Here is a 288,358-nt window from a genome sequence, read left to right as displayed (position 1 = left end):
CCCAATACCAATGGTCAAAGAACAATACACATTTAATGGATATGGGTCACAAATAAGTATCACTAATATTATTTGATTGGATAGAATCAGCAAGCTTCCTATCTGCATTGAAGCAAACACAGGAAATATTTTATTCAACACATTTTAATTATTCAATGTCACCACTTAACATCTACCACCACACCAAACATTTCCTATTAACATAATGTACTATAAGCCAGGGCAGATCATGAGAGGGGAGGGTCCATGTGCATTCTCCATTCGGGCTCCCTTTTCTCTCGCCAGCTGATTTCTACAGTAAACTCCGGAGATTTCCAGAGTCTACCGTGCATGCACTGATCTCCACAAAAATGGCTGCTGCTCCGTATTTCCAGTGATATCTGCGGCGCAGATCTCCACAAATATGGTGCTTGCGCCATGTTCCCAGCAATATCTGCTGACAGAGAGGTAAGTATTTGAAAGGGGCACTTGTGCACAGCACACCCTGCACCCATTATAGATACACCTATGCAGGGCCGCCATCAGGGGGGGCTGCCGGGACTGGAGTCCTGGGCCCGGACACTCTCAGAATGGGAGGGGCCCACGCCGGCTCCGACCCAGTACCGCCCACTCCTACCTCCACACTACCTCCAGGATTTAAAAGTGGGTGGGGTGCTGCTACCGCCTGCCAGCCCACATCTGCTCCAACCTGAGAGCCCGTTCCCCCCCTCCGATGGACTGATTCAATTCCCCTCTTCAGTATCACAATGGGGCGGAGCCAATGCAGCAAGCCCCGCCCCAGTATGCCTGTGAAACACGTCATCAAGGAGGGGGCAGGGCCTAATGATGCAAGGTGCCTGCTGGCTGCCACCATTACTAGGCTGCTGTTGCTTCAGAGTCAGAAGTGTAAGTTATAAGTATGTACTGTATGTGTATGTGTTAGTGTGTATGTATGTGTCTGTAAGTGTTAGTGTGTATATACTGTATGTGTTGGTGTGTATGTGCAAGTGTTTATGTATGTGTTAGTGTGTATGTGCTATTAGTGTGTGTATATGTGTATATATGTTAGTGTGTATTGTGATATAGTCGGGGTAGGGGGTCCCTCTCCTGGGGTAGATGGACACCTCCTTACACACAGCAGCCAGGAAACAGCACACCAGTCCAGGGTTTTCATGCAAGCTGGTCGGAACCAGTTTTACTGTGCAATATACACAACAAAATAAACAAAACAAAAATAAATCCTAGCCCGTCTGGGCACTAACTAGACAGGTTATTCCCTTTCTACAGTAGGCAGGGCCTACTGCCTTACCACAACACAAACACAGCACTTTCAAATATCACAGTGTCTCTGAGCAAACCTCAGTGTCTGTTTCTCCCCAGGGTATGTGAGACACTGAACCAAAACCTAACACAGTTTATCTGAGCCACTTCCAGGTGCAACTACTAATCAGCCTCCTCTCAGACTGAAAGGCCCAACAGCTGGAATGGCCTGTGGATGGAGCCCTCCTTTCTCTTCTCACATCCACACCCCTAGGACCCATTATCCGGCTTTTACCAAAAGCCGACACTTCTGGTCTGTTTGGCATAACAGACTTTTCCTATGGATTTTAAAACACATATGATAGGAATCTGGGGCACACATATAAGCCATCCAAGACTTCTCCAGTGCTTCTACCACAGTATACATGTTAGTGTATATGTGTATGAATGTGGTAGTGTGCATGTATCGCTAGTGTGCATATGTGTGTATGTATGTGCTAGTGTGTATATAGGTTTATGTATGTTAATGTGTATATATGTGTTAGTGTGTATATATATGTGTTAGTGTGTGTACACTGTATATGTGTTAGTCTGTATGTATTTGTTAATATGGGGATGATCCTAATACCGACGCCGAAATCCTCACAGATCGGGATCCCGGCACAAGTATCCCTAGCATTTGCATTCCGAAGGTAAGAATTTGGGTGCAGGGGGAGGGTAGTGTTAGCTAGTGGGGTTAGGTTTAGGCACTAGGGGGAGGTTTAGGGTTAGGCACCGGGGAGGGAGGGTCAGGAAAAGGGTGCCAGGAGGGGCAGGGGAGGTTAGGTTTAGGCACTAGGGGGTAGGTTAGGTTTAGGCACCGGGGAGGGGGTGTTAGGTTTAGGGTGCGGAGAAGGGGGGAGTTAGGTTTAGGCACTATGGGGGGGGTTAGGCACTACAGAGGGTGGGTTAGGTTTAGGGTAGGGGTTAGAAAACTACTTACCATAGCATCCTATGGGTTTCAGTATTCAGGCTGTCGGGATGCCGCTGGTCGTATGTCGGGATGCCACTGTTGGTATTACGACCAGCGGCATCCCGACAGCCGGGATTTTATACCCAACCCTTTAATTTGTATATATATGTTTGTTATATATAATATATACATGTTTGCTATATACTGTATATTATATATATATGTGTGTGTGTGTATATACTGTATATTAGAACCCCCCCTCCCCCAGAAAATCCATAGTTTGCCCCTGCTATTGTTCAATAATTTTTTTTTTCCTTTCGAGTCGGTGCGTGTGACTTCATGACGTCACTCCATGCTGCTGGAAGGAAGAGGTCAGAGGAGCCGCGGCGTGTGAGGAGCAGGGCCAGCCAGACCTGGAGGAGAAGCCAGAAGAAAGGAGAGCATTCTTCAAGGCAATAAGGTAAGTCATGATTAATGAGATGTATCAGGGGGAGGGGGGCCCAGGGGCCCTGCCTATTTTGTCAGTCCCGGGCCCCAATATTTCTGATGTCAGCCCTGCACCTATGGCTGAAATCAGTATGATTTACCACATGGCCGGCGGTTCAAATCCTGACAGCGGAAGCCCGGCAGTGGCGAAAATCCCTAGGCTACCAAAGGTAAGTATCGCTAACCTTTTTTTACCCCCTAACCCTAACCCTCCTTTAGGGGTGCCTAACCCTAACCTCCCCCCCAAGTGCCTAACCCTAACCCCCCTCTAAGTGCCTAACCCTAACCCCCCCTTCCCCGCTGCCTAAACCTAACCCTCCCAGGGGGGTGCCTAACCCTAAGTCCCAACAAGGTGCCTAAACCTAACCCCCCTTCCCCTAGCCTAACCCTCCCGGGGGGGTGCCTCACCCTAACCTCCCCCCGAGGTGCCTAACCTAACCCTCCGCCCACTAGCCTAACCCTAACCTCCCGGGGGGGTGCCTAACCCTAAGTCCCCCCTTGGGAGCCCCTACCCTAACCCTCCGCCCCTGCGGCTGTCCATGCCTGGCTGGATTTTGACGCCTGTCATTAGACATTTCCTGGGATTAGACAGTCGGGAAGCCGGCAGTCGGGATTACGTCAGTTGGCTTCCCCACTGCTTCCCCTATGACTATAAACTCAGTAGGCAGATAAAATGTGTGCTTTCACCAAGCGTGATTCTATTCTACAGCTTGGGTAAACCAGATATCAGCACATTGAAGTTATGCGAGTGTAGGTACTGTATAAAGCTGCACACAATTTAAACAATCATTTACCGTCCCAATTTTCCATAGGATTTATTCTCCTTTAAGTGATATTTCATTTGAAAATAACAATCCCTTTCAACTTCAACATGAATTGTGCGCTTTTAACGATCTCAATCACTCTCTATGTATTTTTTTTATGTACAGACCACTTTACCCATTTTTGATGACATGAATTGCGTCTTGCGAACAAGCGCAGCCACCTAATGCGAGGCTTTCCGTTCTTAAACCCACCAATTATCATATGAAAGGGAATCGTGAGCCATGTGGAGTTGATGTTTGATACTCATTATACGCAGGAGAATGGAATATTTTTAGGCTTTAGAAAGTCAAAAGGTGGCATTCGTCTTTATAGTGGGCTGAATCAGGAGGGGAAAAAAAAAAAAAGCCTCTCTATCAAGCATTAAATGTCATAGACTTGAAGGGCACTTGGAGAAATAAACTAGATCATATCATTATATGGAATATGCAGTATTGCAAGTTTATTAAATTGCTTGATCGTGCTATTAAACGCACAGCAGAGACCTACAGTACGAGGAAATTACAATCAACGTTTTCAGCTGTCAGTCTTTCATCTAGGGAAGGAAAGCTCAAAGAATTGAACAGGAGAGAAATTAAACCAGGATGCCTTTGAAAATGAGAGAGGAAAAAACGTTTTCTTTAAAAACTGTCCTTTCAATGTCCTGTGTTCACCCCAACTGCAAAAGCCGCGCAAATTGTGGACCGTGGCGTAAGGAGATAAGGGAGCAGAGGGTATAACAATGACTGAGACCTTATAAATGGTAGGTCCTATGCGGCACACCCTTTGCATGACTGTGTAGCTGTGCCCATTAGTGCCATGGGAGAATGACAGTCAACAGGAGGGTTACAGTTGGAAACAGGAGGTAATATATCAAACCTAAAAAAGACAAGTGTAAGTGTTATCCATAGCTGTGGTACCCCAGACCTTGGTGTACTCGCGTATGTTGTGTCCTATACAGAGCCGGCCCTAACCAATTTGGTGCCCTAGGCAAGATTTTGGATGGTGCCCCTTAGCAGATAATCCCACCACACTACACTCTAAAGATACTCTCTCCCACCTCTTCATACATGATACTCAGTTTTCACTTACCTCTTAGTAGTTTCTTCCTTTTCTCTTCTTTCTTTCTTTAGGAGTCTGACAGAGGACATAAAATTGTGAGTCATTATAGGGACGAGCGGGTTCAGTTCCCTGAGAACCGAACCCACCCGAACTTCGGGGATCCGGGGCGATCCGAGCCCAATCTCGGATCTCCCTGTCTGCCCCGGATCCCTTTCCCGAGGCAAAACCTCGAGATCTGCTGTCGGATCTCAAGGTTTTGCCTCGAGCGGCCATTTAAAAAAAATGCCTTTGCCTTTAATGGGCAAAGTGCTGATTGGCTGATAGAGCCGTCTGTCACGGCTCTCAGCCAATCAGCATTATGGTGCTCATTTGCATGTAGCACGGACCTGGGAGATCCGTGCTACATGCATCTGCGTGATTGACAGTGACACAGAGCACTGACGGGTCCGTGAGACCCGTCTGTGCTGCTGTGGTATAAAAAAAAAAAAACCTGTGTAAAAAAAAAGAAAAAAATGGCATGCACCCCCCCCAAAAAAGAGCAACCAGCCCCGGGCATTAGTGGCCCAGTGCTGGGTGTGCTTAAATACAGGGGACAAATGACGTAGGGGTCCCCTGTACTTAAGCACAACCAGCACCGGGCTAGTCAGAACCAGCGCTGGTTGCCAAAATACGGGGGACAAACGACGTAGGGGTCCCCCGTATTCTGTACAACCAGCTCTGGGCTCTGATCCGGTCCTGGTTCTGGAAATACAGGAGAAAAAAATGAGTAGGGTTCCCTGTATGTTCCAGAACCAGCACCGGACTTTTTCTAGCGGGGGGCTGATGCCACAGCCAGGGGAGCCCTTTCACCGGGCACCCCAGCCGCAGCATCAGCCCTGACCGCTAGTCAGCCCAGGCCGGGGATCCCTGGAGAACTGGGGACCCCCCCAATAAAGGGGTCACCCTCTCCAGGGCACCCCAGGCCCAGGCTGATAGCCCGGGGCTATCCCCGCCACCCCTGGTGGCGGTGGGTGGCGGGTTGATAGTGTGGTGTGGTGTAAATAAATAATATCAAACATTGTCTTTACATGTAGAACTGCAAGTCCCAGCAAGCCTGTCCCGCATGCTGGTACTTGGAGAACCACTAGTACCAGCATGCAGGGCATTGAGAGCTTAGCGGCATGGTATCACCATGGAAACCCCGCTGCTAAGCGTTCATTGGCTGAGAGAGGTCATCTCCCGTCTCTCAGCCAATGAACGGCTCCCTCCATTGTAGTCAATGGTGGGAACCGCTGGGTAAACTTTAATAACCCTGCGGCTCCCACCATTGACTACAATGGAGGGAGCCGTTCATTGGCTGAGAGATGGGAGATGACCTCTCTCAGATAATGAATGCTTAGCAGCGGGGTTTCCATGGTGATACCCTGCCGCTAAGCTCTCATTCGGGAAGTACCGTTCTATAGAACGGTACTAAGGACCTCATTCAGAGCCGGACGCTATTTGCGCTCGCTCGTTCAGAAAAAGGGGCCGGATATTTAAATAGAGCACTCGCTCTTTGCGGTCTGTTGACGCCTCTATGTCTGAACGAGCAAACGAAACATGCGCTCGCTATTTTTTTAAATACGCCCCCTGGCCGCTCGCATCCTATGTCATCTCCGCTATTTATTAGATTAATCGAGTACATCGAAAGGCGTATGAACTGCTCGCAGTGCTTGTGGTAGCATTTTCCTACCGCAATCATGCGACCAGTTCAGGCTAAAAGACAACCAAGTGACGTGGTCGATGACGCTGCTTTGTTAATTATGCACACCCTTAAAACGCCCGTTTTGACCATTTGGCACGCCTGCGTTCGGATCTCCACTCCCCGTTTTCAAGCACCTTCCCCTGTTACCACCCACAAACGCCTCATTCTGTCACTCAAATTAGCAGGCATTCGCTATTTTGCGAGCACACAATTTCCGACCGCAATGACTGGTTCGCGCATGCGTATTACAACCCATACGCATGCGCAATTGTGCGAACATCGCTCGGAGCAAACGAGCGGACGCTTACGAGCGGCTCTGAATCAGGCCCTAAGTTCGTGGATCGTATTTTCGTTTTTTTTTTTCCAAGTCCGGGGATGCCTACTTTGGAACGAAGAGGACAGAACCTCGCATAGGAGATGGTGAGTATGTTTTTTTTCACAGGTCCCCTATGGATACTTTACCGGACAAGTGGACCGATGCTACAGGGTTACATAGGTGAGTATGTGTACATGTGTGTGTGTGTGTGTATGTATGTTTAATAAACTTATACTGTCACGGTGTGTGTGTCCTGTATTTTTTTTTAAACATTTTTTTACAGGTGAACTACAGGTACTAGTGGGCCCTTAATGCCCTGCATGCTGGTACTTGTGGTTCTCCAAGTACCAGCATGCGGGGCAGGTTTGCTGGGACTTGCAGTTCTACTTGTAAAGACAATGTTTGATATTATTTATTTACACCACACCACACTATCAACCCGCCACCCACCGCCACCAGGGGTGGCGGGGATAGCCCCGGGCTATCAGCCTGGGCCTGGGGTGCCCTGGAGAGGGTGACCCCTTTATTGGGGGGTCCCCAGCTCTCCAGGCATCCCCGGCCTGGGCTGACTAGCGGTCAGGGCTGATGCTGCGGCTGGGGGGCCCAGTGAAAGGGCTCCCCTGGCTGTGGCATCAGGCCCCCGCTAGAAAAAGTCCGGTGCTGGTTCTGGAACATACAGGGGAACCCTACTCATTTTTTTCCCCTGTATTTCCAGAACCAGGACCGGATCAGGGCCCAGAGCTGGTTGTGCAGAATACGGGGGACCCTACGTCATTTGTCCCCCGTATTTTGGCAACCAGCGCTGGTTCTGACTAGCCCGGTGCTGGTTGTGCTTAAGTACAGGGGACCCCTAAGTCGTTTGTCCCCTGTATTTAAGCACACCCAGCACTGGGTCACTAATGCCCGGGGCTGGTTGCTCTTTTTTTTTGGTGGGGGGGGCGGCACGCCATTTCTTTCTTTTTTTACACAGGTTTTTTTTTTTTTTTTTTAACCACAGCAGCACAGACGGGTCTCACGGACCCGTCATTGCTCTGTGCCAATCACACAGATGCATGTAGCATGGATCTCCCGGGTCCGTGCTACATGCAAATGGGCACCATAACGCTGATTGGCTTCCTGTCTGCCACTGCAGTGCCACTCCTAGATGGGCCACGTGTTTGTGCCGCCCACTTGTGTCGCTTAGCATAGTCATCCAGCTACCTCGGTGCAACCTTTTGGCCTAAAAACAATATTGTGAGGTGTGAGGTGTTCAGAATAGACTGGAAATGAGTGGAAATTAATGTTATTGGGGTTATTAATAGCGTAGGAACAGAAAAAGGACCATTTTATGTAGGGGTGAGCGGGTTCGGATTTCTGAAATCCGAACCCCCCCGAGCCCCCCCGATCCGAGGCCGATCCGAGTCAGGCTCGACTTTTCCCGCCTGACTCGGATTCTGAAATCGAGGCAAAACGTCATCATCCCACCTTCCGAGTCTCGCGGGTCTTGGATCCTATATAAGGTACCCGCGTCGGCGCCATTTTCTCACTCGGCTGTGGACAGTGAAGAGGGAGGGTGGGAGTTAGGGCTGGCTGGGCTGTGTAGTGTAGTGCAGAGTAGTGTTGTGCTGTGCTGCACTGTGCTGCTGTTGTCCATAGGGGCTGTGTCCACTACTTCAAAGTCCATAGGGGCTGGCTGGACTGTGTTGTGCAGTCAGTTGTCCATAGGGGCTGTGTCCACTCCAAAGTCCTGTGCAGTGTCCCAGTCCTAAAGGGGTGCTGTAGTGTTGTCCAGGGGGTGCTCTGTCCATCAGGGGTGCTCCCCCAAAGTGCTAAAAAAATATATTTTTTCTGTGTTTGTGAATTGTGTGCGCAGTAGCCGCACGTGCATCAACAAAGTAGTGCCAAGCGTGCGCCTGTGTCATAAGTAAAGGGCCGGCTGGCTTGACCATTAAAGGGTGCTGTAACCCCCAAAGTACACTCCAAACCAAATAAAAAAAATTTTTCTGTGTTTGTGAATTGTGTGCGCAGTAGCCGCACGTGCATCATCAAAGTAGTGCCAAGCGTGCGCCTGTGTCATAAGTAAAGGGCCGGCTGGCTTGACCGTTAAAGGGTGCTGTAACCCCCAAAGTACACTCCAAACCAAATAAATTTTTTTTCTGTGTTTGTGAATTGTGTGCGCAGTAGCCGCACGTGCATCATCAAAGTAGTGCCAAGCGTGCGCCTGTGTCATAAGTAAAGGGCCGGCTGTCTTGACCATTAAAGGGTGCTGTAACCCCCAAAGTACACTCCAAACCAAATAAAAAAATATTTTCTGTATTTGTGAATTGTGTGCGCAGTAGCCGCACGTGCATCAACAAAGTAGTGCCAAGCGTGCGCCTGTGTCCCATAAGTAAAGGGCCGGCTGGCTCATTTCTTAAAGGGTGGTGTAACCCACAAAGTGCACTAGTCTCCAACAAAAATAAAAAATAATTTTCTGTGTTTGTGTGCGCCTTAGCCGCACGTATATATCAATATAACATAAATGGAGGACCAAACTTTCTCCGATAAAAATAAAATAGGGAAAGATCAAGAACCACTTCCTCCTAGTGCTGAAGCTGCTGCCACTAGTCATGACATAGACGATAACATGCCATCAACGTCGTCTGCCAAGGCCGATGCCCAATGTCATAGTAGAGGGCACATACAATCCCAAATGACAAAGTTCAGGAAAATGACCTTGAAAAAAACATTTAAATCATCTGAAGAGAAACGTAAACTTGCCAATAAGCCATTTACGACACGGAGTGGCAAGGAACGGCTAAGGTCTTTCCCTATGTTCATGACTAGTGGTTCAGCTTCACATGACGATGGAAGCCCTCCTCCCGCTAAAAAAATCAAACGAGTTAAGCTGGCAAAAGCACACGAAGAACTGTGCGTTCTAAGAAGATATCACAAATCCCCAAGGAGAGTCCAAGTGTGGTGGCGGTTGCGATGCCTGACCTTCCCAGCACTGGACGGGAAGAGGTGGCTTTTTCCACCATTTGCACGCCCCCTGCAAGTGCTGAAAGGAGCACCCACAGTCCACTTGCTGATATGCAAATTGAAGATGTCACTGTTGAAGTACAACAGGATGAGGATACTGGTGTAGCTAGCGCTGAGGAGGAAGTTGGCGAGGAGGATTCTGATGGTGATGTGGTTTGTTTAAATCAGGCTCTGGGGGAGACAGTTGTTGTCCGTGTGATGAAAAAGCCCATCACAGTCATGTCTGGGCAGAAGACCAAACATTCCACCTCTTTGGTCTGGCAATATTTCTATCCAAATCCGGACAACAACTGTCTTGCCATATGTACCATATGTAAAGGTGAAATAAGTAGGGGTAGGGACGTTAACCACCTAGGAACATCCTCCCTTATACGGCACCTGCAGCGCGTTCATAAAAAGTTACTGTCAAGTTCATAAACTTTGGCTCAGACCGTAAGCAGTCCAGGGTCACCTAAATCCCTTTTTCCTGTTTTATCCAAGGAATCGGTGGATGAGGAGGATGAGGACGACATCTTGCCTCCGTAGAACCAGTTTGTGCAGGGACACATTAATTGCCAGCTTGTTTTGTGGGGGCCCAAACGAACCAATCATTTCAGCCACAGTCATGTGGCAGACCCTGGCGCTGAAATGATTGGTTTGTTAAGTGTGCATGTCCTATTTATACAACATAAGGGTGGGTGGGAGGGCCCAAGGACAATTCCATCTTGCACCTCTTTTTTTTCTTTGCAGTATGTACTGTTTGGGGCCTAGTTTTTCAAACTGCCATCCTGTCTGCCACTGCAGTGTCACTCCTAGATGGGCCACGTGTTTGTGCCGCCCACTCGTGTCGCTTAGCATAGTCATCCAGCTACCTCGGTGCAACCTTTTGGCCATAAAAACAATATTGTGAGGTGTGAGGTGTTCAGAATAGACTGGAAATGAGTGGAAATGAAGATTATTGAGGTTAATAATAGCATAGGAGCAGAAAAACCCACAAATTCTGTGATTTTAGCTGTTTTTATGCTTTTTTTAAAAAAAATACAGATCCAAAACACAAAACCCAGAACCCAAAACACGGAAGGGTGGTTTTGGCAAAACCAATCCAGATCCAAAACACGAAGAAAGATCCAGATCCAAAACCAAAACACAAAACACGAAAAGTGGCCGGTGCACACCCCTAATTTTATGTGATTTTGTGTTTTTTTTATTTTTTAAGAAAAAATCCAGATCCAAAACACAAAACCTAGAACCCAAAACATGGAAGGGTGGTTTTGGCAAAACCAATCCAGATCCAAAACACGAAGAAAGATCCAGACGAAAAAGCATTTCAGGGAGATTGTGAAAGCAGCACCTATGAGCGCGTGTTACAGTGGGCGTGTACTGATAAATCTGAGAGGCGTGTCCTAAACCTGACTTACATCCAAATGTAAACCAGCCCAAAAGCAGTTAGTAAGATCTGTTTATTGATGAAAACACACTAATACTTTTCAGAAATTCATAGGGATCATTGTGCCTTATAATAACCAATGCAAGGAAATGACACTAATGATCCCATTTGAATGTATATATCTCTGTTTTTTAATATAACAGCTTCATAATGGGGGTAAGGTTGAAATGAGGGAGATTGCTAGACTCTTCAGGGAGACAGCACCCCTTTCCCAGCACAGCACCCCTGGCCTCATCCAGCACCCATTTCCCAGCACAGCAGCCCTGGACTCATCCAGCACCCCTTTCCTAGCACAGCACCCCTGGCCTCATCCAGCACCCCTTTCCCAGCACAGCAGCCCTGGACTCATCCAGCACCCCTTTCCTAGCACAGCACCCCTGGCCTCATCCAGCACCCCTTTCCCAGCACAGCAGCCCTGGACTCATCCAGCACCCCTTTCCCAGCACAGCACCCCTGGCCTCATCCAGCACCCCCTTTCCCAGCACAGCAGCCCTGGCCTCATCCAGCACCCCTTTCCCAGCACAGCAGCCCTGGACTCATCCAGGACCCCTTTCCCAGCACAGCACCCCTGGTCTCATCCAGCACCCCTTTCCCAGCACAGCAGCCCTGGACTCATCCAGCACCCCTTTGCCAGCACAGCACCCCTGGCCTCATCCAGCACCCCCTTTCCCAGCACAGCAGCCCTGGCCTCATCCAGCACCCCCTTTCCCAGCACAGCTGCCCTGGCCTCATTCAGCACCCCCTTTCCCAGCACAGCAGCCCTGGCCTCATCCAGCACCCCCTTTCCCAGCACAGCAGCCCTGGCCTCATCCAGCACCCCCTTTCCCAGCATAGCACCCCCTTTCCCAGCACAGCACCCCATGCCTCATTATGCACCCCTTATCAAGCAGTCAGAACCCCTCATTCAGCATGGTAGTGGATAAATCCCTTTTAGTATTTTTACCCTGATGTCATCAGTTACTGTCCAAAGTCATTCCCTACTATCCACATGGGCATAATGGGGGAATATAAACCTGTGACGAGCAAACTCCATACATTGTGGAATGTATGGGCATGGAACTTCCGCCCTCACTGCATGTCACTTCCAGGTACAAATATTGAAGGGGATGTATACACTACCCCACTACCCATTCAGCACAGCACCCCCTGTGCTCATTAATTATGCACCCCTTTCCCAGCACAGCACCCGTCAGTCATCCAGCACAGTCAGCACCCCTGGCCAGGCTGGCCTCTATGCACCCCTTTCCCAGCACAGTTAACATCTCTCAGTTATCCAGCAGCGCCCCTCTACCAGCTGAGAGTTTGGCTGACTTACTTAGGGCCCCATTATCAATGATGCATAACACCTTTAGCGCTCACTAAAAGGGTTAGGTCATTCTTTCTGTATTTAACAAACAGCGATAATCTAAGATTACTGCTGTTTGTCACAGCATCGTTCCCGCCATCTTTAGATGGTGAGAGCAATGCGGTCCCCTTTGCCGGCAACGGGTATCCAGCGCTGCCTTTCTGGCTTCCAGGCACTACCGGGTCCCCTCTGGGTTAAGTGGCATGCACATGTGCAGACGGACCGTCCCGCATGCGCATTACACAGAAGCCCATAACTGGTAGCATTAGGCTGAGCGGAGGACGTGGCCAACAAGGAGGACTTTGCTCCAACTCGCCGGAGGGGCATTTTCGTTTGTGTCACTGCCACTCTAAATAAAATAATGCTTCTGGTGTTTAGCTTTGTTAATAAAAGGGGGCCCTTATGCCGGCTACACACTAGACGTTATGTTGTCCGATCTGGCGGATTGGACGACAAATTGTCCGCAATGGCCAGTGTGTACCCGCTATGTCACTGAAGATAGCGCGTGCCTGCGCATCGACAGCAACATCATCCGTTGGACCTGGATGCAGGTCAGTCGGGTGATATCGTCAGCAGGAGCTATGCTGCGGAATGCATCGTGGCCCCGCCGTTGCTCTGACGTTCCCGGCACCGGCAAGTGTGTATGCATTTGCCTATACTGGAACCCCTGCCGGATCCCGCTGCTAGCGATTTCGCGCTGGGTTCACATCGTTAAGGGTGTACACAGTTTAGACTCACTCTCTTTAGGGCCAGGGAGGCAGTCGCACCCACCCCTGCTTGTTTTTCCAGCTTCTGGCCTGTCCCTGCTGTACTTGGTGGGTGCTGGGCTATGGATGGAGAAGGAGCCGTGAGATGTGAGGGGTGGCTGCGGTAGGGCATTCGCAGAATACCCTCCCATGTCCATTTTACTTGCTGCACCTCAGTGGAGGAACTAGTGAGTGGTGGCCTCACACCACATAAGGTATCAGTAGCGCCATATAATGCAGAGTGCAATGCAGAGGAGTGTCACAGTGATCGGCATATAATACAGAGAGTGTCGCAGTGAGCGCCATATAAAGCAGAAAGTTGCAATGAGCGCCATAAAATGCACAGAGACATGCATTCAGCACCTTATAATGCAGTGGCGCCATATAATGCACAGAGTGTCACAGTAAGCGGCATATAATACAGAGTGTCACAGTGAGCGGCATATAATATAGAGAGTGTAACAGTAAGCGGCATATAATACAGAGTGTCACAGTGAGCGGCATATAATATAGAGAGTGTCGCAGTGAGAGCCATATAATACAGAGAGTGTCGAAGTGAGCACCATATAATATAGAGAGTGTAACAGTAAGCGGCATATAATACAGAGTGTCACAGTGAGCGGCATATAATGCAGAGAGTGTTGCAGTGAGTGGCATAAAATATATAGAGAGTGTCACAGTGAGAGCCATATAATGCAGAGAGTGTCACAGTGAGCGGCATATAATATAGAGAGTGTCGCAGTGAGAGCCATATAATGCAGAGAGTGTCGCAGTGACAGCCATATAATGCATCGAGTGTCACAGTGAGCGGCATATAATGCAGAGAGTATCACAGTGAGCGGCGTATAATATAGAGAGTGTCGCAGTGAGAGCCATATAATGCAGAGAGTGTCACAGTGAGCGGCGTATAATATAGAGAGTGTCGCAGTGAGAGCCATATAATGCAGAGAGTGTCGCAGTGACAGCCATATAATGCATCGCGTGTCACAGTGAGCGGCATATAATGCAGAGAGTATCACAGTGAGTGGCGTATAATATAGAGAGTGTCGCAGTGAGAGCCATATAATGCAGAGAGTGTCGCAGTGAGCGGCATATAATATAGAGAGTGTCGCAGTGAGAGCCATATAATGCAGAGAGTGTCACAGTGAGCGGCATATAATGCACAGAGACCCACAGTGAGAGCCATATAATGCAGAGTGTCGCAGTGAGAGCCATATAATATAGAAAGTGTCGCAGTGAGAGCCATATAATATAGAGATCGTCGCAGTGAGAGCCATATAATAGAGTGTCGCAGTGAGAGCCATATAATATAGAGAGTCGCAGTGAGCGCCATATAATGCACAGAGACCCGCAGTGAGAGCCATATAATGCAGAGAGTGTCGCAGTGAGAGCCATATAATATAGAGAGTGTTGCAGTGAGAGCCATATAATATAGAGAGTGTTGCAGTGAGAGCCATATAATATAGAGAGTGTTGCAGTGAGAGCCATATAATGCAGAGAGTGTTGCAGTGAGAGCCATATAATAGAGAGTGTCGCAGTGAGCGCCATATAATGCACAGAGACCCGCAGTGAGAGCCATATAATTCAGAGAGTGTCGCAGTGAGAGCCATATAATGCAGAGAGTGTCGCAGTGAGAGCCATATAATATAGAGAGTCGCAGTGAGCGCCATATAATATAGAGAGTGTCACAGTGAGAGTCATATGATAGAGTGTCGCAGTGAGAGCCGTATAATATAGAGTGTAGCAGTGAGCGCCGTATAATATAGAGTGTCGCAGTGAGCGCCCTATAATATAGAGAGTGTCGCAGTCATAGCCATATAATGCACAGAGACCAGCAGTGAGTGCCATATAATGCAGAGAACATCACTGACCCTCATATAATTTATAGCACAGATAATATGAACAAACCCCTCACATGCACATAGCATTAATACAGCCCCCACCCCCCCACACTACATTAATACCCCCCACTCACACACTACTACATTAATACTCCCACCCACTCACACACACTACATTAATACACAACCCCCCCACACTCACACACACTACATTAATACACGCCCCCCCCACTAACACACTACTACTACATTAATACACCCCCACCACAGACAGTAAAACACACTCCAACCTCCCTCCCCCAGAAAACAAAAAACAATACACCTCTCCCCATTGCATGCAGATACCACCCCCTAGACTGGCACTTACCGGTCCTGGAAGAGGATGTGTGGTCCCTGCTGGGGCTGGTCTCCATGGCACATGATGACAGTCACAGGAGAGGAGAGGCTGTGACAGAGAGCGCTAGACTGCAGGAAGGGGCGGGGACCCGGGGTTAGGGGGCGGAGTCTCAGGCAGGGAAGGACTGTAGGAATGTGGAACAGATAAAGAGGGGACGGGGACTCTGGGGGCGGGGCTGGGTCTCAGGCAGTCAGTCTAGTGACAGGCTGGTCATACAGTGATGGTAAGAGAAGCCCCCCTCCTCCTCCTCCCTTGGTACGACCCCCTGCCAGCCACAGGCAGCGCAGAGAGAGTACTGTAATAATGAGTCAGTGTGACTCATTATTAGTACTGCTGGACTGCCGAGCGGCAGGATGCCCCTAAGGCATTGCAAATGCCCTAGGCATTTGCCTGCTATGCCTATGCCTAGGGCCGGCTCTGGTTCTATATGTAAATACTGTATATAGAATATGTAAATACAGTGTGCTCTATGTATGTGGCAAAGACTAATTAATATAAACCATATTGTAACTGAATGATAAATTGATGCCCCACCAGAGACCAGGGGCAGTTACCAATATACCTATATGTACTGGTGCAGGTAATATGCGGTGTGTCAGCAGCAGGTCACATGACACAGAAGCTGCTGGAACCAGCGGTAGGGGGCGGAGTAAGACAGTTAGGTCGGTGACAGGGAGCCCTGAGAGGATGGTGAGGAAGGAAGGACTCGCGCAGCAACGCTCACCGGAGTCTCTGCGGACACCAGAGTAACATCAGGAATCGGTAGCGCTGCACATTACAACTAGCTGATAAAGCTTCTGGCGGTGTGCCTGCGATCCGACAGTGATGTACAGCGCTTGCGGCTGGAGGTGGAGAGTGGAAGGTGGATCCCTTCTATACGGAGGCCGGCTTTGAGACAGACTCTCCCTCCTACAAGGCGTGCAGGGAAGAGAGCAGGGAGCCCGGTGTCAGAGCTGATATGAAGGAGGGCGGTGATCTTATTAGCCGATCCCCATTTCCGGACAAAGGTCATGCCTGGAGAGGTCTGTAGTCACACTAATCACAGCCCTGCATTATAGCACTACCTCCCAACTGCTACACAGTAACAGCCAGCTCATGAGAGACTAGCTCATCTCCCCAGGACATAGTATCTCTGTATAAACAGCAGGGCCGCAACTAGGGGGGGGCTAGAGGTGCACATGCACCGGGTGCCAGAATACAGGGGGTGAAAAAGGGATGACTCACGGTGGCTTGGGGGCTGGAGAGTCAGAAAACGGCTATCCAAAAATGGCCTCTGCCAAGGAGGAGACAGATGCTAGAGGTCCTTACTGGACCTCTAGTGTCTGTTAGGCCAGCGCAACTGCTGGGAGAAGATGCTGACAGCTGCATCTTCTCCCGTGAAGCCCCCTGGCAATGAGCATGAAACGCCCTGGCAACAAACATGAAACCCCTGACAACGAACAGGTAATTTTAAAGTAATTAGAAGCCTTACTGTGGGGCATACAATGGTGTCGGGCAAATATGTAAGTGGAACTCGGTAATAGGCATTACAGTGTGTGGCATAATGTGTAATGGGCATTATTGTGTGTGGAATAATGTAAGTCACTATACCAGGGACGTTTGACTAGTGCACTGCCTTATGGAGGAGCAAAGACAAAATCCAGGTACGGGAAGGGGTGGGGGGGGGGCACAAAATTGCTACCTTGCACCTGGTGACAGATATCCTAGTTTCGGCCCTGTAAACAGGATAGTTACATCTGTTTCTAGGACACCATTAGTAGCGCAAAGCAGCCAATAATACTGTACTGAAAGACTCGCTAAAGTCACTGAATAGTTCTCAGTCCTCATATTACAGTGATACACCAAGTGCAACTTTCACAGTGTCTTGTGGTGGCAGAAAAGAGATAGTAAAAACTATTTTAAGAATAATTTCTTTGCCACAAACAGAGCCAGCAGTTTTGGGCTCTTCGAGGCCCTCTGCAGTGACATCTAATAGCCACTTCCCCTGGACACACAATCAGAGAATCAGATCTGCAACGTACAGTATGTGCACCACCTCTACAGATCCAGCGGGGTAATTGTACTAGAGAAAGTATGACCTAAATTAAATTTATAGTAGTCCTAAAGGGTTTTATGCAAAAATGCCTTTTACATTGTTCCTGTTCCCTCCAACCTACTAGTGGTTCGATCTAGATAAGCCGTTTAGGTGGTTTAAATTATAACTAAATGGTATTTAGTAGTGTGGTAAAGTTTGGTTAAGGTAACCTGCATTGGTATTGTCAAACCAGTTTTATGTCCTCAGGGTCACATAGATCCAACAGGTGGTAATTGAAGAAAACTTTGGATCTTGCCGAGTTCCAGTATAATAAACCTTGCTACATTGTTATGTGTATGTTAGTTATCCAGAAATACCTTTTGCATGTATTTATTTTATGAAATGTATTGTAACTATATCCCTAACATTACCTCAACTGTGCTAATGGATGACGAAATATGAATAGGATTGAGGAGAGTTAAAATTACTGTTTTTTTACTGACTTACAGCCTCATTTATCAACGAGTTTACAACTCAAAATCAAAACTAGTGATAAATATCACTTTGTATGATAAATGGTGCTCCAGCCAATCAACTATCAACTGTCATTTTTCTAACAGTTGACAGTTGGGAGCTGATTGGCTGAGCCCCATTTATCATAAAAAGTGATATTTATCACTAGTTTTGATGATAAACTCATTGATAAATGAGGCCCTAAGTGTGTTTGAATGACAGCCTTGTTGCTGGGTAAGTTGATTTCAGTTTGGATGTGATCAGCTGCTTCCAAGGGCCAGTAATATAGTTTGGGGGAGTGGTTATAGCAGCCTATATAGGAGTCTGTGGGCCTTGGGATCAGCCTCTTTGCAGGAATTTTGGAATCTGGATCAGGCTATTTAAAAATAAAAAAAAAATTATCCAGCATTCGTTTGCTTCTATTCTTCCACTCTAGTATGCCTCGCCCCTGTCGCTCTGCTCCCCCACCACGGCAGCTGGCTGATTACGCTAGTCCCCTCAGCTCACCCTCTGCGAGGACGCGCTCCCCTCTTTCCCCCCCTGTCCTCTTCCCGCGTCCTCCTTCCCCCCCTTTCACCTCCGGCGGTTCAGCTGTCTTCCCCGGCGGCTTCCCCTCCATCCGGACATGCTGCTGCAGCTGCACCAGCAGTCCTCGCGGGTTCCGCATCTCCGGTGGAGGTCGTGCCCTTGGCAACCTCCCCGGGCCGGAATCCCCCACATGCAGCTTCAGCGGGAGCGTCAGACGGATGCTCCTTGCCGGCGCTGCTCAGCCATGCAGGAACGCGAGTGCTCATGGCTCCCGCTGGGTACTCTGCATCGGATCCGCCAGTGGTTAGCGCCGCGGGTCATGTGGGGGCATTAGGCTACAGTCCCCTGGGAACGGGTGGTCCCGCCGGCCTGGTCTGCACATCCGGCCCGGTGGCCATCTTAACCCCAGCAGCCATTTTAGACAACCCCCCTGCAGTAATTAGGCAGGCACACAGCCCCATAATAAGACAGAATTCCCCTGCACATTGGTTGCCAGGACAAACAGTCTCTGGGGCCATGGGTGGTCTACACCCTTCCACCTATCAGTCCCAATGGTTCCCCCACCATCAGTGCCCCCCCTCCCATTTATAATGCACCCCCCTGGGTCAGGCTTCATGGAGCTCTGGGGTGGCACCCCCTGTTTATCCCTCCACCTCAGTTGTATCATCTTCCCCTTTTTATCCCACCTACACTGCACCCACTTTTGGATCTTACCCTTACCCAGGGTTTCATCAGCAGCTTTATTACCCTTATTTGCCAATTTCACAGCAGAATTCAGCGATGGCCTCCATGCCTCTGCTCCCTTCCGAACCGCCTGTCATGTATAGTCAAACCTCCACCAGTGTGCCCTCGGCATCCAGCCTTGCACTGGTTCCGCCGGCTCGTCTGTTAACCGTGCCTGCACCCCTTCCTCTTTCCCATGTGAAATTGCCATTACACCCATAGCGTATGGGTGTAACGGCAATAAACGGAAAGCTGACTCAATGTCTAATTTTACGAGCAGCGCGCCATGCCCAAAACTGCGAAGTAAACCTAACACTTCATCAAAACTTTGATATTTCACTCTACAAAAACTATCCGGAATGGCGTCGTTCACCAAACAACCAGCCGGATATGACAGGTGCTGGATCAAACAAAACTTACCAGGTGTCTTCTTGGGCACTACACCCACCGGAGAGATACAAAGATCCTGGAATGGAGGACCAGGGAAAGGTCCCTCCATCCTCCCCAGCAGCACCTCGGCCCTAACTTTAGCCTGCAAAACTTCTGGGTAGTCCCTGGCCGAGCACAAGTTACGGGGGGACCTGACCCATAAAGGACCCATTATTGGCAGAGGAAAACCGCACAAAAAACCTTCTAACAAAAATTGAAATTACAGCAGAATTATGGGATTCGAGCTAGATTCAGGTTACTTGTCGACAGATGTTTGCCTATGGATTGTGTGGTTTCCTGTGCCTATTTTGAGAAATTCAGCTCTTTTCTACACTGGAGTGTTCATGCCGGCACAGGACAAGCGGGCATGGCACACTATTTGGATGACTTTCTCTTCATAGGTCCAGGAGAGAGCGACGTCTGTGCAGACCTCCTCTTTTCCGCACAGGTTCTTTTTCGTGGTTTAGGGTTCCCATTGCACAGGATAAGACGGAGGGTCACATTTCTTGCCTGTCATACTTGGGAATTGAGATAGACACGGTTGCGGGTTGTTGTAGGTTACCGAGTGACAAAGTGGGCAGATTGTTGGAGCAAATTGCGAGTTGCTTAGCAGTAGACACGGTCAGATTGCGCGGGGTACAGTTACTGCTGGGTTCCTTTCATTTTGCTTGTCGTATAATTCCCATGGGCAGGGTTTTCTGTAGAAAATTGGAGAGGGCCCCTGCTGGGTCAAGACAGCCGGATCATCATATTTGTTTGTCAGCGGAGATTAAGGATGATCTTCGGGTTTGGACCAAGTTTCTGGTTCATTTCAATGGCAAACGTATTTGGCCAGCTCCTCCGGTAGCGAGTGGGTCATTACAACTGTTTACCGATGCGGCTGGATCGTCTGGTTTTGGGGCTTTTTTCAATGGGGAATGGTGCGCTACTGCTTGGCCTTTAGTTTGGCGCGAGGAAGGCTTAACGAGTAATTTGTTGCTCTTGGAACTTTTCCTAATTATTGTTGCGGTGGAACTCTGGTCAGCACGTCTGAGTAACCGGCATGTGTTTTTTTGGTGCGACAATCTGGGAGTGGTTCACGCCATTAACAACCAGCGATCGTCCTCTCCGTTAGTGTTGTGTTTGCTTCGTCATTTAATTTTGTGCTGTTTAGAGGCCAATATATGCTTTAGAGCTTGTCATGTGCTAACAAGATCGCAGACGCGTTGTCTTGTTTTCAATTTGAGGGTTTTCGGGTGCTTGCACCTTCTGCTTCTGCTGTTGGTTTGATATGCCCCCTGTTTGTGTGACAGATCATCAGGCCGGCTTAGAGGCTTTGGCGATGCAATCGCTCACTCCATCAACTCTCCGCAAGTACTTGGCTTCATGGCGGGAATGGAGCAGTCACTGCGCGCGCCAAGATTTGGAGGGTAAGTCTCCGAAGGAGTTGCTGTCAACCTTTGTTTGGGAGAGGTATCAACAGAAGAGGTCCAGGGCCTACGTGGGGTCGGTGCTTGCGGGAGTCTCTTTTTTTTGCGAGCTTAAAGGTTTACACGACCCAACCAAATCTTTTCTTCTAGCTAAGGCTCTGAAAGGTTGGGCGAGGGAGGCTCCTGCTTGCGCCGATTCCCGTCGGCCGGTGGACATCCAGCTTTTGGCAGCATTGCTTAGGATTATGGAGAAGGTAGCTTCTTAATCTTATACGTTTGAGGCTGCTCTTTTCCGTTTGGCTTTTTCTTCTGGATTTTTTTGAGCTTTCAGGGTTAGCGAATAAGTGGCGGTGAATAGAACATCTGAGTCCTCTGGGTTGTTGTCCAAGGTCATTGTTTCTAGAGATGCAGCAGTGCTTTGCAAGCTTCGCTTCTCTAAAACGGATCAGACAGGTAGGGGAAAATGGGTCACGCTTGCGCAACAGCAGGATAGCAATATTTGCCCGGTTCATTTAGCATCTCAGTATATGATTGTACACCCAGTTGGGGGTATTCAGTGGTTGGTTCAAGCGGATTCCAGGCCTCTCACGAAATTTCAGTTCACTGCAGTATTTAAACGAGGTTTAACAGAATTGGGTTTAGACCATTCAGCTTACGGCACCCATTCATTTCGAATAGGGGCAGCCACTTGTGCAGCGCTTGCTGGAGAATCTCCTTCGGACATTCAAAAGGTGGGGCATTGGAAGTCAGGGAGTTATAAGAAGTATGTGCGCTGCGATAAGTTGTAGGTGCGGACCTTGCGATAACCCGAAAACGTTGCTTACCTGCCAATCGTTGAACGGCTAACAATTGGGGGTGTGAAGGGATTTTTTAATTTTTCCTCCTGTTAGCCATGATCTGGCCCAATTTGGATCACGGGTAGGTTTTTTGGTATTTTCTTCTTCACTCGGGTTCCTGATTTCCCCCATTTTTGCATCCCTGCTACTTAGTTGCTATGTGTTGTTCTTAAGTTGTGTTGTTTTGATTCAGGTTTGGTGTGGTTTCTCATGGTCAGGGTTTCTTTTTTTTTTTACAGTGTTGACGAAGGAAGACGGGCAGGTGTGGCTGGTAGGCCATTCATAAATTTTTTGGGTGGAAAGGCATATCTCGGGTCAGAGTAGTGGTTTGCTATTTGGTAGTTGGACGGTGCATTGGATTGGAGTGAGAGGTTTGCGTGTGGATGCTGTTTTGGCACTGATTGTTTCTTCTGTGGCAAAATGGGGAATGCCCGAATGGTTGGTTCTTCACGTTGGTGCGAATGATGTCGGTCAGCTTAAAGGTGTGGGTTTAATTGTTAGTCTGCGCAAGATTTTGGATACGATTCGCATGAAATGGCCATCCGTTCAGATTGTGTGGTCAGAGATGACGCCCTGCTTGACGTGGAGAGGAGTGCGAAAGTTTGTTGCTTTGGATAGAACGCGGAGGAAGGTGAATGTGGCAGTGTCTAAGCATGTCGAGTCTATAGGTGGCTTGGTTGTGAGTCATGGCTTTTTGGAAGGTGATCTTGTACGTTTCTTTCATCATGATGGTGTGCATTTGAGCGGCCTGGGTATGAATCTTTTTGTGCAGGATTTGTTTTCTTTTCTTGGTTAGCTCTGTTTGGGTGGCGGGCCAGTCTGTATTAGGGCCTGGCTTTGGCGGCAGTACTCTGCAGCTCAGTGGCTTTATGGGACGCAAGATAACTGTGGGGGCACTTGCTCTCTATGTACAAGGCGAATTTGTCCTGCTCCGCACGGGGGGAACCGGGCATTTTTGCATGAAGCGCCTCGGATTGGCCCAGGAGGGAAGTGAGACCCTCACAGTTTGTGCGTCTAAAAGGGGGAACGGGTTAGTCGTTCCCTAAGTAATTTGGAGTAAGTTAAAAGCTAGAACTGAGTCTGCAGCATCTCTTTGCCATCCTGGTTAGGTTGATTCATTCAATTATAAATAAAAGCTGTGACCTTTTTAGCCAAGCTATGGTGTCTGTGTCTTTATTTGTAGTTAAGTTAAGTAAGCTAATCAAGGTTGATAAGTTTTGGAGGTAATAAACATATGTAAGTCTTATGAGTTAGTACTGTCAATAAATAGAGTCTTGTTTGACACAAATTGGCATAATTCATTGCAGTGGCAAACGCAGGATTTCTAGAGGGGGGTTTCTAAATGCTTGATTTTAGAGCGAGTGTGGCCAGTCCATGAAGAGAGCAGAATTAGCACTTAACCAGCTTTAATGTGCGTCATACAAAGTGTATTGTGTATCATAATTCCAGCATATACAGGACCAGAGATCACAATGAGCCATTATATGTGGCAGTAGGGCCATCCTGCCTGAGCTGAATGTTTTTATTTTAGATGTAGGCTCCATTCCAGAGTATTAGAGCAAGTCCGGGGGAGCAGCAGAATAACATAGCACTGCCCTGGACATAATGGCCTCTATAGCAGCACATCCCTAACAGTGAATGTTTTCCAGATCTCCTAGTTGGTGCACAGGTTATTTATTAGTGACTGATACATGTTAAAAGATACACAGATTGTGCTAATTATTTCATTTGTGATACTGTGAAGAACATATAGCACTAGTAAAATTCTATTACATTACTATTTCTATTGTGGTCATGGTGTGGGCTGGGGGGGTTTCCAGGTAGACCGAACCCCCCCCCTGTGTTTGCCTATGCATTGGGTGAAGAATCAAACTCCTCTGCTGTGAAGATAACCCTCGTAAGAGCTAATACAGAGAGTGACCAACCATCTATTCCTTCTAGTAAGATACCTGAACCTCACTTAACAACTCTGCCCTACCTGGCGGGGTGTCACGTAGCAACCAATCAGATTCCGGCTTTCATTTTTTAGAATGTACTAGATAAATGATAGCTAGAACCTGATTGGCTGCTATGGGAACGCCTTTACTTGCCTTCTTTAGAAGGCCCAATTAGTTCTCCCCTTTAGAGCCAGGATGGCCAGTAAGTAACAGTAGGGGGTAGAAGTCACCTAAGAGCTGGGGAGCCAGGAGAGAGCTACTGTGCTCTATCGGGGAGGGTGAAGGGCAGGACTGGGTCATATGCTACGATGGCCATCCAACGCCTAGGAGAAAAAGAGAGCCATGAGTGATGCTATAGTTTGTAACAGAGAGAGAGAGACTCCTAGATGTGTATGAGAACCATAACCTATTAACTTATGGCATGCAGGACTGAGTCCTGGTCCCATAACCTATGGGCAGAGTAGCCTAGCAATGTGGAGTGCAGAGGAATGATGCTAAATTTATTATCCAAGCAGATTGCCAATCAGGATGAAATACACTTGGCCCGAGTATATGTTAGATGTTAGATGTGTTTGCACAGTTGTTTGGTGCTGGCGGCGGTTAGTAAACGCATGGCACAGCTTAACCAGGTCTTAGGTTTCTTGAACCAGGTAGAACAACAAGTAGCATAAGACACAGGTATATAACAGGTATATAACAGCAGTGTAGAAGCAGCCTGAGTTTATGGGTATTGCTGGGCATTGTAATGTGCTCGGTGTCTGGGTGGTAAAAGCACCGGTGGATGTTAGCACTTTGCCCCCTCACTATAGAGGTAGTGGTGTAGTATACGTACTTGTGGCAGCTTTATAGGCTCTGCACACAGCAAACAGATGGAGAAGTCTCAGAGTAGCTCCTGTCCGTGGGGAATGCCAGGGAGAAAGACGCGTGGAGACGCCATGCATGTGCAAGTAGTAAATCTCAGAGGTTGTACCCCTGTCTGTGCTCCGGCAGGCATAGGCAAATGCAGGGGGGGGTTCCATCTGCCTGGAAACCCCCCTCCCCAGCCCACACCATGACCACAATAGAAATAGTAATATAATGGAATTTTACTAGCACTGCATATTCCTCTCAGTATCATAATGAAATAAATAGCACCACCCGTGGATCTTTTAACACATATCAGTCAGTAATAAATAACGTGTGGACCAATTAGGGGATTTGGAATATATGCACTGTTAGGGATGCACTGCTATAGAGCCCAATATGTACATAAATGTCCAGGGCAGTGCTAGGTTCTGCTGCTCCTCCAGGCTCCCGGACTTGCTCCCATGCCCTGGAATGGTGCCCACATCTAAAATAAAAACATTCAGCTCAGACAGGATGGCCCTACTGCCACATATAATGGCTTACTGTGATCTCTGGTCCTGTATATGCTGGAATTATGCCACACAATATACTTTGTATGACACATATTAAAGCTGGATAAGTGGCCACACTCACTCTAAAATCAAGCATTTGGAACCCCCCCTAGAAATCCTGCGTTTGCCACTGCCGGCAGGTCCTAGAGAAAGCCGGCTCAGTTACATGTCTGCAGCATGGATGGAGGCAGCACCATAGCTCTCCTCATCCAACACTAGTAAGAGGGGAAAGAACCCCCAGTAGCCATTAAATGGGAGTCACTGTGAGGCAGTATGCCTAGGGAAGTAAAGTCTCTTAGAAGTTCTATGAGAAGCTGGAAGATGCCTGTTTGCATGCAGAGGCTGCATTACATTGCTTCTGTAGAGTGCAATTCTATGTATAAAAGATGGGATGTATAGAGAGACAGACTTATGCTGGGTACACACTTAAGCGACCCATCGGCCATCGTGCCAAAGTGCCAATGGAGTGGCCGATTTTGAAAGCTATACACACTGGACTGGACATGCATTCAAATTTTCCCTCCCAGTTGTGATGTCAGTGTCGGCAGTTCCTGCGGCCAGTTTACGGATGGATCTGTGGGTCGTTCATACACACAGCCAGATAGACCGATATATCTGCATGACATATCGGCATCGGCTGTGCTGCAGGCCCAACCTGATATGTCTGTAAATGACGTTGTTTACAGGGGAGGAACAGGCACCTGAGGGGCAAAGAGAGAGTGAAAAGACCACATTCCAACTTTACCACAGATAGAGTTGGAATATGTATGTGAGCTGCTGGGGAAGTGTCAGCTTCATTGGTAAACAGGCTGCATATTGGAGATTCAGGGCCTCATTCAGACTCAGTCGCAAGCGCTGAGCGCTCACAAGAGGGTCGATGTTGAGGCCCTGCGCACGCACAGCGGCCGCACTGTGCGTGGACAAGCCCCGGAGTGAGAGAGAAATTCTCTTGCTTCGGGGCTCATTACAAAAGGGGCGGCTGTCAATGGTGATCGACAGGTCGCACTGTTTTGTAGGAGGGGTGGGGGGTGGCTGGCCAATCGGAGGCGTTCCCGAAGGAACGCCTGCTGTTTGGGGGCGGCCCCACTGACATCACTCGTGATGTCACTCGTGATGTCAGTGGTGAGCTTCCGGCTCTATTAGAGCTGAAAGCTTACTGGGGCTTGCGGTAGATGAGACCCTACCACAAGGGTCTCGTCGCAAGCCCCGATGGTCGCGATGGTCCTGACCATCGCGACCATGAGCCTGGCCACTCGCTAAAGCTGTGGGTGGTCACCCACAGCTTAGCGAGCAGCCAAGAGGCCGGCGCTTTACAGAGAAGTGGCCGCCCTCATTCAGGGCGAGCGGCTCTGTATGAGGTCCTCAGTGTGGAATTACAAGTGGCAGCCAGGCCAGAGATGCTGACAAGTTTCTGTGTGATTGTAACCTGATTTCAGTCTGTGAAATAAAGTAACATTGTGCTGTTTAAGAGGCGCAGGCAGAGGAGTAATGCAATGATTTCTGTTAGAGATGTGAGTGGACCCCTGTGTTTTAAGTTTTGGTTTTGGCAAAAACACTCTCAAGTGTTTTGGTTCAGATTTGGTTTTGGTTTTGGATTTCTTTCAAATTGATGAAAAACGGCTAAAATCAAGTCATTTGGACCTGTTTACATGCAATCCAAAATGGAGATTCATTTTTTAAATAAGAGTTTCCGAATTTACAGCAAACCCCGAGCCGGGGCTCGGTTCTACTCGGAACCTCAAAAGGGATCTGAGTCGGGACTCTGGTTCTACTCGGAACCTCAAAAGTGATCATAGCAGGGTCTCAGTTCTACTCAGAACCTGAAAAGTGATCCAAGCCGGAACTCGTTTCTACTCGGAACCTCAAAAGTGATCCGAGCCGGGAATCTGTCCTACTCGGAACCTCAAAAGTGATCCAAGCCGGAACTCGGTTCTACTAGGAACCTCAAAAGTGATCTGAGCAAAGACTCGGTTCTACTCAGAAACCTCAAAGTGATCCGAGCCGGGACTCTGTTCTACTCGGAACCTCAAAAGTGATCCGAGCCGCGACTCTGTTCTACTCGGAACCTCAAAAGTGATCCGAGCCGGGACTTGGCTCTACTCGGAACCTCAAAAGTGATCCGAGCCGGGACTCAGTTCTACTCAGAACCTGAAAAGTGATCCAAGCCGGAACTCTGTTCTACTTGGAACCTCAAAAGTGATCCGAGCAAAGACTCTGTTCTACTCAGAAACCTCAAAGTGATCCGAGCCAGGACTCTGTTCTACTCGAAACCTCAAAAGTGATCCGAGCTAGAACTCTGTTCTACTCGGAACCTCAAAAGTGATACGAGCCGGGACTCTGTTCTACTCGGAACCTCAAAGTGATCCGAGCCGTGACTCGCTTCTACTCGGAACCTCAAAAGTGATGCGAGCCGGGACTTGATTCGACTTGGAGCCCCAAAGTTCGGGTGTGTTCGTTTTTCAGGAGAACCAAACTGAACACCCCTAATATCTGTATACAAGTTATGTGGTGGAGGAAGAATAGAAAAAGTTTATATTTGTGTAAAGGGACGGTCTGGCACCCATTTTATGCAACCAGGTGCCGTTACTAAATTCCTTCTCACCTGTGTCTATATGTGTGTACTTGCGATAAAGCCTCCCTTTGGCGCACATATACCTAGCCTGGGCAGAGGAAAGTGAGGTGAGGAGCACTATCACATATGTACCTTGCACCAAGTATGCAGTGAGAGGGGGTAACACCTAGATAGTGCGGCTCATTGATTTACTTTCCTTTCCTTTATAAACTGTGCTGAAATTGTGCTGAAATATACAGTAATATGCCATCCTGGAATGCCCGGCAATGTACTGCATCATTTTTATTATGACAGGTATTTATTTATTCAGTACAACTCATATTAATCCTTTTGCCCACTAGTTCATGTTGAACTTTGAAAATAATCCAATCCTCTATTCAGCAAGTATAACACACTGCCAAAATCTTTAACTTACATATTCCCACCTATCCCAGTTTGGCAGAGCAGAAACATTAGACAGTTTGATCAATGACTGAAAATATAAAAGAGAACTCCACAGAGTTTATCAATTCTACTAACTAAAATCATGCTGAGAGCTGCACATGGCTTGTGTAGCGATACAGGTGCTCGTTTCGGGGGCTGGTACAGATGGTTCAAGCTAAATATATTTAGCCTTTTTTGAGACACCCCGTCCCAATTAACACCTTGAAATACAGACTAGGAAATACTATGTAAAAAAACCGACAGGTAGCCTGAGACATTAAAATGGAATAACATGTGTTTCAGTGGAATAAAATTATCACTATACGTGTTATTTGTTATTTAACATGTTATCATTTCTGTAGCACTCCTGTGAATTCCCAAATAAAACGAACCACCTGCATTCACTAAAACCTTCCAAAATCCGCCAAGCGCAAATTACAGTACAATGTTTACAGCAATAAAACAAAATTGTTTTGAGTGAGTGATTACTTCAATAGTTAAATATATACGAAAGTACAATTTTGTTGCCATATCAGATTTTCCATCTATATATCATTTAAATATGGCAGCAAATTGGGGCACAATTGTTCTGTTATTTTTTTTTTAGTAAAATTAAATATAACTGGGAATTGTGGGCCTGATTTAGACCCGTTCGCACGTAGTCTGCCGATGTTTGCAATCTGCGCATGCGTACAAGACGTAGTGCGCGAACTAGTCCATGTGATCGGGGAGCGTTCGCACCCTGTACACAGACGCTCTGCAACCATGAGTGACAGGACGTACCATTTGTGGGTGGTGACAGGGGGTGGTCGATGGTAACGGTGGTGTGGTGGTGTGAACGCAGGCGTGTCTGTGCATCTTAACGCTGTTTCAGGGGCGTGCATAATTTAAACGCATCGTCAGCGTTCACGTCACATGGCTGAATTACACACAGCAGCACTCGCAGTGCTTGCAGTAGGGTATGGTCAGCTGCAAGTGCTGCTTATGGGTCCAATGTTACTCGATGTTACAGATTGTTTAATACACTTCCTGGAGATGACGTGTATTACTAAGGGAAAGTGGGCGTCTTGTGTCAGGCTGGTGGGCGTCTAAATAAATACCGCGATAGCACGGCAAGACATAGTGGGCGTGCTAATGTCTTGCTAGCGATCGCGATTGCTGCTGACGGCTGCGTGCAAACGCATCCTAGCGAATGGGTCTGAATGGGTCTCTTCAAATCCATTATGGTGGCCTACAGAGCCAAGATTAGGAAAATTCTGTCAGTGTCTGAATATATATGGACCTACAGTAACTGTATAACTGTCCTTCTCAGGGCCGGATTAAGGTCTGTGGGGGCCCCTGGGCAACAAACATGTGGGGGCCCCTATTACATTCCCTTTATGCAGTGCACCCAGGAGTAGTGCCCCAGGAGTGTTGCCCCTTATGCAGTGCCCCCTATGCAATGCCCCCTGTAGTTATACCCCCAGTAGTAGTGTTCCCAATAGTAATGCCCCCTGTATAAATACCCCCAGTAGTAATACGCCTGTAGTTGTGCACCCAGTAGTCATGCCCCCTGTGTGTGCCCAATAGTAATGCCCTCAGTAGTAATACCCCTGTAGTTGTGCCCCCTGTGGTAGTGGCAGCAGTAGTAATGCCCCCTGTGGTAGTGGCACCAGTAGTAATGCCCCCCTGAGTAATGTCCCCTGTAGTAATGTCCCCCCCGAGTAATGTCCCCTGTAGTAATGTCCCCCTTGAGTAATGCCCCCAGTAGTAATGCCCCCCAAGTAATGCCCCCAGTAGTAATGCCCCCCCGAGTAAGGCCCCCTGTAGTAATGCCCCCAGTAGTAATGCCCCCCCAAGTAATGTCCCCTGTAGTAATGTCCCCCCCCTGAGTAATGTCCCCTGTAGTAATGTCCCTCTCGAGTAATGCCCCCGGTAGTAATGCCCCCCCTGAGTAATGCCCCCAGTAGTAATGTCCCCCCCGAGTAATGCCCCCAGTAGTAATGTCCCCCCCGAGTATTGTCCCCCCCCAGCAGTGGAAAAGCCGCTTGCGCTAAAAAGAAAAACATCATACTTAGCTTAAGCCCCGCTCCCACTGCCTTCTGATCCGCTCGGCTTGCGCTGCTCCTCTGCACTATGGGAGAGACTCATGACGTCTCTCCCATAGTACACTTCATGAGCCGGAAGTCAGAGCTCACGAGTGAGCTCTAGTCTCCGGGTCTGGCTGCTGCTGCGGGGAGGGAGCCGGGCGCCCGCTGGTTACAATCTCAGCAGGCGCCTGGTGTCTCCGTGCGGCACCGAGGTTAGGTGTCCGGAGGAGGCGGAACTGGTTCCGTCTCCTCCAGTTCACTTTAGCCCCAATGACTGTGTGTGGGGGCCCTTCAGGTGTGGGGGCCCAGGGACGATCGCCCCTGTCGCCCCCCTTTAATCTGGCCCTGGTTCTTCTTATGTATGGGGGAAAAAAATCTCTTGCCACAGATACACTCATACACTATTGCCACAGTTGCAGCAAACAGCCCTTTTTGGAGCGCCAGGTCTCGTGGTACTCAGAGTGGGATGCAGTCAGAAAGCTGATGGTCAAAATACCAACCGCTGGCTTCCTGACTGCCTAATCCCGGCAGGGGTCTAATGACAGGTGTCGAAATCCCGAAGCCTGTCATTTTACCTATGCCAGGAGCCCGATGCCCGGTATACTGATTGAGGGTAAGCCAGGCGTGGACAGCTGCGGGGGGGGGGGGATTAGGTTAGGGGCTCCCGGGGGGGACTTAGGGTTAGGCACCACTAAGGGAGGGTTAGGGAGGGTCCGGCGGTATTTCATACCGATCCCCTCAGAGCTTACTCAGAGCATCTTTTTTACTGGAATGTGCATCTAAGTCTGACACAGATTCAACATTCAGATGCAACAAAACCACCTAACGAGACTGCACTGATTACTTTGATATGCAACACTTGTACAAGGGCCGAAACTAGGATTTCTGTCTACCGGGGCAAGGCAGTAACTTAGCGCCCCCCCACCTCCATGTTTTGATATTACTGATTATATTGCTGCCCCCACCAACCCCTCTCTATATTTATAAGTTTACCTGCCCATTAATAATAGCACAGAAAACCCCTCTCACCTCACAGTCCCCCTCTGCATAGCCCCCCTCATCACAGCCCTCATACCACAGCCCCTCACTGCACTGCCTCCCTCAGCACAGCCTCACTCACTGCACAGCCTCCCTCAGCACAGCCCCCTCATCACAGCCCCTCACTGCACTGCCTCCCTCAGCACAGCCTCCCTCATTGCACAGCCTCACTCACTGCACAGCCTCCCTCAGCACAGCCTCCCTAACTGCACAGCCTCACACTGCACAGCCTCCCTCAGCACAGCCTCCCTCACTGCACAGCCTCACTCACTGCACAGCCTCCCTCAGCACAGCCTCCCTCACTGCACAGCCTCACTCACTGCACAGCCTCACTCACTACACAGCCTCCCTCACTGCACTGCCTCACTCACTGCACAGCCTCCCTAACTGCACAGCCTCACTCACTGCACAGCCTCACTCACTGCACAGCCTCCCTTAGCACAGCCTCCTTAACTGCACAGCCTCACTCACTGCAGAGCCTCCCTAAGCACAGCCTCCCTCACTGCACAGCCTCTCACTGCACAGCCTCCCTAGCACAGCCTCTTTCACTGCACTGCCTCCCTCACTGCACAGCCTCACTCACTGCACAGCCTCCCTCACTGCACAGCCTCCCTCACTGAAAAGCCCTCCCACGGCCAACCACAGCAAACTTACCTGCCGGCTCTTGCACAGCAGGGGACTGGCAGCGGCAGCAACAATATTAGTGTGGACTGGAGCTCTAATTGTGATGGGCAGGACAGCACTTGCTGCCCGTCCAAACGCCGCGGCCATCCTAATGGCTCCTTGGCACAGGGCAATGTGGGAATGGACTGGGAGAGACATCATGATGACTCTCCCAGTCCCAAGAAACACCACAGGAGATCGGGAGGGGCGGTCAGAAGGGGCAGACAGCACCAAGCTGTCTGCTACAATGTGTAATGACAGTGGTTCGCCCGACAGAGAAGGAGCTGGGTGCACTGCTACTGATAATTGTGACAGCAGACTGGCAGGGCCAGTGCAAGGTTTCTCGGCGCCCTAGGCAAAGTTATAGCCTACCACCCCTACTACCCCCTTTACCCATTTACCTGCCCTCACACACTTAACTTTAGTATAATTAAAATAACAACTCTTACCTCCTCCTGGCTGGCATGTCTGCAGTTCAGACGCATTAATGTCCAGATGCACTAAGGTCTGATGCAGAATGCTGCGTAGGGTGAAAGCAGGATTTCTAGAGGAAGGGGTCTGCAAATGTCAGATTTCAGAATAAGGTAAAAACAAAAATGCAATAAGCCTCTTCTCCCTGCACATTACACTAATAGTGCCCACACTCTCCCACTGTACATTTAATCAATACCCCTGCACATTACAATAATACCACCCACACCCCTCTCCACCATACATTAACCTATATCCACACACAATCACTACATCTCTTCCTGTATCGGCTGCACATCCTTTAGGTGCAAATGCAGGATTTCCAGACAGGAGTTTAAAAGAAAACCTACGGTATATATGATATATATATATATATATATATATATTGCGACACAGTCAGATTAGGGGTCCCTCTCCTTAATAATTTCCTCCATTTTGTCCTGGGGTGTAGGTTGGAAGCCGAACCTTGCCTCTCTGAGCATTGGCTGACGCCTCCTCTATGGGACTCCAAGGACACAGTGTTATTTCCACACTCACAAATTGGGTGTCTGTCCCTTTAATTTTGAAACGGAAAGTTTTCCTCTCGCTGCAACTTCAGTGTGTGTGGATGCCCGCATTCTCCACCATATTGCGACACAGTCAGATTAGGGGTCCCTCTCCTGGGTAGAGGTCTCCTTCCTTACACACACACACAGCAGCAGGGAAGCAGCACACCAGTCTGGATGCGAGTACAAGCTGGTCGGCGCCAGTCTTTATTGTACAGTGTCAGAAATAACATAAAGAAAACATAACATAAATCCTAGCCCTGTCGGGGCACTAACTTCACAGGTGGTTCCCTCACTACCAGAACCTGGCAGGGCCTAATGCCCTCACCAGCAACCAAGGCACAGCACAACACTCACAGTTAGGTTTTCAAGTGTCTCTGAGCAAACTCCCTGTCTGCTCTCCCAGGTGAGACACTCAGCCCTAAACACACTAGGCTTATATTGGATACCCTCAGGTGGAAACCCTAACAAGCCTGTTACCAGGCTAAGAGAACCAAAACCTGGAGTGGCCGTGGGTGGAGCCCTCCCTCTCCTCTCACCCACAACCCCCAGGTCCCAAACCGGCTTTTCAAAAAGCCGAAACTCAAGCCTGCTACACTGCAGACTTTCTCCTGGGGGTTTAAAACACATAAGACAGGAATCTGGGACAAATGTACCTGCCACAGACCACTTTACCAGTGATCCTATCACATATCCCCCCCCTTTGTTTCAACCTGTGGGGCGGAACAACTGAAGTCCCCAAACAATGAACGCGTGACAACGCATCAGCATTGGCCAGCTGGCTTCCTGGCCTGTGTTCCACTGCAAATTTAAAAGTTTGTAACGCCAAGAACCATCTCGTAATTCTCGCATTACAATCCTTATTTTCGGACATCCACTTCAAAGGGGCATGGTCAGTGATCAATTTGAACTTTCTTCCAACCAAGTAGTACCTGAGAGCCTCTAACGCCCACTTTATGGCCAACGCCTCCTTCTCCACTGTGGCATAGTTTCTCTCATGTACATTCAACTTTCTGCTAAGATAGAAAATAGGGTGTTCCTCACCCTCCTTGTTCTGGGACAGGACCGCTCCTATACCTACTTCTGATGCATCGGTTTGTACTATGAATTCCCTTTCAAAATTAGGAGTCATCAGGACTGGTTGGGAACACAATGCTACTTTCCACTCCTGAAAAGCTTTCTCTGCCTCAGGACTCCATTCTACCATGACTTTTTGTTTGCCTTTGGTCAGGTCAGTCAGTGGGACTGCCATGGTGGCAAAGTTGGGTATAAACCTCCTGTAGTACCCCGTAATTCCCAAGAAGGCTCTCACCTGCTTCTTATTCAGAGGCCGTGGCCAGTTTTGTATGGCATCTACTTTATTGAGCTGAGGCTTTATCAGGCCTCTGCCAATGGTGTATCCCAGATATTTTACTTCCTCCATGCCTAGACAACACTTTTTTGGGTTGGCTGTCAAACCTGCCTTATAGATGGAGTCCAACACTGCTTGTACCCTGGGTAAGTGAGACTGCCAATCAAGACTATGAACGACCACGTCATCGAGATAAGCAGCCGCATACCATATATGGGGCCTTAGAATCCTATCCATCATTCTTTGGAAGGTAGCACGTGCCCCATGTAGCCCGAAGGGCAACATCTTGTACTGAAACAAGCCCTCTGGCGCTGAAAAAGCTGTCTTTTGTTTGGCGCTCTCGGTTAACGGTACTTGCCAATACCCTTTGGTTAGGTCAAGAGTGGTTAAATACCTTGCCATCCCTAGTCTCTCAATCAGCTCATCCACTCTTGGCACCGGGTAGGCATCGAATTTTGAAACACTGTTCAACTTTTGGAAGTCATTGCAGAAATGCACACTCCTGTCGGGCTTTGGAATCAACACAATGGGACTTGACCATTCACTATGTGATTCTTCAATAACCCCTAACTCTAGCATATTTTTAACTTCTTTCGACACCGATTCTCTTTGTGCTTCTGGTAACCTATAGGGCTTTAGATTAACTTTAACCCCTGGGTCAGTGATGATGTCATGTTTAATGACCGAGGTTTTCCCAGGTACGTCAGAGAACAGCACCCTATTTCTGATCAGAAACTCCTTGACCTCTTGTTGTTGAATTGCCGACAGGGTTTTTGCCACTGTCACTTCGGGAACTAAGGGCCCTGGATTTACTGGAGGGGCTCGGACAGTCGACAGTACTGTTCTATCTTTCCAGGGCTTTAACAGATTTATATGGTATATCTGTTCCGGCTTTCTTTTCCCCGGCTGGTAAACTTTGTAATTGACCTGTCCCACTCTTTCTAAGATTTCAAAGGGCCCTTGCCATTTAGCCAAAAGTTTATTTTCCACAGTGGGAACCAACACTAACACTCTGTCCCCAGGAGCAAAGCTGCGTAACCGGGCATTGCGGTTGTATACCCCCTGCTGTGCCTATTCCAGGTGCTCTCTCACTATCGGCACTACCGCAGCAATTCTCTCCTGCATTTGAGAAACATACTCAATCACCGTTTTATAAGGACTAGACTGCCCCTCCCATGTCTCTTTGGCAATGTCTAGTAACCCCCTTGGGTGTCTCCCATACAACAAGTCGAAGGGTGAAAACCCGGTGGAGGACTGGGGAACCTCTCTTATGGCCAACAATAAATACGGCAATAAGTAATCCCAATCCCTACCATCCTTGTCGACCACTTTCCTAAGCATGTGTTTTAACGTCTTGTTAAACCTCTTGACCAGCCCATCGGTTTGGGGGTGATAAACCGAAGTTCTTAACTGTTCAATTTTGAACAGGCGGCATAACTCTTTCATGACTTTTGACATAAACGGTGTACCCTGGTCAGTTAGTATCTCCTTGGGTATACCCAGCCTGCTAAAGACATGAACTAGCTCTCTGGCAATGGTCTTGGTTGACGTATTGCGCAATGGGATTGCTTCCGGGTACCTGGTAGCGTAATCCATTATGACCAGAATATACTGGTGTCCCCTGGCAGACTTCATTAAGGGTCCAACCAAATCCATCGCTATTCTTTCAAACGGCACCTCTATAATAGGCAATGGAACTAGTGAACCCTTAAAATGTGGCCTGGGAGCATGATACTGACACTCAGGGCAGGATGCGCAAAAGTCAGACACCTCTTTATGAAGCTCGGGCCAGAAAAACCTCTGCATTATTCGCTCAGTGGTTTTCTCTACCCCTAGATGGCCTGCCGTTATATGACCATGGGCCAGATCCAACACTGTTCTTCTGTAGGCTTTGGGAACTATTAGTTGTTCCACAATATCTTCCCCCTTCTTAGTCACCTGATATAACAAATCCTGACACATTGCCATGTGGGGATAGGACAAAGGACTATCAGGGTCTACGGGTTTACCATCAACTATTTTTACATTCTCCCTGGCTTTTACCAAAGTAGGGTCATTCAACTGCTCCACGGCAAAGACCTCTCTTCTGACCTCTAGATCAGGCAGACGATCACCTGGCCCAACAACACTTCCCACCTCAATGGAAGGCACATCAGTTGGCGGACCACCGCCACGCTCCGCATTCTCTAGTTCGCCAACCATAGTAGAAAAAGGGAATAACTCTGACTCAGAAGAAACTCCCTCCTCCACTACATCGACAACCTTCTCAAATGGATCGGGGTTGTTCACCTCTGGAACAAAACGGCTTTCCCACAACTTCCAGAAGTGAGCAAAGTCTCTCCCCAATATTGCATCGTACACCAGACCATGCACCAAACCCACAGAAACTATAGCAGAGCCACATGGTGTCTCGATGTTCACCTCGGCCGTAACATAATATCGAGTATCCCCAAGTATGCAGGTCACACCAACAGTTTTCCCCTCACGCCGCAAGGGGTTCACCAGCTCAGCTTTTATAAGTGTCACCAAGCTACCAGAGTCTAACAGTGCCTCTACTCGGTTGCCATCTACAGTGAGTACACACATGTGCTTATCAGTCTCAGCCTGCCGGTCAGCCGTACAGGCTATCTGTGCAAAGAAAGACCCCCTGCGGTAGACATGAGCAGTATCACATTGCATAGGTTCAGTTGTAAGTGAACAATTAGCGGCAATATGGCCAAAGCCACCACATCGGAAACACTGAGTCATATTAATGTCTAGTCGTTTATGAGGCAAGAACCTTCCTGGCCTGGCAGGCCTGTCTCCAGGTTCTACACCCTCAGTATTAGGTACATTCCACCGCCCAGCACCCTTCTCCCCTGGAACAGTCTTACCAGTGTCTGTGGGAGTTCGCCGGTGCGCCATCGGGGCTCGGTGGGGCATACTCATCAGCTCCTAAGCTGTCACGTACCTCTCCACCAGCTCGACCAACTGGTCCATGGACTTAGGGTCTGCATGGCTCACCCACTTGCTCAGAGTCACAGGTACTGATCGCAGGTACCGGTCCATCATGACCCTTTCCACGATCTGTGGTCCTGTCAGCGTCTCGGGCTGTAGCCATTTTGAGGACAGATGGACGAGGTCATGCATCTGTGAACGTGGAGGCTTGTCCCTATGGAACTCCCAGCGGTGGACCCGTTGGGCACGAACAAAGGTGGTGACTCCCAAGCGAGTTAGGATCTCCTGTTTTAGTTTTTTATAGTCCTTGGCATCAGCCAGGCATAAGTCGAAATAGGCCTTTTGTGGCTCCCCAGACAAAAAAGGTGCCACCAGACTTGCCCACTGCTCCTTGGGCCAACTCTCCCTTTCGGCCGTTCTTTCAAACGCGCTGAGATAGGCCTCCACATCATCGCCTGAAGTCATCTTTTGGAGGAAGTGACTGGCTCGTACGGAGTGAGTGGGGGTGGGAGGACCAGTAGTAACCTCTCTGGGCCGGGCGACCAGGTGCTGTACCACCTCTCTTATGGCCTGGCTGTTTTCCGCTAAGGCCTGGCGGGTTTCCTCGATGGCGACCTGTTGTTGCCTCTGGGCTGTCTCCAAGGCCAACAGTTGCACCCTGGTGGATTCCTGCTGAGCTGCTGTAGCTTCCTGCTGAGCCCTGGTAGATTCCTGCTGAGCTGCTGTAGCTTGGAGCAAGGCCTTAATAATTTCCTCCATTTTGTCCTGGGGTGCAGGTTGGAAGCCGAACCTTGACTCTCTGAGCATTGGCTGACGCCTCCTCTATGGGACTCCAAGGACACAGTGTTATTTCCACACTCACAAATTGGGTGTCTGTCCCTTTAATTTTGAAACGGAAAGTTTTCCTCTCGCTGCAACTTCAGTGTGTGTGGATGCCCGCATTCTCCACCATATTGCGACACAGTCAGATTAGGGGTCCCTCTCCTGGGTAGAGGTCTCCTTCCTTACACACACACACACAGCAGCAGGGAAGCAGCACACCAGTCTGGATGCGAGTACAAGCTGGTCGGCGCCAGTCTTTATTGTACAGTGTCAGAAATAACATAAAGAAAACATAACATAAATCCTAGCCCTGTCGGGGCTCTAACTTCACAGGTGGTTCCCTCACTACCAGAACCTGGCAGGGCCTAATGCCCTCACCAGCAACCAAGGCACAGCACAACACTCACAGTTAGGTTTTCAAGAGTCTCTGAGCAAACTCCCTGTCTGCTCTCCCAGGTGAGACACTCAGCCCTAAACACACTAGGCTTATATTGGCTACCCTCAGGTGGAAACCCTAACAAGCCTGTTACCAGGCTAAGAGAACCAAAACCTGGAGTGGCCGTGGGTGGAGCCCTCCCTCTCCTCTCACCCACAACCCCCAGGTCCCAAACCGGCTTTTCAAAAAGCCGAAACTCAAGCCTGCTACACTGCAGACTTTCTCCTGGGGGTTTAAAACACATAAGACAGGAATCTGGGCAAATGTACCTGCCACAGACCACTTTACCAGTGATCCTATCACAATATACACATACACACACATATATATATATATATATATATATATACACACACACAACAGTACAGTACAGGGGTTACTTTATGCAAATGTTTGAAGTAGAAGTAATAACTGACAGGGTATATATGGAAACAAATAATGAAAGGCTGGTCATTACAGCAAATAAATAAGACAGAACATAATTTAGCAGCCATATTAAAATGTCCTTGTTAATAGAGCAGTAAGGGTACTTGGTGGGGGGAGGAGACTCAATAACACAAAGTTTGGTTTCGACAAACTAAATTACCTGGGAGGAAGACAATGTTACTTACTTACAGATAAGGCAGCAGGGGGCCAGTGGAACAACATAAAGGAGGCAGATTCTTAGGGGTAAATTTACTAAGCTTGAATGACATCGAATGGGGCAAAATCTGTTGATAAATGCATATTCGGAATTTACTAAAGGCTAAACTCTGCTGACTTTGCTCCATTTAATGTAAAACAATTGGTCGAGAACACCTGAAATTCGGATGAGAACATGTGTTCGGACAAATAGACCATTGATCCAACTAGGCAACATTTTGCCATAGAAAGCAATAGGACCTTGAAATTTACTAAGGATTCGTACTGTCATCACAGACGATAAATAGTGCAAATCGGCAGCAAAAGATGCCAATACGAACCCCAAATAGAAATCTCAAATAGAACAATTTTTCTATTCGACTTCCACATCTCAACATACTTACCCATCACTGACAACTCCATTCTGGCTGACACAGATGCACAGACGGATCAGTGAGATTCATCTGTGCTTCTGTGTTTAAAATAATGAAAACCTGTGTACATTTTTTTTTTTAAATGGCATGGCCCCCTCCCCAAAAGAACAACCAGCACGCTTTGGAAACCAAGTACTGGTTGTGGAATTTGTAGTTCATTTTGATGAACATCATCTTTTCCACATTTTGAAGCAGTAACCTCCTACGCCGATCACTGACAAGGATCCTGGCTGTGCTGAAAACTCTTTCTGAGTACACTCTAGAGGGGGGGCAGCTCAAGTAAAGCAAAGCCAGTTTGTACAAAGGAAGCCTGCAGTTTCCACCTTGCACCCATTCTGGTTGACACCATTATCTCACTCCACTGAGGTTATAACAGGTGGACATAGAGCTCATTGAACCCACCTGGGATGCAATCGGGAAGCCAGCTGACGTAAGCCCGACCACATTATCCCGGCGAGAGTTAAATGACAGGCGTCTAAATCTAGACGCCTGTAATTTTTCCGATGCTGGGAGACCGGCGGACAGCCGCGCGGGGGGGGAGGGTTAGGTTTATGGCTCCGGGGGGGACTTAGGGTTAGGCAACCCCCTGGGATGGTTAGGGTTAGGCTAGGGGGAGGGAGGGTTTGGGTTAGGCACCCCCGGGGGAAGATTAGGGTTAGGCACCCCCCCGGGGGACCTTAGGTTTAGGCAGGGGAGTTAGGGTTATGGGGAAGGGGGGTTAGGGTTAGGCAGTTAGAGGGGGGATTAGGGTTAGGCACAGGGGGGAGGTTAGGGTTAGGCACCCCTACGGAGGGTTAGGGTTAGGGGGGTTAGGTTAGTACACAGGTTCTCAAACTCGGTCCTCAGGACCCCAAACATTGCATGTTTTCCATGTCTCCACATTGAATCAAGTGAAATAATTAGCTCCACATGTGGACCTTTTAAAATGTGTCAGTGAGTAATGAATACACCTGTGCACCTGCTGGGTGACCTGGAAAACGTGACCTGTGTGGGGGTCCTGAGGACCGAGTTTGAGAACCACCGGGTTAGTAGATACTTACCTTAGGACGATCAGGATTTCCAGCGCTATCAGGCTTCCGCTGCCAGGCTCTGCTGTTTTGTCGGGCTGCCGCTGCCGGGATTCGAACTCCCGACCATGCGGCCGCTGGGATATCATACCGATTTCACCCACCTGCCCTCTTACAGCATTCATTGGAGACACGGGAGTTCCGGCTGACACACGTGTCTAACACTCACCGCTCCCCACCGGGTAGAGACGCCGGTCTCATCGGACAGGGTGAGTGGAGTCGTCGGCACCCAGCACAGTCTTGGGAATGAACCGCAGCATCATTGGAACAGCTCTAAGATCCACCACATATGCTGCATTGGTAAGCAGTTTTATTATTATTATACAGCCTGCTATGGCAATTATTCTTATGGAACTTATGTGATTATTACCACTGCATAATAGCAGAGACATTGTTGCTGATTTGCATGAAAGCTCTATGCAAATACAAAATAACGGATATTACACCATTCCACTTCTTTGCAACAAGTTTGGAACTTTGTATTCACATGTTCCATACTAGAGGATTTTTTTTGGATCAGCAATTTGTGTCATTGGAACATTTTATATACATATATATTTTTTCTATTTTAGGTAGTTTCGTGCATTCATAATGGTATTTGATACATTCATTATATGAGCATGTTGCTTATTTTTAATAATATTGTATGATGCTGGGTCTATAATATATATATATTATATGTCTTATTAAATGTTATTTTTCCACATATTGTGGTTGGTACAGCGCAGTTCCTTATATATCTTTTGGTCACAGTTTGTGCAAGGGCCTCCAAATTCCCTTTTTCTCCTGCCAGTAGTCAAAGGGCTATCTGACATATCTATTTGGATGCTAATAAAATAGTCGTCAACAATTCTTTGAATTGTGATCGTATCAGATGGAGTCACGGTAGACGTCTCATTAATGGTAGGTAATTCTTTTAGACCCGCCCAGATGTCAAAATTTACTCATCTGCATCACCAGTGGGTCTTTTGTAAAAACTCTTTTTTTACCTGGCAGCCACATTTGCTGGAGAAACTGAAGGAGGAGCCATCGCTGCATCACGTTACACTTGAGCTGACAATTTGCTGACCAACAGATCTTTGCATCTCTTCAGATTTGTGTCAGTTGGGTAGAAAGACACAATGAATGCCTTAAACCTAGGGTCGAGCATGGGCGCCAAAATATATTGATTCGATTGCAAGAGCCTGACAACCCTTGGATCCTGACGCAGTGAATAAAGGACTTGATCTACAAGTCTGTCATACTTAGTGGAATCGCTTTGTTTCAGCTCCTTCTTCAGTTACTCAATCTGCTTTTGAAACAGTCTAATTAGGGGAATTACTTGACTCAAGCTGGCAGTGGTTGAACTCACTTCACAGGTGACTACTTTGCACAACACGGAAAGTATTTTCCACTGTGTCACGGGCTGCTTGGGGGATCCACACAGGGTCTGGGACTTACCTGTCCGGGCACTCTGACGGGGTCCGTCCGGTGAGGGTGAAGGTTGTTGGCGACTGGCACGGTGTGTGGGCAGATCCCTAGGAGGCAGCGCTGGGTTCTGGGGTTGCTGGATCTGTTCGGGCTGGAGAGCTGCACGGACGCCGCCAGCTGCTGGGTGCTGCCATCTTGGATTTTGGTCAAATGTCAGGACACATATTCCGGTAACCTCGCTGTCACCTGCGCCACGTTACAGAGCCTCCTCCCCCAGCATTCCCAGTCAGCACCAGCACCAGGTTCCCGGTCCTCTGCGTTTCCAGAGTCATGCCCAGAATACCTGTTGGAGACAAGCTTGCTGTGGTTCTCTGTCCTCTGCATTTTCCTGTAAAGGCAGAGTTATTCATAAACAAGTACCCCCTCCGTCCAGCCTTGTTCAAGTATCAGGAAACTGCTCACAAAGACTCTCCTGCACCCAGTCCGGATCCACTTCTCACTTCGGATGTAACACACTGAGCTTGAGTAATGTACATTCTTCCTCCTCTTCCTGTATGTCATACTTTGCTGTGTAACTTGGATGGCTTTTTGTTGTTACTCCATCCGCTGAAGCATTAAAAGGGTGGAGTTCCACCATGTAACTACCTCTTGCTTCAGAGGGCAAATTCAACATATCTTGCGGGTGCTGCAAACTTTTACATGCACCTGCTGAATGTCAAAAATGTCTAAAAATTTTGCGGCCATAGAGAGCATCTCCTGCATGGCCCTGTCATTTTTTTAAAAAATGTTGCACCACCAAATTTATTGTTGCTAGCAAAACATGGGACGTGTTGAAATTCACCCAGCTGTAATGCTCTCACAATATTGGTGGCGTTGTCAGAAATCACAAATCCAGAGGAGTCCAAGTGGGGTAAGCCATTTTGCAATGACTTCCCTGAGTTTTTTTAAGAGGTTGTCAGTGGTGTGCCTCTTAGTGAAATCGGTGATGCACAGAGTAGCCTGTCTCTGAATGAGCTGCTGTTTCTTAGCTGCTGCTGGTGGTGCCACTGAAGGCAATGCACCCACCCAGTAGGCTGTTACAGTCAAGTAATCTTGTGTTTGCCTTGTTCCACTTGTCCACATATCTGTGGTTAAGTGGACAGTGGGTACAACGGCATTTTGGAGGACACTAATTAATTTTTTTTTAACGTTCCTGTACAGGCTGGGAATTGCTTCTCTAGTGAAGGGGAATCTAGATGGGATTTGGTAGCGGGGACACAGGACCTCAATTAAAACCCACTGAACTAATGGCGAATATTGGATACACATCAGGGATCAGTGATCCCCTATGCAACTGGGTGACTGCTGTCATACTTGCTCCCCCTTGCAAGGGATTGTTTAACAGTCAATTGTTTGTTTTAACTATGATTAGTAGTCTTCCTGGTTCCCTTCTAGGATGAAGATCCACTCCCAGAAGCAGCAGCAACAGGAGGAGGTGTAGCGCTCAAGGAGTCTTCTGAGGAATCCAGGATAGGGGAGGACTGAGTTAGCCTTATCAAATTTGATGCAGGACTACTTCTGATCATGAATGAGGATATTGTTGATGAAGGTGTTGGTGGTGAAGACGGCCGGTGCTTGGATCTAGCAGAGAGAAAGGAGCTAGCTGATGCTGGACTGCTTGTTGTTACTTTTTTAGCCAAAGTTTCTGAATTTTGCAAACACTTTTGATGGATGCGCTGTAGATGGCGTAACAGGGAGGAGTTTTCCTTGATGGATAAGGTTCCTACCTCTACTTACTCTGGCTTTACAATGGGTACAGATGGCTTGACAATTGTTGTCCAGATTTGCGTAGAAATGATTCCACACATAAGAAGTGGATTTTTTTGTCTTATGCCCAGGCATGACAATTGGCTTTTCATCATTATGGGCATCAACTGTTTCCACTGGTGCCTGATTTACAAAAACAACATCCTCATTAACAACATTCTTATCAACAACATCCTCATCATTAACATCCTTATTAGCGTCAGCTACTCAAATATCCTGGTGCACTTCCACAGTAGCATCCTCACTTTCTATGTCAGCATGTTGACTTGTGCTGCTCATCCCCACATTTGCAGTGGACGAACAAGTGGTGGAAAGAGGCTCCTCTTTGAGTACATTTTTGGAAAGGTCAGGATGACACATGGCACCCGCCGACACACTTAGACTTTCCTCAGGGATTTGTGATATTTCTGAGCCCACAGTTGGTTCTAGTGCCTTAACAGTTTTATTTTTTTTTAAATGTCTATAGGGAGAAGGACTTACATCATCATAAGAGGCAGAACCATCAGTCATAATTAATAGGCTAAGGGTTTAGCCTCTCCTTGCCCTTCATGTGGCGAAAGGTATTTTGCCAATTTTAGGTCTTTCTGCAGCTAACCTTCCCTTTGATTTTTTTTTCTTTACCACTGTAAAAGATTGGATCTTTGATTTTAGATACCCTGACTTAAGCCCTGTATGCCCTTGGGCATTGGCTTTAGTAGATGACGTAGTCAGACTAGTATCGTCATGACTGGTGGCAATGGCAGGAGCTCCAGCATTAGTATGTGATTCCTGCTCTCCTCTCAACTGATCATTCTCCATATCAACAAACATGAATTAAGTGGGGTACAGCACACACGTCAATTACAATGACCTACAGTGTCACAATATTTTTTATGAATATTACACTGCATTTCCACTTACAGTGTTACAATACGTGTTGAATATTACACTGCATTTCCCCTTACAGTGTCACAATACATGTATATATTACACTATGGTTCCACTTACAGTGTCACAATACGTGTTGAATATTACACTGCGCTACCACTTACAGTGTCTCAATACTTGTATGAATATTACACTGAGTTTCCACTTACAGTGCCACAATACATTTATCAATATAACACTGCATTTCCACTTACAGTGTAACAATATTTTTTTTATATGTATATTACACTGCGTTTCCACTTACAGTGTCACAATACATGTTGAATATTACACTGTGTTTCTACTTGCAGGGTCACAATTCGTGTATATTACACTGTGGTTCCACTTACAGTGTCACAATATTTCTTTTTATGTATATTACACTGCCTTTCCACTTACAGTGTCACAATATTTTTTTATGTATATTACACTGCGTTTCTACTTACAATGTCGCAATACGTGTTGAATACATGTTGAGTCTCCCATATCCAAATATTCCGAAATACGGAATATTCCAAAATACAGAATAATTTTGCCATGACTGAGATAATGAAACCTTTGATTTTTGATGGTTCAATGTGCACAAACTTTGTCCAAGGCACAAATTATTAAAAATATTGTAAAAAATTACCTTCAGGCTGTGTGCATAAGGTTTATATGAAACATAAATGAATTTCATGTATGTACACAAACTTTTCTTGAGCCACAAAAATATTGAAAATATTGTATAAAATTACCTGCAAGCTATGTCTATAAGGCGTATATAGCACATAAATGCATTCTGTGGTAGATTGGGGTCCCATTAACAAGATATTTCATTATGATATGCAAATATTCCAAAATACTGAATATTCCGTTATCCAAAATACCCCTGGTCCCAAGCATTTTGGATATGGGAGACTCAACCTGTATTACACTGCGTTTCCACTTACAGTGTAACAATACATGTATATTACACTGTGGTTCCACTTACAGTGTCACAATATGTGTATGAATATTACACTGCGTTCTGACCGGCAGCATCACAGTAAAAAAAAATAGTACACTGGGGTACAGCACAAAAAAAATATATTATTTTATTTAAATTATATTATTAGCTTTTATTTTTACACTGGGCACCCTTGGACAGACCGAGCACCCCTGGATGGACACAGCAGCACCAGCCCCTTGATGGACACAGAAACCCCTTGATGTACACAGCAGCCCCTGGATGGACACAGCAACCCCTTGATGGACAGCAGCCCCTGCCCTGGATGAATAAAGCAACCTCTTGATGGTCAGCAGCCCCTGCCTTGGATGGACACAGCAACCCCTGGATGGAAACAGCAGCCCCTGCCCTAGATGGACATAGCAACCCCGTGATGGATAGCAGCCCCTGCCCTAGATGGACAAAGCAGCCCCTGGATGGATACAGCAGCCCCTGCCCTGGATGGTTACAGCAGTCCCTGGATGGACACAGAAGGCTCTGGATGGACACAGCAGCTCCTCTGCTCACTACACTCTCCACAGCCAGATGAAATGGCGCCGGGTACCTTTATAGTATCCAAAACCTGAGAGAATCCGACAGCGGGAGGATGACGTTTTGGGCTATGAATCAGGCTGGACTCAGATCTTGGCCCAGATCACAAATTTCAGGGGGGTACGTTTCTCTAATATAATGTACTGTAAGTACAACTCATCAGCCACAAAGTGACTGGAAAATTAAATCACAATAAGATATGGGAATACAGCTGTCAACATTATTTTTTTTAAAGCCAAATGTGCTCATACAAAAGCCAAGATTCAAATAAAACTGTGCCTTATTGTTTGTTAAAATATTTTAACAAAATTCATAGAACAACTATGGTTGAATTCTGAATAACATGGGGAAAATAATATTGGGGTCAATTTACTGGCAGTTTGACTCAATGGGTTCAGCAGCTGAATGTAGATGATAGCAGCAGTGACAGTGGCTCAGTGGGTCCAACTAGCAGCTGAACAGAGATGATAGGAGCAGTGTAGGGGCCTGGTATAATGGGATGTAGTTAAAATGCCAGTGGACAGAATGCCGGTCGCCGATATACCGACGTTGGAATCCCGACCACTGGCAAAATGCAGCAGCCGCTATGCCGAATGAGATCAGGATAGTGGCGTCAGCATAGCGAACCCCAGAATCCCGAACATGCGGACGCTGGTAAGTAACACAGTTTCCCCAGGGATGGGGGGGTTAGGTTTAACCCCCCTCAGGGGGAGATCAGGGTTAGGCACCCCTTGGGGAGGGTTAGGCTACAGGGAGGGACGGGTAGGGTTAGGCACCACCTGGGGGAGGTTAGGGTTAGGCACCCCCCCCTGAGAGAGTTAGGGTTAGGGTGCAGGCAGGGGGGTTAGGGTTAGGCACCACCAGGAGAAGGTTAAGGGAAGGCACCACAGGGGGGCGGTTAGGGTTAGGCACCACTAAAGGAGGGTTATGGGGGGAGAGAGGGAAGGTTAGAGTACTTACCTCCCCTGTCAGGATCTTCACCGTTCAGGCTTCCAGCATTGAGATTTGAACCGGCAGCTGTTGAGCCGCTGGTATAACATACCCAACCCGGCATGAGCATGGTCTAGCTGCAGAGTGCAGTGCTGCTTCGTGATGCCGTGCATAGAATTTCACATTGATTTTTGTTTGGAGGGGGGAGTAATCACATCTCTTGGATTTTGCTACATCTTCCCAGTACCCAGGTCCTATGGATGTCTATGGGACAGTTTTTTACACAAGTATTAACACCACTGTGGCGTTTATCTCAAGAATAATCGCCAGGAATGATGTCATGTAAATGTATATATATATATATATATATATATATGTAAATGTGTGTATCAACATGGTTTCTAGGCAGTGTCCTGTATTTGACCTGTAGGAATACAAAGCTTGGAGGAGATTTGTCTTCCTGGAACCAGGCATCTAGATAACCATCTCTTCTCTCTACAGGCCATAAAGTTTGGGGAGAGATACATCCTTAATGCAGATGGTCAGACCTGGTCAAGCCAGGTCATGGGATATAAAATCCTTTAGGAGGGAGATGACAGGAATGTAGGGTATGTTACCTGCTTATTGGTTTCTAAAGACCCCTTCACACTGTTTCAAGACCCCCTACTTCCTATAGACAATATGGAAGGGTGTGGCCGATTTCTTAATGCCCAGTGTACAACAATGAAAAGTGAAAAACCCAAAGGTGGGGGCTAGTGCAGCTGTGAGGGTATAACTATGCATCTCCCTCAGTGATAAGTGTTCTTGTGCCCAAGGAGAGTCCTGACGACTGGCCAGAATCCAATGCTCCTGTGTCTCCTTCACGACTGAGTCTAGATGTAAAGACTCTGGGTTCTTTTTCGTTTTTAATTCCTTTTACTTTCTGAAACCTATTTGTGATATATTTGTATTGTCCATATTTGTACTACCTTTTTCTGTAATCAATAACCTTGGAAATAGTTTTCGGATTAAACATTCTTAATCCAGTATATACTTCGTGTTCTTGTCGAATTCACGAGCCTGTGAGGTCAAAGGTACATACCTATATGTAAGTGAGTGTGCAAATTGAGATTTGAGCGGAGAACCTAACGACTCCCGTTAACTTTGTTGGTGGTGGCAGAACCGTGTTATAGTAACCGCATGTGCTGAGGTAACCATAAGTCACTGGTGGCGATTCTCAGATTGAGGTATTTGGAGAATCGGCCGGCTGGTCGTGACAAATTGGTGGCAAGCGGTGGGATGATGATAATTTTTGTTTTTATCACAAGAACTTAAGTGAATTAATGGTGTGTAATTCTTGAGAGAAACTACATCATAAATTCACCGGAGAACTACGCTCGAGGTTTAGATTTTAAACGGACATACATAGCAAATAGTTTCTGTTCCCCCCCCCCCTCTCTTGTTTTTCTTTTCTATTTTATTTGGCAATTAGTTTGAGGTCCAGAATGACCACAGAGTACCTGCAACAGAAAAGAGATGACCTTGTGGCCATGTGTATGGAGAGAAACATTGCCTGGAAGGGCCAGAACAAGGATCAACTGGCCCAATTACTCCAAGTGGCGGATCAGAATCTTGCTGCTGAAGGTGGCCAGACAATGGACAACCCTGCTGCAGAGGCGCAATCTGTACTGGACCTTACAACAGATGCCCAGCGGGGGTCGGACACCTCTGCTGGGTCAAGTGAGTCTGCACTAGAGAGTTTCCTTCAAACTGCTGACAGGCATATGAAGGACAGGGACATTGCCACAACTCTGCAGCTGATGCAGCAGTTCCAAACGTCTGCGGACAGTGAAGCTGCTGGACGCCGAGCTGACCAGGAAGCTGCCGAGCGGAGGGCAGTCTGAGAGGCTGAGGCTGCAGAGAGCCAGGCTGCGGCTGAGGAGCGCCAGGCTGAGCGTGTGTTCCAGCTGGAGATGGCCAGACTCCGTGGACAGAATGCCACCTGTGAACCGGGTAGGAAAAAGCCCGGCACGATCAATTTCCTGTATTGGAGAAGGATGGTGACCTCGATACGTACCTGAGGGGGTTTGAAAAGACTTGCCGACAGTTTGCACTGGACCACAGTGAATGGGCAAGTTATTTAACCCCTGGGCTGAGAGGAAAAGCTTTGGAGGCGTTTGCAGATCTTCCCCAGGAACTGGATGGTGATTATGCTGCGATTAAAAAAGCCTTGTTACAGCATTTCAACATCACCCCTGAGGCTTATCGACAAAAGTTCAGAGACTCAAAGCGCAGTCCCTCTGATACCTATGCAGGACTGTTAGCGCAATTGTCAACCCTGTTGCATCAGTGGGTTGATGGATTGCAGGTGACGGACTTTGACAAACTTAAGGACCTTATTCTCCAGGAACAGTTCCTCGCACTGTGTCCAGCAGAGGTCAAAGAGTGGGTCCTGGATCGGGATCCCAAAACATCTCAGGAGGCTGCCAGCCTGGCAGACAAGTACACCAGCACTCGGGCTTCTGTGGTGAAGAAGAGCTGGGGGATGCCAGGACAAGCAGCATGGAGAGAGAGACGACCTGGAGGATCACCCCCACGGTACCCTGCAAAGCCAGCTGTTGCTGCACCTTTTGAGGGGGCAGGGGGAAAACCTGTTTTGGCAACTGGCCGCAGGTGTTTTACATGCAATGAGCTGGGGCACATCAGTGTCGATTGCCCCAAGAAGAAAAGATCAACACCCTCTCCTGTGAGTGGCCCGGCAGGGAAACCTGTGCCAGCCATCCTGTGTGTGGAAGGGCCCCAAGGACACCCCCGGGACAATCTACAAGCGGTCCAGGTAGGACACCAAGTTGCACTTGGGCTATTAGACTCTGGCTCAGACCTGACTCTCATCCACCCAGCCTTAGTGGGTCCCGAGGATATTATTCCAGGGAAGACTATTACAGTGCGGGGAGTGGGTGGGTGCACGCAGAGGTGCCTATGGCTCGTGTGTATCTTGACTGGGGAGTTGGGAGAGGTATCCGGGATGTTGGGGTGCTGGACAATTTACCTGCTACAGTACTGTTGGGGTGTGATTTGGGGAAAATGCAAACGAAATATGTAACTGAGAATTATGTTGTAAATGATGCAAAGGTACAATCTAACCCAGTTTTTCCCCAGGTGACCCCTGCTGACCGACCCAGCAACAGTACAAATGAATGTGATTGTATCAGTGATGTACAAAGTACTGTTCTAGCAGATAACCCTTTGCAGTTCCACAGGCCAGAGTCTGGTCAGTCAGAAATGGGTCTAACGGTGTACCCTAATGAAAAACTGTGTAATGTACTGTTAGCAGATGATATTGCAAATGTACCATCATCAGGGTTTGGAGTGAATACTGTAGGTAACGATGCCATCCCTGTATTAGCAGTAATGACCAGGAGAGCCACAGCCCAGAGTAACTGTGAGTTAACCCCTGCACGTGGGGAGAGTGTGTCACTAGAGATTCCTCGCCCTCAACACCCCTCTTCCTCTCCTGCTGAAGCTGTCAGCACAGAGTCTGGGATAGGGGAGGACAGAAATCACATTTTGTCTCCTCACCCTGATCAACTAATGAGAAGTGCTGCTTTCAAAGCAGAACAGCAGACAGACCCCAGTTTGGAAGCTGTGAGGGGGAGAATCAGCGAGGCAGGTCTGGAGGGTAAATCAGAGAGAATTTTTATGGAAAATGGACTCTTATATAGAGAATGGGTCACAGCTGAGGGTGCTGAAAGGCAGCTTGTAATCCCTCAGATCTACAGAACTGAGCTCCTGAAAATAGCACACGAGATCCCCTTAGCAGGACATTTGGGGGTGAAACGAACCATAGCTCGGTTGAAGCATAAGTTCTACTGGCCCAACATGGGGAGGGAGGCAGCCGAATACTGTCGCTCATGCCATGCGTGCCAGATAGTTGGGAAGTCTGGTGATGTGGGGAGGGCTCCTCTCATTTCCCTTCCCATCATATCTGAGCCCTGTGAGAGGGTTGCTGTTGATATTGTGGGGCCCCTAGCCATCCCCAGCAGCTCAGGAAAACAGTACATTCTGACTGTAGTGGATTATGCTACAAGGTACCCAGAAGCTGTAGCGCTTTCATCCATTCGCACAGACAAGGTAGCAGATGCGCTTATCACCATTTTTTCTCGGGTGGGTTTTCCCAAGGAGATGTTAACTGATCAGGGTACCCAGTTCATGTCCCGCCTCATGCAGAGTCTCTGTCAGAGGATGCAGGTGAATCATTTGATTACATCCCCGTATCATCCGGCTACCAATGGGTTGGTCGAACGTTTTAATAGCACCCTGAAACAAATGTTGAGGACTTTTGTGGAGTCCCAGGGAAGAGACTGGGAGAGGTTCCTGCCGCACCTCCTCTGTACATACCGCGAGGCCCTCTAGATTTCATCAAGGAAGAGTGGGAAGGTAAGCTGGTCACTCCTGAACAGTCTGTGGTACACTATGTAGTACAGTTCAGGGAGAAGATGCAGTCTTTAATGGGAATGGCACAGAGCAACCTGAAGGCTGCACAAGCAAAATAAAAACTCTGGTATGACCGCAGCGCTAGGGAACGCATATTTGAAGTGGGGGATAAGGTCCTAGTTCTGATCCCTATGAGGCAGAACAAGCTACAGGCTGCCTGGGAAGGCCCCTACACCGTAGTGCAGCGCATCCAGGATGTTAATTATGTAGTAGAAAAGGGGGATGGACGTAAGAGACAGAAGATGTACCACATCAATATGCTCAAAAAGTACCATGACAGAGGGACATGTGTGTTAGCTGTGTGTAGCTTGCCTGAGAGTGATCAGGAACCCGACCCCTTACTAGATCTGGCAGCTGCTGCAAAAGAGGGGGGATGCCCACTACAGCACTGATGCAGCTAGAACAGCTAGCTAACACCGTACAGCCCTTTCAGTCCCATTTCACAGGAAAGCCAGGAAAGACACACTAGGTTACACATCACGTAAACACAGGTAATCAGAACCCCCTCAGACAGCCAGCATATCGTACTTCCCAAGAAGTGCTGGAGGCAATGAAAAGGGAAATTGATGAGATGCTGCAGCTAGGGGTGATACAAAGGTCTCACAGTTCATGGGCTACCCCAGTGGTACTGGTCCCAAAAAAATGTGGAGGTACAAGATTTTGTGTGGATTACAGGAGGTTAAATGATGCCACTGTATTTGATGCCTATCCCATGCCCAGGATAGATGAACTACTAGATAAACTTGCCCCGGCACGTTACATCACTGTCATGGATCTCAGTAGAGGGTACTGGCAGATCCCACTGTCACCCGAGGCCCGTGAGCTGTCCGCATTCATCACCCCATTTGGGCTGTTCGAATTTCTGGTCATGCCCTTTGGGATGAAGAATGCCCCTGTGTCCTTTCAGCGCCTGGTTAATGACCTGCTGGAAGGCCAGGAGGGATATGCAGTTGCCTACCTGGATGACATCGCAGTGTTCAGCCAGACCTGGGAGGAACACCTGATCCATCTGAATAGTGTGTTAGGCCGAATCACTGGGGCAGGTTTGACGATCAAACCCGAGAAGTGCCAGCTTGGCATGGGAGAGGTACAATATCTAGGGCACCATGTAGGGGGAGGTACTCTCCGCCCAAAACCAGACAAAGTGGAGGCTATTGCTGCATGGCCTACCCCTAAGACTAAAAAACAGGTGATGTCCTTTCTAGGAACTGCAGGGTACTACCGAAAATTTGTACCCCACTACAGCACCCTAGCCAAGCCCTTAACAGACTTGACAAAAAAGAAGTTGCCACAGGTGGTCAATTGGACTGAGGACTGTGAGAGGGCCTTCCTAGCCCTAAAGTCTGCTTTAGCTCAGTCCCCTGTGCTGCAGGCCCCAGATTTCAAAAAGAGGTTCATTGTACAGACTGATGCCTCTAATTATGGTTTTAGGTGCTGTGCTCAGTCAGGTCAATGAGCAGGGGGAAGAGCATCCTGTCATTTTCCTAAGTAAAAAACTGCTGCCCCATGAAGTGGCCTATGCCACCATTGAAAAAGAGTGTTTGGCGATTGTATGGTCTCTCCAAAAACTGCAGCCATATCTGTATGGGAGAGACTTTACCATAATAACAGACCACAACCCACTCGTATGGCTTAATAGAGTCTCTGGGGATAATGGTAAACTTCTCCGATGGAGCCTTACCCTGCAACAATACACCTTAACCATCCAGCACAGAAAGGGTGCAGAGCACAGCAATGCTGATGGACTCTCCCGGCAGAGTGAAGAGGCAGACAGTGGTACACAGGTAAGGCTGTGACGTGTGTCTCAGTCCCTCCTGTGCCCATCTTCAGGGGGAGGTGTGGCGTTTATCTCAAGAATAATCGCCAGGAATGATGTCATGTAAATGTATATATATATATATATATATATATAAATGTGTGTATCAACATGGTTTCTAGGCAGTGTCCTGTATTTGACCTGTAGGAATACAAAGCTTGGAGAAGATTTGTCTTCCTGGAACCAGGCATCTAGATAACCATCTCTTCTCTCTACAGGCCATAAAGTTTGGGGAGAGATACATCCTTAATGCAGATGGTCAGACCTGGTCAAGCCAGGTCATGGGATATAAAATCCTTTAGGAGGGAGATGACAGGAATGTAGGATATGTTACCTGCTTATTGGTTTCTAAAGAAAGACCCCTTCACACTGTTTCAAGACCCCCTACTTCCTATAGACAATATGGAAGGGTGTGGCCGATTTCTTAATGCCCAGTGTACAGCAATGAAAGAGTGAAAAATCCAAAGGTGGGGGCTAGTGCAGCTGTGAGGGTATAACTATGCATCTCCCTCAGTGATAAGTGTTCTTGTGCCCAAGGAGAGTCCTGACGACTGGCCAGAATCCAATGCTCCTGTGTCTCCTTCACGACTGAGTCTAGATGTAAAGACTCTGGGTTCTTTTTCGTTTTTAATTCCTTTTACTTTCTGAAACCTATTTGTGATATATTTGTATTGCCCATATTTGTACTACCTTTTTCTGTAATCAATAACCTTGGAAATATTTTTCGGATTAAACATTCTTAATCCAGTGTATTCTCCGTGTTCTTGTCGAATTCACGAGCCTGTGAGGTCAAAGCTACGTACCTATATGTAAGTGAGTGTGCAAATTGAGATTTGAGCGGAGAACCTAACGACTCCCGTTAACTTTGTTGGTGGTGGCAGAACCGTGTTATAGTAACCGCACGTGCTGAGGTAACCATAAGTCACTGGTGGCGATTCTCAGATTGAGGTATTTGGAGAATCGGCCGGCTGGTCGTGACAACCACTATAACTTCTTCATAATTGAAGTTGTTGATAGATAGATAGATAGATATGAGATACAGAAATGCCCAGCTAGTTTGTTGCTCCATAGGCTTATCTATCACGGCATGCATGGCGCGCCACACACCACACCATGAGTCGCGCCACACAAAAAGTTTAGTAATGTCGGGTAGCGTAATGCTGGAAAAAAGTAATTACGTGTAATACAACTTTTTGCCCACCAGATGTCACTTTTCCTAAACTGCATAGCGCATGCGTCTGATTTCCATTGCATGTTCTGTATCACCGCCAGATGATTGGCTGACAGAAGCGGTAATTCAGTACACTATACAGTATTACAGCGTTTTCCAAATGGAATCAGGAATGTATAATAAAGCTGTAGAAGAATGTCTAATAAAGTTTGAAATCATTAAGCTTTGTATTACACACTGACTGTGCGGTTGAAATTGCACACTTGCGCCAATGTAAGTACTGTCGGCACTGTCCCAGACTTAGACATTGTACTGATTTCATTACTTTACAAACTACAGAACTGTAGTAATGGGTGAAGCGTGTAGCCTAGCGGTCTAATGCCTAGTCTCACTGCTTCTCCCTTTTTCTTGTCCTGTAGGTTCGAGACCTTGAAAATATATATATATTTTTTATTATTTTTTAAATCTTCACTTACAATATTCAGTATTCAATACAGTACATGTGGAGCGCATGCCCAGTGTTTCGGGAGTCAAACAGCGAAAATGGGATTTTTATTACATACTGTACCTTAGAGCGCAAATTTGCGTCAGTGCCGGTGCTGTCCCAGACTTGGACACTATAGTGATTTTTCATGACCAGCAACTGGTAGTGGGCTCTGTTTGTATTACAAAGTGACTGTGCGTTTAGAGCACAAACTTGCGTCAATGTTGATGCTGTCCCAGACTTGGACACCTTAGTGATTTTATGAGTTCAGTAACTGGTAGTGGGCTCTGTTTGAGAGAGAGGTCTCTGCATTACAAGCTAACTGTGCGTTGAAATTGCAAACTTGCGTCAATGTCAGCACGGTTGGCGCATGCCCAGTGGAGGGGTTACAATGACAATGGAATGTGTGGTGCATGCCCAGTACAGCCAAGCCATAAACCAAGTAGCGCTATGCCATGGCATATGGAAGATCATCACTGCACATGCCCAGTTGATTGCATTCCTACAGTATGCTGTTGAATTTTCACACTTGTGCCATTCTGCGCTGTCCCAGAGTTACTTGTACACAATAGTAATTTCATGACTTCAGAAGTGCTACAGTAGTGGGCTCTGTTTGAGAGGGAAGTCTCTGTATTACAAACTGACTGTGCGTTTAGAGCGGAAACTTGCGTCAATGTCAATGCTGTCCCAGACTTGGACACTTTAGTGATTTTATGAGTTCAGTAACTGGTAGTGGGCTCTGCATTACAAACTGACTGTGCGTTTAAACCACAAAATTGCATCAATGTCATCATGGTTGGCACTGTGGTGGCTGTTAGCCAGCTCCGAGGGGTTACAAATGGGATCTCTGGCGCATGCCCAGTGGAGGGGTTGCAATGCATTGCCAGTGGCGCCATGCCCTAGCCATACCCATGTAGTGCTATGCCATGGTGTACAGTATGGAAGATCATACAGTAGCGGGTCATGATTCACACAAAGTGAAAGTGGGATCTTTGTATTACACACTGACTGTGTAATAATAATAATATAAAATAAAAAGTGTAACCTTGACTGTGTAATAATAATAATAATAATAATAAAAATAAAAAGTGTAACCTTCCAGGTTTCGAACCCTGGAAACGGGTTGTACAGATGTCTGCAATGTAGCAGTTTGATTTCTTACCTCTACACTACAGCCACCTGAATACTTAATTGTAGATGTCACATACAGTACTGTACACAACAGATGCAATTCTTACTAGGAGAGGCTTGTGGGCAAGGGGTTAGATGATCCGCCTTGCTTACACTCCTCTCCTTCTGTTCGAGACCTTGATAATTTTTTATTTTTATTTTTTTTAAATGTTCACTACAGTACTGTAGTTCAGTATTGTTATCCAACCCTTACTAAACTCAATACATTATACTGTATGTAAATGTGCCCAGCTACAGTACTGTAGTTTATTGCTCCATACGCCATATAACGCATTGCTAGTTTTTAGTAATAAAAAAAATTGTCTTCCTTTCCAAATATTATACAGTACTCCACCATTAGATAATAATTCATCTCATCTCAGTGAAAGCTGTGCCTGCATCTCATTAATCTACAGTATCAGTTATACCGTGATAACAACTCGGGCAACTTCACTACTGTGCAGTTATGTACAATACTGTATGTGTACTGATTTGCATCCTGTTCTAAGAGCTTACTGTATGTACAGTATGTGACATTAAAAATATTGGTTGTGCGAACATGCAAATGATGTGAATGTGATATCCATCCAATTTAAGTTTAACAGTATGGCATTCAGTACAAATTACAACAGTGGAGCACTCACCACCCAGCGGTTAAGCGCTGTATTACATGTTGTAGCGTATCCTTAGTTGAAGAATACCACGGTACGCCACAAGTCCATGGCGCGACTCAGAGGCCTGCACGCCACGCCATTAGCAACAAACTAGCTGGTCACATCTGTAGATAGATATGAGATATATAGATAGATAGATAGATACTGTAGATAGATAGATAGATAGATAGATAGATAGATAGATAGATAGACAGACAGATAGAAAACTGCTTGCTTGGGGAAGGACAAATAGAAACCTCCACTCTAAAACAAGCTGGGACCAGAACAAGCTTAAAGACAGCCCCCAAAGCTCTCAAAATAATAAAAGATTTATCATTTAATACTGATGTACATAGTTGATAACCACTACATCTACAGTACAGGCCAATCTCCATGATTTCAAAATGCCTAAATCTACTGATATATTTAAATGAAGATGTTGTAATTTGAGGTGAATCCAATTATTGCTACTCACCATTTGCTTGATACTTCTTCAGGCCTGATGGATATTTAATACTGAAAATATGAATCCTAACTGCAAAAAATTCAATTAATGAACAGGTAGAGGACACCGCCCTTCAGAAAAGGACTTTACATATGACTCCATGCCACACAATGGGCCCGGTCCCGAGACGGATGCAGCTGCGCCCATGTCTGCATTTTTTGCTGCAGTTGCGTCTGCGACTTTATGCTAATGCCCTCCCTGGTGTACATCCATGCATCTGAATGTGTGTGCAGTAACTGAGGTGTCCACTTTCTTTAGACGCTCAAATACTGCTTGCTGCGTCTTTAGACGATACCATTGGTCGCACCATCGTAACATGCACCAGCCCTATGATAATTCTGAATGAGTCCTTCTGTGTGAACAACTCTGCGTCTCTAAGAGCAATCACAATCAGCCGCACGCTCACATAAGACACAACACTGATTAGCCAGTCTCGCTACACCCCATACATTTCCAATACACTTCTGCTACCTTAAATCTGTACTGCGGACTCTGGTTCAGCACTGGGAATAGAGCAAGTAACTGTGCATATTTGTAATAACATGCTGCACTGCAGGTGGACATAACAGATATAGGGGCATATACAATTGGGCGCGAGGTTTAGTGAGGAAAAAACCTTGCGCCCCTCGTGCCCAATTTAGGAATACCGTGGGTATGCGAGCTCCTGATACTCGTGGTATTCAATTAAAAAAATTGTGGTCACTGGGTTTTCAGCTGTAAAAACCCTGCGCTGCGTAAATAAATAAATAAATAAATATAATTCTTCACCTACCTGGCCTGGGGTCTCCGGTGGTCTCCACGGCTCCCGGTGGCTTCCCCTCTCTCTTCTTACTGAAGAGGGGGCAGCTGGGAGTCCCGGGGGCTCCTGGGAGGCTCCAGGGGCTGGTGGGAGGGGCAAGGGTTGCTTGGAGATGTAGTTCTCCCAGCACCCATTCCGGAGGCCACACGGACACTGAGGGGGCACACTGGCAGTGGGGTTCACACACACACAGTCATACACACTTACAAACACCACACACACTAACATACTCACCCTGCTGTAGAAGAGACGGCTCCCGACGTTGGATGAAGAAGACAGCGCTGCAGAAGGTAAGTAATTAAGGACTAATTAAGCTAATTGGAAACTTCCAATTGCTTAATTAGTCCTAATGGGGGGTGCCGCCGGGGTACCAGAGCAAGCCCCACTGATTTTTCCTAAAATTAATGATTTTAGGAAATATCTTGCTTGCTCTGGAGGTGCGAGAATAAAAACATCCCGGCGCGCAAAAAAAAAAAAACACGCACCTAATTGAACAGCAAAAAACCCGCACCTGCGGGTTTTTTGCTATTGTCGCACCCAATTGAATATGCCCCATAACATGTGCAGAGAGATGTAGATCTGGGAAGGGTGTGTCCAAACTGAAATCTAAATTGCATTGTAACAATAAAGCTGTCCAGCATTTGTGGGCTACATGCAAAAGCTGCCAGTATTTACCCCACATGCAAAAATAATCTATGTATTTGCACCCCTTGGATTGCAGCATGGTTTGTCCAGGTACACAGTTACTTGCTCTATCTCAAGGCCGCTACACACGATTTGGCCATTTCCGACGCATCAGAACGTCAAGTCGTTAACATCGTCCAGTGTGTATGCACCACATCGCGTGGTGAGCGCTCCCGTGGGGTCGTCAGCCGTATTGCCTGTTCTTTTGTACATGCTGAGGATCTCATGCCGGCATATCGGGCGGTCAGGCACCGAATCGCCCAGTGTGTGTACGGACCAACCGATATGTCAGCCCGACGGCGCTGGGGTCAGGAGTCGCATCGCTGGGTACACAGTCGTTTAGTGTGTACCCAGCTTCACTCTATTCTTAAAGCTGAATCGGGCCCAGAGTACACACAAAACCGTACAAATGCGCGGTGTGACTCAGATGCATGTGCAGACGAAAATCATTACCCCACTGCATCCGACATTGCGACCGTGTCCGTCTCAGCATCATCCTCAATGTCCTTTTTAGATTGGACTAGAAATTACTTTGACTTCATTTTAATAAAATATACTGTAAAAATTGTCAGAGTTCCAGTATACTTAATGTTTACTTCCCTTATTAATCAATTCCCTCATTACTTTACACAGAGGAACAACAATATTCCGTGCCGGACGCAAGACGGTTCTGGCGGCTTTCCGCATACTGCGCAGTCGCCAAAGAAAGAATTAAGTGAAATCGGTGACTGTGCATGCGCCACATCAGACTTCTGCACATGGATGGAGTTCGCTAGTGCATACGGATTAATCTGTTCTTTGACGAACAGCACTATTCGTGACATACTGTAGGTGATTCTGGCCAGTAACTGGTACAATGGCTTCAGTGACTCTAACAGGGAGACAGGCCACTCTGCATGTACAGCTAACTGGGGATATCATAAACGACCAGCGGGAGGATGCATTGTTGGTCTTTTTCCACATACACAAGCATTATCATTCAAAATATCGTCTAGTGTGTACGCTGCTTTAAAGCTTCACACTATCTTTGCCTAATATTCTTAAAATGATCATACCTGTCAGCAGTACTGGCGTATCCAGGGCAGGCTGGCCGTGGGACCAGGGCACGGGGGTAGGGGGGTGCCGGCGGCCACGGTCCAAGTAAAGTCAGTGTAGTGAGGACCGCATTGAGTGCGGTCCGCACTACACAGTGATACACACACATCACCAGCGGCGCTGGGTGGAACACTCGTACTACCCATCGGCAGTGTGCGTGTTTTAGCAGCCAATGACAGTTGGGCAGACTCATTAGCTGCTGCACCCACTGCCAGAACCGGGCTGGTGCTCGCTCATGAGCTGCACCTTCTGGCTTCTGCAGTGGGTGATGGGAGAGAATGTCATGAGCGGGAGGACGGAGGAGCGGACAACGGCAGGAGCGGGGATTCAGGTAAGTGTTTTGTGCATGTATGTATGTCTGTGTGTGTAAGGGGGCACTGCTGGGGGGGCACTGTATATAGGGGGCACTATCACTACTGGGGGCACTGAATAGGATGGACCACTACTGGGGGTTCTGTATAAGGGGCACTGCATAGGGGGATCACTACTGGGGGCCTGCATAAGAGGGACCACTACTGGGGGCACTGCATACTGGGGGCACTGTATAAGGGGCACTACTGGGGGGCCACTAATGGGGGCACTGTATAAGGGCACTACTGGGGGCCTCCACAAGAGGGACCACTACTGGGGGCACTGCATAGGGGGGTCTGTATAAGGGTGCACTACTGGGGGCACTGCATAGGGGGCACTGTATAAGGGTGCACTACTTGGGGCACTGTATAAAGGACACTATTGGTGGCACTGTATAAGGGTGCTCTACTGGGGGCACTGTATAAGGGGCACTACTACATGGGGTACTGCTACTGGGGACTTTGCATAAGGGGCACTATTACAGTGGGCATTGCAAGAGGGGCACTACTACATGGGGCACTGCTACTAGGGACATTGCATAAGGGGCACTACTACAGTGCGCATTGCAAGAAAGGCACTACTACTGGGGGCATTAAGGTGCATATGGAATGGAAAGGAATGCTCCCAGACAGAAACGGGTGTGTGTCATGATGACATGCCCCCATTTTTCAGTAGACACATCCCTTGTGGCATGTGGCCACGCCCACTTTTCGGCACAAGCGCCTCAGGCTTGGTACATGGGGGGGACTCCATTTTTCATCTTGCCCTGGGCTCCAAATACCCTAGTTACGCCACTGGTAAGCGGAGATCGATAAGTATTGAAGGATATGCTGTAATAACATTTTTATTAATGTAGGTGCAATTTCTAGAGGGAGAAATTATTTTGAATAGACAATGTTACACAATGTGCGACTTCTTGTATATGTATATATGTCTATGTGTATAGTTTGTTTGTAAAATCTGAATGTTTGTTGATAAAATTATATTGAAAAGCCCATATTTGAATGTCTTGACAGTTATATATTGTAAACCTTAATTAATTAGTTAATGTCTACATTTTTCTCAGAGATAATAAATAACTACATCCACAAGCTACACAAGTATATATTAGACCTTAAACTAGAGCTAGAAAATATCCTCTTTTATGTGGCAGCTATTGGCAAATATTTCTTCACCTATCATTGACATTTATATTTTCACAAACATATTGGACGAGAGACTTAAATCCTTGCTTCTATCCACTTTTCATAATGACCAGTTACTGTAGGTTCTTGAAATATGAGCGATATTAAACATAATACTTTAGTAGTTATCCTTGTAACAATGTCCTTTACTTTATCAATTTCATAGTTAAATATAAACGCTAAGCTATCACAGGGAACCCTATATGTATGGTATAGACACGTGTTATCATACGTAAACCTAATATTATTGTAGCATGAAATTGACTGTGTAAGGTTAAGTTTCTGATGCTTCATAACATTAAGGTTAAGAATTGCTCATGTAATATGTTATTATAGGTAGTATAAAGTAGTGTAGGGGTCTATTATATTGTATTCATTATTATCAGTACCTGCAAAAAATCTATATTACCAGATATAGCATATTGTACAGTTATAAACAAAAGGCTGTCTTCACCAAGTCAGCTTAATAACAATTGCATAACTGGAAAAATAATTCGTATAGTGGGGAAATTAATATCTAAGTTTGAGTATTACCATTTTATTGTGTTAAAGTGTTAACATATTAAAATAGGTCTTCTGTTGAGTAGGGGTATATCTGAAGTGAGTGCTAAGTTTTTTTTTATATATGAGGTAAAGCATACTAATACCTTTATTAATATTTTATGTCAATAAAAACTATACCCTCATATCTAGAATAAAAAAATAGAACTTAGAACAAGAGTACTTGAACGAAGTGAGTAACTGGATTTGAATCCAATTTTCCCAGGTCATCTCAGGAGAATAATAAAAGAGATTCTAGTCATATTTGTTCTTGCCTCTTTGCTGTGGTGGGGTAAAAGAGAGAAGTAACAGGGTTGTCAAGTACCAAGTGTCGGAAAGAGAGATTGGATACACCTACTGTACAATTCATCACAGTTAGATAGCGCCAGATTGTGAGAAGTTCCAGCACATGGCAACCCTCATCAACATATTCAAAGTATTACACATATCCACTGTGTCACGATCCTGACTAATTTATCTCATACTGTATGCTATTAGTTTGTCTTCTGACTTACCTCTGCCACCTGTCATGTGGGTCAGGATATTCTAATTTGCCTGGGATGTCTGCTCAGCTTGCAGGCTGCAACCCCTCCAGTGTGAGCATGAGACTGTGCTATTCCTTCCAGACTTAGGGGTAAATTTACTAAAGGGAGAGTTTGGGAGAGTTTGAAAACTGTGGAGAGTTTGGTAATTTTTTCCCACTCTCAAATTTACTAATGTCAAACTCAGGAAAGAGAGGGAAATACTATAGAGTTAGCAAACTCTCTTCAATTCACCATCGGCAAAACTTGAGAACCTTTTCCCTAGTGAAAACCAGCCCCAGACTTGCCAGCCAGTCCTGGTTCTTAAAATTACAGGGAAAGAATGTAGGGTTCCACTGTAATTTAAGAACCAGCACCAGGCAGCAGGGACAGAGCTGGTTTTAAATATAGGGGTGACCTCACGCAAAATTTTTTCAACCTATATTAAAAACAGGTCTAGTCCTACTGCCTGGTGCTGGTTCTTAAATTGCAGTGGAACCATACTCATTTTGTTACCCATAAATTTAAGAACCAAGACTAGCTGGCAAGTCCGGGGCTGGTTAGGCTTTAGGGGGGGCCCTATGTAATTTAAAAAAAAAAACTTTTATCCAGTTTTTTTGCAGGCTAGAACACAAACAGCTTACACATATCTCACTGATATGTGCAGGCTGCTTGCTCGGGAGAGTTTTGCAGAGAGAAGACACTGCAATCTCGGGTAAGTCATCTCCTGCAAAACCTGCTACTCAGGAGAGAAATCTGCAAAACCTGCTACTCGGGAGAGAAATCTGCAAAACCTGCTACTCGGGAGAGAAATCTCGTTCTGCTTCACCATCGGCCATCTCACTCTCAGCTAAACTCACTTCTTTGTAAATTTGAAAGTCTCAGGAGCTTCAAATCACCCGAGCTTAGGTGAAGCTAATCGAGTTGAAAAAAAAGCAAACTCTCCCAGACTCTATTCTTAGTAAATTTACCTCTTAGTATTCACCTGAGAGTTCTTCTGCCTGTGAAGTCTGCAGACTCCTGATTGGAACAGTGTTTGCAGTCCAAATAGTAGTGCTGGACTTGAACTGCAGAGATCATGAAGATGCATTTGCTGTCAGTGCCTGATATTCTCTCTACACTTCCACAGCTTGCTAGTACTCAGGCTGCACACCAGAGTTCCCTCCTAAACTCAGTATGGGTGCAACCATGTTGGATTTAGTCACCTGACTCTCCTCCACCACTCAGAGTGCTTCTCCCAGACCAGCTGACCACAGCAGCCAGTACAGGGGAACAGGTAATTTACTGGCAGTCTGCTGGGGCCAGTGCTTTGTTGTCTGTATCCCACTGCAAGCTGATAATGTATTCTTCAGCATGGTGACTAAGAGCACCTTTTCCATCTCCAGCACTCCTGGATCCAGCTATTCCGGTTCAATCCCGGTGTCCAGTGTTCCGGCTAAATCCTGGTGTCCAGTATTCCGGTTCTATCCCAGTGTCCAGAATTCCGGTTCAAACTCGGTGTCCAATATTCCGGTTCAATCCCAGTGTCCGGTATTCCGGCTTAATCCCGGTGTCCAGTTCTCCGGTTAATTTCTGTTAGTGTTCCAGAATTAGTTGTTACCACTCCTCTCTAAGCCACTCGACTGCATGAGGAAAAGTTACGTATTGTAAGACCTCCCAGCTTCTGCCCAGACCTCTCAGACGTCATTCCAGCCAGAACCCTTAGTCCGGGTCCACAACTGAAGTACCTAATTTCCATATATTGTTTGCTGGGTATAAGAGATAGTTGAGACAGAAGGAATGAGTGCATGTCAGAGTGAGTCAGTTGTGAGGGTATACTAGTGTTAGTAGTATAGCTGAAAATATGGTAGATATGAGGATGTATTAGGAGGAGATTAATCAAAGCTTGGAGAGAGATAACGTACCATCCGATCAGCTTCTAACTATCATTTTGCAAGCTTTGGGTGTGAGGGTATACTAGTGTAAGTAGTATAGGTGAGAGTAGGGTGAGCCCTGATGACAAGGTGGGTTTTCAGAGAGCATTTAAAGATTTGCGGGGAGATGTAGTAAGCCTTGCAAAGTGATAAAGTGGAGAGAGATAAAGTACCAACCAATCAGCTCCTAACTGCCATTTTTCAAACACAACCTGTAAAAATAGTTAGGAGCTGTTTGGCTGGTACTTTATCCCTCTCCACTTTTCCACTCTCCAAAGCTTAGAAGTAGAACATCTCCCCTTTGAAGTCTGATCAGGGTTGGAAAGGAATTCTAGAAGTCAAAAGTCACAATGGAAAAGTCTTGTGGGTCAGAGGTAGATCTAGGAAGACGGTTATCAGATGTATGAAATGGGAGTTTTCTCCAGTATGCCAAAGTAATTCATTTGAATTGTATTGTGAAGGATATAGGGAACAGTGGGCCTGATTCAGAGCCGGATGCTCTGACCAGAGCGCTCGCTCTGAATCAGGGCCCTCCTACTTCATTTTGGAGCGGCCTCATGGACGAGCTATAGTGAGCGTCCATGATGATGGTCGCGATGGTCAAGACCATCGCGACCATCGGGCTTGCGACGAGACCCTGCGGTAGGGTCTCGCTGCCGCAAGCCCTGGAGTGATTTTGGCTCTATCGGACTCAGACGGTAGGTGTTCCCATGGGAACGCCTCCGTCTGGCAGCCACGCCCCTGGCATGCCCACCAAAGGGGGGGGTGCTGTCAGTCACCTTCGACAGCACGCCCCCTTTGGTGCGAGACCCGGAGCGACAGCTTGGCTGTCGCTCTCCGGGTCTCGCGCATGCGCACGACGGAGCTCCCTCCGTCGTGCGCATGCGCATTAGGGCACCATCGACCCGCTTGTGAGCATCCGATGCTCGCGTCCAGCTCTGAATCAGGCCCGTGTTGGTGTTTGCAGAATGGTGTTGTGGATGTGGAGCAGCAAGAGAAGATCAGTTTTGCCACAGCATTTAAAATTGGTTATAGTGGACATAGATGGTTGAGTGGAACATTAAATGGAGGAGGTTGCAGTAGTCATGGCTGGAGATGATAAGAGAACAGATAAGCATTTTGTTTCATCTGGAAACAGAATATCCAAACAATATTTTGAAGGTGGAGACAATAGGACTAGAGGGGACGTGCGGTCAGGGTAGCCTCCCTTGTCATACTCCCTCTCCTATCATACTCCATGTCATGCTCCAGAATTTTGATAGAAAAACTGTGTTTTTATACATGTGTGCCTCCCCAGCAATTGACCTCACCGCCTGTCACTGGGGACTAGGACAGCAGTGTGACCATTTGTTACAGAAGATAGTGCAGATGGGGAGAGATCAGAAGTTGAAGCTGTGGGTGTCGCTAGATTAGAGTTAGTGCTAGAGGCTGAATGAATGAATTAATGTAGCTAAGAAAAAGAGAAGGAGGTGTTCAGTGAGCAAAGCAGAGAGCTGAAAAAAATGCCACTTGGAGCCCCAAAAGATGGCAGTAGTGGAGAGGATGATGCACCAGAGGTAGTGACACTGAAAGAGGGGTTTGACAGGTAGGTAGCGAACTAAAAAAAAAACATAAGGGAAATGTATCAACCCTTGTAAAAAAGAGAGGTTGTCTATAGCTAGAAGTTGAGTTGTTGCTATGGGTGACTTCACCTGTCTTCTTCAGAAGGCCTGATACATTTCCCCCTATGTCACAAAGGCCAATTAAGTGAATGTTGAGCAACAGATTGGTGTGATGAAGAGTGCTGGAAGCACCAGAGTAGTCCCGGAGGATGAGTATGGAGAATATTTAGAAGTTATACTTAGATACTGCTTACGTCCAACTCTGCATAGACCGTAGGCGTGTCGGCAAGCCCTCGCTGAACTTGTGCCTATGTAAGGGCTCCCCATTACAGTCCAGTTACGCCTCTTCAGTTGTAAGGGAAGATCTGATTGAATTGCCTATAACCCCTTAGTGCCTGTACTTTGGTTCGCTCCATTATGGAAAACACGCAATTTACAGCACGCCAATAGGCATAGATTCATCTCAGCATCAGGCCCATAACGTAATCTCTATTATTATTATCATTTATTTATATGACGCCACAAGTGTTCCATAACGCCTTACAAGGTACATAAACAAATAGGTTGACCAGTGACTTACAGTATAATACAATACAGGATGAGGACAAGGATAATATACATTGCTACATTAGCAACCATAACACCCAGATAAGCAACAGAGCAAAGCAACCAAGTGTTAGGTGCCCTAGTGGGGAGTAAGAAGTAGATTAAAGTAAAGTAAGGAGCAGCACAAGAGGGTAGAGGGCCCTGCTTGCGAGAGCTTACATTCTGAAGGTGATCTACAGACAAACTGGTGTGACAACGATGGGGTAGACAGGGAGGAAGGAGCATGTAGTAGCAAGTTAGGATGAGAGCTGGAAGGCTTTGATGAAGTAGTGGGTCTTGAGAGCCCGTTTGAAGGATTGTAGAGAGGTGGAGACTGATGGGAAGAGGGAGAGAGTTCCAGAGGTGGGGAGCAGTGCGGGCACAGATTTAGATTTGTTTGCATTATTGTAATTTGACATATACTCCATTTGCAATTGATTCTTGTTTTATTTAGCTATAATTTTAATTGTGCACGCTTTCCTTTATGCTATTCCCGTTGTTTATTCCCTGTCTTATGATAATAATTAATATTATAATAATTAATGTTTGTGCTTGTTCATGAAGTTTATTACATAAGTAAATATTGGAGGGCAAGTTCTTCAATTGCATGGTTATTTTGTTGGCACAATTAGTTTCTTTGTAAGCTTTTCCGTGCTCATTCTACTGTTTTATTACTAAATTGAACTTCGCTGATTGAAACAAATGTTCAGTCAAACCAGTTATTACCTGCGAGAGAAAGCTTTTACTCTCCAAATGCCTCTATATTTACAGCAATCTCCAAGAGTCCGACTTTAAAAAGCCATTCCCTCTATGATTCAGAAACCAAAGTCTAATAATTCCTTACATGCACCATTAAACATCTATTCTTCAGATTGAATATCCCAATTATGTATTTGCTGGCCCTAAACCTTAATTACCAGGGTGATTTTATTGAGACCAAATATAAGTTAAATAACAGTAATTTTTCTTTTATTAATTAATCTACATTAGTGAAATTTAAAATCTTTGGGGTTTCCAAACTTTCTTTACATTTAATGACCCAAATGCCATTTTGTTGACCTCCATAGTCGCCCAGCTCATTGGAGTCCAAACCTTTCATCTGTGCAAAATAAATACATGGAAAAAATTCAGCCCATTTAATTAAAAATTGACATGAATTATGGCGCTGACACGTAAAAAAAAATATAAAAGTTTCAAATATATATATATATATATATATATGGAAATAACGGCGGCACACACAGGACTTGTGTAAAGAAGACTCACGACTCAGGAAGGTCAAAGTTCAACGTTTCAGTCTGGCGACTTTTATCAAGAACGCCAGACTGAAACGTTGAACTTTGACCTTCCTGAGTCGTGAGTCTTCTTTACACAAGTCCTGTGAGTGCCGCCGTTATTTCCATACATGTTTGGCAGTTTTTCCATTGGAGGGCACCCGGGCAAGTATCAGCTTTTTTGTGGAGTGCCGGCCATCTTTTGCAGTGCTATATATATATATATATATATATATATATATATATATATATATGTCAGAATCTTCATTTTCTTTAATTAAAATCCATTTATGGTATGCTTACGGGAATGCTGTAAATAAATTCAGTGCAAAAAGTAAGCTTCACTTGCTTTGTTTTTTATCTGTATTGTGAGATCCCTTATTTAAAAAAAAAAGCTTATGGTGGAAGATTTCCTTCTCTTATATTGTTATCCAGAAAGGAAAAAGGAACAAACTGCTCTCCTAGAGGCTGGTACTTTATCACTCTCCAAGGTTTAGTACATCTCCCCCGTAGTTCATTAACACTGAAAATGGCTTGTATATAATCATACATATCTTCTATTGAGTTTAGGCAAATGCTCCTACCATGTAACTATTAGATATTAACCACTTGCCTGGCATGGTCGAATGAAATACGACCAATCAGAAATGCCCACTGGGCAGCTGCGGGAAGCTAATCTTCCCGCTGCTGCCTATATCAGAGGGACCTCCTGTGTGATGTTATGGGTTGTTTGTGGACCCGGGGTGGTAGCAGGAGCGATCACAGAAGCAGATTTGAAAATAAAACTAGAATTTTTAATAAGTGCTTGAGTAGACATATAATGGCAGTAAATAAAAGTCCAGGAATTTATAAATGTGCACAAGAGTTCTGTGGTGGGAGTAAAAGGGTTAATGTCCAAGTAGAAACAATTAGAGCTGTCCAGGTGTGCAGGTAGTGAAACTGAAAATAATCAAACCAGGTATGCAGGTAGTGAACTGAAAATAAACAAGCCAGGTTTGCAGATAGTGAATTGAAGCGCAGGATGTCAGCAGGCTCAGGCACTCAGGTATGGGCAAGGGTGATGGGAAGCGGGGTAGTCCAGTGGGAGCTAGGAGCTGACAGGCAGACTGGCAGACAGCGGATTCACAGGAACAGGAAAGCACAGAGAACTCCCTCTCAGCTAGGCTGAGATACACGTTGCACTGGCAAAGAAGGAAGGCACTGACCCTTCCTAAATCCCCCATGCCGTGCTGTTACTGGCCGGAGGGAACATGTGACTCACCAGGATTGGCCAGCCGCATCACATGGCCAGAAGGCAAGATGGCGGCGCCCATGCCAAACGGAACGGAGACGCCGCCAGGCCTCACCAGCGCAGAGTGACAACAGGGCCGCACAACAACGCGCATAGCCAAAGCCCCCCGCCAGATACCAGCTCCACCACCAGACAGCCCGCGCCACAACGACCTCACAGGTAACACCCGCCTAGCGCCATGCTGAAATACCCTGGCCGTGACATCCTGGTCCTTCTACACTCGTGTCTCCCCCTCCTTTGTGTCCCAATCACTGCTGGCCACAGTGATCAGACACCCAGCGGGACCCCCTCCCGGCCCACTGCAAGCAGCCGTGTTTTCAATAAAAGTAGCAGCTACTCTGCTAGTTGCTGCGGTGTCCCGATCCCTACGGCCAGCAGTGATCGGGCAGCCTGGTTGTCCCCTCCTCCTGGTGCAGCACTGTACCCAGCCTGCGCAGCCGGCGGCACACTTACCCCCTTCTCCCTCGGCGCCAATCACTCCTCACCCAGCGCGGCTGCTGCACTACTCCCGCGACGCTCATCAACTCCTCCCCCCGGGGCGCTCATCAACTCTTGCTTTTACTTCTACAGGCAGCAGCCGCCACTGCTGCCTGTAGAAGGTGCGTCCAGCGGTGCGGTGCGGCTGCCTTGCACTGTGCAGCAGCCATGACCAGCTACAGCTGCTCTCATCCCCTGGCGCGGCTACCATCCCTGCTCTCTCCCCAGCCCCTCCTTCCGACTACAGCTCCGCTACGGTACCCCCCTTGACCCAATCGCTGCTGGACACAGTGATCGGGCATTGCACTGTATATATATAGAGATATCTATATATAGATATATATATAAATATATATAAATATATATATAGAAGTGTATATATATATATATATATATCTCTGTGTATGTGAACAAGCTCATATCCAAAATGCTCTGGACCAGGAGCATTTCGGATATTTATTTTTCAGTATTTAGAATACCTGAGGTCCGGCGGCGTAGACGGGTGTTTGACAGCGGACGTGGGGGTCCGGCTTGGATTGCGGGTGTTCAGCAGCCATGGTAGGATGCGGGGGTTCACCATTGGGGTGCGGATGGGTCCAGTGGCGTCCGCAGAGGGCTCCGGCGCTGTGGAAGAGAAGTAGTTGGCAAAGCCACTCTCACGCCGACCTCATTGGACAGTGACACAGTGACGTCATGACACCAGGTGATGTCATGACGTCACAGCACATACAAAATATTTCAGTTTTATGTATTTTTAATATTGATGTTATAGGTCATTTTATTGTTATTATGACAGTCCTGTACGATTAAGACTCGATACGGGGCCTCTGCTTAGGGATATTATACTATACAGTATACTAGGGATGGCCACCGACCATCGATGGTTTGCAAACCAATGTGAAGGAAACATCGGTGGCTGTGGCATCAAACAATAGATGGTTTCTATTGATGGTTGAACCCATCGCCATCAATGGTGCAGCTGTCAATGGCCATCATTACAGTATACCATAAAAATTAATATTTTTGTGGTATACAGTGTTTAAAAAAATATATTTTTTAATAAAATTGTGTTGAATAAGTTTTAAAAAGATGTTCTTGACCTAATTCAGTCATAAATAAAAACCACAATTTCTTTCCTTTAATGAAACAACTTTCAATTCTATAAGCTTTGCTTATGGTAAATCACTACAGATTTCCAAACAATTTCAACCCATGGGCATCAAGTGTGAAGTTCCTGTTTCCTTGGCTGAGAATTTTTTAACTACTTAATTAGCATCTAATTAGTAGGAGGTGTCAGTGATTTCTTTAGAGAGACAGAGACTTTTTTTATTTATTATGTAAATGTATTTAATATTTATTATTTAATATATATCTATTTCATACTTTTTGTATTATCTTAAAATTATTTTAGAGTGGCAAGTAATTATTTTACTTTATGAGTTCATTCTTAGTAACAATTGAGCTGGATACACATGAGACAATTTGGTATAATCAGTGATGTGAAATTTTGTCAGGAGTATAGGTGCGTACACACTGGGCGATATTACTCAGCGATTGCACGATTACGACATAGTAATCGCGCAATCACTCAGTAATCGTGCACTTTTATGTCAGAAATGACCAGCGTTGCACGCTTCCGCTGGTCATTACGGACATTGTCCATCGCCTGAACATGCAGGCCAATCTGCCAATAACGACAGATTGGCATGTTCAGGAATGATGGACTGTGCCTGCACTGAATGACTGATCGTTCAGTGCAGACACTACAGGTGATCAGGAACGACAGTACGATTATGATGTTGTAATCATACTATCTTTCCTGATCACCCAGTGTGTACGCACCTTTAGGGCCATGGGGCGATATGATGTTACTATAGTTTAGAATTTTTTTTTTTACTTTTCTCAAAACTATATAAAAGAATAATAATAAAATCTGAACTCCAAACAAGCAGCCTTATTTCATTAATTTCCTTTTTTAAGATTACTAAGCAAAATATAAAAGAGTGGCCAAACAAAATAAATACTTTTGGTTAACTTTAAAAATGTATCCTGTCCATCAATGAATCTGAATATGTTTTTTGGAAACAACTTGTCAAAATTATTAACACATCTCAACAAATATAGCAGCAAATAACCTGTGACCAGGTACAGTATACAGTACATAAACATAATAGATCGAAGTGAAACAACGACAAAAAAAATATCATGGTTTAGGTAATCACTTGTTAGATGTTTTTTTTACAAGTTGACGAAGGACTATTAACAGTACCTAGAATCTCACAGAATTTGTCTGGGGGTCGAGCTTTGTGGCTCCAACCTTTTGGAACTCACTTCCCCGCACAGTTGGAGAGGCCTCCACTCTAGAATCCTTCAAAAATAGATTCAAGACTCACCTATTCACCCAAGCGTTTCACTAATGTCCCTTGTTTAAGCTTATTTTGTATTTTTAGTACTGTAAATATAAAGCACTTTGAGCCCTTTAGGAGAAAAGCGCTATATAAATAAAATTATTATTATTATTAATTTGTGTTGGGAGCCGATTAACCTACCAGTATATTTTTTGGAATGTGGGAGGAAACCTGAGGACCCAGAGGAAACCCACGCAAGCACAGGGAGAATATACAAACTCCACACAGGTAGGGCCGTGGTGGGAATCAAACCCATGACCTCAGTGCTGTCAGGAAGTAATGCTAACCATTACATCATCTGTGCTGCCTGTTCTTGGGTACAGGATGCAGGCGCTTGGGATCCCAGTGGTCATAATCCCGATGCTGGCATCTCGACAGGGTTAGGATACGACACTTGTCGGTCTACTCTTCCCCTCTCCCTACCCCATACTGTCGGGTAATTGACCAGATCTCCTGTTGGGGTTGGGTACGGGATGTTAATGGTGATGTTCTGAAAAAGGACACACAACATTGGCTGCATACATGAGGCATCCTCCAGGCTGATCTAGGCAACAAACACAGCCTTTGGGAAGATCACGTGGCCTATTTAGTGCTGGTCCTGGTGTAGGAATGTGCAAAATTCTTTGCATCTTGTTGCTGTGTGACGGGATGTAACCTAGTAGAGCAAACACATTTTAAAAGAATAACCAATGTGTGGTTTAGTGGTAACTTGCTACCGGGACTATCACAGTCTCTGAAATGTGAGGCATTCGGGGGTTGGTGTGGGGAATTATCTACATCATTATTGAAAGAAATATAATTAGAAAATATCAGCAGCACTCTGAAAATTAGATTAAAATGCGTGGTGCGATGTGTCATCTATAGTGTTTTATGTCCATTTACCTTTATAGGGGTATTCAATATGGAGCGAAAACTCAGTTTTTGCGATGTTTTCGCACCAATGACATCATTTTCTGACGTTTTGGTTTTACACCGTATTCAATTTCAAAGACTTTTTGCAGGTTCGAAAAGTCTTTGAAGAAAAACGGGGATAACTTTTCACCACTGAATAGGTGGCGAAAAAAAGTGCAGAATTGGGGTTTAGGGGTGCAGGCTTAAAAAAAATAGCCTGCAACCCTGGGAATGACATTTTAAAAATAACTGTGTCAAAAAAAGTTTAAACAAAAAATAGGGACACCCCAAAAAATTAATTTAAAAATTGGGGTGAAAAAAAAAAAATTGGGAAAAAAGTGTTTAAAAATAGGGAAATAGGTTCAGGGCTATTCTGCAAGTATGCGGCAGGTGTTTTCTAGAATAGGTTATTAGCGGGAGGTGCATAGTTGCAGAATTTTTTAAAACCTACTTTAGGGACATAAAAATATGCTAGTACCCTTTTTCATGTACCCCAAATTTGATGGGACCACTTAAAAAAACAAAAAAAAAAACCTAAGTGCTCTTCTGCAACACTTCTTCAATGTCGGGAAAAACACCTGCTGCAGCTATTTAAATCCCCGACTTTCATTTGCAGGCTAAAACGTGGGTACCCATAGTGATCCCCCATGTTTTTACAACTTTAGGGGGGCCCTACAATTTATTCCAGGAAAATTTCATTTTTTTAAGCAGATCCCACTTCACAGGTTCCCGTTTTCGTAGGTTTTATATTGAGAACGGGGATAAAGCGGGCGCGCGCCCGATACTTTATCCCAGGAAAATCTCCAATGTGGAGCGAAAAGTCCAGCACAGACTTTTCGCTCCCACATTGAATACCCCTCTTAGTCCTTTAAATTAAATTCTCAAAACAAAATCTAATAGGCAAACGTGTTCAAGGTGATAATGTATGACATATGACTGCCTCATAATGAAGGATTCATGGGCACGACCTGGAAATTTTAACAACAATTCTACTGATGAGGAGAAACGCGTCACATACAGTCTGAACATGGATGGAACGAAAATATTTGTTTCTGGTGGTTCCAGAACTACATAAATAGCATCAGAAATTGAGCAACAGAGATTTCCCGTCCAGTGGCAAATTAATAAACTGACTGGAATGCCTATACAGCCTGTTTTAGGTCCTGACTACAGATAAACCTACTGCCACAGCTGCTATGGTCAGGAGTGAGCCTCATGCACATAAATGTAACCTTGCAAAGACTTAGTCAGTGGTAGTATTGTGCTCTCTCTGCACAATCTTTAAAGTTTCCAGGGTGATATGAAGCAGTAACTTGAACTGTAACTGGCCCCACCTCCACTACAAAATGCCGCTATTACCAGCACTATAAAGCTGGGTCAGGGCCACAATGATACAGTGCAAACCGTCCAGACCAACCTTTCCACTTGGGAAATGGGTAACCAGGGACAGCCATGAGGAAGCTCCAGGAGACTTGCCTGCTTTTCCGGCTCATCCGGGAGAACACCTAAGGTTCGGGAGCCCACAGTTATTCACATAGAGTAGGCAAGTACAGTATGTCTCTATGTCAGAAAAAGTGGGAAAAGGTTTGTAGTTTACTAATAAATAACAGAAATAATTTTGCTATCGGCGTGGACAACATTAATATACTGCAAATCTGTGTGTATCTGGCAAATAAAAGCATGGGGGGGTTTTGTTCATATTGTGATCTAAAAATTTAAGCTTGCAGTCTGTCGTCAAGGGACCCCAATCTCTGCAAGTTCCTACACTAGCATATATAGTATGCTCAACACACCATTACATTGCAGCTGTATTGTATACTAAACTTCCCATCGCCTGATGAGTGTTCTCTCCTAACAGTGCAGGGTAAATCATCAACCATAGTCATAATGACATAATGACACAGAGACTTATATAAGGGGAAAGGAAGGTCAGCTTTATTTAATTTTAAACTAATTAAACTATTTAATGCATAACTGAACTAACTAATAGAATAAGAAAGAAAGACAGACAAAGTATGGTGGCGCAGAAAGAACGGCCCCACAATGCAAGATCACCAACTGCATACTCCCATCGATTTTCTAAATGGGAGGCGAGCAGCCAGCCTATTACCACGCCCAAGGTATCCACCTCCCACCTCAATGACACGACGTGAGGCCCACCTGGTTAGGTGGTTGCCGCTGACCCCAGTAGGGTAAAATCAGCCTAAGCCATGTATTTGAAGGGAGAGCACCTCAAGCTCCAAAGACAGATGGCGGCTGCTACCGTTCTTTCCCGCCAACAGCGGTTCCCAGCTAAGAACCGCACCGCCACCATACCCTAATCTACAACACCTTGACTTCTTCTAACTCTTCAATAACTCCATTCCAATGCACCATCCATCCTTAAAGAGGACATCAGTGGACCTAATCAAAGCATGTAAAAGGACCACTCCTCCAAAACCCTGGACACTGCAACTCACAGCCATCATCTGACCACCTACAGGGTCCCAGGAAACAAAACCAGTTCTCCAGACTTGCTGTGGAATGATATCAAACCACAAAACTCTGCAATAGGGGGCACATGGCAATGATCGTCCCCAAATGAGCTGAAAAGGAACACTCCAAAAACCCTTAAACCATCTAAACCTACCCAAAACTGGAATAAATTCTGTATATTAAATAAATACACAACAAAAACACAAATAGGAAAGAAAAGAGTAGCAAAGACAGAAGCCTAATACAGGGAGAGAGAGGGAGGGTGCGGAGGGGTGATCCTAACTTGACCTGAGGCAAAACACAAATCGTCCACCAGCCGGCATGCAGCCAAAGTTATAAACTAGTGGTAAAACAAAATTCCTCAGGACCCCCAAATATGACGAGTAGCTAGTCCTCAAGTTAGGATGTAAAGCAACATTTTTACCGAAGTCTAAGGTACGTTTTTAAGCACTAGACTTTCCTCAGCTCATGGCCTAACTGTGATCAACGGAAAAAACCCGACGCAATAGTCAATACAGCTGCACTAATCTGAACTCTAAAACCGAAAAACTGCAGAAAAAACTTGTAATAACCATGCAGGAAGATGCAAATAGAGTGGGCGCTGACCAACAGGAGTAGCAGGGACCAACTTGTCCCAGCCCCTTCAAAGCTCTCTTGACCAAGAAACACTTTGAAAGGTCCTCCAGGCCCAAGACACAGAAAAAATTGGGACAGGCCTGCTAACATCATTACCACTATAGCACTGGACCTGTCCCAATGCAAACAAGCTCTACGCAAAAGCAAGAATAAGCTTTCAACTGGTCTTACCTCGGCTCCCTCCATGGGCCAAAATGCAACGCCATGCCCACCAAGCAACCTGATAAATTGCATGGTCCTGGGAGCTAAGGACTGATATGCTAGTCCCTGCATGCTGGCTTGATAATATGCTGTACAGCAGAAGGGCAAAAATCGCTGATCTAACTAGGCTAGCAGGGCCAAATCACAAAAATGCAACTAATCAAAATGCGACTAGGCATACACAAGCATGTTCTAACACCAGGGGTATGCCTGGCCCGAAATAGACTATTAGAACAATGTACGGTTTCATCCAGGTCCTCCAATACGGAAAAACTATTGCTGCTAGGCTTATGCCTTCGCCGTCGCTTTGACCAAGTACGCCACTGAATCTGCATAAAGCGCAAAAGTTGTCTCATCGGAGCTGACCATCTGTTCGCTATGTCCAGAAACTGCAGTTATATCTCTATCCCGAGCGGGAGCACCATTCTCTGGAACCGCAGCCTCTGAAAGAGAAACAGAAACCAAAAGGACCAGCCATTGTAGACCTTGCACTATCCTACAAAGGTGTAAGAATATTGCCCGCATTTGTAGCAGTATTAGGGCTCCCTTCATGGAATATCGTAAGGGGGGGGGCTGCGGTTACAGCTACTGCCAACGAGGTCAAAGTGTATTTTACGGTGTGGTGTGACAAGTGCAATTTTCCAAGAAAAGTAGGTTCAGGAACTGTGAGTGGCGCTACTGGGGGAGGAGCTAAAGAAATTAATTATAAACACACACATAGCCCTGTGTGTGACCATTATCCGTGTATACTTAGTATTACCATACAGAGCGGTGTGCTCACCATCAGTTCTCACCTCAGTGTTATAACTACAAACCGTGCATACTGAGTATCATTATACGGAGTGCGCTGTGTAGAGAGTGTTGTGTTCATCATCAGTGTTATCACTATACACTGTGCATACTCAGTACTATCATACAGAGCAGTGTGCTCATCATCAGTGTAATAACTATACCCTGTCTATATTATACAGAGCCGTGTATCTTACCTTAGTGGTGTAACTATACAATGTGCATTTTTATACTCAGTACCATCATACAGAGCAGTGTGCACACCTCGGTGTTACAACTATACATCGTGTTAACTCAGTACTACTATACAGAGCAGTGTTATAACTATACACTGTGTATACTCAGTGCTCTTATACAGAGCGCTCACCTTAGTGTTATCACTAAACCGATAGCTATATAAATAAGTATATGTAAAAAACTATATGTAATATGTTCTATAAGATCCCATTTATGAGACATTTTACCACAGTGTTCGATATTCTGCTGTGGGTCCTGTAATGTATGTATTTCTCCTAGCAATCAAGGCAGAAAAATTTAAGAAATCACATCTTATGCCACTACACAAATGTTTAAAAATATAAGATTTTATTACATGCAACAGTACCAATAGGCAGAACCCCTGCGGAATATTAAAAAAGGTGTTGCCAACCATTCCCTCAAAAATATCAAAAGCATTATAGGGGTTAAAAAGATTGAAGGCAAATGGCATACAAAAGGTACTGATACCTTTTTAGCGAAGGCAGAAATGAAATCCATATATGAAATTAAAACACTACAGCCATGGGGTTTAAATACCAATTTCGAACTAAAGTGGTTTTTATAGTTTTTAATATTTTTAAATGGTTTTGATTCATATAATAACATGATTTAAAATTATTTTTATATTGTGTTTTTATGCTGGTTATTTTATAGATCTTATTACTGTTTACATACATATATGCACTTTTATTATAATTGATATGCAGTTTTATATTTATTGTTTATAATACCAAAGTCGTTTGCTATATACTAATTATATTAGAGAATTACCTATTTTGCATTTTTATCAAAATAGTGAACTCATGTTATACAATGATGTCCCCAGGGTAGTTATTTCCGGTGGACGGACAAGTGCTGGCACACAGACGTACACCCTGACTTGTCCAGTACTTTGCCGTAATGTTAGACCTAATGGTCCTGTGGTTCGCGTCATGTGCTCCATGGCATTGCACACACACCGAGTCCTTATAAAGACGTGTTCCTGGTCTGATATACAAACACACCTAGAAAAAGACCAATAGGTTGAAACGCATTGGTGGAGTATTTTGGTACAGCTCAGTAGGGAGAGCTAATGAAAAGTTCCCCTATATGTATTGATTTGTACCTTTTCCAAAAAGGACTTATATGGTATGCAGCCATTTATCATGTGTATTTTATGTTGCAATAAATGATTTACTGCTTAACACTATGGATGTGTTCCCCTTATATTTTTTATGACATCTTTACGAGGGACAATAGAATATTAAGGGACACATAGTATTGAAAACTGCTTTTTGGAGGATTCCAGTTTGGATTACTTTATGACTTTCTGGATCATATTGTAGTATTGGTGACATCACTATCCGGAGGAAATTATCTTCCTATGAAAAACGTGACTATATATCAAAGATCTTATGTTCGTAGCTTTGAAACTATATGTATTTATCCTTACCCGTTAATTCTGGGTTGTGGTGTACCTTTTTAAGGTAGAGCGCTTGGACCTTTTTATTTTTTAAGAATTTGTATCTTATGATCTGGTGTTTATCACTTAGGTATTAGGCAGCCTTCCTTCAGTGTGAGTGCACAAGTGTGTATTTATAATGTGTATACTCTGTACTATAATACACAGCAGTATAACTACCTCAATGTAATCACTACACACTGTGTATACTATGTACCATTATACATAGTAGTGTGTACACCTCAATGTAATCACTACGCACTGTGTATACTCTGTACCACCATACACAGTAGTGTGTACACCTCAATGTTATCACTACACACTGTGTATACTTTGTACTACCATACACAGCAGAATGCACACCTCAATGTTATCACTACACACTGTGTATATACTGTACTATTATTAGAGATGAGCGGTTCGGATCCTACCGCAGGGTCTCGTCGCAAGCCAGATGGTCGCGATGGTCTTGACCATTGCGACTATCATCATGGACGCTCGCATAAGCTGTGGATGGTAACCTACAGCTATGCGAGCGTCCAAGAGGCTGCTCCAAGTTGAGGTAGGAGCAGGCTTGCCTACCCTCCCGATTTGGTCGGGAGCCTCCCGAATATCGGGTGCCGCTCCCGACCCCCCGGAAAGGCAGACAAGCCTCCCGGCTGCCACCTACCCTCCCAGACTACTAGTAAAACCCCCCGCTGCCGGGGGGCCCGATGACGCGATTCGCGCTGAATCGCGTCATCGAGGCTCCGCCCCCTGCTTTACAATGCCTTTTTTCCGGCATTGTGAAGAGGGGGCGGGGACGCGATCGGGCGGTCCCGCCCCCAGTCCCGCCCCCAAAACGGCATCACAGTCCGGCCACGCCCCCCACAGAATGCAGGCATTCAGCTCCCATTATTACATGGCAGAGTGTACAGCTAAATGTTATCACTACACACTGTGTATATTCTGTACTACTATACATGGCAATGTGTACACCTCCATGTTTTCACTACACACTGTGTATATACTGCACTATTATACACAGCAGAGTGTTTACCATCAGTGATCACCTCAGTGAGGATAATTAAATATATACACAATGGAAAGAAGGAAGACAGGACAGAAATGCAGGCAGATATATAAATAAATGGGAAAAGAAAAAGGCAGAATACAGGGTATAAGAACAGTGAAAACAGGCAGAGAAGGAGATGACAAGACAGAGAGAAGAAATAGAAGTAGCAGGAGATAATAAATAGAAGTATAAGTCACATAAAGTAAAGTTTTCCTGTCACTAGCACAGCACCTGTCACTAGCACAGCACCTGTCACAGCACCTGTCACTAGCACCTGTCACTAGCCCAGCACCTGTCACTAGCACCTGTCACTAGCCCAGCACCTGTCACTAGCACCTGTCACTAGCCCAGCACCTGTCACAAGCCCAGCACCTGTCACTAGCACCTGTCACTAGCACCTGTCACTAGCCCAGCACCTGTCACTAGCACCTGTCACTAGCCCAGCACCTGTCACAAGCCCAGCACCTGTCACTAGCCCAGCACCTGTCACTAGCACCTGTCACTAGCCCAGCACCTGTCACAAGCCCAGCACCTGTCACTAGCACCTGTCACTAGCCCAGCACCTGCTCAAACAGCCGACCAGAGAAATTTCTATAAAATGGCTGCCAAGCAGCATCTCTAAAATAGCACTGACCCACCCTCTGCCAATCCTATAGGCTAACCAAACCTAACCCCACCCCACAACACTACCTCACTAAACAACTAGCCCCTTCTTGTCTAAAGGCCGACACCCACAGGCTCGGGTGTTTACTTTAACTCCTTGCATATGAAATGCACTCCGTCCTAAATACTGTATATGGCATTAATACTGCCATGCAGCTGGTGCCATGTACAATTTGGGTAAAGACATAATGTCGCAGTCGCTACTGCAACTGCACCCACCTCTGGATCACCCCCAGAAAGGCCTCATGATAGTTTACACTGCGGAGAGGTGGACGTACAGAGACCATTGTTGTTCCTGTCTCTTAGGGTGGGATCTTAGGGTGCATCTGCAATGCGGTATATCCCGCCTCTTATCAGGTACAACTGCAATGCGGTACATCCCGCCTCTTATCAGGTACAACTGCAATGCAGTACATCCCGCCTCTTATCAGGTGCAACTGCAATGCGGTACATCCTGCCTCTTATCAGGTACAACTGCAATGTGGTACATCCCGCCTCTTATCAGGTACAACTGCAATGCGGTACATCCCGCCTCTTATCAGGTACAACTGCAATGTGGTACTTCCCGCCTCTTATCAGGTACAACTGCAATGCGGTACATCCCGCCACTTATCAGGTACAACTGCAATGTGGTACATCCCGCCTCTTATCAGGTACAACTGCAATGCAGTACATCCCGCCTCTTATCAGGTACAACTGCAATGCGGTACATCCTGCCTCTTATCAGGTACAACTGCAATGCGGTACATCCCGCCTCTTATCAGGTACAACTGCAATGTGGTACATCCCGCCTCTTATCAGGTACAACAGCAATGCGGTACATCCCTCCTCTTATCAGGTACAACAGCAATGCGGTACATCACGACTCTTATCAGGTAAAACTGCAATGCGGTACATCCCGCCTCTTATCAGGTAAAACTGCAATGCGGCACATCCCACCTCTTATCAGGTAAAACTGCAATGCGGTACATCCCGCCTCTTATCAGGTGCAACTGCAATGCGGTACAACCCGCCTCTTATCAGGGACAACTGCAATGCGGTACATCCCGCCTCTTATCAGGTACAACTGCAATGCGGTACATCCCGCCTCTTATCAGGTACAACTGCAATGCGGTACATCCCGCCTCTTATCAGGTACAACTGCAATGCGGTACATCCCGCCTCTTATCAGGTACAACTGCAATGTGGTACATCCCGCCTCTTATAAGGTACAACTGCAATGCTTTACATCCCGCCTCTTATCAGGTTCAACTGCAATGCGGTACATCCCGCCTCTTATCAGGTACAACTGCAATGCGGTACATCCCGCCTCTTATCAGGTACAACTGCAATGTGGTACATCCCGCCTCTTATCTGGTACAACTGCAATGCGGTACATCCCGCCTCTTATCAGGTACAACTGCAATGCCGTACATCCCGCCTCCTATCAGGTACATCTGCAATGCCGTACATCCCACCTTTTATGAGGTACAACTGCAATGCGGTACATCCCGCCTCTTATCAGGTACAACTGCAATGCGGTACATCCCTCCTCTTATCAGGTACAACTGCAATGCGGTACATCCCGCCTCCTATCAGGTACATCTGCAATGCCGTACATCCCACCTTTTATGAGGTACAACTGCAATGCGGTACATCCCGCCTCTTATCAGGTACAACTGCAAAGCGGTACATCCCGACTCTTATCAGGTACAACTGCAATGCGGTACATCCCGCCTCTTATCAGGTACAACTGCAATGCGGTACATCCCGCCTCTTATCAGGTTCAACTGCAATGCCGTACATCCCGCCTCCTATCAGGTACATCTGCAATGTCGTACATCCCACCTTTTATGAGGTACAACTGCAATGCGGTACATCCCGCCTCTTATCAGGTACAACTGCAATGCGGTACATCCCGACTCTTATCAGGTACAACTGCAATGCGGTACATCCCGCCTCTTATCAGGTACAACTGCAATGTGGTACATCCCGCCTCTTATCAGGTACAACTGCAATGTGGTACATCCCGCCTCTTATCAGGTACAACTGCAATGCTTTACATCCCACCTCTTATCAGATACAACTGCAATGCGGTACATCCCGCCTCTTATCAGGTACAACTGCCATGCGGTACATCCCGCCTCTTATCAGGTACAACTGCAATGCGGTACATCCCTCCTCTTATCAGGTACAACTGCAATGCGGTACATCCCGCCTCCTATCAGGTACATCTGCAATGCCGTACATCCCACCTTTTATGAGGTACAACTGCAATGCGGTACATCCCGCCTCTTATCAGGTACATCTGCAATGCGGTACATCCCGACTCTTATCAGGTACAACTGCAATGCGGTACATCCCACCTCCTATCAGGTACATCTGCAATGCCGTACATCCCACCTTTTATGAGGTACAACTGCAATGCGGTACATCCCGCCTCTTATCAGGTACAACTGCAATGCGGTACATCCCTCCTCTTATCAGGTACAACTGCAATGCGGTACATCCCGCCTCCTATCAGGTACATCTGCAATGCCGTACATCCCACCTTTTATGAGGTACAACTGCAATGCGGTACATCCCGCCTCTTATCAGGTACAACTGCAATGCGGTACATCCCGCCTCTTATCAGGTACAACAGCAATGCGGTACATCCCTCCTCTTATCAGGTACAACAGCAATGCGGTACATCCCGACTCTTATCAGGTAAAACTGCAATGCGGTACATCCCGCCTCTTATCAGGTAAAACTGCAATGCGGTACATCCCACCTCTTATCAGGTAAAACTGCAATGCGGTACATCCCGCCTCTTATCAGGTGCAACTGCAATGCGGTACAACCCGCCTCTTATCAGGGACAACTGCAATGCGGTACATCCCGCCTCTTATCAGGTACAACTGCAATGCGGTACATCCCGCCTCTTATCAGGTACAACTGCAATGCGGTACATCCCGCCTCTTATCAGGTACAACGCAATGCGGTACATCCCGCCTCTTATCAGGTACAACTGCAATGTGGTACATCCCGCCTCTTATAAGGTACAACTGCAATGCTTTACATCCCGCCTCTTATCAGGTTCAACTGCAATGCGGTACATCCCGCCTCTTATCAGGTACAACTGCAATGCGGTACATCCCGCCTCTTATCAGGTACAACTGCAATGCGGTACATCCCGCCTCTTATCTGGTACAACTGCAATGCTTTACATCCCGCCTCTTGTCAGGTACAACTGCAATGCGGTACATCCCGCCACTTATCAGGTACAACTGCCATGCGGTACATCCCGCCTCTTATCAGGTACAACTGCAATTAGGTACATCCCTCCTCTTATCAGGTACAACTGCAATGCGGTACATCCCGCCTCCTATCAGGTACATCTGCAATGCCGTACATCCCGCCTCTTATCAGGTACAACTGCAATGCCGTACATCCCGCCTCCTATCAGGTACATCTGCAATGCCGTACATCCCGCCTTTTATGAGGTACAACTGCAATGCGGTACATCCCGCCTCTTATCAGGTACAACTGCAATGCGGTACATCCCGCCTCCTATCAGGTACATCTGCAATGCTGTACATCCCACCTTTTATGAGGTACAACTGCAATGCGGTACATCCCGCCTCTTATCAGGTACAACTGCAATGCGGTACATCCCGACTCTTATCAGGTACAACTGCAATGCGGTACATCCCGCCTCTTATCAGGTACAACTGCAATGCGGTACATCCCGCCTCTTATCAGGTACAACTGCAATGCCGTACATCCCGCCTCCTATCAGGTACATCTGCAATGCCGTACATCCCACCTTTTATGAGGTACAACTGCAATGCCGTACATCCCGACTCTTATCAGGTACAACTGCAATGCGGTACATCCCGCCTCTTATCAGGTACAACTGCAATGCGGTACATCCCGCCTCTTATCAGGTACAACTGCAATGTGGTACATCCCGCCTCTTATCAAGTACAACTGCAATGCGGTACATCCCGCCTCTTATCAGGTACAACTGCAATGTGGTACATCCCGCCTCTTATCAGGTACAACTGTAATGTGGTACATCCCGACTCTTATCAGGTACAACTGTAATGTGGTACATCCCGCCTCTTATCAGGTACAACTGCAATGCGGTACATCCCACCTCTTATCAGGTACAACTGCAATGCGGTACATCCCGCCACTTATCAGGTACAACTGCAATGCGGTACATCCCGCCTCTAATCAGGTACAACTGCAATGCGGTACATCCCGCCTCTTATCAGGTACAACTGCAATGCGGTACATCCCGCCTCTTATCAGGTACAACTGCAATGCGGTACATCCCGCCTCTTATCAGGTACAACTGCAATGCGGTACATCCCGCCTCTTATCAGGTACAACAGCAATGCGGTACATCCCTCCTCTTATCAGGTACAACAGCAATGCGGTACATCCCGACTCTTATCAGGTAAAACTGCAATGCGGTACATCCCGCCTCTTATCAGGTAAAACTGCAATGCGGTACATCCCGCCTCTTATCAGGTAAAACTGCAATGCGGTACATCCCGCCTCTTATCAGGTGCAACTGCAATGCGGTACAACCCGCCTCTTATCAGGGACAACTGCAATGCGGTACATCCCGCCTCTTATCAGGTACAACTGCAATGCGGTACATCCCGCCTCTTATCAGGTACAACTGCAATGCGGTACATCCCGCCTCTTATCAGGTACAACTGCAATGTGGTACATCCCGCCTCTTATAAGGTACAACTGCAATGCTTTACATCCCGCCTCTTATCAGGTTCAACTGCAATGCGGTACATCCCGCCTCTTATCAGGTACAACTGCAATGCGGTACATCCCGCCTCTTATCAGGTACAACTGCAATGCGGTACATCCCGCCTCTTATCTGGTACAACTGCAATGCTTTACATCCCGCCTCTTATCAGGTACAACTGCAATGCGGTACATCCCGCCTCTTATCAGGTACAACTGCCATGCGGTACATCCCGCCTCTTATCAGGTACAACTGCAATGCGGTACATCCCTCCTCTTATCAGGTACAACTGCAATGCGGTACATCCCGCCTCTTATCAGGTACAACTGCAATGCCGTACATCCCGCCTCCTATCAGGTACATCTGCAATGCCGTACATCCCACCTTTTATGAGGTACAACTGCAATGCGGTACATCCCGCCTCTTATCAGGTACAACTGCAATGCGGTACATCCCTCCTCTTATCAGGTACAACTGCAATGCGGTACATCCCGCCTCCTATCAGGTACATCTGCAATGCCGTACATCCCACCTTTTATGAGGTACAACTGCAATGCGGTACATCCCGCCTCTTATCAGGTACAACTGCAATGCGGTACATCCCGACTCTTATCAGGTACAACTGCAATGCGGTACATCCCGCCTCTTATCAGGTACAACTGCAATGCGGTACATCCCGCCTCTTATCAGGTACAACTGCAATGCCGTACATCCCGCCTCCTATCAGGTACATCTGCAATGCCGTACATCCCACCTTTTATGAGGTACAACTGCAATGCGGTACATCCCGCCTCTTATCAGGTACAAATGCAATGCGGTACATCCCGACTCTTATCAGGTACAACTGCAATGCGGTACATCCCGCCTCTTATCAGGTACAACTGCAATGTGGTACATCCCGCCTCTTATCAGGTACAACTGCAATGTGGTACATCCCGCCTCTTATCAGGTACAACTGCAATGTGGTACATCCCGCCTCTTATCAGGTACAACTGCAATGCCGTACATCCCGCCTCCTATCAGGTACATCTGCAATGCCCTACATCCCACCTTTTATGAGGTACAACTGCAATGCCGTACATCCCGACTCTTATCAGGTACAACTGCAATGCGGTACATCCCGCCTCTTATCAGGTACAACTGCAATGCGGTACATCCCGCCTCTTATCAGGTACAACTGCAATGCGGTACATCCCGCCTCTTATCAGGTACAACTGCAATGCGGTACATCCCGCCTCTTATCAGGTACAACTGCAATGCGGTACATCCCGCCTCTTATCAGGTACAACTGCAATGTGGTACATCCCGCCTCTTATCAGGTACAATTGCAATGTGGTACATCCCGCCTCTTATCAGGTACAACTGCAATGTGGTACATCCCGCCTCTTATCAGGTACAACTGCAATGCCGTACATCCCGCCTCCTATCAGGTACATCTGCAATGCCCTACATCCCACCTTTTATGAGGTACAACTGCAATGACGTACATCCCGACTCTTATCAGGTACAACTGCAATGCGGTACATCCCGCCTCTTATCAGGTACAACTGCAATAAGGTACATCCCGCCTCTTATCAGGTACAACTGCAATGCGGTACATCCCGCCTCTTATCAGGTACAACTGCAATGCGGTACATCCCGCCTCTTATCAGGTACAACTGCAATGCGGTACATCCCGCCTCTTATCAGGTACAACTGTAATGTGGTACATCCCGACTCTTATCAGGTACAACTGCAATGTGGTACATCCCGCCTCTTATCAGGTACAACTGCAATGTGGTACATCCCGCCTCTTATCAGGTACAACTGCAATGTGGTACATCCCGCCTCTTAACAGGTACAACTGAAATGCCGTACATCCCGCCTCCTATCAGGTACATCTGCAATGCCGTACATCCCACCTTTTATGAGGTACAACTGCAATGCGGTACATCCCGACTCTTATCAGGTACAACTGCAATGCGGTACATCCCGCCTCTTATCAGGTACAACTGCAATGCGGTACATCCCGCCTCTTATCAGGTACAACTGCAATGTGGTACATCCCACCTCTTATCAGGTACAACTGCAATGCGGTACATCCCGCCTCTTATCAGGTACAACTGCAATGCGGTACATCCCGCCTCTTATCAGGTACAACTGTAATGTGGTACATCCCGACTCTTATCAGGTACAACTGTAATGTGGTACATCCCGCCTCTTATCAGGTACAACTGCAATGTGGTACATCCCGCCTCTTATCAGGTACAACTGCAATGCGGTACATCCCGCCTCTTATCAGGTACAACTGCAATGCCGTACATCCCGCCTCCTATCAGGTACATCTGCAATGCCGTACATCCCGCCTATTATGAGGTACAACTGCAATGCGGTACATCCCGCCTCTTATCAGGTACAGCTGCAATGCGGTACATCCCGCCTCTTATCAGGTACAACTACAATGCAGTACATCCCGCCTCTTATCAGGTACAACTGCAATGCGGTACATCCCGCCTCTTATCAGGTACAACTGCAATGCTTTACATCCCGCCTCTTATCAGGTACAACTGCAATGCAGTACATCCCGCCTCTTATCAGGTACAACTGCAATGCCGTACATCCCGCCTCCTATCAGGTACATCTGCAATGCCGTACATCCCACCTTTTATGAGGTACAACTGCAATGCCGTACATCCCGACTCTTATCAGGTACAACTGCAATGCGGTACATCCCGCCTCTTATCAGGTACAACTGCAATGCGGTACATCCCACCTCTTATCAGGTACAACTGCAATGCGGTACATCCCGCCTCTTATCAGGTACAACTGCAATGCGGTACATCCCGCCTCTTATCAGGTACAACTGCAATGCGGTACATCCCGCCTCTTATCAGGTACAACTGTAATGTGGTACATCCCGACTCTTATCAGGTACAACTGCAATGTGGTACATCCCGCCTCTTATCAGGTACAACTGCAATGTGGTACATCCCGCCTCTTATCAGGTACAACTGCAATGTGGTACATCCCGCCTCTTAACAGGTACAACTGAAATGCCGTACATCCCGCCTCCTATCAGGTACATCTGCAATGCCGTACATCCCACCTTTTATGAGGTACAACTGCAATGCGGTACATCCCGACTCTTATCAGGTACAACTGCAATGCGGTACATCCCGCCTCTTATCAGGTACAACTGCAATGCGGTACATCCCGCCTCTTATCAGGTACAACTGCAATGTGGTACATCCCACCTCTTATCAGGTACAACTGCAATGCGGTACATCCCGCCTCTTATCAGGTACAACTGCAATGCGGTACATCCCGCCTCTTATCAGGTACAACTGTAATGTGGTACATCCCGACTCTTATCAGGTACAACTGTAATGTGGTACATCCCGCCTCTTATCAGGTACAACTGCAATGTGGTACATCCCGCCTCTTATCAGGTACAACTGCAATGCGGTACATCCCGCCTCTTATCAGGTACAACTGCAATGCCGTACATCCCGCCTCCTATCAGGTACATCTGCAATGCCGTACATCCCGCCTATTATGAGGTACAACTGCAATGCAGTACATCCCGCCTCCTATCAGGTACAACTGCAATGCCGTACATCCCGCCTCCTATCAGGTACATCTGCAATGCCGTACATCCCGCCTATTATGAGGTACAACTGCAATGCGGTACATCCCGCCTCTTATCAGGTACAGCTGCAATGCGGTACATCCCGCCTCTTATCAGGTACAACTGCAATGCAGTACATCCCGCCTCTTATCAGGTACAACTGCAATGCGGTACATCCCGCCTCTTATCAGGTACAACTGCAATGCTTTACATCCCGCCTCTTATCAGGTACAACTGCAATGCAGTACAACCCGCCTCTTATCAGGTGCATCTGCAATGCCGTACATCCCGCCTCTTATCAGGTACAACTGCAATACGGTACATCCCTCCTCTTATCAGGTACAACTGCAATGCGGTACATCCCTCCTCTTATCAGTTACAACTGCAATGCGGTACATCCCGCCTCTTATAGGTACAACTGCAATGCGGTACATCTCGCCTCTTATAGGTACAACTGCAATGCGGTACATCCCGCCTCTTATCAGGTACAACTGCAATGCGGTACATCCCTCCTCTTATCAGGAACAACTGCAATGCGGTACATCTCGCCTCTTATCAGGTACAACTGCAATGCGGGACATCCCGCCTCTTATTAGGTACAACTGCAATGCGGTACATCCCGCCTCTTATCAGGTACAACTGCAATGCGGTACATCCCGCCTCTTATCAGGTACAACTGCAATGCGGTACATCCCGCCTCTTATCAGGTACAACTGCAATACGGTACATCCCGCCTCTTATCAGGAAATTACGCTGTTATGTACTTAGAAATGCGATTAAATCACAAAGGACAGCTCTCCCGATAAGAGCTGTCCTTTTCGATAGTCTCGGATAGAGGGACTTCCAGGCTTAACACCCAGAAGTCCCTCTGGCATACTTCTGCACTTGTGCAGAAGGACAGGCAGCGCCGCAGGGGAGCTGGGAGGGGTCTGATTAGATCCCTCTCAGGGGGCATCCAAAAAAGAAGCCCATAGGCTTCTATTGGGTAACGCCATCCACAGATGGTGTTACCCGCCAGGACAAAGCACCAGAATGCATCTAACTCCGGTGCTTAGTACATTTGAGAAATTCTGTAAAACCCACGAAAACCGCATTTTCGGGGGTTTTACCTACTTTCTGCTCTTAGTACATCCCGCCCTTAGTCTGACACTACTCCTAATTATTAGTACAAGTGTGAGATGTGAACAATTTGTAAATAAACTATATTCCAAAAACAATATACAGCTCCCACTCCACCAAACTATTTAAGCTGTTAGCACCACAGTGTTTAGGGAGAAAGAGCCCTTTATTCCACCCAACTAGCTATTGGTTATATGAAATTGCATATGCAGTTATGTACATCTAAAATGGTGTTTGATAATACATTTCAATGTATGGAAATATTGCTTCAACCATTACTATTGCTAGTTTTGTGAAATATATGATAAGCCTGTGGTTAAATGGTGAAAAGAAATACTGTTGAATGTAACACGGTGTCAGAGTGCTGTGAATAAATATATAGATATGTGTATGCATTACAGCATACATACCGACTTCCTGGCCGCCCCTTCCGGGAGGGGGCTGCCAGGTCAGTCCAGCAGGGAGGGTGCGGGCGGCTGTAATGGGCAGAGGGGGGGCGTGTCCACGCGTTCGCATCATCGCGGCCCCGCCCCCGCTTTATAATGCCGATATTACCGGCATTACAAAGCACGGGACGGGGTTACGATGACTCGATTTGGCATGAATCGCGTCATTGTCACCCAAACCGACCACTTTTACATGCGATTATTCGGGAGGCTCCCTACAGTCGCGGGAGAATGGGCAAGATAGCATTATGGTGATGCAGACCCTCCAACAAGACCCCTTCCACCCGGTACAAAAAGCTCTGCTCCTGGATTTCTCTCTTAATGGATGATTGCAGCCACCTGTGGTGAAACACCTGCCTCATCTATTAACTAGCTCAACATAGGTGTCTGCAATCATTAATTATTTGGGAAGTCCTGGAGCAGAGCATTTTGTAGGTGGAAGGGGTCATGTTGGAGGGTACGGCGACGGTGCTTTACTGCTGTGTGTTAATGCCAATTGACTACCCCGCCAGCGAGGACATAATTGCACTGTCCATTGAACTTAGTGTAATAAACTTGCAGGAGAGATCACATGATCCCAACTTAGTTTTAGGGGTGAACACCCCCTGTTTTAAGTTAATGGGAGCCCAGTGCGAGGGTTGAGCGGGAAGGAGCCTGCAAGTGCCCGGGGTTGGGCAGAGTCTATAAAGAATCCTCACTTCGGACCATTAAGAGAGTCCTGAGGTAGTGGTCTGAGGGAGCAGACCTATACAGTGGAGCTGTACCTGAGGAGATAACCTGAGGTGACAGGAGCGGAGTAGGAGTGCTGTACTGACCGGAGTGTGCTGAAGTGATTGGCGGCTGCTGTGAGGAGACTGCCGGGACCGGAGTGCTGGGAGCTGAAAGAGACACAGAGGGGGGGGAGCAGCATCAGCAGGACCGCCCAGCTACTTAAGGTGGCCATACACGGCACGATATAGGTGCTAAAACGGTGCCGTGTATGGGCACGATATCGTACCTGATATCATGCTACGTGCTCCTGCGGGGTCGTACATCGCATCCGCGGGTCTTCCTGCAAAACCATCTGACCTGGGATGCGATGTACAATCCCATTCAGATGAAGGAGGGGGAAGTCAGCATATCGTGCGGTCTGCGGGGACCACATGATTGCCGGCGGTGACAGTACAATCCGTCTGCCGACGGATTGGCTGTCGCCCTACACGCTGCATCGCACCGTGTATGGCCTCCATTACCCTGCTGTGGTGACTGACAGCAGGGAGACTGAATGCAGGGGAGATCGATGTTCCTGCTCTGAGTGGTGCTGAATCCAGTGCGCTGTTCTACGAGGATCAGATCTGTCAGCTGTGCAGCACCATAATAGAGCACATCATTCTGCTATTACATACAGGCACACTAATAAGGAACTTCACAGCTTTTAGGTTCCAAGTTTTATACAGGAACTGTTAAAAGTCACAGACCATGCTCCAGTCTAATAAGCACAGAAGCCTCAGTTATTAAATAAGAAATTTAACCTCAATTAATAATCTCCTCAAGAGAAGACAGCACACTGCTACTGTATCACACGTAGGTTATATATATAGGGCCATATTCAATTTGGTGCGAAACGTCCGTTTCGGTGAGACTTTTTTGCCGATGACGTCATTTTCGCAGATTTCATTTATCCCCATTAGGGGTGTGCACCGGCCACTTTTCGTGTTTTGTGTTTTGGTTTTGGATCTGGATCTTTCTTCGTGTTTTGGAACTGGATTGGTTTTGCCAAAACCACCCTTCCGTGTTTTGGGTTCTGGGTTTTGTGTTTTGGATCTGTATTTTTTTGAAAAAAAGCATAAAAACAGCTAAAATCACAGAATTTGTAGGTTTTTCTGCTCCTATGCTATTATTAACCTCAATAACCTTAATTTCCACTCATTTCCAGTCTATTCTGAACACCTCACACCTCACAATAGTGTTTTTATGTCCAAAAGGTTGCACCGAGGTAGCTGGATGACTATGCTAAGCGACATGAGTGGGGGGCACAAACACGTGACCCATCTAGGCGTGAAACTGCAGTGGCAGACAGGATGGCAGTTTGAAAAACTAGGCCCCAAACTGTACATAATGCAAAGAAAAAAAAGAGGTGCAAGATGGAATTGTCCTTGGGCCCTCCCACCCACCCTTATGTTGTATAAACAGGACATGCACACTTTAACAAACCAATCATTTCAGCACCAGGGTCTGCCACACAACTGTGGCTGAAATGATTGGTTCGTTTGGGCCCCCACAAAACAAGCTGGCAATTAATCTGTCCCTGCACAAACTGGCTCTACGGAGGCAAGATGTCATCCTCATCCTCCTCATCCACCGATTCCTCACCCTCTTCAGTGTGTACATCCTCATCCTCACAGAGTATTAATTCATCCCTGCTGGAACCACAGGTCCCTCTGTACGTTCTGGAGGCTGGTCTCCCTGGAAGAGTTGATAATTCATTTTATGAACATCATCTTCTCCACATTTTGTGGAAGCAACCTCCTACGCCTTTCGCTGACAAGGTTCCCGGCTGCACTAAACACTCTTTCGGAGTACACACTGGAGGGGGGGCAACTCAGGTAAAATAGAGCCAGTTTGTACAGGGACCTCCAAATTGCTTCTTTTTCCTGCCAGTACAGGTACGGACTGTCTGACATGCCTACTTGGATGCTGTCACCGATGTAATCCTTTAACAGACAGACGCACGCTTGTCGCTGCTGCTTTGAGGATGCAAGTGCGGCTACAGCCCACACAATTCACAAAGACAGAAAAAAAAAAGAATATTTTTATTGTTTGTGGAGCGCACTTTGAGGGTTACACCACCCTTTAACAGACAGACGCACGCTTGTCGCTGCTGCTTTGAGGATGCAAGTGCGGCTACAGCCCACACAATTCACAAAGACCGAAAAAAAAGAACAATATGTTTGTGTAGCACACTTTGAGGGTGTCACCACCCTTTAACAGACAGACGCACGCTTGTCGCTGCTGCTTTAAGGATGCAGGTGCGGCTACAGCCCACACAATTCACAAAGACAGAAAAAAGAAGAATATTTTTATTGTTTGTGTAGCACACTTTGAGGGTGTCACCACCCTTTAACAGACAGACGCACGCTTGTCGCTGCTGCTTTGAGGATGCAAGTGCGGCTACATCGCACACAAGTCACAAACACATTAAAAAAAGAGTTTTTTATTTTTTGGAGCACTTTGAGAGTTACACCACCCTTTAACAGACAGACGCACGCTTGTCGCTGCTGCTTTAAGGATGCAGGTGCGGCTACAGGCCACACATTTCACAAAGACCTAAAAAAAAAGAACAATATTTTAATTGTTTGTGTAGCACACTTTGAGGGTGTCACCACCCTTTAACAGACAGACGCACGCTTGTCGCTGCTGCTTTGAGGATGCAAGTGCGGCTACAGCCCACACAATTCACAAAGACAGAAAAAAGAAGAATATTTTTATTGTTTGTGTAGCACACTTTGAGGGTGTCACCACCCTTTAACAGACAGACGCACGCTTGTCGCTGCTGCTTTGAGGATGCAAGTGCGGCTACATCGCACACAAGTCACAAACACATTAAAAAAAGAGTTTTTTATTTTTTGGAGCACTTTGAGAGTTACACCACCCTTTAACAGACAGATGCACGCTTGTCGCTGCTGCTTTAAGGATGCAGGTGCGGCTACAGCCCACACAATTCACAAAGACAGAAAAAAGAAGAATATTTTTATTGTTTGTGTAGCACACTTTGAGGGTGTCACCACCCTTTAACAGACAGACGCACGCTTGTCGCTGCTGCTTTAAGAATGCAGGTGCGGCTACAGCCCACACATTTCACAAAGACCGAAAAAAAAAGAACAATATTTTAATTGTTTGTGTAGCACACTTTGAGGGTGTCACCACCCTTTAACAGACAGACGCACGCTTGTCGCTGCTGCTTTAAGGATGCAGGTGCGGCTACAGCCCACACAATTCACAAAGAAAGAAAAAAGAAGAATATTTTTATTGTTTGTGTAGCACACTTTGAGGGTGTCACCACCCTTTAACAGACAGACGCATGCTTGTCGCTGCTGCTTTGAGGATGCAAGTGCGGCTACATCGCACACAAGTCACAAACACATTAAAATGTTTATTTTATTTTTTGGAGCACTTTGAGAGTTACAACACCCTTTAACAGACAGACGCACGCTTGTCGCTGCTGCTTTGAGGATGCAAGTGCGGCTACAGCCCACACAATTCACAAAGACAGAAAAAAAAAGAACAATATTTTAATTGTTTGTGTAGCACACTTTGAGGGTGTCACCACCCTTTAACAGACAGACGCACGCTTGTCGCTGCTGCTTTAAGGATGCAGGTGCGGCTACAGCCCACACATTTCACAAAGACAGAAAAAAAAGAACAATATTTTAATTGTTTGTGTAGCACACTTTGAGGGTGTCACCACCCTTTAACAGACAGACGCACGCTTGTCGCTGCTGCTTTGAGGATGCTGGTGGAATCTAGACGGGATTTGGAACCGAGGACACACTACCTCCATCAATTGTCTAAATCCCACTGCACTAATGGCGGATACCGGACGCACGTCTAACACCAACATAGCAGTCAAGGCCTCAGTTATATGTTTTGCTTCAGGATGACTGCTGTCGTACTTCATCCTCATCGCTAGTCACTGTTGGAGGGTCAATTGTTTAGTAAAAGTAGTGATGTTCCTACTTCCTCTCTGGGATGATGAACAACTCCCAGCAGCAGCAACAGCACTAGGAGGAAGTGGTTCTTGATCTTTCCCTATTTTATTTTTATCGGAGAAAGTTTGGTCCTCCATTTATGTTATATTGATATATACGTGCGGCTAAAGCGCACACAAACACAGAAAATATTTTTTTATATTTGCTGGAGAGTAGTGCACTTTGTGGGTTACACCACCCTTTAAGAAATGAGCCAGCCGGCCCTTTACTTATGGGACACAGGCGCACGCTTGGCGCTGCTCCTTTGTTGATGCACGTGCAGCCACAGTGCACACAAGTCACAAACACAGAAAATATATATTTTTTTGTTTTGGAGTGTACTTTGGGGGTTACAGAACCCTTTAACAGTCAATCCAGCCGGCCCTTTACTTATGACACAGGCGCACGCTTGGCACTACTTTGTTGATGCACGTGCGGCTACTGCGCACACAATTCACAAACACAGAAAATAATTTTTTTTTTGGTTTGGACTGGAGTGTACTTTGGGGGTTACAGCACCCTTTAACGGTCAAGCCAGCCGGCCCTTTACTTATGACACAGGCGCACGCTTGGCACTACTTTGTTGATGCACGTGTGGCTACTGCGCACACAATTCACAAACACAGAAAATAATTTATTTTTTTTGGTTTGGACAGGAGTGTACTTTCGGGGGTTACAGCACCCTTAACGGTCAAGCCAGCCGGCGCTTTACTTATGACACAGGCGCATGCTTGGCACTACTTTGTTGATGCACGTGCGGCTACTGCGCACACAATTCACAAACACAGAAAATAATTTTTTTTTTGGTTTGGACTGGAGTGTACTTTGGGGGTTACAGCACCCTTTAACGGTCAAGCCAGTCGGCCCTTTACTTATGACACAGGCGCACGCTTGGCACTACTTTGTTGATGCACGTGCGGCTACTGCGCACACAATTCACAAACACAGAAAATAATTTTTTTTTTGGTTTGGACTGGAGTGTACTTTGGGGGTTACAGCACCCTTTAACGGTCAAGCCAGCTGGCCCTTTACTTATGACACAGGCGCACGCTTGGCACTACTTTGTTGATGCACGTGCGGCTACTGCGCACACAATTCACAAACACAGAAAATAATTATTTTTTTGGTTTGGACTGGAGTGTACTTTGGGGGTTACAGCACCCTTTAACGGTAAAGCCAGTCGGCCCTTTACTTATGACACAGGCGCACGCTTGGCACTACTTTGTTGATGCACGTGCGGCTACTGCGCACACAATTCACAAACACAAAAAATATATTAATTTTTTAGCACTTGGGGGGAGCACCCCTGATGGACAGAGCACCCCCTGGACAACACTACAGCACCCCTTTAGGACTGGGACACTGCACAGGACTTTGGAGTGGACACAGCCCCTTTGGAGAACTGACTGCACAACACAGTCCAGCCAGCCCCTATGGACTTTGAAGTAGTGGACACAGCCCCTATTAACAACAGCAGCACAGCACAACACAGCCAGCCCCTATGGACTTTGAAGTAGTGGACAACAGCAGCACTACACTACACTACACTACACAGCCCTAACTCCCACCCTCCCTCTTCACTGTCCACAGCCGAGTGAGAAAATGGCGCCGACGCGGGTACCTTATATAGGATCCAAAACCCGTGAGACTCGGAAGGCGGGATGATGACGTTTTGCCTCGATTTCAGATCCGAGTCAGGCGGGAAAAGTCGAGCCTGACTCGGATCGGACTCGGATCGGGGGGGCTCGGGGGGGTTCGGATTTCAGAAATCCGAACCCGCTCACCCCTAATCCCCATATTTAATTTCAGCGTCTTTTCGGGCGGCGTGATAACGCAATGCAACGTAATAGGCGAAAAAGTTTTGCATATGGATACCTGGCGGAAAAAAGTGCAGAACCAGGGGTTTTGGGGTACAAAATTGTGGCAACCCCCCTAAAACCATTTTAACACCCCCTTGACGCTAAAAAACGGCAAACCTCCCCCACAAAAGACACCCCAGAAAAGCACTTTGAAAAAATGGGCAAATAAAATCAAAGTGGGAGTTCAAAATCAAAAACTAGCGAAATAGACTTTGGGGGGGGGTCTAGAAGTATGGGGGAGGTGTATTTTGCATTGCAGGTGTTTGCTGAAGGAGCATTTTTGGTGCTAATTAATGCTTTACTTTAGCAACGTTAAAATATGCTTCCACCCATTTTCATGTACCCCAAATTTGATGGGAATATTTATTTTCCCCAAAAAAGTTGCAAAATGCTATTCTTCGCCACTTGTTGGAAGACGCAAAATAGCGCCTATTGAGACCATTTAAAACCCTGAATACCTTCAGCAGGGCTATTCGGGGGTACTCATCGTGATCCCCCATGTCAGAGCATCTTTTGGGGGGTGTCAGGCTGATTTCCCCAAAACTGACAGAACTTTCGCCGATTTCAGTTTTGCTGGGTCCCGTTTTCGCCGATTCCAAATTGAATACAGGGTATAAGCGGGGACGAGCGTGATACTTTTTCCCACCCAAAACCCGCAATGATGGCGAAAAGTCTGGCAACGGACCTTTCGCTCCAAATTGAATACAGGCCTTAGGGCCTGATTCAGAGCCTGACGCTCGCTCTGAATCAGGGCCCTCCTCCATGAAAATGGAGCATCCTCCTGGACGCTCGTATAGCTGTGGGTGACCACCCACAGCTATAGCGAGCATGCATGATGATGGTCGCGATGGTCAAGACCATCACGACCATCGGGCTTGCGACGGAGACCCTGCAGTAGGGTCTCGCTGCCGCAAGCCCTGGAGTGATTTTGGCTCTATCAGAGCCAAAATCACTCACACTGACATCACTAGTGAAGTCAGTGAGGCCGGCTTCAGACGGTAGGCATTCCCATGGGAAAGCCTCCGTCTGGCCGCCATGCCCCCGGCACGCCCACCAAAGGGGGCGTACTGTCAATCAACATCGACAGTACGCCACCTTTGGTGCGAGACCCAGAGCGACAGCTTGGCTGTCGCAGTCCGGGTCTCGCGCATGCGCACGACGGGGCTCCCTCCGTTGTGCGCATGTGCAGTGAGGCAACATCGACCCGTTTGCGAGCGTCCTTTGCTCGCGAACGGGTCTGAATGACCCCCTTAGTCTGATAGACTGTGACTAGAAAAGGGAGTTCAGGGCCTGATTTAGACCCGGTCGCAAGCACTGGGTCGATGGTGGCCCACAGCGCATGTGTACAATGGAGCCGTCTCCGTCGTGCGCATTCGCGAGACCCGGCTATCGACGGGCAATCTGTCGCTCTGGGTCTCGCACCAAAGGGGGCAAGCTGTCGATGTTGAGTGACAGCTCGCCCCCTTTGGTGGGCGGGCTGGGGGGGCGGCTGCCCAAACGGAGGCGTTCCCATGAGAACGCCTGCCATTTGGGGGCGGCCCCACTGACATCAAGAGTGATGTCAGTGGAGAGATTCCGGCTCTGTTAGAGCCAAAATCTCTCTGGGGCTTGCGGCCACGAGACCCTACCACAAGGGTCTCGTTGCAAGCCCGATGGTCACGATGGTCTTGACCATCGCGACCATCAACCTCGCCACTCGCTATAGCTGTGGGTTGTCAACCATAGCTATGCGAGCGGCCAGGAGGCAGCACAAAAAAAAACGCCCTGATTCAGAGCAAGCGCTCTTTCAGAGCATCCGGCTCTGAATCAGGGCCTCAGTACTTATCGACAGGCCAGCAAGGGATTGTAAATTATAAGTAGGAGCACACTAATAGGCTATCCTATGATGCTCAGTTTGCTATAGAGTGAACCCTAATTACTGACAGGAAACTACGCCAGTATAGGCAGAGTACCCTTTTCAGTGCCAGCACAGGCCCGGGCTTGCAACTTTCAAGTGTCAGTACAGATATTAATCAACAGCATCAGAGATCAGAGTAAAACAAATATTATTGAGGTACCCATCCCTTCAAATGTGCACCAACACAAGAGTATTGGCCAGTGTTTAGAGACTTGAGTTATAATTTAGGACCTAAGGGCCTGATTCAGACCCGCTCGCGAGCGCTGAGCGCTCGCAAGCTGGTTGATGTTGGCCCAGTGTGCATGTGCACGACGGAGGTGACTCCGTCGTGCACATGCGCGAAACCCGGATAGCGACGGGCAAGCCGTCACTCTGGGTCTCGCTACAAAGGGGGCATGCTGTCCCATGGGAACGCCTACCATCTAGGGCCGGCCCCACTGACATCACAAGTGATGTCAGTGGGTGGACTTCTTGCTCTGTAAGAGCAAGAAGTCCACTGGGACTTGCGGCAACGAGACCATACCACAAGGGTCTCATCACAAGTCCGATGGTCACGATGGTCTTGACCATCGTACCATCATGCTGGCCACTCGCACTAGCTGTGGGTGGTCACCCATAGCTATGCGAGCGGCCAGGAGGCTGCTCTAAAAATACAATAGGTGGGCACAGATTCAGGGCCTGATTCAGAGCCACTCGTAAGCGGCCGCTCGTTCGCTCTGAGCGATGTTCGCACAACTGCGCATGCATATGGGTTGTAATACGCATGCGCGAACCAGTCATTGTGGTCGGAAATTGTGTGCTTGAAAAATAGCGAATGCCTGTGTAAGAGGTATCCTCTTTCCTTTATTTGTTACAATAGACCTCTCTATATTTCTTTCCCTTTAGTGCCTCCACCCAAGTCTTGGATTTGCTTATGCTATACCTGGAGTGGACTTGGGAACACCCCTGAATGGTAAGTATTGGTTTTGTGTCACGTTATACCTTAATTTCAGACTGGTAACCTACCAATGACAATTATAAATATACAGTAGCAATTATTCACTTCACTATAACATCTATCTTTATACTCAGAATTACACACAAATTAGTTACATAGTTTATTTTACTGCAACTCTCTGTTCTGCTGAATATGAATTCAGTTAATGAACAATGCAGTAATCATAACATTTACACATTTATCAATTAAGCTGAGCATTAGTTCATAATATTTCTCTATACAAATGACATACTGATAATAACCCAGTTTCTTTAAAGCTTTAAAGAGATTAGCCCTCTCATATTCTGTTCTTAAACTCCCCTTATTAGTCAATGTGACTGGCCATGCTCGTTGGCGCACATGCTAGTAGATTAATATGCATTTAAGTTCTGAAGTCCAGGATTATAGGGAATTCCTAAAATTAGTCGCTTCTAATCCAATGGGCTTTAGTAGTGATATGCAACAGTCTGTAGAGTTAGCTCTTATAATCTTCGGTGCATTGATAGCAATTGTGTATGTGTATAAATATAATAGGCAGGAGTCTATGGTGTCTGAGGGCCAGACTTATAATGCTGAGCTGGTGCTGGATGTTAGTATAACTAATTTCTCTATATGTACGTATCTGTGATGTTATCCAATAGTGCTTACTATAATATTCTGAAGTATTGGTGGCCTGAAATAATGTAGTAGAACTTTATTTTGCATGTAGTCTTTAAGCTAATGCACTATTGGACTGATTTTAGACTTATCTCTGTCTCCTTATTTCTCTTCCGCAGACACAGCAGCGCTGACTAAGACTCCTCCTAGGGGCTGGGCCTCAGACCCTCTGGTTGGCTGACTCATGTTTCGCCTTCTCAAATCTCAGTTATAGGCAGTACTCTCTCTTGATCCTCCCCCTAATATCTAACTGTGGTCACCTCAGCGTCTCTCCTTCAATTAATTCCTGGTTTCCAGTTCTCCAACACCAGGCACAGCCTCCTCTGCTCAGGCAAGCAGCCGTCACCAACTCTGGGAGAACTGCTCAACCGCAAGCTCCAACTGTGCCTTTACAAACTGTCAACGGCCCCCCTTCAGTGCCAGGGATACTGCAATAGTCCACAGTCCTCTGAATAAATGATCCCACTGTTAAACCCCTGCATATACATTACATTACAGTAGCACACTAAACATATTTATAAATTATACACAACTATTAATATACTATTTACATGCTTATAGGTGCCGATTTTAATATTGCAAGGTGTTACATTCTCCCCCTGGTGCTCAGGTACTGAAACAGATGTACTATGCATTTTCAAATCCAGAGCACCAATTTATTTATTTTTTTCATAAAATGACCAGTATTCTAAATTATCCAAACTCTAGTAAACACTTCCAAAATAGGGCCATGAATTTACAAAATATGGCTGTATTACCCTTGGTACTTCTGCAGGTAATCCTAACTTTTCATATGTAAATATCATAGGAGGCTTTCGCTCTTGTACTGGACGGTCACTGAGAGTTCTCACTGGTTCCAGAGAGCTTACTATTTCTGAGACTGTTGGTGAATCACTTGATAGAGATCCTTCTATTACATCCCCAGAACTTGACATTCTCTCCACATTTCTACTCTCTGTAAAACCATTAGATGGGTCTACATCAGGGTCACCTATATCATGACCAGTCTGGTGATTATACTTTTCAAACTGAGCTTCATCATCTAACAATGGGAGTGAACTATCTCTGTAATAATACCCTCCAGTATTATACTCATAACTATCCTCCCCAGTATCACCATTTTCATTATATGGGAATGCGAATACAGATATAGGTTGATGTCTACTTGTTCTGTTCTTTAAGCGAATACTTTCCTTCTCACTTGGCTGTTGAGTTTCTTTACTGGGTTCAGGTAAATTAATTTCACGGCTGATAGGTAAAAGATGTTGACGATGATATGTCACAATAGGTCCTGATCCATTCTCCAATTTTAACCGATAAACAGGAAGGTCTGGTAATTTTTCAACAATGACATGGTTCCTCCCTCCATCTGTTCAATAATTTCTTCCTTTTAGCCAATCCTAGTTGTCGCAGTAGCACTCTGTCTCCAGTTTTTAATGCATGCCCTTTTACGTTTTTATCATAGTAACTCTTGTTTCTTTCTCCAGATTTCTGTGAAATTTGACTAGCAAGTTGATATGCTTCCTTTAGCTCCCTTCTTAATTGTTGTACATATTTCGTATGAGGTCGAAAAGAAGTGTTGTTAGCAGAAACCCCCAGGCTCACATCAATGGGTAGACGAGCCTCACGCCCAAACATTAGTACATAAGGGGAGTACCCAGTTGATTCCATTTTTTTGTGCAGTTGTACGCATGCACTAGCTGACTCAAGTACCTACTCCACTGATGTTTGGCCTGAGGATCCAGTGTACCCAGCATGTCTAATAGTGTTCTATTAAATCTTTCAGGTTGTGGGTCACCTTGGGGATGGTAAGGAGTTGTATGTGACTTGGTTATCCCACAGCATGCACAAAGTTCACGGATCAATTGACTTTCAAATTCTCTGCCTTGATCAGTATGTATTCTTGCTGGTAATCCATAATGGACAAAAAACTTGTCCCGCAATGTCTTCGCTACAGTAGTGGATTTCTGATTTGGGGTTATATAGGCTTGAGCATAACGACTAAAATGATCTGTTATGACTAAGATGTGGTACTCTTTACCTGATGGCCCTTCAAAAGTAAGAAAATCTAGGCAGATTAGATCTAAAGGTCCTTGACTAGTAATATTAACCAATGGGGCTCCATGCTCTGGTAATCTTTTCCTCAATACGCAATTTCCACATTTCTTGCAATGCCGATTTACTTCATTATCCATGCATGGCCAAAAGAACTGATCGGAGATCAACCCAAATGTCTTATCAGCACCTAGATGGCCATGTTTGTCATGAAGAGCCGTCAAAACTAGAGGCCGATATATCTGAGGCAGTACCAATTGGAGATATGCCTGTCCATGGGTTTTTAGTCATCTTCTGTACATTAACCCCCTTTTCACAATCAACTGCTTTCGCTGCTTTAATAGTATCTTTGACTCTCTAGAGAGGGTACTGGGATCAATTAAAGGATGTTTCTTTCGGATTATCTTTAACACAGGACCAATTACAGGATCTCTCTGCTGCTCCAATTTCATTTGCTCATAAGATATTTTAGGTAATCCATCCAATTCCATAGTACTAAGCCAACAGTAGACAGGAGGAAGGACTTTTTCGGAGACACCTAAGTAACTTACTGCTGCTACACTTGTTCCACTGTTACTTTGCACACACTGATAGGTGCTCCTAATTGAAGAGGCAGGAACTTCCACCCATTCTTCTCTGCCTGACTCTGCTGACTGACCTGGGATACGGGAAAGGTTGTCAGCATCTATATTGCTCACACCTGTGCGATATTTTAAACTGAAATCGTAAATGCTTAAAGCGGCTAACCAGCGATGTCCTGTGGCATCTAACTTGGCACTGGTATGGATGTAAGTCAGAGGGTTATTGTCTATATGTACTTCCAGCTTGGCTCCATATAGATAGTCATGCAATCGATCAACAATTGCCCATTTCAAAGATAAAAACTCAAGTTTATGTACAGGATAATTTCTTTCGCTAGTAGTCAATCCTCTACTTATATAGGATACTGGGCAAAGTCCATTCTCATGCTGCTGATATAGTACTCCCCCTAACCCATCAAAGGAAGCATCAATATGTAATATATATGGTAACTTTGGATCAGCATAAGCTAGCACAGGAACTTTAGTGAGGCTGTCTATTAGTGCTGCAAAAGATTTCTCACAGACATTTGTCCAAAGTTCCCCAAACTCCTCTGATGATCGATAATAAACTTTTGAAGCAACTCGCTCTTTCAGTTTTTTCTTGCTCACAGGAGCATAACTCTTGGTTAGGTCGATGAGGGGCTTAGCAATCTTAGAATATTGGGGTAGAAACTTTCTGTAGTATCCACAGAAACCTAAGAAGGATCTGAGTTTTTTCAGCTTCTTTGGCCTAGGCCAATTCATTACTGCCTCCACCTTTGATGGGTCGGTGGCAATTCCATCCCTGCTTACTATATGGCCTAGGTACTTGACAGATGACTGATAAAATCTGCATTTATCTAAGGACAACTTAAGTCCTCTGGACCTCAACCAGTCTAACACCTTGATGAGACGTTGGTTATGTTCCTGTAAAGTGGTTCCAAAAACAATTATATCATCTAAATAAACAATCACTTCACGATAATTCATATCACCAAGTGTTTGCTCCATGGTTCTTTGAAAGGTTGCTGGGGCTCCCTTAATTCCCTGAGGCATCTTGAGGAATTCAAAGAAACCCAATGGGCAGATAAAAGCAGTCTTATTTCTATCTGATGGATGCATGGGTATCTGGTAGTATCCGCTTCTCAAATCCAACACAGAAAACCAACTGCTGCTTACAAGACAGTCAAGTGCTTCCTCTATCCGGGGGACGGTATATTGGTCAGGAACTGTGTGATTGTTGAGTGTTCTATAATCTATGCACATTCTTATCTCTCCTGATTTTTTTCTTGCTACAACTATTGGTGATGCATAAGGACTTTCTGAGTGTGTTATTACATGCGTCTCAATTAAATTCTTCAAATCTTCCCTCATATCCTCCAAATCAGCTGGAGCCAGTCTCCTAGATCTTTCCCTGAAAGGGGTGGTGTCATTCAATTTGATGCAATGTTCAACCCCTGTGGCTGTCCCAATGTCCCATTCTTCCCATGAAAAAACTTGAGGATGCTGAATGATCTCTTGTAATAGCCAACTTTTATCAGAAGAGGAAATGTCACTACCAGCAAAACAAGTTTCCAATCTGTCAGTCTTTGATGTATCTGCCTCAGTAGGATTCATGTTTTTCATATTTAGACTAAAGGACAACGTATCCATACCCAGGGTTGTGTGGACATTTTTATCCTCTTGCTGACACCAAAGAGCCAGGCACTTGAATAAATGAGTATTCGTTCCTACAATTATAGATACCTCTCCTTTATCTCCTGGGGAGTCCGGACATACTAAGGCAATCATTAAGATTTTCTCCATCATGCTGGTTGAATTTTCAATGAACTCGATGTTCACCACTACATATCCTAAATAGGGGTATTTGTGTTCGCTTAGTCCCCAGATGGTAAGACCTGTGAGAGGTAGTATTGGGACATCAGATAAATACTGGCGGTACCAATGCTCAAAGATTACCTATCAAGCAGAACCATGCATCAATTTCCATTCACTACAGCTGTCACCAGTGGTGTAGGTCCCTTCAATCCTTCAGGTAGGGTACTACACCATCGGGCACTCCCCATCATGCAGATCTTTATGGTTCGGAGGGTTTGTATGGTGTTCCCGGACTCCCCATCATCATTTCCCGAAGCTGCTAAACTTTGTGATGTAACCTTACCAGCGGGTCTTGGTGAGTTCCACAGCTGTACACAATTGGCTGCACGATGTCCTTGTCTCCCACACCTGAAACAACCTCTTGTTTTGAAATACTCTCTTCTCCTCACAGTCTCATGTCCCCCATTCATCTGATACTGCTGATTGTTGTTCATTAACTTCTCATGCTGTAGAACAATCAATTTGTCCATCTTCTGGTTCTGGTCTTCCATCAATTTAATACACTGCATCTCTATCTCAGTGGTCTCTGGCCCAGGCATCACAATTTTAACCTTTCTAAGGGCCTTTTCCCTAGCTTCAATCAGTACCTCTTCTTGCTTGACCTCCTTAATAAGTTCAATTAAAATTGGATTATTTACCCCATGAGCTGAACAACGAATCCTTTGAGCCACTGGGTCAGATGTCAGGGCCCCACGGATAATCTGCTTTATTCTTTGATGATCAGCATCCCTTCTCTGAAATCCTCCTTTTTCCTATTATTTTAAAAAGCAATTTATCTATTCTATATATATAGGCAGTTAATGCCTCACCAGACTCCTGAAATGTATTGCTAAATCTAGAGATTAATTCATCCACCTCCTCTATTGTTCCATAGGCATAATCCAGGGCCTCAATATAGTCGTGCACAGTAGAGACTGGATTATTTCGTCTAATAGCCTGTACTATGTCCATAGCTGGACTACGCAAACTTTCCACCACTCTCTGTTTATTAATGCAGTCTGGATATTGCCATTCTTCAATTTGCTGCATAGCCGCCTCCTTCCACACCTCATAACTTTCTTCCTCTGTAGGAATAGGTATTATTCCAGAGAATATACATAGCCTACAATAACTACCCTTTTTTCTACAAAGTTTCCAAACTGATTTCCAAAGGGGTCATTGTTAGGATTCAAGGTTCTAGTATTATTACGGCTATGGTTAGGGGATGAATTATCATATGATGAATCATGTTCTTGCAAGTCCATGATTGGTGTTATTACATGAGGGTAACTCAATGTAGGCTTTTCACGCCACACCAATTTCCACCGCTTTCCTTGATCATTCTCAGCAACAATTATGGACGGGAGTACTGCAGGTTCTAGCTCTTTCACATTTTCAATGAGTAGGGCACTAATAACCTTATTCTCTCCTACCCATTGGTCTACTATACGTGGCTGTATTATATTATATAATTTCCTCAACACCCCTAACACTTCCTCTGCAGGGGTGTCTGTTAAATTCCCACTCAGTCCAAACCCTCTATTTAACTCTACCCCATACTTTTGACACCAGGTGTACACATCATACCCAGTGATACTGTTTATCTCTGTATTCATGGCAGCCTGTGGGTTAGGACAGAGACCCCTATAATTTGGTTGTTCCCATCTCAGCAGTGCCTCCATTATGTAAGAGGTATCCTCTTTCCTTTATTTGTTACAATAGACCTCTCTATATTTCTTTCCCTTTAGTGCCTCCACCCAAGTCTTGGATTTGCTTATGCTATACCTGGAGTGGACTTGGGAACACCCCGGAATGGTAAGTATTGGTTTTGTGTCATGTTATACCTTAATTTCAGACTGGTAACCTACCAATGACAATTATAAATATACAGTAGCAATTATTCACTTCACTATAACATCTATCTTTATACTCAGAATTACACACAAATTAGTTACATAGTTTATTTTACTGCAACTCTCTGTTCTGCTGAATATGAATTCAGTTAATGAACAATGCAGCAATCATAACATTTACACATTTATCAATTAAGCTGAGCATTAGTTCATAATATTTCTCTATACAAATGACATACTGATAATAACCCAGTTTCTTTAAAGCTTTAAAGAGATTAGCCCTCTCATATTCTGTTCTTAAACTCCCCTTATTAGTCAATGTGACTGGCCATGCTCGTTGGCGCACATGCTAGTAGATTAATATGCATTTAAGTTCTGAAGTCCAGGATTATAGGGAATTCCTAAAATTAGTCGCTTCTCATCCAATGGGCTTTAGTAGTGATATGCAACAGTCTGTAGAGTTAGCTCTTATAATCTTCGGTGCATTGATAGCAATTGTGTATGTGTATAAATATAATAGGCAGGAGTCTATGGTGTCTGAGGGCCAGACTTATAATGCTGAGCTGGTGCTGGATGTTAGTATAACTAATTTCTCTATATATACGTATCTGTGATGTTATTCAATAGCGCTTACTATAATATTCTGAAGTATTGGTGGCCTGAAATAATGTAGTAGAACTTTGCTTTGCATGTAATCTTTAAGCTAATGCACTATTGGACTGATTTTAGACTTATCTCCGTCTCCTTCTTTCTCTTCCACAGACACAGCAGCGCTGACTACGACTCCTCCTAGGGGCTGGGCCTCAGACCCTCTGGTTGGCTGACTCTCATGTTTCGCCTTCTCAAATCTCAGTTATAGGCAGCACTCTCTCTTGATCCTGCCCCTAATATATAACTGCGGTCACCTCAGCGTCTCTCCTTCAATTAATTCCTGGTTTCCAGTTCTCCAACACCAGGCACAGCCTCCTCTGCTCAGGTACGCAGCCGTCACCCACTCTGGGAGAACTGCTCAACCGCCAGCTCCAACTGTGCCTTTACAAACTGTCAACGGCAACTGTCAACGGCATCCCTTCAGTGCCAGGGATACTGCAATAGTCCACAGTCCTCTGAATAAATGATCCCACTGTTAAACCCCTGCATATACATTACATTACAGTAGCACACTAAACATATTTATAAATTATACACAACTATTAATATACTATTTACATGCTTATAGGTGCCTATTTTAATATTGCAAGGTGTTACACCTGCTAATTTGAGTGACAGGAGGAGGCGTATGTGGGTGGTAACAGGGGAAGGTGCTTGAAAATGGGGAGTGGAGATCCGAATGCAGGCGTGCCAAGCGGTCAAAACGGGCGTTTTAAGGGTGTGCATAATTAACAAAGCAGCGTCATCGACCACGTCACTTGGTTGTCTTTGAGCCTGAACTGCTCGCATGATTGCGGTAGGAAAATGCTACCACAAGCACTGCGAGCAGTTCATACGCCTTTCGATGTACTCGATTAACCTAATAAATAGCGGAGATGACGTAGGATGCGAGCGGCCAGGGGGCGTTTTTTAAAATATAGCGAGCGCATGTTTCGTTCGCTCGTTCAGACATAGAGGCGTCAACAGACCGCAAAGAGCGAGCCCTCAATTTAAATAGCTGGCCCCTTTTTCTGAACGAGCGAGCGCAAATAGCGTCCGGCTCTGAATCAGGCCCTCAGAGCGAGCACTCTGAAAGAGCGTCCGGCTCTGAATCAGGCCCTAAGTACTAGTTAAACCAGGTTATTCTTAGGATGAACTGTTTATATCTGTTAGCATGCATATTGCTAACGCACTTCATTTATAGTTCAAGAAAGAAGCGTTCCCGTTCAAATAAAATTGCACGGATACAAGTGTCATTTGTTTGTTCCAAGTATATGTTTAGAATTGTATCTTAAATTGCCAAATTGAATACATTTTGGTGAAAACTTAGGCCCTCATTCAGAGCCGTACACTCTGAGCAGAGCGCACGCTCTGAATGAGGGCCGCCCTCCATGAAAATGGAGCGTCCTCCTGGACGCTCGTATAGCTGTGGGTCACCACCCACAGGCTATACGAGCGTGCAGTTTGATGGCCGCGATGGTCTTGACCATCGCGACCATCGAAACTGCGAGCCGGAGCCTGCGGTTGAGGTTTTCAACCACAAGCTCCGGAGTGATTTTGGCTCTATCAGAGCCAAAATCACTCCCACTGACATCACTAGTGATGTCAGTGGGCCGGCTTCTGATGGGAGGCGTTCCCATGGGAACGCCCCCGTCAGGGAGGCACGCCCCCGGCACGCCCACCAAAGGGGGCGTGCTGTCAATCAACATCGACAGCACGCCCCCTTTGATCAGACACAACGAGCGAAGGACTTTCCTTCGCTCGTCGCGTCTGGCGCATGCGCACGACGGAGCTCCCTCCGTCGTGCGCATGCTCAGTGCAGAACATCGACCCACTTGCGAGCGGACAGGGCCTTAATACTTAGATTTTCTTTTGCGAATAAATTTTATCTTCATTGTGTAAACTTCATTGGTAAAACGCTTTTGTGTCCTGTAATAACGCCTGACGGCTGACAAGAACCAAGGGATAAACCAGGCCGGTAAGGACCCCTTTACATCACACCATACTTGGGGTTGTTTGTAAAAAGTGGTTACCACATTAATATATATATCCTGGATCTTACAAACACAGGGCCTGATTCTGGGGCGGGAGCAGCGGCGGCTGTGTCTGTATGGTAACGCAGCAGCTGATGAGCGTCCTATTGAGACACCCACTGACCACGATGCAAGTTTGATGATGTGCGCACAAAGGCGCACCATCGATCGGACATCGGCCGCAGCATCAGACATTCAAACAACTCTTTATACCTGTCAGTTTTAAAACCAATGTTAAACCAAGGGTTAGTAAATTTACCCCTAATGGTCTTATGCTGAGCTGAAGGTACTCCCATTTGGGTAGTGCAAATGTTTCCTGCACGGCAACCCAGATACGCTTGTCAGTAGCTGCATCAATTGCAGGTGCCTGAGGGCTGATGCAATATACACTGATGATAATGTCATCAGCACTAGCTGCCACCTTCTGATTGGCTGATTGTGAATTCGCCTGTAAAGCTAACAGGTGCTATCTTTCAATGAACGTGCCTATACTAGATGATTATGTGTGTTCGTATTTTAACATTCATTTTTTCTCTTATTCGTATACGAAAAGAAGGTCCACAGGTGATCTCAGCTGCCCTCCTGGCTTCCTCTTTTAGAGGTGCAGCGACAGCGATAATATGCAAATTCCTTCCCCTTGTATACTAGTGTGCACCTGATTATGCAAATCCTGAGACGCTCACTTTCAGTGGTGATGCATGGTGCAACACCGCTGTTGATTCATGATACTCCACCATTGGTGTACAATCGCGTGCACCATCGACACGTGTACCAGCCTATGGCAGGTACAGTGTGTTCGTTTGAATTCTGTGCCTGATTCATACCCTGTCGCAAGTGATGGGCGCTCGCAACTGGGTCGATGGTGGCCTAGAGTGCATGCGTCTTGACCATCGTGACCAGCTTTTTGGCCGCTCGCATATGCTGTGGGTGGTCACCCACAGCTATGCGAGCGGCCAGGAGGCCGCTCCATTTTCAGGTAGGAGGGCACTGATTCAGAGCGAACGCTCTGGTCAGAGCGTCCGGCTCTGAATCAGGCCCTCTGTCAGAGCGTCCGGCTCTGAATCAGGGCCTCTGTCTAAACATGGCCTTTATGGCTGTGTGTTTGGGAACGCTGGAGCTGTCACTGACAAGCCCACATCAGTCCCATAACACACCGACATCACTCCCATAACACACCGACATCACTCCCATAACACGCCCACATCACTCCCATAACACGCCCACATCACTCCCATAACATGCCCACATCACTCCCATAACACACCGACATCACTCCCATAAGACGCCCACATCACTCCCATAACACACCCACATCACTCCCATAACACGCCCACATCACTCCCATAACACGCCCACATCACTCCCATAACACTCCCACATCACTCCCATAACACTCCCACATCACTCCCATAACACGCCCACATGAGAGATTGTTTTACTCACTTCAGGCCACCTTCCATTCACCACCCAGGAATGCCATGGTTCTCTCGCCAGTTCTGTGACCAGACTTCCGTATGCAACAGTGCATGTGTCTACACTGCAGAATATTTTGTGCATGCGCAGTGGCAAATAATCGCCCGACTATGTGAGCATCAGCATTGTGGGAAGTTTGCATGCACCTCTGAATGAGGCCCAGATCTGCTGGTATGTCTACTGTAAATTACACTGAATAGCGCATTGCTCTCAATACAATTGTCAACATTTTTTTTCTTGTGATGATCTGATGGTGTGTATAAAATAAATGTATAAATCACAGATGCCGACATTCTGACTGCCCCTTGATAATGTGGCGGGCGGCTTTGTATAGTGCTGCAATCGCGTTGCATAAATCCGCAGTGGCCGGGTGCGTGCGAACGCAGCCTCGCGAGCCAAGTTGAATCAGGCCCTAAATGTTTAATAATGACACACAAAACACTGAATAAGGTATTAAATATATGGATGTGTAAGCAATGATTGTTTTTTATGTATGAAGGGTCGGTAATGCAGCAGTGTTTGCAGCGGCTCTCGCAATAGCGATTGCGGGAATATGCAAATGCTGATGTCAGCCTTCCCTTTGTGCACCACGGTGCGATGGAGTGTACGAGCGGGGAGACACCCACTTTCAGGCTCCATGGTCTGTGCATTTGCGATGGTGATTGTAAACACTCCAACATCGATACAACTTCGGTCGCACCATCACCATTTGCTAGTAACCTAAAGTTTACTCCAGCTACTCTCCTCCAGTTCAGCTACACATGGCCTCTGAAATGGTGTATTTGTGATTGGCAACGCACCAGCATTCCCTCCCAGACATTCCTGTGACACGCCCATAACACGGCCCCTTCATGTGATCATTTAAGGTCACCTCCCAGTCTCCACCCTGATACGCCGAGGGATCGCAATCCCCTTCAGTGTTAAGAATTCTGGCCCTGATTCAGAGCCGGACGCTCTGACAGAGCGCTCGCTCTGAATCAGGGCCGGCCCTCTTACTATTTGGAGCGGCCTCCTGTGGGTGACCACCCACAGCATATGCGAGCAGCCAAAAAGATGGTCGCGATGGTCAAGACCATCGCGATCATCGGGCTTGCGACGAGACCCTTGCGGTAAGGTCTCGCTGCCGCAAGCCCTGGAGTGCTTTTGGCTCTATCAGAGCCGAGAGCACTCCCACTGACATCACTTGTGATGTCAGTAGGGCCGGCCCCAGACGGTAGGCGTTCCCATAGGAACGCCTCCGTCTGGAAAGCCACGCCCCAGGCACGCCCACCAAAGGGGACGTGCTGTCAATCACCATCGACAGCACGCCCCCTTTGGTGCGAGACCCATAACGATGGCTTGGCGCTCAGTGCTCGCAAGTGGGTCTAAATCAGGCCCTCTGTACGCAATTGTGAATGGCATAGGACATTAGGATTTGCGAGTGCGCAGTATGGGGTTTCTGACGCACTAACAAAACATTGCTTAACTGCAGGAACATTGGAATAGCGTCCATCTCTGAATCTGGCCCTAAGTACATTCATTCGTTTTTTTAAATGGGCAATGGATAAAAGCAAACTTATCATTGGTGGAAGTGTCAAAAAAAGATGGCATTTCGATTCTCAAAAACAGATGAGAGAAGCTATGATGTCTCTCCATACACACGCTGAGGGAGACGGAAGGTAGAGCTCAGGAGTGAGGTCCAGCTGCAGGGAAGGAGCCGCCGGGTGCCCGCCGATAACAAAATCTCAGCGGGCGCCCAGCAAAAGGAGAAGGCATTGGTGCTTCTCCAGACTGGTGCAATCCCTGCAGCACAGGGCCGGCCCTGCTCACACCCGTTATGTCACCTTAATACTGTAACATTGTTACAGCGGGTCGATGTTACCCAAATGCGCATGCGCACGACGGAGGCGCCTCCGTCGTACGCATGCGCGAGACCCGGCGAGCGACAGGGAAGCCGTTGCTCGGGGTCTCGCACCAAAGGGGGCGTGCTGTCGATGGTGATTGACAGCACGCCCCCTTTGGTGGGCGTGCCGGGGGCATGGCTGCCCAGACGGAGGTGTTCCCATGGGAACGCCTACCGTCTGGGTCCGGCCCCACTGACATCACTAGTGATGTCAGTGGGAGTGTTTTTGGCTCTGATAAGCACTCTGGGCTTGCGGCAGACGAGACCCTACCACAAGGGTCTCATCACAAGCCCGATGGTCGCGATGGTCTTGGCCATCGCGACCATCTTTTTGGCCGCTCGCATAAGCTGTGGGTTGTCACCCACAGCTATGCGAGCGGCCAGGAGGCCGCTCCAATTTTAGGTAGGCCGGCCCTGATTCAGAGCGAGCGCTCTGGTCAGAGCGTCCGGCTCTGAATCAGGCCCTTAGTGTTCATTCTAGATCTAGCATCGAGTAGGGCGCCGGACCTAAACAGGGGCGCCCGAAAAGGGGGCGTGGCCATGAGAAAAGGGGGGGTCTCAAAGATGCACCAACTTTTCATCACTCCTGGGGGGGTGCCCAAAACGGACATGCCGAGCTGTCCCCAAGGTAGTGTCTAGATGCCCTTCGCGGAGAGAATCCTGACATCATCAGCTACTGTCCAACATCATTCCCTACCATCCACGTGGATATAGAGGGGAATATAATCTTGTGGCGAGAATAGCAAGCCACTGTGCCCGAAGCGTGGGCACGAAGGGACAACTTTGTTCTTTGGGTGGACTTTATGGGCAAGGAATCGCACTTCCGCCCCCACTGCTCGTCACTTCCAGGTCCCTAGCGTGAAGGGGAAATAAGCTCTACCCTTCCCGGTAGCGCTGCTGACCCAGTAAATGGATCCATTCCATTCACCACGGGACACTGCGACCCGCGGGTGGGGACAGCATTTGGCAGGTTGTTTTAGCAGGTCGGCGCTAGGAAGGGCGGGGGGGCATTCCGCCCTTTCAAAATCGGGCAGGACACGGTCTAAAACACTTTAGCGGGAACGCTAGTATTCATGAGTATGTGGTTATAGTGAAAGGTAGTCATTATTATTCTAAGCTTCCATTAAACAGATTTATATCTACAGAAATGTGTTGTTTTTCCCCCTTTTTTATGCTAATAAAATCATTTCCCTGGTACACTGTATTTCTCCACAGTACAAAATGTGAATTTATTGCAGTCAACCCTACTAAACTGACTTGACTTTCTCTAAATGAACTGATGTTCCGATGTGTCAGCTGCCGAGTTTATGTTAAATGCTATGCCCTTTAATACAGAGTGACAGATAAACCCAATGAGATCACAGGGAATTCAAAGTTGTCTTAATACTGGAGAAAGATGCATCGTCTGTGACCGCATAGAAATATCAGCTCTATGGTCACATTTATTAGCCTTTCTCGGTGAGGTAGGATAATGAATGGTGCGCACATCAGAAATATTCATTTCATTGTTAAATACAGACTATTTGCCAGAGTTGTTAATGCTGAGGGAACAGAAGTTTAAACAGTTTGGTGGATATTTGTCAGTGGATGTATATGTGCCCCGAATGTACATACTGTAGTGAAGCACAATCACAAGAAAAATGCACTAACAAGTTAATTTACAGTATAGACGGAAGCATCTTAACCACTTAACTGACAAATTCTTTTTCTAAAAACCGCTCCGAAATTGTCGTTTTTTGTAATGATTGAATTAGGACAAGAACAGCTTTTTAAAACACAATTTTGGAAAAAAATAAATATTTTTTTAAGCGCCGTATACCATAAAAATGTCAATATTTATGATATATAGTAGTGATGGCCATCTATAGAAACATCGATCGTGACCACTGCTGCCGATGTTTACTTAACATCGGTTGGGGGCTGCCATCTATATACGTGTGTATATATATATATATATATATATATATATATATATACACTGTATATATATACATATATATATATATATATATACACACACATACACATATATATACATATATACAGTATATACATACACACACATATATATATATGTTGAGGCAGGGTATACTGTGAGGTGTGGAGCTTGCAGGGGGTGGGGGTGCCGTCGGGCTTGCAGGGCAGGGGGAGGTAGATGATGACAGCGCTGTGCTGTTCTTTATTTTCCCGGTGGCTGCAGAGGTCAGAGCAGCCGCAGCGAAAATACATACTAGCACAGCGCTGTTGGCGCTTGCAGGATGGCTGGAGGAGAAAGAAGAGAACGCAGCGCCTCCAGTATGTATTAACCCAGTGGCTGCTCTGACATCTGCAGCCGCCGGGTGTGGGTCCTGCCGGAACCCCGCCTGCAGGGCAGGGGGAGGTAGCAGATGGTAGCGCCAACAGCGCTGTGCTGTTCTTTATTTTCCTGGCAGCTGCAGAGGTCAGAACGGCCGCCGGGAAAATACATACCAGCACAGCGCTGCCGGAGCTTGCAGGGCGGGGGGAGGAGATGAGGATGACAGCGCCAAAGGCACTGTGCTGGTGCTGCTCTGACATCTGCAGCCACCGGGTGTGGGTCCCGCTGGGCTGTCGCTTGCAGGGGGGGCGTGCTGTTGATTGCTGATTCCTGGTGGCTGCTCTTTCCTCTCTGCAGTCGCCGGGTGAGGGAGCTGCAGGCGCCGGGCACACGGAAGAGTGGGCGGCTGCTAGAAGATCATCTTCCAGCAGCTGCCCGCTGAGCTTTTATGACTGGTCGTATCATATACGACCTTGTCAGGTGAAGCCCAGTCTGGTATGGTCGTATCTGATACGACTGTGCCAGGCAAGTGGTTAAGTTGTGACTTGAAAACACTAGTATTTGCTCCAGGCATTGAGCAGATGTTAGAGGTAAATAATGGAACGCTGAGGTAAGTGTGATGGTCTATATACCCCAAGGCTGACACCAGGGCCGGCCCAAGTCTAATTTATTTTGGTAAGCGAAAAATATATATATTGGCACCAATTAAAGCACATATCCACTACACGATAAAAATTAACGATTGAAGGATAACGACATCGTTATCGTTCAGTTCTTCATTAATCGTGCAGTAATTATGCCGGCAACGACCAGCGATGTGCGCTCCCGCTGGTCGTTGTCGGCATCTGTCATCGCCTGAACATGCTGCCCAACCTAACGATATTGTCCGGTTCTGCATGTTCGGGGATGAGGGAGGGTGTCTGCACTGAGCGACATATCATTGAGTGTGGGCAAATTATCCACTGCACAATATAAGGACCGATTGAATAATAACTTATCATTCAATCGTTCTTTCATCGTGTAGTAGTGGATATGTACCTTTAGTGGAATAAACTATATTATTCACACACAAAGTGAAAGCACTGTGGGGCCTATTTATTAAGGCGATTTTTCGTAAAACTATGCAGGAACTACAATTTCTGCATAATTTTATGTATCACCGCGATGTACTAACAGCCTAATACATGATATTTCACAGAAATCACCTGCAAAAGGCTAAGTATCGGTGCAGATCGCAGGCCCAGTAAGCATCATTTGGCCTCCCTGGTTTACACCATCCTCAGACCTCTGTCCCTGTGAGTTAATTTTAGTACACAGAGGGATGGTTGCATTCAAAATGAAAATATCTCTTGCAATACTGACTGTTTTCGTAATTACACCCTTAAGTGTCAGAAAAAATAGTGTCTCTGTCCAATTCACAGCAAAAGGATAGTAGAAGATTCCCCAAAATAAAAGCTACTTATTACAGCATCAAAATCAGGGTGTGATTAATTTGTGAAAACTCTGATTTAGGAAATTCAGCAGTTACCCCCACACTGTCCCCCCTCCTGACCTAGCCCCATACTCCAAGCAGCACAGTGTAACTGACAGACAGCTGTATGTAACATACGTACACACAGATAAACTAATATATAATAACATAGGACAGCATGCATATTTCCAGCCAGCCATGCAGAGGCCCCCCAGGGGCTTTGCAGTCTCCATGGCATCGGGGGAGGGCACGGGAGGCCAGTCATCTGAGAAGGGGTGGCTGAAGTAGCGTTCCTCCATCTCCACCTACTGTCCCAGCCTCAGCCATGCTCTTTCCCATCTCCCCCACTGAGAGCCGGCAGTGACAAAACACCAAGCCCTCACTCAGCCAATTACCACAAAACTTATTCCTGGCTGCTGTGTACTCAGGGCTTCCAGGGGCTCCCAGTTAGCGCAGTCTCCAGGGAGACGGTACAGTCAGTGCAAAGTCTCCCCTGAACAACAGCACAGCTGTGCACCTGTCAGATGAGTCTGTCAGTGTCCGGTGCGGGCGCACTGGGATCCGAGTGAGTAATAGTGACTCACTGTCAGTGACTGCCGTGGTGCCCTCCTCAGTCTAGCGCTCTAAATGGCCGCATAACTGGTGTAATGGTCAGCCCGGCCCTGGCTGAGACAGGTTGTGTATAAAATGTAATTTATATTGTGGCTGCCATTTTGGAATTGTGATGTGGTGCCATATTGATCAGCCATTAGTGATGTGGGGGTGTAGATTGGGTGTGTCTTCAGGTTTATAGTGGGCTTGTGACCTTCTTTTTTGTTGCTTTCCCTCCCTCCCCTTTTAGGTATGTCATTTTGCCAACTTTGTGAGTGGTTGAGTGGTTGACTAGAAAGATTGACAGTTGAGTAGCCATCTTGCTTCACTAGTGAGGTGCGCTCAATTTCACCCTACTTGGGTGAGCAGATTAAGATAATGCACAATGCTGTGTGGTGGGATGCATGGTCATCTTACTCATATCGCCCTTGTTTTGCCCTTTTGTCTTGTTACCCAGATTAGTATCCGAGTTGCAAACAAAACAAAGTGGAAGCCTCTCAAATCAATTTTGCAATGCTTCTCAGGTGCATTCAATGATGGGGTCATACTAAGTAAAAAAACAGAAAGGGGATGTCCACCAGCACACTAAATTGTACCTGCAACAATACTTGAAAGTATATGGTAATAGAAATTCAGAGATATTTGTTGCATGCATTTGCAAATACATGATAAGCCACCAGGCCAACTCTATGGCTTCTCTGACACTGGTAGGCCCCCCCCGCCGGGAGATTTAGGTTGAGGCTGCAGGGAAGGGGGGGTTAGTGTTAGGCACTTACAGGAGGGGTTAGGGTTAGGCACTTGGGGGGGAGGTTAGGGTTATGCACCCCTAAGGGAGGGTTAGTGTTGGGGGGGGGGTAGGTTAGTAATAGTTTAAATACTTACCTATCTGGATCTTAACTGCCAGTCTTCTGGTATCTGGATTTGAACCGATCCCGTTTGAAAGGTGTCCTGCTGTCTGGAAATACTGCATTCTGGGCCTCTTTTTCGCGGTGGCCTGACCAGAGCACTGAAGAGCCTTTGTAGATTGGTACAGCACTGAATCCCAGGGTAGAATATGATCCAATACCAAGATGCTAAATTAGGGGTGGGCAAAATATGTCCTGCAGGCCATATCCTGACCGACCTGCTTCCTCCTACTACTGCAAAATGACAAGCAGCCTGCCCAGCTGAGTATCATTAATCTATGGTCGAACCGCAGCCACCAATGAGAACTACTAACTGCTGCATGTGTAATACCCAACTTCTTTGTGATAACGTCGTAAATAGTTTGAATGGCCGGATACTTTAACAATGAGGAAGTTGGGATTTGTTCTATTAATGTAACAGCTATCTGCAAACTGTAAATTTTAATTTAGTCATGCAAACAATTACAATACTCAAATATGCCAGACATAAATTATTTCAAACAACAATACACCGAGTTATGATATTCTTTCACAGTGCCATTAGATCACACAATAAAATGCAGGCAACGTCTATTGTTTTTATTTTACAGGAACCCAGCTGGAAAATAGCTTCAACAGTTGTCCTTCTGAGCTCTGCAGTAGAACTGGTTAATGTAAATAATGTCACAAACAATTCCCAATAAATGTAACACTAAATTAAGATTAAGGTTCTTTATAGACCTAAAACTACCATTAACGAAATACTACAGCTATTTACACTTTAGTTTAATCAATGCAATAAACATAGATATTTAAGCTAGTATGTGAGCTCACTACCTTATGCTAGTACAGCGTTAGTCCCTGTTCTGTGCACAACGTTGCCCGGGTTGATGACTCTGACAGAAACCATGTTAGTCAAGGTCTAAGTAAGGCTCATTGTATGAAGCGCAATCGATTGTTTGCTGCGAAAACTCTGGCAAATTAAGACTGTCTTTTCAGTGTAACTATTTTGTCGCCACTCTGTCTGATCCTTCCCTGAGATGTAGCAATATGTTTTCCTGGCAACAATTCCCCTGCTGCAGAGGCTTCTCACTTAGCCTGGCACTAAATAGTATATATTATAGTCGGAGGTATACTATCTTCTCTCAAGTCGGTGTACGGAAAACGGGGTCTCTCCGCAGTATTTTAATATTAAGCAACTCCCTTGTCGTGAGTGATCTTGGAGTAACAGCTCATTATACAAAGTAGGCTTTCTGTACGGGCTCCTCCCTTTACTTTAATGTCTGCTTATCCTCACAGTGACTACGGGTGTTCATCAATGTTTGCTTTTGACTACACTGTGATGGGCTGTGTGCACCAATAGGGGGCAATATCTATAGGGGCAATACCTATAGTTCAAAGTACTTTCGGTATGCTCTATTGGTTGTACAAGACTGTCTTGAGCGAATTGGGAGTTTGTCTATTGGGGGTACATTAGTGCTTGTTGAGCCATGTATATAAAATGGCGAGGATGCTTTTATTTGCTCCTTACCTATCTGCGTTGCTGTCCTGCCAGTTAATGTTCCAGCAGTTCCTCCGGATTAGTGCTGGCAGCTCCGCCTCCCCTCCAACAGGACCTCCTGTATTCTCTGCCCGGAGACTCGCAGCCTATTTCAGCCACAGCTGTCCTTACAGCCACAGCTGTCCTTACAGCCTCCTCCTTGCCGGGACCCGTCAGCGCTGCTTCAGCCCACCGGAGACCTGTCTGAGCCTAGCCGCTGTTCAATCCGATCGCCTGAGGTTAGTCTCTCCATGCGCACAGCCACTCCGTTCCTTGTCACTCTGAGAGCTGCGCACACAGCGCGCGTCCCCTTCTCCTCTAACTGCTGCCCAGTCTCCCATGCGGGTTTTCTCTGCCTGGAGCCGCGAGATGCTGGGTGTCGGGCGCGTGGATTGCCAGAACTTTCTACCCACGCCGGTTCTTGCAGCCATTGCTCCAGTGTCCTTTGCCCCTAAGGAAGTCTATTACCTAGTTAACCATGCAGAGGAAGATAGCCCTTGCCAAGTGTCCAGGGCTATATTATTGTCCATCACGTTGCACCAGAAATACATAGTTCATGTTAATTTATTAAAATAAAGTGCATTTTAATAACAGTTATTGCAGTTTCCAACAGGGTCACTTAAACACTACCAATGTATAAACTCAAAGAGACATGCTATTACTGGGATATCACACATGCAGCCAAATGCAGTTTTATCACACAGGCATCTGACTGCCCAGTGCCCCACAAGGTACATGGCAACGGATGAACTGCTGACACCAAAGTACAACTGCATGCGCCTGGCTTCCCTTATCAGTAGCATCTAACTGCCCAGATGTTGTCAATCCAAATGTTTTAGTGGACCAAAGGTACTGAGACAGGGGAAGTTGGCAGCTTTTTTACACATGTGAAACACCTGTAGTTGGTATGGGCACCTATAAATTAGGTTTTGATGGTACCTTACAACTGAAAAAGCAACTCCAGTGGATCTTCCCTCTTCTCTGGCAATGACTCCACTAGCTTATCCACCTCAAGCTGTAGCAGAGAGGCCAACTGTATACACACACAGTATAATGTCATAATGACAGCCTTGATAAAAAGAATAATCAAGTAGATTTATTAAAGTTTTGCAATTGCTTCAATACACTAGATTCTCTTAGATTATTATTATTTAGCAGACTAGCAAAACCCCAGACTGATCAGTCATTTACTTTAAAGTGAACACAGAGGGCCTGATTCAGACACGGTCGCTAGATACGTACGCTCGCACTGAGCGTATGCAAATTTTCCAAATTGACATCATGGGATGGGAACACTCCCCAATGTATAAGCACACCCACTTTGACTGTGCGAGCGATCGCTCTGCATATGCAGACACCCCTTAGCATATGTAGAGACGCCCACTGGCACACGTCATCTCCAGGAAGTGTTTTAAAACATTGGTACATCGAGGACCATCGGATGCGAACGCAGTGCTTGTGGTAGCCTTACCCTACCGCAAGCTCTGCGAGCATTTCAGTGTAAAAAAAGCCAAGTGACATGTACTATGACGCTGCCTGTTAATTATGCATGCCTCTGAAATGGCGTTGAAACACTCAGGCATGCCTGCGTTCGCATCTCCAACCCCCCATTATTACAAGACAGCCCCTGTTACCACCCACAAATGTGCCTCTCCTGTCACTCATTACACTGGGCTGCCTTTGCAGGGTGAGCGAGCGAGTAGTGAGTAGTTTGCACATGCACAGAACGAAGTGTGCGCATGTGCGTACGCAGAACATCGAGCCGCTTGCACACGCATATAGCGAACGGGTCTGAATCAGGCCCAGAGTTCTTTGTTGGAGTACTCTCTCGTTAGGTGGTCACTGTTCTATAACATACATGTACTCAGGGCCAGATTAACAATGGGGCGGATGGAGCTCCAGCTCCAGGCCTCCACATAAAAATAGGCCCATCAACATGACAGCATGATTACCAGCTGCCTAACTGGCCATAAACAGTTATTCTAGTTTTCTCCCTAAAAAAAATTATACAATTTTTCTATTTCTATGTAGTTAGGGAGACATTGTGTCTCATAGTGTATGGGGTGTACAAACCAAGGTGACTTTGACCACACCAACACAGCACCGATCACAGTTCTTCCCCTTCTCAGTATAGGCCCTTGAACATTTTCAGCTCCAGGCCCATGTAGACCTTAATCCGGCCCTGCATGTACTTGTAATCCACAATAGACAAAAGTAATAGGATTAGCATCTAATGCTGTTCTCTCTTGATCCCAGAGGAAAAAATACATTTGACTTTCCAGTGATAAAGCACAATACCACAGTTATCTTCAGCACTTCACAGTATCAATAGCTCTGTGCCAAAGTGCTCTTTAACCATCTAAATACTCTCTCACAAAATGACTTCCTTTCATTATACTGTTAGATTCAGTCACTGGTTCAATAGTAGCACAAACAAGACATTCAGATCTATAGCTCAGTCACTTGCATATGCTAGGTTTACACAGTACTTTTAATAACTAGTCCCTCAATATGTCGCAGTCACTCACAATAGTTCTCAGTAGCTCTCAATAGTTTTCAGTAGGTCTCAATAGCTCTCAGTAATTGTCAGTAGTTCTCAGCAGACACATTTCCGTTTATCAGTGTTTACTCAAACAGCCTCTATGGAGCTGTGGCCCCCAGTGCTGACACACTGTCTCTGGCTCTCAGACTCAGCCTGTTGGCACTTCTGCAGTGGTCCCCAACACACCATCAGCAAGTATTCAGTGGCACACACGCATGAACACACACACACACAATTCCTCTCCTCATTACAGCAACCCACAATCCTCACCCCTTCACATTACAGCAACCCTCATCTTCATCCATCCACATTAGAGGAACACCAATCACCTCCTTATCATTGCAAGAAAATCACCAGAGCCACCCACCTTACAGCAATCGGTTATACTAGGCACAGGCAACCTTGTGTTATATAGTTAAGCTCAATGTCCCAGTTGTGTGTGTGTTTGTAAGGTGTGTGGGTTTTCCTGCACATGCCCCTTAAATACCATCAGACCCCTACATGTCCTTTTTATGCGACCAGACTCCTCCACATGCCCCTTATATAGCATTAGACCCATCCACATGCCCATTGAAACGGGCTCTGGAGCTCAAAGATCAGTCCGAGTATTGCAAGGATCTCCCTGTGTAGTTAGTCACATGACACGTTCCTCAGGAGCAGTAGTATCTACAGAAACGCGTTGAGCACCTGTTTCTAAATCCAGCACTTGGTGTACAGTGGGAGTTGCTTGGTCTGCCCTCTGAGCTTCCCGGAACTCCATCAGCTGAGCAGCCATTTTCAGGCTCACAGCCTCCGCAGACGGCTCACAGCTAACTACACAGGGAGATCCTTGCAATACTGTTTCCATTGAGCAGCCATGTTTGACTCACAGGGGTAAATTTACTAAAGTGAGAGTTTTTAGAAGTGAGTTTTAAAAGGGATGTTGCCCATAGCAACCAGATTCTACTTAACATTTAACTGGCACCTTCTTGAAGATAATAGCTAGAATCTAATTGGTTGCTATGGACAACATCTCTTTTAAAACTCACTTTTAAAAACTCTCACTTTAGTAAATTTACCCCACAGTCTTTACAGACAGCTTTCTGCTGACCGCATAGGGAGATCCCTGCATTACATGTACAACAAGGCTTGTTTGTATGAACATTAGCCCACTTGCAGCACGGACCACACCCGCAGCTATCATAACCCATTCTGAACCCTCATAATACTCCAAGTAAGTCGGCACTAGCCGGTATATACAGTATTTCAATAAAGCCAGAGTTACCTGCTATTTACAAGCGCTTATTATATACTCAGGATATCTAATATCAATTGACGGCTGAGACTGTTACAGTGTTTCATACTGGAGTTTATGTGTTACGCGCATTCTCAATTTCCAATCCCAGTGGTACAGTTCAATTGGACTATTGATTCCTTCATAAAGTGGAACATTTAGCGTATATGTATATCATTTTTTATATCTTTTTCAGTAATGTGTTTTATTTCTGATGTTTTCTTCCTATAATAAATGTGCATATTTATTGATGTGAGTTTGATACCTTAATTATGTGCGCGGTTTACATACTTGTTAGTTTAGTTTTTTGATAGGTGTTGCACAACCTTTCTTTTAAACAGCTGCACCTGTTTTTCTTTAGTACTTTTTGATTAACGCCACACTTGGATTGGGAGAAAACTGGAGCAACCAGAGGAAACCCACGCAAGCACAGGGAGAATATACAATACAGTTAGGCCGTAGTGGGAATTGAACTCACAACCTCAGTGCTGTGAGGCAGTGCTGCACACTCATTTTACTTACTATTTATAGATACAAAAAAGAACTGTGGGATTGCTGCTTTAATATCTATAAAATATCTGTACTTGTATTTTTATGCTGCTGGTATATAATGTCTGTCTCTTGTAGCTCATTGAATCAAACCCGCAGAAACTCCTCTGGTACATATTTATTTAAAGCCACTCATCTACAGATGATAATGTAATTGTTGTTGTGGAAAATTGACGTTTTTCCCTTGTAAGTCAGGTAAATGTTAAATGAAAAATGAAATTCTTTGTGTTGTTGGCACAGTAATTAAGCCTTGTTGGATTACATGTTATATTTCATATTATATAAAGCCGCTTTTCTTTTGCATTCAAAAAAAGACTGCTATACAAAACTTTTTAATATATATCGTATTCTTTTTCCTTTTCAAAAGAAGAAATTCTGATACTCAGTGTTATGAACAATATTTTATTAACCTTAAATTGACTATGGGTTCCGTTGAGTTAGACGCATTTGCGCCTGAATAGGAGCAGGAAGAGGCGCACAAATCAAATAGCGCATATAAGTGCACGTTTAGCCGGACGCATCTCAAGGCGCATCCAGATCTACACCACTTGCATATACGAAAGGTTTATCTCAGGTTTAAACCAGCAGTTTAGCATTTACCATAATAAGGGCCTGATTTAGACCCAGACGCTATCCGCAGTGCGCTCGCTATTGCCGATGGTTGCTAATCTGTGTATGCATCGCAGTGCGTGCGCAAACTACACAGTGAGTTCACAGATCCCTCGCTCGCACAGCAAAGCCAGCCCAGCAGAGTGAGTGACAGGAGAGGCCTTGTGGGTGGTGACAGGGGCAGTCCAGTAAAAAGGGGGGTTGGAGATGCGAACGCAGGCGTGCCCGAGGGTTTAAACGCTGTTTTAGAGGCGTGCATAATTAACAGGCAGCATCATAGTACACGTCACCAGCCATTTTTTTTATCTGTTTTCCTTGCAATGTTTGCGTTAGAAAAAAGCTACCACAAGCATTGCGTTCACGTCCGATAGTGGTCGATGTGCCAATGTTTTCACAAACTTCCAGGAGATGACGTGGGGCAGTGGGCGTCTCTGCAATTCGCTAAGGGAAGTCTGCATACACAAAGCGAACGCTCGTACAGGTAAGATGGGCGTGCTTATGCCTTGGCGAGCGTTCGCTCTCCGCTGCGTCACTTTAAAATATTTGCATACGCATCGAGCAAGCGTACGCTCATAGCGACCGGGTCTGAATCAGGCCCTAAATGTGGTGGTTTGAAAATTGCCCCCAAAAAATGATTAAGGATCCTGCTATTTTACTAATTAAATAAATAACACTCCCTACACGCCCCCTAGCAAAGGGATTTTTATTGAAGTAAGTATTTCTGCTTCGGAACATTGGGCCTGATTCAGACCCACTCGCGAGCGGCTGTCCGCTCGCAAGTGGGTCGATGGTCTGCACTGAGCATGCGCACGACGGAGGGAGCTCCGTCGTGCGCATGCGCCAGACACGACGAGCGAAGGACTTTCCTTCGCTCGTTGTGTCCGATCAAAGGGGGCGTGCTGTCAATGTTGATTGACAGCACGCCCCCTTTGGTGGGCGTGCCGGGGGCGTGCCTCCCTGACGGGGGCGTTCCCACGGGAACGCCTCCCGTCAGAAGCCGGCCCACTGACATCACTAGTGATGTCAGTGGGAGTGATTTTGGCTCTGATAGAGCCAAAATCACTCCGGAGCTTGCGGTTGAAAACCTCAACCGCAGGCTCCGGCTCGCAATTTCGATGGTCGCGATGGTCACGACCATCGCGGCCATCAAAATGCACGCTCGTATAGCCTGTGGGTGGTGACCCACAGCTATACGAGCGTCCAGGAGGACGCTCCATGATAATGGAGCCCGGCCCTCATGCAGAGCGTGCGCTCTGCTCAGAGCGTACGGCTCTGAATGAGGGCCATTGTTTTTCTAACACAGTCAGTCAAGTCTGTCACTGGCAAACAAGACTAGAGTACATTACTGAGAATGTAAATTGTAGGAGGAGGCTGCTTGTTTTTCAAAGTGCTGTATATGAAAAAAATGTACTCAGCGGTAAATTGCTATTTAGTCAGCTGGCCGCGTTGGATTCATTCATGTTTTTTGCTTTGTTATTTTACTGCCCAGCAGAACTAATAATCTGCAGAGCAGAACGCTACTCCTCATTACAATCATAATAGAGAAAGTTCATAAATGATGGATACACTGTACTTTTTTTTAATTATATAACAAAAACCAGTTAAATCCACTTAATACCATTCATGTAAAAGAAGATCAACTTCTTGCAGCAACAATTGTCTGATACTTTACCACCAATTAAACCGAGCGCTGGGCAACTCATGTCCAGAACTACTTATATTGTACCTCTCAGGCATATCAGACTGACGGAGATTGGACAAGCTATTCAAAAACATTATTAAAGATGTGCCATCATATACTATTGATGCAGTTGTGTCAAACATTCCTTATCGGTGCTCCAGGTCCCGTGAAGCTCTGATTGCGCTGAGAATTTATTTTGCTCGAATGTGCGTCTTAGACGCAATGCGATGCGACAAAACCGCTTCACGGGACTGCATTGATTATTTTGATATGTGAACACTTGTATATCTGTGTACGCATTCAGGGCCTGATTCAGAGCCGGACGCTATTTGCGGACCGTCGTTCCAAAAAAGGGGCCGGCTATTTAAAATGAGCGCTCGCTCTTTGCGGTTTGTTGACGCCTCTATGTCTGAGCGAGCGAATGAAAAATGCGCTCGCTATTTTGTAAAGATGCCCCTTTGCCGTTCGCAACACACATCATCTCCGGTATTTATTAGATTAATCGGGTACATCGAAAGGCATCTGAACTGCTCACAGTGCTTGTGGTAGGTTTTTCTTACCGCTATCACTGCGAGCAGTTCAGGCTAAAAGACAACCAAGAGACGTGGTCGATGACGCTCCTTTACTAATTATGCACTCCCATTAAACGCCCTTTTCACCGTTTGGCACGCCTGCGTTCGGATCTCCACTCCCCCGTTTTCAAGCACCTTCCCCTGTTACCACCCACAAACGGTACATTCTGTCAATCACATTAGCAGCCCCTCACTGTTTTGCAAGCGCACAATTTCCGACCGCAATGACTGGTTTGCACATGCGCATTACGACCCATACGCATGCGCAGTTGTGCGAACATCGCTCAGAGCGAACGAGCGGCCGCTTACGAGCGGCTCTGAATCAGGCCCTCAGATCCATACGCAAATGCTATCATAGCTGAGATTTCTCTCAGATCTCAATAGCGAAAATATGCAAATTTCTACAAAGCTTACTCGAGCATAGGGACGCCCACTGCTGCCTTCTCATATCTGGCCGACGATGTACAACAGCGTGACCATCGAGGACATCGACACAGATCGTCACGCCACGCGGCTTCTGAATAAGTCTGACCTGTCTCAAACACTGCAGCCATCCTGACACGCAGAGAACTCTCGTGCTGTGAAGGGCAACGCATTATCTAATTTATGCACGCCCATGAAATGGAGTTTGAATTGTTCTGACACGCCTGCGTTTGCTAGCCACACCCAATACCTCCCTCAAACGTTGACTACCTGTCACTCACTTTTGAGTGAACCTCTGTCCGAGCGTGATCGCTAATAAATCACAGCAAAAGCCGCACTGCGCAATGGCTAGCAATTTCTCTGTCGTCATTAACATCAGAATTTGCGTGTGCATCTGAACCAGGCCCCTGAGTCTGAATCTCTAGGAAGTGCTACGATGTAGTGGCCGTGGATTTTTATTCACACCAACTTCTGTTGTATAGATTTAGACTCGGTCGCAAACAGATATTCGTGTCGCATATCGAATGAATCCGTGCAATCTCTTGAAATGGTTTTGTTGCCTCATATTGGGCTCTATTTATTAACATTATTTTTACTAAAATAAAGTGAAAAAGGGTGTTTTCACACCCTTTTAACATTATTTTAGTTTCACCTGTAGTTACTATAGGGCAATTGGAGTAGAATTAGTAAAATTCTACTCCAACCCCTAGTATCACTTATTTTTAGTAAAGCAGATCGCATTTCCCATAATTGTAATGGGAAATGTGAACCGACCATAGTTACTAAAAATAAATTGTAAAAAAATACCGGGGGAAGCCCTGTGATAATAACGCCACCTGGAGGTGGCGTTATCCAGGGTCTCCCCCGGTTACCGGGCTCCCACTCTGCTCTAACGGGGAGAGCAGAGCCGGGAGCCGGTACCAGTAATCAGCTATGTGGTCTAAACAGACCGCAAGCTGATTGCTGTAAAAAAAAGTAAAAAAAAAAATGAAACATTTTTTTTTTACTTACCTGACTCCAGGGACCGGTGATCGGGCTTCCGGTGATGGCTCCTCTCCGGTCAGCTGATCTCCCACAGTGCACTGCGGCCCGGTCATCAGGTGATCGGGCCCCAGAGCAGTATGGGAGATCACCTGATCGGGAAGCCCGGAGAAGATCACCGGAGGCCAGGAGGATGCAGGTAAGTGTAATGAAGGGAGGGGGGGTCACGGGGGAGGGAGGGGGGGTCACGGGGGTCCGCGATCGTGGGGGGGCTTAGCACCGGGGGGCGGGGCTTAGCGCCGGTGGGGGAGGCAGCAGCGAAGGAGGGTTGGCGCATGCGGGGGCTCTTAGTCGCGGCATTTTTTCCGAAAATACCGCGACTAGAGTGCGGATGGGATCCGCAGGGACAGAGCTTTATCGCAAGCTCTGTCCCTGCAAGGGATTTATAGTAAATCCCTGTGATATTGCCTGAATTCGCAATGCGAATTCACTCGGTAATATCACACTACAATCCGCATTCAATATGCGGATTGTAGTAAATAGAGCCCATTGCAACTTAGATACACATTTGAGCAAAAAAGAAGCTACACCACTCGGCGCAGCACACTTCTGCCAGGCGTCTCGCGCCTCATGGCTTATTGAGACTAGGTGCATGAGGACACATCTGTAGGTCCCAGCAGTATTCTTTCTAGAGATTCATCTTTGATGTCCAATGGTACTCCACCTCAAATGATTTGTGCCGACTGCGCATGCGCCTGTATTGCAAAACACTGTATGTGCATGCACCGCAAAAGGTGTCTGAAGTTGCCAGTAGGTGCGTGAGGGCTGCATCTTGTGCGATTTGAGGTGTTTCTGGGTGGCAACCGGGCGGTGAGTATCAAGATGCACAGAGCGGCTCTTTCTGATGGCTGCGCCATCGGAGTGTTGTGGGAGTGTATGTACATCTCCATTCGATTCTTAGTAATGGGTAAGGGACTCCTATTTCTGTCGAAGCTGGATTATTGGCTGAGACAAGATCAGTTTAAAATTAAATCACAGCGACACCATCTTGCGACTGGCCGCGAGATGCCATTTTGCGAAATGGCCGCCTAAGCGCCATTTTAGATAAACTCACATTTTAGTACATGTGGCGATAATACCATTAGCATCATGCGAATGCATCTGTGACCATCACCATAGGTTACGGCGATTCACTAAAAGCCTATTTCATTACTTTACGTATTATAAAGGATATATTCCAGAAATGGCTTTACAGTATTGCATTAGAGCAAGTGGCCAAGTGACAACTGGCTTGTGTAGATAAGCTTCCTGCATAGTGTTTGCCCACAATGGGTGGTCCGGCTAGAACACATTAGCAGGCTTCCTGCAATGACATGATTTCAAAGGCTAGAGTGTCATCTTGGGTCTGTCTCTTGTAGCTGGGATATTTTGCATTTTCACACAAGAGTCTGTGAGAACAAAAGAGGTATCTTTCCTTTGAACACAGGAAAGGTGGGGGGGCCTGCTGACAGGACATGTAGAACTATCTAGCCCAGCATGTCACGCTGCTAAAATGTTAGAGTCAAATGCACCCATCTTCATACACACATTAATATGTCTTTATATCAAACCCCGAATACTCACACATTACATATTCACACATAAGGTTTAATAAGCTTTAAAGTATATGATTTAGGTTGGTTTAGTTAGTTTAAATGCTGAGAAATAAAGGTATTTGATAACTAAGGTATTATACATGATAAGCAAGTTGTGTTTGGATTTGTTCTGATGCGTACGCTTTTTACAGCATTCCGGTGTTATCGGTGGAGAGATCGCATCATGCAAACTCAAGTTATGGATTGCAGAACTTACAAGCAACAAAATGTTTAAATGTTAGAATGTTACAGAGGGCGTTACTAGGAAGATCTCCAGCTGTTAGAGGCAGGGAGAGTCTATTTGAACCAGCCTGTTAAATGTGCTGTAACAGATGCTTCTCCTCTGGGAACCAATGACATCAGCAAGAAACTTCCCCATTGTCCTATTTTAGTCTGGGGGGGATAAATATGTGTGCCCGAATACTGGTTTTTTAGTCTTCATGCTGAACGCTGTATGACTGAGGGTCTCTTGCTGATGCCTATCTCCGGGTCCGGAAGCGCCTGCGTATGTATACTGTACTTGGGGTCTGTAAAATTTCCTTTTGCGCCTAATTTGTGCCTCTCTCTCTCTGTGTGGGTGCCTCTCTCTCTGTGTGTGTGCCTCTCTCTCTGTGTGTGTGCCTCTCTCTCTCTCTGTGTGCCTCTCTCTCTCTGTGTGTGCCTCTCTCTCTGTGTGTGTGGCCCTCTAGCATGAAGCTGGTCCATGTGCCGATACTAATGATGACGACTGCGTCTGCAAACGCTAGAACAATGGGTGGGATAGGCTTGCACTTTCCGAGGCACAGATTTGCGACTTAAGACCTGATTCGGAGATAGGCGCAATGCTGGTGATCGTGCAGTTTGAGCAATTATCGGTAATCTGCACATGAACCAGCACTAAAACCTCTCAAAGCCTTTACAATAAGAAAACTCCTAGTAAGGTTGGAAATGCTCTTCAATTTAAAGAAAAAGAAAAGTTAGATACCTGCCAGATATCTAGAAACCCCTTCTCTGTATCTGCCAAAGACACAGTGCCACCAAATAGAAGAAAGCATTGAGCATTGCCCACTCTTACCTCCATGCCTTTTGACCATGGGAAAGCTTGACTTCCCAAGCTTGATGGTACATCCTGAGGGTCCCCGGAGAGACAGATCTCTCTGGTAAAACCTCCTTGCCCGTTCTGTGACCTACATAAGAAGGGCAGAGCACACCAATAATTTCTGCCTCAGGAGCCAAGGACCTAAACCTAGCCCACTGAAACTGAGATAAAGCATTGGCATTTGTCGTAAGCCCTCCAAGCATGTGCCCTAGAGCTACACTGTGTACTATGAATCAAGTGGAGATACCTGGTCACACTGAGATGCTCCTCTGAGCAAGATTCTAATTAACAAGCAGCAAAGTCACAAAAATCCACCAGCCAATTGCAATAGGAACTAAAGACGTCATTAACCCACACCCGCTTTTACTCTCGCAGCTTTTAACTCCGTATTGACTTGATTAATTAACACAAAAATGTCAACATAAGATTATTTTTTAATATTACTCCGACAACAGGGATGGAGGCTGTGTTATCACAGTGGACAACACCTGGTTAAAGATAAAGGTCCTTAGTCTAAGAATAAGCTTAACCCGCCTATCACAATTGCCTATCATGCTTCTCCGCCTTTCTCATTGCGATGAAACTTCCTCCTACTCATCGATGCCATCATGACAGTCCCTGGAATCATTATCTGAAAAGGACGACAAACAAGGAAGGAGAGGACACAGCAGATGCAACTGGACCATGCCTCCGAACCAGTGCTAAATTGTCCGGCAGCTTTTCAGGAAATAGATCCTTTTCCCTGTCTACACTACCTTACCGCAGCTGTAATCAGTGCTGCGCGTGCGCCGTTACATTCACAAAAGTGGCGCATGCGCAGCATTGATTACAGCTGCGGTAACTCTGTGTCCGTCCGCCACTTCACCCCCCCCGCTCCCCTCCCCCACTTACCTGGCCGCCTGGACCCTGACCTTTATTTTTTTTAACTTAACTGTGTTCTACCGGGAGAACACAGCCAGAGCAGCAGCCGGAGCTGGAGCAGGGACCAGGGAGCGATGGAGCGAGCCGGGGGAGGACCTGCCCAGCTGAAAGCAGGTAAGTGTGTAATTCCCCACTATGGGCCTCATTTACTAACGAGTTTTATCACCAAAACGAGTAATACATTTCACTGTGTATGATAATGGTGCTCCAGCCAATCACTAGGAAGTGGGCAGAATGCGGGAGAAGTGCCTACCCTCTGGTGGTGTGGGGGGTTACCCAAAAATGAAAACCAGGAGGGTAGGCATGTATGATGTATCAGCACTAGTATAATAGACTGGTACACTACCTGAAGGCTACGTGGAAGTGCCACACAACAGTTCCTTGGCACCCTTGCGTAAAGTTTATGTTGAGGAGTAACACATTCATATTATGCCAGAGTGCATTCTGCAGTGAGACAGCCTGTCTGTATGGGGGAAAGCACACTGCATTCAGTCATGGTAGCAGCTCAAAAAGACAGTCGGGGGTGTATCTAACTCCACACCTTTAAAGACAGTGGGTACACAAACTTAACGCATCTGTAGGCAGTGCTGCGCATGCGCTGGTTTTACAGATGTAACAGCGCATGCGCAGCACTGTTTCCAGACGCGATAAGGTAGTGTAGGCAGGAAAAGTATCTATTTCCCGAAAAGCTGTCATCGCAAAAATGACAGGTACCGGAATAGATACTTATGGAGAGGTGGAATGATGAATTCCATCTATAATTAGGTAGAACTCCATGAGAGTTCTAAAGCTAATTATCTCCAGAGAATTTTTAGGTTTAATGAATAGGCCCCTAAGTGTGTTAATGAATACTAAAAAAAACAGTCATAAAGGAAAATGTCCTTAAAACCGTTATTTTAGTGTTGATGAAAAGGTCCTATAGCCTTAAGAAGACAAATACAGACATAGATGCAGACCTGTAACTAGTCTTTTTGGTGCCCTGTGCCAGAGAGAGCATTGGTGCCCCTTCCATTTTTCAAATAGGGAGATAAAATAGTGCACCTGAAAAACGGCCATGGCCTCATGGGGAAGGGCCAGGGAAGAGATAGGAGAGGCCAGGGGATGCTGGGGATAAAAGAAGAGGAAGCTACAAGTGAGAATGATAATAACCAGGAAAATTGACATGTCCAAACAGCGCCCCCTGCTGCACTGCGGTGCCCTGTGCCATGGCGCTGGTCGCACTACCCTAGTTACGGTCCTGCATAGATGCCCCAAACTACCATAGGACAATTCTGTCACATGAGGTCACAAAATTCAGCCCCCACATTCTTGAGATTTAAAAACCTATATTGATAGTCAATTATTGTATTCTCCTTATGCTGATATTTAGAATGTTGACACCAGCATGTTTAGAGTTAGGCTGCACTTAGGGCCAAAGTTAGGCTGTGGTTAAAGTTATGGGTAGGCTGAGGTTAGGGTTAGGCTACGGTTAGGGCTAGGCTGTAGTTAGCTTTAGGGTTATAGGTAAGGTTAGGGGAAGGTTATGGTTAAGCTTGCTTTTTAGGGGTAGGGTTAGGCTGTGGTTTGGATTAGGGCTAGGCTGCAGTTAGCTTTAGGATTAGGGGAGGGTTATGGTTAGGCTGCGGTTATTGGTAGGGTTAGCCTGCGGTTAGGGGTAGGGCTAGACTGCGGTTAAGGTTAAAGCTAAAATAAACTGAAACGCTGTTGACATGTAGACTGCCGACATTCACAATGTCAAAATTATGTGTAAATATCCAAATTGTGAATGTAGACATTTATCTTTTCGACATAACTTTCCGTGTCGGCATTCTGAATGTCCACACTTTGTACCACACCTGATAGGCTTGCACAATAATGAATCAGTGCATTTTTAGCAGCTCTTAGATATTGTAGGTCTGACTGATGGTGTTGCTGCCCATGATTCTGGTATGTGACGTTTAAATTTTATATGGCATTGGGCTTTAACGCAAGGCTTGCACAGGTTCAGGGCCAGATCCAGGAACGGGAGTTAGAGGGCATTCATAGTTCAAGAGGTCCATGAAAGTGCAGACTATCTTGTATGGCTGACCTGAATTTTATCTTTCTAGTACACAGTGGAATTAATTAGGTTAAATGATCTATTGGCAGCAGATTTGGATTTTTAGTGCCCGATGCTTTACATTGAATTAATCGTTTTTTGTTGTTGTTTTTTTTTTTAGGTCATTTATAATCTCCAAAGCTGAGCTCATTTTATCTTCATCTCTTGCAGTGTCTCTCCAATCTCATATTTACTAACTATAAATCAATTGTCAATTATAGACCTGTAAGCTGTTTGTAACCATAACACAAACTGATAGAATTAAATGTTACCTTGGACAACCGGAAGGATGATTTACAACTGTCTAATCTTGTGCTCCATTCCCACCGCTGTGTCTAGCTGTCCGGAGGCTGCAGACCTGAAATGCTGTATATAAATGATACTAGAATACTAGGAATAAGCAGAGCCGTAGCTAGACTTTTTGGTGCCCTGTGCCAGAAAGAGCATTGGCACCCCCCCATCCCCCCCTCTCCCCCCCCCCCAACACATTATTTTTCAAATAAGGACATTAGATAGTGCACCTGAAAAAGGGCCTTGGCCTCATGGGGAAGGGCCAGGGAAGAGATAGGGGAGGCCAGGAGATGCTGGGGATAAAAGAAGAGGAAGCTACAAGTAAGAATGATAAAAAACAGAAGATTGAAAGGCCCAAACAGTGCCCCCTGCCCTGCGGTGCCCTGTGCCATGGCACAGGTCGCACTACCCTAGTTGCGGGTTGTTGTTGTCAGGCATAGTAATAACGAGTATATACCATACTTGCCTACTTTTGAAAACTAGTTTCAGGGAGACTACAACCCATAGCACATAGTTCCCGTTGGCGAGCCATTGAGGGGTGTGTCATGCTTTACCCGAAGGGTATGTCTAGATCCACCTATGGGTGTATCTATCGCCACTCAGGGGTGTGTCCTGTAGCGGAAGGTGAAAACTAAAGTACTAAGTGCAGCAGGCTGCCAGTGGGGGTTTGTGTATGGGCGGCATGTGCAGTCACAAAAAATCGCTAATTTACGTGATCACGGCCACTGTGTACAAGTCAGAATCGGTCCCAGCATGTGACACCTATTGACTCAGCCAAAATATTTTTAAAACCTTCCCTGTTTGAGCAAATAGACTGCAGTGCCAGCCTATACATGCAGGGGACAATTCCAGCCTATACACACAGGGGGCAGTGCCTGAGACCGGGCACTCCTGCTCCGAACAGCCTCCTCGCTATCACTCTCCATACCAGAGCTGTTCTCTGTAACAACCGAGTCAAAGCCGTCCACAGCCAGGCCCTGGAGCTGCTCGCTAGCTGGTCCAGTTCCATGTGCAGGGCCCTGGCAGCCCGTCCTCTCCGCACCGGGCCAGCAGTTCCACCAGCCCAGACAGCTGCTGCCTGACTTGCGGCTCCACCTGCTTGGCCTGGTTCACAGTCATGTCTGGGTCCCACCACCCAGTCAACTCGATCTCACACACATTAACCTCAGCCCTGCCACATTCACATACCTTTCCCACATATATGCTCCTGCCCCAGCCATTTCCCATTCACATACTGTATATACCCCAGCCACCTCACTCTCACATAAATAGCCTAGGCCTACTCTAGCCACCTCACATATGTATACCAAAGCCACCTCACTCTCACATAAATAGCCTAGGCCTAATCTAGCCACCTCACATATGTATACCAAAGCCACCTCACTCTCACATACTGTATATATACCCCAGCCCTGCCCCAGCAACTTCACTCTCACATATATACCCCAGCCCTGCCCCAGCCTTATATGCCAGCCCTTTTATGGCCATGTCTTGGATTACCATAACTCCTCCCAAGCTCCTTAGCTATCCCTCTTCATGGCTAAATGTGCTGCCTGCAACACATTCCAGTCACACACATGGTTGGAAGGATTACACAGAGAAGGCAGTGCATGGTGTGGACTGGAGGTGGAGCAGCAGAGCAGGCCAGCCCAGGGTGACTTACTGACAGTGACATCACCAGCATTGCTCCACGCCATGGAATACCCGGACATCACCTGTCTGGGATTAGGGAGTCTCTGGTTTCAGGACAGAACTGCTGATTAAGTCCAGAAGAATCCTGGATGGGTGGCAATCTTACTTCACTACACAGTCCACTGCAACTTCCTGGTCTGAAGTACACACATGTAATTAGTAATTACATGTGTGTTGGCATATTCCAGGAATTGGGAGCACTGATGTGTGGCATATTTATGAATTGGGACACTGATGTGAGTCATATTTATGATTTGGGGACACAGTTTTAATGCAAATTATGAATTTGGGGTACTTCCCTGTAGTAAATTATGAGTTAGGGACACTTCTATATAGCATATTATGAGTTGGGGGCACTTCTATATAGCATATTATGAGTTACGGACACTTCTATATAGCATATTATGAGTTAGGGACACTTCTATATAGCATATTATGAGTTGGGGCACTTCTATAGAGCATATTATGAGTTGGGGGCACTTCTATATAGCATATTATGAGTTAAGGACACTTCTATATAGATTATGAGTTGGGGGCACTTCTATAGAGCATATTATGAAAAAGGAATACACTATGGGGAAGAATGAATGCATTACGACAACCATACAGTATGTAGCTTTAGCAAAGCATTGCGCCCAAAAATTTTCCTAGCAAAATTGAAAATACACCCTCCTCAGTGATCAGCCCCCTGCCCAAAAAAATGGCAGCGTAAAATTCCACCTCCTCTTCTCTGACACAAACAAAACACTATATTCCACTATGCTTGCGTTTGTGGCCCTGTGCATGCCTATGGGGCATGGAATTGTGTGAATGTTTCCATATTCTCTAGAGAGTGCCGCATAATATGGTGGTGCCATACAAATAATAATTCTAGAGATGTGCGCTTACCCCCGTGTTTTGGTTTTCAATCTGTATCTCCTTGTGTTTCGGATCTGGATTTGGTTTTGCCAAAACCGTCCCTTGCGTGTTTTGGTTTTGGTTTTGGATCTGTAATTTTTAAAAAAATTGATAAAATCTGCTAAAATCACATAATTTTGGGGTTTCTTTGTTCCTACAGTATTATTAACCTCAAAAACATTAATTTCCACTCATTTCCAGTCAATATTGGCCACCTCACAGCTCACAATATTGTTTTCATCCAGTTTGGGCCCAAAATTTGCACCAAGCTAGCTGGCTGACTAAGCTAAGCAGCAGCAGTGGGCAGCACAAACACTTGGCAGTTCAACTTCTAACATGGCTCATCAGGAAACAAATGTTTTTATTATTCAAGAGGCCTGAGGGAGCTGGAGTACATATGTAGTTGAAGGCAGGGACAGGAAGGGATGATTGGTAGTAAATTTAATTACATTTTTTGATTCCAAAGCAAATTTATGAGGGAGGAGGGGAGACATTTACAAAAAATATTTTACTCATTCACATCACTCCTTGCCCCAGAAGAATCCTTGAGTGCTATGCCTGCTGCTGGGAGTGGATTTTGAGGAAGGCTAGTCCAGGAAGACTATTAATAGTGCTTTCAAAAACAATTGACAGTTAAACAATCATTTGCTAAGATTCCACTTCACTAGAAAAGCATTTCCCAACCTGTACAGGGACATTAAAAAAAACTTAATTAGTGGCCTCCAAAATTCTGTTGTACCCACTGTCCACTTAACCACAGATATGTAGACAAGTCAAACAGAGCAAATGCAACATTTAAGGTTTAAGTCTTATGTTGTGTCTTTCTTGAGAATCCTTGAGTGCTATTCCTGCTGCTGCTGGGAGTGGATTTTCATCCCAAAAGGGGACCAGGAAGACTACTTGTAGTGTTTTCAAAAACAATTGACTGTTAAACAATCCTTTGCAAAGATTCCACTTCACTAGAAAAGCATTTCCCAACCTGTACAGGGACATTAAAAAAACTTAATTTGTGGCCTGCAAAATGCTGTTTTATCCACTGTCCACTTAACCAAAGATATGTGGTCTAGCCAAACAGAGCAAATGAAAGATTTAAGTCTTACATTGTGTCTTTCTTGAGAATCCTTGAGCACTATGCCTGCTGCTGCTGGGAGTGGATTTTCATCCCAGAAGGGATGAAGACGTTGTTTCTTTCTTCCCAATGAACACAGATCTGAAGAGATGCAACGAGCTGTTGGTAAGCAAATTGTCAGCTCAAATGGCACGTGATGCAGCGGTGGCTTCTCCTTCAGTTTCTCCAACAAGTGCATCTGCCGAGAAAAAACTAAACTTTCCTAAAAAAAACCCACTGGTGATGCAGATGAGTCAAAACAACCAAGTTGTTTTGACTCATGGGCAACAACTGCTTCATCCACTGGTGCATAATTTACACAAACAACATCCTCATCAACAACATCCTCATCAACAACATCCTCATCATCAACATCCTCATTAGCATCAGCTACACAAATATCCTGCTCATCCTGGTGCACTTCCACAGAAGCATCCTCGATTTCTATGTCAGCATGTTCACTTGTACTTACATCATCATAAGAGGTAGAGCCACCTGTCATAAATAAAGGTCAAGACCTTAGTCTTTCCTTGCCAATTTTATGTCTTTCTGTAGCTAACTATCCCTTTGATGTTTTCTTATTTACCACTGTAAAAGATTGGTTCTTGTTTAGATGAGCTGACTTAAGCCCTGTATGCCCTTGGGCATCGGCTTTAGTAGATGATGTAGATAGACTAGTATCATCATGACTGGTAGCACTGGCAGTAGCTCCAGCACTGGTATGTGGTTCCTGCTCTCCTCTCAAGTCTCAACTGATCGTTCTCCATATCAACAAACACAAATGAAGTGGGACACAGCACACACATCAATTTGTGCCAATTTTAAATATTACACTGCAGTATCAATGACCTACAGTGTCACAAGAAAAGAATAACACACTGTGCTGCCACTTACAGTGTCACAATATTATTTATGAATAAGAATAACACACTGTGCTACCACTTAGGGCTCTATTTATCAACATTATTTTTACTAAAATAATGTGAAAAAGGGTGTTTTCACACCCTTTACACATTATTTTAGTATAACCTATAGTTATTACAGGGCAATTGGAGTAGAATTCGTAAAATTCTACTCCAAGCCCTAAGTATCACTTATTTTTAGTAAAGCAAATTGCATTTCCCATAACTGTAATGAGAAATGTGATCTGACCATAGTTACTAAAAATAAATGTGAAAAAAATACCGGGGAAAGCCCTGTGATAATAACGCCACCTGGAGGTGGCATTATCCAGGGTCTCCCCCGGTTACCGGACTCCTGGCCTGCTCTAACGGGGAGAGCAGAGCCGGGAGTCGGTCCCTGTAATCAGCTGTGTGGTCTAAACAGACCGCAAGCTGATTACTGTAAAAAAAAAGAAAAAAAAAATAGTAAAAAAAAAAATTACTTACCTGACTCCAGGGACTAGTGATCGGGCCTCTGGTGATGACTCCACTCCGGTCAGCTGGTCTCTCACAGTGCACTGCTGCCCGGTCATCAGGTGATCGGGCCCCAGTGCAGTATGGGAGATCACCTGACCGGAGGAATGGAGAACATCACCGGAGGCCTGGAGCATGCAGGTAAGTGTAAGTAAGGGAGAGGGGGGTCACAGGGGGGGGGCTTAGTGCTGGAAGGGGTAGCAGCTGCGACCGGTCGGCGCATGCGCGGGCACTTAATCATGGTATTTTTTGTGAGAATACCGCGATAAGGCTCCGAAGGGGATTAGTAGGGACAGAGCTTTATCGCAAGCTCTGTCCCTGCAAGGGATTTGTAGTAAATCCCTGTGATATTGCCTGAATTCACTCGGTAATATCACACTACAATCTGCATTACCAATGCGGATTGTAGTAAATAGAGCCCTTAGTGTCACAAGATTGATTATTTAAGAATAAGAATAACACACTGCGCTAGTTCGTGCAGTGTCACAAGATTAATTATTCATGAATAAGAATAACACACTACGCTATGACTTATAGTGTCACAATACGTGGACGATAAACTGCGGTCTGGCCGGCAGTGTCACCAAACAATAATAGCGCAGCTAAGTTGCTAACGCACAGACACAAAAAAATATTTATTTTTTTTTTGTGGATTGATGTATTGATATTATTAATTTAATTTCACTTTTCTTTTTTTCACATGGGAGAAGAGCACCCCTGAATAAGGCAGCAGCCCCTTGATGAACAACACAGACAGCACCCCTTTTTGATGGACAATAAAGCACCCCTGCAAAGTGCGGACAGACGACCTGTAGAGTCACAAATACGTGGATGATAAACTGCGGCAGTGTCACCGTACAATAATAGCGCAGCTAAGTTGCTAATGCACACACACACAAAAAGCACTTTTTTCTTTACACTGGGGAAGAGCACCCCTAATTGACAGAGCACCCCCCCCCCCTGGACAACACAGCACCCCTTTATGGACTGCAGCCCTAGCCTGATGGACAGGACAACAACACAGCAGCAGCCACAGTTAATCGACAGGACAAGTGACACAGCAGCTGCATCACCCACTGAAGGAAGCCCCACTTTATATACGGCAGCCTAAGCCCCTTTATGGACAACACAGCAGCAGCCTTAAGGCCAAGTTCCCGACTGGACACACACTGAGTGCCTGGCAGTGACTATACTGTACGTCTGCTAGCTTCTCTCTTGAAAATGGCGCCGATCGCGGAGAACTTTATATAATCCAAAACCTACGAGAATCTGACAGCGGGAGGATGACGTTTTGCCTCGTTTTGAGATCTGAGTCACGCGGGAAAACCCGAGCCTGTCTCAGTTCACGCCTCAGATCTGGAATTTGGGGTGGGTCCGGTTCTCAGGGAACCGGACCCGCTCATCTCTAAATAATACCTGGGTGCACATCATTCATGACCTCCTTCACAGTGCAGTCCAGTTGTTACATGGCCAGGTCATGCCACATTTGTTATCTGATACAGTAAGTGTTGTGCATTGCAACATCTTACAGATGGAGCAGATTTTTGTATTGGGTAGAAGGGATCACAGCCACAACAATAGTAATAATTTATAGTAAAGATAAGCAATTTGGCTTATTGAACAGGTACCTGTAAGATGAGGAACTGTAAGCATTAGTCATTATGAAAAAATGAAGAAAACAGTGATATTACCATTAAACACTAAGCTGGAGTAAAACGCAGCACGAGCTGCCAGTCAGCGCATTCGTCCTCCATATGTGAAGTCCCTGAACCTTAGTAGCATCAGCATGTGTATCCTATATACGATGATAATGAGCTAGCTGCTCTGTGTTAGGTGCAGGGGACAATCTCTGACTACACACAATCTGTGCTGAAATTTTTAAGTATGACTGTACAGCGGTAATCAACACCTCTCTCCACCCTGTGGTTATCCCTGTGAGACTGATTGCAGAGCTGTACACCTTTCCAAGTGTCATTTCCTGGGGTGCATGAAGATTCAGCACTCAGCACATCAATCCCCAGAGAAAGTTACAAATCCAAAAGTAAAGAGAACATTTGAGCAATAGTGTTCCTCTCTGTTAGACGAATGCATTCCCAGTCACAAGGTCAGGAATTTCATCGGATAAGCCAGAGAAATGAAGGTATGCTGTATACATTAAATTGAAACTGTCACTGTACTATAAAAAACAAATTTATAAAAACTCTGTATATTATGTAGCAGTTGGAGTGGGGCAACGCAAACTTGCCTATGCTCCCGGAATGGTCAGGAGACTCAAGAAAATCGGGTGGCACGACATGCCACCCAGAAAGGTGGGCAAGTCTCCCGGGGACTGGGGCCACCCGGCTGCAGCTGCCCACTTCCCCAGTGAAATGGGCGGCACAGGCGGCTGATGACGTGATTCGCCTTGAATCGCGTCATCGTGGCTCCGCCCCCAGCTCCGTAATCTTGGCATTGCATAGCGGGGAGGGGGGTTACAATGACGCAATTGTATTGTCACACCCCTGGACCCGCCCACTTCCCCTGATCCACACCCATTGTTGCCCCCAGACTCGTGCTCCTCCGCCAAGCCCCTCCTCCTGCAGTGCTGGCCTGGCTGCCTTCTCCCGGAGGAGGCAACCAAAAAGTTGGCAACTATGGTGCAACGCTCTTGTACTGTAACCTTTGGAATAACAACACAGCAGAACAAGCTGCCCGTCACATGACCCATATGTCTGTCACATGACTGGCACCATAAAAATTAGGTCATGAGGCCTTTTGGAGCAGAATATTAGAAGCAACGAGCTCACTGACATGTCAGGCACCCCAACATGTGTTTCTACGGACTCTCCTTATGAGCAGACCTGCTGCAGTTACTTCACATACATGCTGCACGTCTGGTTAGTAAGGACTGCAGCCATGTTGGTACCACATGCATTGCAGGCATATTTGCCAACTTCTAATATCTCCTCTATGGGAGAAGCCCAGAGAGGGGACACAGCTGGCCACATCGGGGGGTTGGGTGGGGCTCCTTTGTCATTAGGGGCTAAACTACACATTTAGCCCCACTCCCACCATAGAGAGCTGCGATTCCCGGCAATTATCTCCTAATCCTGTCCACTTCACTAGAAAGTGAGAGGGATGCGGGAGTTCCGGACACTCTACCAGGGATGGGGGGGGAGGGGCGGCTACCCGAAAATTCAGGAGCGTAGGTAAGTATACCTGTAGGCAATGTGCTGGTATAATGTGTGAACAGCCTGTGTTATAATGTAATGTAATGAGTATCACTAGAGCTGCTGAAGACTAGCACCGAGTACACCCTAATATAACCCTGTCATGCATCCAATCTAGTAATAAAGGGGCTGATGCACAATACAATGTAGCAGAGTATCAGTAGGTATATGGGGATCAAAAGGCTATTAACACAGGATTGCATAACCTATTAGCGAACTCTGTAGCAGTGCGGTTTGCAACAGTGGTGCTGGATGTAGTAGTCCCCCAGACAATTTGCCCGCCAATAGGGAATTCACTTGGCCAAAGTACATATGATGTAGAGTGAGTTGCGCAGTTGTTTGGTGCTGGTGGCGGTTAGTCCACACGTGATACAGCTTAACCCGGTCTTAGATTTACTGAACCAGGTAGAACAACAAGTAGCATAAGACAACAGAGACATGACAGGTTTAACTGTAGCATGTACTTTAGAAGCAGGCTTAGGCTTTAGGGTATTGCTGGGTATTGTAGTGCACCAGCGTATGTTAGCAATATGCCCACACACTATAGCTGTGGTGAGATAGAGTACTTGCCACATGGGCCACATGGGCCTGGGGCTAAAAATGTTCAGGGCCTATGCTGAGAAGGGGAGGTGCTGTAACCAGTGCTGTGTGGTGTGACCAAAGCTATGTGCGTGTGACCAGAGCTATGTGCGTGTGTACACCCCATCCTCACACTGATATTACCAGTCCCACTGTCTCCCTAAATAGATAAAAATAGAAAAAATGCATAATTTTGTGAAAAAGCTATAAAAACAATTTTAATACTTTTCATTTATGGCTGACTGTGTGGCCAGCTAGGCAGATAGCCATTATATATTTTTATGTGGAGGCCTGGAGCTGTAGCTCCATCCGCCCCATAGTCTGGCTCTGACCATTTTGTAGAGCACTGTAAGATGACTGTGGGGCCTATTCATCATCGATAAATGGCCCGGTGATCATGCGGAGATGCTAGTTTCCTCATATTTTAGTTACCGCGCCATTCATCATCAGGGGTCCCAAATAGAGCACCTGATATGCAGCAAACTCCGAAAGCTGAAAGTATTTAGAGTTTGCTTCCGAGAACAAGCGCCATCTTCAGACGGCGCTAGTTCTCGGATCCCCGCTTCTTATTATGGGAAGGAGGTCCGGGGATGTGAAGAGGGATCATCCATCCATCGCCTCCTCACTACCTTGCACATGCGTGACCTCAGGTCGATGGGGAAGAAGTAGGTAACGCAGCTACTTCTGTAGCTGTGATACTAACCAAAGGGACAACTGCTTTTCCGAACAGCTGTCCCTGCACCGGAGCAATGATGAATTGTTTCCCCCACAGTTGGATACTGCTGATATGACAACTCAGGTATAAATACTTTGCCCTAAATGTTATATATGAAAATAATGACAGACAGAGATAGATAGATAGATAGATAGATAGATAGATAGATAGATAGGTAGATAGATATGAGATATATAGATAGATATGAGATAGATAGATAGATAGATAGATAGATAGATAGATAGATAGATAGATAGATAGATAGATATGATTTATAACCTCAATAGACTGATCATGTGACTTGTTTTAGAACTCTCATTTATCAACTGTATCTGTTTATATAACTACTGACCTTGTAATGTAAGCTTATTTTAACCTAAATGATAGATGGATACAAGATAGATAGATATGAGATAGATAGATAGATAGATAGATAGATAGATAGATAGATAGATATGAGATATATAGATATGAGATAGATAGATAGACAGACAGACAGACAGACAGACAGACAGACAGACAGACAGACAGACAGATAGATAGATAGATAGATAGATAGATAGATAGATAGATATGAGAATATGAGATATATAGATAGATATGAGATAGATAGATATATAGATAGATAGATATGAGATAGATAGATATGAGATAGATAGATAGATAGATAGATAGATAGATAGATAGATAGATAGATAGATAGATAGATATGATTTATAACCTCGATAGACTGATCATGTGACTTGTTTTAGAACTCTCATTTATCAACTGTATCTGTTTATATGACTACTGACCTTGTAATGTAAGCTTATTTTAACCTAAATGATAGATGGATACAAGATAGATACTTTTTACCTTCAAATGTGTTTTTTTCACACAGTGTGAATAGCTAGCACAAGCAGCTTCTGCTGAGTAAAATGATATGTGGTATGCCTATATTCTCTGTTCATCTGTGGGTGTATCTGCATGTGAAATGCTACGTTACTGTGTCAGTGGCTGTAACACTGTAATGTAGCATTTCACATGCAGATACACCCACAGACGCACAGGGGGGGCGATTCATACCCGCTCGCTAACAAGCAATCGCTCAGTGCGTGACGTAGCATGTGTATGCAAATATACAATAGCAAAGGTACTTGCTGTACAAACATGCAGACGCCCATCCTCTACTAAAGTCCACCCACTTCCCTCTACGAGCGAATGGTGAGACGCCGCTACATAAGGGGAACATTGGTACCATCATGCACCATCGGACCCATTCGCACTGCTAAGGTAGACCTGAGGCTACCTCAATCATTGCGTGTACTGCTGACTTTAATCCAGCCCTGTGTCGGAAATGCTGATGATGCTTGTTAATTATGGACGCCTATGAAATGTCATTCAGCCACTCTGACACGTGTGATTTATAACCTCTATAGACTGATCATGTGACTTGTTTTAGAACTGTCATTTGTCAACTGTATCTGTTTATATGACTACTAACCTTGTAATGTAAGCTTATTTTAACCTAAATGATAGATAGATAGATAGATAGATAGATAGATAGATAGATAGGAGATAGACAGATAGATATTTGAAATACAGGTACAGTAGGATGTGAATTATAACCTCAATAGGCTGATTATGTGACTTGTAATAGCATTGTCATTTATCAACTGTATATGTTACAGTTTATTTTAACTAAATAATAGATACATTATACATACATAGATAATAATGGCAAAATGCATGCAGGAGGTGATTTTGTACTTCATTATACTGACCATGTGACTTGTTGCATCATAAACTTTGTGACGTCACTCAGCTTTGGTAGAAAGGTCACCATTTTGAAGAGAACTGTCAGTTATCAACTGTATCTGCTGATGTGACATGTCACAATGTAAGGTATGATAGATAGATAGATCTATCAGGATCCGGCCTGGGATCGGCCTTTACTCACTACTGGACTGGTGTCTTTATTCTCCGAGGCGTTCAGACTACAGTGGCAGTGGTGGGTTATAGTTGAGGATTCTCCCCGGGGTCTGGTTGGACTTCCATGCGTGCATCCGGACTCCTGTGTTAGCAAGCATGGGCGCAGCCATGTTGGCTCTTCTCACCTGACCAGTTTCCTCCAATGGCAGTCCTGCTAGTGTCCCAGCTGATCTCAGGAACCAATGACAAGCTGCCTGAGGGTATTTAGGACCAACTCCTGCAACAGGAAGTTGCCTGATCAACAATTGTCACTCCTAGTGTGCTAGTAGAGTCTTTGTCCCAGGTTCCCTTGGTTTTCTCATTTGCCAGTGTTTCCTCGAGCTACAGTGCGACCAACATCCCTGCCTGTGCCTAGTTCCAGTGTCTCCTTTGAGCGACAGCGCGATTACATCTCTGCCTGTGTATTAGTTCCAGTGTCTCCTTTGAGCAACAGTGCGACCAACATCCCTGTCTGTGTACAAATTACTAGTGTCTTCCGGAGCAGCAGTGCGACTAACATCTTTGCCTGAGTGCTTCACTTCCAGCGACAGTGCTATTACATCTCTGCCTGTGTGTGTTATATGTACCATTCCTTGGTGCAAAAGTGCACCAGCACACCACTCCCTGTGTATTCCTCGAGTGCCACCCCGTGGTGCAAAAGTGTGTCCGTATGCCACTACCTGTGAATTTCTCGAGTGCCACCCCGTAGTGCAAAAGTGTGCTGCACGCCACTTCCCGTGTACCTCTCAAGTGTCAAATCCAAAGTACCTCTCAAGTGCAATCCAGTTGGGCAGAAGTGCATCAGTACGCTATTCCTGGAGTACTCCTCAAGAACAATCTTCTGGTGAAACTCCTTGTGTAACAGGGGCGCCGAGAGGGGGGGAGCGGGTACAAATTAGCTGGGCCCAGGCTTGCTGGAGGGGCCCGGGTCTGGCACCGCTCCCCCCTTATATGACAGAAGCCCAGCACATGCAGCTGTGTGCTGGGCTGCACAGGGATACTGCTCGCAGCTGCTAAGAAGCAGCCACATCAGTATCCTATGTCTGTGGGGTGACCAGGTCTCTTCAACGTCCAAGATCTGTGGATATCCCAGCCTTTCACCCCGAATTCTTCCAAACCCAAGATCACATCCCCTCAGTAGGGGATTCCACAACGGCAAACCTGACACTGCCTAGTCTGATCATGTGACTTGCAATAGAACTGTCAATTATCAATGGTATCTGTTAATGTGTCTACTGACCTTGTAATGTAAGCTTATTTTAACCTAATTGGTAGATAGATTATAAATACCGTATATACTCGAGTATAAGCCGACCCGAATATATACCGAGGTACCTACTTTTACCACAAAAAACTGGGAAAACGTATTGACTCGAGTATAAACCTAGTGTGGGAAATGGCAGCAGCTGGCAGTGCCCCCAGTAGTAATTCCCCCTGGTTGTGCTCCCAGTAGTAATCCCTCCTGGTAGTACCCCCTGTGGTAATCCCCCCTTTTAGTGCCCCCTGTAGTAATCCCCCACTGGTAGTGCCCCCTGTAGTAATCCTCCCCTGGTAGTTCCCCCAGTGGTAATCCCCCCCTGTAGTAATCCCCCCTGGTAGTGCCCCCTGTAGTAATCCCCCCTGGTAGTTCCCCCAGTGGTAATCCCCCCTTTTAGTGCCCCCTGTAATAATCCCCCCCTGTAGTAATCCCCCCCTGGTAGTGCCCCCTGTAGTAATCCCCCCCTGGTAGTTCCCCCAGTGGTAATCCCCCCTTTTAGTGCCCCCTGTAGTAATCGCCCCGTGATAATGCCCCCTGTAGTAATCACCCCCTGGTAGTGCCCCCTGTAGTAATCGCCCCCTGGTAGTGCCCCCTGTAGTCCCCCCCCAGTAGAGAGAGACGTGACAAGAATAAAAAAAAAAAATCACTTACCTGAAACTCCCGCTCCTGGTCCCGCCGCTGTCCGCTCCTCCGGCCGCTTTGCATGGGAGAGACGTCGTCATGACGACGTGTCTCCCATCACCCACTGCGGGAGCCAGAAGATGGCTCCCGCAGTGGGAGCAGCAGCAGCCGCTGAGAGTCTGACAGACTCTCAGCGGCTGCTGATTACACCAAACACGCAGCTACCGGCTCCGGCGGCTGTGTGTTTGGCAGTGTGTAGCGCTGACCGAACTGTGTCCGGTCAGCGCTACACTTGACTCGAGTATAAGCCGAGGGGGTACTTTTTCAGCACATTTTTTGTGCTGAAAAACTCGGCTTATACTCGAGTATATACGGTAGTCAGTAATGGCAAAATAGATACAGGGGTGGTTTTCCACCTCAGTATTCTGACCATGTGACTTGTTCCATCATAAACAGCCTTTGTGATGTCACACAGCTTTGGTAGAAAGGGCCAGATTAAGGGCCACATGGACCTGGGGCTAAAAATATTCAAGGGCCTATACTGAGAAGGGGAGGTGCTGTAACCAGTACTGTGTGGGGGTAACCAGAGCCATGTGCATGTGTTTGCCCCATAAACTCAGCTCCACTGTCTCCCTAAATACATAAAAATAGAAAAAATGCATAATTTTGTGAGAAAACTAAAAAAAAAAAAAATCAATCTTGATACTTATAATTTATGGCTGACCGTGTGACCGGCTAGGCAGATCGTCATCATCATGCTGATGTTGGGCCTATTTTTATGTGGTGGCCTGTAGCTGTGTCTACATCCGACCCATTGATAATCTGGCCCTCTCTGCACAACTGCACAGCTAGTATGAATACCTGGGAGAAAGACGCATTGGGACTCCGCGCATGTGCAGTAGCTCATGTCAGAAGCTAGACCTCTCACTGAGCTCCGGCAGGTCCTAGACAACGCCTGCTCAGCTTACCTGTCTGCACTGAGGATGTAGGCAGTGCCAGTGCGCTACTCATTCATGTACACAACGTACACTCACTTGCAGACCATGCAGAGATTTCCGGCAGCCTAACTGCCTGTTCTCATAAGTATCTGCTGTGGAGAGTGCTGAGGAGTAGTCCATAGCCTACAACGGCTAATGCCAGGGCCAAGCTTTTTATTTTTGTAACATTTACCAAACTCCGGGATACATTGCCTTCCTTCCTACCTATAGGTTTGCTATTACCCAGTTTTTTTCTATTAATGTTCCAATTGTAAAGCGCAACGGAATATGCTGCGCTATATAAGAAACTGTTAATACATTGGTAAATTCAGCAAAAAGCAGCCCCCACAAAAACAAGTGAAATATGGGAGATATCAGCTGCGGTCCCCTGTACGTAAATACTGGGGATACTTTGGGGTTCCAAGTCTAACTGAGTCCTGGCTTGGTTTCGTTGTCAGCTCGGAACTCGTTTTTAAAAACCGAACTCGGGTTTTGGATTGCATGTAAACAGGTCCAAATTACATGATTTTAGCTGTTTTTTTTAAACTACAGATCCAAAACCAAGGGTTTTGGATCTGTAGTGGTTTTACAAAACTAAAACAAAATGATGAATCCAGATCCAAAACCAAAGCACGGGAGTCCACGCACATGTTTACTCCTAACCATTGACCATAGGTTCCATAAGTGCCAGCCTTGAATACCTGAAGTGTTGTTATTTTCTTCTGAAGTATTTTTGCCCATCTGGGAATAATTTTGAGTCTTAAGCAGGTTAGTCACAGCTTCCAAACTCTGCAAGTTTCTATCATACAGAATATTCACCCGTCTCAGATAGCTGTCTGCAGCTGTCATATCAGTCTTGTTCCTGTTCTGATGATTCTGCTATGGGCACACTGTCACCACTTTGCTTTGCTTTTGGCATATTCTAAGCTTAGCTTGCTGTTAGGTGTACTGAGTAGTAGTAAGTATTTCATCTTATCACATCCAAGTCACTAATGATACTGTAGTTCTGCCATATGGTGGTCCTTCATCATTTAGTATTAAATAGTTATCTGATTAGTCCCAAATTCTATCAACACATGTTGTTTGAACATTATCCAAGTGAGAACGGGTTGGGTACGAGATGCCGGCATACCGACAGGGTTAGGATACCGACATCTGTCAGTTAGTATCCTAACCCACCCCCTCTCTCTATCCCTAAGCCTCCCACCCCACTGCCTAAACCTATCCTCCCCCCTAGTGCCTAAACCTAACCCTCCCCCTTAGTGCCTACCCCCCCTAGTTGATTAACCCTAACTCCTAATTCTCCCTCTCATGTCTAACCCCTAACCCTCCCCCTTAGCCCAGTACTTTCTGTCGGGATGGCGGTGCTGTCATTCTAAGCACCAGCATCCCAACTGTTGGTATTATGACCGCATCCCAAGAGAACATCCTGTTACAGCCCATTTACACGCATTAATTAGTGAGCATTGCCCGTAGTTGTGCACTCATGGTTCTGGAGCTGGCACAGTGTAAAAACGTGCAAGATACTCTCCGCAAATGGGCTTGTGTTTATCTCTGCAAGATCCCCGTTATCTGCATGTATATAGTCTTGCTATCTCTGGGTAAGTCCCGCTCATTCATGTCTGCATTTTTGGTTCTTGAGTCCTGTATTTATTGGCCTTAGTAATGAGTGGATCAGCTGGACTTCAGTTGGATTTACTGGTTCATGTTACAAAGTGTTATATTTATTACTTATCGGATTTTAGACCTGATAATTATAATTTCTTATCGCTGCAAAAATAAATTATGTAGCACCCATATTAAAAAACACACCCAGGGAAAGGTGCTACAGCAGGAGGCCGTCCCTGCTATATGTAATACTGTAAGTAAAGGGATCATTAGTGCAACTGCAATCACTATACTGCCTGGCTCGGGGAGAGGCAGCACTACTGTGAATGTGCGGTGATCAGAGCATGTATGTGTGAGCGGCCATTGCAGGAGAAGGATCCTTATGATCCCTCTCCCAATAAAGATGGCGTTAGCTACTGGGGTCAAGTTTGTTAAATTTGGCATTTTAGCAGAAACCTACTGTATGGGGGCTGCATGTGCAGCTGAAAATGGATATCCCCTGTATCTGCTGTGGTCCCCTCCCTAGGATACTGTGCGTCCCGGGGATGCTTGCTATTTGCCAGTTTCTCATGAAAATGTGTGCTCTCGGGGGATAGCAGCTGCAAACCCAAATACAGGTGCTGTGTGAATATATGCAAATGTTGCAGATTTTATGGCGACGCCCACCTGCGGTTTGTAAACCGATAGAGGGCATAGAAACTTCACAGCTGAATAGCAAAGAAAAAAAAGACCTGCCTGTGAGCGGCGTGTTTGGCGGAAGCACAGCACAGATCAGTGTGATCTGTGCAGGCTTTGATATGTGTAAAAGTTGAGAAATGGTTAATTTATATAAAAAATAAAAAGTGTGGGGTTTTCCCCCCTGCAAAATCCATAACCAGCCCCGGACCTCTCAGACCTGGCTGCAAGGCCGGTGCAAAGTTTCTTGGCACCCTAGGCATTTCTTCAGCCTTGCGCACACCCCCCCACCCAAGGATAGCTAAACAAGCCCTTATACAGTGCCCCCAGCAGTGGTCCCCTCTGTGCAGTGCCTCCAGTAGTAGCCCCCTATGCAGTGCTCTCAGTAGTAGTCCCCCTATGCAGTACTCCTTATATAATGCCCCCAGTAGTAGTCCCACCTGTGCAGTGCCTCTTATATAGTTTCCCAGGTAGTGGTCCCCCTATGCAGTGTCCCTTATATAATGTCCCCTATAGTAGTCCCCCCCGTGCAGTGCCCCCTATATAGTGCCCCCAGTAGTAGCCTCCCCCCAGCAGTGCCCCCAGTAGTAGCCTCCCTCCAGCAGTGCCCCCAGTAGTAGCCTCCCCCCAGCAGTGCCCCCAGTAGTAGCCTCCCCCAGCAATGCCCCCAGTAGTAATCGTGCCTCCAGTAGTAGCCTCTCCCCAGCAATGCCCCCAGTAGTAATCTTGCCCTCAGTAGTAGCCTCCCCCCAGCAATGCCCACAGTAGTAGCCTCCCCCCAGCAGTGCCCCCAGCAGTAGCTTCCCCCCCAACAGTGCCCCCAGTAGTAGCCTCCCCCAGCAATGCCAAGTAGTACCCTCCCCCCAGCAGTGCCCCCAGTAGTAGCCTCCCCCCAGCAGTGCCCCCAGTAGTAGCCTTCCTCCAGGTAGACACACACATGTAAAAAAACCCAAAAATCTCCACTTATCTTAATCCCCGCTCTGGCATCCGCTCTGTTCCCCGGGCTCCGGCAGTCTCCGCGGGCCACTTTGCATGATGGGAGAGACGTCATGACATCTCTCCCATCACCCACTGCAGGAGCCGGAAAATGGAGCTACGGCAGTGGGCGCAGCAGCCGATGAGAGTCACACAGACTAAACAAACACACAGCTGCCGGCGCCGGCGGCTGTGTGTTTGTTCCTATTAGTGTAGTACTGACTGCACTTATGTGCGGTTCACACTACCACCTTGCAGGGCCGGCGCTCTTAAGCAGCTGCCTTAGTATGCTTAGTGGTAGCGTCGGCCCTGCCGGGCTGGTACTGAATCCCCACCACCACCGATTTTTGGACTCACACATTTTGGGGTGATTCAGACCCAGACGCTAAGCTGCGACCGCTCGCATCCAAAAGGGGCCGGGTATGCAAATTCCACGATTGCACTTTCTGGTGTAAGGACGCCCTCTAAATCTTAGAGAGTGATGGCAGAGTGAGCGCACGCCGGTATAAAGACGCCCATTTTTCTCACTTAGCACACGTCATCTCCAGGAAGTGTGTGATTAATCAGAACCATCGAGAGCCATCGGAGCTGCACGCAGCGCTTGAGGTAGACCTTACCCCACCGCAAGCACTGCGATCAGTTCAGGCTAAAATACATGCAAGTGACATGTACAATGACGCTTCCATGCTAATTATGCACACCCATAAAATGCCGTTTTGATGCCCAGACACGCCTGCGTTCGCAGCACCACTCCCCCGTTCACAAGCACCTTCCCCTGTTACCACCCACGAAAGGCACTGTTACTCAAAGTAGCGCTCAGTCTTTGTGCTACGAGCGCACGATTCTCGATCGCAGTGACTGGTTCGCGCACACAAACTGCAATGCATACGCATGCGCAGACGGGCGACAATCACCCATAGTGAGCGATCGCGGCTTAGCATCTGGGTCTGAATCAGGACCTTTGTTTTTAGAAATTAACCATTTCTGTTCATCTCATCATTTAAACATGTATTTCATATTTTAAAGCATGTCTAAATCTTAATGAGAGCCATCTCTTATCCTGTGACCACGCTCAGAAAAGGGGCCACATCCGCTAGTCCAGGGATTCTCAAACATTTTTGCTCTGGGACCCCAGTCTAACAATTAAAATTATTACAGGACCCCAGCAAGTTACTGCAGAATGGCCACCACACATGTGGGGTCAGCAGACCGTTGCATGCAGAGTACTGAGGGAGCACAAACAGAAGTGAAGTGATCGCTAATGGGATCACTTCATTTCTTGCACATCGCCGGGTCGAACTCCTTTCAAAGCCCCCCCCTGCGAGGAGAGGCAGGGAGTGACTGGGAAGGCAAAGGGTGACTTAGGAGGCAGTAACAGGGAGAAGCATTGGGTGAAAGGAGAAACAGAGGGTGACAGAGGGAACACAGAAGATGACAGGGAGAGGCAGAGGGTGACTGGGGTGGCAGTGGGTAACTTGGGAGACAGGGAATGACTATGGAGGCAGATGGTAGGGGGTGATAGGGAGATTCAAAGGGTGGCAGTGGGTGACGGAGAGGCAGAGGGTAGCAGTCGGTGACAGGGGGATCTCTCAGCCAGTTATCCGAGGAGTAACAGACAGGTCAATTGTTTCAGACTCCTCGGATAACTGGCTGAGAGATTCGAGTCGTCATCATCCTGATACCATGTGAGTCACGACCCCAAGCCGAGATGGCCGCGACCTACTTTGGGGTAGTGACCCACAGTTTGAGAACTGCTGCGCTAGTCTATTTCTAGAGACCCCTCAAGATTCTCCAATACATGATGATAACACTACAATCTGTATCTATCTATCTGTTCTGGCTGGCTGTGTGTCATGGACATACAGTAATATGGTATGCCTGGGGAATGGCAAATTACAGATCCCTTTTCAAATTAAAACTTGGAGACTGGTACATCACAGGTTTTAGTTACTTTTCTTTTTATCCTTCTACGAAGGGAATGATTTAAGAGGGAAGTATATCAAAATAGTATCACTAGTTTGATTTGCAACCAGGGGCGGATTGGGCCACCGAGACAGGGAGAAGGTTCCCGCTGGGCCGGTCCCATCCCCTCCTCTGCCGGGCCGGCTGACACAGACAATTTGCCTGTGCCGGAAGCGGGCAGCCGCACTTCAAAGTGGACGCCGACGGACTTAGAATGTTACTGCTGCTGAGGCTCCGGCTAGTAGCAGCAGCATCACAGCAAGAGCAGCCGGGAGGAGCACGACAGCAGGTGAGTAGCTTAGCCGGGAGGAGGGGCACCATGTTCCGCCACACTGCTGCACTAAGATACCATTATTATGTGTAACAGAAGCTAGGGATTTGTCGGACAGAGGGCGGGGGCAGGGCAGCCGGCAGTATACAGCCATGAGCTTCATAGTATTGACAGCTGCCCTCTGCGCTCTCTGACACACCCCTGGCTTCAGTTATTACACCCCAGGAAATCACACCCTCTCCCCCTGTGCACGGAGCCAGTACAGTAGGCAGCATGGGAGGGGGTGTGGCCACACGTATTGGAGGCGGGGCAGGCTCTCGGTGGAAGCTGAACTGCTCTATTATATGAAGATCCAGACCCAGCAGAAGATGGCCACCACCAGGTAGATAGGCGTGTGTGGGGAGGGGGTTGCAGAGTAAGGGCACTACCAGGTTGTGTGTGTGTGTGGGGGGGGGATGTGTATGCAGAAGATGGCCTCCACCAGAGGAAAGAGTTTGTGTTTGTGTAGGAAATGGGGGTATGGGCATTACCAGGTGTTCGTGTGTGGGTGGGGGAGGGTGTATGCTGAAGATGGCCTCCACCAGGGGAGATAGAAATTGCGAGTGTAGGGGGGAGGGAATATGGGCACTACCAGGTGTGTAAGTGTGTGTGCAGGCGGGTATGGGCACTACATGGTGTGTGTTTGTGCAGGGGGGGTATTGGCACTACCAGGTGTGTGTGCAGGAGAGTTTAATTAGAAGATGGCCACTACCAGAGGGGAGAGAAATTGTGTGTGTAGGAGGGGAGAATATGGGCACTACCAGGTGTGTGGGGGGGGAAGGGCGGTGTATGTAGAAGATGGCCACCACCAGGAGAGGGAGAGAGTGTGTGTGTAGGGGGAGATATGCAAAATGTGGGCACAACCAAGTTCGGGGTGGTGCATACAGAAGATGGCCACCATCTTGTAGAGGGGTTATGCATCTGTAGACATTAAAAGTGGTCATCTCAGTCTTGCACATTCAGACGCACGGATGTACACCAGGGAAGGGCTCTGTAGCAGCATTAGCATTATGCCGCCTACGCAACTGCAGCAAAAGACGCAAAGAAAGCCACCACTGCATCCAACTCAGAGTATCCCGCCACCTCCCTCTTGACAAACCCCGCCCCTCAACAGTCCCCTCCCCCATTAGGGCTGCTTCCAGAAATTTCCCGGGCTGGTTATCCATCCCAATCCGCCTCTGTTTCCAACTGTTTTTACTTGCAGGAGCACTTTTGTTCATTGACAGTTATATATGGGAAATACTTGAAGCTCTTGCAGCATTGCATATATTCAGAATGTAAAGTGTTTAGCCAGAAGGAATTTCCCCTTTGTTATCTCATCTCTTTATGACATGACATGTATCAGTGTTTACAGCTTTTCATTGATCTCCAAAATAGATGCCCGCACACATGGCAGTTTGGTGAGTGCTGAGTAATCAGATCAGTGAACAATTGGCAACTTACGCAAGGAATGTAAGGGCTGATTTGGAATCGCACGCAAAGGGGCTGCAGTGGCGGGTGGCTGCGGAATTCTTTTTTATGAGACTCCCATAAGTAACAGTGTTTCCGTGCTATCACCAGGGGAGCTGAGGGGGGGGGGAGCGGGTCCAAATTACTTGCCGGAGGGGCCCGGGTCCTGCACCGCTCCCCCCCTCTTACATGACAGCAGCCCAGCACACGCTGCTGTGTGCTGGGCTGCACTGGGAGACTGCTCGCAGTTGCTAAGAAGCAGCCACAGCAGTCTCCTATGCCTGTGGGGGGGGCGATCAAGCTGATCGCGCCCCCCACTGGTTATGCGCCAGGCTGGGGGGGCCCAGAGCGCCCCCTCCCTAGCGCACAGCGCCGCAAAACATTTTTTCTTTCTCGTAGGGGGGCGTGGCCACGCTTCCCGTGATTAGGCCACACCCCCTTTTACCTGGGCCTGACACAGCTCTCGGCGGGCCTGGCTATCACTTTTCCACCGAAAAGTTCACAACATGAAATGCCCTATTTTATAGATCCGGATAAGACGGATGTGTCTGAATAGAATGGACAGACACAAAAATGCCTAAATTTGCTTGTGCACATGCGCTGTGTGTAAAACTATCCATTTGCGTCTGTGAAGAGAGATCCGTGCAACTCAGAATCAACTCTACAATGTGATCAATCAGATTGGACGGCAGACCTACAGTAGGTTTCCTCATTTCAGGCTTGCCGACTTTCTGGCTACCCCTCCCGGGAGGGAGCAGCCAGATCGACATCACAGGGAGGCGTGGCCAGAACAAAGAGGCAGGGCCGTCCAGACGATGTGTGTTTGTGGGCGGAGCGGGAGGCGGGGCCACACGATTGCGTCATTTTGGCCCCTCCCCCACTACACAATGCCGATATTACAGACATTGTATAGGGAGCAGGGGTCGGGGCCAAAATGACGCGAAATCGGGAGGGTAGGCAAGTATGTCTCATTTCAATATTACATTATGGGCCTGATTTATTGGTGCATGCAGTCATTTCCGTGGCTGCATATGATTGTGGTGCAACGATGACGTAATATGCAAATTCTAGTTTTAGCCTCCCCAATATATACTAGCGTGTGCCGGAAAGTGTGCAAGCCGTGAGTCATCCTCTTTCAATGCCCGCTCCAATACCGCCGGTGGTTCTGAACAATCCACCATCGGCGCACCATGAACATTTTTAGCAGCCTGATGGCAAGCGCAGTGTCTCCGTCTCAACATGGGCACTGTGACTGTGGCTCTGTGCCTGAGGATGCAGCAGCTTTCACTGGTGCACCCGCGACACTCTCATGGCATGCCCGCGACCAGTGGCGGGCTGGGCCGGGGGGCAGGGTGCCATGTGCCCCCCGGGCCGCAGCGTCATGCGGGCCACAGGCCGCGGGCCACGGAGCAGACTGTGTCACTGTGACACAGACTGCACCACGTGTGTAGCGCTGACCGGACGGAGTTCAGTCAGCGCTACACAGCACAAACACACAGCCGCCGGAGCCGGCAGCTGTGTGTTTGCTTTAGCAGCTGATGAGAGTCAGACAGACTCTCATCGGCTGCTGCTCCCACTGCCAGAGCCGGACATCTTCCGGCTCCCGCAGTGGGTAATGGGAGTGACTCCAGGGAGCACTACAAGGGGGGGACTACTGGGAGCACTACAGGGGGGGAATACTACTGGGGGCACTACAAGGGGGGGACTCCTGGGAGCACTACAAGGGGGGGACTACTGGGAGAGCTAAAAGGGGGGGACTACTGGGAGCACTACAGGGGGGGGACTACTGTGGGCACTACAAGGGGGAGACTCCTGGGAGCACTACAAGGGGGGGACTACTGGGAGCACTACAGGGGGGGAATACTACTGGGGGCACTACAAGGGGGTACTACTGGGAGCACTACAAGGGGGGGACTACTGGGAGCACTACAGGGGGGGAATACTACTGGGGACACTACAAGGGGGGGACTCCTGGGAGCACTACAAAGGGGGGACTACTGGGAGAACTACAGGGGGGGAATACTACTGGGGGCACTACAAGGGGGGGACTCCTGGGAGCACTACAAGGGGGGGACTACTGGGAGCACTACAGGGGAGGAATTCTACTGGGGGAACTACAAGGGGGGGACTACTGGGGGCACTACAAGGGGGGGACTCCTGGGAGCAGTACAAGGGGGGGACTATTGGGAGCACTACAGGGGGGGAATACTACTGGGGCACTACAAGGGGGGACTACTGGGAGCACTACAGGGGGGAAATACTACTGGGGGAACTACAAGGGGGGGACTCCTGGGAGCACTACAAGGGGGGGACTACTGGGAGCACTACAAGGGGGGAATACTACTGGGGGCACTACAAGGGGGGGACTACTGGGAGCACTACAAGGGGGGGACTACTACTGGGAGCACTACAAGGGGGGAATACTACTGGGGGCACTACAAGGGGGGGAATACTACTACTGTGGCACTACAAGGGGGGGACTACTACTGGGGGCACTACAAGGGGGGGACTACTACTAGGGGCACTACAAGGGGAGGGGACTACTACTAGGGGCATTGCATAGGGGGGAGGGGACTACTACTAGGGGCACTACATAGGGGGGAGGGGGCTACCACTGGGGGCACTGCATCGAGGGACCACTGCTGGGGGCTCTATATAAAGGGCAATAGTGGGGGTACTGCATAGGGGGAAGACTACAACTGGGTACACTATTTAAGGGCACTGCAAAGGGTTACCACTACTGGGGGCACTATATAAGGGGCTTTCTACTGGGGGCACAAGGGGCACTGCATATGGGCACTACGACAGGGGGCTGCCCCTAATCTTTATTTTTACCTTACATTAATCCCATATGGACCCGCCTCCTCCCTAGAACACTTGGGGGGGGCGCCGTAGCACGCACATTCTTTCGGGCACCCTGGCTACACGCTACTCCTCTGCCAGGGCCGCCTGCATGCATTTGCCCCCCAGGCTAAAAGTTGCCAGCCAGCCCCTGCCCACGACACCCTCAGGGCATGCCCGCGACACCGTCATTGCACACCCAGGCAACAGATTATTTATCATTTTTAGGTCACCACTCAGGACTAGGGGTGTGCACCGGCCACTTTTCGTGTTTTGTGTTTTGGTTTTGGATCTGGATCTTTCTTCGTGTTTTGGATCTGGATTGGTTTTGCCAAAACCACCCTTCCGTGTTTTGGGTTCTGGGTTTTGTGTTTTGGATCTGTATTTTTTTGAAAAAAAGCATAAAAACAGCTAAAATCACAGATTTTGTAGGTTTTTCTGCTCCTATGCTATTATTAACCTCAATAACCTTAATTTCCACTCATTTCCAGTCTATTCTGAATACCTCACACCTCACAATAGTGTTTTTATGTCCAAAAGGTTGCACCGAGGTAGCTGGATGACTATGCTAAGCGACACGAGTGGGCGGCACAAACACGTGACCCATCTAGGCGTGAAACTGCAGTGGCAGACAGGATGGCATTGAAAAACTAGGCCCCAAACTGTACATAATGCAAAGAAAAAAAAGAGGTGCAAGATGGAATTGTCCTTGGGCCCTCCCACCCACCCTTATGTTGTATAAACAGGACATGCACACTTTAACAAACCAATCATTTCAGCGCCAGGGTCTGCAACACAACTGTGGCTGAAATGATTGGTTCGTTTGGGCCCCCACAAAACAAGCTGGCAATTTATCTGTCCCTGCACAAACTGGCTCTACGGAGGCAAGATGTCATCCTCATCCTCCTCATCCACCGATTCCTCACCCTCTTTAGTGTGTACATCCTCATCCTCACAGAGTATTAATTCGTCCCTGCTGGAACCACAGGTCCCTCTGTACGTTCTGGAGGCTGGTCTCCCTGGAAGAGTTGATAATTCATTTTATGAACATCATCTTCTCCACATTTTGTGGAAGCAACCTCCTACGCCTTTCGCTGACAAGGTTCCCGGCTGCACTAAACACTCTTTCGGAGTACACACTGGAGGGGGGGCAACTCAGGTAAAATAGAGCCAGTTTGTACAGGGACCTCCAAATTGCTTCTTTTTCCTGCCAGTACAGGTACGGACTGTCTGACATGCCTACTTGGATGCTGTCACCGATGTAATCCTTTAACAGACAGACGCACGCTTGTCGCTGCTGCTTTAAGGATGCAGGTGCGGCTACAGCCCACACAATTCACAAAGACAGAAAAAAAAGAACAATATTTTAATTGTTTGTGTAGCACACTTTGAGGGTGTCACCACCCTTTAACAGACAGACGCACGCTTGTCGCTGCTGCTTTGAGGATGCAGGTGGAATCTAGACGGGATTTGGAACCGAGGACACACTACCTCCATCAATTGTCTAAATCCCACTGCACTAATGTCGGATACCGGACGCACGTCTAACACCAACATAGCAGTCAAGGCCTCAGTTATACGTTTTGCTTCAGGATGACTGCTGTCGTACTTCATCCTCATCGCTAGGGACTGTTGGAGGGTCAATTGTTTAGTAAAAGTAGTGATGTTCCTACTTCCTCTCTGGGATGATGAACAACTCCCAAAAGCAGCAACAGCACTAGGAGGAAGTGGTTCTTGATCTTTCCCTATTTTATTTTTATCGGAGAAAGTTTGGTCCTCCATTTATGTTATATTGATATATATACGTGCGGCTAAAGCGCACACAAACACAGAAAATATTTTTTTATTTTTGCTGGAGAGTAGTGCACTTTGTGGGTTACACCACCCTTTAAGAAATGAGCCAGCCGGCTCTTTACTTATGGGACACAGGCGCACGCTTGGTGCTGCTCCTTTGTTGATGCACGTGCAGCCACAGTGCACACAAGTCACAAACACAGAAAATATATATTTTTTGGGTTTGGAGTGTACTTTGGGGGTTACAGAACCCTTTAACGGTCAAGCCAGCCGGCCCTTTACTTATGACACAGGCGCACGCTTGGCACTACTTTGTTGATGCACGTGCGGCTACTGCGCACACAATTCACAAACACAGAAAATAATTTTTTTTTTGGTTTGGACTGGAGTGTACTTTCGGGGGTTACAGCACCCTTTAACGGTCTAGCCAGCCGGCCCTTTACTTATGACACAGGCGCACGCTTGGCACTACTTTGTTGATGCACGTGCGGCTACTGCGCACACAATTCACAAACACAGAAAATATTTTTTTTTTTGGTTTGGACTGGAGTGTACTTTGGGGGTTACAGCACCCTTTAACGGTCAAGCCAGCCGGCCCTTTACTTATGACACAGGCGCACGCTTGGCACTACTTTGTTGATGCACGTGCGGCTACTGCGCACACAATTCACAAACACAGAAAATAATTTTTTTTTTGGTTTGGACTGGAGTGTACTTTGGGGGTTACAGCACCCTTTAACGGTCAAGCCAGCCGGCCCTTTACTTATGACACAGGCGCACGCTTGGCACTACTTTGTTGATGCACATGCGGCTACTGCGCACACAATTCACAAACACAGAAAATAATTTTTTTTTTGGTTTGGACTGGAGTGTACTTTCGGGGGTTACAGCACCCTTAACGGTCAAGCCAGCCGGCCCTTTACTTATGACACAGGCGCACGCTTGGCACTACTTTGTTGATGCACATGCGGCTACTGCGCACACAATTCACAAACACAGAAAAAAATTTTTTTTTTGGTTTGGACTGGAGTGTACTTTCGGGAGTTACAGCACCCTTAACGGTCAAGCCAGCCGGCCCTTTACTTATGACACAGGCGCACGCTTGGCACTACTTTGTTGATGCACGTGCGGCTACTGCGCACACAATTCACAAACACAGAAAATAATTTTTTTTTTGGTTTGGACTGGAGTGTACTTTCGGGGGTTACAGCACCCTTAACGGTCAAGCCAGCTGGCCCTTTACTTATGACACAGGCGCACGCTTGGCACTACTTTGTTGATGCACGTGCGGCTACTGCGCACACAATTCACAAACACAGAAAATATATTATTTTTTTAGCACTTGGGGGGAGCACCCCTGATGGACAGAGCACCCCCTGGACAACACTACAGCACCCCTTTAGGACTGGGACACTGCACAGGACTTTGGAGTGGACACAGCCCCTATGGAGAACTGACTGCACAACACAGTCCAGCCAGCCCCTATGGACTTTGAAGTAGTGGACACAGCCCCTATTAACAACAGCAGCACAGCACAACACAGCCAGCCCCTATGGACTTTGAAGTAGTGGACAACAGCAGCACTACACTACACTACACTACACAGCCCTAACTCCCACCCTCCCTCTTCACTGTCCACAGCCGAGTGAGAAAATGGCGCCGACGCGGGTACCTTATATAGGATCCAAAACCCGCGAGACTCGGAAGGCGGGATGATGACGTTTTGCCTCGATTTCAGATCCGAGTCAGGCGGGAAAAGTCGAGCCTGATTCGGATCGGACTCGGATCGGGGGGGCTCGGGGGGGTTCAGATTTCAGAAATCCGAACCCGCTCACCCCTACTCAGGACCTATGTTTCTTCCTCCCCAATGTTGATACCAGTACATTTCTGTATACATACAGGGTAACGTAGGCGCCCTGGAGGTTATCTGAAAATGTTGCGCATGCGTAGGGATAAATAATCGCTCAGTCACATGGACATAGGCATTGCGTGCAATTAATGCGCACCTCTGGCTCAGACACATTAATTCGGATCATCATTAGACTTTACAAATGTATTGGATATTGGTTGGAGCTGATGAACCCACACATGAGAAAAATATCTCCTATTTACACATTTGAAATGATAACATCTCCTTCCACTCACCTTAGGATCTTAGCGGCTCTAATTAACCAAGGAAGGTGTTATCCATGGCACTCTCACATACTGTATTAGCAGTCACTTAATGAATTTCTGAATAATTGCTAGCAGTAAGCTATAAACCGCACACTGGCATGACACCTCAGAACTCATTGGCATTCAGTACCAGCTGTCAGTCAGACTGGAGCTTTCAACTACTGAATGGTATTTTAATGTTTGCATTGATTGCTATGTATCAGAAAGAATATGCCATTTAATTTAACATCGGGTGAAATGATGAATGTAGTGTTAATGTCTCCAATGTTCATTGACTACGTTTCAGATAAAACAGAATAATCAGGAGCAAATGCCAGGGAAGGCCGTGAAGGGATATTGCACATGCAATGTGGCGACTGAGCCCCAAGCATGCAAGCTGTCGTGTATTGATTGCAGGCATACAGCATGTCTTATGTCTTAGAAAACTTCATTCCAGTTCTAGCAATCACTAGTGATGCGTTACACAATGAAGTAGAGATGAGCGGTTTGGGTTTGGCTCAATGAAATAACATCTCAGGTGGGCTGAAAGCTAATATCTATTGTATTTCTCCTCGTACGTGGCTTCTCACGCGGGGCCTGATTCTCACATGCAGGTTCGAATGTGACCGCAACTAGCAAGATTTAGCAAAGTGCGCACGTGTGTAGCGAACCAGCGCATCTTTGCGTATCAACCAGCAATTCTAATATGAATATATATATATAAAGTTCAAAACAAAATGGAACTATGAAAGCCGAATCAGATAAAAGGAGCTCTGGGCCTCAGTCAGTGTTGTACGCTATGCCGCTGTTTTCGCAGTTGAGCGATTATCGGCCGTGTGCGTATGTGTGTGAGTCCCACTGTGCATGCATCAAGGTATATAATTGTAGTCGCTGGCAGCGAGTATTAATTTGCAGTGTGATTGTCAGGGAGCGTTTTGGGGGAGGTAACGGGGAGCGACAGATTGGGGGGGTGTCTCACCCTGCAACTGCGAGCCCGTATGCAAAGAATATGGCTGTGGCATCCCCAGTCTGCGGGACCATTGACTCCACAATCAAATGATCTGCGACCTATGCTGCATCTTTGTTCGCAGATGCTGCAACATTTCACAAAGATACTTGGATTTACAAAGCCGCAGGTGGACGTCTAAATTCATCTCCTGGTGTCTGCGACATTTGCATATTTTTGCATTGCAGCTGCGTACACATATGCAGCAATGGCTTTATTAGCATCAGTGGGCACTAATGCTGCTGCCCTGCAGTACCTGTACCGGCCCCGTCAGCATACTGGGCGGTTGGCTCTACAGGAAGCCTGGCCCAGGACCTTACTGCATACATGCCGATATCCTAGCTGCCCCTTCAGGGAGAGAGCAGCCAAGTCGGCTTAGAAGGAGGGGGCAGCGGCAAAAGGGTGCATGGTCGGAACAAGATCTGCCATCTAGGGATGGGGCTAGGGGCGGAGCCACTCACTTGTGTCATTTTTTTCCCCACCCCCGCTACACAATGCCGAGATTTCCAGCATTGTGGAGCAGGAGCCAGGGTCATGATGATGCGATTCAGCCATCAGCCCTCCCCCTGCTGAGGGTGTTTGGGTAAGTATTGCGGGGCGACTGGAGGGGCTGAGAGACATGCCTACTTTTCCGGGGGGCCGGGAGCAGCACACGATTTTCAGGAGACTCCCGAACAAATCAGGAGAGTAGGCATGTATGGGAGGGGGTAGCCAGATCGGAAAAATTGGGGGGTGTGGCCGGTGATTGTGGGCGGAACTGGGTGTGTGGCCACACGATTGTGTCATTTTGGCCCCGCCCCCGCTACACAATGCCGATACTCCCGGCATTGTGAAGCAGGGGGCGGGGCCAAAATGACTCGATTTGGCCGAAGATTTTCTTGTAATTGCGGTGGGGGGGGGGGGCTGGTCGGGAGGCTCCCAACCAAATCGGGAGGGTAAGCAAGTTTGGTTACTGTGATCACTGGCCCTGTATATGTCTGATGTATTACATACACTGCACTATGTACGGCTGGTCCTACTGCCACATATAACATGTTACTGTGATCACTGGTCCTGTATATGTCTGATGTATTACATACACTGCACTATGTATGGCTGGTCCTACTGCCGCATATAACAGGTTACTGTGATCACTGGTCCTGTATATGTCTGATGTATTACATACACTGCACTATGTATGGCTGGTCCTACTGCCACATATAACAGGTTACTATGATCACTGGTCCTGTATATGTCTGATGTATTACATACACTGCACTATGTGTGGCTGGTCCTACTGCCGCATATAACATGTTACTGTGATCACTGGTCCTGTATATGTCTGATGTATTACATACACTGCACTATGTATGGCTGGTCCTACTGCCGCCTATAACGGGTTACTATGATCACTGGTCCTGTATATGTCTGATGTATTACATACACTGCACTATGTATGGCTGGTCCTACTGCCGCATATAACAAGATACTGTGATCACTGGCCCTGTATATGTCTGATGTATTACATACACTGCACTATGTATGGCTGTTCCTACTGCCACATATAACAGGTTACTGTGATCACTGGTCCTGTATATGTCTGATGTATTACATACACTGCACTATGTATGGCTGGTCCTACTGCCACATATAACATGTTACTGTGATCACTGGCCCTGTATATGTCTGATGTATTACATACACTGCACTATGTATGGCTGGTCCTACTGCCACATATAACATGTTACTGTGATCACTGGTCCTGTATATGTCTGATGTATTACATACACTGCACTATGTATGGCTGGTCCTACTGCCACATATAACAGGTTACTGTGATCACTGGTCCTGTATATGTCTGATGTATTACATACACTGCACTATGTATGGCTGGTCCTACTGCCAGTCTGCCACATATAACATGTTACTGTGATCACTGGTCCTGTATATGTCTGATGTATTACATACACTGCACTATGTATGGCTGGTCCTACTGCCGCATATAACGGGTTACTATGATCACTGGTCCTGTATATATCTGATGTATTACATACACTGCACTATGTATGGCTGGTCCTACTGCCCCATATAACATGTTACTGTGATCCCTGGTCCTGTATATGTCTGATGTATTACATACACTGCACTATGTATGGCTGGTCCTACTGCCACTTGTAACAGGTTACTGTGATCACTGGTCCTGTATATTTCTGATGTATTACATACACTGCACTATGTATGGCTGGTCCTACTGCCACATATAACAGGTTACTGTGATCACTGGCCCTGTATATGTCTGATGTATTACATACACTGCACTATGTATGGCTGGTCTTACTGCCACATATAACATGTTACTGTGATCACTGGTCCTGTATATGTCTGATGTATTACATACACTGCACTATGTATGGCTGGTCCTACTGCCGCATATAACAGGTTACTGTGATCACTGGCCCTGTATATGTCTGATGTATTACATACACTGCACTATGTATGGCTGGTCCTACTGCCGCATATAACAGATTACTGTGATCACTTGTCCTGTATATGTCTGATGTATTACATACACTGCACTATGTATGGCTGGTCCTACTGCCACATATAACATGTTACTGTGATCACTGGTCCTGTATATGTCTGATGTATTACATACACTGCACTATGTATGGCTGGTCCTACTGCCGCATATAACAGATTACTGTGATCACTTGTCCTGTATATGTCTGATGTATTACATACACTGCACTATGTATGGCTGGTCCTACTGCCACATATAACATGTTACTGTGATCACTGGTCCTGTATATGTCTGATGTATTACATACACTGCACTATGTATGGCTGGTCCTACTGCCACTTGTAACAGGTTACTGTGATCACTGGTCCTGTATTTGTCTGATGTATTACATACACTGCACTATGTATGGCTGGTCCTACTGCCGCATATAACAGGTTACTGTGATCACTGGTCCTGTATATGTCTGATGTATTACATCCACTGCACTATGTATGGCTGGTCCTACTGCCGCATATAACAGGTTACTATGATCACTGGTCCTGTATATGTCTGATGTATTACATACACTGCACTATGTGTGGCTGGTCCTACTGCCGCATATAACGGGTTACTATGATCACTGGTCCTGTATATGTCTGATGTATTACATACACTGCACTATGTGTGGCTGGTCCTACTGCCATATATAACAGGTTACTGTGATCACTGGTCCTGTATATGTCTGATGTATTACATACACTGCACTATGTATGGCTGGTCCTACTGCCGCATATAACGGATTACTATGATCACTGGTCCTGTATATGTCTGATGGTTTACATACACTGCACTATGTATGGCTGGTCCTGCTGCCGCATATAACAAGATACTGTGATCACTGGCCCTGTATATGTCTGATGTATTACATACACTGCACTATGTGTGGCTGGTCCTACTGCCGCATATAACAGGTTACTGTGATCACTGGTCCTGTATATGTCTGATGTATTACATACACTGCACTATGTATGGCTGGTCCTACTGCCACATATAACAGGTTACTGTGATCACTGGTCCTGTATATGTCTGATGTATTACATACACTGCACAATGTATGGCTGGTCCTACTGCCACATATAACATGTTACTGTGATCACTGGTCCTGTATATGTCTGATGTATTACATACACTGCACTATGTATGGCTGGTCCTACTGCCGCATATAACAAGATACTGTGATCACTGGCCCTGTATATGTCTGATGTATTACATACACTGCACTATGTATGGCTGGTCCTACTGCCACATATAACATGTTACTATGATCACTGGTCCTGTATATGTCTGATGTATTACATACACTGCACTATGTATGGCTGGTCCTACTGCCGCATATAACAAGATACTGTGATCACTGGCCCTGTATATGTCTGATGTATTACATACACTGCACTATGTATGGCTGGTCCTACTGCCACATATAACATGTTACTGTGATCACTGGTCCTGTATATGTCTGATGTATTACATACACTGCACTATGTATGGCTGGTCCTACTGCCACTTGTAACAGGTTACTGTGATCACTAGTCCTGTATATGTCTGATGTATTACATACACTGCACTATGTATGGCTGGTCCTACTGCCACATATAACAGGTTACTGTGATCACTGGCCCTGTATATTTCTGATGTATTACATACACTGCACTATGTATGGCTGGTCCTACTGCCACATATAACATGTTACTGTGATCACTGGTCCTGTATATGTCTGATGTATTATATACACTGCACTATGTGTGGCTAGTCCTACTGCTGCATATAACATGTTACTGTGATCACTGGTCCTGTATTTGTCTGATGTATTACATACACTGCACTATGTATGGCTGGTCCTACTGCCGCATATAACGGGTTACTATGATCACTGGTCCTGTATATGTCTGATGTATTACATACACTGCACTATGTATGGCTGGTCCTACTGTCGCATATAACAAGATACTGTGATCACTGGCCCTGTATATGTCTGATGTATTACATACACTGCACTATGTTTGGCTGGTCCTACTGCCACATATAACAGGTTACTGTGATCACTGGTCCTGTATATGTCTGATGTATTACATACACTGCACTATGTATGGCTGGTCCTACTGCCACATATAACATGTTACTGTGATCACTGGTCCTGTATATGTCTGATGTATTACATACACTGCACTATGTATGGCTGGTCCTACTGCCGCATATAACAGGTTACTGTGATCACTGGTCCTGTATATGTCTGATGTATTACATACACTGCACTATGTATGGCTGCTCCTTCTGCCACATATAACAGGTTACTGTGATCACTGGCCCTGTATATGTCTGATGTATTACATACACTGCACTATGTATGGCTGCTCCTTCTGCCACATATAACAGGTTACTGTGATCACTGGTCCTGTATATGTCTGCTGTATTACATACACTGCACTGTGTATGGCTGGTCCTACTGTCTCATATAACGTGTTACTGTGATCACTGGTCCTGTATATGTCTGATGTATTACATACACTGCACTATGTATGGCTGGTCCTACTGCCGCATTTAACAGGTTACTATGATCACTGGTCCTGTATATGTCTGATGTATTACATACACTGCACTATGTATGGCTGGTCCTACTGCCTCATATAACGTGTTACTGTGATCACTGACCCTGTATATGTCTGATGTATTACATACACTGCACCACACTTGCCGACTTCTAGCTCCCTCCTTCCGGGAGGGAGCTGTCGGTCATCCTCAGAAGGGGGCGTGCCACATCAAAAGGGAGCGTGGCCCAGAAAATGACTCTACAATGGGGGCGGGGCATGGGCGTGACACCGCGATCGCGTTATCGCGGTCCCGCCCCCTCTTCACAATGCCGAGATAAATGGCATTGTGAAGCAGGGGGCGGGGCCACGATGACACGATTCAGCGCGAATCGCGTCACCGGCCCCCCCGCTGCCGGGGATTATACTGTAGTCGCGGGTGGGGGGTAGATAGATTGCCGGGGACCAGGAGGCTTGCCTACCTTTCCGGGAGGCCGGGAGCGGCACCCGATTTTCGGGAGGCTCCCGACCAAATCGGGAGGGTAGGCAAGTATGCACTGCACTATGTATGGCTGGTCCTACTGCCTCATATAACGTGTTACTGTGATCACTGGTCCTGTATATGTCTGATGTATTACATACACTGCACTATGTATGGCTTGTCCTACTGCCGCATATAACAGGTTACTGTGATCACTGGCCCTGTATATGTCTGATGTATAACTCCCTATGGTTGATATGTACTCTATACCTTACAGACTTAACACAACTAAAACCTTATCTTAAAAAAACACACGGACAACAGGAGTTGGATTTAAAATTAATAGTTAGTAATAGTTAATTAATAATTAACGTCAGCACGCCAGTGCAGGAACTTCTGCATCATTTTCAGGATGTGGACACCTTAAACAAAGTCTGGTAAATACCATTAGCTGGATAATTCTCCGGATCCACACGTGTAGGCCAGGGACTGTTGTTTATTAACTCACCTATCATTACCTCATTCAAGACTGTCCTTTGAGATTGTTTCTTATGTCCAATCAATTTTAATATATTTTTACTTTACTCATCAATTCATACAGACATTTTCCTTTGGATTTCTTTGGACTATTATTATATTATTTTTTTCATTTTTTTTTTTTTTTATGACTGCCTTATTATCATTATTTTTATTGTTACCAACCCTTTTCATTGATTATTGTTTATACTGTGATACTCAATATTTATGAAATATACGCTCACTAAATATTTTATATTTCTAATAAATTGATATTTTCAATCAAGCAGTATAGATACTTATGATTAATAATATATATTGATATCTTTATATTATATGTACATATTTTCTCTACTTTGATGTTGCAGATTTTTATTATATATGTTTACAACTGCCTATCACAATAGTGATATATTCATTAGGTACCATAGTGCTGTTCATACTCATCCTTTTCTTTTTATCTATTGTTAGGAGTTGAAACCTCCATTTGAACCAGCTGCTTTTTTGATAGCGCCTACTGATATCCCTTCCCCTTTCATCACCTTAAACAACGCCTCCACAAACCTAAGCAAACCTGCTTCCGACAAAGGACCCCGTCAGTCCTAAACGAATGCATGTCATTGAACCTGATTGCACTATGAACCACAACTCCGCCATCATCTCCACCCAAGTGCACGATCAACACCGTAGGCCAACCAAACATTCGCACTGTAAACATCAGACGCCCCAATAGAAGTTTTGAAGAACCCACAACTTTCAAACCACACCATGCACACCTGCAAACCGCAGACAGGACAACATAAAACAACAATGACGATGTTAGTGACAAACACAAGCATGCCAACCAGGCCGGAGGTAAAAACAAATACCTACTAGGATCTTTTCTACTTATAAAATCCCCATCGGCAGATAATGCGTGCAATCTTAAAGTTATTTAACCAACTTAAATAAAATAAAGAGACAGACCAAGTATATATGCGATCAAAAATATATGGTCAGCTTTATTTATTTTACAATCAGAGTATGGTGGCATAAAAAAGAACGGCCAGTAACCTGACGCCCCACACTTGACTTAGGCAAAGATGTAAAACACTCACTGAACGGGCCACTATCCCAATTCAAGTGTAATAGTGATATAAAACGTGCAAGGGCCGATATCCCTCTCTGGCAAGTGAGACGGTATCCAGCCCCATCCCAATGCACTATTTTAGCCATCTCCGACGAGAGGTGCCGCTGACCCCAGTAGGGTAATATCAGCCTAACCAGTGCATTGAAGGAGGCGCACCGCTCATACTGCAGCAAGGTGGACGCTTTATAGATACTACCGTTCTTTCCCGCCACGCAAGTTCCCAATGATGGAACATGCCCGCCACCATACAACCTACCCTCTAAAACACCCCACTCTGAACAAAAAACACTCTATAAATGAAATTTGTCCCTGCTAGGCATCTTGTACCCCATTAAAGGGTGATGCTCCACAAATCTACCCCCCCCCCCAACCATGCACCTACATCACCAGGAAAGGCTAGCACAATATCGGACAAAATTATCACGACATCTGGTCAAAGCCAAGCAACCCACCAAAATCATTAACAAATAGTGTGCCGCAAGTAAAGCGTCTGCCGGCACAAATCATTCCCTCCCAGGTGAATTGCTAAGACCAAAGGAGAACCAAAGTCCTCCCGCTGACGTCCGTATACAGGGCACTAATGCCTCCCAACTCCAACTAGTAAAGCCGGATGACCTGCCCAAAATATAAACAAGTGTCCGATAAACAAAATGAGCTGTAATCCTGTAAACCACCTGCAATACATGAAACATACATGAGTATGGTGATTATGACATATTGCAGAGGGAGGTGATGGGGGGGGGGGGAAGGGGGGGAAGGAGGACTTGACCCGCGTTAAAAACCTACAAAAAAACCTGCTGGATCTTTTTATATTGCTTAGTAATGTCATTCTCATATTTTTGTTGTTTATTTGTTTACACGAAGCTAAACTATAGCATTAGCCAAACGTTGTCCTAAGCAGGGCAAAAAATAGGGCAAAATCCCTCGAGACCCCCACCGGAAAGGTGGCAAGTTGGCTGGAGCACTCAAGTCCGCAAAAAAACATTACACATGATTAGTCCATATTAATATAGGCATAGAACTTCCATCATCATAGAGCCTGTATCCCCTGCCGAGCTGAGACTGCCAGAAAGACTCTCACTGCTGCCACAAAGTCTGATAGGCAATCAAAGGACTGAGGAGCGAAGGACCGACATGCAAAAACTCTCCATGGCGGCTTGAGAATTGAACAGGGTATCAACTGCGCTGATGACTCCATTCCTGGCAACAACAGAAGCGACAATATTGATCCCTGGGGTGGCGGTAGGAGGGGATCCGGCCACATCGATGTCTGAAACAAAAGAAAAAACAGGGGCAGTATCGAAATTCAGGGTCCTTTGCATTAGGCAATGAACCATATGCGCAGGCGCAGTAGTGTAAAGAGCAAACGAGACACAAGGAACAACAGCCTCAAATCATACCTAGCTGCTTAATTAGTGGACTCAGCACGCCGACATATCGGATGCTGGGGGAGCAAACAATGCCAACCTTGTTGTAAACAGAGCCCCCGACTGTTATGACAGCAGGGGCCTAAAAAACACCCCCACTGACACAAGCAACACAGCAATGGCTCCTGAATCCAGGGATGTAGTATTCCCCAATATATGCAACCCCGCCTAAACACTGACCGAGCCTCTCCAAGCCATTAGGAGACCACAACCCATGGGCTGGGGAAACCCAAGCCAGGGGTGTGTCCCATTATTACATAGGGCTGTGTATAAGATATGGTGTGCTTAGAAGAACATTGTATGTGGGGGTGGTGGACTCGGGTCAAACCTGTTTCCCTATGTAAGATTTATATATAAATATATGATTAGGTATATATGAATGGGGATCAGATGCAATGTAAGCTGTGTAGCTCACTTAAATCCTATGAACATGTATTTGTAAAATAAAAAGGGGGGGGGGTGTGCGTGTATAAGATATGGTGTATTTTGAAGAGCGTTGCATGTGGGGGTGGACTCGGGTCGAACCTGTATCTGTATACAAAATAAATATATATGATTAGGTCTCAATTGGAATAGGGATGAGACTACCATGCAAAAATGTGTAGCTCGCCTAAATCCTATGAACCATATTTGGCATATAAAACATTTCAACACCAAAATGTAAAGTATAAAACAAATATTCCCAAAGGCCAGATACTGAGTCTGAGGAGGAACTGGTCCACTGAGGGGATAACTGAAATCACACCAGCAGTTATCGCATAAATGTACCTCATGTATGACCTCACAATGTATTAGACAAAGCTCTCAAATTAAAACGGTATGGAAAAGCACCCACTCATGGGTAAGAAAAACCAACCATAGGCGCCAGCTATAGGGAAAGGGCCAGAAAACCCTACGTGAATAAAATGCAATCAACTACCGAAAGTATAAGGGAAAATTATACGGACAAAAGAAAAATTAACCCAGAACGAAGTGGTCCTATGCATGCACGAGCACCGGCTACAGGTAAAGAGCATAAATTACTATACAGGGATTAATACAATTCAACTACAGAAAGTATAAAAGTAAATCATTGGGCAAAAGAAACATGACACACCGACACGTGGTGTTCCTATGCATGCATGCTTATGACCAAAAGGGTGGTCCAAACATGTTATAACAGAGAAAGAGAGTAAACAATTGAAGAATAGCAGAATAGGAGATGATAGGCTCCTAATACTTGATTTTAGACTATGAGCCCGTGATACCATTCACAAGCTGACTCCAACTTGAGCGCATGGTGGGAGGGGGAGCGGCACACACTTCAAGTCCCTACGTGATCATAGGGTCCCAAGACACTCCCAAACTCTATGAAACTTAGGGATACCCATGTAATGTAATTTAGTACATTTATGAAATAGAAAGTATGTAATAGCGTGATATTAGTAATAGTGTGCAAGAACACATTTGTGATCGATTAACTGATGAATACTCCATGATACATATTTTCCTTATCCACACTTCTCTGCCGCACTTATTTTCTTATCTATGTGCATGACTAAACATGAATGTTTTGCTTTAATAAATGAGTTTAATGGACGATACGGTCTTATTAAGATTGAGGTAATTAATTGCTTGTATTAATTAGAGATGAGCGGTTTGGATTCTGTGGAATCCGAACCGCTCCGAACATTGGGGATCCGAGACCACCCGAACCCTGTTCGGGTGTTCCCCGCCTGACTCGGATCCCCGTTCGGGGCCAAACGGCGGCCGCCTGATGTCAGATTCTCACTAGAGAATCCGACATCAGGGCTCATATTGTGCAGGGCAGAGCGCTGTGATAGCGCTCTGCCCTACACAGATACAAACACACAGCCACCAGCGGCAGCTGTGTGTTTGTTACAGCAGCCAATGAGAGTCACACAGACTCTCATTGGCTGCTGCACGGAGGGAGCCGGCTGGAGCTCACACATGAGATCCGTCTTCCGGCTCCCTCCTCAGCGTGTGACAGCAGAGCGTACGGCGCGGGAGCGGGGATACAGGTAAGTTTTTTTTTTTTTTACTTGTGAAAGGGCTGGGGGCGTTACTGGGGGGGGGTCTGCTACTGGGGGTCCATACTACTGGGGAGGCTGCTACTGGGGGGGGCTATACTACTGGGGGGGTCTGCTACTGGGGGTGGCTATACTACTGGAGGGGGCTATACTACTGGGGGGGGGGTCTGCTACTAGGGGGGGTCTGCTACTGGGGGTCCATACTACTGAGGGGCTATACTACTGGGGGGGGCTTACTACTGGGGGGTGGTCTGCTACTGGGGGGGTCTGCTACTGGGGGGGCCATACTACTGTGGGGCCATACTACTGGGGGGGCCATACTGGGGGGGCATACTACTGGGGGGGCTTAGTACTACTGGGGGGGCATACTACTGGGGAGGCTTACTACTACAGGGGGGGCATACTACAAGGGGGGCTAATACTGGGGCAGCCTACTACTGGGGGGGCCTGCTACTGGGCCAGCCTACTACTGGGGGAGGCATACTACTTGGGGGGCCAAACTACTGGGGGGCATACTACTGGAGGGGCCTGCTAATGGGGGGCATACTACTGGGTAGCATGCTAATGGGGGGCATACTACTGGGGGGGCCTGCTAATGGGGGGCATACTACTGGGTAGCATGCTAATGGGGGGCATACTACTGGGGGGGCCTGCTAATGGGGGGCATACTACTGGGGGGCATTCTACTGGGGGCACTGCATAGGGGACCCTACTACTAAGGGGACTGCATAGGGGGCACCATTGCTGGGGGCATTGTGTAAGGGACACCGCTACTGTGGGCATTGTGTAAAAGGGGCACTACTGTGGGCATTGTGTAAAAGGGGCACTACTGTGGGCATTGTGTAAAAGGGGCACTACTGTGTGTCATAACACAAATAAGAGACACTACTTTATGGTGTAATGTGAATCAGGCCCTATGTGCGGTGTAATGTGAATAAGATTGTGCACTGTGACTCCTTGGGCCGTAGCCCACTATGTAAACAAGTACTGTGACTCTGCTGGCCGTACCCACTGGGTGGGTGCACTACTTTTCATTTCTGCCACTGCTGTGTGGCAATGTGTCATAGATGTGCTTTATACTGTGGTGTCTGTGTCGTTGTGCCGCTGCTTTGTCGCTTAGTAACCAGTCAGCTCACTGCAACCTTTGGCCAATAATGTTGAAAACAATATTATAAGCTGTGATATGGTCTAAATTGACTGGAAATTAATGTTATTGAGGTTAATAATACTCTAGGAAGAAAAAAAAGACCAATTTATGTGATTTTTGCTTTTTTTGTCAATTTTTGTAAAAAAATCCAAATCCAAATCCAAAGCCAGTCACCGCAGTTTGTCAAATCCAAATCCAAAGCCGGACGACGAATTAGAACCAAATCCAAATCCGGCAAAAATGGTCCGGCGCACATCCCTAGTATTAATATTAAATCAATATAACTTCATTGTGCGTACTGACTTATAATTTTCCAATGTCAACCATGTGCATGACTGTAACATGAATGTTTGCTGTAATAAATGAAGGTCATATGACAAAATCTTAACGCAATAATCTAATAAGGAACCGTGCAGAAGAACCGCAGAACAAAGGGCCAAAGGCACCGTGGTTTCTGACATGCTGGCTTACGGCCCTACATGTGTGGAGTTTGTATATTCTCCCTGTGCTTGCGTGTGTTTCCTCCCACACTACAAAAATATACTGGTAGGTTAATTGGCTCCAAACATAAATTAACCCTAGTGTGTATGTGTGTGAGCCTGTGGTAGGGATCATAGATTGCAAGCTCCACTGGGGCAGGGACTGATGTGAATGGCCAAATATTCTCTGTAAAGCGCTGCGGAATATGTGTGCGCTACATAAATAACTGGTAATAATAATAACTGGTAATAATGATAACATGTGCTGTAACGCATTTAACATGTATAAAAAAAGCACTGCATTTATGTATGAAATAAGTGCTCTACCAATAGTATTGATTAATAAATCTTTTGTATGACTAGATGAATAAAAACTGGTTTGTTGACAATGACCAGCTGCTGTGAATAGACCAAATAAAAAGATGTGCGGAGGTGGGCTGGTAAGCTTCTGAGGAAACGGCATATGGCCGATAAACGAGATACGCCACGGCCTTGTAGTCGTGGGTTGTGTATGAAATGAGCCCTCACAATAACACAAACAACAAGTGAGCATAAGACCGCCGTCTCCTGACACGGAGCAGCGAGGGAACCTCCCAGCCCTGTACATTACATATTCCCACAGCCTAGCCCAGGAGCTGCGGCTGACCTGAGCGCTGGAGAACTGCTTTTTGCCTGTAACCAGATATGAATACAGCTGCCTACCTAAAGTCATTTTTTAATATATTAAACTGTTGGCTTACCGATACATAACTTACCACATTCGTAACCATATACCTAATGCCTGAAAGGACCAACTTAATAGCGCCCTTACCACTGTGCGTATCATTCAGCCTGTTATTACTGAATATGCATGCACTGCTAATAGTTTTTGCTTTGTATAAAAGAAAAGGAGGAGGGAGAGGCCACACACATTTTTTAACTGCTGAGCCCGTGTGACGTATGCCGCAGGTGCAGCCGAGGTGCTAAATCTTACCCCCCACACCCCCAGACTGCGGAGACCGTAGGGGTGTCAGAGCACCCCCACTGCCACCAGCTGTCTGGCAATGGACACAGAATCCAGTGTGGCAGCACAAGCGACCAGCTGGAACTATATTTCAATTGAAGGCAATGGGAAACCCATGGCAGCAAGCATGCCTTGCTGTGCTGTGAGGGGTACAGGGCTGTAATAGCTCACATAAACATAGCTCACACAGAGATAGCTCATGCAGTAATAGCTCACACAGAGATAGCTCATGCAGTAATAGCTCACACAGAGATAGCTCACACAGAGATAGCTCATGCAGTAATAGCTCATCTAAAGATAGATCAAGCAGTTATAGCTCACACAGTGAGGAGGGAAGGAGGGGGGCGGGGGCACTATGAAACCCAGATCTGCAGCATCATCCAGGGACAAAAAACAGGCATGCCAGGGACAAGGTATACTGTAGAGAGGAATGTATAGGATAAAGAAACAGCAAAGCAGGAAAGAATAGATCAGAATAAGAAGAATAAGAGATAAAAATGAAGGCAGGAAAGACATGTATGAGAAGAAAAAGGGGGAAAAATACCAAAAACAAAGACCAGAGTATTACAACCTTGTGACTGTGCAGCTTGCAGATCAGTTTCCAAAGAGGCAGTGTAACATTGCTGACCTACCCACACTCCTATTAACCACACCCCTTACACAACACTCCACCAATCCTTACCTAATGTCAATCTGACCATAAAAACCTAATACTCCCGTACCTAACTTTATTAACCCCACGCATCCCTGCCTAGGGGTTTTATGTGCCCTCTGATCTATCCGAACCTCGGTTATCTTATGGGGAAATTATTTGTTGCCTCTGTAGGAAAAAATAAAAATTCCTCCAAACCCCTGAAACGAGTAGTCTAAACCCCTGGTTGGCATGCCGAATCGCTAGCAAGCACCCTTAGTGAAACCTAGAAAGCGGAGCCGTAAAGGCATTATCAACTCCATGGACATGCTTAGCCTGAAAACTGACATTGCAGAATAAATAATGCAAAACTAGCCTAGCAAGCAAATGCAGAACCGGCAAGGAAGACGCTCGCTGATGGTTAACAGCCTGAACTACGACAAGGCTGTCGTGCCAATATACTATGCTAGAGTTATAGAGACGCTCACCCCAAAGCTACAATGCCACTATGATCAGGAAAAGCTCCAGCAGAAGTGCCTGGTCAAACCTTCAACCACCCATGCGGAAGGCTAAGGAGCAGCACACCACGACGAAGCTCAGTAAGCCCTGAAACCAGATGACCGGGCGGCATCTGTAAAAGCTGTAAGGCCCTATTACTGCGCTCTGGCTGCGATCAAATGCTTACCCCATTAAAATCAGACAGAAAAAACGGACCAGACACGTAGATCATAATTAATTTATGCGGACAGGCTGAGGAAATTATGCAATTTACACAAACCCGACGCTGCACTTTCAAAATCGCAATAAGCTTTTTAAAAAAGACCCAGTTTGATGGACACCTATATGTCTTTTTAACGTCAAAAATGGCCAAGCTAGTTTCTATTTAGGCAGTTAGCAATACATTGTTTTTCAGTTTTATTTTGCAGCAATACCTCCTGCTATGTGCATAATGGCGTTGATGTGTATTGAAATCTGGTGTGCAGTGTGATCCTCTGAGTGGAGTAGCACCCAAGGAGATTTATCTTCAATGCTGACAGCATCAGCTATAAGAAATAATAGCAATACAATGACACTCTCTCGAAAGTGCAATCCATTATTGAAAAATTGCATTTATAATAGTGTCACATACAGCGTTATGTAGTAGCTGAAAGGTAGAAGAGTGGTATACTAATTAACGAGAAACTTTACTCAGCAATTGCTAGTAGGCGAACGTACAGTCAGGTCCATAAATATTGGGACATTGACAGAATTTTCAGATTTTGGCCTCTATTCACCACCACAATGGTTTTGAAATGAAACAAACAAGATGTGCTTTAACTGCAGACTTTCAGATTTAATTTGAGGATAATCACATCCAAATCGGGTGAACGGTGTAGGAATTACAACAGTTTCAAAATGTGCCCCCCCACTTTTTAAGGGGCCAAAAGTAATGGGACTACCAACTCAAAAACTATTTCATGGACAGGTGTGGGCTATTCCCTCATTATTTCATTATCAATTAAGCAGGTAAAAGATCTGGAGTTGATTCTAGGTGTGACATTTGCATTTGGAATCAGTTGCTGTCAACTCTCAATATGAGATCCAAAGAGCTGTCACTATCAGTGAAGCAAGCCATCATTAGGCTGAAAAATCAATACAAACCCATCAGAGAGATAGCAAAAACATTAAGTGTGGCCAAATCAACTGTTTGGAACATTCTTAAAAAGAAAGAACGCGCCGGAGAGCTCAGCAACACCAAAAGACCCGGAAGACCACGGAAAACAACTGTGGTGGATGACAAAATAATTATTTCCCTGGTGAAGAAAAACCCCTTCACAACAGTTGGCCAAATCAAGAACACTCTCCAGGAGGTAGATATATATGTGTCAAAGTCAACAATCAAGAGAAGACTTCACAAGAGTGAATATAGAGGGTTCACCACAAGATGCAAACCATTGGTGGGCCACAAAAACAGGAAGACCAGATTAGAGTTTGCCAAACAACATCTAAAAAAGCCATTACAGTTCTGGAACAACATCCTATTGACAGATGAGACAAAGATCAACTTGTACCAGAGTGATGGGAAGAGAAGAGAAGGAAAGGAACTGCTCATGATCCAAAACATACCACCTCATCAGTGAAGCATGGTGGTGGTAGTATCATGGCGTGGGCATGTATGGCTGCCAATGGAACTGGTTCCCTTGTATTTATTGATGATGTGACTGCTGACAAAAGCAGTAGAAGGAATCCTGAAGTGTTTCAGGCAATATTATATGCTCATATTCAGTCAAATGCTTCAGAACTCATTGGACAGTGCTTCACAGTGCAGATGGACAATGACCCGAAGCATACTGCAAAAGCAACCAAAGAGTTTTTTAAGGCTAAAAAGTGGAATGTTATGCAATGGCCAAGTCAATTCTCTGACCTGAATCTGATTGAGCATGCATTTCACTTGATGAAGACAAAACTGAAGCGAAAATGCCCCAAGAACAAGCAGGAACTGAAGACATTTGCAGTAGAGGTCTGGCAGAGCATCACCAGGGATGAAACCCAGCGTCTGGTGATGTCTATGCGTTCCAGACTTCAGGCTGTAATTGCCTGCAAAGGATTTGCAACAAAGTTTTAAAAAGTGAAAGTTAGATTTAGGATTGTTTAGTTTGTCCCATTACTTTTGGCCCCTTAAAAAGTGGGAGGCACATATAGAAACCGTTGTAATTCCTACACCGTTCACCTGATTTGGATGTAATTACCCTCAAATTAAATTTGAAAGTCTGCAGTTAAATCACATCTTGTTTGTTTCATTTCAAAGCCATTGTGGTGGTGAATAGAGGACAAAATATGAAAATTCTGTCAATGTCCCAATATTTATGGACCTGACTGTATATCAGCGTGCCTGTTGGATGGAGGACCCTCATACATACTGAATGCCTTAATTAACAGGCTATGGGCTCTATTTATCTACATTATTTTTACTAAAATAATGTGAAAAAGGGTGTTTGCGATCACGGGGGCGGGGCTTAGCGATGGGGGCGGGGCTTAGCGCCGGGGGGTAGCTGCGGCGAACGGTCGGCGCATGCGCGGGCACTTAATCACGGTATTTTTTGCGAAAATACCGTGATAAGGCTCCGAAGGGGATTAGCAGGGACAGAGCTTTATCGCAAGCTCTGTCCCTGCAAGGGATTTGTAGTAAATCCCTGTAATATTGCCTGAATTCGCAATGCGAATTCACTCGGTAATATCACACTACAATCTGCATTACCAATGCGGATTGTAGTAAATAGAGCCCTATATCATCTGGAGTTATACCTAACCTGATAACAACTCAACATACGACATCGCACCAATGTTATTTATAGACAGGAGGTATAATATACTCTGGAGTGATACTGTCTGATTATAGGTGACACAGAAATAGAACAAACTTAACAGTAAATCTGATGTAAAGATCACTACTCTACAATATAAGAGCCAAAATACCTATATATATATACAGTATATATAGGTAGCAAAGCTGCGGCACTCATCTGTCTTGTAGATAAAGAATAACACCAACTCAGGAAACGTTCGTTCAACATTTCAGTCTTTTGTACTTTTATCAAGAACTCAGTGAAAAAAGAACAAACACATACCTTTATACAAACATAGTGTTTGCTGCAGGCCAGTCCCTCCTCCGCATCCCGGCTGGTGCCGCCCCGCAGATGACGTCATCAGTGTGCGACTCAGTCATCCTGGCGTGCGTGATGATGTCACATGTCACCGGAGCTCAGCGCTGCTTATTGACATTACCTGACCGGGTACATGACACTCCGGTGGGGGAAATATACGGTGTGGCAGTATCATCAGTGGTGGCACTGGTGAGCAGCAGATTCTGTGCGGGGCAGGGGAGTTCCGCCCACACAGACTAGAAAGGCATTGTGGGAAGATGCCTAAGGGCTGCCAAGTGAACTCAGTACAGGGAGGACTGAGGCAGACCAGTCAGAAGAGCTCACTGTGCTAGCGAGCCAGTGAGGGCCAGGAGGCCTGAGCATAGACCTGTGAGATACAGGGAAGGCTATCCAAATCTGGGACTGAGCTATGGTACCTGCAAGGAAGCAGGCCAGACTGTGAGAGGCGGCAGCCAACAAGCTAAGGAAGCTATACCAGGCCAGGAGGCCAGTGTTCCAGTCCTGCATGTGGCAGGAAGGACCACCAATCTCAGAGACTGTGAGAGACTTTCATGCAGAGTAGCTGCTTCTGTAGAGAGGGTTCAAGAAGTGAGCTAGTGCCCGAAACTAGGGCTAGGTTTGTTTATTATTTTTCTGTTTCCTGATTTCACATGCTGGAAGTAAAAGCACCATTTATGTTTGTTTAACTGGAATGCTATGTGTGAACTCTAATTCTGCACCTACTCACTGCACCACTGACCCCAGTCTACCGAGCTAATTAACCCTAAGTATCACAATGGTCATACAGTAAGCAATAATTGTGTGTAATATACCTATACAAAGAAAAACAATAATACAGAAATATATGCATAAGTACAAGGTCCACAGAAATGCATACAACACTACAAAACAGAAGAGGGTGAATAACTAGAAAGAAAGGAAGGAATAAAAGAAGTGAGGGGTATGTTGCTAAGCAACAACAACAACAAACAAGATGAAGATAGGGAAATAGACAAAAGATGTGTACAAGTATATAGAATGACATACAAAACATGACGCAGAAAGTAATAACATCACTGTTAATACACCAAACCAGGTGTATATAGAAATGTGATATACACAATAAGTGAATACGCCTGCACCTATCTAAAACCAAAATTTAAAAACTGTCAAGGTGTCAATATGGAATGGTGAGGCGTATACTAAAAGAACTATAAATGGTGACATGACTAAGGGCTCTATTTACTACAGTCCGCATACTGAATGCAGATTGTAGTGTGATATTACCGAGTGAATTCGCATTGCGAATTCAGGCAATATCACAGGGATTTACTACAAATCCCTTACAGGGACAGAGTTTGCGATAAAGCTCTGTCCCTGCAAATCCCCTTCGGAGCCTTATCACGGTATTTTCGCAAGAAATACCATGATTTAGTGCCCGCACATGCGCCGACCGATCGCCGCTGCTACCCCACCCCCGGTGCTAAGCCCTGCCCCTGGTGCTAAGCCCCACGATCACGGACCCCCCCCCCGCGACCCCCCTCCCTTAATAGCACTTACCTGCATGCTCCGGGCCTCCAGTGATGTTCTCCATCCTCCGGTCAGGTGATCTCCCATACTGCACTGGGGCCCGATCACCTGATGACCGGGCTGCAGTGCACTATGGGAGACCAGCTGACCGGAGGGGAGTCATCACCGGAGGCCCGATCACCGGTCCCTGGAGTCAGGTAAGTAATTTTTTTTACTATTTTCTTTTTTTTACAGTAATCAGCTTGCGGTCTGTTTAGACCACACAGCTGATCACTGGGACCGACTCCCGGCTCTGCTCTCCCCGTTAGAGCAGGCCAGGAGTCCGGTAACCGGGGGAGACCCTGGATAACGCCACCTCCAGGTGGCGTTAGTATCACAGGGCTTTCCCCGATATTTTTTACATTTTATATTTAGTAACTCTGGTCGGATCACATTTCCCATTACAATTATGGGAAATGCGATATGCTTACTAATAATAAATTATACTTAGGGGTTGGAGTAGAATTTTACGAATTCTACTCCAATTGCCCTGTAATAACTATAGGTGATACTAAAATAATGTGAAAAGGGTGTGAAAACACCCTTTTTCACATTATTTTAGTAAAAATAATGTTGATAAATAGAGCCCTTTAAGACAAAAAGTAATACTCTGAGAACAAACATGCTAAACCACAATGGCAATGAAAATGTCCTAAATCCTGCTGCAAGCATGATACAACTAGCCCGCAAAAATAAGTGCAATATCCTAAATAAACTAAAATGGCCAGGAACAACATGGTAATAATACAGTCTAATGTATGGTGTGGTCCGATGGTTGCGGTAGCAATCGCTGGAGAGGTAATACTGCATCTGAGGGATACTGTGTTGTTCACTTACAACACCTGGTATTCTAAGATGGTCTCCCATCCTTATACTGGCCTTCCAGTCCCTGGCAAATGGCCGTCCTGTGTTGTGCCATCCTCTTTCTTAATGTGCAGGAAGTTTTCCCTACATATGCAAGTGTACAGGGGCACCTAATGATGTAAATGATAAATTTGCTTGTACATGTGAAAACATGTCTGATGGGTATTCGTCTACCTGAATGTGGGTGAACCACGTCTGGTCCAACTTCAAGGTATCTGCAGGTCATGCAACCAGTGCACCTGTAACATCCTGGTTTCTTGCTGAGTAAGTGCATACTAGGATTCAGAGAATAATTAGAAACATCATTATGCACAAGCCAGTCCTTAAGGTTTTTTTAAATTACTTCCGATCACGAATGATGATGCAGGTGTTGGAGATCAAAGGCGCTTGGATCCCACAGAGAGGGAGCAGGTAGGTGACACTGGACTTGTTACATTTTGAGTTTTGGAACTTGGCGACATACACTTTGATATTTGATGAATGCGCTCCAAGTGACATAACAAGGAGGAGGTTCCTAGGTGGTTTAGGTCCCTCCCTCTACTCACTCTTGCATGGCAATGGTCATATATGGCTTGACAACTGTTGTCCGGATTCCACACGTGAGAAGTAGATTTTTTTGTCTTTTGTCCCGGCATGACAACAATGGGCTTTGGCTTTTTCAATCCATGGGCAACAGCTGTTGCCTACTTACACAAAGGACATCCTTGGCATCAACATCCTCATCACCAACATCTTCATCCTCATCATCCTTAGTGCCTTCAACTACCAAAATATCCTCCTGCACCATGTGCAACTCCACAGAAACATCCTCACTGACTATGTCTGCAAGATGTTAACTGCCCTTCCCCACATTTACAGAGGGCACACAAATGTTGGAACTTGGAGGATCCTCCACTACACTAGTATTTAGGTCTGGCTCACACATGGCAACCACGGACACACTTGCACTCTCCTCGGGGATTTGTGATTTCGATTTCTCAGGGCACACAGTTGTTTTTTCCAAAGGGCTATCAGAATCAGCAGTCTTCCTAAAGAAAGGCCATTTTTTTGTTTATCTAAAGGCAAATTTCTTTTCAATTTTTTTTCTTAACTTCAGTACAAGTAACATTACCATATCGATGGTGTGACTTAAGCCCTGGGGCATTGGCCTTCATAGAGGATGAGAAAGTTGACGGCCTTGCACAGCTCACGGCAGCTACAACATGTGGTTCTTGGCCTTGCTCTCCTGTCATGTGACAGCCCTCCATATTTTCTGCGGTCTTGAAGAAGTGTCACAAGCAGCAATAGTGTAGCCAAGGTGCGGTTACAAAATTCACACGTGCAGTCGTGCACACACACAAAAATATTAGTCAAAAAAAGACAATTGATTTTTATTTTTTTTCAGCTCCAGAACTTGAGCCCAGAGCACCGATTGATCACGACTGGATTCAGGCAGCACTAGGTTGCAACTTGCGTTGCTGGCTGGATCTTGTGTGGTTAAGCCTAACATGCACGCACACACACAGACAGTAAAAGAACAAAAAAAAGACAACTGATTATTTTTTTCAGCTCCAGAACTTGAGCCCAGAGCACTGATTGATCACGACTGGAGTTGGGCAGCACTAGGTTGCAACTTGTGTTACTGGCTGGAACTTGTGCGGTTAAGCCTAACATGCACGTGCACACACACAGTAAAAGATAAAAAGAAAGACAATTGATCTTTATTTTTTTTCAGCTCCAGAATTTGAGCCCAGAGCACCAATTGATCATGACTGGAGTCGGGCAGCACTAGGTTGCAACGCGTTGCTGGTTGGATCTTGTGCGGTTAAGCCTAACACGCACGCACACACAGAAAAATATAAAAGACAATTTGATTGATTTTTTATGTTTTTAGCATGACTGGAGTTGGGCTGGATCTTGTGCACTACTGCGTTTAAGCCTAACACGCACGCACACACAGAAGAAAAAAATATTAGACAGTTTTATTGTTTTTTTTGGAGAACGACTGGAGTCTGGCAGCACAAGGTTGCAACTTGGTTGGTGGCTGGATCTTGTGCGCTACTGCGTTTAAGCCTAACACCCACGAGCACACATAGAAGAAAAAAATATAAGACACTTTTTTTTTTTAGAATGACTGGAGTTGGGCAGCACAAGGTTGCAACTTGCGTTGCTGGCTGGATCTTGTGCGCTACTGTGGTTAAGCCTAACACCCACGAGCATACATAGAAGAAAAAAATATAAGAAACTTCTATTGTTTTTTTTTTTAGAATGACTGGAGTTGGGCAGCACAAGGTTGCAACAGGCATTGCTGGCTGGATCTTGTGCGCTACTGCAGTTAAGCCTAACATGCACGCACACACAGAAAAATATAAAAGACACTTTGATTTTTTTGTTTTTAGCATGACTGGAGTTGGGCTGGATCTTGTGCGCTACTGCGGTTAAGCCTAACACCCACGAGCACACACAGAAGAAAAAAAATATGACACTTTTTTTTTTAGAACGACTGGAATCGGGCAGCACAAGGTTGCAACTTGCGTTGCTGGCTGGATCTTGTGCGCTACTGCAGTTAAGCCTAACACCCACGAGCACACATAGAAGAAAAAAATATAAGACACTTTTTTTTTTTTTAGAATGACTGGAGTTGGGCAGCACAAGGTTGCAGCCTAACACCCACGAGCACACGCAGAAAAATATAAAAGACACTTTGATTGATTGATTGTTATTTGTTTTTAGCACGACTAGAGTTGGGCTGGAACTTGTGCGCTACTGCGGTTAAGCCTAACACCCACGAGCACACACAAAAGAAAAAAATATAAGACACTTTTATTGTTTTTTTTTTTAGAACGACTGGAGTCGGGCAGCACAAGGTTGCAATGTGCAGACAGCACAGATGGATCAGCAGACAGCACAGGGACAGTGACAGCACCGTGACCAGAGACCAGAGTGGATCAGCAGTCACCAGCCCAGGACACAGCAGACAGCCCAGATGGATCAGCAGACAGCACAGATGGATCAGCAGACAGCACAGTGACCGTGACAGCACTGTGACCAGAGACCAGAATGGATCAGCAGTCACCAGCCCAGGACACAGCAGATAGCACCAGCACCTCTCCCAGACCTATACTACCCACCCTCCCTGTTCAGTCTCCACAGGCGGAGTGAAATGGCGTCCGTTGCGTGGTCCCTTATATACTACATTGATAATAGAGATGAAAGCTCGCAAACCGCCTTGGTTTTGAGATCCGACCAGGCGGGAAACTCAGAGCCGGCTTGGATCCGACTCAGTTATGCTAAATTCGGATGGGTTCAGTTCTCTGGAATCCAAACCCACTCATCTCTACCATGTACCCATCTGCAAGAGAGGAGGTGATAGGGACAAACAACTTTTACAACTAGAGGCACGGTGGATACATAGGATGAACACTGTCTCCCCCTTTGGCCTCAACGAAACCTTATAATTTGCTTGTTTTTTGTGAACATCATGTTTTACAGGTGGACCGTTCCAGTGCTAGCGCATCCATTGGAAAACAACGGTGTTGTCTTTGCCTTTATTGCCACTGTGGTCTCTTTAGTTTTCTCTCAGTTTTTTCCGTTTTTCTTTTTGTCTTTGTCCTCTTATACTTGTGGCTACCTGGACATGACTTTGACTCTCTGTTGGCAGGTCCTCCTTAGATTGGCACCCTTGAACTAGTTTGAGCATTTTTTAGTCTTACCTAGGATCATTCTCTTTGCGCAATTTCATCGTTGGCCAGCAAGCAAGTGCCGTCAGGCTATCGGGATGCCTCTTTTGGATGATCAGGCTTTCTGTGATACTTGGATCCTTATATACATACAATCATACAGCAATGGATGTGCCCGATTTTCATCCAATCTCGGAAGCAATACATTGTTGGCCTGGCCAGTATAAGGAGGGGAGACCACCTTAAAATACCAGGTGTTGTAAGTGAACAACACAGTATGCCTCAGACGCAGTATTACCTCTCCAACGATTGCTACCGCAACCATCGGACCACACCATACATTAAACTGTATTATTACCATATTGTTTCAGGCCATTTTAGATTATTTAGGATATTGCCCTTATTTTTGCGGGCTAGTTGTATCATGCTTGCAGCAGGATTTAGGACATTTTCATTGCCATTATTGCTTAGCATGTTTGTTCTCAGAGTATTACTGTTTGTCATTTTGGGCTCTATTTATTAACATTATTTTTACTAAAATAAAGTGAAAAAGGGTGTTTTCACACCCTTTTCATATTATTTTAGTTTCACCTGTAGTTATTACAGGGCAATTGGAGTAGAATTAGTAAAATTCTACTCCAACCCCTAGTATCACTTATTTTTAGTAAAGCAGATCGTATTTCCCATAATTGTAATGGGAAATGTGATCTGTGTGCAAGCTACTAAAAATAAATTGTAAAAAAATACCGGGGGAAGCCCTGTGATAATAACGCCACCTGGAGGTGGCGTTATCCAGGGTCTCCCCCGGTTACCGGGCTCCCACTCTGCTCTAACGGGGAGAGCAGAGGCGGGAGCCGGTACCAGTAATCAGCTATGTGGTCTAAGTAGACCGCAAGCTGATTACTGTAAAAAAAAGAAAAAAAAATTAAACATTTTTTTTTTCCTTACCTGAATCCAGGGACCGGTGATTGGGCCTCCGGTGATGGCTCCTCTCCGGTCAGCTGGTCTCCCACAGTGCACTGGGGCCCGGTCATCAGGTGATCGGGTCCCAGTGCAGTATGGGAGATCACCTGATCAGGAAGCCCGGAGAAGATCACCGGAGGCCAGGAGGTGCAGGTAAGTGTAATGAAGGGAGGGGGGGTCGCAGGGTCCACGATCGCGGGGGGCGGGGCTTAGCGCCGGGGCGGGGCTTAGTGTCGGTGGGGGGGTACTGCGACTAGAGTGCGGATGGGATCCGCAGGGACAGAGCTTTATCGCAAGCTCTGTCCCTGCAAGGGATTTATAGTAAATCCCTGTGATATTGCCTGAATTCGCAATGCGAATTCACTCGGTAATATCACACTACAATCCGCATTCAATATGCGAATTGTAGTAAATAGAGCCCTTAGTCATGTCACCATTTATAGTTCTTTTAGTATATGCCTCACCATTCCATATTGACACCTTGACAGATTTTAAATATTGGTTTTAGATAGGTGCAGGTGTATTCACTTATTTGTGTTTATCACATTTCTATATACACCTGGTTTGGTGTATTAACAGTGACGTTATTACTTTCTGCATCATGTTTTGTATGTCATTCTATACACTTGTACACATCTTTTGTCTATTTCCCTATCTTCATCTAGTTTGTTGTTGTTGTTGTTGCTTAGCAACATACCCCTCACTTCTATGATTTCTTCCTTTCTGTCTAGTTATTCACCCTCTTCTGTTTTGTAGTGTTGTATGCATTTCTGTGGACCTTGTCCTTATGTATATATTTTAGGGGTGTGCACCGGCCACTTTTCGTGTTTTGTGTTTTGGATCTGGATCTTTCTTCGTGTTTTGGATCTGGATTGGTTTTGCCAAAACCACCCTTCCGTGTTTTGGGTTTTGGATCTGTATATTTTTTTAAAAAGCATAAAAACAGCTAAAATCACAGAATTTGTGTTTTTTTCTGCTCCTATGCTATTATTTACCTCAATAACCTTAATTTCCACTCATTTCCAGTCTATTCTGAACACTTCACAATAGTGTTTTTATGTCCAAAAGGTTGCACTGAGGTAGCTGGATCACTATGCTAAGCGACACGAGTGGGCGGCACAAACACGTGGCCCATCTAGGAGTGACACTGCAGTGGCAGACAGGATGGCAGTTTGAAAAACTAGGCCCCAAACAGTACATAATTCAAAGAAAAAAAAGAGGTGCAAGATGGAATTGTCCTTGGGCCCTCCCACCCACCCTTATGTTGAATAAACAGGACATGCACACTTTAACAAACCAATCATTTCAGCGCCAGGGTCTGCCACACGACTGTGGCTGAAATGATTGGTTCGTTTGGGCCCCCACAAAACAAGCTGGCAATGAATCTGTCCCTGCACAAACTGGCTCTACGGAGGCAAGATGTCGTCCTCATCCTTCTCATCCACCGATTCCTCACCCTCTTCAGTGTTGTGTACATCCTCATCCTCACAGAGTGTTAATTCGTCCCCGCTGGAATCCACAACCACAGGTCCCTCTGTACGTTCTGGAGGCTGGTCTCCCTGGAAGAGTTGATAATTCATTTTATGAACATCATCTTCTCCACATTTTGTGGAAGCAACCTCCTACGCCATTTGCTGACAAGATTCCCGGCTGCACTAAACACTCTTTCGGAGTACACACTGGAGGGGGGGCAACTCAGGTAAAATAGAGCCAGTTTGTACAGGGACCTCCAAATTGCCGCTTTTTCCTGCCAGTACAGGTACGGACTGTCTGGCATGCCTACTTGGATGCTGTCACCGATGTAATCCTTTAACAGACAGACGCATGCTTGTCGCTGCTGCTTTGAGGATGCCGGTGCGCTACAGCCCACACAATTCACAAAGACAGAAAAAAGAGAATTTTTTATTTTTTGTGGAGCTCACTTTGAGGGTTACACCACCTTTTAACAGACAGACGCACGCTTGTCGCTGCTGCTTTGAGGATGCAAGTGCGGCTACACTTCACACACAAACACAGAAAAAAAGATTATTTTATTTTGTTGGAGCGCACTTTGGGGGTAACACCACCCTTTAACAGACAGACGCACGCTTGTCGCTGCTGCTTTGAGGATAGTGTCATATGCAGTGACAGTAGACCTGTCCGAAATTGTTGGCACGTCCTTCAGTCCGGTCCAGATGTCCAAACCGGCCCTTGACTTATGACACAGGCGTATGCTTGGCGCTGCTACTGTGTTGATGCACGTGCGGCTACATTGCACACAAGTCACAATCACAGAAAAAAAATTGTTTTTTATTTTTTGGAGCATTTTGGGGGTTACACCACCCTTTAACAGACTTATGGGACACAGGCGCACGCTTGGCGCTGCTCCTTTGTTGATGCACGTGCAGCTACAGTGCACACAAATCACAAAGACAGAAAAAAAAAGATTTTTTTTATTGTTTGTGGAGCGCACTTTCAGAGTTACACCACCCTTTAACAGACAGATGCACGTTTGTTGCTGCTGCTTTGAGGATGCAGGTGCGGCTACAGCCCACACAATTCACAAAGACAGAAAAAAAAAGAATTTTTTTATTGCTTGTGGAGCGTACTTTGAGGGTTATACCACCCTTTAACAGACAGACGCATGCTTGTCGCTGCTGCTTTGAGGATGCAGGTGCGGCTACAGCCCACACAATTAACAAAGACAGAAAAAAAAGAAGAATTTTTTTATTGTTTGTGGAGCGCACTTTGAGGGTTACACCACCCTTTAACAGACAGACGCACGCTTGTCGCTGCTGCTTTGAGGATGCAGGTGGAATCTAGATGGGATTTGGAACCGGGGACACACTACCTCCATCAATTGTCTAAATCCCACTGCACTAATGGCGGATACCGGACGCACGTCTAACACCAACATAGCAGTCAAGGCCTCAGTTATACGTTTTGCTTCAGGATGACTGCTGTCGTACTTCATCCTCCTCGCTAAGGACTGTTGGAGGGTCAATTGTTTAGTAAAAGTAGTGGTGTTCCTACTTCCTCTCTGGGATGATAAACAACTCCCAGCAGCAGCAACAGCACTAGGAGGAAGTGGTTCTTGATCTTTCCCTATTTTATTTTTATCGGAGAAAGTTTGGTCCTCCATTTATGTTATATTGATATATACGTGCGGCTAAGGCGCACACAAACACAGAAAATAATTTTTTATTTTTGTTGGAGACTAGTGCACTTTGTGGGTTACACGACCCTTTAAGAAATGAGCCAGCCGGCCCTTTACATATGGGACACAGGCGCACGCTTGGCGCTGCTCCTTTGTTGATGCACGTGCAGCCACAGTGCACACAATTCACAAACACAGAAAATATGTTTTTATTTTGTTTGGAGTGTACTTTGGGGGTTACAGCACCCTTTAACGGACAAGCCAGCCAGCCCTTTACTTATGGGACACAGGCGCACGCTTGTCGCTGCTCCTTTGTTGATGCACGTGCAGCCACAGTGCACACAATTCACAAACACAGAAAATATATATTTTTTTTGGTTTGGAGTGTACTTTGGGGGTTACAGCACCCTTTACCGGTCAAGCCAGCCGGCCCTTTACCTATGACACAGGCGCACGCTTGGCACTACTTTGTTGATGCACGTGCGGCTACTGCGCACACAATTCACAAACACAAAAAAATATATATTTTTACTTTGTTTGGAGTGCCCTTTGGGGGTTACAGCACCTTTTAACGGTCAAGCCAGCTGGCCCTTTACCTATGGGACACAGGCGCACGCTTGGCGCTGCTCCTTTGTTGATGCATGTGCAGCCACAGTGCACACAATTCACAAACACAGAAAATATATATTTTTTTTGGTTTGGAGTGTACTTTGGGGGTTACAGCACCCTTTAACGGTCAAGCCAGCTGGCCCTTTACCTATGGGACACAGGCGCACGCTTGTCGCTGCTCCTTTGATGCAGCCACAGTGTACACAATTCACAAACACAGAAAAAATATTTATTTTTTTTGCACTTGGGGGGAGCACCCCTGATGGACAGAGCACCCCCTGGACAACACTACAGCACCCCTTTAGGACTGGGACACTGCACAGGACTTTGGAGTGGACACAGCCCCTATGGACAACTGACTGCACAACACAGTCCAGCCAGCCCCTATGGACTTTGGAGGAGTGGACACAGCCCCTATGGACAACAGCAGCACAGCACAACACAGCAAGCCCCTATGGACTTTGAAGTAGTGGACACAGCCCGTATGGACAACAGCAGCACAGCACAACACTACACTGCACTACACTACACTACACTACACAGCCCAGCCAGCTCTAACTCCCACCCTCCCTCATCACTGTCCACAGCCGAGTGAGAAAATGGTGCCGACGCGGGTACCTTATATAGGATCCAAAAACCTGCGAGACCTGGAAGGCGGGATGATGACGTTTTGCCTCGATTTCAGATCCGAGTCAGGTGGGAAAAGTCGAGCCTGACACGGATCGGCCTCAGATCGGGGGGGTTCGGATTTCAGAAATCCGAACCCGCTCACCCCTAATATATTTCTGTATTATTGTTTTTCTCTGTATAGGTATATTACACGCAATTATTGCTTATGACCATATATTTTCCCCACCGGTTGGAGTGTCATGTACCCGGTCAGGTGATGTCAATAACCAGTGCCGAGCTCCGGCGACGTCATCATGCTCGCCGGGATGCCTGAGTCGCACACTGATGACATCATCTGCGGGGCGGCACCAGCCAGGATGCGGAGGAAGGACTGGCCTGCAGCAAACACTATGTTTGTATAAAGGTATGTGTTTGTTCTTTTTTCACTGAGTTCTGATAAAAGTCCAAGTTGGTGTTATTCTTTATCTACAAGACCCGTGAGTGCCGCAGCTTTGCTACCTGTACATTAAGTATTTTCCATATACTTCTGATGGCATATGGGCATTTTGCTGTCACTGTGGAGTGCTAGCACCCCCTTTTTTCTATATATATTTTTATATATATATATATATATGTGTGTGTGTGGGAGGTGATATACACACCCACTAATCTGTTCTAATTATATTTTGGCCAGACTGGCACCAGACACATCCTACCATATAGCTAGGATGATGGAGTGAAAATGTAGTAAGAGTATCTAAGCACCCCATGGGAATATAGTAATGGTATCTAAGCACCCCATTGGAATATAGTAAGGGTATCTAAGCACCCCATGGGAATATAGTAAGGGCATCAGCACCCCATGAGAATATAGTAAGGGCATCAGCACCCCATGGGAATATAGTAAGGCTATCTAAGCCCCCATGGGAATATAGTAAGGGCATCTAAGCCCCCATGAGAATATAGTAAGGGTATCTAAGCCCCCATGAGAATATAGCAAGGGTATCTAAGCCCCCCATGAGAATATAGTAAGGGCATCTAAGCCCCCATGAGAATATAATAAGGGTATCTAAGCACCCCATGGGAATATAGTAAGGGTATCTAAGCACCCCATGGGAATATAGTACGGGTATCTAAGCACCCCATGAGAATATAGTAAGGGTATCTAAGCACCCCATGGGAATATAGTAAGGTTATCTAAGCACCCCATGGGCATATAGTAAGGGTATCTAAGCACCCCATGGGAATATAGTAAGGGTATCTAAGCACCCCAAGGGAATACAGTAAGGATATCTAAGCCCCCATGAGATTATAGTAAGGGTATCTAAGCACCCCATGAGAATACAGTAAGGGTATCTGAGCACCCCATGAGAATATAGTAAGGGCATCAGAACCCCATGAGAATATAGTAAGGGTATCTAAGCCCCCATGAGAATATAGTAAGGGTATCTAAGCACCCCATGGGAATATAGTAAGGGAATCTGAGCACCCCATGAGAATATAGTAAGGGCATCTAAGCCCCCATGGGAATATAGTAAGGGCATCTAAGCCCCCATGAGAATATAGTAAGGGTATCTAAGCCCCCAAGAGAATATAGTAAGGGTATCTTACTTATGTACTCAGTGTAATACACCAGCAAGGCCAAACCCCCCACGGAACCCTATAGGCTAAGACTAATGATTGACACCAACATCAAAGTCCTTAAAGGTATGCTGCTACCACAACCACGGGGTTTAAACTAGCTCATTCAGATTGCACATGCCTTACATACACTGCACTATGTATGGCTGGTCCTACCGCCATATATAAAGGGTTACTGTGATCACTGGCCCTGTATATGTCTGATGTATTACATACACTGCACTATGTATGGCTGGTCAGACTGCCATATATAACGGGTTACTGTGATCACTGGCCCTGTATATGTCTGATGTATTACATACACTGCACTATGTATGGCTGGTCCTACTGCCATATATAACGGGTTACTGTGATCAATGGCCCTGTATATGTCTGATGTATTACATACACTGCACTATGTATGGCTGGCCCTACTGCCGCATATAACGGGTTACTGTGATCACTGGCCCTGTATATGTATGATGTATTACATACACTGCACTATGTATGGCTGGTCCTACTGCCATATATAACGGTTACTGTGATCAATGGCCCTGTATATGTCTGATGTATTACATACACTGCACTATGTATGGCTGGCCCTACTGCCGCATATAACGGGTTACTGTGATCACTGGCCCTGTATATGTCTGATGTATTACATACACTGCACTATGTATGGCTGGTGCTACTGCCGCATAGAACGGGTTACTGTGATCACAGGCCCTGTATATGTCTGATGTATTACATACACTGCACTATGTATGGCTGGTCCTACTGCCGCATATAACAGGTTACAGTGATTACTGGTCCTGTATATGTCTGATCTATTACATACACAGCACTATGTATGGCTGGTCCTACTACTGTATATAACGGGTTACTGTGATCACTGGTTCTGTATATGTCTGATATATTACATACATTGCACTATGTATGGCTGGTCCTACGGCCGCATATAATAGATTACTGTGATCACTGGCCCTGTATATGTCTGATATATTACATACACTGCACTATGTATGGCTGGTCCTACGACCGCATATAACAGGTTACTATGATCACTGGCCCTGTATATATCTGATGTATTACATACACTGCACTATGTATGGCTGGTCCTCCTGCCGCATATAACGTGTTACTGTGATCACTGGCCCTGTATATGTCTGATGTATTACATATACTGCACTATGTATGGCTGGTCCTACTGCCTCATATAACATGTTACTGTGATCACTGGCCCTGTATATGTCTGATGTATTACATACACTGCACTATGTATGGCTGGTCCTACTGCCACATATAACAGGTTAGTGTGATCACTGGCTCTGTATATGTCTGATGTATTACATACACTGCACTATGTATGGCTGGTCCTACTGCCGCATATAACAGGTTACTGTGACCACTGAACCTGTATATGTCTGATGTATTACATACACTGCACTATGTATGGCTGGTCCTACTGCCGCATATAACAGGTTACTGTGACCACTGAACCTGTATATGTCTGATGTATTACATACACTGCACTATGTATGGCTGGTCCTACTTCCGCATATAACAGGTTACTGTGATCACTGGCCCTGTATATGTCTGATGTATTACATACACTGCACTATGTATGACTGGTCCTAGTGCCGCATATAACGGGTTACTGTGATCACTGGCCCTGTATATGTCTGATGTATTACATACACTGCACTATGTATGGCTGGTCCTACTGCCGCATATAACAGGTTACTGTGATCACTGGTCCTGTATATGTCTGATGTATTACATACACTGCACTATGTATGGCTGGTCCTACTGCCGCATAAAACATGTTACTGTGATCACTGGCCCTGTATATGTCTGATGTATTACATACACTGCACTATGTATGGCTGTTCCTACTGTCGCATATAACAGGTTACTGTGATCACTGGCCCTGTATATGTCTGATGTATCACATACACTGCACTATGTATGGCTTGTCCTACTGCCACATATAACAGGATACTGTGATCACTGGTCCTGTATATGTCTGATGTATTACATTCACTGCACTATGTATGGCTGGTCCTACTGCCACAGATAACAGGTTACTGTGATCACTTGCCCTGTATATGTCTGATGTATTACATATACTGCACTATCTATGGCTGGTCCTACTGCCGCATATAACGGGTTACTGTGATCACTGGCCCTGTATATGTCTGATGTATTTCATATACTGCACTATGTATGACTGGTCCTACTGCTGCACTTAACGGGTTACTGTGATCACTGGCCCTGTATATGTCTGATGTATTATATACACTGCACTGCTGTATGTATGGCTGGTCCTACTGCCACATATAACATATTACTGTGATCACTGGACCTGTATATGTCTGATGTATTACATACACTACACTATGTATGGCTGGTCCTACTGCCACAGATAACAGGATACTGTGATCGCTGGCCCTGTATATGTTTGATGTATTACATATACTGCACTATCTATAGCTGGTCCTACTGCCGCATATAACGGGTTACTGTGATCGCTGGCCCTGTATATGTCTGATGTATTACATACACTGCACTATGTATGGCTGGTCCTACTGCCGCATATAACATGTTACTGTGATCACTGGTCCTGTATATGTCTGATGTATTACATACACTGCACTATGTATGGCTGGTCCTACTGCCGCATATAACGGGTTACTGTGATCACTGGTCCTGTATATGTCTGATGTATTACATACACTGCACTATGTATGACTGGTCCTAGTGCTGCACTTAACGGGTTACTGTGATCACTTGCCCTGTATATATCTGATGTATTACATACACTGCACTATGTATGGCTGGTCCTACTGCCGCATATAACGGGTTACTGTGATCACTGGCCCTGTATATGTCTGATGTATTACATACACTGCACTATGTATGGCTGGTCCTACTGCCGCATATAACGGGTTACTGTGATCACTGGCCCTGTATATATCTGATGTATTACATACACTGCACTATGTATGGCTGGTCCTACTGCCACATATAACAGGTTACTGTGATCGCTGGCCCTGTATATGTCTGATGTATTACATATACTGCACTATCTATGGCTGGTCCTACTGCCGCATATAACGGGTTACTGTGATCACTGGCCCTGTATATGTCTGATGTATTACATACACTGCACTATGTATGACTGGTCCTACTGCTGCACTTAACGGGTTACTGTGATCACTGGCCCTGTACAGTATATCATACCTCAAAGTTTTCAACGCAGAGAGGAAGGACACTTGCATGTGCTATAGTCGTGCATTCGAAAATAGGGGCATGGCCTATTGGCAAGGAGTCATGGCCTCAAAGGATATTCCTCTTCCCATGCTCTTCCAGAGCCAGCAAATTATAGATGGATCATGCACACATGCGCACGTCATCCAGCCACTGCTGCGCAGCTATGCAGAGCAGCAGTGTGAGAGTCTCCTCCAAAACTTCTCCCCATCCGCGGGACACTGAGGCCCGAGGGTGGGACAGCGGGACAGTGCCTGTAAAACGGGTCTGTCTCGCTGAAATTGGGACATTTGGGAGATGTGATATATATCTGATGTATTACATACACATGGCTGGTCCTACTGCTGCATTGAATGGTTTACTGTTATCGCTGGCCCTATACAGTAAATATATATTACATACACTGTACTTTGTATGAAGCAGAGTTTAGGTTGTTAAGTGCTAATTAAGTGCTTCGTAATGACACCGATCGAAGAAAGCATAAGCTCCGCTAAAGGTGGAAAAGGAAAGGGGCCCGACATTCTCCCCAACCTGACCTCTTTCAAAACTTTCTCCCGAACTACGTGAGGAAGTTCAAAAGCAGATGGCAAATTACGAGGGTTACCTGACAATACCGGGCCGATAATAGGGAGCCGGAACCCATCCAAAAAACCAGAGCGCAATAACTCAGCCTCGCTGCTATCTCGGTACAAAGCCAACCACCTTAATAAAGGCGCAATGCGAATAGGGGATGGTGCCTTACTTAGCTCCACCCCATCTGGCCAGTCGCCCATAAGAGGCAGCTTCGGGAGCCCTGCTACAATTTTTAGCTGGATGCTGCCCCCCACAAAGGAGGCCGGCGTGCCGAAATTGGCACCGCTTACCAAGCCTACAGTAAGACCCATTAAAGGTGTAACATCGACCCTGCCTCCACTCCCGGGCGGCGAGTGCTAGCCGTGGTTTTACGTGCCGCTACTACTGGCATGGATCCTGAAGCCGGCTCAGTAACTTCCAGCCATACCTCAACATCCTTACACCCAAAATCAATGACGGACAAACCGTGACGGACAAACCAATGACGGACAAGCCGGCTCAGTAACTTCCAGCCATACCTCAACATCCTTACACCCAAAATCAATGATGGACAAACCGATTGTTTCTTTCGGAATTCCACATCATATGTTCGCCACATGGACCCCTTATTGAGACGGACATGCCATGGATCATATGCAAATACTTCAACATGTTTGAATCTTCCGTTGGCCTAGTGGCTAAATAGCAGGTGAAAAACGTATACAACCCTGCCAGCCAATTAGAAAAAGACCGAAAAGCCTCCTCCCCGATGCCCCCTTTTTTCTTGGCAGCTCTTAACTCCTTCTTGGACATTTACCTCTAGTGATATGATCACGCACACACCTGCGCAAACCTCTCAATATGGCTGTAGTGTCGCAATGCACTGTGCCTCCTTTCGGCTGCACATTAGCCTCAGACTTGCTGGATGTGTTGGAGCTGGACCGACGAGACCTGCAGGACTTACACCGAGACCTGCGCCGAGACTTACGTCTCGCTCGCTTGGCCCATTTAGAAGCCGCCTTGAATGAAGAGGAATCATCATCAGAGGATGAGGAGGAACTGGTAGCATGCGCTGTGGGAACCCCCACTACCAACTCACTTGAGGTCCCAGGTCGATCACAGCCTGCCTGCGTCACCGCATCAGCAATCTGGCCATCAGAAGACATAGCCGCTGCAGCACCTGCAGAGGATGAAAAAGGAACAACAGGCACCACCTCCATTGCTTCAGTCGCAGATGAGGAAGGAGAAGGTAAAGGCGCAGAACTCGGGCTTGGACCCCCCTGAAAACCTAAAGCACGCAGAAGCTGCCCCGTCAGAGGAGCCAAAGCTGCTTGCAAATGTGCAGGCAACTGTGCTGACGCAGAAGAGTACGATGCCGACTGCACTGACAGCAAAGGCGCCAAAGCACCTGCCAAAGCCACAAATGCATTAACAGCCACTAATGGATCTGTGGCTGCCACAGGCAGGGGGGGCAACAGTACAGGAGGGGCCAACGCATGCACGGCAATCAGGTTTATGGGGTTAGGGGGGCTAAAGCAACCTGCTGTACTACAGGTACAGAATCACCCAGCAAAAGCCGCAGAGGAAAAACACACGAATTACGTAGGCATGCCTGCCTCACGTGTTGCACCAACGACAGGGTGTATGTGTGACCCAACGCCAATTGACCAAAAGCCGCCCTCCCCGCAGCCACCACCTGACTATACAGTGGGGCAGTGGGAGACATCCGGCTGTGGGCAGTACTCATGTCCCCCTGAACGTGATGCCCAGAGCCACCCTGACCAGCAAGCTGAGCCACTTGGACCAGTGAGGGAATCCTACTCCCCCTCCCTGGCTCAGCACCCCCGCAGCTGTAGTGGCAGCACACGGTAACCCAGCTCCCCGATCAGAACGCTACTGATTCCGTCCAGCAGCGACTAGAGGCCTAGCAATTATCCCTACTCCAGCAGCAGGGAGAAGCAGAGGCACTGCTGACCCCACCGCCGCCGTGCTAGGCAAGGCCCCCAGAGACGCTACCACAGTAGCTGCGTGAGCCGCGTCTCTCAGGTGTATGCATTGCAATGGGGCCCGTCAACAGTGCAAAACGGCGCCGGAAGACAGGGCTACTGTAGCAGCCTCCAACCCTGGTACTGCTGTCAGTGGCGGTGACTGGTGCCGCGACCCGGAGTGACCGCCAGCCATGCAGCTCCCGTCTGGCCCCGCTCCGGCAGCAGAAGCCGAGTGGGCAGACCATTTAATCAGTCGGTGGGGCATGGAAGCACTAAGTAAGTTAATAAATGGCAGGTGAGGGTGTAGTAAGACCGCAAAGAAAAAGGGGAGAGAAAAAAGGAACAGATCAGGAGACAAAAGGAAAAAAGAAAAGAAATGACAAGATTTAGAAGAAGAATATAAAGAGTAGGAAAATAAAGAGTAAGAAAAGACAGCAAGATGAACTGATTTATAATCAAAATACACAGACCACTTCCCGACTCCTCTGCTGGAAATTTCCAGAAACAAAGAGGCTGAGTCTATGCATATCAGCCCTAATATACCAGCAAGGCCACACCCCCTAGGAACCCTATAGGCTAATTCTAATATCTGACATTAAAATCAAAATTCTTAAATGTATACTGCTACCACAACCACGGGGTTTAACTTGGCTCAGTCAGATTGCCCCTGCCTTACGCTGCCCGTCAGTTTTTCATCAAAAGAAAAAATGTAAACAAACATAGTGTAATCCCATAGGCAATAATTTATTCAGTACAAATTCGAATGTTTAACATATAAAAAGTGCAGACTATAAGAAATATATAAAAAATTATCACACTGACTGGAGCAGAAAATAACAAATAGATGGATTCTGATATGAGTGTCAACAATAGTGTAATAAAGTGCAGAAATAGGCTTAGTAACTCTGCAAAATAGCCCCAAAAATGGCACCCTATGCCAGATATCCACCCAGGAAAGTGTACGGTGCAAGCAAGGTGACTCTGGATGTTTTCTTGCGTGTCTCACAAATAGTAGTGCTGGGTAATCCTTGTCCTTCAAATGTGGAGTAGCATAAGATAGTGCCAATGCATTTCGAGCCATTGCTCTTGCTCAGGGTTATCCTTGCTACTCAGTAAGTGGGCTTATAAATGCTGAGATGCACGTGCAGATGAAACGCGATCCCAAACTACCGATTTCACGTCAGGGTTCCCGATGTTATAGTCATTCTCCTGTGGGTATACAATACATCTCCTATCAGTGGTTTAGGAGACAGATGGGAGTTCTTCATTATGAATGACTCCTATGCTTGATTTGGAGATAGCACTTAGCACTGAGTCCCATTCCTGCCAGGACCGGAAATGACCAAAGAAAACTGGAAATGACGTCCACACTGTGTCTGGTGCACCGAATATCACAGCGTGCTCGTGTTCTTCCACGAATCTTTGGTTCCAAGTTCTTAAGTTACCGGAAAGTGCCATATGACCCGGAATGGTAGATGAGACGAGAGCCGAATAGGCTTAAGGATATGTAAGAGTCCTTAGTTTTTTGTAATTGGCTGGAATTTGGTCAACAGTTGCTAGCTAGAGTAGTTTGGGGGGTTGATCATGATTGGTTGTTTTTTTGATCATGTGTGAGCTTGTGGGAGTGGCTTTAGGTGGGTTTATAAGGCTGTGTGACATTTATTACCTTTCATTCTCCCTGTCTGTGTTCCTGTCTCTTTTCTGTTACCCCTATGCTTCCCTTTGTTTTTCCTGTTGTCTATTCCATCCACTCTTTCCCTGCTCCATCAATCCCCTTTTTCATTGCACTTTTCCCCTTTTTCATGCCCCGCCCTAAGCGCTCCGCTCCCCCCGCCAATTTATGGATTCCAACTTCCCTCCTCCTGCCTCTGCCCGGCCCCAGCTCAGCCTCCTAGCCCTGGTTTACCACCCCAAATTCCTCACCCCCCGCCGCTAGTTTCCCGCGGTCTCTTGCTGCGTCACCTGCTCCTCCGGGTGAGCAGTCCATGTCTCCAGTGGGGTCACCATTCGTCCTGGTGTCCACAAATCATGCCCCCGTGGGCGTGGCATCACTCTGGTGCCCACGGGCGGCTCTCGTTCACCACCACCACCTGAGCCCAGGCCAGGATGTGGCCTCCTCCCGTCCCCCTCCGCCAGGTGCTCCCCCACAGTGCTGTATCAAGCTGCAGGGGGCACCGGTTCTCAGCCCGGTTTCTGCGCCACCCCCTCCCCCATGTGTGGGTAGCGGCTGCTATTTTGTCCTCCGACCTTGACCCATCATATCAGGGTACATCCCCTGTTGGTCCATGGGGGGTAATTTAGCTGGGGGTGCCTATTTTCAGCAACCCTCTTTTGCTGTTGGGGGGGGAGCAGATCCCACCCCTTATATCCCTCATTGCCTGCCAGCCTTCATCCTTAGCCCATTTCCTCCTTCCCCCTTTTCCCCTTCCATCAGCCCACCCAGCTTTCCCTGCTTTTTCCTATGCTCCTTCTATCCCTGCCTGGTCCTCCCCATTTTTTCCTCCTGTTTCACATCAATCCATTTTTCCTCCATTTTCTGGCCAAGGTTCCCCTTCTCCCTATTATTCTTCTGCTGGGGCCCTTTTTCCTTACTGGCACCCTCTCTTTTTCTCAGCCTTACCCTTTCCATTACCCTGTGCCCACTCTTTCTGGTTTCTTGCCTCCCGCCCCATCTTGGTCACACAATTTGGTTCCTCCACAGGGTCCAGCCCCACGCCCACCGGCTCCTTCCCCTCCCAGTGCGGTTTGTGCCGCCCCCTCCCCCTTTATCTTCTCCCACTGCACCTTCTGCTCCTGCCCTGACGCTTCCCCCGGCGACAGTTTGAGGTACCCCTATTGTGGTGTCCAGTGTTGTAATATTTTCTGTGTGGCTCGCCACAGGGTTTTGCCTAGTGTTTCCATGAAGGCTTCTGGTGGTGGTGGGATCTCAAGTGAAGCACTGTGGCTGGTCCTGCTACAGGTGACGTGATCGTTGCCCCTGATGTTGCGGTGCCTGCGGCTGTCGGTGACGGGATGTTGGGCCAGCTGATGGTGAGTCTGCTGTCCCTCCTTTGCTGTTTGATACGGAATCTTCAGGACCTAGCGATAGTAGTTACTCGTCCGGTTCGCCAGCGCACCCACGTAAATTAGCTAAGCTAGTTGTGCGGCGTTTGGTTAAGAAGGCGGCTAAGCATCATTCAACTGCTATTGCTATTGTGCACCTGTTGAGGATTCTGGTATGGTTCACTGTGCCAATACGGCAGTGGACAGGGGTTTGCATAAGCAAGTTAGGGACAAGATTCGCAAGGGTAAGTTTGTGGATGTTTTTTCTGTAACTGATGACATGAAGAAAGCTGTAGTTAAAGCCAAGAAACCTGGGGGGGGCCGAGGAGGATTCTTGCCGTGACTTTCACCATTGGCTTAGCGGCATACTGTTTTTTTCGGCCTGCTACCTCGAAACATGCCTGATGGAGCACTGTAATGTCATTAAGTATATTCATTTGGTGCACAATATTTTCATCAAATCCAAGGTCTTTGTTTGAAGAGATTATGACGAACAGTTTCGCAGGAAGCAGGACGGTCAGCTGGTTATGCCTCTGGGCCATAAGGATGTTGAGGTCTAGTTAGTAGTTACCCAGGAAGCTAAGGTGCCTGTGGAAGGGGTGCAGGGCAGGAAGGCTACCCTCCCTTCGTGGGCTGGGGTGAATGTACTTGCCAAATGGAAATGTTTTGCCTACAATGATTCTCGGTGTTCCCAGGGGCTGCGTGTTATTTTCGTCACTCCTGCTGCATCTGTGATGGCAGTCACCCCGCCAAAGACTGTAAGTCAGGATCAAAGAGCAGTTCAGGGGGAACGACTGATGTTTCCGGAGTTGACAAGCAAGGCCTATTCCGGTGGCATTAGATGAGTTGGCTAAATGGTTGGGCTGGTATCCTTTGCGGAAAGATTCCCAATTTTTGCTGGACGGTTTTAGTTTAGGTTTTCGGTTACCCATAGATGGCGCATTGCATGAGGTCTTTGCATTCGGCCAGAGGCCCTGATTCAGAGACGAACGCTCTGAAAGAGCGCTCGCTCTGAATCTGGGCATTTTATTTTTTTTTGTGCGGCCTCCTGACTACCCACAGCTAGTGCGAGCGGCTAGGCTGATATTCGCGATGGTCAAGACCATCGCGACCATCGGGCTTGCGACGAGACCTTTGTGGTAGGGTCTCATGGCCGCAAGTCCCAGAGAGCTTCTGGCTCTGGCTCAATCACCATCGACAGCTCGCCCCATTTGGTGCGAGACCCGGAGCGACGGAGCACCCGTCGCTAGCCAGGTCTCGTGTATGCGCAAGATGGAGCCGGCTCGATCGTGCACATGCCCAGTGGGCAAACATCGACCCGGTTGCAAGTGCTCAGCGCTTGCAACTGGGTCTGAATCAGGCCCGGAGAGCTTCCCCATGTGGTGGGACAGAAAGTGTTTCCTGAAGTGGCTTTGGGCGAATATTGTATTCAGTGCATGGCACATCCCGGGCATTGAGAACCGGATAGCGGATTCCCCATCCCGTTTCAATTTGACAGGTTTCGGATGTTGGCCCTTGAGGCTAATCCAATTGGGATGACTTGTCCATCTTCTGTGGCAGATTGTCGAGTCGGACGAATTGGTCTGGCCCGGTGGTCCCTGGCTCCATCAACTTTGCAGGTTTACAAGGCAGCTTGGTGTGACTGGGAGGCTTTTCAGGTTAGGTAGCCTGCTGTGGGTAAGTCTTCAGATCAGCACTTAATTGAGTTTGTGTGGGGCCATTATCAAAGGGGCAGATCTAAGGCGGCCATGGCTTCCGCCCTTGCGGGTATTGCTTTTTTCTCATGCCTTTATGGCAGTCAGGACCCCACAAAGTCTTTTGTGCTGTATAAGGCCCTTAAGGGTTGGGCTAAAGAGAGTCCTATGGAGGGAGATTCTCGCCGGCCAATTGATCTGGCACTGCTGCAGCGTCTGGTAGGGGTAGTTTTGTTGATTACTTCTGAATTTTAATCTCTTTTGTACCAATTAGCGTTTGTGCTGTCTTTTTTTGGCATGTTTCGGATTAGTGAACTTGTGGAGTCTAGTAAGAGGTCTGCTGACTCCGTTCTATTATTTAAGCATGTGGTACTCCAGGCCGCAAAATTCCCCGTTCTAAAACCGATCAGTTAGGGTGGGGGCATTGGGTTACCATCAAGCCTCATCCAAATACTGAGATTTGCCCTTTGCGCTTGGCTGGTTTATATGCAAGTCTACGCCCATCAGCCGGCCCGCAATGGTTATTGCATGTGGACTCCTCCCCCTTGACTAAGTTCCAATTTGCTACTGTGTTTAAGTGCTGTTTGGGTCAGTTAGGTGTGGATGTTGCACAATATGGTACTCACTCTTTCCGTAATGGCGCAGCTACTTGCGCGGCGGCCAGTGAGTTGCCTCCATCTGCCATTCAAGCTATTGGTAGATGGAAGTCATCCGCCTTTAAGTCATATGTTATAAGTGATAAGTTGTGTTTTTCCTACACAGAAATGTTGTTTACCTGCCAGTTTTTGAATGGCTTGCATTCAAAAATTCAGGGTGTGAAGGGATTTTCTATTTTTTCCTCCAAAAGGACCGCAATTCAATTAGCTTATTATTCACGGCTCACTGGAGGTTTTTTGGATTTTCTCCTTCGCCTGGGCATTGCTACTAGCATTCTCCTTCTTGGTTACCACTCCATTCTTTTTATTATAATGTTCTGATTACTGACATTTTTAGTTCTCTTTGTTCTTTTACAGCTATGTCCATGTCTTCCGAGCAAGTGTGGCTTGTGGGCCATTCATTTATTTATTGGGCATGGGTTGGCAAGAAGGGCGTTACTGTTATTAGGGGGGCGTTAGGCTCAATGGTTTCGGGTCAGAGGTATGCATTGGTCAGCTCTTTTGGACCTTGTGTTTCAGCAGGGATTGCATGTGGGCGCCCGTCATCATCGGTGTTTTATCTTGGAGGCAATGATGTTGGGCAGTCTAAGGGCATAGACCTGATCTTGTGGATACAGGCTGACTTGGTTGCTCTTCGGTCGCGGTGGCCAGAGGTGCGCTTGGTGTGGTCGGACATTGTCCCTCGCCATGTATGGAGGGGTTCTAGGGACCTTTTGACCGTGGATAAGGCTCGCAGGAAGATTAACAAGACTGTTTCTCATTTTGTCTTCTGGTCTGGTGGTTTAGTGGTGCGGCACCCAAGGTTATAGCTGGAACAGGCTCAATTTTTTCACCCTGATGGGGTGCATTTATCAGAGCTAGGGTTAGGTGTGTTTTTGGGTGATGTTTTTTCTTGTTTGGATGCGGTCTAGGGTTTGGTTTGGTTGGCAGGCTGCAGTTCTTTGAACCTGGAGGTGGCGAGAAGGTGCTACAAACCAGCGGCCACGTAAAGTGTAAGAAAATCGTTGTGGAGCACATATCCTTTGAAGGGTCGTAGTATGGCCTACCTCTGCGAGAGGACTTTGGGCGTGTATCTCTGTGGACACGCTCATACTATGCAATATTATAGGGGTTGTGGGTTTTCACAGCTCAGCTTACAATGGCCATAGGGGGGAGCGTATCATTCGCTCCCTAATATTGGTTAAGATCATAAGGCTTGAGCTGAGTGTTTATAGCATCTTTCTTTGCCTCCCAAAAATTAAATTAAATCAATAAATTAAAGTAAAAACTCATGGTCATACTTTCAATAAAAGTGAGTTATGACCATTTAACCAAAGCAGTCTGTGTCCGTGTCTTTATTTTATTATAAGTTAGTGGTAAGCTGTTATATATTGTATTTTAATTGCCCCCTAGCACCCCCTATAGTTATAGAGCGGGGACCTTATTTTTGGGGGGATACGACTTTCTGAATGATTCGAGGCCTGTACTGACCAGTTTGGGTCTGGTTGCCATTATGGCAGGGTTACCCCATACTGTGTGTCTCGTGCTATAGCTCTTCTCCCCCAGCTGGTTCATCCTGGTGCTGATTATTGGAAATAGAGGATACCCCATGCCGTTTTCCACCAATTTTGCAATAACAGTACAGGGTGAGAGGTTCAGGGCTGGTTATGAATTTTGGGGGGACCCCACATTATATTTTTCTTAAATGCAATTATTTAGCTGCTTCTAGCCTGGGGTTTCTCATAGGCGTCTGAGCTGTACCTTCTACACTTGAAATTAAAAAATGCAATCCTGCACCATTATTATAATGCTCTTCTTTTTCTCTTGATTATTTGTGATGTCTGAGCCGTCTCTGTTGACCTTTTGTCCCTGTTGACCTAGTGTCTGTCTACCACCTGTCGATCTATTGAGTGTCTGCCTAGACACCATCGATCTTCTATGCCACACCCTTAAGTAATGTACCCCACTCGGACAGAGCCCCGAAGTATTGTCTTACCTGCTGAATGTGGGTGGTTGGCAGGTAGGCAATAGCTGATATAGTGTAGCGAGCATTGTAAGTTTAGTGGTTGATTTCAACTTCAAATCTTCTGATGAACACCTTGGAGTATGCATTTCCCGAATGTCGAAAGACCCAGATCTAGGACCCAGGGGCATATCTATAATGGGTGCAGGGTGTGTGGTGCACACGGGCCCCTGGGTCCAGGGGGGGCCCGCACTGCACACCCTGCACCCATATTATCTAATACTTACCTCTTCTATGTCCTATGTCGGGTGTCTCAGCCCTACACAAAATGCCAGAAAATGGCCGCCGTGGCAATTTTTCTTGCATTTTGCGCATGCGCAGCGAGGAAGTAGCCGGGGAAAGTGGCCGCGCCATTTTCCCAGCAACCTGAGCATGCGCAGTAGACTCTGGTCACAGACTAATACCCAGAGTCTACTGATACTGCGGTCGCCGGAAAGAGAGGAGAGGGCCCTTGACGGGGAACGCCCCTGCTAGAACCCTTCAGTTTTTATTTTAATCAACTTCCCCTTTACCTTTCCCTATATCCAATGTATACAGATAATGTATCTGCAGAGCATTGCCCTGCATTAGTTATATTGCACCTGCAGAGCATACCAAATAGTTGCAGCAAATAACATCTTAGAGGTACTGTGACCCTCCCCTGCCATACACCACCCACATACATTACAAATAAGTATGGTGTTCTTGCCTTCAATTTTTTATTTTTAGAAGAGCAGATTTCAAGTTGGATTTTACTTGTGACATTTACGATTTTATATTTTGTACATCCTTGCAATGTACTGTAATTTGTTCTAAAATTAATATATTGTATTTGGCAAGGAAAAAATGATTACGGTAAATACATATTAGTTCTGTAGTGCCAAAACTGAACGCCCACCATCAAGTATTCTGCACTTGTTAAAGTAACCCACAGATGTGTCATGTCATGAATGATCTCTTGTTAGTAACTTTAAATTATGATGAAGTGCAAACTGCTATTAACTCGGGCTAATGCAGCATTGCGTATATTCCAAATTCTCAGTATTCTGTGCGTTCGCAGGACCTGTTCTGAGCTGAGTCACCCCACAGATCACATATTGCATACATTCCGTATACTGTGTGTATATATTTATATGTATATATACACTGTAAATATAAATATCTATCTATATATATAGAAATCACAGGGGCTCTGCACTCACCATAATAACTAATAATAATAATAATAATAATAATAATAATAAACATAATAAACAGTGGGGTTTTGGTTCATGAATTGATCAATGCATTTAAGCTTGCAGCCCATCGTCACGAGACCCCACTTTACTTCATGTCCCTACTCTATTGCTCAGAATTATAACATGGACATAGCCATCACATTAGTGTTAAACTCAGGGTATGCTATCAAGGTTTAAAGCTCACAGCAACTTTGCTTTTAAATGTGAGACAGTCACCAAGCACACCTGTTGCAAAGCACCTAGGAAAACAGCTGACACAAGTTAGATAACTAGTTAATAGGGGTGCATGAAAAAATGTGATCACAAAAATGATTAATTATAAAAATTAATCATAATAAACAAAAAGCACTAATCCACGGCACTCACCATTCCTAGTTTTGGGGTGCAACATGGTATGTGACCACATTGTTTAAATAGAAATCACAGGGGCTCTGCACTCACCATAATAACTAATAATAATAATAATAAACATAATAAACAGTGGGGTTTTGGTTCATGAATTGATCAATGCATTTAAGCTTGCAGCCCATCGTCACGGGACCCCACTTTACTGCAAGTCCCTACTCTATTGCTCAGAATTATAACATGGACATAGCCATCACATTAGTGTTAAACTCAGGGTATGCTATCAAGGTTTAAAGCTCACAGCAACTATAGTCCTTTTTCTAACATTGTTTATTTTACAGCTAATCGCTATAAGTGAGAGACTCATTAAAGACTCCAAAAATATGGCCGAGATGAACACGTGCTAACAAACTATGTGGGTTTGAGAATTTGGATGACGTCATGCGTTCCACACCCACGCTTCCGCGTTCCAAGTAACAGGACGTGACGTACTCTGCCTTCTATCGCATACACTCTCGAGACAGGAAGTCAAGGGCGGCGGGTTGAAAATGGAGCATGTGGACACACACTGATGATCCTTCACATCACATGACCGTGAAGAAAGATGATGCGCACTACCGGAAGTGAGGCTGAATATGCCGAGCTAAGGGAACATCCCAAACAGGAAGTGGGGCATAATAAGTTAAAACTAAAGATTCGGGACCTATGCCACTCAAAAACTATTGACTTACTCGGTTCTATTTCCGCCTTCCCACTCTATATAGATAGGGAAACTATATTAGATAGTTTGATACAATTATTGGTAGTCTTTGATTTATTATAATGCCGATTATATACACAGGCAGTGACATCACAGGAAGTGTGATCATGATCACACTCACATGTAGCTAACTGTCTTGATTATTTGGGGTATAAATACAGCCATATCCCATTGCTTATCTCTATCCCCTTGAAGAAGTCCGCTGTTGACGAAACGCGTTGGTGCCTGCACCCTACCTGACTTTATCCTCCTATATACATGAAATAAGATAAGCTCTATATTTGTTTACAAAGCTCTGTATTTATCTCTATTTTTATTTATTATTTTTTATTGCATTAACAATTTTTAAAATGTCAATTATGTCCTTCTATTCATGTTTTTATGTTGGTTGTCTTTATTAAATTTGTATTTTTATAATCACTTATTTATGGTCTAGATCTATTTATTAGACTTTAGGGCCTGATTCAGAGCCGGTCGCTATTTGCGCTCGCTCGTCCAGAAAATAGGGGTGGCTATTCAAATGAACCGTTCGCTGTTTGCGGTCTGTTCACGCCTCTAGGTCTGAACGAGCGAACAAAACTTGCGTTCGTTTTTTGGGAAACTACGCCCCCTGGCCGCTCGCATCCTACATCATGTCCGCTATTTATTAGATTAATCGAGTACATCGAACAGAGTATGAACTGCTCGCTATTCTTGTGGTTGGTTTTTGCTACCACAATTTTGCAAGCAGTTCTGGCTCTAAAATAACCCAGTGACGTGGTCAATGACGCTGCTGTTTTAAATATGCACACCCATAAAACGCCCGTTTTGACCTTAAAGCACGCCTGCGATCGGATCTCCACTCCCCGTTTTCAAGCACCTTCCCCTGTTACCACCCACATACGCCTCATCCTGTCACTCAAATTAGCAGGCATTCGCTATTTTGCGAGCACATGAATTTCGGCCGCACTGACTGGTTCGCGCATGTGTATAACGATCCGTACGCATGCGCAGTTGGGCAAACATCGCTCGGAGCGAACGAGCTGCCGCTTACGAGTGGCTCTGAATCAGGCCCTTAAGTTCTCATTCTATCTATTTAATTAGCATTGTTTTGCACATTCTCTGCACCATAAAGCACTTTATATTACAGATGTGCACTGACCCCTGTGTTTTGGTTTTGGATCTACGGTAGATCTCCCCTGGTTTTGGATCTGGATTGGTTTTGCCAAAACCTAACCCCCATGTTTGTTTTTCGTTTTTTCTTTGGGATCTGGATTTTTTCTTAAAAAAATCATAAAAACAGCTAAAATCACATAAAATGGGCCTATTTTTGTTTCTACAGTATTATTAGCCTCAATAACATTTATTTCCACTCGTTTCCAGTAAATTTTGACCACCTCACTATATTGTTTTCATCCAGTTTAGGCCCAAAATTTGCACCAAGCTAGCTGGCTGACTAAGCTAATCTAAGAGGCAGCAGCGAGCGGCACAAACACATGGCAGTTCAACTTCAAATATGACACATCAGGAAACACTTTTTTTTATTTAAGAGAGGCCTGAGGGAGTTGGAGTATGTATGTAGTTGAAGACAGGGACAGGAAGCGTTGATTGGTAGTAAATTTAATTTAATTTTTTGCTTCCGAAAAAAATTTATGATGGAGAAGGGGAGGGGAGGAGGCATTTACAAAAAATTTTTTTATACATTCACAGCAGTCCTTGCCACAGAATAATCATTGAGCATTCCTGCTGCTGCTACTGCTGGGAGTGGATTTTCTCATCCCAGAAGGGGACCAGGAAGAGTGCTTTCCAAAAACAAATGAACAATTGACTTAAATAATCCTTTGCAAACCTTCTGTAAAAGCATTTCCCAAACTGTACAGGGACATAAAAAAAAACAGAGTTAGTTAGTGGCCTCAAGCATAAGATCTATGATTTAAGGTAGGGGTAGCCAACCCTGAGAGCTACCAACAGTGCATGTTTACGAGGTCTCCTCACAGAATAATAACTGTAATAATTAACTCCACCTGTGGATCTTTCCAAATGTATTGATGAGTAATAAATACACATGTGCACCAGCTAGGTGGTCTGGAATACATGAACTGTTAGTAGCTCTCGAGGACTGAGGTTGGCTACTCCTGATTTAGGCCTTATGTTGTGTCTTTCTTGAGACTCCTGCACCTGCTTCTGTGGCTAGGAGTGGATTTTCATCCCAGAAGGGGACCAGGAAGATTGCTTCCAAAAATAATTGATTTAAATAATCCTTTGGATTAGTGGAAGTAAAGGCATTTCCCAACCTGTACAGGGACATAAAGAAAAAAAGTTTTAGTAGCCTTAGTTCAAACTGCCATTGTTCCCACTGTCCACTTAACCATATCAGATATGTGAACAAGCGGAACAGAGCATTGAATGCAACATTTCAGATTTAAGGTTTAAGTTTTACATTGTGTCTTTCTTGGGAATTCTTTCTTGAACGCCATGCCTGTTTGCTGGGAGTGGATTTTTTTCATCCCAGAAGGGGACCAGGAAGCGTGCTTTCCAAAAAGAAATAAACAATTTACTTAAATAATCCTTTGCAAACCTTCTGTAAAGGAATTTCCCAACCTGTACAGGGACATTAAAAAACAGAGTTAGTTAGTGGTCTTCAAATTGCCGTTGTTCCCACTGTCCACTTAACCATTTTACTTAGATATGTTAACAAGAGAAACAGAGCATTAAATGTAACATATCAGTTTAAAGTTTAAGTTTTCCGTTGTGTCTGGAGATCATTGAGAAAGCAGAAAAAGAGCTCCACCACAAGTGGCAGATGACTAAACTCACTCACAAAGGTTTAATAGAATAGATACAACACCAGATCAGATGTTTACCATGGAGGAACTGTCTGTCATCATGCTGCACCCAAGATTGTGCAAATTCTGCCAAAAGAGAGACTGACACCATGGCTAAACATAAGAGTCACCTTCTGGATGTGAAATGTCTCATTTGCATGGGGAAAACCCAACCCTCAGATGAGATGGATCTCAGTCAGTGGACAACATTGAAATCACCATTAAAAGTCACAATGGAAGACTACAGTGTGCAGAATCTTTCTTCACAGTCAAGAGAGGCCTCAGAGAACATGAAAAAAGATGCTCTAGGTGCTGAACTTCAAGGGATTTCTCCATCATGTTCTGCAGTGTGGAAAGTTTTCATTCACATGTTTTCTATAAAGTAGTTCAAAGTTACAGTCTTCAAAGTGTCTGGCTATAACACCTAGCTTTGCCAGGAATTACCAAAGATTATCACAAGCAAAGGATTCATCTGTCCGGATCTATCTGGGAATTCATGGATCGTATCTGGCCTGAATGCACTAAGACATCCAGTGATTCTGTGTTCTGTAGCCAACTTTATTCCTACCTGAATCGCAAACTGAAATACGGAATAGTGAGCACAGACAACATGGAGGCATTTGTTATTCCGCTGCCTGCATGCCAACCAATACCTCCCAGACTACACCCACTGGGGGGACCAGATCTTGATAATGACCATCCCCATCTGTTGGTAGGCCTTCTTCTTCCCAACCATCCATACTGAACTTCCTGTCCAAAAAGGGTGAGCAGGGTACAGAAAGAGGAGCTAGATCTATAATAGATGATGTGGAGAGAGAAGCGCTTCAGACGCGTCATGATGTCTCCCCGCCCAATGCTCCAACAGTGTACTGAAGACAGTGAGGAGCTGCTGCTGTGCGTGGAGCGGACACTGGACAGTCAGTGGATGACGGGACGGACCTGCCAGGTGAGACAGGGGCGGGGAGTGGAGCGGCTGTAGATGCACGAGCACTGTATACACATTCATCATTAAGAATCTCAACAAGTTACAGGGGAAGGGACCTCCCTGCCCTAGCCAAATTGGTAAAGTAGCTACTGTACTACTGGCCTATCTGCATAAGCATACTGGGTTTACTAAATAAAATAAAAAAACAGCAGTCTAATTTCATTTTATCTAATAAATGGCTGTCCCATTGCTGTTATCATCATATCTACTTATGGGCCTGTAAATATAGTGATGGAGGTTTTTGGATACTTCATACAGGAAGCCCTTGTAATGATGGGTCTGTTTTGCTCCCCTTAAGAATGCTGAACTCACTGTTGCCTGCAAGCCCATATGTAGATATGATCTGGTAATTATCCATCTTATTATCTGTATCTCCAATGTTCTGCTTTCATTATTGGAATTTTTATGATCCATTTCTGTTATGTACATGAAAACAATACATATTGTGTACTATGTGTACCATGTTTTTATATGTGCCTTGTTTTCTCATGTCATGAAACATACCACTTATAACATTGCAATGTTGACGTGAAAGATTCTGCAGCCCAGCATTTGAAATAATTAAGGGAAGTACTGTTTTGACATCGTATTCTCTGCATTATATATATCTCTTCCCTGGCCCTTCCCCATGAGGCCATGGCCCTTTTTTGGATGCACGTCTTATGTCCCTATTTAAAAAATGGGGAGGGGGGGCGCCATGCTTTTTCTGGCACAGGGCACCAAAAAGTCTAGCTACGGCTCTGCTTATCAATTACCACCTTTGTCCCTTTTCTACCTAACATGTCCCGTCCCAGCCGCGATGCCCCCCCCTCGCCAGCTGGCTGAGTTTTCTTGCCCCCTGCTCATGGCTCCTGCCTGCCTTTCACCCCCCACCTCACCATCCTCCCATCCGCTACTGTCCCCAGGCGGCTCCACCACACAACCTAGCAATCCCCCAGCGGCCGTTGGGTCTTCCTCACCGGGGAGCGTGCACTCCCTCCAGGGGCATCCTTACAGCCAGCCCTGCTGCTCTCATTCCCCGGTCTTTCACCAGCACGGCCGGAAGTGCGGCGGCTCTTCAGTCCCCTCATGCGCACACTTCTGGCACCAACCCCCCGGTGCTCACCCCACCAGTGTTCCACACCTCAGCCCTGCTTGCCTCCACCCTGTCCCCCAGCATCCCGCCGGTTAGGGCGCATCAAAGCGGCTTACCCAGCGGTGCTGGTCCACTCGGGCAGGCCATCTGTCCCCCCGTCCACCTCCGGTGGTGGTGGTCACGTCGTTGCGGCCTCTTCTTGGCCTCACCCGGGGTTGGGGGGCTATTGTTTCATCCCCGGTCACATCTTGCTGCTCTGATCCCAGGTGGAACCACCGGCCTGGTTCTTGTGACGGGCCTGGCGGCCGTCTTGCAGCAAGCGGCCATTTTAGGTGCAGGGTCTCCTGATTTTCCGGGCACTGTTAATCAGTTCTCAGGGGTTTTGCCACTGCACACAGCTACTTCTGGTTGGCATCCTACATAGATTGCTGGGGTCTCTTTTGGTCAAATGGTTTCGGCTTCACTTCAACCCCCATGGTACACATCAGCCAGCAGCCATGCACCCACATGTAGTACACCAGCCCCCCTTTCCATGTCAGGCCCTTCTTGGGGTCAGGCTTCATGGAGCTCAGGCGTAGCTCCTCTTGTTTTGGCCTCTTCTGCTGTGGTCCCCCTTAAACCCCTTTATTCTACACAATTTGCTTCCTCTTCTCTGGCATATCCTCCCACTTTTCAACAAGCCCAATTCCAGTATCCTTACCTTGGCAATATTACCCACCTGCCCCTGCAGAACCCCCCCTCTACCCCCAGTGACATCTCCCAACACACACACGTATCCATTGGCCACCGCCATTCCCCTGCCCTGTATGTCATCTCTTCCACGTACTCCACGCCTCCCCCGGCAGCTGTTTTCATGCCCGTGCTTTCGGTGCCTCACCCGTCTTCCTCAGTTCCAAGTTTTGAGGTAGCAAACGGTCGCAGCGGAGAAGTGTCGGGGGTTCATTCATTGCCTAATACTGGACAAGACGAGTCGGCTCCGGTAACCGAAGCATTGGTGTCATCAAGGGAGAAAGTTGTCGAGGCTGTGCCAGGGCCATCTGGTGACGGTGAGTATGAAACTGCAATGTCTTCATCTGACACTTCTTCTTCCTCATCTCACTCTTCTGGTTCCCCCGCACACCCCCGAAAGATTGCTAGAAAGGTTGCGCGGCGGTTGGCTAAAAAGTCAGGTAGCGGTACTAGGAAGGATGATGAGACAGGGACTAAGGCGCAGGGGACAGGGGCAGACACAGTCCACTGTGCGAATAATGCGTTCCTTCACGGTTTGCGTAAAAGTGTCAAAGGCAGGATTCGTAGAGGAAAATTTGTGGACCTTTTCTCGCTCACAGATGAAATGAAAGAAGGTCTGACCCAGGCTAAAAAGTCGGGGGGCATTGGGGAGGATGCCTTTTGCAGCTTTAACACTTGGTTGAAGGACATGTTATCTGGAGACCAGGGCGGAGGAGCATATTAACATTATCAGATACTTATTTTTGGTGCTCTACAAGTTTGTCCGGTCTCGTAATTTGGCATGGCGTGAATATGATTCACAATTTAGGAAGAAACATGACGGTGCTTTAGTCATTCCGTTTGGAGTAAAGGATGTAGAAGTATGGCTGGAAGGGTCGCAGCAACGTCGATCTCCCTTGGACGGAGTCCCTCCCCATAAAAGCTATGTGACCAACAGGCAAGGGGCGGCTGGATGGGGGAGAGGCAAATGTTTTGCCTATAATGACTCCAAGTGTACTAGGGGGTCAGGCTGTCGTTTTTGCCACTCCTGTCGTCTCTGCGGGGGTGAGCATCCGGCCAAGGACTGTCGACGTGGGGCAAGAAGTGTTTCTCAGGACCGAGGCGAAGGTCACAAGTGAACTGGTTAAAGCTAGTTCTCCGGTACGTTTGGCTTTGGCTAGATTATTGCAGTTATACCCTTGTAGAGAAGATGCATCTTTTTTGTTTGAAGGTTTTTCAGAAAGTTTTCGATTGCCTATAGTCGGGTCATTGGTAATTAGGTCATCACAGAACTTGTGCTGCGCTAGGGATTTTCCCGAGGAATTGAAGGATAAAGTGGGTGTGGAGGTTTTGCTCGGCGGGATGGAGGGTCCTTTTCCTTGTCCTCCCTTGCATGACGTCTGTATTTCTCCGGTGGGTGTGGTCCCTAAGAAAGTGTCGGGTAAGTTTCGTTTGATACAGCATCTCTTATATCCACAGGGTGGTTCTGTAAATGATGCCATACCTGAGAGTTGTTGCAGGGTAGTGTATCAATTGTTTGATGACACTTTGGGTCTAGTGCGCAGTTTTGGTCATGGCGCTTTGATGGAGAAACTAGATATAGAATCGGCATTTTGTTTATTGCCAAGGCTTCCTGAAATTGATGGGCTTTAGGTTGGATTCGGGTTATTTTATTGCTAAATGTTTGCCTATGGGCTGCGCAGTTTCCTGTGCCTATTTTGAGAAATTCAGCTCATTTCTTCAATGGTGCATGCTGGAACGGGACAGACGGGCATAGGGCCTGATTCAGACCCGCTCGCAAGCGATATGCGCTCGCAAGCGGGTCGATTGTTAGGCAGTGCGCACGAGCGGCATGCGCGAACCCCGGAGCAAGCGCAAAAAGCACTCGCTCCGGCGCTCACATCCAAAAGGGGTTGATGTTGATCGACAGCTCACCCCACTTGGAAGGTGGGGCAGGTGGGTGGCTGGGCAAACGGAGGCGTTCCTGTAGTAGGTGGACTTCCTGTTCTATTAGAGCAGGAAGTCCACTGGGGCTTGCAGCAACGAGACCCTACCGCAAGGGTCTCGTTGCAAGCCTGATGTTGCGATGGTCTTGACCATCGCGACCATCACCTGGCCGCTCACATAGCTGTGGCCGCAACTAAAAAAATCAAGCGCCCACCCTGATTCAGGGAGAGCGCTCGCTTATTTGCGAGCACCTCTGAATCAGGGCCATAGCACACTATTTGGATGATTTCCTCTTTATAGGTCCAGGAGAGAGTGACGTTTGTTCTGACCGCCTTTTTTCTGCGCAGTCCTTGTTTTAAGTTTTAGGGGTTCCCATTGCTCATGAGAAGACGGAGGGTCCGGTGTCTTGCTTAGCATATTTAGGAGTCGAGATAGACACGGTATCGGGTTGTTGTAGACTGCCTCGTGACAAGGTAGAGAAATTGCTTGATCTTATTGCAGTTTGCTTAGCAGTGGACTCGGTTAGGTTACGCAGAGTTCAGTCTCTTCTAGGTACCTTAAATTTTGCTTGCCGTATCATTCCCATGGGTAGAGTGTTTTGCAGGAAATTGGAGAGGGCCATAGCCAGGTCGGTTCGACCGCATCACCATGTTCACTGTTCGGCAGAAATAAAGGAGGTTCTTCGTATTTGGACTAGGTTTTTGATGCACTTTAATGGCGAACGTATTTGGCCATCACCTCCTGTAGTGAACAACATGTTACAACTTTTTACTGATGCAGCCGGATCGTCCGGTTTTGGGGCCTTTTTCAATGGGGAATGGTGTGCTGCTCCATGGCCGCTAGATTGGTGCGAAGAGGGTTTGACGAGCAACTTGTTGCTGTTGGAGCTGTTCCCAATTGTCGTAGCGGTTGAACTCTGGTCCGTACGACTGAGTAACTGTCATGTTATATTTTTGTGCGACAATCTGGGTGTGGTTCACGAAATCAACAACCAGCGCTCGTCTTCACCTTTTGTTTTATGTTTACTGCGCCATTTAGTTTTGCGTTGCCTGGAGGCTAATATCAGATTTAGGGCGAGACACGTACCAGGTATATTTAATGAGATTGCCGATGCTCTGTCTCGTTTTCAATTTGCGTGTTTCCGAGCACTTGTGCCGTCGGCTTCTGACGTTGGCTTGGTGTGCCCCTCGTTTGTGTGGCAGATCATCAGGCTTAGAAGGTTTGGCGTTACAATCACTTGCTCCATCGACTTTCCGAGCTTAACCAGCCGCTTGGCGGGATTGGTGCGCTCATTGTGCACTCCTGGACATAGAGGACAAGTCTCCAAAAGAGTTGATTTCCTCCTTTGTTTGGGATAGATATCAACAAGGCAGATCCAGGGCCTTTATGGGTTCTGTGCTTGCGGGGGTCTCCTTCTTTTGTAAGCTTAACGGTTTGCACAATCCCTTAAGTCTTTTATGCTAGTGAAGGCATATGTGAAGTGATCCCTTACCAAGTCTTTTATGCTAGTGAAGGCTCTGAAGGGTTGGGCGAAGGGGTCACCAGCTCGCGCTGACTCTCGACGGCCGGTTGATTTGCAGCTTTTGTCAGGTTTGTTAGCAATTATGGAAAAGGTAGCTTCTGATAGGTTTGAGGCTTCTCTTTTTTGACTTGCTTTCGCTGTGGCATTTTTTGGAGCTTTTCGGGTTAGTGAGTTGGTGGCTGTCAATAAAACATCCAGTTCCTCCTGGCTTTTGTTAAAGGACATCGTTTTTAGAGATTCGGCGGTGCTTTGCAAACTCCGATTCTCTAAAACAGACCAAACAGGCAGGGATAAGTGGGTCACTTTAAATCAGCATCGGGATGTGGTTATTTGTCCGGTTCAGTTAGCTTCACAGTACATGGAATTACGCCCTACTGGGGGATCACAATGGTTGCTACATGCAGATCGCACGCCCCTCACTAAGTTTCAATTTCCAGCAGTTTTTTAAAAAAATTTGATGGAATTGGGGGTAAATCCTTCTGAATATGGTACCCATTCATTTCGTATTGGTGCTGCTACTTGGGCGGCTCTATCAGGTGCCTCTTCAGAGGCCATTCAGCAGGTAGGGCGCTGGAAGTCGGCTGCTTATAAGAAGTATGTGCGTTGCGAGAAGTTATAGATGCGCACCTTGCGTTAACCCGAAAACGTTGCTTACTTGCCAATCGTTGAACGGCTAGCATTCAACAATTGGGGGTGTGAAGGGATATTTTACATTTTCTTCCCATTAGCCATGATCTGACCCAATTTGGTTCACGGGTAGGTTTTTTAGTTTTTCTTCTTCACTCGGGTTTCCTGTTTTCCCCCTGTTATGCATCCCTGCTAGTTAGTTGCTATGTGTTATCATGAAGTTGTGTCTGTTGGACTTGGGTTTGGTGTGGTTCTCACAGTTAGGTTTTCTCTTTTTCCACAGCAATGGCAGAGGAAGATGGACAGGTGTGGCTTGTGGGCCACTCATATTTTTTGGGTGGAAAAATATGTGGTGTCACAAAGGCAGGCCTTGTGGCCTAGTGGGTTTAGAGTTCGATGGATTGGTGTGATAGGCTTGCGCGTTGAGTCTGTGTTGGCATTGATTGTGTCATCAGTGTCGAAGTGGGGAATACCAAAATTCTTGGTGTTACATGTTGGAGGCAATGATGTGGGTCAGTTGAAAGGGATCAAATTAATTGTGAGGCTTCGTGAGGTTTTGGATGAGATTCATTTGCATTGGCCTTCTATTTGGATTGTATGGTCTGAAATGATGCCTCGTTTAAAGTGGAGAGGAGTGCGCAAGCATGGTGCTTTGGAGAGGACACGGAAGAAGGCGAATGTGGCGGTCGCAAAGCATGTTGAGGCAATAGAAGGAGTGTTGGTTAGTCATGGCTTTCTGGTAGGTGGGAAGTTCTTTCGGCATGATGGTGTGCATCTGAATGCTTTGGGTACTAGTTTGTTTGTAAAGGACTTATTCTCGGTTTTGGATTAGTTTTCTGGGTGGCGGGCCAGTCTCTGTTAGGGCCTGGCTTTGGCGGGAGTGTGCTGCAGCTCAGTGACTTTAGGTGGCGTAAGACAACTTTGTGGGGGCACTGTCCCTCAATGCCCTTGGTGAATTTGTCCTTCTCTGTGCGGGGGGACCCGGGTGCTGTCTGTACGGAAGCACCTCGGATTGGCCAAAGAGGGAAGTGAGACTCTCACATCGTTAGTACGTCTAGAGGGGTTTTAGTCATCCTCTGAGTATTTGATCAAGCTAGAACTGAGCTTGCAGCGTCTCTTTGCCACCCTGGTTAGGTTGATTGATTAATTTATAAATAAAAAGCTGTGAACTTTTTTAGCCAAGCTCTGGTGTCCGTGTCTTTATTTATTTATAACTTAAGTTAAGTAAGCTAATCAAGGTGTTTAAGGTATTTCAAGCAGTAAACCAATGCAGATCTTACATCACTATATAATTTCTTTTTCTTTGTGTTCTGCTTCTTCAAACACGAGTAGACACAAATGCAAGATATGTGCAACTGAAATTACTGTAGCAATTTACCAAGCTACAATTTACCTGTCAAGAGAATAGTCCACCCTGCACTGTCTCTCCCTCTGCTGCGGGGTCTAGTACTCTGTACCTGTGACGGATGTGCACTAGCATTACATAATGTCCTCCCACCCAAGTGCGCTGCTTCTAATTGTCTGCGACATCTCCACTTGTCTTCTCTCTCTGTCCTCCATTTGAAGAGGACATTAACCCTGTGTTACCCTGTATCCTTTTATCTGCCGGCTAGCAAGCCAATAAGCCTGGTTAGGTCAATGCCTATGTGGACTGAACTCAATCACCATCCATAACACACCGCTGACACCTACTGTATCAACACCATGGGGTATATTTACTAAAGTGAGAGAATTTAGAAGTTGAGATGTTGCCCATAGCAACCAATCAGATTCTACTTATCATTTTACTAGCATCTTCTAGAAGATAATAGCTAGAATCTGCTTGGTTGCTATGGGAAGCATCTCCACTTCTAAAAACTCTCACTTTAGTAAATATACCCCCATAGGTTCTGCCAATTTACAAAGCATCAATTTACCAAGCCCCAAAAAGCTTACATTTTCAGAATTTGGCCCCAAAAGCTATAAGTATTGGCAGACACTATGATGGTAGGTGGCAATGGTGTGCAATGGAGGTTAGTCATAGCCAGAGGAAAGTTTTTTAACCACGTAGTAATGGGAGGCATGTCCATTAGCTTGGATGGATGGAGGATAAAGACACACTCGGTAACTGGGCATGCACAGAAGGCATTTAGGTGGTCGTGCCAGAGTTGTCTGCCAAGGAAACATACTGCAAAGTGGGCAAGCCAAACACTGCAGTAAAGTACTAGCAAACAATACCCTTATTTCATGATAACTCCACCACCAACTGACTGGCTGTCCCATACTAAAGACTCCTAACCCAATCATTTATGTCCTGGGCCCCACGGTTGTACACATGGACATTTAATAAAACTAATACTACATAAATCCACAGCAAACATCCACAGAAGCAAGAACTAAACGTGTGGTGATAATTGATAACATAAAGCAATTTTACTGTAAATATGCATTTAAGATAAGATCCATTTTTGCAAGCAACCAGGAAAGGAAGGATAAATACCTCCCATCTAGCAAACATAAAAAAAGGATATTGGATTCAGAGCTGTATGCTATGGTGATGTCCACTCAGTTAAGCAATTTTTTGCTACCGCACAGAGGAAAGTCTCACTGTGCACGTACGATTTGGAGTTTTACATGGCATTTTACCCACCACTGCCCTCCATGGGCATTCTTGGGAGTAGTCGTGGAGGGGTCCAAAAGTGTTTGCAAAAGGAGGCCAGTCCGTGGGCATGTTGTGGGAGTTCCAGATGTGTGTTAGCGCTCATGGCTGCGTTCCCAATTGCAGAACCAGTCTCAGAGGCCATTTTTAGTGAGAAAGTTTACCTGGAATCTGCGCAGCTCGAGGAGCGCATGTGCATCCAATGTTGCGTCGATGCTGGTGTGCACACATCACAGATAGAGGAAGTGGGTGTAGCGACATTTGCTCAATCTTTCGCACACTAGTTCAGGTAGGGAGTCTGTTAGCATGCATTAGCATATTTTAGCACATAAATTGCAAGTGCGATCGCGACTGCAATAGTGTACAGCTCTGAGCAGTGGCGTAACTAGGGCAGGGCGAGCGGGGTGCGTGCCCTGGGTGCCGTGGAACTGGCGGCTCGGGGGGCGCCGCTGGCCACGGTACCGGCCTGCCTGCCCTAGTTAGCCAGTGTAGCGCCGACCGCAGTGAGTGCGGTCAGCGCTACACATTTACACAGTACCGGCGCTAGACTTCCAGCGTCGGTCCTGTGCTGCACAGCTGAGCCCGTTCCCTCCCCCTGAGCGCTTGCCCAATAGCGCTAGGTGGTGGGCTCAGGCTGTGCATAACACATGCGGTTAAACAGCATCCAATGAGAGTCAGATAGACTCTCATTGACTGCTGCAGCACCCACTGCAAGAGCCGGGCTTCCGTCCGGCTCCTGCAGTGGGTAATGGGACAGACGTCATGACATCATGACTTCTCTCCCATAATGCTGAGCGTGCCAGCCGGGAGGACTGGCGGGCGGCGGCGGCGGGAGCGGTGTCGCGGACCGGAGCAGCAGCAGCGTGGATTCAGGTGAGTATATTTTTATATATATATTTTTTAAACCTGTCTGCACTACTGGGGGCACAATGGGGGAGGGGGTTGGCTACTACTGGGGAGACCTCTACTGGGGGTGGGGGCACAACGGGGGAGGGGTGGCTACTACTGGGGGCACCATTATTGGGAGGACCTCTACTGGGGGGGCTACTACTGGGGGCACTTAATCGGGAGGGGGAGCCTCTACTGGGGACTACTACTTGGGGGGGGAACTACCACTGGGGGCATTATAAAAGGGGCCTACTACTAGAGGCACTGCACTGGGGGGACCACTACTGGGTGCAATAATAGGAAGGGCCACTACAGGGGGCACTGGATAGGGGGGAATCACTACTGGGTGCCTGCATAAGGGGGACCACTATTGGGAAAACTGCATGGGGGGACTGCTGCTGGGGGCACTATATAAAGGGCACTGCATAGGGAAGGGGGGACTACTACTGGGGGCACTATATAAAGGGCACTGCATAGGGAAAGGGGGGGGACTACTGCTGGGGGCACTATATAAAGGGCACTGCATAGGGAGGGGGGGGACTACTTGGGGCACTATATAAAGGGCACTGCATAAGGGGATACCGCTACTGGGCGCACTGCATTGTGGGGACTGCTACTGGGGGCACTGCATAAGGGGGAAAACTACATGGGGCACTGCATTTGGGGGGGCCACTAATGGGGGTACTGAGTAAGGGGAACTAATTGGGGGCTGTATAAGGGAGACCACTACTGGGGACACTGTATAATGGGCACTACTATGGGCCTGCATAAGAGGGACCACAACTGCATACTGGGGGTACTGTATAAGGGGTACTACTGGGGTTAAGGTGCATATGGATAGGAATGTTCAGTGTAAAAATAAAGGGGTGTGTCATGTTGACACGCCCCATTTTGAAGTGACCACGCCCATTTTTTCGCATTGCGCGCCTTTGGCGCACACATCGGAAGGGTGGGCTCCCTTTTCAAATTTGCCCTGGGCTCCAAATACCTTAGTTACGCCACTGGCTCTGAGGGCCTGATTCACTACCGATCACAACTGTAAGTGAAAGAGCGATTACGCACACAGTCTCACTGTGATAGTATGCTAATTCATTGCGATCGCTATGCTGCTGCAGCACTACATAAGGACGCCCACTTTTCCTTACTCACATCCGTAATGTTTAGCAAGACGGCGAAAACATCGGTACAATCGAGTACCATCTCAGCCTCGCGCACACTTGCACAAGCCCTGACCTTACCAAGAAATTGCTAACAACCACGCACTCTATGAGACCTCAGGCTGTGTACGGCATCACAGTGCCTAATTTATACACGCCTCTGCAACAGCGTTCAAACGCACAGGCACGCCTGCGTCTCACCAACTCCCCCCGTCACCTCCCACAAACAGCACTTCCTGTCAATCACTCTGCCATGGGTCTGGGTAGTCACTGTGATCGCAGTGGCCAGTTCGCGCACTGCGGTTTATATGCATGCGCTGAATGAAAGAATCGGCTGATTGCGTGTGTAATCGCAGTTGTGATCGGTAATGAATGAGGCCCATTGTACTGTACGTGTACGCAGACTGTTGCAACCAGGTACCCAGCCAGTCCAGCACTTACCTTCAATGTGCCAGGTGCCCCCTTCAGCCACCGCTAGTCTACAGATGATGGTCCATATTTTATGTGTCGGAAGGTGGCTCTCTGCTAGGAATAGGCAACAAATTCAAACCTTCTTTGTCTATAAAATCCAACCTTGTGCGAGACAAAGAAGGCCCTGACCCAGTATTGGCTGTGCTAAAATATGCAAATGCTGCAGGAGGCGCCTTGTGTAAAACAGCACGCCCCGCTGGCTTCTCTGATCCGCTGATCGCGTTCGAAGATGCAGTATCAGATGAAACTGCATAAGCATCGGTCATGTGGGGCCACAATGACGCGATTCAGCCTCCCAGCTGATCTGGGAGAGTAAGCAAGTATAACCTGTGCTTGTGAGCCCAAACGTTGGAAGCATTCTGTTTCTGAACCAGTGTCTGTTTCCCTGACTTCCTGCTGCATATGTACCTACAGTACCACTGTATCTACCAGCCAATAAAGGTAGAGGGCTGAAAGGCCCATACTACCTTTGTGGTAATTCTTAGTTACACCCAGCACCTTGCTGGTGCCAACACTAACCTCTGTAACATGACATACAGTTAGCATAATCAATATGTGATACCCCTGAGTGCTGTTTATCATTAAAGCCTATGGGCCCTGTAGTACCGGAGGCCTGACAATGGTGGCACTGTGTAGTGGAGGAGAGACGTTCGAGCAGTTGAATAGGTGATTGTTGGTTACACATGAGCAGTGTGATGGACAGGATGCTGAGGATTGGAGCTGGTGAGCAGGGGAGAAGTGAAACGCCAGTAGCTTTGACAGAAAGACTGGAGTAAGCAACGTCGCTGAGGTGGAGCTGAGGACAGAGCCACCAAGTACCCACTGTGTGTGTGGCACTGAGGGCACAGCTGAGGACAGAGGCAGTGTGCAGTCCAGCGTTGCAGCAGAGGATCCATGGAGACTGACAGGCACTAAGACAGAAGGGAGATGTCTCATAGGGGCCTATTCATCATCACTTAAGTTATACAAAAGCAGGTGAAAAATAAAATTTTCACCAAATTTTGTATAATTTAAGTGTCAGCCCCATTCATCAATCATGTAACGCAGGAGATATCACAGATATCTCCTGGTTACAATTGTGAATCGATAACTTTCACAGTCCCCTTATGAGGATGTAGAAATTATGAAATTCATCAAGTTCCGAAAAAGCGGCTGCAACAAGAAGGCTGCAACAAGAAGGCTGCAACAAGAAGGCTGACTTCCCTCTTTGCAAGGTGGGGGGGAGGAGAATTCTCCTGTCCAGGCTCCAGGCAGGTGAGGGAGCGGGGGGGTTAGCATGCTGCAGCAGCGGAGTCGGACACTGGCGCCGGGTTACAGGGGAAGGGGGTCAGACAGCTAGCAGAGACCACGGACAGTGCAGTTAAATGGGGAAAGGTATCGCTTTTCCAAAAAGATGTCTCCGCAGAAATGGCAAATAGAGATGTGCGTGGACCCCCATGTTTTAGTTTTGGTTTTGGGAAACCACCCTCAAATGTTTTGGTTTTGCATATCTTTGAAATTGATAAAAACAGCTAAAATGATGTTATTTGGACCTGATCACCTGCAATCCAAACCTTGGGATTCAGTTTTTAAAATCCGAGTTCCAAATCTATAACAGACCCGAGCTGTGACTCAGGGGTCGATTCAGACCTGGACGCTAAGCTGCGCTCTCACGCAGCAAAAAGGGGCCGGGTATGCAAATTCCCCGATCGCACTGTCTAGTGTAAGGACGCCCTCTATGTCTTAGAGAGCGACGGCAGAGCAAACGCACGCCAGTATAACGGCCACCTTTCTTTCTTAGCACACGTCATCTCCATGGAGTGTGTGATTAATCAGTTACATCGAGAGCCATCGGAGCAGCACGTAGAGCTTGAGGCAGACCCTACCCCGCCGCAAGCACTGCGATCAGTGCTGTCTAAAGTACAACCAAATGACATGTACAACAGGGTTGTCTACCTTTAACATTCTCTTCCCGGGAGAAGCCCGGGTAAGAGATGCAGCAGGGGTCCGACGGGGGCGGGGCTTGACGAATCGCGCCATTAAGCCCCGCCGCCTCGCGGTAAAATTGCCGCGATTGGGCACAATTTACATAGGGGGCGGGGCCAAATGCTGTGATTCATGCAGAATCACAGTTTAAGCCCCGCCCCCTTCACGGACAACCGCGATTGCCGCGGGTATTCTCCTAATTCTGTCCACTTCACTAGGAAGTGGGCAGAATGCGGGAGAAATGCCTACCCTTCCGGGGGTGCGGGGGGTTTCCCGAAAAATCGGGAGCCTCCCGCGAAAACCGGGAGGGTAGGCATGTATGATGTACAATGACGCTTCTTTGCTAATTATGCACACCCATAAAACGCCGTTTAGATGCCCAGACACGCCTGCGTTCGCACATCCACTCTCCCGTTCACGAGCACCTTCCCCTGTTACCACCCACAAACGGTCACTCAAATTAGCGTCCAGTCTGTGTACTACGAGCGCACAATTCCCGAGCGCAATGAGTGACTCGCGCATGTGCATGTCCGCGGCTTAGCGTCTAGGTCTGAATCAGGCCCTCAGTTCTACTCGGAACACTAAAAATTACCCTAGCTGGGACTCGATTCGATTTGGAATCCCAAAGTTCGGTTTCATCTTTCCTAATAATATGTGTAAAGTGGACCGAACCTTACAGGACATATTTACTAAGCAGTGGATTTTCAAAATCATTGATTTTTACAATATGGTTTATATGCATGCCAGAAAAGCGCATAAAAAACTAGAAAGATAAACCTATAGGATTATTCGAAGTTTCCAGTCGAGGTTTGCAAGACAATAAATTCAAGATTAATAGAAACAGAAAACCCCTCTAAATAAAACACTAACTAAATGTTTTCAAAATCAAACTAAATGATGTGTTCATAATCACCACTGACCTACAGTAATAATAATAATACTATAATAACCTGTATTTTATTATGTTCTACATTACAGATTTATGCCCATTTACAATGATTTCCTGTTGGGTGGCTTAATATGTACTCTATTAAATTGCTCCAGTCTATCTTGTTATTAGTGAAATACAGTAAGTGTATATAAAATAGAAATTACACATAGACTCAACAGGCACTTCTTCAACCAAGGTTCCTCCCACTGTGTTTCAGAACTCTGACCAAGTAAGTGAGGTTCCTCTGGAGTAATTCATTAGCCCTCTTCTATGGTTACCAGGTACCACTGTGCAGGACCATCTATCCTTGGGAATAAGCTGTTCTCCTACTGAAATGTAATGAATGTGTCTGCTTTCATTAATATATAATTGTAGGTAGCAGATACCGACTATTACATATTTGTAACCTTATACAAATTGGATAGAAATATTATCTCATCTATAAAAGTAATATAAAAGTAGATAGGGATATGCTAAGTTAAGTGATTCAGAGGAAGGCCACGTCTGTCACTCCAGCTGCTGGGGTACTACACATCCCAGCATGCCCTAGCACAGTTTTAACATGCCATAACAGCAGAACTGTGGGAGGGCATGCTGGGATCTTTAGTTCCACAGCAGCTGCTCCTATCTAGCCGGCAGCGCAAGGTTAGTAGACTTTGAGTCTTCTACCCATGCGTGGGCCTCCAGGAAAGTGGCATGGAGGGCATTTTCCTGGTGATTTTCTGTTTTCAGAAAAATGGCCGCCGTGCACGCAGGTCCAGAGAGGTAAGTATTGAAGATCATGGGACCCAGAAATGCATGTGCACAGCATACCCTGCATTATAGATATGCCACTGGGGCGAGTCCACCCACAAAGATAAATACAGCTCAGCATATAGAAGAACATCTATCCTGCTTTCCTATTATTCATCTCTGTGTAATATCCCCATGATTAATGACCGATATGAGCAGTAGACACTAGGCTGTGTGTGGCGCTCTCTTTATGAAGAGGAATGGCCATATCCTACTGCAAAAAAAGAGAGATCTGCCAGGCCCTGGGGGTGTGGCTAAGCATATGGGGTTCTTGCCAGGTCCTACTGGGAATAAGAAGGAGAGATCTATCAGGTCCTGGGGGTGTGACTAGGTAGGTAGGGGCATGGCCATGTCCTACTGGGAATAAGAAGAAAATAAGAAGAAAAGATTTATCAGGCCCTGGGTGTGTGACTAAGCAGGTGGGGACATGGCCAAATCTATCAGGCTCTGTGGCAGGGGCGTACTAGGCGTACTAAGAGAGGAGGGGGCCCGTGTTCACTCACCGTCAGAGGCCTCCTCCTCTACGGCGACCATGGCGCACTGACAAATTCAGTAGACTCCGGCCACTAGTCTGTGCCCGGAGTCTACTGCGCATGCGCAGGACACCGAGAAAATGGCGCAGCAGCCATTTTCCTGGTGATTTCCTGACTGCGCATAAGCAGTACATCGGGGGAAATGGCCATGGTGGCCCTTTTCTAGGCATTTCGTGTAGTGCCTCTCCAGCCAATGTAGGACTTTGGAGAGGTAAGTATTGGATAGTATGGGTGCAGGGTGTGCGGTGCCGGACCCCCGGGACCCAGCGGCCGATGTGCACCGAATACCCTGCACCCATTATTGATACGCCCCTGTCCTAGGGGTGCGACTAAGCAGGTGGGGGCATGGCCATGTCCTACTGGGAATAAGAAGAAAATATCTATCAGGCTCTGGGGCTGTGGCGAGGGCGGTGGGGGTGTGGAGCTTTTTAAATACTGCACTGAAGGGAGTATAGTCACTCCATCTCGTGGCGTGGATAAGCCTTCTTGGCAGCTTGTGCCCTTGGACAGGCCTGATTAGTTTATTGCCCCTTCTCTCTGTGCCCTTGGTGAAGAACAGCTAAAACAGTGCAAAAAAATTCTTATCTGGGGGATATATGCATATGTTTTTGTTTGCTTGTGTACATCTTATGTACTGAACAGAAGAAGAGACTAAGGTAGTTTAAGAATATTGGGACTTTTGAGGACTTATAAAGTTTAATGTTAAGAATGAACTGAGTGAAAAGTGTCTGAGGTCATCCACAGCAAAATCCACAACTTGGACTGTAATAGCCTGTCCTATAGACACTCTGCAATGAAATCACCTCTATACTGGGACTGTTTGACAAAGTGTTAAAAAGCCCAGGCACAGCGCAGGGTCCTCTCTCATGGCTGCATGCACCCTGATTTTGTGCGAATGTGGACAGATTTTGTGAAGGACATGTCATTTTGAGAAATGAGATGACTGGAATAAGGCCCTATCCAATTTTTATGGCTGTTTCTTGCTGTGTTCTTCCTCCCTTTCAGTTAAAGTGACTATTGCACCTGTCCTGAGCTCACGGATATCGGGTCCCAATCCATCAATATAATAGGGTGCATACTGAGCCTTCAGGATCCTCTTCACAACAGAGGAACATTTTTAGGTGCACTTCTCGGTTGCACTAGAGCAGAGAGACGTTGTGCACCTTGGAGTGTGCTGCTGGGTGAAACATTTGGGCACACCCAGCTTATCCAGTACGCATTATAATATAGGCCCACTATTTCGCCCATCAGCATATTTTACTGCTGTTATCACTGCAGCCGCTGCGTCTTTAGACACTGCCATAGAAAAGAGACTAATGGTTACATAATTTATTTTTAAATCCAAGTGTTTTTATGGTGGGCAGCGAAGTCCAGAGCCAAGGACAAGTTGGAGAGACAGCACAATATTATGTTCAGAGATGTGCAGGGCCGTAACTAGGGCAGTGCGACCTGTGCCCTGGCACAGGGCACCGTAGGGCAGGGGGCGCTGTTTGGGCCTGCCAATTTACCTGTTTATTATAATTTTTACGTGTAGCTTCGTCTTCTTTTATTCCCAGCATCTTCTGGCCTCCCCTATCTCTTCCCTGGCCCTTCTCCATGAAGCCATGGGCCTTTTTCAGGTGGTCTATCTTATGTCTCTATTTAGAAAATGGGGGGGGGCGCCAATGCTCTCTCTGGCACGGGGCACCAAAAAGTCCAGTTCTGGCTCTGGAGATGTGTCCTGACCCCCGTGTTTTGGTTTTAGATCTGAATTCATCTTGCTGCTTTGGTTATGGTTTTGGCTTTGCAATACCGCCCGCAAGTGTTTGGATTTTGGATCTGGATTTGAAAAAAAAAATTTTTTTTTCAGTTTTAAAAAACAGCTATAATCATGTAATTTATGTAATTCAAAACCCGAAATTCAGATTTAAAATCAGAATTCTGAACCGCAAAAAGATCAGAGGACTCTGGTTTCACGAAATTTGGGTGGATTCTGATTTCTGGAGAACTGAACCGCACATCTCTAATTACATATAAAATAAATAAATAACTTAACAAAAAAAAACAATGCAATGGGGTCTGTGCAATGTGATTGTACCAAAAAAGCTGTAAGTCTCAGTAGTTATTTTCTTTTTCTTAATATAAACGACCATACAGGGCCACAGTATGTTAAAAAATTGCGTATTCTACCCGAGTTGTAATAGTCTTGGGTGACATCACAAAAGTGACATGATGTGTGTGTGGCCAGCGCACCTCTGTGTACAGTACTATACAACATAAACATTATCCGTTCTCCTTACATGACTGCTTCATACAAAGTATCAGATTACCATACAGTACTGTGCACTAGAAGGTCAAAAGGTCCTATGAAGAATCGCCCATTTAAATGGTTTATGGGGAATGAAGGGAAGACTTCCCCGGCTGCTGAGAATGAAGCTACTCCGCTATCACTCTTCCCTACACAAATCCATAACATATTAATGGTAAATACATCAGAGAAATATCAGGGAGGGAATAACATCTATCAACTTTTATTACTCAAAGCAAGAATCTTGTCACATTATGAAAGATGCTCTAAATCTCAGGTGCTAAACTGTATTTCACAAGCCGCAGAAAGGGATACAGCGTATTGCTAAGATTTTATTTCTGCCCATCAATAAAGTTATATTTGTTTCATGTTCTGTAGTCCCATCAACCCTGGTGATATTTACTAACTGTATACAATGTACATTAAAAAAAATACAGACTTATTTGTGAAGACCCTTTTATTCTTGTTTTATACTGTGCAAGTATCTATCTCATATCTATCTATCTATCTATCTATCTATCTATCTATCTATCTATCTATCTATCTCACATCTATCTATAATTCATATCTATCTATCTATCTATCTATCTATCTATTTCATATCTATCTCATATATATCTCTCTATCTCATATATATCTACAGGGGCTGGCTGGCAACTTTTAGCCTGTGGGGCAAATGCATGCAGGCGGCCCTGGCAGAGGAGTAGCGTGTGTGTCCGAAGAATATGCGTGCTACGGCGCCCCCCTCCAGTGTTCCAGGGAGGAGGCGGGTCCATATGGGATTAATGTAAGGTAAAAATAAAGATTAGGGCAGCCCCCTGTCGTAGTGCCCATATGCAGTGCCCCTGTGTGCCACAGGAGAGAACACCCTTATGCAGGCCTCCAGTAGTGGCCCCAGTAGTAGTCCCCCCCTTGTAGCGCCCCCAGTAGTAGTAGTTCCCCCCCTTTGTAGTGCCCCCAGTAGTAGTAGTCCCCCCATTTGCAGTGCCCCCAGTAGTAGTAGTCCCCCCCTTTGTAGTGCCCCCATTAGTAGTAGTCCCCACCTTGTAGTGCCCCCAGTAGTAGTAGTCCCCCCCTGTAGTGCCCCCAGTAGTAGTCCCCCCCTTGTAGTGTCCCCAGTAGTAGTAGTCCCCCCTTGTAGTGTCCCCAGTAGTAGTAGTCCCCAGTAGTAGTAGTCGCCCTCCCCCCTTGTAGTGCCCCCAGTAGTAGTAGCCCCCTTATAGTGCCCCCAGTAGTAGTAGTAGTCCCCCTCCCCCCTTGTAGTACCCCCAGTAGTAGTAGTCCCCCCTGTAGTGCCCCCAGTAGTAGTAGTACCCCCCCTTGTAGTGTCCCCAGTAGTAGTAGTCCCCCTCCCCCCTTGTAGTGCCCCCAGTAGTAGTAGTAGTCCCCTTATAGTGCCCCCAGTAGTAGTAGTCCCCAGTAGTAGTAGTCCCCTCCCCCTTGTAGTGCCCCCAGCAGTAGTCCCCACTTGTAGTGCCCCCAGTAGTAGTAGTCCCCCCCCTTGTAGTGCCCCCAGTAGTTGTAGTCCCCCACCCCCTTGTAATGCCCCCAGTAATAGTAGTCCCCCCTTTGTAGTGCCCCCAGTAGTGTCAGACACCCCCCCCAGGAGACACACGTAATATAAAAAACAAAATAAAAACAAACCACTTACCTGAATCCCCGCTCCCGCCGCCGCCATCTGCTCCTCCGTCTGTCCTCCCGGGCCGGGTCGCTCTGCATTATGGGAGAGACGTCATATGACATCATGACGTCTCTCCCATTGCCCACTGCGGGAGCCGGAAGATGGAGCGGCTCCCACAGTGGGCGCAACAGCAGCTAATGAGAGTCTGACAGACTCTCATTGGCTGCTGCTTACAACAAACACACGGCTGCTGGAGCCGGCGGCTGTGTATTTGTCACTTGTGTAGCGCTGACCGAACTCCGTCCGGTCAGCGCTACACACGCGGTGCAGTCTGTGTCACAGTAACACAGACTGCACCGGCCCGCGGCCCGCATGACGCTGCGTCCCGGGGGGCACATGGCACCCTGCCCCCCGGCCCAGCCCACCACTGTCTATCTATCTATCTCATATCTATCTATCTACCTATCTAGAAGTAGTAATCTATAATTCATATCTATCTCTCATATCTATCTATCTATCTATCTATCTATCTATCTATCTATCTATCTATCTCATAACTATCTATCTATCTATCTCATATCTATCTATCTAGAAGTAGTAATCTATAATTCATATCTATCTCTCATATCTATCTATCTATCTATCTATCTCATATCTATCTATCTATCTATCTATCTATCTATCTATCTATCTATCTATCTATCTATCTCATATCTATTTATCTATCTATCTCATATCTATCTATATATCTCCTATCTATCTATCTATCTATCTATCTATCTATCTATCTATCTATAAGTAGTAATCTATAATTCATATCTATCTATCTCATATCTATCTATCTATCTATCTATCTATCTATCTATCTATCTCATAGTTGAAATCCCGGTTGTTGGGATGCTGGCGCCAGATTCCCGATACCAGTCAGAATTCAGGCGCCGGCATCCCAGTGGCAAGTAGTGGCATTAGGAGGAGGGTTAGGATTAGGAATTAGGGTTAGGCACTAGCGGGGAGGGTTTGGATACTTACCAACTGCCAGCATCCCGACCAGCATAAAAATGACGTTTATTTTTTATAGCATTGTTAATGTATAATGGACAGATGTCTTATGAACTTCTTGCCCAGTAAAATCTGTCCTCCTGTTACAAGTACCTCTTACCCAGGCCAGTCGGATGCAGCAGCGTTATTGGACGCAGTGCAGTGATGTTTTTCATTTGTGCGTGTGCCTGACTCGCACCTGGCATACGTCCTGATCTTGTACCATACTTGCCTACTTTTGAAAAAGCATTTCAGGGAGATTGTGAAAGCAGCACCTATGAGCGCGTGTTACAGTGGGCGTGTCCTGATAAATCTGAGAGGCGTGTCCTAAACCTGACTTACATCCAAATGTAACCAGCCCAAAAGCAGTTAGTAAGTTCTGTTTGTTGATGAAAACACACTAATACTTTTCAGAAATTCATAGGAATCATTGTGCCTTATAATAACCAATGCAAGGAAATGACACTAATGATCCCATTTGAATGTATATATCTCTGCTTTTTAATATAACAGCTTTATAATGGGGGTAAGGGTGAAATGAGGGAGATTGCTAGACTCTTCAGGGAGACAGGGAGATTGCTACTATTTCAGGGAGTCTCCCTGACAATGAGGGAGAGTTGGCAAGTATGTCTTGTACGTATAGAGTCGCAGTACAGATTTGTACGCAGGATATCATAAATGTAAGGAACGTTCCTGGACGGAGACTGGGAGGTAACAGGGGGCGGCTAAAAAGACACATGGGGATGTTGCACCTTATGGGAGTATCAGAGGCGTATAGCAGAAAGCGGTTACATACAAAGACGCTGTACCGCTCACTCTGATGGAGAGACTGCAACTACCGTAAGGCTGGCGCAAGCGTCGATTGTACGACCAATGGAGCGTCTGAATTAGAGATGTGCAGTTCAGTTCTCCAGAAATCCAAATCCACCCGAATTTCATGAATACGGACAGATCCGAGCCGCGGTTCTGATCTCCAGAGGAGACCTGGACAGATCCGGGTCGCGGTTCTGATCTTCCCGCGGTCCGGAATTCGGATTTTAAATCTGACTTTCCGGTTTCGGATTGCAAAAATCACATGACTTTAGCTATTTTCAAAAAGTTTTTTATCAATTTTTTTCTTAGAAAAACAACAACCCAAATCCAAAACCAAAATACGAAGATAAATCCAAAACTAAAAAACTTGGGGGTCAGCGCACATCTGTAGTCTAAATATGCACCAAGCTGTATTTCAGAGTGTACGGACTCTCATACTGTGTGTGTCTCACACATTCGGAGGCTGTACACCAGGGAAGGACTTTGTAGTGACATTAGCATAAAGACGCAGATGCGACTAGCAAACGGCACAGCCACGGCCACATCTGAGTCATACTCAACACCAGCTCCTCTGTTCTGTGTGATTCTTTCTATTCATCATGGTTTTTGTAACACAGAGAACTGCACACAGCACACGTGCTCAGTGGCCCCAAGGAATGGATGTATCGGTGGGGATCGAGAAGGGGTGAGTAAAGAAACCATTGTTGAAGGCTGGGTTCTGGTCCCTGCTTTCCTCCGTACAGGGAGTCGCACAGCCGCTGATAATATCATCAAGAGTCTCCCATGAGACTGTGGGGGAGATGTACTAAACTCTGGAAAGTGATAGACTGGAAAGTGATAAACTACCAGCCACTGAGATAATAACTGTCATCTTACAGGTTGTGTTTGAAAAATGACAGTTAGGAGCTGATTGGTTGGTAGTTTACCACTCTCCAATTTATCACTTTCCAGAGCTTAGTACATCTGCCCCTGTGTGCGGTTCAGCTATGCCACACGCCTCCCGCAATTAGGCCATGCCCCCTGTTACCCGGGCCCGCCGCGGCTCTTGGCAGGCCTGGGCGTGTATGTGTCAGAGCCTGTTACATATGACATGCTGCACGTCACTTCAAGCTACTGCTTCTGCTGTATATAATATACTGCTTCTATATAACATGTACTTGCAGACTTTTCATTTCTCCTCTCTGGAAGAAGCTTGGAGAGAAGATGACGATGACCACTTTGGGGACGGGGATGCTAAATGATGCAATTCTTCTAGAACCTCATCAAATTGGCCCAGCCCCCACCCTACGGGCTCGCAATTTCCGGTAGTATCCCCCCAATCCTGCCCACTTCATTAGAAAGTGGGCGTTATGTGGTAGACTACCTGGAAAATCAGGTGTCTTGCAGATCTTAAAACCTGTTCCTGGTTAAGTCAGCATTCATGTAGACTATTATACATTGCTCCATCTATATATATATATATACATATATATATATATATATATATATATATATATATATATATATTAGGGGTGTGCACCGGACACTTTTCGTGTTTTGTGTTTTGGTTTTGGATCTGGATCTTTCTTCGTGTTTTGGATCTGGATTGGTTTTGCCAAAACCACCCTTCCGTGTTTTGGGTTCTGGGTTTTGTGTTTTGGATCTGGATTTTTTCTTAAAAAATAAAAAAAAAACGCTAAAATCACATAAATGGGCCTTTTTTTGTTCCTACGCTATTAATAACCCCAATAACATTAATTTCCACTCATTTCCACTCTATTCTGAACACCTCACACCTCACAATATTGTTTTTAGGCCAAAAGGTTGTACCGAGGAAGCTGGATGACTATGCTAAGCGACACAAGGGGGCGGCACAAACACGTGGCCCATCTAGGAGTGGCACTGCAGTGGCAGACAGGAAGCCAATCAGCGTTATGGTGCCCATTTGCATGTAGCACGAACCCGGGAGATCCGTGCTACATGCATCTGTGTGATTGGCACAGAGCAATGACAGGTCCGTGAGACCCGTCTGTGCTGCTGTGGTAAAAAAAAAAAAAAAAACCTGTGTAAAAAAAGAAAAAAATGGCGTGCACCCCCCCAAAAAAGAGCAACCAGCCCCGGGCATTAGTAACCCAGTGCTGGGTGTGCTTAAATACAGGGGACAAATGACGTAGGGGTCCCCTGTACTTAAGCACAACCAGCACCGGGCTAGTCAGAACCAGCGCTGGTTGCCAAAATACGGGGGACAAACGACGTAGGGGTCCCCTGTATTCTGCGCAACCAGCTCTGGGCTCTGATCCGGTCCTGGTTCTGGAAATATAGGGGACAAAAAATGAGTAGGGTTCCCCTGTATGTTCCAGAACCAGCACTGGACTTTTTCTAGCGGGGGGCTGATGCCACAGCCAGGGGAGCCCTTTCACCGGGCCCCCCAGCCGCAGCATCAACCCTGACCGCTAGTCAGCCCAGGCCGGGGATCCCTGGAGAGCTGGGGACCCCCCCAATAAAGGGGTCACCCTCTCCAGGGCACCCCAGGCCCAGGCTGATAGCCCGGGGCTATCCCCGCCACCCCTGGTGGCGGTGGGTGGCGGGTTGATTGTGTGGTGTGGTGTAAATAAAGAATATCAAACATTGTCTTTACAAGTAGAACTGCAAGTCCCAGCTAGCCTGCCCCGCATGCTGGTACTTGGAGAACCACAAGTACCAGCATGCAGGGCATTAAGGGCCCACTAGTACCTGTAGTTCACCTGTAAAAAAAATGTTTAAAAAAACACAGGACACACACACCGTGACAGTATAAGTTTATTAAACATACATACACACACACACATGTACACATACTCACCTATGTAACCTGTAGCATCGGTCCACTTGTCCGGTAAAGTATCCCTAGGGGACCTGTGAAAAAAAACATACTCACCATCTCCTATGCGAGGTTCTGTCCTCTTCGTTCCAAAGTAGGCATCCCCGGACTTGGCAAAAAAAAAAAACGAAAACGCGATCCACGAACTTAGTACCGTTCTATAGAACGGTACTTCCCGAATGAGAGCTTAGCGGCGGGGTATCACCATGGAAACCCCGCTGCTAAGCGTTCATTGGCTGAGAGAGGTCATCTCCCGTCTCTCAGCCAATGAACGGCTCCCTCCATTGTAGTCAATGGTGGGAACCGCAGGGTAAACTTTAATAACCTTGCGGCTCCCAGCATTGACTACAATGGAGGGAGCCGTTCATTGGCTGAGAGAGACGGGAGATGGCCTCTCTCAGCCAATGAACGCTTAGCAGCGGGGTTTCCATGGTGATACCCCGCCGCTAAGCTCTCATTCGGGAAGTACCGTTCTATAGAACGGTACTAAGTTCGTGGATCGCGTTTTCGTTTTTTTTTTTTGCCAAGTCCGGGGATGCCTACTTTGGAACGAAGAGGACAGAACCTCGCATAGGAGATGGTGAGTATGTTTTTTTTCACAGGTCCCCTATGGATACTTTACCGGACAAGTGGACCGATGCTACAGGGTTACATAGGTGAGTATGTGTACATGTGTGTGTGTGTGTGTGTGTGTATGTATGTTTAATAAACTTATACTGTCACGTTGTGTGTGTCCTGTGTTTTTTTTTAACATTTTTTTACAGGTGAACTACAGGTACTAGTGGGCCCTTAATGCCCTGCATGCTGGTACTTGTGGTTCTCCAAGTACCAGCATGCGGGGCAGGCTTGCTGGGACTTGCAGTTCTACTTGTAAAGACAATGTTTGATATTCTTTATTTACACCACACCACACAATCAACCCGTCACCCACCGCCACCAGGGGTGGCGGGGATAGCCCCGGGCTATCAGCCTGGGCCTGGGGTGCCCTGGAGAGGGTGACCCCTTTATTGGGGGGGTCCCCAGCTCTCCAGGGATCCCCGGCCTGGGCTGACTAGCGGTCAGGGCTGATGCTGCGGCTGGGGGGCCCGGTGAAAGGGCTCCCCTGGCTGTGGCATCAGCCCCCCGCTAGAAAAAGTCCAGTGCTGGTTCTGGAACATACAGGGGAACCCTACTCATTTTTTTCCCCTGTATTTCCAGAACCAGGACCGGATCAGAGCCCAGAGCTGGTTGCGCAGAATACGGGGGACCCCTACGTCGTTTGTCCCCCGTATTTTGGCAACCAGCTCTGGTTCTGACTAGCCCGGTGCTGGTTGTGTTTAAGTACAGGGGACCCCTATGTCGTTTGTCCCCTGTATTTAAGCACACCCAGCACTGGGTCACTAATGCCCGGGGCTGGTTGCTCTTTTTTTGGGGGGGGGGCACGCCATTTTTTTCTCTTTTTACACAGGTTTTTTTTTTTTTATTTACCACAGCAGCACAGACGGGTCTCACGGACCCGTTAGTGCTCTGTGTCAATGACACAGATGCAAGTAGCACGGATCTCCTGGTCCGTGCGTGCATCTGTGTCATTGAAATACACAGCAGCACAGACGGGTCTCACTGACCCATCTGTGCTCTGTGTCACTGTCAATCACACAGATGCATGTAGCACGGATCTCACGAGTCCGTGCTACATGCAAATGAGCACCATAATGCTGATTGGCTGAGAGCCGTGACAGACGGCTCTGTCAGCCAATCAGCACTTTGCCCATTAAAGGCAAAGGCATTTTTTTTTAAATGGCCGCTCGAGGCAAAACCTCGAGATCCGACAGCAGATCTCGAGGTTTTGCCTCGGGAGAGGGATCCGGGGCAGACAGGGAGATCCGAGCTTGGGCTCGGATCGCCCCGGATCCCCGAAGTTCGGGTGGGTTCGGTTCTCAGGGAACCGAACCCGCTCATCCCTAATATATATATATACAGTATTATGCCACTGCCCTCAGGGTCTGTCTGGGAGATGAGAAATACTTGAAGTCAGGTGGAACAATGTGAAAACTTTTATGTATAGTGGTTGCTGAATCCAGGAAACTGGGCTGGCAACTCTAGTCTTTGTACAGTTAATTTCAAGGTCAGGGAATGAGAAGTAAATACAATTTTTCAGGGTCTTGGCAAATTATAATTGCAGCAGATACTTCAACTACCCAGTAATAAGAGATCCCACTTCTCTGGTCACAGTCTTAGGGAGTAGAGTAGAAGAAGCGGGAAAGCTACAGTATAAGATGATATACATTTTTTTATTTATTTCAAAAGCAGAGACTTATGCATTGCATTCTATAGCAACAACACAAAAACATACAATATATATGTACTAACCTGCTAATTATAGTTAAAAAATAGAATACAAAATGTATAATAATAATACATTGAAAAATTGGCTTGTGAAGTCATCCAGGTCTTTTAGATCACAGGTAATTAAATATGTAATAAACGTAATGTCCATTACTAAGCACGCATGAATGTGTGTTTGCAGATTATAGACAGTCAAGGGGCGATTCCGACTTGGACGCAAAGCAGCGCACTTTCGCTGCCATCAGGGGCCAGGTATGCAAATTCCACGATCGCACTGTCTGGTGTAAGGATGCCCTCTATCTCTTAGAGAGCGACGGCAGAGCGAACGCATGCAGGTTTAAAGACGCCCACCATTCTTCACACACGTCATCTCCAGGAAGTGTGTGATTAATCAGTAACATAGAGAGCCAACGTAGCTGCACGCAGCCCTTGAGGTAGACCCTACCCCACCGCAAGCACTGCGATCACTGCAGGCTGAAATACAACCAAGTGACGTGTACAATGACGCTTCCATGCAAATTATGCACACTCATAAAACGTTGTTTTGACGCCCAGCAACGCCTGCGTTTGCAGCACCACTCCCCCGTTCACAAGCACCTTCCCGTTACCACCCACAAACGGCACTGTCACTGAAATTAGCGTCCAGTCTGTGTACTACGAGCGCACAATTCCCAAGTGCAGTGAGTGTCTTGCACATGTGTATATTGCCGCATATGCATGCGCAGATGGGCGACTATCACCCATAGCGTGCGTTGGCGGCTTAGCATCTGGGTCTGAATCACGTCCTCAGTGCACTGTAGAAAGGAAAATGTCTTCCATTGACAATAATTGATAACAATTTAGCTATTGCCCTACTGATCACTGTATAGTGAGGCAATCAAGGTAGGGGTGCCCTCTCTGGGGTGGATAAGCATTTCCAAACACACAGCAGCCAGGAAACAGCACACCAGTCCATGGTTTCCGTGTAATTAGCCGTAGCTAGCTTATTGTGCAGTTAAAGTAAAACATAAAACAAAATCCTAATGTTCTGGGCTCTAACTAAACACACAGGGTTCCTCTCTCATGAGTGGTAGGACCTAATGCCTCTATAACACACGTAGGCATATGCACATTACTCATGGTCAGTAAATCACAGTGGGGCAGATGTATGAAACTCTGGAAAGTGATAAAGTGCAGAGTGATAAACAACCAACCACTCAGCTCCCAACTGTCATGTTACAGGCTGTGTTTGAAAAACGACAGTTGGGAACTGATTTGTGTCCCTTAACAAGCCTGTTGCCTGTTTCCCCAGATAGTGAGACACTGAGTAGAACCCCAGACACACTTTTATCAGCCTCTGACAGGTGTAATTACTAATTAGCCTGTTCTCAGGCTAAAGACCTGAAGACTCAAATGGGCCTAATGGATGGAGCCCACCCTCACTCTCCACCCATAACCCAGGATCTCTTAACTGGCTTTTAGTAAAGCCCAAACATCTAATCGAGTCTATTTTGTAGTCATAGACTTTTTTCTTCGGTTTTAATACATATAGATCAGAAACTTGGGACAAATATATCTCCTTTCCCCACCCCTCCAGCAGCCTAGCCATAACCCTCCTATCCTGCAGCCTAATGGTGCATACACACAGGGCGATCGTCAGCGATAATGATATTGCTGACTGATCTCCCTGAACCTTCCTGGAGTGCTGACTGATCGATATCGATCATCCAACACACCACCAACCCACCAACGATGGGCCAGCGACCCGCGATCAACGATCGCGGGTCCCTATGTAACCTGGTCGATATCGACCAGGTTGGCCTGCATGCGCTACTGATGGATGATATCGTTCTCATCCATACGTGCCTGCACATCGCTGGTTTTTGGTATGTTGGCAGGAACCAAAAAATGCATGATATGAACGATAATGATATGATCGGTATCGTTATCGTTCATATTGTGCATTTTTATGGTACCAAGCATGCGCACCATAACCCTAACCCTCCTAGTTGCTAAACCTTCCATTAACCCTAACCCTAAGTGTCCCCCTAACCCTAAATACTTACCTATGCAATCTCTTGGGATTCTGACAGTCGAGATGCTGCTGTCAGTACTGTGACCATCGCCATCCTGACTGTTGGGATGATAACTACCTCCCACCTTAAGGTACCCAGGTTTTACTAGTGAGCCCTGCTTGTAGGTACTTCACAATTACAAAATAACAAAGCATAACAGATAATGATCCATTCCTGCAAGTGAATCCTTACAAATATAGGTCCTGATTCAGAGACGCACACTAATGCTATCGCAGCTGCGAAAATATGCTAATGGTTGCAAAGCTTACCCGAGCATAAGGGCATCTACTGCTGCCTTCTCATATGCATACGATGCCGCTTACGTGTATAAATATCGCTAACATCGACAAACATCGAGCTGCCATCTTGCCATTGCGGTAGGTCTGACCTGTCGCAGCCTTGGAAGCACCCTGACATGCAAAGCTGTAACGGCGGCCGTAACGGACAGATACGCCTGGTCACTGCCCCGTCACCACCCCCAAAGGCTGACAGCCTGTCACTCGCTTTGTGATGGATTCCTGTGTGCGTCCAAAGTCGTAATGCCGATCGCAGTGCGACTTATAAGCTCAATCTGCTCTTGTAATCGCCATTGCGCCCAGCCCATATTTCACTTTATTTTAGAAAGGGTAGACTGAATAAAAACACCGCTCCTGGCTTAAGTATTTTATTTTTTATAAATTACCTTTGTGGATTATAATATCAGTATCTACTGTACCTTGCAATTCTTACATTGGTCGGCAATTATTAATGGGAGTTCTAACATAAACGTAACAAACATTTACTGTCTAATAAGTGATTACCAATTTTTATCACTACACAGAATCTAATTACAGGTAATGGGGCATTCCCTGCAAATTTTTTCTCAAGCCAGCCGTAGCACGGAAAGATGACACATTTTGGCATAGAACTGTTATTCTGCATGAAAGTGCTTCGCTCCCTGGGCTGAACTTCAAACTTCAGCTTAGTTGTTACATTAGTTTACCTATTTGTGCACTTGTTTGTCGTGTGTCCAAGTGAAAACTTTTTTTAAGAGCGTTAGTTTGTCATAAGGGATGTTCTTAGGACCTCATTCAGAGTCTCTCGCTAGGGCACGCTCGTTCGCTGGGAGCGATATTCGCACATCTGCGCATGTGTATAATTCGCAGTGCGCGTGCGCAAGTCATTCGTTGCGATCTGATTATGGTAGCTCGCAAACCACTTTCAGGTCGCTGCTTTGAGTGACAGATAGTGCCGGTTGTGGGTGGTAACAGGGGAAGGTGCTTGTGAACGGGGGAGTGGTTGTGCGAACGCAGGCGTGTCTGACCGTCAGAACGGCGTTTAATGGGTGTGCATAATTAGCAAAGTAGCGTCATTGCACACGTGACTTGGTTGTTTTTTAGCCTGAACTGCTCACTAAGAAATAGAGGGTGTCCTTACAGCGCAAAGAGCGATCGCTTGATTTGCATAACCGGCCCCTTTTTGCAAGCGAGCGATTGCATCTTGCGAGCGGCTCTGAATGAGGTCCTTAGGTTTTTCTGTAACTTTCAGTCAGGCCACTGTGCGGGTGAGGTGATAGCAGTGAAGCGTTAATGTTTCCTGTACAGATGGAGTGCAATCAATTTCCTTCACAGATGGGCCATTCATATCAATGGCCAATGGGGCTTTATAGTAGGGGTGTGCACCGGCCACTTTTCGTGTTTTGTGTTTTGGTTTTGGATCTGGATCTTTCTTCGTGTTCTGGATCTGGATTGGTTTTGGGTCTCCGTGTTTTGGGTTCTGGGTTTTGTGTTTTGGATCTGTATTTTTTTTAAAAAAAGCATAAAAACAGCTAAAATCACAGAATGTGTTGGTTTTTCTGCTCCTATGCTATTATTAACCTCAATAACCTTCATTTCCACTCATTTGCAGTCTATTCTGAACACCTCACACCTCACAATAGTGTTTTTATGTCCAAAAGGTTGCACCGAGGTAGATGGATGACTATGCTAAGCGACACGAGTGGGCGGCACAAACACGTGGTCCATCTAGGAGTGACACTGCAGTGGCAGACAGGATGGCAGTTTGAAAAACTAGGCCCCAAACTGTACATAATGCAAAGAAAAAAAAGAGGTGCAAGATGGAATTGTCCTTGGGCACTCCCACCCACCTTTATGTTTTATAAACAGGACATGCACACTTTAACAAACCAATCATTTCAGCGCCAGGGTCTGCCACACAACTGTGGCTGAAATGATTGGTTCGTTTGGGCCCCCACAAAACAAGCTGGCAATTAATCTGTCCCTGCACAAACTGGCTCTACGGAGGCAAGATCCTGACTAAGGAGGAAATTGACGAGGAGGGAGTTGACGTTGTGGTTTGCAGGCGCTTGGATACAATAGGACAACGGGATTTAGGTGTCCCTGGACTGCTTACGGTCTTAGCCAAAGTTTTTGAACTTGACAGTAACTTTTTATGAACGCGCTGCAGGTGCCGTATAAGGGAGGATGTTCCTAGTTGGTTAACGTCCCTACCCCTACTTATTTCACCTTTACATATGGTACATATGGCAAGACAGTTGTTGTCCGGATTTGGATAGAAATATTGCCAGACCAAAGAGGTGGAATGTTTGGTCTTCTGCCCAGGCATGACCATGATGGGCTTTTTTATCCCACGGACAACAACTGTCTCCCCCAGAGCCTGATTTAAACAAACCACATCACCATCAGAATCCTCCTCGCCAACTTCCTCCTCAGCGCCAGCTATACCAGTATCCTCATCCTGTTGTACTTCAACAGTGACATCTTCAATTTGCATATCAGCAAGTGGACTGTGGGTGCTCCTTTCAGCACTTGCAGGGAGCGTGCAAAGAACCACCTCTTCCCGTCCAGTGCTGGGAAGGTCAGACATCGCAACCGCCACCACACTTGGACTCTCCTTGGGGATTTGTGATATCTTCTTAGAACGCACAGTTCTTCGCTGTGCTTTTGCCAGCTTAACTCGTTTGATTTTTTTAGCGGGAGGAGGGCTTCCATCGTCATGTGAAGCTGAACCACTAGTCATGAACATAGGGAAAGACCTTAGCCGTTCCTTGCCACTCTGTGTCGTAAATGGCATATTGGCAAGTTTATGTTTCTCTTCAGATGATTTAAATGTTTTTTTAAGGTCATTTTCCTCAACTTTGTCATTTGGGATCGTATGTGCCCTTTACTATGACATTGGGCATCGGGCTTGGCAGACGACATTGATGGCATGTTATCGTCTATGTCATGACTAGTGGCAGCAGCTTCAGCACTAGGAGGAAGTGGTTCTTTCCCTATTTTATTTTTATTGGAGAAAGTTTGGTCCTCCATTTATGTTATATTGATATATACGTGCGGCTAAGGCGCACACAAACACAGAAAATAATCTTTTATTTTTGTTGAAGACTAGTGCACTTTGTGGGTTACACCACCCTTTAGGAAATGAGCCAGCCGGCCCTTTACTTATGGGACACAGGCGCAGGCTTGGCGCTGCTCCTTTGTTGATGCACGTGCAGCTACAGTGCACACAATTCACAAAGACAGAAAAAAAAAGAGTTTTTTATTCTTTGTGGAGCGCACTTTGAGGGTTACACCACCCTTTAACAGACAGACGCACGCTTGGCACTACTTTGTTGATGGACGTGCACACTGCGCACACAATTCACAAACACAAAAAAATATATTTTTTTATTTTTTTTGGAGTGCACTTTGGGGGTTACAGCACCCTTTAACGGTCAAGCAAGCCGGCCCTTTACCTATGACACAGGCGCACGCTTAGCGCTACTTTGTTGATGCACGTGCGGCTACTGCGCACACAATTCACAAACACAGAAAAAATATTTATTTTTTTTGCATTTGGGGGGGAGCACCCCTGATGGACAGAGCACCCCCTGGACAACAATACAGCATCCCTTTAGGACTGGGATACTGCACAGGACTTTGGAGTGGACACAGCCCCTATGGACAACTGACTGCACAACACAGTCCAGCCAGCCCCTATGGACTTTGGAGGAGTGGACACAGCCCCTATGGACAACAGCAGCACAGCACAACACAGCCAGTCCCTATGAACTTTGGAGGAGTGGACACAGCCCCTATGGACAACAGCAGCACAGCACAGCACTACACTGCACTACACTACACTACACAGCCCAGCCAGCCCTAACTCCCACCATCCCTCTTCACAGTCCACAGCTGAGTGAGAAAATGGCGCCGACGCGGGTACCTTATATAGAATCCAAAACCCGCGAGACCCGGAAGGCGGGATGATGACGTTTTGCCTCGATTTCAGATCCGAGTCAGGCGGGAAAAGTCGAGCCTGACTCGGATCGGCCTCGGATCGGGGGGGCTCGGGGGGGTTCGGATTCCAGAAATCCGAACCCGCTCACCCCTACTTTATAGTATCTTATTTACAAATGTATGTGCACAAATGTATATGCGAATGTTACCATACATTCACAAGAATTAAGACAAAGGGGTAAATTTACTAAAATTAGAGTTTATAGACGTTAAGATGTTGCCTATAGCAACCAATCAGATTCTAGCTCATACTTGCCTACTCTCCCGGGAGTTGCAGGAGGCTCCCGAATTTTCGGGTAACCACCCTGCACCCCCAAAAGAGTAGACAACTCTCTTGCATCCCGCCCACTTTCTAGTGAAGTGGTAAGGATAGGGAGATTTTCTGAGATGTTTGCGGATCCGTACGGAGGGGGCGGAGCTAAATTATGTGAATCGCGTCATTTAATGCCATCTATTGTCTTGCCCCGCCTCCCGAAGATGAGAGAAGCAGCTCCCGAAAAGGTTCCCTGCAGAGTTGGTAAGTATGTTCTAGCTATTATCTTCTAGAAGGTGCTAGTTAAATGTTAAGTAGAAGCTGATTGGTTGCTATGGGCAAAATCTCCACTTTTAAAAACTCTCACTTTAGTAAATATACCCCAAAGTATTTGGCATTGTATGAGTTTTATATAGGAAAATATAAATAGTATTGCTATTAAAAATTAGAGATGTGCACTGACCTCTGTGTTTTGCTTTTGGATCTGGATCTCCCCTGGTTTTGGATCTGGATGGTTTTGCCAAAACCTCACCTCCGTGTTTTGTTTTTCGGTTTTGGACCTGGATTTTTTCTTAAAAAATCATAAAAACAGCTAAAATCACATAAAATTGGCATTTTTTGTTCCTACAGTATAATTAACCTCAATAACATTTATTTCCACTGGTTTCCAGTCAATCTTGACTACCCCACAGCTCACAATATTTATTTTTTTCATCTAGTTAAGGGCCAAAAGGTCGCATCCAGCTAGCTGGCTCAAAACTGAGTGATAAATAGAGTTGAGGACTGTGCAAAGATGATGGTTGGGGTACCCATTGAGCATTGAATAATTGATAGTTGATAATTGGCGCAGCCACTGGCTGAAGTAAGAAGAGTAGATACTTGATAATTGGTGCAGCCACTGACTGAAGAATTGATAGTTGATAGTTAATTGTTGATGCAGCCTCCAGGCTGAGTAGTAGTGGAATATTGACCTCTGATGAGTCCTGAAACAGCCTTGAGGGCTAGAACTCTTGGCAAGTTGCAGCCATTACAGCCTTGAAGGCTGGTGAGGAGTGACGGCTGGTGGCCTTTGGGCCGTGAAGCAGGATGCGGTCTTTGGGCCATGAAGTAGCCTTAAGGGATGAGAACCCTTGGCTGAATGTCACTGTTGTGCGACTTGTGCCGTCGGGTTGACACAACAAGCAGCAATTGGTTCAGAATTTTCTGCAAAAAAAATGAAAGGGGCATGCAGGAGATGCTGTCTGTGGCCGTTACAATTTCTGGACATTCATAAACCATAACATTAAAATGTCAGGCAGCAATGCCCCAACCAGCACATAATGGAAAGGAAAAAGGTGCAAGGTGGAATTGTCCTTGGGCCCTCCGACCCACCCTTACGTTGTATATATGAAACAGGACATTCACAGTTTAACAAATCAATCACTTCAGCGACAGGGACTACCACTTGTGGCTGAAATGATTGGTTTGTTTGGACCCCCCACAAAACAAGCTGCCAATGCGCAGTGGACATTGGTGGCAATGATTCCATACACAAACTGGCTTTACAATACATTAGATGTTGTCATCGTCATCCCCATCAGTGTGTGCATCCTCCTCTTCTGCACACAATATGAATTCGTCCCCGCTGGAATCCACCATTACAGAGTCAGACACTTCTTTATTTTTTGGAATTAAGTGCTGGTAAAGGTCTTCCTCGTGGAATTTGTAATTTATTTTGATGAACATCATCTTTTCCACATTTTGGGGAAGTAACCTCCTATGACGATCACTGACAAGGTTCCCGGCTGGGCTGAAAATCTCTTTCAGAGTACACACTGGAGGGTGGGCAACTTAAGTACAGCAAAGGCAGTTTGTGTAAGGGACTCCAAATTGCCTCTTTTTCCTGCCAGTAGTGAAACGGACTGTCTGACATGCCTAGTATTTGGATGCTATCCCTAAAATAGTCATCCACCATTCTCTGAATGGTGACCGTATCAGACAAAATCACGGTAGACATGTCACTCATTGTAGGCAGTTCTTTCAGACCGAACCAGATGTCATTAGATTTTGCTGACTGATCTTCAACACCCAAATAACAACAAATGACCTCGGCACTAGTTTCACTCCTTAGAGTCACTACAATCACTTATATAGCAAGATCCAGAGAAAAAGATTATTTTCTTTTAAAAACCACTACTAATTATAACAGCTGCATGTCCACCTTACAGGTGTGTGGGTACCCAAATGAAAGAACTAAATTTAAACAAACAAATGGGACTGCGCTCTGTGACATTCAAATTGCAAGATGGCAGAAAGATATATAGCAATCAGAATTTCTAAAGAATCTTGAATTTAATCACATGAAAAGAATTGTAAAAGATACAATTAAAATACACAGCAAAATACAAAGTTGCTAAATAATACAATGCTAAAGTATGAACGTCTGAACATCAATCCAGAATAGCATTTAGGTTTTCTATACAGGTCGAGTCTCCCATATCCAAATATTCCAAAATACGGAATATTCCGAAATACGGAATTATTTTGGCATGACTAAGATAATGAAACCTTTGATTTTTGATGGATCAATATACACAAACTTTGACTTAAGGTGCGTACACACTGGGCGATAAAGTGGACGACTGAACGATAACGATATCGTTATCGTTCAGTCGTTCCCGCGGGTCGTTCGTCATCATCGTTCATCGGGCTGACATGCAGGCCAACCTGACGATCTCGTCAGGTTGCTGCATGTCAGGGAATGGGGGAGAGAGCCCGGCGCTGAACAATATCGTTAATGATATTGTTCAGCGGCTGTGCTCAATGTCATGAACGACATTGAGCACAGCCTGCCGGGGACACACTAGACGATATCGCTCAGGGAGCATATCGTCTAGTGTGTATGCACCTTAAGGCACAAATTATTAAAAATATTGTATAAACTTACCTTCAGGCTTTGTGTATAAGGTGTATATGAAACATAAATGAATTTAATTTCTGTACACAAACTTTGTTTGAGCTACAAAATTATTGAAAATATTGTATAAAATTACCTGCAGGCTGTGTGTATAAGGTGTATATAACACATAAATGCATTCTGTGTGTATATTTGGGTCCTATATCCAAGATATTTCATTAAGGTATGCAATTATTCCAAAATACGGAATATTCCGTTATCCAAAATACCCCTGGTCCCAAGCATTTTGGATATGGGAGACTCATCCTGTTTATGATATAAAATGTTGTCCCGCAGGAACATATTATACTAAAAGTGTAGGTATTGATTCTTCTTAAAATACAAAAAGTTCTTCAATATATTGTTAAAGCTCCAATGGAACAACAGAGAAAGAGTAAAAAAGTAATAAATGATAGATGGTGTGCAAAAGGATTAAATATCCCAAATGTAGTGTCCAACTCCACAGCACAAGAGACTTTTAGTATTGATGTAATGTCTCTTGCAGTATCACAATAAGCGGCCAAGTAAGACGTACCTGGTTGGCTGAATCTCTCAGAGTGGCAGCCTAAAACGGGTAGCCCTGCACCAGCAGTTCCACTAGGCTCCCACGATCTTTGAATAGTCTGGCTGCACAGTGTGACCAGGATTGTCTGTGCATGCAGCGGTTAGCGGTGTATGTGCTTTCTGCGTCTCCTCCGTCTGTGGACAATTGGACCAAAATGACACTCCAGTGTCTCAATCACGGATCTGAGTGCTTTTCTGTAAGGAAGTTCACTGACGCATTTCGCCCCTATATGTGAGGGCTTTATCAAAAAAGCCTTCACATGTAGGGGCGAAACGCGCCAGTAGGGGGAAGCCATTTTGCAATAATTTCCCTGAGTTTCTCTAAGAGGTTCTCAGCGGTATGCCTCTTACTGAAACCAGTGATACACAGAGTAGCCTGCCTTTGAATGAGCTGACATTTGTTTGCTGCTGCTGCTGTTTGCACTGTTGGAGGCAATACACATACCCAGTGGGCTGTCACAGTCATGTAATCTTTAGTTTTCCCTGTCCCACTTGTCCACATATCTGTGGTTAAGTGGACAGTGGAAACAACAGCAATTCCAAAGACATTAATACATTTTTTTTTATGTCTTTGTACAGATTGGGAATTGCTATTCTAGAGAAGTGGAATCTAGAAGGCACATTGTAGAGGGGATACAGGACCTCCATTAATTGGGTAAAATCCACTGCATTAATGGCGGACACTGGATGCACATCTAATACCAGCATAGCTGTTATGGCATCAGTAATCCGCTGTGTAGCTGGGTGTTTGCATTGGCAAACAAGTATGACAGCAAAGCACTGTGTGACAGTCAATTGTTTGGTTGAACTTCCTGAACTACTAAAAGTAGTCTTCTTCCTGGTCCCCTTCTGAGATGAAGATCCACTTACAGCAACAGCAGCAGCAGCAGCACTAGGCGTAACACTCAAGGATCCTTCTGAGGAACAACGGATAGGAGAGGAGTCTGTCCTTTTGATATTGGATGCAAGACTACTTTCAATCATGAATGAGGATGTTGATGATGATGCAGGTGTTGTAGACTGATTGTTGTTTATTTTTTTGTCCCCAAAGTTTCAATACCCTTTCCGATATGATGAATGCTCTGCAAGTGACGTAACAGGGAGGAGTTTCCAAGATGGTTAAGGTCTTTACCTCTACTCACTGTTACTTGGCAACTGTCACAAATGGCTTGGCAAAAGTTGTCTGGATTTGGGTGGAAATAATTCCACACATGAGAAGTGGATTTTTTGGTCCTTTGCCCAGGCATGGCAACAATGGAATTTTCCCACCATGGGCAACCACTGTTGCCTGATTTACAATTTTTACACAAACATCCTTGCCATTAACATCTTTATCATCATCAATATCCTCATCATCCTTGTTGTTATTGCCAACTAGATAAATATCCTCCTCATCCTTCTTGTGCAATTCCACAGAAGCATCCTCGATTTCTACATCAGAAGGCACACAAATAGTGGAAGGAGGATCCTCTTCAAGTACAGTATTTCTAGAAAAGTCAGGCTCACACATGGCAACAGCGGACACACTTGGACTCTCCTCTGGGATTTGTGATTTTTCAGAGCACACAGTTGGTTCTGTTGTCTTACTTGTCTTAACAATTTAAAGTTTTTTGTAAATATCCTACAAGCAGAGGGGCTTAAATTATCATTAGAACCATCAGTCATCATAAATACAGGCCAATGACTTTTGCTTTCCATGCTACTTCGAGGAGTGAATGGCATATTGGTAATTTTTGTTTCTCTAAAGCTGAATTAGCTTTACATTTTTGTGCTTTAACAGGGTAAAAGTTGATTTTTTTTTTGCCTAAATCTTTGGCCTGACTTAAGCCCTGGTCCATTGGCCTTCATAGATGAAGTTGACGGTCTTGCATTGTCATCATGACTGCTGCCGGCAGCTACAAGACTTGTAAGTGGATCCTGCTCTCCAGTCATGTGACTGTCCTCCATACTCACTATGCACACAACCACACACAAAAAAAAATTGTTTTGTTTTTTTGGGCAGAAGCCCCTTGACAGACAGGAGCACAGTGCCCCTGCGCAGCTACACTGATGACAGGTGTGGCTAACATGCACACACAAAAAAAAAATATTATTTTTTGGGTAGCAGTACCTTGACAGACAGGAGCACAGCACCCCTGCGCACCTACACCGATGACAGGTGTGGCTAGCACTCACACATTAAAAAAACTGTATTTATATTTTGATTTCTACTACAATATGTGTGTGCTTCTTTTATATTAATCAGTAGTTTTTTTAATATTGTAATGCTTTGTTTTATATACATTTTAAATAACTTTTTGAAAAATGTTTAATGGGGAGGGAATGAACCTGAACTGGTAGATCATGTGAGGACAAATGCCAGCTGCCATGCAGAGTTCCAGGACACTCGATATTTAGCAACTGGTGGCATTTCTTGTAGTAGCAGCAGTGACTTCAGCTAAACATTATCTGGCTGATTCTCAGTTCAGAGCAAAGCAGAAAAAGTTTTGTACCTTGCAAAACCGTGCTGTATAGCAGGTTATTTAGCTTTGGGAGGGGTGTGTACTAGCTCAAATCTAAAAGGTGTAAACTTAAAGTAGTCCAGCAACAAAAGTAACCAGTATCTACCTTGCACGGATGCAAAAAATATAAATATATACAGTATATATATATTTCTATATAACACACCAATTGCCGGCGGCAATATCCTCGAGTGCCGCTGGCAATTGGTGTGTTGTGTTTGGTGCACGTGTTTCCTGCATCGCTTTCGAAGGCAACGGGGTAAGAAATGTTTGCGGGTCAGTGAGTGCTGGATTTCTACAGTGTATCATATATATATATATATATATATATATATATATATTAGGGGTGAGTGGGTTCGGATTTCTGAAATCCGAACCCCCCCGAGCCCCCCCGATCCGAGGCAGATCCGAGTCAGGCTCAACTTTTCCCGTCTGACTCGGATCTGAAATCGAGGCAAAACGTCATCATCCCGCCTTCCGGGTCTCGCGGGTTTTGGATCCTATATAAGGTACCCGCGTCGGCGCCATTTTCTCACTCGGCTGTGGACAGTGAAGAGGGAGGGTGGGAGTTAGGGCTGGCTGGGCTGTGTAGTGTAGTGTAGTGCAGTGTAGTGTTGTGCTGTGCTGCGCTGTGCTGCTGTTGTCCATAGGGGCTGTGTCCACTACTTCAAAGTCCATAGGGGCTGGCTGGACTGTGTTGTGCAGTCAGTTGTCCATAGGGGCTGTGTCCACTCCAAAGTCCTGTGCAGTGTCCCAGTCCTAAAGGGGTGCTGTAGTGTTGTCCAGGGGGTGCTCTGTCCGTCAGGGGTGCTCCCCCCAAGTGCTAAAAAAAAAAATATTTTTTCTGTGTTTGTGAATTGTGTGCACTGTGGCTGCACGTACATCAACAAAGGAGCAGCGCCAAGCGTGCACCTGTGTCCCATTACTAAAGGGCCGGCTGGCTTGTCCGTTAAAAGGTGCTGTAACCCCCAAAGTACACTCCAAACAAAAAAAATATACATTTTCTGTGTTTGTGAATTGTGTGCACTGTGGCTGCACGTGCATCAACAAAGGAGCAGCGCCAAGCGTGGGCCTGTGTCCATAAGTAAAGGGCCAGCTGGCTTGTCCGTTAAAGGGTGCTGTAACCCCCAAAGTACACTCCAAACCAAATAAAAAAATATTTTCTCTGTTTGTGAATTGTGTGCGCTTGTAGCCGCACGAGCATCAACAAAGTAGTGCCAAGCGTGCGCCTGTGTCATAAGTAAAGAGCCGGCTGGCTTGACCGTTAAAGGGTGCTGTAACCCCCAAAGTACACTCCAAACCAAATAAAAAAATATTTTCTGTGTTTGTGAATTGTGTGCGCAGTAGCCGCACGTGCATCAACAAAGTAGTGCCAAGCGTGCGCCTGTGTCCCATAAATAAAGGGCTGGCTGGCTTGTCCATTAAAGGGTGCTGTAACCCCCAAAGGGCACTCCAAACAAAAAAAATATATATTTTCTGTGTTTGTGAATTGTGTGCACTGTGGCTGCACGTGCTTCAACAAAGGAGCAGCGCCAAGCGTGCGCCTGTGTCCCATAAGTAAAGGGCCGTTTGGCTCATTTCTTAAAGGGTGGTGTAACCCACAAAGTGCACTAGTCTCCAGAAAAAATAAAAATTATTTTCTGTGTTTGTGTGCGCCTTAGCCGCACGTATATATCAATATAACATAAATGGAGGACCAAACTTTCTCCGATAAAAATAAAATAGGGAAAGATCAAGAACCACTTCCTCCTAGTGCTGAAGCTGCTGCCACTAGTCATGACATAGACGATAACATGCAATCAACGTCGTCTGCCAAGGCCGATGCCCAATGTCATAGTAGAGGGCACATACAATCCCAAATGACAAAGTTCAGGAAAATAACCTTGAAAAAAACATTTAAATCATCTGAAGAGAAACATAAACTTGCCAATATGCCATTTACGACACGGAGTGGCAAGGAACGGCTAAGGTCTTTCCCTATGTTCATGACTAGTGGTTCAGCTTCACATGACGATGGAAGCCCTCCTCCCGCTAAAAAAATCAAACGAGTTAAGCTGGCAAAAGCACAGCGAAGAACTGTGCATTCTAAGAAGATATCACAAGTCCCCAAGGAGAGTCCAAGTGTGGTGGCGGTTGCGATGCCTGACCTTCCCAACACTGGACGGGAAGAGGTGGCTCTTTCCACCATTTGCACACCCCCTGCAAGTGCTGAAAGGAGCACCCACAGTCCACTTGCTGATATGCAAATTGAAGATGTCACTGTTGAAGTACAACAGGATGAGGATACTGGTGTAGCTGGCACTGAGGAGGAAGTTGGCGAGGAGGATTCTGATGGTGATGTGGTTTGTTTAAATCAGGCTCCGGGGGAGACAGTTGTTGTCCGTGGGATGAAAAAGCCCATCACGGTCATGCCTGGGCAGAAGACCAAACATTCCACCTCTTTGGTCTGGCAATATTTCTATCCAAATCCGGACAACAACTGTCTTGCCATATGTAGCATATGTAAAGGTGAAATAAGTAGGGGTAGGGATGTTAACCACCTAGGAACATCCTCCCTTATACGGCACCTGCAGCGCGTTCATAAAAAGTTACTGTCAAGTTCAGAAACTTTGGGTAAGACCGTAAGCAGTCCAGGGACATCTAAATCCCTTTTTCCTGTTTTATCCAAGGAATCGGTGGATGAGGAGGATGAGGACGACATCTTGCCTCCGTAGAGCCAGTTTGTGCAGGGACACATTAATTGCCAGCTTGTTTTGTGGGGGCCCAAACGAACCAATCATTTCAGCCTCAGTCGTGTGGCAGACCATGGCGCTGAAATGATTGGTTTGTTAAAGTGTGCATGTCCTATTTATACAACCATAAGGGTGGGTGGGAGGGCCCGAGGGCAATTCCATTTTGCAACTCTTTTTTTTCTTTGCATTATGTAGTGTTTGGGGTCTCGTTTTTCAAACTGCCATCCTGTCTGCCACTGCAGTGTCACTCCTAGATGGGCCACGTGTTTGTGCCGCCCACTTGTGTCGCTTAGCATAGTCAGTGGAAATGAAGGTTATTGAGGTTAATAATAGCATAGGAGCAGAAAAACCCACAAATTCTGTGATTTTATCTGTTTTTATGCTTTTTTAAAAAAAAATACAGATCCAAAACACAAAACCCAGAACACAAAACACGGAAGGGTGGTTTTGGCAAAACCAATCCAGATCCAAAAACGAAGAAAGATCCAGATCCAAAACCAAGACACAAAACACGAAAAGTGGCTGGTGCATACCCCTAAAAATATATATATATATATATATATATATATATATATGTATATATATATATATATATGTATATATATATATATATATTAGTGGTGTGCACCGGCCACTGTTCGTGTTTTGTGTTTTGGTTTTGGATCTGGATCTTTCTTCGTGTTTTGGATCTGGATTGGTTTTGCCAAAACCACCCTTCCGTGTTTTGGGTTCTGGGTTTTGTGTTTTGGATCTGTATTTTTTTGAAAAAAAGCATAAAAACAGCTAAAATCACAGAATTTGTAGGTTTTTCTGCTCCTATGCTATTATTAACCTCAATAACCTTCATTTCCACTCATTTCCAGTCTATTCTGAACACCTCACACCTCACAATAGTGTTTTTATGTCCAAAAGGTTGCACCGAGGTAGCTGGATGACTATGCTAAGCGACACGAGTGGGCGGCACAAACACGTGACCCATCTAGGCATGATACTGCAGTGGCAGACAGGATGGCAGTTTGAAAAACTAGGCCCCAAACTGTACAAAATGCAAAGAAAAAAAAAGAGGTGCAAGATGGAATTGTCCTGGGCCCTCCCACCCACCCTTATGTTATATAAACAGGACATGCACACTTTAACAAACCAATCATTTCAGCGCCAGGGTCTGCCACACAACTGTGGCTGAAATGATTGGTTCATTTGGGCCCCCACAAAACAAGCTGGCAATTAATCTGTCCCTGCACAAACTGGCTCTACGGAGGCAAGATGTCATCCTCATCCTCCTCATCCACCGATTCCTCACCCTCTTCAGTGTGTACATCCTCATCCTCACAAAGTATTAACTCGTCCCCACTTGAATCCACCACCACACGTCCCTCTGTACGTTCTGGAGGCTGGTCTCCCTGGAAGAGCTGATAATTCATTTTGATGAACATCATCTTCTCCACATTCTGTGGAAGCAACCTCCTACGCCTTTCGCTGACAAGGTTCCCGGCTGCACTAAACACTCTTTCGGAGTACACACTGGAGGGGGGGCAACTCAGGTAAAATAGAGCCAGTTTGTACAGGGACCTCCAAATTGCCTCTTTTTCCTGCCAGTACAGGTATGGACTGTCTGACATGCCTACTTGGATGCTGTCACCGATGTAATCCTCCACCATTCTGTCAATGGTGACAGTATCATATGCAGTGACAGTAGACATGTCAGAAATTATTGCTAGGTCCTTCAGTCCGGACCAGATGTCCAAACTTGGTCCTGCCTGCAATGCATCACCGCCAGCGGGTTGCTTAGGATACCTAAGTTTTTTCCTGGCAGCCCCAGTTGCAGGAGAAAATGAAGAAGGAGCTGTTGACGTGTCACGTTCCGCTTCAGCTGATAGTGTGTTCACCAGCAGGTCTTTGCACCTCTGCAGGCTTGAGTCAGCCGGAAAGAGAGATACCACATAGGCTTTAAACCTAGGATCGAGCACGGTGGCCAAAATGTAGTGGTCTGATTTCAACAGATTGACCACCCTGGAATCCTGGTAAAGCGAATGAAGGGCTTCATCCACAAGTCCCACATGCCAAGCGGAATCGCTCCGTCTTAGCTCCTCCTTCACTTTCTCCAGCTGCTTCTGCAAAAGCCTGATGAGGGGAATGACCTGACTCAAGCTGGCAGTGTCTGAACTGACTTCACGTGTGGCAAGTTCAAAGGGCTGGAGAACCTTGCACAACACGGAAATCATTCTCCACTGTGCTTGAGTCAGGTGCATACCCCCTCCTTTGCCTATGTCATAGGTGGATTTATAGGCTTGAATGGCCTTTTGCTGCTCCTCCATCCTCTGAAGCATATAGAGGGTTGAGTTCCACCGCGTCACAACCTCTTGCTTCAGGTGATGGCGGGACAGGTTCAAGAGTGTTTGCTGGCGCTCCAGTCTTCGGCACGCAGTCGCTGAATGGCGAAAGTGTCCTGAAATTTTTCGGGCCACCCAAAGCGTCTCCTGCACGCCCCTGTCGCTTTTCAGAAAATTCTGCACCACCAAGTTTATTGTGTGAGCAAAACATGGGACGTGCTGGAATTTGCCCAGATGTAATGCCCGCACAATATTGGTGGCGTTGTCAGATATCACAAATCCCCAGGAGAGTCTAAGTGGGGTAAGCCACTGGGCGATGATTTCCCTCAGTTTCTCTAAGAGGTTGTCGGTGGTGTGCCTCTTACTGAAACCGGTGATACACAGCATAGCCTGCCTTGGAATGAGCTGGCGTTTCTGAGATGCTGCGACTGGTGACGCTGCTGATGTTGCTGCGTAAGGTGATACATCTACCCAGTGGGCTGTCACAGTCATATAGTCCTTAGTCTGCCCTGTTCCACTTGTCCACATGTCCGTGGTTAAGTGGACATTGGGTACAATGGCATTTTTCAGGACACTGAGGACACTTTTTCTGACGTTTCTGTACAGTCTCGGTATCGCCTGCCTAGTGAAGTGGAATCTAGACGGGATTTGGAACCGGGGACACACTACCTCCATCAATTGTCTAAATCCCACTGCACTAATGGCGGATACCGGACGCACGTCTAACACCAACATAGCAGTCAAGGCCTCAGTTATACGTTTTGCTTCAGGATGACTGCTGTCGTACTTCATCCTCCTCGCTAAGGACTGTTGGAGGGTCAATTGTTTAGTAAAAGTAGTGGTGTTCCTACTTCCTCTCTGGGATGATGAATGACTCCCAGCAGCAGCAACAGCAGCAGCGGCAGCAGGAGGCGTAGCAATGCAGGATCCTCCGGAGGAATCCCCGATAGGAGAGTCAGTCATGCCAGTGACATGGCCTGCAGGACTACTTCCGATCCTGACTAAGGAGGAAATTGACGAGGAGGGAGTTGACGGTGTGGTTTGCAGGCGCTTGGATACAACAGGACAACGGGATTTAGGTGTCCCTGGACTGCTTACGGTCTTAGCCAAAGTTTCTGAACTTCACAGTAACTTATTATGAACGCGCTGCAGGTGCCGTATAAGGGAGGATGTTCCTAGGTGGTTAACGTCCCTACTCCTACTTATTCCACCTTTACATAAGGTACATATGGCAAGACAGTTGTTGTCCGGATTTGGATAGAAATATTGCCAGACCAAAGAGGTGGAATGTTTGGTCTTCTGCCCAGGCATGACCGTGATGGGCTTTTTCATCCCACAACAACTGTCTCCCCCGGAGCCTGATTTAAACAAACCACATCACCATCAGAATCCTCCTTGCCAACTTCCTCCTCAGTGCCAGCTACACCAGTATCCTCATCCTGTTGTACTTCAACAGTGACATCTTCAATTTGCATATCAGCAAGTGGACTGTGGGTGCTACTTTCAGCACTTGCAGGGGGCGTGCAAATGGTGGAAAGAGCCACCTCTTCCCGTCCAGTGCTGGGAAGGTCAGGCATCGCAACCACCACCACACTTGGACTCTCCTTGGGGATTTGTGATATCTTCTTAGAAAGCACAGTTCTTCGCTGTGCTTTTGCCAGCTTAACTCTTTTGATTTTTTTAGTGGGAGGAGGGCTTCCATCGTCATGTGAAGCTGAACCACTAGTCATGAACATACTAGGGATCGACCTTAGCCGTTCCTTGCCACTCCGTGTCATAAATGGCATATTGGCAAGTTTACGTTTCTCTTCAGCTGATTTAAATGTTTTTTTCAAGGTCATTTTCCTGAACTTTGTCATTTGGGATTGTATTATGACATTGGGCATCGGCCTTGGCAGACGACGTTGATGGCATGTTATCGTCTATGTCATGACTAGTGGCAGCAGCTTCAGCACTAGGAGGAAGTGGTTCTTGATCTTTCTCTATTTTATTTTTATCGGAGAAAGTTTGGTCCTCCATTTATGTTATATCGAATTGATATATACGTGCGGCTAAACACAGAAAATGTTTGCACTTTGTGGGTTACACCAGCCTTTAAGAAATGAGCCAGCCGGCTCTTTACTTATGGGACACAGGCGCACGCTTGGCGCTGCTCCTTTGTTGATGCACGTGCGGCTACTGCGCACACAATTCACAAACACAGAAAATATTTTTTTTTTTGTTTTGGACTGGAGTGTACTTTGGGGGTAACAGCACCCTTTAACGGTCAAGCCAGCCGGCCCTTTACTTATGATGACACAGGCCCACGCTTGGCACTACTTTGTTGATGCACGTGCGGCTACTGCGCACACAATTCACAAACACAGAAAATAATTTTTTTTGGTTTGGACTGGAGTGTACTTTGGGGGTTACAGCACCCTTTAACGGTCAAGCCAGCCGGCCCTTTACTTATGACACAGGCGCACGCTTGGCACTACTTTGTTGATGCACGTGCGGCTACTGCGCACACAATTCACAAACACAGAAAATATTTTTTTTTTTGGTTTGGACTGGAGTGTACTTTGGGGGTTACAGCACCCTTTAACGGTCAAGCCAGCCGGCCTTTTACTTATGATGACACAGGCGCACGCTTGGCACTACTTTGTTGATGCACGTGCGGCTACTGCGCACACAATTCACAAACACAGAAAATATATTATTTTTTTAGCACTTGGGGGGAGCACCCCTGATGGACAGAGCACCCCCTGGACAACACTACAGCACCCCTTTAGGACTGGGACACTGCACAGGACTTTGGAGTGGACACAGCCCCTATGGAGAACTGACTGCACAACACAGTCCAGCCAGCCCCTATGGACTTTGAAGTAGTGGACACAGCCCCTATTAACAACAGCAGCACAGCACAACACAGCCAGCCCCTATGGACTTTGAAGTAGTGGACAACAGCAGCACTACACTACACTACACTACACAGCCCAGCCAGTCCTAACTCCCACCCTCCCTCTTCACTGTCCACAGCCGAGTGAGAAAATGGCACCGACGCGGGTACCTTATATAGGATCCAAAACCCGCGAGACTCGGAAGGCGGGATGATGACGTTTTGCCTCGATTTCAGATCCCGCCTGACTCGGATCGGACTCGGATCGGGGGGGCTCGGGGGTGGTTCGGATTTCAGAAATCCGAACCCGCTCACCCCTAATATATATATATATATATATATATATATATATATATATATATATGGTCCAAATAAGCTGCACTCATGACACAAACAAGAACAGTCAACAGCAGGTAAGTTTTCCAACGTTTCAATGCTTTACTGTATCTTCCTCAGGGATATGAACAAACAATGGGCCTAATTCAGTACCGTACACAACTGCGAATACGCACGCAATCGGCCAATTGCTGCGTTCTGCACATGCATTTGCAGTGCGCGTGTGCAAACTAGCTATTACGGTCGGGACTGCGATCGCAGAGGCTACGCAGACCCATCACAGAGTGATTGTTAGGAAGTGCCATTTGAGGGTGGAGACAGGGGGGGTGGTCAGGGAAATGCAGGCATGCCAGTGCGTTCGCATTCCCGTTGCAGGGGGCGTGCATATATTATCCACTGCCATGCCATACGCAGCCTGAGGTCTCATAGCGTGCGTGGTTGTTAGCAATTTCAGAGTAAGGTCAGGGCTTGTGCAAGTGTGCGTGAGGCTGAGATGGTTCTCGCTTGTACCGATGGTTTTGCTATTCTGCTAAGTATTACGGATGCGTGCAATGTAAAGTGGGCGTCCTTGTGCAGTGCTGAGTTTGCATTGCGATCGCAATGGATTAGCATACTAGCGCAGTTGAACTGCGTGCATACACAATATTGTGTTCTGTAGTGAATCAGGCCCAATGAACGCTACTCACCTTATATCCCTAAACACCTTGTGCAAACAACACAGCTTCCGGTATCCCACAGCTGGAGTGACATCACCATGTGAACCCCCCACCATTGTAATGTCACTCACAGGGGTATATTTACTAAAGTGCGGATGTTGCCCATAGCAACCAATCAGAATCTACTTAACATTTATCTAGCACCATCTAGGACAGGGGTGGAGAACCATTTTTCTGCCAGGGGCCATTTTGATATTTAAAATATCAGTCGGGGGCCATACCGGCCGATGTGTCGGCGAATCGACTGTGTTGACACAGTGTGTACCCAGCTTAAGGGACACACACACACAGGATGACGGGTGCCTCCCCCCCATAAATTACCAAAAGCCCGTTACAAGATGTGCTAATGGGTGACTGCAGGCAGCTCTGGTATGTCACACAAACAGTACAGTAATAGTGTGTACTGACTAATAGAAGCAGCCTACTTCCTACCAACGCATGCACACACGCAGAGATCACTCACCCCCCATCACCTGCTCACCTGGTCTGGCTGTGGTCCCTGCTGCTCCTCTTGCCGCTGCTGAGGGTGCCGGTGTCTCCTGATTGGAGACAGCTTTGGCCGATGCCTCCGCGATTCAGCCAGCCAGACTGTGACAGCAGCCGAGGCTGGCCCTGGAACTCTGCAACTTCAAAGCTGTGCCTTCCAGTGCGAGAGTGTAGCAACAAATCCACACAAGACTATCACCATGGCCCCCCTCCAGCGACCCTGCCCGGACCTCCCCACAGGTTCCTATGCCTCCCGCTGAGTGCGACACAAACTGCGCTGTCTCTACTGCCGCTGAAGGGGACGCCCGCTGCCACTGAGGGAGAGAGAGCCACAGCCGGCCAGGCCTGATTAAATGATCTTGGCCCGCGGACCGGAGGTTCCCCATCCCTGTTCTAGAAGATAATAGCTAGAATCTGATTGGTTGCTATGGGCAACATCTCCACTTCTAATAACCTGCATTTTGGTAAATACAGTATACCCCACAGTGTCTACAATTTAGATACAAACAGGATTACATATATAGTAGAAAATACGAGATACAAAAATAGTACATATGTAACCCTGTTTGTGACTGCAGATTGGTTAAGTTTAGTGCCTCCACCCAAGCTATTTACTGTTATAATGTAGTATGGGTCCACTTGGGCAAAACCCACCTAATTACTAAATTAGTGTTGCGTTACATAGAAACATCATTTACCTGCTATCTGTATAATTCTTCTCCACTGAATTCACTCTTTGAAATATCTCACCTAAGGATTATTAAGTAAATAACACCACAGTACAAGTTTCTTTTCTATATTTTGTGATAACTTTCAAACAGAGTTTTAAAGGTTTCGTACTACTAACATATTGAATAACACATGTTTATGTTGCAAATATATTAGAATAGTGGTTTTAATACAATCAACCATACTCTTATTATTAATATAGTAATTTATATTATACCTAGCAAATAGCTAACAGGATAAATAGCCTGTATATTATTACATACAAACACTGAAAAACATCACATATGAAATTATTTAGAAAAGTCTATGAATGAGTCTATCACACAATAGGCAGCCTGTGGCGTGCCTTTAGTCCTGCATCAGGGAGTAATCCCAATTTGTATTTAACAGAAGGATGTCCGCTGCTATAGTTCGCTTAGACTGAGCAGTATTTAGTTTGCTATATGTTCCGGGTAGTGTTTTATATCATATCCTGAGGACGGGTGCCTTTAGTACAGTAAATGTGCTTCTCCTGTCTCAAGTCCAGAATCCCGTTTAATATTGGCAACTATTGTAGCGAATCACCTTTTAAAGTTATTTTCTTTTGAAAACAGAACCTCAGTAATATTGCTACTACAGTCTGCTTTTTAAGGATGTCTCATGGCCCCAGGGATTAGTTAGTGTAATAATGGTAATCTAAGCCAGAAGGTAATATCTCTGTAAATGCAATCACTGCAGGTCTAAATTAATCCAATCTCTCCCCCAGCACTTCTCTCCATTTGGCTATTATAAAAGTTTTATAAGAGTGACTCCTTAGTGTTTGTTATTAACTGGGCTCACCACCTCCGCGTATAGCTGCTCCCAGCTGACTCCTTATGTCACTCAGGCAAATCTCTAGCAGCTGCCTCCGCCTCCTGCCTTCCTTCAGCTGTACTGAGCTCCTGCGTCACACAGCTCCCTGCCTGAACTCCACTATCTCAGTGGCCAGATGCTGCTGCGGCTACTCCTCCGATCTGACGCTGATGCTGTCAGCTTAGTGCAGATGCTGCTCTGCTCACACTGGCCTGACTGAGCCTGTTACTCCATCTCTGCTGTCATCTCAGCTCTTAAGCCAGACAGCATGGAGGTGATCAGGTCAGTCAGCACTGGAGGGGGATCAGGAGACTGGCAGTTACTAGACTGGCAGTTACTGCTGCTGCAGTGGCATTTATAACCTTGCTGACCTGTCCATGTGCTCTTTCTAGAACTATCCCTCCATGCAGTGTATGAGGTGCAGTAAATCACTTTCACTGGGGCCATGTTTCACCCCTTCACACTGTACATATAATAATTATACACAGTCATATTAAACACATACAGATACAATACTATCTTAAAGATGTAATATACACACATATAGTTCTGTTTTATTTTACATATTTTACACCCTATATGGATTATCCCTCTTTCTCATACTTATTAAAGGGTGTTACACTCTCCCCCTGATGCACAAACAAGGAATTTGAAAAGAATCTTGTGAGTGCATCAACAACTTCATGTATTGTAACTATGCCCCTTTTACAGTACTATTTTTTTTCCTCTTATACCCATTTACTGTACATTCTATCTCCACCCTACATTTCCCTCATCCACCCAAAGTAAGGCCACGAAAAGACTATATTGGGATGGATTATGCGGGGTACTTCAACGGGTTGTCCTAAAGTGTCATAGGTTAACATCATCGGAGGCCTAACATTCCTCTTTGGTCGTAGAAAGGTCTCTACCTTCCCTAAATCATTTTCAGTTTCAAAGGATTCCTCACCCAGACTCCCTGAATCCTGTAATTCCAACTGAGGCGCTTCTAACGGAGAAAGTTCATAGAGTGTCACCATTGAGGACTCATTGGTATCTTCACTCTCATTATCTCTCCCTAATAGCTCAGGAGAAAACAATTCTCTTCTTTGTTCAATATCAGTAGGTATGTTGACATCCCTTGAAAATGGGGAATCACAGTAGTAATAACCTCCTTTTTCCTCACTGTGGGAGAGGTCACTTTCTATAACACATTCCTCATCCTTCCCTCTTTTGCTACGACAAACAGGGATTGAAGAGTTTTGTTTACTTTCAAGCCCTGGCTGAAAATCTAAGAGAAGTCTAACTTCCCGACCTATATGCAATAAATGTTGCCGATGATAGGTTTTAATTGGGCCAGAAGCCCCTTCCGGCCTAATCTTGTAAGAGGGGGTCTCTGGAAGCTGTTCCACAATCTCATATGGTTCAGGATTCCATCGGTTGCTCAGTTTGCATTGGGAAGAATGTCCTAAATTCCGAACCAGAACTCTATCCCCTGGTAACAGTAAATGTTCACGAACTTTAGAATCATAGTGCACCTTGTTCTTTTCTCCTAATTTCTTAGCTGCTCTTTGTGCAAGTTGGTGTGCCTCATGCAAATCTCTCCTTAATTGCTCCACGTATTTTGTATGGGGAATACAGCCAGCTCTTCCTGTGGTGGTTCCAAAACAGACATCTATTGGAAGACGGGCTTCTCTTCCGAACAGCAAGAAGTAAGGGGAATACCCCGTGGCCTCATTTTTAGTACAGTTATATGAATGTACCAGCAAACTAATGTACCGACTCCACTGAGATTTCTTACTAGGATCCAAGGTACCCAGCATATTGAGGAGGGTGCGATTAAATCGCTCTGGCTGTGGATCTCCTTGGGGATGATATGGGGTGGTCCTAGATTTCTTGATACCACATATGTCACACATTTCTCGTATGATTTGACTTTCAAATTCACGCCCTTGGTCCGAATGTATACGAGCTGGCAACCCATAATGAAGGAAAAACTTCTCCCACAAGATCTTGGCAACTGTAATGGCCCTTTGGTCTCTCGCTAAATAAGCTTGCGCGTAGCGAGTGAAGTGATCAGTGATCACTAATATGGATGACTTTCTATCCTCTCCAGACTCTATAGCCAGGAAATCTATACATACTAAATCTAATGGGCCATCAGATGAGATATTCTTAAGCGTTGCACTCTTTGTTGGCAAAGTCTTACGGAGAATACAGTTGCCACAGTTGTTACAATAGCGAGTCACATCTTCTGCCATTTTAGGCCAATAAAACCGATCTACAATCAATGCAAAGGTCTTGTCTATCCCAAAATGGCCATGGTCATCATGCAAAGATTTAAGTACTATGGAGTGGTAAACTTCTGGTAACACCAGCTGTTCTTTGACTTTTCCCTCCTTGGAAACTTTCACCCTATATAACAGTCCTCTCCTGATCTTGAGAAGGTTAAACTGTCTACAGAGTAATCGAGCTTGGGGGTTATCAGTAGATATCAGTGGAGGATGCTTTAGACCTTTTATCACAGCTTGTCTAACTTCTTGAATATACGGATCTGCTTTTTGCTCAACTTCTAGTTGACTGCGGCTTATTCTTTGGAGATCTCCCATCTCTACCTTAGATAGCCAGCAATAAGCTAATGGAAGTGCCTTTCCTGTGGCTCCTAACACTTCAATAAAATTCTTAGCTATTTGTTTAGCTGAGCTTTGGTGGCATAATCCTCTTACTTCAGAGGCTGGCACCTCTATCCATCCTTCCTCTTGCGTACCATCCGGTTCTTGTTTCAATCTGGACAATGCATCTGCATCAATGTTACTTGTCCCTGGTCTATATTTTAAACAAAAATTATATACTGACAGGGCTGCCAACCACCTATGCCCTGTGGCATCCAATTTAGCCGTTGTCTGAACATACGTGAGGGGGTTATTATCGGTGTGGACCTCAAAGGCCACACCATACAAGTAATCGTGTAATTTGTCTACCACCGCCCATTTTAAAGCTAGAAATTCTAGTTTATGAGCGGGATAGTTCCGCTCACTAGGTGATAATCCTCGACTGATATAAGAGACCGGACGCAATTGAGTGTCATACAGCTGGTATAAAACTCCCCCAAGCCCTTCAAGGGATGCATCTATATGTAGAACATAAGGTCGGGATGGATCAGCGTATGCCAAGACTGGTGTATTGGTAAGGTGTTCCTTCAATTCTAGAAAGGCTTTCTCACAATGTTGAGTCCAACGCTCACCAAACTCCTCGTTAATCCGATAGTAAGCACCTGGGTCACTTTTCTTATATCTAAGAGAAGATTTTTTTAAAGGAGGATACCCTTTAGTGAGGTTAGTCAAGGGCTTTGCTATTTTAGAAAATTTTGGCACAAATCGCCTATAGTATCCACAAAATCCTAAAAAGGAACGTAATTCTTTTAGTTTGGTCGGCCTAGGCCATTCTTTCACTGCTTCCACTTTAGACGGATCAGCAGCTATTCCCTCTCGGCTGACAATATGGCCAATATACTTTACAGTTTTCTGACATATTTTACATTTTTCTAAAGATAGCTTAAACCCGTGAGCAATGAGACGATCTAACACCTTTAAAAGCTGCTGATTGTGCTCCTCTAATGTCTTACCAAATACAATGATGTCATCAAGATACACCACCACTTCTCGGAGATGCATATCTCCAACTGTCTTCTCCATACTCCTCTGAAACGTGGCAGGAGCTCCCTTGGTTCCCTGGGGCATTCGTAAAAATTAAAAAAACCCCAACGGACAGATGAATGCAGTCTTCTCAGCATCTTTAGGATACATCAAGATCTGATAAAATCCACTTTTTAGATCTAGCACTGAAAACCACTGACTACCCTGTAGGCAATCCAAGGCCTCATCCACCCGTGGTACTGTGTATTGATCTGGTACAGTCCGTTGGTTAAGTTTACGGTAGTCAATGCACATGCGTACCTCTCCATTCTTTTTTCTTGCGACCACTATAGGTGAAGCAAAAGGGCTTTCCGACTCCCGAATGACTCGGCTGTCTAATAATTTTTTCAAATGCTCTCTCATATCTTCTAAATCAGCTGGCGCCAATCTACGGGATCTTTCCCTAAAGGGAGTTTCGTCGGTTAAACGAATTTGATGGGACACATTGGTGGATAAACCCAGATCCCACTCATGCTGTGAGAACGCAGCATTCCGCTGTATGAGATCCTTCACCAACTTAGATTTACTTTCATCTGGGATATCACTCCCTGAAAAGCACTCTTCAAAGTCATGTTGTGGGCTGTATTTGGTCTTGGCCTGCACTTCTTCAATTTTCCGATATGCCTCCAGGCAGGAGGGATGTATATGTAAGGAGTTGGCATAGGCTGTCCCTCCCACTTCTCTACACCACTGCGCCAAAGTTTTGAATAAATTTGCATTGGTTCCCAGAATGACGGAAGCCTCTCTTTCCTCTCCATCTGATTCTGGGCAAATTAAAGCCGTGGTATGTATTTCTCCATTCACTCCAGCTACTTCCAAGGGAAATTTTAATGTAATAGGTATGTACCCTAGATATGGGTAACTATGATCACTTAATCCCCATAGGATAAGACCTGACAAGGGTAATATAGGAATATCATCCAAATGATGTCTATACCAGTCCTCGAATATGATGGATACCTGGGATCCGCTGTCTAACAAAACAGTACATGGGTTTCCATTAACAAATGCTGGTATCAGTGGAGCCGGTCCCATCAATCCCTCAGGCACAGAGTAGCTGCCACTGTAACTCCCCATCACTTCCTGCTGATTCTTTAGGGAGCCGATGCGGGGTTCATCGGTCTCCCACTGGCGTTTCCCGATGAGTTCCTGCGTCGACTAGCCCGAGAGCCTTCTTCAACACCGTTCCGTCTCTGATCACATTCAAACGCTCTGTGGCCAAGTCTTCCACAGCGAAAACACCTTTGCTGTCTAGTAACCCTTCCTCTTTCAGCAGTATTCATGGGCGTAGTTCCAGTGGGTGTTTTAGCTGTGTCATCTTTCTTCTTTATCTCCTCTTTCAACTGAAATGCTAGCTGCCCAACTTGCTCTCGTAACTCTTCTACTACTTTAGCTAAATGTTCAATAGGAGCTGTTGTTGTTTCATTCGTTTTAGGTGTCACCATTTTAACTTTTTTTACAGTCTTCTCTCGTGCTTCAACTAGAGATTCTTCCTGTTTAACTTCCCTCATTAATTGCATAAAGGAAGGAGGTTGTCTGCTGACTGTAGTGTATCTCAGCCGCTGAGCGATTGGATCAGTGGTAAGAGCCCCTTCTATCAACTGTTGCATCCTTTTATCATTAACCTCTTCTGTTGTCATTCCCCCCTTTTCAACAATTTGATGAATGATTTTGTCAATGCGATACAGATATGCTGTCAACTTCTCCCCCACCTCTTGGTAAGTATGCCGCAACCGATACTTAAGATCATCTACATTCTCCATTGTCCCAAATTCTAATTCTAGAGCTGCAAGATAATCTCGGAAACTTATAGTAGGGTCATCTCTCCGAGTGGCATTTATTACTTCCATAGCTGGGCCCCTTAAACTTTCTTCTATTCGTTGTTTTTTTATTGCATCAGGACACTGCCACTCTTCCGACAACTGATGTACGGTGTCTTTCCAAGCTTCATAGCTGTCTTCTCCAGTGGGTACCGGCCGAATCCCCGAAAAAATCCTCAAGCGTCTATACCCTCCCTCATGATGAATTCTCCCAAATTCATCTACTAGCGTCTTTACAACAGTCACCATCGCATTGTTCTGGTTTGTATCAGCATTAGATCCTTGGTCAAGAGTATTACTCCCCATATTATGTAAATTCTCCCCATTAAAGGGTGTGGAACGATTATGAACAGATTCCCCTGCCCCTATACCACTGCTTGGCTTTTCAACTGGCCAAATAATATTCCACTTCTGTCCATCTCCATCAGGAGTGGGTATCCTAACAGGAATCATATCCCTTTCCAGCGGTTCCTTGGTGACTACTAATGCAGCGCACACTACTCCATCAATTTTTTCCCAAAAATCTACCACTCGTGGCTCTTTGATGCCGTACAAATTCTCAACAGCTAATACTATCTGAGCACTCCGAACATCGCTCAGATTCCCCCCTAGGGCTAAGCAGTTCAGTGGGGGGACACTTTTCCTTTCACACCACTCTAAAATATCTTCCCTCTTTATTGACGCCATACCTTGATAGTAAACAGAAGATACCCCGAGGCTTCCCTGTCTCACTTTTCAGATCTCAGCAGTGCCTCCAGTTGTAACCCTGTTTGTGACTGCAGATTGGTTAAGTTTAGTGCCTCCACCCAAGCTATTTACTGTTATAATGTAGTATGGGTCCACTTGGGCAAAACCCACCTAATTACTAAATTAGTGTTGCGTTACATAGAAACATCATTTACCTGCTATCTGTATAATTCTTCTCCACTGAATTCACTCTTTGAAATATCTCACCTAAGGATTATTAAGTAAATAACACCACAGTACAAGTTTCTTTTCTATATTTTGTGATAACTTTCAAACAGAGTTTTAAAGGTTTCGTACTACTAACATATTGAATAACACATGTTTATGTTGCAAATATATTAGAATAGTGGTTTTAATACAATCAACCATACTCTTATTATTAATATAGTAATTTATATTATACCTAGCAAATAGCTAACAGGATAAATAGCCTGTATATTATTACATACAAACACTGAAAAACATCACATATGAAATTATTTAGAAAAGTCTATGAATGAGTCTATCACACAATAGGCAGCCTGTGGCGTGCCTTTAGTCCTGCATCAGGGAGTAATCCCAATTTGTATTTAACAGAAGGATGTCCGCTGCTATAGTTTGCTTAGACTGAGCAGTATTTAGTTTGCTATATGTTCCGGGTAGTGTTTTATATCATATCCTGAGGACGGGTGCCTTTAGTACAGTAAATGTGCTTCTCCTGTCTCAAGTCCAGAATCCCGTTTAATATTGGCAACTATTGTAGCGAATCACCTTTTAAAGTTATTTTCTTTTGAAAACAGAACCTCAGTAATATTGCTACTACAGTCTGCTTTTTAAGGATGTCTCATGGCCCCAGGGATTAGTTAGTGTAATAATGGTAATCTAAGCCAGAAGGTAATATCTCTGTAAATGCAATCACTGCAGGTCTAAATTAATCCAATCTCTCCCCCAGCACTTCTCTCCATTTGGCTATTATAAAAGTTTTATACGAGTGACTCCTTAGTGTTTGTTATTAACTGGGCTCACCACCTCCGCGTATAGCTGCTCCCAGCTGACTCCTTATGTCACTCAGGCAAATCTCTAGCAGCTGCCTCCGCCTCCTGCCTTCCTTCAGCTGTACTGAGCTCCTGCGTCACACAGCTCCCTGCCTGAACTCCACTATCTCAGTGGCCAGATGCTGCTGCGGCTACTCCTCCGATCTGACGCTGATGCTGTCAGCTTAGTGCAGATGCTGCTCTGCTCACACTGGCCTGACTGAGCCTGTTACTCCATCTCTGCTGTCATCTCAGCTCTTAAGCCAGACAGCATGGAGGTGATCAGGTCAGTCAGCACTGGAGGGGGATCAGGAGACTGGCAGTTACTAGACTGGCAGTTACTGCTGCTGCAGTGGCATTTATAACCTTGCTGACCTGTCCATGTGCTCTTTCTAGAACTATCCCTCCATGCAGTGTATGAGGTGCAGTAAATCACTTTCACTGGGGCCATGTTTCACCCCTTCACACTGTACATATAATAATTATACACAGTCATATTAAACACATACAGATACAATACTATCTTAAAGATGTAATATACACACATATAGTTCTGTTTTATTTTACATATTTTACACCCTATATGGATTATCCCTCTTTCTCATACTTATTAAAGGGTGTTACACTCTCCCCCTGATGCACAAACAAGGAATTTGAAAAGAATCTTGTGAGTGCATCAACAACTTCATGTATTGTAACTATGCCCCTTTTACAGTACTATTTTTTTTCCTCTTATACCCATTTACTGTACATTCTATCTCCACCCTACATTTCCCTCATCCACCCAAAGTAAGGCCACGAAAAGACTATATTGGGATGGATTATGCGGGGTACTTCAACGGGTTGTCCTAAAGTGTCATAGGTTAACATCATCGGAGGCCTAACATTCCTCTTTGGTCGTAGAAAGGTCTCTACCTTCCCTAAATCATTTTCAGTTTCAAAGGATTCCTCACCCAGACTCCCTGAATCCTGTAATTCCAACTGAGGCGCTTCTAACGGAGAAAGTTCATAGAGTGTCACCATTGAGGACTCATTGGTATCTTCACTCTCATTATCTCTCCCTAATAGCTCAGGAGAAAACAATTCTCTTCTTTGTTCAATATCAGTAGGTATGTTGACATCCCTTGAAAATGGGGAATCACAGTAGTAATAACCTCCTTTTTCCTCACTGTGGGAGAGGTCACTTTCTATAACACATTCCTCATCCTTCCCTCTTTTGCTACGACAAACAGGGATTGAAGAGTTTTGTTTACTTTCAAGCCCTGGCTGAAAATCTAAGAGAAGTCTAACTTCCCGACCTATATGCAATAAATGTTGCCGATGATAGGTTTTAATTGGGCCAGAAGCCCCTTCCGGCCTAATCTTGTAAGAGGGGGTCTCTGGAAGCTGTTCCACAATCTCATATGGTTCAGGATTCCATCGGTTGCTCAGTTTGCATTGGGAAGAATGTCCTAAATTCCGAACCAGAACTCTATCCCCTGGTAACAGTAAATGTTCACGAACTTTAGAATCATAGTGCACCTTGTTCTTTTCTCCTAATTTCTTAGCTGCTCTTTGTGCAAGTTGGTGTGCCTCATGCAAATCTCTCCTTAATTGCTCCACGTATTTTGTATGGGGAATACAGCCAGCTCTTCCTGTGGTGGTTCCAAAACAGACATCTATTGGAAGACGGGCTTCTCTTCCGAACAGCAAGAAGTAAGGGGAATACCCCGTGGCCTCATTTTTAGTACAGTTATATGAATGTACCAGCAAACTAATGTACCGACTCCACTGAGATTTCTTACTAGGATCCAAGGTACCCAGCATATTGAGGAGGGTGCGATTAAATCGCTCTGGCTGTGGATCTCCTTGGGGATGATATGGGGTGGTCCTAGATTTCTTGATACCACATATGTCACACATTTCTCGTATGATTTGACTTTCAAATTCACGCCCTTGGTCCGAATGTATACGAGCTGGCAACCCATAATGAAGGAAAAACTTCTCCCACAAGATCTTGGCAACTGTAATGGCCCTTTGGTCTCTCGCTAAATAAGCTTGCGCGTAGCGAGTGAAGTGATCAGTGATCACTAATATGGATGACTTTCTATCCTCTCCAGACTCTATAGCCAGGAAATCTATACATACTAAATCTAATGGGCCATCAGATGAGATATTCTTAAGCGTTGCACTCTTTGTTGGCAAAGTCTTACGGAGAATACAGTTGCCACAGTTGTTACAATAGCGAGTCACATCTTCTGCCATTTTAGGCCAATAAAACCGATCTACAATCAATGCAAAGGTCTTGTCTATCCCAAAATGGCCATGGTCATCATGCAAAGATTTAAGTACTATGGAGTGGTAAACTTCTGGTAACACCAGCTGTTCTTTGACTTTTCCCTCCTTGGAAACTTTCACCCTATATAACAGTCCTCTCCTGATCTTGAGAAGGTTAAACTGTCTACAGAGTAATCGAGCTTGGGGGTTATCAGTAGATATCAGTGGAGGATGCTTTAGACCTTTTATCACAGCTTGTCTAACTTCTTGAATATACGGATCTGCTTTTTGCTCAACTTCTAGTTGACTGCGGCTTATTCTTTGGAGATCTCCCATCTCTACCTTAGATAGCCAGCAATAAGCTAATGGAAGTGCCTTTCCTGTGGCTCCTAACACTTCAATAAAATTCTTAGCTATTTGTTTAGCTGAGCTTTGGTGGCATAATCCTCTTACTTCAGAGGCTGGCACCTCTATCCATCCTTCCTCTTGCGTACCATCCGGTTCTTGTTTCAATCTGGACAATGCATCTGCATCAATGTTACTTGTCCCTGGTCTATATTTTAAACAAAAATTATATACTGACAGGGCTGCCAACCACCTATGCCCTGTGGCATCCAATTTAGCCGTTGTCTGAACATACGTGAGGGGGTTATTATCGGTGTGGACCTCAAAGGCCACACCATACAAGTAATCGTGTAATTTGTCTACCACCGCCCATTTTAAAGCTAGAAATTCTAGTTTATGAGCGGGATAGTTCCGCTCACTAGGTGATAATCCTCGACTGATATAAGAGACCGGACGCAATTGAGTGTCATACAGCTGGTATAAAACTCCCCCAAGCCCTTCAAGGGATGCATCTATATGTAGAACATAAGGTCGGGATGGATCAGCGTATGCCAAGACTGGTGTATTGGTAAGGTGTTCCTTCAATTCTAGAAAGGCTTTCTCACAATGTTGAGTCCAACGCTCACCAAACTCCTCGTTAATCTGATAGTAAGCACCTGGGTCACTTTTCTTATATCTAAGAGAAGATTTTTTTAAAGGAGGATACCCTTTAGTGAGGTTAGTCAAGGGCTTTGCTATTTTAGAAAATTTTGGCACAAATCGCCTATAGTATCCACAAAATCCTAAAAAGGAACGTAATTCTTTTAGTTTGGTCGGCCTAGGCCATTCTTTCACTGCTTCCACTTTAGACGGATCAGCAGCTATTCCCTCTCGGCTGACAATATGGCCAATATACTTTACAGTTTTCTGACATATTTTACATTTTTCTAAAGATAGCTTAAACCCGTGAGCAATGAGACGATCTAACACCTTTAAAAGCTGCTGATTGTGCTCCTCTAATGTCTTACCAAATACAATGATGTCATCAAGATACACCACCACTTCTCGGAGATGCATATCTCCAACTGTCTTCTCCATACTCCTCTGAAACGTGGCAGGAGCTCCCTTGGTTCCCTGGGGCATTCGTAAAAATTAAAAAAACCCCAACGGACAGATGAATGCAGTCTTCTCAGCATCTTTAGGATACATCAAGATCTGATAAAATCCACTTTTTAGATCTAGCACTGAAAACCACTGACTACCCTGTAGGCAATCCAAGGCCTCATCCACCCGTGGTACTGTGTATTGATCTGGTACAGTCCGTTGGTTAAGTTTACGGTAGTCAATGCACATGCGTACCTCTCCATTCTTTTTTCTTGCGACCACTATAGGTGAAGCAAAAGGGCTTTCCGACTCCCGAATGACTCGGCTGTCTAATAATTTTTTCAAATGCTCTCTCATATCTTCTAAATCAGCTGGCGCCAATCTACGGGATCTTTCCCTAAAGGGAGTTTCGTCGGTTAAACGAATTTGATGGGACACATTGGTGGATAAACCCAGATCCCACTCATGCTGTGAGAACGCAGCATTCCGCTGTATGAGATCCTTCACCAACTTAGATTTACTTTCATCTGGGATATCACTCCCTGAAAAGCACTCTTCAAAGTCATGTTGTGGGCTGTATTTGGTCTTGGCCTGCACTTCTTCAATTTTCCGATATGCCTCCAGGCAGGAGGGATGTATATGTAAGGAGTTGGCATAGGCTGTCCCTCCCACTTCTCTACACCACTGCGCCAAAGTTTTGAATAAATTTGCATTGGTTCCCAGAATGACGGAAGCCTCTCTTTCCTCTCCATCTGATTCTGGGCAAATTAAAGCCGTGGTATGTATTTCTCCATTCACTCCAGCTACTTCCAAGGGAAATTTTAATGTAATAGGTATGTACCCTAGATATGGGTAACTATGATCACTTAATCCCCATAGGATAAGACCTGACAAGGGTAATATAGGAATATCATCCAAATGATGTCTATACCAGTCCTCGAATATGATGGATACCTGGGATCCGCTGTCTAACAAAACAGTACATGGGTTTCCATTAACAAATGCTGGTATCAGTGGAGCCGGTCCCATCAATCCCTCAGGCACAGAGTAGCTGCCACTGTAACTCCCCATCACTTCCTGCTGATTCTTTAGGGAGCCGATGCGGGGTTCATCGGTCTCCCACTGGCGTTTCCCGATGAGTTCCTGCCTCGACTAGCCCGAGAGCCTTCTTCAACACCGTTCCATCTCTGATCACATTCAAACGCTCTGTGGCCAAGTCTTCCACAGCGAAAACACCTTTGCTGTCTAGTAACCCTTCCTCTTTCAGCAGTATTCATGGGCGTAGTTCCAGTGGGTGTTTTAGCTGTGTCATCTTTCTTCTTTATCTCCTCTTTCAACTGAAATGCTAGCTGCCCAACTTGCTCTCGTAACTCTTCTACTACTTTAGCTAAATGTTCAATAGGAGCTGTTGTTGTTTCATTCGTTTTAGGTGTCACCATTTTAACTTTTTTTACAGTCTTCTCTCGTGCTTCAACTAGAGATTCTTCCTGTTTAACTTCCCTCATTAATTGCATAAAGGAAGGAGGTTGTCTGCTGACTGTAGTGTATCTCAGCCGCTGAGCGATTGGATCAGTGGTAAGAGCCCCTTCTATCAACTGTTGCATCCTTTTATCATTAACCTCTTCTGTTGTCATTCCCCCCTTTTCAACAATTTGATGAATGATTTTGTCAATGCGATACAGATATGCTGTCAACTTCTCCCCCACCTCTTGGTAAGTATGCCGCAACCGATACTTAAGATCATCTACATTCTCCATTGTCCCAAATTCTAATTCTAGAGCTGCAAGATAATCTCGGAAACTTATAGTAGGGTCATCTCTCCGAGTGGCATTTATTACTTCCATAGCTGGGCCCCTTAAACTTTCTTCTATTCGTTGTTTTTTTATTGCATCAGGACACTGCCACTCTTCCGACAACTGATGTACGGTGTCTTTCCAAGCTTCATAGCTGTCTTCTCCAGTGGGTACCGGCCGAATCCCAGAAAAAATCCTCAAGCGTCTATACCCTCCCTCATGATGAATTCTCCCAAATTCATCTACTAGCGTCTTTACAACAGTCACCATCGCATTGTTCTGGTTTGTATCAGCATTAGATCCTTGGTCAAGAGTATTACTCCCCATATTATGTAAATTCTCCCCATTAAAGGGTGTGGAACGATTATGAACAGATTCCCCTGCCCCTATACCACTGCTTGGCTTTTCAACTGGCCAAATAATATTCCACTTCTGTCCATCTCCATCAGGAGTGGGTATCCTAACAGGAATCATATCCCTTTCCAGCGGTTCCTTGGTGACTACTAATGCAGCGCACACTACTCCATCAATTTTTTCCCAAAAATCTACCACTCGTGGCTCTTTGATGCCGTACAAATTCTCAACAGCTAATACTATCTGAGCACTCCGAACATCGCTCAGATTCCCCCCTAGGGCTAAGCAGTTCAGTGGGGGGACACTTTTCCTTTCACACCACTCTAAAATATCTTCCCTCTTTATTGACGCCATACCTTGATAGTAAACAGAAGATACCCCGAGGCTTCCCTGTCTCACTTTTCAGATCTCAGCAGTGCCTCCAGTTGTAACCCTGTTTGTGACTGCAGATTGGTTAAGTTTAGTGCCTCCACCCAAGCTATTTACTGTTATAATGTAGTATGGGTCCACTTGGGCAAAACCCACCTAATTACTAAATTAGTGTTGCGTTACATAGAAACATCATTTACCTGCTATCTGTATAATTCTTCTCCACTGAATTCACTCTTTGAAATATCTCACCTAAGGATTATTAAGTAAATAACACCACAGTACAAGTTTCTTTTCTATATTTTGTGATAACTTTCAAACAGAGTTTTAAAGGTTTCGTACTACTAACATATTGAATAACACATGTTTATGTTGCAAATATATTAGAATAGTGGTTTTAATACAATCAACCATACTCTTATTATTAATATAGTAATTTATATTATACCTAGCAAATAGCTAACAGGATAAATAGCCTGTATATTATTACATACAAACACTGAAAAACATCACATATGAAATTATTTAGAAAAGTCTATGAATGAGTCTATCACACAATAGGCAGCCTGTGGCGTGCCTTTAGTCCTGCATCAGGGAGTAATCCCAATTTGTATTTAACAGAAGGATGTCCGCTGCTATAGTTTGCTTAGACTGAGCAGTATTTAGTTTGCTATATGTTCCGGGTAGTGTTTTATATCATATCCTGAGGACGGGTGCCTTTAGTACAGTAAATGTGCTTCTCCTGTCTCAAGTCCAGAATCCCGTTTAATATTGGCAACTATTGTAGCGAATCACCTTTTAAAGTTATTTTCTTTTGAAAACAGAACCTCAGTAATATTGCTACTACAGTCTGCTTTTTAAGGATGTCTCATGGCCCCAGGGATTAGTTAGTGTAATAATGGTAATCTAAGCCAGAAGGTAATATCTCTGTAAATGCAATCACTGCAGGTCTAAATTAATCCAATCTCTCCCCCAGCACTTCTCTCCATTTGGCTATTATAAAAGTTTTATACGAGTGACTCCTTAGTGTTTGTTATTAACTGGGCTCACCACCTCCGCGTATAGCTGCTCCCAGCTGACTCCTTATGTCACTCAGGCAAATCTCTAGCAGCTGCCTCCGCCTCCTGCCTTCCTTCAGCTGTACTGAGCTCCTGCGTCACACAGCTCCCTGCCTGAACTCCACTATCTCAGTGGCCAGATGCTGCTGCGGCTACTCCTCCGATCTGACGCTGATGCTGTCAGCTTAGTGCAGATGCTGCTCTGCTCACACTGGCCTGACTGAGCCTGTTACTCCATCTCTGCTGTCATCTCAGCTCTTAAGCCAGACAGCATGGAGGTGATCAGGTCAGTCAGCACTGGAGGGGGATCAGGAGACTGGCAGTTACTAGACTGGCAGTTACTGCTGCTGCAGTGGCATTTATAACCTTGCTGACCTGTCCATGTGCTCTTTCTAGAACTATCCCTCCATGCAGTGTATGAGGTGCAGTAAATCACTTTCACTGGGGCCATGTTTCACCCCTTCACACTGTACATATAATAATTATACACAGTCATATTAAACACATACAGATACAATACTATCTTAAAGATGTAATATACACACATATAGTTCTGTTTTATTTTACATATTTTACACCCTATATGGATTATCCCTCTTTCTCATACTTATTAAAGGGTGTTACACATACATATAACAATTAAAAAGTAACAAATATCTCATAAATCGGCTATTATGAGCCAAAGTTGTGTCAAATACTGATACATAGTAAGCTACCATTTACTCATACCATTCATAACGATGCATATACATTAATGGCACGCTAAAATGAGGCTAATGACGCACAAAAAGGATTATATCACAATTGTATAAGAATGAGCTGAACATAAACTCCACTACAAGAAACAATAACCCTTTGGGTGCCATGGTCCCTAAGTGATATATCCATTTAGTCTCACACTGCATCAATAATTTAGACCTACCTCTTCTAAATGGTGTCGGCACATGGTCTATAATACGATATGTAAGTACCGATAAATTATGGCCAGCTGTGAGAAAGTGGCGTGTAACTGGCTGGTCACTCGACCCACTAGTTAGTGCTGAGCGACGTAACGCCATACGCTCTTTGAATTACCATTCCATTTTACCTACATAACTAAGGGCCTGATTTAGAGATGGATGGAATTGCACAGGTGCACACAAGCTGTTGTGCAATTCCGTCCATTTAAAATGCAAATGCAGAAGAAGGTGTCAGCCTGGGATCACCATCGGAACAATCAGTCGCGATTGCAGTCCCTTCGGCCAGGCTGCAGTAGCTGAAGTTTACCGCAGCCTGACCGGGTCCTGGCAGCTTGCGAGGCCAGGAAGTGTCCGTGCACCCACACAGACCCTGGCCTCGTCCCTCCTGGAAAATAGGAGGCGACACGCCCCCAGTTTCCTGCAACGCTGCCCTAGAATACCCCTGCTCCGCCTCGTAAACGCTGCACTGTCAATCAGGATTTGGCTGTGAGGCTCTGCGAGCAAACTTGAGACAGAGGGCGGCACATGCGTAGTCCTCCCACCATCAGAGATGTGCGCTAACCATCGGGTTAGCATACATCTCTGGATCAGGGTGTCCAGGCAGAGATCCCTGTAGACGGCCTGTTGCTGGGGTCCTCCTCTCCACTCATAGATTCCAGACCGACAGGGAGGAGAATATGGAAGAGTTTATAAAATACCCTCCACAGGGCTGTCAGTGTTGAGTCTGGGAGGAATTTCTGAAAAAAGGATTGTCTGTGAGGAGTTTCAGTGGAGTGTCCCTGGATCTGTACAAATATAGGAGAGCAGTAACCCCTCTCATTTATCCTGGATTACAAATACTGTACCTGGTGCTGTCTGTAAGGGGTTACAGTGGAGTGCCCTTGGAGCTGTAAAAATAAGGATTATAACTTTTATGTTTGCCCTGGATTACAATTAGCAGACTTCACATTAGCCCGGAAGGCTACCTATCCAACCTGCCCGGAGAGGTGCTCTGATGCTGGATGTGAATCCCTGGAGGAAGCTTGCCTCGGGACTTGCATAGAGGACCCTGCTTTGGAAGAAGCCCCCTGAATACGGGACTGCCTTCCTAAGTGCCTGTTATCAGGAGGCACCGCATGTGGTCTGCACATGCTGGGAGAGAAGAAGAGCTGCCTGGGAAGGAGGTCTCATCGCTCCATTGTCACGGATGAAGCCCCAGCTGAGGAAAAGGTCCCGCCAGTGACGACAACCCTGCTGGCACCCGCACGGGCAGAAGAAAAGACAGCCCCAGAGGAAGAGTGCTTCAGGACCCCTCCTGCTGCTGTGTTTGTTTGTCGGACAGAGCACCTGTGAAAAGGTATTTGCACCTGTTGCCCCTTGTAAAATACCTGCCGGAGGTCTGCAGCTGGGAGCTCCGGTGTGGTGCTGTGCATCCCAGAGTTTCCCTGGACATCGTGGGGGGCTGAACAGCCACAGCCAGGGGTAAGAACACCAGACCTCCCTCTGCTAAGCTCTTGCCTCCTTTCTTCCCCTGAGTGCAGCTCTTGCCTTTGGATAGTATCACCCAGCTTGGACACCCCCTCACCCTCTTCCCTTAGTGCCTTTTAGTGGTTGCCTTAATCTTTCCCTGAGCACAGGTTATCTAATAGGGTTTTCCCCTTTGTAGTTGTGAGCTGCGTCCGATCAGCTGTAACTCCTCTCAGTTAGTTAGGGGTTCTGTCACTTTATTAGGAGAGAGTTCAACTCAGTAATACCTCTTTTCCACCAAAAACCCAGGTCCGACCTGGGTGTTTGGACATGGTTCCAACCCTGGTCAGACCCAGGTCAGACCCATTTACACTGCAGCTTCGATCTGGGTTACTCCCAGGTCAGCCCTGTTCACACTGAACTCAGGTCTGCCCTGCTAAACCTGTGAGGTCATAAAAAGTGGGAGGTGAATGCCCCACAACCACCAATAAGCTCATTTTAGGCATGACCCAGGTCAGATAACCCGGGTTGAACCGTTTACACTACGCCATTACCCTGGTCCATCCTGGGTCCAACCCTGGTAGCTACCTGGGTTGGATTGCTGGGTCACTTGACCTGGGTTATTTTTCAGGGACCCTTTTACACTGAGCTGCGACCCGGGTAGACCCAGCAAAAACCCAGGTTTTTGCTCTGGTGTAAAAGGGGTATAAGTTATTTGTGAACATAGGGGAGAAGTAAGAGATAGGTTGCCCCCTCTCTCTCTGTACAAATCTGTGGCTGATTTGGGGTGCTGTTATTCTTCCTGTGAACCTCCAGTTCATACTGGGAGGGGACCTGACTTGTTTTACTGTATCCGCTCATGTCTGATGCATACAATATGTCCTATGTTTATCTTTAAACTAAATGTAATGCCATTGATATGTATTTTTCTCTGTTTACTGTTGGCCATTGGTGTTGATTAATTGATTAATAGTGGCCCGCCGAGAGACTTCTTCTGTTATTGTTCTGTAATGCAATGTATAGGGATGTAATGTATTTTTCATCTATGCAGTATTATGTGAAAATATTGTGTCCATGTGCTTAAATGCTGTTTTCTGCCTAATGTAGTACTGAACTGTAATTTGCTGGTTTTGTTCTACAACTGCACCTGTTTAATTATTGCATTACCTGTTTAGTATTGCTTTCTGGTAGCTGATAAACTCTTAACCCTGTGTAACCTCAGTTAGCAACACTTTCTTGATTAATGAATTGTGTCTGAGACTGTTAGCCTTTACAGCTGGAGAACTACAAGTACCAGCCTAACCTGCATGTGCTTTATTGTACTTGAAGCTATTTACTCTGCATAGACTGTTAGCCGTTACAGCTGGAGAACTAGAAGTACCAGCCTAACCTGCATGTGCTTTACTGTACTTGGAGCCATTTACCCTGCAGAGACTGCTAGCCGTTACAGCTGGAGAACTACAAGTACCAGCCTAACCTGCATGTGCTTTATTGTACTTGGAGCTATTTACCCTGCATAGCCTGTTAGCCGTTACAGCTGGAGAACAACAAGTACCAGCCTAACCTGCATGTGCTTTATTGTACTTGGAGCCATTTACCCTGCATAGACTGTTAGCCGTTACAGCTGGAGAACTACAAGTACCAGCCTAACCTGCATGTGCTTTATTGTACTTGAAGCTATTTACTCTGCATAGACTGTTAGCCGTTACAGCTGGAGAACTACAAGTACCAGCCTAACCTGCATGTGCTTTACTGTACTTGGAGCCATTTACCCTGCAGAGACTGTTAGCCGTTACAGCTGGAGAACAACAAGTACCAGCCTAACCTGCATGTGCTTTATTGTACTTGGAGCCATTTACCCTGCATAGCCTGTTAGCCGTTACAGCTGGAGAACAACAAGTACCAGCCTAACCTGCATGTGCTTTATTGTACTTGGAGCCATTTACCCTGCATAGCCTGTTAGCCGTTACAGCTGGAGAACTACAAGTACCAGCCTAACCTGCATGTGCTTTATTGTACTTGAAGCCATTTACCCTGCATAGACTGTTAGCCATTATAGTTGTAATAATACAGATACTTATCCAATTTGCATATGTTTTAACTATTGCTTTGCCAACTGAGGACGGGGAGGTAATAAATAAATACCTTGACATTGAAAAGTGTAGTTTATTTAATTCAACCTGTGAATAGTAAACATTTCCTGTGTTAATTGTTATTCTTTTATTGGCAGCAATAAAATTGCGTTGCACCTTCCCTCCTGACTGGTCATTGTGTCTGCAAAAGGGGAATACAGGCTTGCCTCTTTGTCACGGTGTGTCCTATCTTAGCGAAGGGGAAATCGGCCACCCAAGCATTTCTAAACACACCTGAACCCGGTGCTAGTGGTGCACCAGTCGGTACATAACAGATGTATGAAGTTTAGGACCATTTTTAGTGACCATTACATCTAAGAAAGGGATGTAGTCAGCATCCCGGGATGACGGGATGCCGATGGTCTAAATACCGGAGCCGCAATCCCGACAGCAAATGATTGACAAGTGTAGCTGGCACGAATGACAGCCCCTTGCTCAATATTTGATGTTCAGCTTTGATCAGTGTGTGTCGATAGATTGAATATTATTTCTTTTTCGGGGCCGAGAGGTTTGCGACCTCTTGACCTGCCCCTGCCACTGCCCACCTCTTCTATTATATCGCCAGGTACGGTACCTTTGGCACAGGTGTGCATCCCTAAAGGGATCTATTGTTGGTAGGGTTTTGGTCGTGGTTCAGAACGATCATAATCACTGTTAGATGTAGATTCCTCTCCAGTAAATTCAGTTTCCAATCTTATAAAGCTACTAGCTCGCTGATATGTCCGTCTGTGTGGGTTAGGTTGTGTACCTCTTATCCATTGATATACTCAATTGATCTCATAGTTAATTTTGACTTTAGTAAGTTTGTGTTTTGTATACTTAAACAGCGTTTGCAAAATGTACGGTTAAACCTACCAATGGTAGGGGTTGGGGTTGGGTATGATATCCCGGATGTCGGGATGCTGCTGTTCAGAATACCGACAGCGGCATCCCAACAGCCAAAATCCTGACACCCATAGGAACGCAAGGTATGTATCTTCCCTACCCCTACCCTAACCCCTACCCTAATCCTAACCCTACCTCCCTGGTGCCTAAACCTAACCCCCCTTCCTAGTGCCTAAACCTAACCTCCCCGCACCCTAAACCTAAGACCCATCCTCCCCGGTCCCTAAACCTAACCTCCACCCCAAGTGCCTAAACCTAACCTCTCCCTCCCTGCACACTAATCCTAACCCTTCCTCCCCGGTGCCTAAACCTAACCTTTCCTCTAATGGCTAAACCTAACCCTGCTACCTTTCACTAAGCTCCCCTTACACCCCGATACTTACCCTTGTTATTTAAACAGTATAGCATCTGCTTCTGCTTCCGAGAAGCTTAATACATCACCCAATGTGAGATTAATACAACCAGGTGTCTCGAAATCCTCACCTTCTGCCATTTTATTAGTAAATCTATCAATCAATTACAAATACTGGTAATTGTAATATCACAGTCACTGAATGTTCATAAGTAATCAATAATAATCCAAACAGCGGCACCTATCCAAACTGACAGGTGCACTTTACCACAACAGTCTCTCCAAGAGGCATATTGAGAAATCCAAAAGTGTTCAATAATGAGCGGGTGCTGCACCTAGGCTTGCACAGGTGTGGATTAAGAGATGGACAGTAAAATGGTTGACAGTATGTAGAGAGACACCAGATGTTAGACTGTCAATAGATCGACAGGGACAAAAGGTCAGACACTAAAGGTCGACATGTAAGAAGGTCGACAGGTGCAAATGGTCGTTGGGGTCAAAAGGTCGACACAAAAATGGTCGGCATGATTGTATTTTTTTTCTAGCCATAATCTACACTCTAACCCTCCCCTTGGTGTCTAAACTAAACTCTGCATCCTGGTGCCTAACCCTAGCCATCAGGGTACGGCCCTGACCCTAACTGTCCCTTCTAGTGCCTAACCCTGCTGTAAGTGCCTAACCCTCCTTCCTGGTGCCTAACCCTAACCATCGGAGTAAATGTCTAACTCTAATCCTCCGGTAAGTGCCTAAACCCTACATTTTGACCACATTGACCATTTCTACTCTTCGACCTTCTTGCATGTCGCCTTTTAGTGTGTCACCTTTTGTCCCTGTCAACCTTCTGTCCCAGTGAGCATACAGATGCGTCCTGTTACATTGGGGCTGATCATGCCACAAACGTGCACACTCATCGTGCCATGCGATTCCTCGCGTCTGCATACGCTATGCTGCGTACTGCGATCGCACCATGCATTCTTATGGAGGCACGGACGCGTACGCAGTTTGAATATCTGCTCTAGGGCACGCATCTCACGCTACGGGTGGCGCAATTTGCTGTGCCAGCGGGAAGGATATAGCATAGGAGCCCTGTCGCAGGAGTGACCCACGTGACCAGGAGCAATACACAGACTGGCAGCACCAGCGCCTTCACCCACCACTCACACCAATGTCACTTGGTGTCCTGTGCACAGACTGCTATGTAGCCTATCCTATTCACCCACCACTCACACCAATGTCACTGCGTGCCCTGTGCACAGACTGCTATGTAGCCTCTCCTATTCACCCACCACTCACACCTATGTCACTGTGTGCTCTGTGCACAGACTGCTATGTAGCCTAGCCTATTCACCCACCACTCACACCAATGTCACTGTGTGCCCTGTGCACAGACTCCTATATAGCCTATCCTATTCACCCACCACTCACATCAATGTCACTGTGTGCCCTGTGCACATACTGCTATGTAACTTCTCCTATTCACCCACCACTCACACCAATGTCACTGTGTGCCCTGTGCACAGACTGCTATGTAACCTCTCCTATTCACCCACCACTCACACCTATGTCACTGTGTGCTCTGTGCACAGACTGCTATGTAGCCTAGCCTATTCACCCACCACTCACACCAATGTCACTGTGTGCCCTGTGCACAGACTGCTATGTAGCCTATCCTATTCAACCACCACTCACATCAATGTCACTGTGTGCCCTGTGCACAGACTGCTATGTAGCCTTATCCTATTCACCCACCTCACACCAATGTCACTGTGTGCCCTGTGCACAGACTGCTATGTAGCCTTATCCTATTCACCCACCTCTCACACCAATGTCACTGTGTGCCCTGTGCACAGACTGCTATGTAACCTCTCCTATTCACCCACCACTCACACCAGTGTCACTGTGTGCCCTGTGCACAGACTGCTATGTAGCCTATCCTATTCACCCACCACTCACACCAATGTCACTGTGTGCCCTGTGCACAGACTGCTATGTACCTTCTCCTATTCACCCACCTCTCACACCAATGTCACTGTGTGCCCTGTGCACAGACTGCTATGTAGCTTCTCCTATTCACCCACCACTCACACCAATGTCACTGTGTGCCCTGACCACAGACTGCTATGTAACCTCTCCTATTCACCCACCACTCACACCTATGTCACTGTGTGCTCTGTGCACAGACTGCTATGTAGCCTAGCCTATTAACCCACCACTCACACCAATGTCACTGTGTGCCCTGTGCACAGACTGCTATGTAGCCTATCCTATTCAACTACCACTCACATCAATGTCACTGTGTGCCCTGTGCACAGACTGCTATGTAGCCTTATCCTATTCACCCACCACTCACACCAATGTCACTGTGTGTGCCCGGTGCACAGACTGCTATGTACCTTCTCCTATTCACCCACCTCTCACACCAATGTCACTGTGTACCCTGTGTACAGACTGCTATGTAGCCTATCCTATTAATCCACCACTCACACCAATATCACTGTGTGCCCTGTGCACAGACTGCTATGTAACCTCTCCTATTAATCCACCACTCAGACCAATGTCACTGTGTGCCCTGTGCACAGACTGCTGTATAACCTCTCCTATTCACCCACCACTCACACCAATGTCACTGTGTGCCCTGTGCACATACTGCTATGTAACTTCTCCTATTCACCCACCACTCACACCAATGTCACTGTGTGTGCCCTGTGCACAGACTGCTATGTAGCCTATCCTATTCACCCACCACTCACACCAATGTCACTGTGTGCCCTGTGCACATACTGCTATGTAGCCTATCCTATTCAACCACCACTCACACCAATGTCACTGTGTGCCCTGTGCACAGACTGCTATGTAGCCTCTCCTATTCACCCACCACTCACACCAATGTCACTGTGTGTCCTGTGCACATACTGCTATGTAACTTCTCCTATTCACCCACCACTCACACTAATGTCACTGTGTGCCCTGTGCACATACTGCTATGTAGCCTGTCCTATTCACCCACCACTCACACCAATGTCACTGTGTGCCCTGTGCACAGACTGCTATGTAGCCTCTCCTATTCACCCACCACTCACACCAATGTCATTGTGTGCCCTGTGCACAGACTGCTATATAGCCTATCCTATTCACCCACCACTCACACCAATGTCAGTGTGCCCTGTGCACAGACTGCTATGTAGCCTCTCCTATTCACCCACCACTCACACCAATGTCATTGTGTGCCCTGTGCACAGACTGCTATATAGCCTATCCTATTCACCCACCACTCACACCAATGTCAGTGTGCCCTGTGCACAGACTGCTGTATAACCTCTCCTATTCACCCACCACTCACACCAATGTCAGTGTGCCCTGTGCACAGACTGCTATGTAGCCTCTCCTATTCACCCACCACTCACACCAATGTCATTGTGTGCCCTGTGCACAGACTGCTATATAGCCTATCCTATTCACCCACCACTCACACCAATGTCAGTGTGCCCTGTGCACAGACTGCTGTATAACCTCTCCTATTCACCCACCACTCACACCAATGTCACTGTGTGCCCTGTGCACATACTGCTATGTAACTTCTCCTATTCACCCACCACTCACACCAATGTCACTGTGTGTGCCCTGTGCACAGACTGCTATGTAGCCTATCCTATTCACCCACCACTCACACCAATGTCACGGTGTGCCCTGTGCACAGACTGCTATGTAACCTCTCCTATTCACCCACCACTCACACCAATGTCACTGTGTGCCCTGTGCACAGACTGCTATGTAACCTCTCTTATTCACCCACCACTCACACCAATGTCACTGTGTGCCCTGTGCACATACTGCTATGTAGCCTATCCTATTCACCCACCACTCCAACCAATATCACTGTGTGCCCTGTGCACAGACTGCTATATAGCCTATCCTATTCACCCACCACTCCAACCAATATCACTGTGTGCCCTGTGCACAGACTGCTATATAGCCTATCCTATTCACCCACCACTCACACCAATGTCACTGTGTGCCCTGTGCAGACTGCTATGTAACCTCTCCTATTCACCCACCTCTCACACCAATGTCACTGTGTGCCCTGTGCACAGACTGCTATGTAGCCTCTCCTATTCACCCACCACTCACACCAATGTCACTGTGTGCCCTGTGCACAGACTGCTATGTAGCCTCTCCTATTCACCCACCTCTCACACCAATGTCACTGTGTGCCCTGTGCAGACTGCTATGTAACCTCTCCTATTCACCCATCACTCACACCAATGTCACTGTGTGCCCTGTGCAGACTGCTACGTAACCTCTCCTATTCACCCATCACTCACACCAATGTCACTGTGTGCCCTGTGCACAGACAGCTATGTAACCTATCCTATTCACCCACCACTCACACCAATGTCACTGTGTGCCCTGTGCACAGACTGCTATTTAACCTCTCCTATTCACCCATCACTCACACCAATGTCACTGTGTGCCCTGTGCACAGACTGCTATATAGCCTATCCTACTCAAGTGAACGCGGGCCCAAAGCACCTATCCCCCCAACCCTTACCGGCCGCGCGCATTGTGCCATACCTACATAGAGGTGCTTTGGGCCTCTTGTATTGATGATGTTAACAAATTTTGGGCCTGAGTCAGACCCACTCGCGAGCGGCTGTCCGCTCACAAGTGGGTCGATGTTGTGCACTGCGCATGCGCATGACGGCGGGAGCTCCGTCGTGCGCATGCGACAGACGCGACGAGCGAAGGACTTTCCTTCGCTCGTTGTGTCTGATCAAAGGGGGCATGCCGTCGATGTTGATTGACAGCACGCCCCCTTTTGTGGGCATGCCGGGGGCGTGCCTTCCTGACGGGGGCGTTCCCAAGGGAACGCCTACCGTCAGAA

General features: G+C 46.2%; 1 pseudogene; it reads left to right on the top strand.

The window, feature by feature from the left end:
• The first annotated feature begins 48,615 nt into the window (after window positions 1-48,615).
• Window positions 48,616-51,532, top strand: LOC148481782 (uncharacterized; annotated as a pseudogene).
• The last annotated feature ends 236,826 nt before the right edge of the window (window positions 51,533-288,358 follow it).

The sequence above is a fragment of the Taudactylus pleione genome, unplaced genomic scaffold, assembly GCF_031769625.1.
Source record: "Taudactylus pleione unplaced genomic scaffold, aTauple2 ptg000562l, whole genome shotgun sequence".
NCBI classification, from domain to species: Eukaryota; Metazoa; Chordata; class Amphibia; order Anura; family Myobatrachidae; genus Taudactylus; species Taudactylus pleione.
Note: the sequence above shows the minus strand (reverse complement) of the source record. Positions and strands in the feature narration are given on the sequence as shown.